At 43.3% G+C, this 248,049-nt stretch overlaps 3 protein-coding genes across 8 annotated transcripts; all 3 read left to right on the forward strand.

Moving 5' to 3' along the window:
• The first annotated feature begins 55,075 nt into the window (after positions 1-55,075).
• On the forward strand, positions 55,076-182,065 carry SH2B2 (SH2B adaptor protein 2). Of its 5 annotated transcripts, none has more exons than XM_056558506.1 (9): positions 55,076-55,668; positions 115,064-115,299; positions 131,983-132,084; positions 138,114-138,205; positions 140,200-140,294; positions 154,487-154,663; positions 163,410-163,603; positions 164,973-165,144; positions 175,428-182,065. In XM_056558506.1, the coding sequence occupies exons 2-9, from the start codon at positions 115,090-115,092 to the stop codon at positions 175,721-175,723; spliced, it is 1,338 nt and encodes a 445-aa protein (XP_056414481.1). In that variant the 5' UTR covers positions 55,076-55,668; positions 115,064-115,089; the 3' UTR covers positions 175,724-182,065. The 5 variants fall into 5 exon arrangements, with proteins under 5 accessions (XP_056414481.1, XP_056414477.1, XP_056414478.1 ...); XM_056558502.1 differs by having other exon boundaries at positions 115,064-115,944; positions 175,428-181,912; XM_056558503.1 differs by having other exon boundaries at positions 55,088-55,202; positions 115,064-115,944; positions 175,428-181,913.
• Positions 182,066-200,867: 18,802 nt separating this feature from the next.
• PRKRIP1 (PRKR interacting protein 1) lies at positions 200,868-212,202 on the forward strand. Its single transcript, XM_056560779.1, has 6 exons — positions 200,868-201,025; positions 203,316-203,394; positions 203,781-203,881; positions 209,080-209,165; positions 211,000-211,052; positions 211,703-212,202. The coding sequence occupies exons 1-6, from the start codon at positions 200,903-200,905 to the stop codon at positions 211,780-211,782; spliced, it is 522 nt and encodes a 173-aa protein (XP_056416754.1). The 5' UTR covers positions 200,868-200,902; the 3' UTR covers positions 211,783-212,202.
• A 10,118-nt stretch (positions 212,203-222,320) lies between these two features.
• Positions 222,321-247,436, forward strand: PDHA1 (pyruvate dehydrogenase E1 subunit alpha 1). 2 transcript variants are annotated; one of them, XM_056558509.1, is made up of 12 exons: positions 222,321-222,532; positions 226,379-226,393; positions 232,617-232,685; positions 234,886-235,059; positions 240,506-240,632; positions 243,130-243,221; positions 243,691-243,783; positions 244,092-244,247; positions 244,561-244,632; positions 244,713-244,780; positions 246,724-246,832; positions 246,921-247,436. In XM_056558509.1, exons 1-12 carry the CDS (start codon positions 222,470-222,472, stop codon positions 247,083-247,085), a joined length of 1,203 nt encoding a protein of 400 aa, XP_056414484.1. In that variant the 5' UTR covers positions 222,321-222,469; the 3' UTR covers positions 247,086-247,436. The 2 variants fall into 2 exon arrangements, with proteins under 2 accessions (XP_056414484.1, XP_056414485.1); XM_056558510.1 differs by lacking the exon at positions 226,379-226,393 and having other exon boundaries at positions 222,323-222,532.
• Positions 247,437-248,049: the final 613 nt, after the last annotated feature.

A 248,049-nucleotide genomic window follows, 5' to 3' on the forward strand; every position in this document is an offset into this window, starting at 1 on the left:
TAAGATGTCTAAGCTCCGGAGTACCCCTTTAAGGACCTTCCAGGTCAGGCGGTCATGTCACTTGATGTACCATAATGCTTTGTATTAGGACTGACAGGTCTGGGGGACCAATAAGCTTGAAGCCTGCCCCTTGCCATATAAGGACGCTGTTACCCAATAATCGCTCTCTTTCCCTTGGGATATGACAGCGAGCGGAGCTCTGTACAAAGCTACAAGACAAATCTAGGCCTGAAGCCTGCTAGCTTCAGCCGAATACAAAACCGTGAGTTCAATCTAACTCAATCCTAATTCTACGTGACTGCTGGACCTAAACAATTCCCCTAAATCCAGTGGAACAGCGTAAAGCAATTACTTCAAGCTTATTCCCTACAAGGTCCCAACAAACCTGTGAGAAACCTAAAGTCTGGTCCTCTATAAAGACTGTTACTACGTTTAACCTGCATAAAATCTGCAGTAAAGTTATCTTCAGTTTACAAAAATTCCGGTTGTGGACAATCCTTTGTTCCTCCCTATCGTTCCTGGGATGGGTGGCGGTGGGATATATATATGAGGAACCCGCACCCTGGCGTCAAGACAGTTAAGGGTTAATCCAACACCCTTTCATAACTGCACAGCTACACACTACCTACCCTACACCCCCAAGCTACCACATAGCCAATATATCTTGTTTGCATCATAAAGTTGACATGTTTTTTACTTTTGGAAGACATCAGAGGGCTTCAAAGTTCAGCAGCAATTTTCCACAAAATTTTCAAAATCGGCATACTACTCAAAACATATGCTCAGAAGAGAAGGAGTCACATTTGGCTTTTGGAAAGCAAATTTTGCTGAAATGGTTTTTGGGGGGCATGTCACATTTAGGAAGCCCCTATGGTGCCAGAACAGCAAGAAAAAAAAACCACATGGCATAGTATTTTGGAAACTACACCCTTCAGGAAACATAACAAGGGGTACAGTGAGCCTTAACACCCCACAGGTGTTTGACAACTTTGGATGTGAAAATTCATTTTTATTTCATTTTTTCTTTACTAAAATGCTGTTTTTTCCCCAAATTTTACATTTTGACAAGAGGTAATAGGAGGAAATGACCCCCAAAATGTGTAACCCCATCTCTTCTGAGTATGGAAATACCCCATGTGTGGACGACAAGTTCACTGCTGGCGAACTACAATGCTCAGAAGAGGAGTCACATTTGGCTTTTGGAAAGCAAATTTTGCTGATATGGTTTTTGGGTGGCGTGTCACATTTAGGAAGCCCCTATGGTGCCAGGATGGAAAAAAAAAACACATGGCATACTATTTTTGAAACTACACCCCTCAAGGAACATAACAAGGGGTACAGTGAGCCTTAACACCCCACAGGTGTTTGATGACTTTGGATGTGTAAATTAATTTTCATTTTTATTTTTTTACTAAAATGCAGTTTTTTCCCCAAATTTTACATTTTGACAAGAGGTAATAGGAGAAAATGCCCCCCAAAATGTGTAACACCATCTCTTCTGAGTATGAAAATACCCCATGTTTGGACGTCAAATGCACTGCCACTGAGCCTTAACACCCCACAGGTGTTTGATAAATGTTCATTAAAGTGGGATGTGAAAAGGAAAAATTTAATTTTTTACATTAAAATGCTGGGGTTACCCCAAATTTTTCATACAGTGGTAACAGGAAAAAATGTCATCGGAAATTTGTAAGTACATTTCTTTGGAGTTAGAACATACCTCATATCTGGGTGTAAACAGCTCTGCGGGTGCACACCGGTCTTGGAAGAGCAGGAGCTGCCTATGGAGCCAGAACAGCGGGACTCCCCCTCAAAGAGCGTTACATGGGGTAAATTACTAAAATGGGGTACAGTGGGACGTAAAATAATAAAACAGGATATGTTCCCAGAATGATGACCCAGAGCATAGCCAAAACTAAAAAATATGCCCACCTCAAACCCTATGCTCTGAATCATCATTCTGGGAATGTGATGTGTGTGGCCGTCCCTAACCTGTTGCCTCAAATGCGGCCCCGCTCAGGTGGAAAGAGAGCGCTGTGCATTTGAGGCAACAAAAAAAAGTCCCCGATGATAGTGACTCAGTGACCCATGACCCATTTTTGGAAAAAAAAAAAATACCCCCAGAGGTCTTATCAGGTTTTTTTTTATTTTATTTTTTTATGAAAGAATTTTAATTTGAAATGTTCTCTGGACTTGGTACATTGGGGTCATATTACCAAGTCATATTATGGAAAATTAAAATGAAAAGGAAAAATTTAGTACTGCATGAAAGTGTGATACTCCCTGAAGCAATCCTTAATGCAGAGGCACGGATGATAGGGGCAAGTGTCACATTGAGTGGTGGTATCCTTCCGTATCCCCCTCTTGTGACACACTCTGCATTTTTTCTGGGTTTGTCCCTTCTTTCCAGTGTGGGGGACTTCACCTGGAAAGTGTTGGCCTGGGACGATCCTGGCACCTATATTTCCAGTTTTTTGGGAAGTCCGGGCTGCTCTTTCCCGGTCGCCAAAGATAAGGGGCCTTAGGACTTCTTCTTGGAACTGGAGGATTGTCCCTATGTTGCCAGCGTGCTGGGACAGTACAAAAGAATTGTACATGGCAACCTGTTCGAAGTAGACCGCAACTTTTTTGTACCATACCCGCGTTTTCCACATGGCCATGTATGGCTTGAGGACTTGATCAGAGAGATCAACTCTCCCCATATACTGATTGTAGTCCAGAATACAATCAGGCTTGAGGACCGTTGTTGTGGTACCTCGCACAGGGACAGGTGAGCTGCCATTACCATGAATTGTAGTCAGCATAAGGACATCCCCCTTATCCTTATACCTGACCAGCAACAGGTTTTCATGGGTAAGGGCACAGGACTCACCCTTGGGCATAGGTGTCTGAACAAAATTTAGAGGGAGGCCTCTCTGGTTCTTTCGCACGGTCCCACAAGTGGACATGGATCTGGTGGCAAGGGATGTGAACAGAGGGATGCTGGTATAAAAGTTGTCCACGTACAAGTGGTAACCTTTATTAAGCAGTGGGTGCACAAGGTCCCAAACAAGTTTCCCGCTAACACCCAGAGTGGGGGGACATTCTGGGGGTTCAATACTGGAATCTTGTCCCTCATATACTCTAAACTTGCAAGTGTACCTGGAGGTACTCTCGCAAAGTTTGCAGAGTTTTATGCCATATCGCGCCCGCTTCGAGGGAATATACTGGCAGAAGATGAGTCTCCTCTTAAAATTGCAGTGGTGGGGGGAGGGGGTGATTTCAGTGGCAGAGGTAGGGGGTGTGTGTGGGGGGCGGGTAAGTATGTAGTGAGTGCTTGGTGTTAACTTTAAATACAACGATGTGTGATTATGAATCACACACCGTTATATGGGGGGGGGGGGAATGCTGCGGCCCCAAAAGAAGGGGGGGGGGGCAAATGCAGCGCCCTGAACCCCTTATAGGGCCCAGGTGCCTCCAGCTGTTGTAAAACTCCCAGCATGCCTAGACAGTCAACGGCTATCTGGCAATACTGGGAGTAGTTGTTTTGCAACAACTGGAGGCTCCGTTTTGGAAACAGTGGCGTACCAGACGTTTTTCATTTTTATTGGGGAGGGGAGGGGGGCTGTGTAGGGGTATGTGTATATGTAGTGTTTTTTACTTTTTATTTTATTTTGTGTTAGTGTAGTGTAGTGTTTTTAGGGTACAGTCGCACGGGCGGGGGGTTCACAGTAGATTCTCGCTGGCAGTTTGAGCTGCGGTAGAAATTTTGCCGCACCTCAAACTTGCAGCCCGATACTTACTGTAATCCTCCGCCCATGTGAGTGTACCCCCCACATTGGGGGGGGGTGGAACATCCAGCTGTTGCAAAACTACAACTCCCAGCATGTACGGTCTATCAGTGCATGCTGGGAGTTGTAGTTTTGCAACAGCTGGAGGCACACTGGTTGTGAAACACCGAGTTTGGTAACAAACTCAGTGTTTTGCAACCAGTGTGCCTTCAGCTGTTGCAAAAGCTACAACCCCCAGCATGCACGGACAGCGGAAGGGCATGCTGGGTCTTGTAGTTATGCAACAGCTGGAGGCATACTACTTTGGCTGGGGATGCTGGGGATTGTAGTTATGCAACAGCTGGAGACACACTGGTTTGCTACTTAACTCAGTGTGCCTTCAGCTGTTGCAAAACTACAACTCTCAGCAGTCACCGACAGCCAACGGGCATGCTGGGAGTTGTAGTTATGCAACCACCAGATGCACCACTACAACTCCCAGCATGCACTTTAGCTGATTGTGCAAGCTGGGAGTTGTAGTTACACAACAGCTGAAGGTACACTTTTCCATAGAAAGAATGTGCCTCCAGCTGTTGCAAAACTACAGCTCCCAGCTTGCCCTTTTTGCATGCTGGGAGCTGTTGCTAAGCAACAGCAGGAGGCTGTCACTCACCTCCAACGATCCTCGCCGCACAGGTCAGTCCCTCGACGTCTCCGCCGCCGCCGCTACTCCTGGGGCCCCGATCCCAACAGGGGCGCCGGGGATCGGGGTCCCCAGCACCCGGGGTGCACGTTCCGCACCCGCTCACGTCCTCCGGAAGAGGGGCGGAGCGGGTTGCGGGAGTGACACCCGCAGCAGGCGCCCTGATTGGTCGGCCGGTAATCCGGCCGACGAATCAGGGCGATCGTGAGGTGGCACCAGTGCCACCTCACTCCTGCTGGCTCTGGCTGTACGGGGCCGTCAGCCAATAATTCCGGGTCACTGGAGACCCGATTGACCCGGAATCCGCAGCAGATCGCTGGACTGAATTGTCCAGCGATCTGCGGCCATCGCCGACATGGGGGGTCATCATGACCCCACTGGGCGATATGCCCCGATGCCTGCTGAACAATTTCAGCAGGCATCGGGGACCGGCTCCGCTCCAGATGGTTGCGGGGGGCCGGTAAAACACATGACGTTCTCATACGTCATGTGTCCTTAAGGACTCGGAAATGGAGACGTATGAGAACGTCATGTGTCCTTAAGGGCTTAATAGTTGTCCTTACATTTTAGCTATATTGGTTTTTTGGGATTCTTAGTAAAAAATAGACTTGGGAACAGAATTGTTGCTTGAGTAGGGGCTTTTTGGAGACTACCTGTACGCCATTGTTTAACAGTACTGCTAATTTGGGATCTTGTTTAACCCCTTAAGGACGCAGGGTTTTTCCATTTTTGCATTTAAATTTTTTCCTCATCACCTTCTAAAAATCATAACGCTTTCAATTTTGCACCTAAAACTCCATATTATGGCTTATTTTTTGCACCACCAATTCTACTTTGCAGTGACATTAGTAATTTTACCAAAATTTCCACAGCAAAGCGGAAATAAAATTAATTGTGTGACAAAATTGATTTGTAACTTTGATTTGTAACTTTTGGGGGCTTCCGTTTCTACGCAGTGCATTTTTCGGTAAAAATCACATCTTATCTTTATTTTGTAGGTCCATATGATTAAAATGATACCCTACTTATATAGGTTTGATATTGTATTACTTCAAAAAAAAAAAAAAAAATACATGCAGGAAAATTTAAACGTTTAAAATTGTCAACTTCTGACCCCTATAACTTTTTATTTTTCCATGTAACGGCCAGTATGAGGGCTCATTTTTTGCGCCGTGATCTGAAGTTGTTATCGGTACCATGTTTATATTGATCGGACTTTTTAATCGTTTTTTCCCAATTTTTTCATGATATAAAAAGTGACCAAAAATATGCTATTTTGGACCTTGGAATTTTTTTTTGCGCACACTATTGACGTGCGGTTTAATTAACAGTATATTTTTTATAGTTTGGGCATTTCTGCATGCGGCGATACCACATATGTTTATTTATTTTAATTTACACAGTTTTTTTTTAACTTTTTTTTCACACTTTTTTTTTGCAGTGATATAGCCCCCCTAGTGGCTATTACACTGCACATTCCAATCTCATACACAGATCATTGCCGTGCATTGACAGGGCAAAGATCAGTGTTATTGGCTGTCGAATGCTCAAGCCTGCATTTCAGGCTTGGAGCAATCAATCGCCGATCAGGCGCGACGGAGGCAGCTAAGGGGACCTCCGCTCACGTTCTAGCTGATCGGGACATCGCGATTTCATGGCGTGACCCCGCGTTATATACCGGGACAGGGCGCAGGGCGTACAGGTACGCCCTGCGTCCTTAAGAGGTTAAGTATAGGTATTCAACAACAAAAACGTGGTCTCAAATGGCTGGAGGTGCTCAACCCCAAATGCAGTTGTACAATTGTGCATTTATACTGGGGGAACAGATCCTGCCCTTGTAGTCTGTTGCTAGGGGCGATCCCCAGCATAAAAATGCATAAAATGGGGGATGCCTGTAGCAGACTACTAGTGCCACAATAGAATCCTACACCAGACAGACGGTGTGGATTTGTAACAATTAGAATATTACAGGAATTTAGGTGCACTACTGTGGTAGATGTAGACAATGACATTGGCTAACTCCATATGTAATGTGCCTTGAACACTTTCTAGGCAGCATTAAGGTGCACATGTGAGGCCGGCAACTATATCAGCCAACTTAGGTGGGGCTTGTAGTCTGCCTCCCTCCTCCCATTGTATGTGTGCCTAGCCACACTGGAGGGTACCTGGGAGGGGGCTGTGAGTCGGCCTAATGCTGCCATAATTGCCCACTGGCCCCTGGTTTTGCTTATCACGCACAGATAGGTTAGTGTTATGTCCCGTGCCACTTGAGAAACCTTGGCGTTGGTATGTGGGCCCAGGTATATCCTTCATACAAGGATATACTGGCTAATGTCTCAATTTTAACATCAGTGTTGAGGGATAGCCAATGTCATTGTCTACATCTACCACAGTAGTGCTCCTAAATTCTTGTAATAAGTATAGGTATATTGAGGGAGATTTATCAAAACCGGTCCAGAGTAAAACTTGCTGAGTTGCCCATAGCAACCAATCAGATTGCTTCTTTCATTTTTGAAAAGGCCTCTGAAAAATGAAATATGCGATCTGTTGGTTGCTATGGGCAACTCAGCATCTTTTCCTCTGGACAGGTTTTGATAAATCTTCCCCATTACGTAAAACAGCATTACGAACTTCATTGAACTGCTGACTATAAGGAGTGATGAATCTTATTTTTGTGGATCAATTATCTGCCCTCCTAGGTTTATCAACCAACGCAGTCAATTACTCTAGTTCTCTTATAAGCAGACTCCAGTATGTAGGATATCATCTCTCCTGTACTTTTAGAAACAATTTTTTGGACTCCTGTGTGAATTTGTTGTTATCAGTACAGTTCCTCAGTACGTTCACCCGCACTATAACCTGAGACACTAGAACAGAAGACCGATGCAGGGTCTTTGACTGCTATACCTACCTGCAGTCAGGAGCCCCGATCCCCCGAAGGTCCCCCTCTTTCAGTGCTGACTTGTGCTCTGGAGGTGGGCCCGTTGGCTGGATTTAAATATTCATAAGCATTGGTCACGTGAGCGCTCAGTAGGCATGCTACAATAACATTTTTAGTTCATTACATGCATTTATTTTTATGTGCACATTCCATATGATATGATACCTTACATAGAAAGCTTGATCAGGGGCCAAATCATTCTGATTAACATCAGCAGTTCCCTATCGGGTCAGGTTGCAACAAAGATGGCTGCAGCATTTCAGTACCATGTGATCATATCTGCTTAGGGTTGTAGTACAACAACCCCTACTGACTGACACCTCTTTCTTCTGCAAGCCGGCATCTAGGAAACCTTATTCCTATTATCATTTATTCTGACAGGTTATGACAGCACCAATACCTACAACAGTCTGATAGCTCTTAACAAACATGGGCTAACAGGTGGACTGAGTTTGTGGGATGCATAGTCATAAAATATAAACATGGCCGAGCAACAGGAAAACGACAATAAACATTTCTAAAAATGCTGCACATACATTATTATGTAAGAGCAAAGTTGGGTTTCTAATAGCCACATTTTTACATTGTAATCTCAGGTAAGTCTATTCTCTGAAATACATATTTTAATTATTGAAGAATAAACACAGTTATTTTTGAATATGTTTAGTTATGCTTCACAAAGCAAAATTCTTTTTTTTAAACATTGGCATACTGCTTAATGTTACTTTTGGATACACTGGCACACTTACGTTTAGGGATTGACATGATGTAAAGAAGATTACACTGTCACTTTATAATGCAGAGTAAGGAGAAGTGAGTTTGTTGGCCTGCTAACAAATTCAGTGTGACAGGAGACTCTCAGGTCTATTTACTTCTTCTTTGATGGTCCCTTTGGGTCCTGACCTACAGAATTCTCACATCTAATTTAAATTCACAATTCAATAAAGCACTTACACACAGTAGCAGAGTGTCACTAGAACACAGTTTGTAACATATGTTGCTTAGTAGCAATCTCTTGGTATTGAAATTGTATGTGTTACAAGTATTAGGCATAAAAATAACACCGAAACCCCCACAGCAGGAAACGTAGAACTGAGAAACAGAACATAATTTGTAATCCATAGACTCTGTGTTCCATTATAGGTCATATAGAGGATTACATATGGTTAATTTTGGTTCTCAGACTTGTCCCACATCTGAATCTGCAAATACTAACTTGTAATAATCAATGAATATAAGGTAAGATCTGGATTGGTAATTTCCAGCAGTTAGTTGGTCTAAACATCCGGCTGGGGGGAGCGAAAACCAGGCGCTCCAGTATCCCAGCCAAACCCGGTCTGTATCTAATTTATTTCAATGAGTCGACCAGAGTCAAACGGTGATTCCATTCGGCTCATTTTTGCCCTGTATCCAGTTTTCTGACTGGACCTAAACCCTCAGCATACCACGGTTTTAGGTCTGGTCAGAAAACGGGATACGGAGAAAATATGAGCCGACCGGAGTCAACGTTTGACTCTGGTCGGCTCGTTGAAATGAATTAGATACGGGAGCGCCGGGTTTTCGCTCCCCCCAGCCAGATCTGGTTTCTGTACAGTAAAATCTTAGTGTGAATACCCCCTTACCTAAATCCTTGGCAACTAATGGTCCTCAATCCAGGTTGGACACTATCCGCTGCAGTGACTGCGTCATCTGTGTTCCTGCCGCTGGGACAAATTCAAGGAAGTGAGGGAGGGAAAAGAAGATGCCTGTTTGTCCTGCACTGAGGAGGAGGGCTGGAGCTCCCCTACAATGTGTGCTGGCAAACCTCATGCCTGCAGAAGCCAAAACCTGTTCCTAAATTCTGAAGGATCAAGCAGCATAATGGAAAAGATAACAGAGGAAATAATAAAGCCCATAGCAATAAATCAGATCGCTTCTTTAATTTTTGAAAAGGCCTCTGAAAAATGAATGAAGAGATCTGATTGATTGCTATGGGCAACTGGGCAACTTTTCCTCTCGACAGGTTTTGATAAATCTCCCCCAAAGGGATTATTTCTGACAGGCACACGAGTATACTGTAACTGTTTTACTAAAGCTATATGGTAAATCACAGCATGGTTGTAACAGATGTTTACACTTTTCGAGAATGACTTTACAAACGCGGGTTCCTCCAGTGAATCCTAAAGAAGACCTGTGATCAACTACAGAAAAATAAGATTGCACTAATATTAAATAGCTTAGGGCTCCTACGCCTGTTTACAGATTCTTGATACGCCCTTCCGTTCCTGAGATATGTGGTTTTATAATTTTTCTGACAATTCGGGGAATCAGTTAGATGGGGGTGAATTTAATTTTAAGAATTGAAAGGGAGGGTATGGGCAGGATTATACCTGATATTCACTCCCATTTTTAAAATTAAAGGGGTATTCCAGGCAAAAACTTTTATATATATATATATATATATATATATATATATATATATATATATCAACTGGCTCCGGAAAGTTAAACAGATTTGTAAATTACTTCTATTAAAAAATCTTAATCCTTTCAATAGTTATTAGCTTCTGAAGTTTTCTGTCTAACTGCTCAATGATGATGTCACGTCCCGGGAGCTGTGCATGATGGGAATTTATGGGACGTGAGTCATCAGAAAGCAGTTAGACAGAAAAAAAACAACTCAACTTCAGAAGCTAATAACTATTGCAAGGATTAAGATTTTTTAATCAAAGTAATTTACAAATCTGTTTAACTTTCCGGAGCCAGTTGATATATATATAAAAAAATCTGGCCTGGAATACCCCTTTAAGTTCACTCCCATCTGACTGATTTGCTGAATTTTCAGAAAAACTATAAACCTCCATATCTCAGGAAAAAAAGATAGTAGCAAGAAACTAGGAAAAGGAGTGTGAACAGGACACCCTACCTTATCTTAAAAATCTAATTTTGGGGGGTTGGCCACAGATCTTCTCTAAGAAGTGAAGATTATTAATTACCAGGACTCTTAATATCAGGTCAGAACTTTGTGTTTTGTTTTTTCGTTAAAGCTCAGCAAGAGCGAATCCCCCTGCACTTCTTACCTTCCTGTTTACATGTATACATGGGATTTACTTCCTATTCTTTTTATAGGGCTAACATGTTCTGCAGCGATGTACATAGACAGTTATCACTTACGTCAGCCCCTGTCCTTATTTGGGCAGCTTCATAGAACTCCAAGCAATCTACCAGTCGATGGGAAGGAGGAAAACATGCAAAAGGTAAAAAAAAAAAAAAAATCACAATTCCAGTGCTGAAAAAGCAACAATGTTATTCACTATAACGCATGTGGTATTGGTCTATATCAACAACACATGGGGTATCAATGTACCAATAAATAAACCAGTCATATAAGCAAACAGTATGTGGTCCATGAGATGAGCTTGTGAGGTATTTGTTGATGACAGCACTGGATGAGCTTCAACATTTAATAGGTTTTTATAAAGGATCTTAATGAAATATATTGACTAGACTAGTCATTGAATTATTATCAGTGGAAATCTAGGAACCCATAGATCTGTGGTCTCCAAACTGTGGACATCCAGATGTTACAAAAGTCCCATCATGCCCGAACAGTGTTATAGTTTTGGAACACAGTTTAGAGACCAGTGATATAAATATTGAGAACAAGCAGAAACATCATTGTCATTCAATGAGCTTGGTAACTTCCATTGATTTCAATGCAGAAGAGGCGATACATACTTTGTAACTACGGGGACTTTCAAACCTTTATGATACTGGAATAAGATAGATACCCTAAAATGTACAATCCCTTTACACTGTAGCACTTTGTACAAGATAATAGTGGAACTTCATCTATTTACCTGCATTAAACTCTATTCATTCTATGCAATATCATTAGAAAGTTATGTTTGTGCTGCTCGCTGCTTCAATTAGCTTTATTACGTTTATTTAGTTAGATTTGTCAAGATTTTCCAGATAACTTACCAGCAGCCGCAATAACTTTCTGAAGAATGGAGATTTTTTGTTATTCCTCCATTTGCTGGCTGTCGCTTTTAATCCTTATCTTTTCATATGTTTATATAATTGCGGCATTTGTAGTTTTCAGCCATGATGAGTGATTTCACAGTGTAATTCTATAAAAGAAAGCTGTGAAAGAAACAGCGGCCGAGTTATGGATTATATTTCATAATAAAGTACTCTGAAGGATATCCGCTCAAACATACATTTGGCTCCACCGTGCTGGTTTCAAGTGAACTAGAAAACCAGACTCAGCACACAGCAGTCTATTAATAGAGAACCATCAGTTCTGTGTCCTCCTTCATTGCAGGCTTCTTCAAGTTAATTATTCAAACTGCAAATTATTTATATGTAACTCTATTGCTACAATTGAGCTACTTAGTATTATTATTATTATCGTTTATCGCTCAAAATTTGTTCCTTTGGCTCCAGCAGAGCAAGTTTGGAAGATCAATGGCAGATTATACTAAAAGCATTTAGGATGATGCCTGTGGTTCAGATCCTTGCACAGAAAGATGGTGATAAGGGTAAAGCTAAATTATCTACTTTACCATATTACTTTTATATGTGTATTTCTTTCAATGCTAGCATACCACAAATGGGAACATTGAAACGTTTAAAAATGTTTCAAAATGTTTTTGCTTTTATATAGTAATATGCTATCTATGTATATATATATATATATATATATATATATATATATATATATATATACACACACACAAGAAATGTTCTAGGACCTTGCTAATAGCATTTTTTATTTCCGTTCTTTTCTTATTTCTAAGTCAAAGAAAGGTTTTATTGAGGAAAGAAAACATAACATAAATACAAGTGGGTGGACCCAAGGCAAGCAGAATACAAAGAAAATTGGCAATGTAAAACCATCAAAACAAAGATATAAGATGAAAACTCATGTTGGCTAATAAATGACAACCAGAAAGGATATATGGGATGATGTCCAGTGGAATGGATCAAGGGGATCTGAGGGGATAAACTTTTTAGACTGTATAGGCAGTAAGCATCTTGAGGGCAAGTAAAGACCCAGAAAAAAACAAAACTCACAATACACAACAAGGGCTAAAGACACACAGGGAGAAGAACAAAGATGGGAGACTGAGGAGGAAAAAAAGGAAAGGGCAAGAAAAAGGAGGAGCAGCAACCACATAAATTTAAGCAACAAATAACTAGGAGGAGAATGGGAGAGGCGAGTGTCTGATGGCCCAGGCTACACCTCTAAGGAAACAAGGAAAGCAAGGGGGTGCGATACAGAACAAAGCAGAGTGCAAGTCAGCACTCGCAACATCTGGCAGGTCAGAGAGGAACAGAATGCCATCCAAGGTAGCCAGGTGGCCTTGTAACGTGCCACATCACTGGGAGAATCTGCTAACAACTCTTTCATATGCTGAATGTGTGTAACCTTGGCAATCCATTCCCCCAAGATATGGGACTTCAGGGACTTCCACTTCAGTGGGATGACCGTTTTCTCTGCCTGAAGGAGATGTCCAGCTAAAGACTTCCTATATTTGGAGTGTGCAACAAGTAACGATAAAGAAGAGTTGCCTTGGGGTTGATAGGAATGGAGATACCCGCCACATCCAAAATCACCTTCAGAACGGTCTTCCAGAAGGTCGCCAGTTTGTTGCATTTGTTGCAATAATCGCCTGATGGGTCAGACTGAAGCATTTAGCCCAAAGTAAGATGAGGCCATGAATGAATTCCAGAACATTTAACATCCTCCTAGTCACATCAGCGTTCTCGTGGACGGAAAGCATTGTTTTTTCCACTGAAAAGGATTTTTACTGCAGCTGCAGGCATTAATCTCCCAGTCACTTTCTTTGGCATAGTATTACAGAGAGGGGCACATAGCTGTGTGTTGCCTTATACATTTCAACAAGCTGCGTCAACTCCATAAACCTTAGTAGAGTTGGCAGGAATAATTTTTCAGCACAATTCAGTGTCTTTGTTCCACAAAAAAATGTCTGTAGATGGTACAATAACAAGCAGTCTATTCCTAATAGTCTTTGACAGAGTGCAATTTTGTGTTTAGTACACAGCTTTTTTTTGGCTTCAGCACTGTTGTGTACTGCTGGTGTTTTGCAAAAATACTTTTTTTAAGGGTACTGTAGCGCATTTTTCTGCCCTTATCAGTGCATACCGCATACGTACATCTAAGTAGTGTACTATTTTGTACTTGTTAAGATGTCAAGGGCCCACATACTATGAAAGGACAGACAAAAGTAATCTCCTGCTGGTGTTTTACAAAAAGACATAGTTTTTAGGCATACTGTAGCACATTTTTCTGCCCTCATAAGTGCTGTTCATCTGTCAAGGGCCTACATACCTTGAAAGTCCAGGAACAGGAACAAGTACTCATCGGCTGGTGTTGTACTCAGATACTTTTTTAAGTGTACTGTTGAGCATTTTTCTGCCCTCATCAGTGCATACCACGTACATACATCTAAGTAGTGTACTATTTTGTTCCTGTTAATCTGTCAAGGGCCTAGATACTGTGAAAGGCCAGTCAAAAGTGCACACCTGCTGCTGTTCTAGACAAATATTGTTTTAAGCGTAGTGAAGCGTATTGTACTCCCCTCATATACGCATGAGTATGTCAGGCAGAGAAGAGCCAGGACATGCACAGAGGAGTGGCAGAGGCCTAAATCCTTCAGGCAGAGGTCGCAGAATACTAGGGGTGAGTGGCAGCAGGAGTCACAGCGAGAGGCCTGAGCTCCCGTTAACAGCTAGCAGTCGTGTCTCGACCAGTAACCCATCTGCCGTCGTCGATTGGTTAACACGGTCATCCACTTCATCACAAGTGACATCTGAGACCACCAGTCAACAGTCAGTGGGTTCCCCAGACACACCCCTCAGTTGGCATGGCACGGGAGCAGTCCCTGTCCTCCCATTTCCTCTGTCCTATGCTGTTCACTCTCCTACAGAAGTATCTTATGCTGTGGGTTCAGCTCCACTATTCGCTGAGGACGATCTAATAGAGGACAGTCAGCAGCTACTGCCCAGCCAAGAAGTGGAGGAGACATCCGCCGCTTCCTCCGCTAGGCGGGCAAGTAGTGATGAAGAGAGTGACATGGGAGGCGGTGTTGCCAGGATTCAGGGTTCTGTTGAGGAACCTGAGGAGGACATCAGTGACGTGCAGACACTTGTTGATGATGATGAAGCCAATCGCAATTGGGAGCTGGGTGCAGAAGGGCTTCATCATCATCAGGAGAAGAGAGTTGCAGGTTGCCCATGAGGCATCAGCTGAGCCAGCAAGGCAGTAGCCTAGTAGGCTGTCAGCGTGGTGGCAGAATTGGAAATTCCTGAGCCAAATGTGCCCGGGGGAGACAACCTGCTTCGCGGCAGCCTACCTTCCCGGGAAGTAGTGGAACAGGGGTTCCTTGAGACGGTGGCAGTAGCAGTCAATTAGTGCGGACTGTAGGTGGGAAAATCAGGTACTCGGCGGTGTGGCAGTTTTTCATCAAGCATCCGGAGGAGGTTCACATAGTCACATGCAAGATATGTCGGCAGAAGGTAAAGCGTGGCCAGGGTCCCAATGTTGGCACCACGGCCCTGCATCAACATATGCTTCGCCACCATAAAGTGGCCTTGGAGAACCGTGGCTCTGATGTAGTGGTCCAGCCTGCTGCATCACCCAGTGGTACGCCGCTCCCTCTTTCAGCCAGCCAAGGCTCCACCACCTCAGCCAAAGGGAGCTGTGTGTCATACCCGTCTTCTGTCGCTCCAGATGCTCTTGCTCCTCCCACTTTTAGTCAGCCATTCCGCCAACAATCCATCCGTAAAGCCATGTCCAAGAGACAACAGTATGCGCCCACTCATCCAACAGCGCAGAAGCTGAATGTGCTCCTGTCCAAGTTGCTGGTGCTGCAGTCCCTACCTTTTCAAGTGGTGGACTCTGCGCCTTTCAGAGAACTGATGGCTTGTGCCAAGCCGTCATTTCTTTTCGATGAAGGCAGAACCAGCCCTGCACAATTTTGTGGAAGAGAAGGTGGTCCAGGCCTTGAGCCTGTCGGTGTGTACCAAAGGGCATGGCAGCGCCGACGTCTGGAGCTGTAACTACGGTCAGGGACAATACATGTCCTTTATGGCTCACTGGGTGAATATCGGTCCTGCACAGCCACAACCCCAACTTGGGCGCTGCTTCCTCCTCCACGCTGTCAGCCCGTTGGTCCTCTGACAGTGTGCGACTCCGCCTCCTCATCCTCCACTATGTCCTCAGCCTCCACTACCCAGACAAGTATCAGTGGCCCTTCAGCATACCATGTGTGCAGGGCACAGCGATGTCTTCACATGGTTTGCTTTGGCGAAAAGAGTCACACAGGGGAGGAACTGCTACAAGTCATTCGTAAAGAAATCGGTGCATGGCTTACTCCACAAAAACTGGAAATGGGAACCATGGTGACTGACAACGGGAAGAAAATCTTGGCCGCGCTGCGACAAGGAAGGGTGAGCCATGCGCCCTGCATAGCACACGTGTTAAATCTGGTTGTCAAGCAGTTCCTGAAGTGTTCCCCCAATTTGCAAGACATACTAACAATGTAAAGGAAACTTTGCATGCACTTCAGCCACTCGTACACCGCAAAGCACACCCTCCTTGAGCTGCAACGTCAGAATGGTATCCCCCAACATAGTCTGATTTGAGACGTTGCCACACGTTGGAATTCCACCCTCCATATGTTGGACCGACTGTACGAATAGAAAAAAGCCATCACCGAGTACTCTCCTGTGTAACTTCAATGTCAACCAGTGGCAGCTCATACGTGACACCTGCCGTTTGCTCAGGCCCCCGCCAAGATTACGGGATGAACGACATCATACCACTGCTTCATTTCCTACAACAAGTGTTGGAAACGATGGTTGGTCAGGGCAATGGAGACGTTGCGCCTACATCTGAACTGGAGGAGGAGGAGGAGGGGCACAGTGGAGCACAGTTTAGGTTTCATGAGATGGGCGGTGCTTCTAGTCATCTGACAGGAGAGGAGGAGCATGATCAACTAGAGGAGCTCGAGAGTTATGAGGAAGGCAAGACAGAGGACACAGACACACCGTGGCAGTATGCATTAGAAATGGAGGCAGGGAGTCACTCCGAGTCACTTGCACAAATAGCACGATGCAAGCTCAGTTGCTTGCGTAGTGACTGCCAAATTGTCAACATTCGGCAGCAGGATGACTCCTGGCTCTCCTCCTTATTGGACCCTCGCTACTGGCACAAAATGGGGGCCTTTTTTACACCCACTGAGAGGGAGGACAAACTGACCTACTACAGAGAGATCCTACGTAGTCATTTGGCCGATGCCTATCAGCATAATTGTCCATCAACTCGCAGGTCTTACTCGGGGGGCCCTCTGCGCTCACCTTCCACTGCCATGGCTGCTGGGGAGGGGTGGGGTGGCAGGAGCAGTACCAGCTCCATCAGCAGCATCCTGAGTCTACAGTCACTGATGAGTACCTTTCTTCACCTGCATTGTGAAGCAACTCATCAGCAGCAGGTAGACATGGGGCAGGACCTGAACCAGCAGGTGTGGCATACCTTGACATGGCCATGCCAACACACCTTGAAGATCTGCTGGACTTCTGGGCAGCCAAACTTGATTTATGGCCGCAACTAGCAGAGTTTGCCCTGGAAAAGCTGTCCTGCTCAGCCAGTAGTGTTCCATCAGAGCAGGTATTTAGTGCGGCAAAGGTGGCCATAGTCACCCCAAGGAGAACTTTTCTGTCCACAAAAAATGTGGAGAGACTGACCTTTGTGAAGATGAAAGATGAATCAGGCATGGAACAGCCAGGATTTCCACCCACCAATGCTATATGCATCACAATAGATTGACCATGGTGCTACACCAACACTTCACAAATATGGATAGCGCCAAACAGATTTAAGGCACTGCTCCTAATTTACAAACATTCCAGCCACCTTCATCACTGGGTACTGGTATTGCCACCCACCGCACCATTCTGTCACCAGGTCACTTTCAGGACTCCAGATGCTGCTGCTGCCACCTCCAGGCTGTTTCATTCAGCCACTGTTTTGTCTCCTTATGCTTCTGACACCTCCAGGCTGTGACATTCAGCCACTATATGGTCTCTTCTCATGCTTCCGACAACTCCAGGCTGTGCCATTCAGCCACTATATAGTCTCCTCCTACTGATGCCACCTCCAGGCTCTGTCATTGTGCTGCCATGTGACATGTGACTCCTTGTTAGATTTAGTCCTTTGTGCCCACATGCCGGGGCCCGGAAAAGTAAAACTTGGGAGTTAAAAGTTCAATTTTAAAATCCTTAATTTAAATTTCAAAATCTTAAATTTAAATTTCAAAATCCTACATTTCAGTGGTCTCCTCATGCTTCTGCCAACTCCAGGCTGTGCCATTCAGCCAATATATGGTTTACTGATGCTGCTGGGCCTGGGTCTGGGCCTAAAAAATGTTATGGTAGCACTAGCTACCCTAAATCTTCCATTCAAATTTCAAACTTCATCTGTTTTTTCTTTGGGATTGTAAATCCCTGGTGTCTGCTCATGCTGCCATTCAGCCACTATATAGTCTCTTCTCATGCTTCAGCCAACTCTAGACTGTGCTGTTCAGCCACTGTATGGTCTCCTCCTACTGATGCCACCTCCAGGCTCTGTCATTGTGCTGCCATGTGACTCCTTGTTAGATTCTGTCCTTTGTACCCACACGCCAGGGCGCGGGACACTAAAACTTGGGAGTTAAAAGTTCAATTTCAAAATCTTACATTTAAATTTCAAAATCTTACATTTAAATTTCAAAATCATACATTTCAATGGTCTCCTCATGCTTCTGCCAATTCCAGGCTGTGTCATTCAGCCAATATATGGTTTACTGATGCTGCTGGCCCTGGGTCTGGGAATAAAAAACTCGTTATGGTAGCACTAGCTACCCAAAATCTTCAGTTTAAATTTCAAACTTCGTCTTTTTTTCTTTGGGATTGTGAATCCCTGGGGTCTCCTCATGCTTCAGCCAACTCCAAATTGTGTCATTCAGCCAATAAATGGTTTACTGATGCTGCTGGCCCTGGGTCTGGGAATTAAAACTTTTGTTATGGTAGCACTAGCTACCCAAAATCTTCATTTTAAATTTCAAACTTCGTCTTTTTTTCTTAGGGATTGTGAAGCCCTGGGGTCTCCTCATGCTTCAGCCAACTCCAGGCTGTGTCATTCAGGTAATATATGGTTTACAGATGCTGGGAGGCCTGGGTCTGGGAATAAAACTTCTGTTATGGTAGCACTAGCTACCCAAAATCTTTGGTTTAAATTTCAGAATTCATTTTGTAATCTTAGGGTTTGTGAAGGCCCAGTGTCTACTCCTGCTGCTGCCAACTCCTAGCTGTGTCATTCAGACACTATATGGTCTCCTCATGCTTCAGCCAACTCCAGGCTGTGTCATTCAGGCAATATATGGTTTACTGATGCTGCTGGGCCTGGGTCTGGGAATAAAATTCTTGTTATGGTAGCACTAGCTACCCAAAATCTTCGGTTTAAATTTCAGAATTCATTTTGTAATCTTAGGGATTGTGAAGGCCTAGTGTCTACTCATGCTGCTGCCAACTCCTGGCTGTGCCATTCAGCCACTATATGGTCTCCTCATGCTGCCAACACCTCCACACTGTGTCAGTCAGCCACTATATGGTCTCCTCATGCTGCCAACACCTCCATGCTGTGTCATTCAGCCACTATATGGTGTCCTCCTTCTGCCAACATCTCCACGCTGTGTCATTCATCCACTATATGGTCTCCTCATGCTGCCAACTCCTCCATGCTGTGTCATTCATCCACTATATGGTCTCCTCATGCTGCCAACACCTCCATGCTGTGTCATTCAGCCACTATATGGTCTCCTCATGCTTCAGCCTCATCCAAGCTGTGTCATTCAGTCACTATATGGTCTCCTCATGCTGCCAACACCTCCACGCTGTGTCATTCAGCCACTATATGGTCTCCTTATGCTTCAGCCTCATCCAAGCTGTGTCATTCAGCCACTATATGGTCTCCTCATACTGATGCCACCTCCAGGCTCTGTCATTTATGCCGCTCTGCACCAGTGATTCTAAAAGTGATCCTGGTAATCTGCATGTCATTCCTAATAACTGTATTATTTTACTACCCCAGCACACTCCATATGTGTGTTAAAACACAGCAAAGTGTTCTACCCCCCTATTGAGGCTCTCTGCAGGCCAGAAATAGACGTTTTTAATATAGATTCACCGCGAATAAATTTGCATCGAATCAAATTTTTTCGAAAAATGTGGCGAATCGGTCGAATCAAATTTTTTAAAAGTTCGATCATTTCTAATACTAATTCTACTAAACCAGGAAAATTCCCTACGGTCCCAGGAAACAAGATCTGAGTGAAAGCGGGCCAACAGGGATGCAAAGTTCAATGGAAACAACTCGGAGAGGTCAGTCGGAAGTTTAATCCCCACTTACATAATGCCTTGAGGGGGCCGAGAGAAGGGGATGAAAGAACAGAACAAGTCCGCTGTATGGCCTGGCAATGAAACATTCACGGCCTCAGACTTCGAATAACTGATTTTGAAATTAGACCACCTACCAAAATCAGACATGTGAGCAATTAGAGAGGGCAAGGAGATGGACGGGTTAGAGATATGTACCAGGAGGTCATCCACAAATGTGGAGCATTTGAACTCCCGGCCACCTATAGTGACACCATGGATGTCAGGATCGTCTTGAATCGCGGCTCCATGTTCTTTTTTTATTTCCATACAAATGTAAGTGATGGGATTGGACGACTATCTTACATATGTGTGAAAGTCCCAATTCTCCCCCGATGACAGATGTTGGGAAATAGAATTATGGGCATATTAAATTTCACCATATTTTATTCTTTGTTCCTATAAGAGAGAATCCATTACCAAAGAGTTGTCTAGCAGCAGATTTTCTGCCAAAAGCATTGATAAATTCCCCCCTATGACTTTCTGTATTTGTCTATATTGAGCTACAAAAAAGAATGCAAATAAATAAAGCAAAACAGGTCAGACCTGATACATAGAAACATACCAAAATAAAAAGAATACCTAGTCCAAATATTAATTCCTTTTTATTTTTATCTTAGGATGGAGTTATCTTAGGCATGCTTAACTCCTCAACAACATGCAAGGTACATGTATGTTGCGTGTCCGCTAAAGGACTTTGAAGCTAGCTCAGAAGCTGAGCTCACGTCTAAGGCTGGGTTCACATCAGCGTTTTTCATTTCCATTACTCAGTTCCATTACTGTTCGAAACTGAAATGAAACTGAATTCAACAAATCCCATTTCTTTCAAAGGGGAGATATTTCATCTCTGCCATCCTCAGTTATCATCTGTTCCACTTAATTACCATTATTTTAATGCACAAATGTTTTCTCCCATCTAAAAAAAACGACATTCTATCGTATGATATTAATTTAAGATTGAAGTTTGTGGTGACAGAAGTAACCTCCATAGGCCTCTGTTATTTTTATATCTGTTAATGCTACTGAACATGCTCATAAAAACAGAATGGAAATGGTTAAAAAAAACACATCAATGGTGATAAACGGATGTTTTAAAGAATAATAACAGATGTTAATGGTCCATTATTTTATATTTATTTTTAACAAACTTTTTTTAATATAACGGACCTTTAACTTCCGTTAACATCAGTTTCAGGGCCATTAAGAATGACCTCCTTTATGTGACAATAACATTTTATAATGGATTTGCTGATGTATACATGGCCTAAGCCATTGAGCATTGGCTGCTATTGGATGCACCATTAATGTTGGACATTAACCTTTCTATACAATGTGATCAATGTTGATACTTAGGGGAGCTGATCGGGTCCTGAAAGTGGCGACAGCCAGAGGGTCCCTACATGCCTCCATGCTCCATTGGCCCTTCAAGAATACAGGCTGTCTCAGCAGCTTGTGGAAGTGGAGCACAGATTAGGCTGCTTTCACACTATGAAAAGTACCCATTATATAATGCCCTTTATAAAATAGCGGGCGATCGCAGGGTTAAACCGCCATTAGAAAATCCCCAACATACGTTATTATAGATCTATGGGATTTTTGTAATAGCAGTTTTAACCCGTTATAGCCCATTATTCATAACGGACGTTATTTTGTCACGGGCAATTGAACGGAAGAAACAGTGCATGCACTATTTCTCCTGTTACTATCTCCCATCATAAAATAACGTCCGTTATGAATAACTGGCGATAACGGGTTAAAACGGCTATTAGAAAAATCTCATAGACTATATTGGGATTTTCTAACGTACTTTAGGGATTTTCTAATGGCGGTTTAACCCCGCGATCGCCCGCAATTTTACAATGGGCATTATATAATGGGTACTTTTCATAGTGGGAAAGCAGCCTAACACTGATCAATGCTGTATTAGGCTAAGTTTCCACTTGTTTTTTTCTCTGGCAGTTTTTGGAAAACTGCCACTGCAGTTTATGAGCCAAAGCCAGAAGTGGATCCATAAGTGGAAACTTAGCCTAATGGAACAGTATTGTTTAGTGTTTGCAATTGAAATATTGCATGTAACAGCCTCCTATGGGGACTACAAAATTGTGGAAAAGTTTTTTCTTTTTTTAAAGGGTTAATAAATAAGCCCTTTTCCTAATAAAAGTCCATGACCCCCCCCCCCCCCCCTTTTCCCATTTTTCAAATAAAATAATGTAGACAAAAATAAACATCGTCATGTGCGGAAATGTCCGAATTATTAACATATAAGGCTTCATTTACTAAGGCTTTTGCTTTTCCAAGTAAATTTTGCATATTTAACTTTTTAACCGACAAAAGGAAGTGCAGTGCTTAGAAAAAGTTGTGTAAAACTTTGAACTGAAAACACTAATGAAATTTCACGTTATGTATAAAAGACAATGTGGTGTCTGGGGTGTTGTGTCAGGATCCGGACTGGCAGGAGGTAGCAAGGGCCGGTGGTGGATCCGCTGTGCCAGAGAGGTGATGACGTGGCCGTACCAAGGGAATGCAATCTAAGGGGTTACTGGTTTTCACCAGAGCCTGCCGCAAAGCGGGATGGTCTTGCTGCGACAGGTAACCCTCAGGTCGTTCCGCACAGTAGCGACTCAACCTCTCTGGCTGCTGAGATAAGGCAAGGTACAAGAGGATCAGGCAAAGGCGTAGTCAGACGTAGCAATTGGTCACGGCAGGCAGCAACGGTTCACAGGCGGTAGTCAGTAGCAACGGGTTCAGCAACAGGCAGGGTAACACAGGAACAAGGAATGCTTTCACTCAGGCACAAGGCAAGAAATATCTGGCAGGAGGCTATGGGAGGAGATGGTACTTATAGGCAGTGCACAGGTGCAGGCCTAATTAAGTCAAAGCAGAAACCTTTAACACTAAATTAACCACTTTGGACCAGGCACCAATCACTGGTGCACTGGCCCTTTAAATTTAAAAGTCCCGGCACACGCACGCCCTATAGAGCGGGAACGCGCACGCCAAGACCGCGTGAGCGGAGCTCTGCCTGGGGACACATGCTTTGAGAGCACCGAGGCAAGCAGGGTGCCCGGAGCACTCAGCATAACAGTACCCCCCCTTTGGTCTCCCCCTCTTTTTGGTACCCAAGAACTTGAGGATGAGAATGCGGTCCAGGATGTTCTCCTCCGGCTCCCAAGATCTCTCTTCAGGACCGCAGCCCTCCCAGTCGACCAGAAATTTTTTTTTTCCCCTGACCGACCTAGAGGCCAGGATCTCCCGCACAGAAAAGATATCTGAAGTGCCAGACACAGGGGTAAGAGCGACATCTCTTTGGGAGAAGCGGTTGAAAGCCGCCGGCTTCAGGAGGGAGATGTGAAAGCAGTTGGGAATTCTTAGAGTGGAAGGGAGGTGGAGCTGATAGCAAACTGGATTGATCCTCTTTTTGACTCGGTAGGGTCCCAGATAGCGAGAACCCAGTTTATAACTTGGGACCCTGAAACGGATGTACCTCGAAGATAGCCAGACCTTGTCTCTGGGGGTAAAGACTGGAGGAGCCCAACGTTTTTTATCCACCTGGACCTTCATGCAGGATGAGGCCTGTTGGAGAGAGAGACGTGTCTTGCACCAGATGGAAGCAAAGTCCCGTACTAGGTCGTCTACTGCAGGTACATCAGAGGTGGAAGACAAGGGCAGAGGCGGCAGAGGATGACGGCCGTAAACCACAAAGAAGGGAGACTTGTTGGAAGCAGAAGAGTCCTTGTAGTTATAAGAGCACTCTGCCCACGGAAGAAGATCGACCCAGTCGTCATGGCGAGAGGAGAGGAGGCAAAGTCCAACTTGCTCTTTAACTCTCCACAGAGGGCTCTCCAGAATTTAGAAACAAATTGAACACCTCTGTCAGACACAATATGGGAAGGAAGACCATTTAAACGGAAAATGTGCTGTAAGAACTGTTTTGCCAACTGTGGCGCAGATGGTAAAGCTGGTAAAGGAATAAAGTGCGCCATCTTGGAGAAGCGGTCCATGACAACCCAGATTACCGTCTTGCCATGAGATGGTGGAAGATCAGTGACGAAGTCCATGGCGATGTGAGACCATGGAGATTCCGGAACTGGAAGAGGCTGGAGCAGACCAGCAGGTTTCTGGCGAGGGGTCTTGTCTCTGGCGCACACAGAACAGGCTTGCACAAATTCGGTGACGTCCCTCTCCAAGGATGGCCACCAGTATTTTCTGGAAATTAGCTGAAGGGTTTTCCAAACACCTGGATGGCCAGCCACTAACGAAGAGTGTCCCACCTTGAGAATCCTCAAACGTAGACGAGGTGGCACGAAAGTCTTGCCTGGAGGAAGAGGACGAAGATTCACAGGAGCAACGGAAATGAGGCACTCTGGTGGAATGATATGTTGAGGAGAAGTCTCCTCACCTACAACGTCAGAAGAGCGGGAGAGTGCATCTGATTCTCTTGCTTGCTGGACGAAAGTGAATCAAGAAATTAAAGCGTGCAAAGAAAAGAGACCAGCAGGCCTGGCGGGGATTAAATCTCTGTGCAGACTGGAGGTAAGATAGATTTTTGCAATCTGTGTAGAAGCTCACTGGATGGGTAGAGCCCTCGAGAAGATGCCTCCATTCCTCTAATGCCAATTTAATGGCCAACAGCTCACTGTCACCTATCGAGTAATTCCTCTCGGCAGGAGAAAATGTCTTGGAAAAGAAACCGCATGTTACAGTCTTTCCTTTTGGTGACTTCTGGGTGAGCACGGCTCCAGCTCCTATGGAGGAGGCATCCATTTCCAAGGAGAAATGCTTGGAGGGGTCTGGTGAGAACTGGTGCGGAGGCGAATGCGGCTTTCAAGGACTGGAAGGCCTCCTCGGCCTGGGAAGACCACAACTTGGGATTGGCTCCTTTTTTTGTCAAGGCCACGATGGGAGCCACATGGGTGGAGTGGTGTGGAATGAACCGCCTATAGTAGTTGGCAAAGCCCAGGAACCTTTGTATGGCACGTAGACCGGAGGGGCGTGGCCAGTCCAGTACTGCAGAGAGTTTAGCCGGGTCCATCTGTAGGTCTTGGGCAGAAATTATGTACCCAAGGAAAGGCAGACTGGTCTGCTCAAATAGGCACTTTTCAATCTTGGCATAGAGGCGGTTCCTCCTCAGGCGGGACAGGACTTGTTTCACATGTAACCGGTGTTGTTCCAGACTGGATGAGAAGATGAGGATGTCATCTAGGTAGACCACCACACAGGTGTAGAGCAGGTCCCTGAAGATGTCATTCACAAATTCCTGAAAGACAGCTGGTGCTTTACAGAGACCAAAGGGCATCACCAGGTACTCAAAATGGCCATCCCGTGTGTTGAAGGCGGTCTTCCACTCATCACCCTCTCTTATGCGGATCAGGTTGTAAGCCCCACGGAGATCCAACTTGGTAAAGATTCTGGCCCCACGCAGGCGATCAAAGAGCTCAGAGATCAAGGGGAGAGGGTAGCGATGGCTGTGATCTTATTAAGACCTCTGTAATCAATGCATGGACGAAGGGAGCCGTCCTTCTTGGTGACAAAGAACAACCCTGCTCCTGCTGGTGAGGAAGACTTCCTTATAAATCCCCTTTGCAAATTCTCATTGATGTATTCTGACATGGCAAGAGTCTCTGGTGGTGACAGGGGATAGATTCTACCCCATGGTGGAGTAGTCCCTGGCAACAAGTCAATGGGACAGTCATAAGGTCTGTGATGAGGAAGAACCTCGGCTTGCTTCTTACAGAAGACATCAGCAAAACTGTGATATGGCTCTGGCAAACCCAGTGGAGGAGAAGCAGCGGAGGTTTGCTTGACAGGAACAGGCTTGAGACAGCGGCTGAAGCAAGAGGGACCCCAATTTAGGATCTCTCCGGAGGTATAATCCAGGACAGGACAATGGCGTTGGAGCCAAGGCAGACCCAGGAGGAGTTCAGAGGAGCAAAAGGGGAGGACATAGAACTCTAGTTTCTCTGTATGAAGAATCCCAATGTCCATCTGGAGTGGCAGAGTACGGAACTGCACTGTAGCAGCGAGTCTCTCTCCATTGACTGTGGAGATACTGAAGGGCTTGAGAAGACAAACCACAGGAATATGATACATGTCAATCAAGGAAGCATGGATGAAGTTGCCGGCAGAACCGGAGTCCAGAAAAGTGACTGCAGTGAAGGGTGACTTGGTGGATACAGATAGCCGCACAGATACCGTAAGACGTGGAGAGGAAGAATCCACACCTAGTAACGCCTCTCCCACGTTTACTAGGTGCGTGCGTTTCCCGAAAGCGGTGGACGGAGAGGACAATCTTTCAGAAAGTGCTCTGAGCTGGCGCAGTATAGACACAAATTCGCGCTTCTACGGTGGCTCCGTTCTTGAGGGGTCAGGCGAGACCAGTCCACTTGCATGGCTTCCACGGCGGGAGGCCCAGAAGAGGGTTGCGGTGGATGCTGGAAAACCGGAGCCAGAGGAGGATAGCAACTAGGACGAACTCTCTCCCTTTCCTCATGAAGTTCCTCTTGTCTCTCGGAGAAACGCTTCTCAATCCTAGTGGCCAAATGTATGAGGTCACTAAGAGAAGATGGTATATCTCGTGCGGCTAAGACATCCTTTATCTCACTGCTTAGTCCCTTTTTGAAGGTGGCACAAAGTGCTTCATTATTCCAATTCAGCTCTGAGGCCAGGGTATGGAATTGGATGGCGTATTCAACCACTGTAGAGCTTCCTTGAGTCAAATTCAGAAGTGCTGTCTCGGCTGAGGAAGCCCGGGCAGGCTCCTCAAACACACTGGATCCATGCGGTCCAACAATGGTGTAGCCCAGGCCAGGGCCTTCCTGGTTAGCAAACTAACTATAAAGGCCACCTTGGCCTGTTCAGACGGGAACTGGTCAGTCATAAGATCCAGATGCAGGGAGCATTGAGACAGGAAGCCGCGACACTGCTTGGAGTCATCGTCATATTTTTCCGGCAAGGACAAACGGCCTCTGGAGCTGTAGGAAGCGGCAGCAGGCTGTGGAGGTGACACTGGAGCTGGCAGTGGCGACGGTTGCTGCTGGGCAGACAGGAGTTGCTGCAACAAGGAGGACAACTGATTCATTTGTTGTCCCTGCTGCGCAATTTGCTGCGACTGCTGGACCACCATAGCAGAGAGGTCAGTGACACTCGTCAGAGGTACCTCAGTGGGATCCATGGCCGGATATTACTGTCAGGATCCGGACTGGCAGGAGGTAGGAAGGGTCGGTGGTGGATCCGCTGTGCCAGAGAGGCGATGACGTGGGCCGTACCAAGGGAACGGAATCTAAGGGGCTACTGGTTTTCACCAGAGCCTGCCGCAAAGCGGGATGGTCTTGCTGTGGCAGGTAACCCCCAGGTCGCTCCACCAAGTAGCGACTCAACATCTTTGGCTGCTGAGATAAGGCAAGGTACAAGAGGATCAGGCAAAGGCGTAGTCAGACGTAGCAAATGGTCAGGGCAGGCAGCAATGGTTCACAGGCGGTAGTCAATAGCAACAGGTTTGGCAACAGGCAGGGTAACACAGGAACAAGGAACGCTTTCACTCAGGCACAAGGCAACAAAGATCTGGCAGGAGGCTGTGGGAGGAGATGGTACTTATAGGCAGTGCACAGGTGCAGGCCTAATTAAGTCAATGCAGAAACCTTTAACCCTAAATTAACCACTTTGGACCAGGTACCAATCAGTGGTGCATTGGCCCTTTAAATTTAAGAGTCTCGGCACACGCGCGCCCTATAGAGCGGGGACGCTCACGCCGAGACCGCGTGAGCGGAGCGCTGCCTGGGGACACACGCTGTGAGCGCACCGAGGCAAGCAGGGTGCCCGGAGCACTCAGCGTAACATGTTGCAATGGTGAATGAAGGGTCTGGTGGTATTAACCCTTGGTTCTCGTGACGCCAGGGTAAGGTTTGCTTAATAGTAATGTTACTGTCGCTAACCGACCCACAAACGGCAGGGATAATAAAGATTTTATGAAGTAACCGGAAAACTTTACTTTAACTGATATGCAACAGTCTTTACAGTTCTGCAGTCTTTCGGAGAGAAATGGGATGCAGGTTCCTCATAGGTTTTGCTGGGACTTGAAATAATGAGCTTTTTATGCAGGCGCACAGGGTTTGATAGGTTGAGCTTGATAACTCACAGTTTTAGTGGCTGCTGGTTCTTTCAGGCTTTGGCCTAGATGAATTGAATGAAGTTATGCTGATTTGCGGATTGTGCTTGCTTTGGATCCGGGAGATAAGAGAGTGCAGGAACTAAGAGCAGGAACCAAGAGAGCGAATTTCCAGACTACAGCCCTTTATGTAATAGGGGGCTGGACTAAGCTCATTGGTTAGAAAACCTGTAAGTCCTGAACCCAGTGATCTCTGGGTACATCACATGACCCGGTAAGGTCCTTAAACAATTATACATCACAACTGTACATCACATGACCCGGGAAAGGTCCTATACATTTATATTTCCTATACATTAAATAATACATCCACACAATTTACATGAGGCGACCAGGGGTAAGCCCTGCAGGAGAGCCCTATGGTAATGGAGGGACTCTGGCTGAGGGGACCTTAGACAGGGACAGGACCAGGTCCTATACCGGGACACCACAACAACTAAACAACAGCTCAGAAATTTAACATTATGTCCACAAAGCAAAATGAAAAAAACTGTCAGCAATTGTCAGTGTCAGCAAAGGTACGTTTGGAGAAAAAGGGGAAGAGAATTTAATGAAAAGAACCTCTGTCCAACTGTTAAGCATGGGGGTGGATCAATCATGCTTTGGGGTTATATTGCAGCCAGTGGCACAGGGAACATCTCATGAGTAGAAGGAAAGATGCTATCTGTGAAAAAGCTGAAATTAAAGAGAGGATGGCTTCTACAAATGGATAATGATCCTAAACACACCTCAAAATCCACGGGGGATTACATCAAGAGGCGTAAACTGAAGGTTTTGCCATGGCCTTCACAATCTCCTGACCTCAACATAATTAAAAATCTATGGATAGACCTTAAAAGAGCAGTGCGTGACAGACAGACCAGAAATCTCAAAGAACTGGAAGACTTTTGTAAGGAAGAATGGGCAAAGATACCTCAAACAAGAATTGAAAGACTCTTGGCTGGCTACAAAAAGCGTTTACAAGCTGTGATACTTGCCAAAGGGGGCAGTACAAGATATTAACTCTGCAGGGTGCCCAAACTTTTGCAGATGCCATTTTTTTGTTTTCTGTTATTTTGAAAGTGTAAATGATGGAAATAAAATCTAACTTTTTTGTTGACATATTATAAGAATGTCTAATCTGTAATTTGATGCCTTTTGGAGATTTTTCCATCTTTCCTTGGCTTTTTTTATGCACATTAATACAAATTTTTACCTGGGGTGCCCAAACTTTTGATCCCCACTGTAACTGTACCACTCTTCCTCTACACAGGTCTGATAAATCTCCTCCTCAGTGTGTCAGGGGGGGGGGGGGGGGTCATCAAAACCTGTGCGGAGTTGACCATTTGCCCATAGCAATCAATCAGATTGTTTCTTTTATTTTTAGATGCCTTTTAAAAAATAAAAGAAGCAATCTAATTGGTTGCTATAGGCAACTGGTCAACTTTTCCTCTACACAAGTTTTGATGAATCTCTCCTTAAATGTTTATATACCCAGGATTCCTAGTGCTGCATATAGGACTGGATTATCAATGGTGCTCTTGCAGATCCAGCTCCAAACCCCACGTTCAGAGGTTCTCCTGCTGCCCACACCCCCACTGCAGATTCAAACTGGATGAATAAAGGACCAGAGGATTCCATATGGTTCCCGACATCTGTAGCATGGCATCAGTGTGACACAGTCAGGGACCTCTGTTGAGCCACTGTCTGTTAAGTCTGACAGGCTCAGCTCGCACACAACTCATGATGACCTGTATATGAGCTAAGCTCGTACTTGGCCCAAGGGCATATTAGGCCTCACATACAGTATGACAACAAACTTTTATGGAAAAATCTAATGTAGAGTGTGATTGGTTGCAAGGGGAAACAAGGTCACTTTTATTACTGTGATTTTGTAAATAGACAATGGTAAATGTATGTAAAACAAGTAGAGCAGCACAAGTGTCTTGTGGTAGGAAGAAGTGTAATTTTCCCTATAGTTGCCTGTCACAGAGCTTTGTGCTGTCTGCCAGTGTGTTGGAGGCCTAGGGTTGAACATTAGATAGCTGGTATGTCCTTCTGCAGAAGTCTGTAAAGGTACTGGTGGGCTGGAGGACAGGAGACAGCAAGCAGACCTGTATGGAGCAGACCAGGAGGGTTGTATGTTTAGCAAGGTTGAGTCCTCATAAAAGGAACAGTAGCTTTTATAATCGTGGCTTGGACGTCACAGAGTAAATGTGAACTAAGCATGAGGATGAAGACCAAACCCCACTCAACACTTAGCATAGTTGGCAGGTTAGTAGACAAAGCATTAGACAATGATGCCCCAAAGCCAATGCCCGAAAACTTGATGCTGAAGGTAAGGGAACTATACCGCTTACCCCAGTTATTAAAGCAAGTGTCCCTAAATTTGAAGACGGAGTGTCCCATCACACTTTGATCTACCCAGGAACTAAATGTGTACAGATGTACTAAAATGTTCCAACAAGTAAGTACATTAAATTTTACTGACAAACACTTCAAGTGTGTTTTGTATAGGCCGTATTTACAGTCTGCGAGACTGATTTCAGAATTGAGAAGCTCTATCCTGTGGTCACATCTACTATCTTTACTGTGAAAGGCTCAGAAATGGTTAATGTTACAGCTTGGATTATATATCCTTGATCCATCTTTTTAACCATGTGAGAAAAAGAATATAAACATGAGTACAACCTTTCTGTGTTTATATTATGTATATTAATCTTCTTTTTTTTTTTTTTTTTTTTTTTAATACTTTCCTTTCAGATTCTGATGTGGGATATTTAACATTTTGCTCCCAAAATGTGTTTGTAGGAATCTACTAAAAAGCAAAAGGCATTGATCAGCTGTGTGGTTTTGTAATCAATCCCATGTGCAAGTTAGTGTTCACTGTATTGGATTACATAGTTCCTCCTTCCATTAGTAAACCTTTTAATTGGATAAGCATCAAGCATCACTGTTTAAGTAGATTTATTTTGGAACAATGTAAGGTCTGCACAGGGAAACAGAAGCGGCAGGATTGTAAGCCAGTCTTAAATAAATAAATCCTATGTTTAGCACAAATGATTGCTGGTAAGTATTATAGTCACTTCATCACTAGCTCACCCTTGAGAAACTTGGTGTGTCTCTTTGTCACAGTAATATTTCATATAGTAAAGTTATCTTTAATGTAATCCATTAACAGAATGGAAGTAATGACAAGACAAACGTGTTCCATTAATCATCGCGATGTGGCCTCTCAATGAGATTACCTCAAAATGTATCACAATGTCCCTTTCTATATAGGTTTTACGATTTAATCACATCATATATACCAGAAAGTGCATATGCATTTTTGTTTTTAAATCAAAGTCAGATATGGATAAAAAATTTATAAATACGGTAAATAAAAAGGGAAATAGAAAGAAGAAGCCCTATTATATGGGGCGATTATTGGCCGAATGTAAAAACACTTGTTTGTCGGCCAATCGGAGCATTTTCACAAGTTCAAAAATCCACGTTCCTTGGCCACACATCACCCTGTGTAATAGTAATGACAGACGTAAAGGGTCACACAAACAACCCAGTGATCATTCGCGTGGCCTTTAAATGCTATTTTGTCATGTAATTTCAGACTATAAATGTTGAGGTCCACTGGGGGACTATTTGGTTCCTTCCTTTATGTCAGATTATAGTAATGAATTGACATCAGAGTATAGAATGTTCAATATTAAGAAGTTTGCACATCTGCTGTTTTAGTTAATGAATGTATAACTCATGAAATAACAATGATTAAGAACCTTTCCTTCTTTTTGTTCTTCTAGGATGGGGCCACACATAGATATTTTCAGATGAAAGAATCCATCAGCTCCATGGAAGATACAGAACTAACAGAGCCCTACAATAGGGTATTGTTAGATGATAGTAACCATACCTTTATTTACACTGCTGGCCGTTCCTACCTAGACAGCCTGCCTACATGCTAAACAGTCGTAGAGGCGACTTTGGAAAAAGTTATTTGGGAGCTATTTCCAGTAAGTGAGGATGATTGGAATGATGGGAATGGGAAGTCAACAGTTCCTACAAATATAAGAAACTTTGTTATATAAAAAAAAAAAAATCTTCTTTCTCCACTTATCAGGCGCATTTTCTCCTCTTCCTCCATTCTAAACTCGAATTTGGATGCGGCAAAAAAAAAAAAAAAAAAAAACTACACTCGCCTGCTCCAATCCTCTATCGCTGCTGTTATAACATTTCCCATTCCCAGGTACTTTCCACTTCTCCCTATGATGTCCTGTTCCTGCAGGAACTGGTCGTTCAGCCGGTCACTTCCCAAGGTGGGTGATTGAGTGTGCAGTTCCTGCAGGAGTGAGATGTCAAAGGAAGCAGTAAGACCACCAGATAGTGGGTCAGACTAGCAGCGGCAGGGAATCAGGGCAGGTGAGTCTGATTTATTTTCTTCTTTTTGCAGCACTCAGGTTCATTTATAGAAAAAAACTAATCTGTCCCCTTTAATTACTGATAACTTCTGATGAATACATTGTCGCACAGGATATGATCTGCCATTGTGCCCACACATACATTTCCTAGCAAGGTTATAGCTTTCAGGAATGTACTGTAGCTTAGTGATTTGGCACTTTCATAACTATTGAAGGCCATTGCCATGGAGACAGTGTAAGTGATGCCCTACGTACCCTCACACTCCATTCACAAATTGCATTGGTATTGTTTCATGCTTCACTGCCATGCATAGTGGAAACGTATTAACAATTCAAACCTTTGTACCTTACTTCCTCTATTTTCAGATTTTCATGCTGTATTAGCGACACTTCTAAATCACGACTTGCATTTTCCATCTCTGTGTTTTTGAACATCTATTGGAATAACTCCTCCAAGTTTCATGGCCTGTAAGCTCGCTCAGAGGAAACACCTGTCACAGGAACTGTACGCACATTTAAGTATCAGGACCTGAAGCTAACACGAATGGCTGCTCTTCTACATGTAAGAAAAATAACATAACTGGACACATTTTCAAAGCTGTTTATGGCAGTTACGAATGTGTGACTTATCTTATTGCACACTATAGAAAGTGACAAGAACAGTGATCGTGGTCTCCAGTAGTAGTAGGCCTTGTTTAGGCCTTGTTTTATTATTTAGAATAAGCAGAAATGGTGTAAACTTTAGTGCCTATTAACTAGCAGATGTACATTGCATTTCCAGACTGACAGGTAAAGATGTGCCACATTTCAGAGGGAAACATCTTTTAAGGAATTTAACATAAAATTACTGCAAGTATCTCCTAAACTGGCATAGAATGTAGATCAATGATTCCATGATTAAAGGGATATTCAGGGGAACTGTAAAAAGAATGCTTTAAATGGAGGCTCAGGGAAGTAGTGAACACAAAAAAAAACATATACATACCTTCCACACTACCCAACCGCGCCCATTTGGACCTGTAAGGAGCCTATGTCGGACACTGATGAAGCACAGAGGCTCCTTACAGGTCCAAGATGGCCGCGGGACTGAAGCTGAGTCAAACTCCGCTTCTGGGTGTACCCAGCAAGTGGTGCATGAGCCATAGAGTAACAAGGGACGAACGAGTAGGGAGGTGGATTATCAATATAGATGAGCCGGGCAGAGCACCCACCCGGCGAAGATGATGTCACAGTGCCCAGAGCATGGTTTGTAGCTCCGCCCATGCCCAAGCAAGTAATTTGCATAAACAGAAAAACATGAATTACACCAGAATGCAACAACAGATCAGGAAACTGTAAGTATAATTTTGATCAGTATCATCCACACTACAAGGCTTTAAAAAAGGTTAGTGCGGGTGATACTGATGACAGATTTCCTTTAAAGCAGGCTTTGACTTGAACAGGGTAGACCTGAACTTATCTAAACCTAGGAGTAACACTAGACTAAGTGTATGTCTGCCTAGCAGGAGCAGAGCCAGGAGATGTTCCTCTGGCCTTAGCCAGACTCAGACTGGTTTGGGTCCACCCATCTAGAGAAAGGAGGTTGGACTAGGGGCTCTTCCCACAGCCTTATAGAAGTTTGGATGGATTATCATCAAGGCGATTGGGACTTTAGCTCCCGGCTTAGCACACCACTTCTTGAAATGTTTAAACCGGATGTAAATATTCAAAATTAGGCAAGTATTGTATGTGTAACTACTGTATATATTAATATACAATGTATGTGTTTGTCTTGTTGTGAGTATAAGGTTGCATTCACACCACGTTTTTACAATACAGTTCCCGTATCAGGTTTTTGATGAAAAAACAGATTCCTCAAAACCGGAGTAAACTGTATTAAAATGTGTGTACAAATTTTAACCCATATACGGTTAAAAACCATATATACGGTTTGAAAAATGATGTTCGGTTGCATCAGTTTTTTAAGAAAAAACTCATACGTTTTTTAACTTTTCACTCCATTATAAATAAAATTTCACTTGTTTGATTGAAATTCCAAGAAAAAAACTGTGCAAAGTCAAAAACCGTATAGTGCAAACCAGATGGAACAGTACGCACATACGGTTCTGTACGATTCCCATTGGCTCCCATGTTAAAACAAAAATGTATACGGTTTAATATGTGGTAGGTTACAGTTTTGGGTACGGGAAAATAATGGACAAAACCGTAAAATACGCAAAACTGATGCAACTGGATGCATCGTTTGGCATACCGTTTTCAATGGAGAGTCAATGCATGCAGTTTTCAATACGGTTCCGTACCGTTTTCACATTGAAAATGTATATGGGAACTGTATTGCAAAAACATGGTGTGAGTGCACCCTAAGCCTGTCTCTGACTGTACATATGTATAAGACTTGGTTCACATGTTTTTGCCATACATTTGCTGTAGCTCGTATGTCAGGAAAGCTCCAGATCTATGTGCAAAACATTTTTATAGACTTCCATTGCCAGATGGAAGGTCAAAAGAGTGCTCTTTTGTCCTCTGTCAGGTCTGTAACACGACAAAAAAATGTGAAAATTATTTGAAAAACATGAAAAAGTATTTTTTGACTTTTTTTTGTCATCATAAACATACATACAGTGTACTGTGACGCAGTGCAGACTTGTAAGCAGTACACAGTAAATTAATACCAGACACACAGTAGCTTGACAATACAACACAAAACTAATTTTCCTATGCTATACATCATACCACATGCTGCATCAACATCCCAGCACACAAGTCAAACAATAAAACGTTAAACAATAAAACATTGCAGACAGTGATAGGGAATGAAGGTTGCGGAAGAAGGGGTTAGGGAGGGGAGTTCACAGGCCTAAAGCTTTCATAGACAAAAAAAAAGACATGAGGGGAGAGGAGAAGGGTGTTATTCCTCTTGCTTCTTGATGTCTGGCCTGTCCATGATGGCAAAGTCTTTGAGCAGGTTACGGACCAGCCACTGGCAGTCTTGGACGGACATCCTCTCCTAATTTATAATTCGGCATTTCCTTACAAATTACTTCTAACAGTTCATAAGGCGCTATGCCTACTGGATAGCCCCAACCATGTGATCCCTTAGAAAATAGTCCATGAAGCACCAAGTAATGTGATAGGCTACTCATTGGAACAGAGTCCAGAGTCACTGAGTTTATATTATAGAACATCCAACAGGGCTTGGGCAAATGGGCACTGCCAAAAGAGGTGCAAAAAGCTGCAAAAACAAGCCTGATCCATAAAGACCCCACCTCACAGTTTAAGGACTTACAGGATTTCCTGCTAAAGGTTTGGTACTTGATACCACAGGAGTCTGTCAGCGTTGTTGTGGGGCCCATGCATCACCAGGTCAGAGCTGTTTAGGGGAGTTAAACAGTATTAGGCATGGGGCTTTATTATTAAAATATAGTAATTGATGTCATTAAAGGAGTAGTCCAGTGGTGACTCAGTGGTGAGCAACTTATCCCCTATCCTAAGGATAGGGGATAAGTTGCAGATCGCGGGGGGTCCGACTGCTGGGGCCCCCTGTGATCTCCTGTACGGAGCCCCGACAGCCCGCGGGAAGGGGGCGTGTCGACCTCCGCACGAGGCGGCGGCCGACACGCCCCCTCAATACAACTCTATGGCAGAGCCGAAGCGCTGCCTTCGGCAATCTCCGGCTCTGCCATAGAAATGTATTGAGGGGGCGTGTCGGCCGCCGCTTCGTGCGGGGGTCGACACCCGCTATCTGGGCCGAGAGCCGTAGCCCCGTACAGAGAGATCGCAGGGGGCCCCAGCGGTCGGACCCCCCGCAATCTCAAACTTATCCCCTATCCTTAGGATAGGGGATAAGTTTTTCACCACTGGACTACCCCTTTAATAGAGGTTGTTTTGTAGAGTACAATTGTACCCACTAGTTCATCATTATTACAGCCTCCACTGTTTTTAGTGGTCTACCCTAGCGACAAGTTCCCTTTAAGAACAAAATAACATACTGCATTTCTAACATAGCTACCACTATAAATGTTTTAGACACATTGTTGGCATGAAATTTGCACACTAAATAAAACCTTCCCATAGTTATTTTTGGTAAAACAATTATAGGAACAGAGACATATGAATGTTACTTCTTTAGGCTTGAAATGAAGATCATAAGTTAAGTTGGAAAACAGATACACACACACACACATATATATATATATATATATATATATATATAGATAGATAGATAGATAGATAGATAGATAGATAGGTGTGTGTGTGTGTGTGTGTGTAGTTTTCACATCAGGTTAAATGACTACAATTATAATGTAAATACACCCTTCCCTTATGCTAATATGTATAGAAGTTTGAATTTGTCCTTAAAATTCAGGATCAATTAATATCAGTAAAGAACTCCTTGTATCAATTCAATTTTTAATTGTACAATAATTATATAATCCATAACAAGATAAGTGAATGGATTAAAAAGTGTTGTCTAACAAACCACAAATTTACAATTTTATTTATGCAAGCTTGTGGTGTATAAACAGAGCAAACTTTGGTACAAGTAACACTGAGAAGAAAAGTAGCTGGTTTCAGCATAGAGATGATGGCCTCCCACGGACTGACAGATTGACTTTAATTTATGCTAAAAATTGGCAAAAATTATGGTGCAAATATATGCCTGTTAATAGCTTTGCTTTTTTGATGCACAACTAAAAGATGTGTAAAATGTCAAGCACCTCTTACATTCTTTTATTCCAATGTACATTGGGTGAAATCACAGTCTTAGTAAGTTCCCTCCAACATCTGCACTATCTTGTCATGGGTAGGTTGAAGCAATGTGTGAAATTCAGGGGCAGACTGACCGGCCGGTCCAATCAGACATCGTCCGAGGGCCCGGTCGGGTTAAGGGCCCGCCGCCACTACTGAGGATCTGGGACACTCTTCCTAGATCCCCAGCAGACAGCACTGCCTTCTCCTGTATGCGCGATACACACACATACAGGAAAAGGCGTCCCCTCTGTCTGAGCCGCCTCTGCAGCTTACACAGAGGAAACGTGACCTCCGCCCCCCACGCAGCACGCAGTACAGGCGCCAATGACGTCACTCATCAGCCCCTGTACTGTGGAGGGGAGAAGACGCGGGCCCCTGCTCCTGAGGAGGTCGCTGTGTGGGACATCAGGTGAGCATCATTTTTTTTTCAACTCTGCATATACCTATGGGATAGCGGGGAGGGGGGTATAACTTTGCATATACCTATGGGAAAGGAGGAGTGTAACTCTGCATATACCTATGGGAAAGAGGGGGGGTGTAACTCTGCATATACCTATGGGAAAGAGGGGGGGTGTAACTCTACATATACCTATGGGAAGGGGGAGGTGTGTGTAACTCTGCATATACATATGGGAAAGAGGGGGGGTGTAACTCTGCATATACCTATGGGAAAGAGGGGGGTGTAACTCTACATATACCTATGGAAAAGAGGGGGTGTGACTCTGCATATACCTATGGGAAAGAGGAGAGGGGTGTAACTCTGCATATACCTATGGGAAAGAAGGGGGGTGTCCCTGCTTATACCTATGAGAAAGAGGGGGGGTTACTCTGCCTATACCTATGGGGAAAGTGGAGGGGGGTAACTTTGCCTATACCAATGGGGAAGAGGGAGGGGGGTAACTCTGCCTATACCAATGGGGAAGAGGGGGGTAACTGCCTATACCAATAGGGAAGAGGGGGGTAACTCTGAACTCTGCCTATACCTATGGGGAAAAGGGGTTTTAACTCTGCCTATACCTATGGGGAATGGGGGGGGGGGGTTAACTCTGCCTATAACTTTGGGGAAAGGGGTGGGGGGTGGGACTCTGCTGCTTATACCTAAGGAGAAAGGGGGGTTAACTCTGTTCCTATACCTATTGGGAAGGGGGTTTAACTTTGCTGCCTATACCTATGGGAAGGGGGGTTAAGTCTGCTGCCTATACCTATGGGGAAGGATGGGGGGCTAACTCTGCTGTCTATACCTTTGGGAAAGGGGGGTTAACTCTGCTGCCTATACCTACAGGGAAGGGGAGGGGTTAACTCTGCTGCCTTTACCTACAGGTAAGCAGGGGGGTTAACTCTTCTGCCCATACCTACAGGGAAGGGGGGGCTACCTAACTTTATACCTGGATGCCTAACTACTTACCTACATACCAGGCTATCTAACTACCTACATACCCAGCTACCTATATACATACATGGCCTTCATATATGGCTGTCTAACTACCTAGCTAGCCCCCTACCTACCTGGCTTGTAACCTACCTACATATCTGGCTTCCTGATCTACCTACCTAGTTACCTATTTACCTGGCCACCTACCTACCCTTTTGCTGTACAGGACACCAAGGAGGGCATTATTACAGTTTGTGGGCCTATAGACGGAAAGATTGTGTAGAGGAGGAGAGGACACTAGAAAAATGCAGAGTCTGACATGTTTGTCCTGCAGATGTTAAGAGATCTACCAGGCGGTCTTATCCGGACGGAGAAGAAAATGAAAGAGGACGCCGCTGATCAGAAAATACATAATTGTGAGACCCAAAATGTAACTGTAATCGCTTATATGGTATACACATCCTGTGTACAGCTGATATCTACCGCCATATGGTCCTGTATATAATCACTTATATTGTATACAGATCCTGTATAGTACACTGGTCTGTGTATTATCCAGTTATTGTGTGGTGGTATATATTTACTCCTTGTATACCAGTATTATTGGTCATGAAAATTTACCTACGTTAAAGTGTTTCTTACATATACAAATTTTAGTTTATTGTGTGTGGGATTTGGGTGGAATAGGGTCGTTTCAGAAGACTGACAAGCTGCAGAGACTTGCTGGGGCCCTTGTCTTTTTTCGGTCCGGGGGCCCTGAATGTTGTCAGTCTGCCCCTGGTGAAATCTAAAGGGGTTGTCTAATGGAAAGGACTGAAACCAAACCAGTGATGAATAAAACACTGTTGGTCCAACTTCAGAACTTAAAGAAAGTAAAAAATGGTTATTGAGGTCTACTGAGGTCTCCACAGACTGATTTCATCCAACTTTATCTGAGTCTTTTTGACTTTGTCAAATTTTCTTGTACTTGGTATGGTGGCCTCAGGATTGGTGTATATTTCCCCCACCATTTTAAATCTACAGCCTTGTACTCCCTTTGTGTAAAGACCTCTTTTTTCTATAATATAGTTATCTCAATGCCCCTAAAGACCAGACCCTACGCTCTATGTTACAATAGGAGGAGGACTTCCAGCTCACTTTCACAACACATCATTGACAGACCTATTATGAGGCTCTTAGTAGAGGTAGTTGGCAGGTGTCCTTGATTGGGACCTCTCTGAAGGTTTTGCATAGGGCTTACTATGTGCCCTCTTGCCTTTTTTGCCATTTTTCCTAGTTCCTCACTTTTATGGTTCAGGGGTTGTGCCCACACTGGGCATATGCATCATGGTGGACATGCCCAGTAGTACATCGCTTTTGGGATTTCGTTGTTTCTCTCTGAAGTACAGTTACTGTTTTCTCATGCCTCCAATCCCCTTTCTTCGGTTTACTGGGTTATCAACCCTTCTGTATGACTAAAAAGCTGTTCCATCTGTCCAACTATAATCTATTGGGGCACACATACATATCACAACTCAGTGGAAACAGCCAGATTTGTCCGTTGATTGGGTTATTGCCCAGATTAATTCTATCATCATCTCAGAAAAATTTAATACGATGAGGGAGGATGTGGTGAATACATTAAAACCAGCATTGGTTTTGCTATGGTTTTTTGGTTGCGCAGTCTTTACCTGCTGTTTACGACTTGCCTTATCTGTATGCTCTATGGTCATTCTTGTCATCTTATTTTTGAAGGTTCTGTCTCTACACAGGGGCGTCTAGTCCCTGTCTGCTGTTTTGTAATTTTATGTTGGAAAATCTTTAATAAAAAGGATTTTTTTTAAAAAATGCGGTATGGGAGCTCTGGATGTCTTCCTCTCACTGCCCAGACCTACGTCATTATATTAGTATGTGGTGGCAGAGTACAGAAGTTGCACCCCTATTCCCTTGCTACCCTGTCAGGCAGCCTCCCTACAGTGTCCCCTGAGCCCCCCTGCATCTGTTCCCCTTGCATATTCATTTGTATGTGTGTTATCTCCTGCAATATACCTGTAATGTGTTATAGCTTTAAGAATAGTTGACATGTGATTAACCTGTTGTCATGTGATTGTAACCCAGTGAGGTGTCAGTGACCATGTGACCTAAGGGTGAGGTGACCTATGGGACCCCTCCTAGTCTCCCCTCATATAAACACTGGGTGGAGCTAGCTCTCTCTCTCTTACTCTCTTGAGTTCCAGTCTTAGTCTTTGCTGAGGAACAGTAAGGTCAAGTCCTAGGTGTGTGTCTGGAGTCCAGAGGAGGTCTAAAGTCAGTCAAGCAGCCACGGATTTTTAAGTCCATTGGGCCACAGGCCAAGTCATAGCCTTGTAAGCTACATAAGGGGTGAAGTCAGTCATATTCTGGCATAGTCAAGTCAGCCCAAGTCATCCTGTCTCAAGTCAGCATGGCCTGCATCCAAATTGTCCAAGTCCACTGTAAGTCCCAGCAACTCCTAAGGTCTCTGAAGTCACTGGTCACCTCCGTGGGCCTAGCCAAGCTGTATAGACTGTTACACCTGTCTGACTCAGTAAAGCTGCCGTTGTTCTGTAACTTGCCTCCGTGCCTAGCCCAGGATCCAGAGGTATTCCTTTGGGTGGTGTAGAGGATAAACCATGCCCTGACGTCATGAACACAAGGGGTTAATGCCATCTGCCCCTAGGGTAATTCCATCTGCCCTCATCACACCCTCACCACAAGTACAGGGTGGGCCATTTATATGGATACACCGTAATAAAATGGGAATGTTGGTGATATTAACTTCCTGTTTGTGGCACATTAGTAAATGTGAGGGGGGAAACTTTTCAAGATGGGTGGTGACCATGGCAGCCATTTTGAAGTCGGACATTTTGAATCCAACTTTTGTTTTTTCAATAGGAAGAGGGTCATGTGACACATCAAACTTATTGGGAATTTAACAAGAAAAACAATGATATGCTTGGTTTTAGCGTAACTTTATTCTTTCATGAGTTATTTACAAGTTTCTGACCACTTATAAAATGTGTTCAATGTGCTGCCCATTGTGTTGGATTGTGAATGCAACCCTCTTCTCCCACTCTTCACACACTGATAGCAACACCGCAGGAGAAATGCTAGCACAGGCTTCCAGTATCTGTAGTTTCAGGTGCTGCACATCTCGTATCTTCACAGCATAGACAATTGCCTTCAGATGACCCCAAAGATAAAAGTCTAAGGGGGTCAGATCGGGAGACCTTGGGAGCCATTCAACTGGCCCACGACAACCAACCTTCTTTCTAGGAAACTGTTCATCTAGGAATGCTCGGACCTGACACCCATAATGCGGTGGTGCATCTTTGGGGTCATCTGAAGGTAATTGTCTATGCTGCGAAGATACGAGATGTGCAGCACCTGAAACTACGGATACTTGAAACCTGTGCTAGCATTTCTCCTGCGTTGTTGCTATCAGTGTGTGAAGAGTGGGAGAAGAGGGTTGCATTGACAATCCAACACAATGGGCAGCACATTGAACACATTTTATAAGTGGTCAGAAACTTGTAAATAACTAATGAAAGAATAAAGTTACGTTAAAACCAAGCACATCATTATTTTTCTTGTGGAATTCCCAATAATTTTGATGTATCACATGACCCTCTTCCTATTGAAAAAACTAAAGTTGGATTCAAAATGGCCAACTTCAAAATGGCCGCCATGGTCACTACCTAGCTTGAAAAGTTTCCCCCCTCACATATACTAATGTGCCACAAACAGGAAGTTAATATCACCAACCATTCCCATTTTATTAAGGTTTATCCATATAAATGGCCCACCCTGTACATCTGACCTAGTACAATGGTCCCTCAAGTTACAATATTAATCGGTTCCAGGACGACCATTGTATGTTAAAACCATTGTATGCTGAGACCATAACTCTATGAAGACCTGGTAATTGGTTCTGAAGCCCCATAATGTCATCCAAAATAGGAAAAAGTGAGGATTAAGCAAAAATTAGTAGATAACTAATACAGATAAAGCAAATCCTTACATATAAAAGTAAGAAAGATCTGCTGGGAGCTGGAAATCACTGTCTATGTAGAGGACAGTAGCTTCTTCAGGGTCCTTTACAGTACACACAATGTCCTAAAAATGTAAAACGGACTGCCCCACCCCTGGAGCAGCTATCCCTGGCACAGAACATGTAGTACCTCCCTGTACTGCAGGGGGCGCTACCAGACAGCCAGTCAGTGTATACGGTTCAGTAATACAGGTGTTTTACCAGTGAAATATCCATTCTGATTGGTCGGTTCTTCCAGCCATTGACATTTTTCACACATATGAACTGTCTGTAGCATTGTATATTGAGTCTGGTTGAAGGTTACAATAGTCCAGAAAAGACCATCCTATGTTGAAACTATTATATGTTAAGTCCATTGTAAATTGAGGAATCACTGTATTTTGATCTGTCTACTTATTCACTGGACCTTATGATTATCTATGTTACTACATGTGCTCTGTGTTTTGTGGTTTTGGTTTCTTGTTATGTAAACCACTTTGCCATACTTTCTAGTGCTGGGTTGCATCCTGGCGAAGTGCACTGTTTTTCTACGCACAGTTACAACCTTGCTGGCATAAGAGCTGATATCTCCCCTAAATTGGGGAATATTTTCTAATACTGCCAAATTTTTACTCAGGGACTCCTTTATCAATCTATATGAGACAAAAATGTGTCCGCTTTGCAAATAGCAACCACTCACAGCTCAGGTTTTATTTCTCAAATTACTTTGTTAAAGAAAAGGTGAGCTGTGATTGGTTGCTATGGGCAAAGCGGACACATTTTTCTCTCAGACAGATTGAGTGTATCCTTAGACTGGACAGTCCACAAATGTCCCAGATTTATCACAGTGATTCCTGCTGTGTGATAAATCTTTACACTGTCTAGTCTGTGCACTTATTGTATACACGTAATAAATGTGATGCAATCATGAAAGTCAGGAAAAGGGGTTGTTTTGACACAAATTATGCCAAAATTCTGCTGAACTTGCAATAAAAAAAATAGGCCTATTATTTGCTGCCTCCATGTTTGCAAAAATCTTTTTTTTTGTTGCAGAGCGTTCTCAATCCATTACACCAAGTAATGTACAGTAAATGCAAAAGTCTCATCACCATCATTTAGTACATACCTATACCACTGTGTCTTCAAGGCCCTTTCTACCCAAAGGAGAACTCACCATATTGCCATCTATACAAGAGAAACACAGAGTTCAAAAAATACTTTTATCTAAATACATTTTTTGAACTCTTTTGTATAAAAACTATTGTACAGCAGCCTAATGTAAGAAAAACTACTGTCACATTGAATTATACAAGCTTATTAACTCCTTAAGGACAAAGGGCGTACCTGTAAACCCTCGTCCCGCTCCCCTTCTATGACGTGGGGTCAGGAGCTGACCCCGCATTATAGCGGGGTGTTCCCTATGGCTATCAGCCACCGGGACCTGTGGCTAATACCAGACATCACAGATCGATGCCACGCTGCGATCAAAGTTGATTGTGATGTTTAAAATTAAAAAAAAAAAACTGTCCCGGTATCTCAGCGGAGCAGATTGGGATCACCGTGGTAAAACCGCGGTGTCAAGATCAACTTAGAGGATGGCAGGAGGGCTCTTACCTGCCTCCTCACCATCCAATTGTTGCTAGGATGCCTCAGCAGCCTGGAGCAGTCGAACACCGACAACACTGATGAACAGTAAATGTAATCCAAGGATTGCATGTAATAGTCTCCTATGGGGACTATAAGATGGTGCAAAAAAAAAAAAAGTTAATAAATGTGAATTAACCCCTTCTCTAATAAAAGTTTGATTTACCCACATTTTCCCATAAAAAAAAAAATATGTATACAAAAATAAACATAAACATATGTGATATCGCCGCTTGCGTAAATGTCCGAACTATAAAAATATAATGTTTATTTTACCGCACGGTCAATGGTGTTTACGTAAAAAATACCAAACTCCAAAATTTAGTATTTTTGGTCACTTTGTATTCCAGTGTTTCCCAACATTTTCAGCTTGGGGAAGCCAGCGGAATTTTTTTTTTCAAGAAAAAAAAAACAGCCACAATGCGCAATATCTATTTATCTTTTGGCTACATAGATTACAGTGCTGCTTTATACAGCAACTCACAAATGACGTCTTCTCTAATCAGCGTCCCTTCTCTTCTCCATCTGGTCATTGCCATCACGACGATTTCTTCCAGCTACATTTCTTCACGGTTAAACCTGCAAAAAAGAGTGCACATGGGTAACAGAGTGGCGTAGAAAGGTATACATGGGTTACAGGTGTGTAGAGGAGTGTACATGGGTGACAGATGGGTGTAGAAAGGTGTACATAGGTAACAGGTGTGTAGAGGGGTGTACAGGGGTGACAGAGAGATGTACGGGGTGTAGAGGAGTGTTCATGGGTAACAGAGGGGTCTAGGGTGTGACAGAGGGGTGTGACAGAGAGATGTACGGGGTGTAGAGGAGTGTTCATGGGTAACAGAGGGGTCTAGGGTGTGACAGAGGGGTGTACATGGGTGACAGATGGTTGTAGAAGAGTGTACATGGGTGACAGAGGGGTGTACATGGGTAACAGAGGGGTGTTGGGGTGTAGAGGAGGGTACATGGGTGACAGATGGGTGCAGAGGGGTGTACATGCGTGACAGGGGGTGTAGTGGGTGACAGATGGGTGTAGAGGAATGTACATGGGTGACAGGGGGGTGTAGTGGGTGACAGAGGCGTGTATTTTAGAGGAGTGTACATGGGTGACAGGGGGGTGTAGGGGGCTGGTCCGTGGGGCTGGGAAGCTGATCCGGGGGGTGACTCACTCACAGCGCCGCAGGGGGTAGGGGGACGCAATGCGCACACAGGCTTCCCTATCCCCCTGTACTGCCGTGAGATCAAAGAAAGTGGGTAGCGGTTCTTGACAGTATTTTAATTCAAGATTTTTTCCACAAAGAAGAATCCGCTGCATTGCCATAGAATGAGATTTGCAATAAGTCGATAGGACAATCGTAAAGACTATGTGGTGGTAAACTTCAGCTTCTTTCTCACTGAAGATGTCAGCAAAGTCCTGAAGAAACTATGGCAGACCGGGCAGAGGAGTAGAAGGAGACACCAACTTGGATGGAAGGGTATGAAAACAGTTGTTATAGCAGTAGGTTCCCCCAACGAAGTACTTCTCCAGATTTCCAATCAAGATGCAAGGGCATGTAGGAAGGCCAAGTAGAAGAGTGGAGGTACAATGAGGAAGTACATAGAAGGACAATTTTTCCTTATGCAGAACTCCAACCTGCATAGATAAGGGTTCTATGCGGAATAAGACAGTACAGTCCAGATTTTCTCTGTTGACCGAAGGGATGTACAAAGGCTTCAGCAGGTGGAATACTGGCAGATGATACCTATGTACTAAGGAGGCATCGATAAAGTTTCCTGCGGAACCAGAGTCCAGGAAGGCATGAACGGAAATAGTCTCTTTGGAGGGTAGAGAAAGCTGGACCATCAAATTCAAGCGTGGATAGGAGGTATTCACACCTAGGGAGGCCTCTCCCTCATACCCTAGGTGCGAGCGTTTCCCTGTAACTGCGGACGCAGAGGACAATCTCTGAGGAAATTATCTGCACTGGCGCAGTAGAGGCATAGATTCTCAGCTCGTCGGCGAGTTCTTTCCTTCAGGGTCAGGTGAGACCGATCCACCAGCATAGCCTCCACTGCATTAGGCAAGTAAAAGGTTGCGGTGGTTGCTGGAAGACAGGTGCCAGGCGAGCAAAGCGCCGAGGTCATGCAGACTCCCTTTCTTGGTGACGTTCCTCACATCGCTCAGAGAAACGGATATCAATCCGAGATGCAAACTTTACTGGTTCATTCAGGGTAGAAGGCAATTCCCGGGCAGCAAGGACATCCTTGATATGGCTAGAAAGTCATCTCTTGAAAGAGGCACAAAGAGCTTCATTGTTCCAAGATAACTCCGATGCCAGGGTACGGAATCGGATGGAATACTCGCCCAAGGAGGAGTTGCCCTGAGAAAGACTCAGCTAAGCCGTTTCAGCGGAAGAAGCTCGTGCAGGTTCTTCAAAGACACTTCGGAATTCAGACAGAAAAGCCTGGAGGTTAGTTGTGAGTGAATCATTGCAATCCCATAGCAGGGCCCTTCCAGTTAAGAGACTGACGTCAAAGGCACCCTTTGCTCGTTCTGTAGGGAACTGTTCCACCATAAGTTTTATGTGCATGGAGCACTGTGTCACGAAACCACAGCTTCCCCTCATACTTCTCAGGAAGAGACAAACAGAGCTTAGATCCCAAGACGACTGCAGGAGCGACACTAGAGCAGGAGGAGGCTGTGGCTGCTGCGGTTGTTGTTGAGCAGAAAGCAACTGCTGCATCATGGCGGACAATTGGTTTAACTGTTGTGCCTGCTGGACCAACTGCTGCGACTGGAGAGCCACGATAGAGGCGAGGTCCGGATTATCGGGCAGAGGAACCCCAGTGGGATCCATGGCTGGATCTTGCTGTAACGCTGCTGGATGTGGATCCTCTAACCTCTTTGGCAGATGACACAGGCCGTATCGGGGCCTAAGGTGCCACTGGTCTTCACCAGAGCCCGCCGAAAGGCCCAGACCGTGATGCGAACCATGGCCTGGACTGGAGTGTGCGGAGGTGAGTGCTCACGGCTGGAGCACCGGAGCGCTCACCGTAAGGCTCCTTTTACACTATGAGCATTCATCTGTTATTAAACATCCGCTTTCTGTGTAAAAACGGCTGCATAATAACGGATGAAATAACGAATGCTAACGGCTGAATAAATATTCATCCGTTAAGACCCGTTATAACATCCCTCATGCATGGCCGTAACACCTCTGCCTACAGACTCCCACAGCCGGCACTACTACTACTCCCATCATGGAACAGACTTCTTTCCATGATGGGAGCAATAATTCCCTGGCTGTGGGAGACAGCTGGGGAGGATACATTAGTGTTTGTACTACTACCCCATCATGGAACAGCGTCTGTTCCATGATGGGGGTTGTAGTACAGGGGCTGAGGGATTGATTGCACCACGTCTCACTTCTGAGACCCAATGCGATCAGAAATTATTAAGCAGGGGAGCGGGCGGCATGGTCCACAACACAGCAATGTATCGTGTGTTTTAACTTTCATTTATAAATCCCCCGTGCCCTGAATGGCCGATACCGAGGAGCCATTCAGGGCTCCTGGCAGGGTTTTTAAAATGAACAGTTTGAGTGGCAGCGGGGGCCATATGTATATTAAAAGTGCTGTGGGGGGCAAGATATATAGTGCTGCAGGGGGGCAGACATATAGGCTATATATCTAGCCCCCCAGCACATTTATAATATGCCCCCCGCAGTGCATTAATAAAGAAATGAACCCCGTCGGCGCAGTTATGTATATACCCCGCGCCAGCTCATTTATATATACCCCCCACAGCGCATTAATAAACATATGACCCCGACCTGCACATTTATATACTGTATATATATATACCCCCGCCGGCGCATTTATATATACCCCCGCCGATGCATTTATATATATACCCCCCGCCAGCGCATTTATATATCCCCCGTAGTGCATTAATAAACATTTGACCCCCGCCAGCGCATTTATATATATATATATATATATATATATACCCCCCCCCCCGCAGCGCATTTGTCATAATATGCCACCGCAGCGCTATGAATGAAATGTAATTCTATCAGCAGTGCATAGTGCCAGCAGCCGGACGGCCGATGATGCTGATAGAAATACTTTTCATGCATAGCGCTGCGGCGGGATATGTATATAGAAGGGCTGTGGGGGGCAGATAACGCTATATGTCTGCCCCCCCCCAAGCACATCTATATGCATATGCGACCGCAGCGCTATGAATGAAAAGTATTTCTATCAGCAGTGCATAATGGCAGCAGCCGACTGGCCGATGATGCTGATAGAAATACTTTTCTTACACAGCGCTGTGGCGGCATATGTATACAGAAGCACTGTGGGCGGCAGATAACGCTATATGTCTGCCCCCCCCAAGCGCATCTATATACATATGCCACTGCAGCGCTATGAATGAAAAGTATATTTATTAGCAGCACATAGTGCCAGCAGACAGCTGCTGGCCCTATGCGCTGCTAATAGATATACTTTTCATTCATAGTGCTGCAGTGGCATATGTATATAGATGGGTTGGGGGGGCAGACATATAGCGTTATCTGCCGCCCACAAACTGTCCCAAACGCTGGAGCCGGTGCCGGGAGCTCGTGATGTCATAGCCCCGCCCCCTCAAGACATCACACCCTGCCCCATCAATGCAAGTCTATGGGAGGGGACTTGCATTGAGGGGGTGGGACATGACCTCATGAGGAGCAGGGCTATTACATCACAAGCTCCCAGCATCGGCTCCAGCGTTCGGACATATTAAGCTACTGACATGTACCTTATAATTTTTATGAATCATTATGTTTTGTTTTTTTTTGTTGTTTTTTAATTTGTCTGATTTTGTCCATGATTTTTAAATAAGTTGCCAAAAAAAGAAAACTTCAGGTTGGCAACCCTGCCGTGAGCTGTTTTGCAGTGGAAAACCAGTGAAGGCAATGCAGCATTGGCATAAGGAATCTTTTCATTAACCCCTTAAGGACCAGGCCAATTTTCACTGTAGGACCAGAGCATTTTTTGCACATCTGACCACTTTCACTTTAAGCATTAATAACTCTGGGATGCTTTTATCTATCATTCTGATTCCGAGATTGTTTTTTCGTGACATATTCTACTTTCTGTTATTGGTAAAATTTTGTCGATACTTGCACGATTTCTTAGTGAAAAATTCCAAAATTTTATGAAAAAATAGAAAATTTTGCATTTTTCTAACTTTGAAGCTCTCTGCTTAGAAGGAAAATTAATATTCTAAATAAATTATATTTTGATTCACAAATACAATATGTCTGCATCATAAAGTTGACATGTTTTTACTTTTGGAAGACACCAGAGGGCTTCAAAGTTCAGCAGCAATTTTCCAATTTTCCACCGAATTTTCAAAATCGGAATTTTTCATGGACCAGTTCAGGTTTGAAGTGGATTTGAAGGGCCTTCATATTAGAAATACCCCAAAAATGACCCCATTATAAAAACTGCACCCCTCAAAGTATTCCAAATGACATTCAGTAAGTGTGTTAACCCTTATCCTGCGTAAATTAGTTCAGCCTTCAGGTGCTCCGGTGGGCTGGAAAAGGTGGATACATTCTTAGGAAAGAGTCTCTTAGGACTGTATCCACCTTTTCCAGCCCACCGGAGCACCTGAAAGCTGAACTAATTTATGCAGGATAAGTCATCAACTGCCGAGCCGAGAAGTTTGTGACAAATCGAATTTACTGTAAGTTCGCTCATCTCTAGAAAATAAAAAGTAAAGGACAACACCAGCATGTTAGTCTTAACATTTTTTTTTATACACTAACAGGCTGGTGTAGACCCCAACTTTTCTTTTTCATAAGGAGTAAAAGGAAAAAAAGCCCCCCAAAATTTGTAGTGCAATTTCTCCCGAGTACGGAAATACCCCATATGTGGCCCTAAACTGTTTCCTTGAAATACGACAGGGCTCCGAAGTGAGAGAGCACCATGCGCATTTGAGGACTAAATTAGGGATTGCAGAGGGGTGGACATAGGGGTATTCTACGCCAGTGATTCCCAAAAAGGGTGCCTCCAGCTGTTGCTAAACTCCCAGCATGCTTGGACAGTCAGTGGCTGTCCAGAAATGCTGTGAGTTGTTGTTTTGCAACAGCTGGAGGCTCCGTTTTGGAAACACTGCCGTACAATATGTTTTTCATTTTTATTGGGGAGGACAGTGTAAGGGGGTGTATATGTTGTGTTTTACCCTTTATCATGTGTTAGTGTAGTGTATTGTAGTGTTTTTAGGGTACATTCGCACTGGCGGCGGTTTACAGTGAGCTTACCGCTAGGAGTATGCGCTGCGGCGAAAAATTTGCCGCAGCTCATACTTGACGCAGGAGACTTGCTGCAAGCCTGCCTGTGTGAATATACCCTGTACATTCACATGCGGGGTGGTAAACCTCCAGCTGTTTCGAAACTACAACTGACAGACAGTGCATGCTGGGAGTTGTACTTTTGCAACAGCTGGATGCACACTGGTTGGAAAACCTTCAGTTTGGTAAATATTGAGTCAGGTAACAAAACCTACCAGTGTGCCTCCAGCTGTTGCAAAACTACAACTCCCAGAATGTACTGATCGCCGAAGGGCATGCTGGGAGATGTAGTTATGCGACAGCTGGAGGTACACAACTACAACTCCCAGCATGCCGAGACAGTTGTTTGCTGTTTGGGCATGCTGGGATTTGCAGTTTTGCAACATCTGGAGAGGTACAATTTAGAGATCACTGCCAGTGATCTCCAAACTGTGGCCCTCCAGCTGTTGCAAAACTACAAAGCCCTGCATGCCCAAACAGCTGTCTGGGCATGCTGGGAGTTGTAGTTTTGCAACATCTGGAGGGTTACAGTTTAGAGACCACTGTATAGTGGTCTCAAACTGTACCCTCCAGATGTTGCTAGGCAACTTACCGGCTTTCGTCGGATCCAGGGAGCCAGCTGCACGACATCGCCAGACTCCGATCTCCTCCACCGATCGTCGCCCGCGGGGTAAGTGGACGTCGGCGCCGGTCCTCTGTCGTTTCCCCGTTCTGCCCTGCCTATTGTGGGTGGGCAGAACGGGGAAACCGAAAGTAAAGCCCCCCACCCCCGATCTGCTATTGGTTGTCGCGTCTAGACCACCAATAGCAGGGATAGGAGGGGTGGCACCCCTGCCACCTCACTCCTATCCCTTCAGGGGGATCGTGGGTGTCTTGGACAACCGCGATCCCCCTTATATTCCGGGTCACCAGGTCACCATAGACCCGTATGACCCGGAATAGTCGCAAATCGCAAGTCATGATCGCCGACATGGGGGGTCTGATGATCCCCCTGGGAATTTGCGCAGGGTGCCTGCTGATAGATATCAGCAGTCACCCCCGTCCGGTCCCCGCCCGGCGTGGCAGGGACCGAAATTCCCACGGGCGTACAGGTACGCCCTTGGTCCTTAAGTACCAGGGAGCAAAGGCGTACCTTGGTCCTTAAGGGGTTAATAGGTGTCCAAAAGATCAGACCCCTGGAGATGGGATTATCCCTCTAAGGCTGGGTTCACACTACGTTTTTCAACTACGGTTCCCGCATACGTTTTCTATCAAAAACCGTATGGGGAAAAAACGGATGGAACAGTATGGGAAAAAGTAAACCGTATGCGTTTTTAAACAGTATACTGTTTTTAAAAGTGCATACTGTTCCGTCCGTTTTTATTTTAAAAAACCTATACGTTTTTGAAAATTTTGTCCATTTTTAATGGGAGGGGTCTTGGGTGGGGACTTTAGGATGCAAATGCGCATGTGCAAAGAAAAAACGCATACGGTTTTGCTGTATGGAACCGTATACATGTGCGTTTCCCATTGACATCCATGTTAAAATAAAAAAAGGTATGCGTTTGCAATACGGTTTTAAAACTGGAGTCAAAACCGTGGTCAAACACGGTTTGGAGTACTGTTTAAAAACGTATTGCAAGCAAACCGTACGCAACTGTATGCATCAGGGTGCATACGGTTTGCAATGCTTTGCCTATGTATACGGTTTTCAATACCGTTCCATACGTTTTCACTAATGAAAACGTATGCGGGAACCGTAGTTGAAAACCGTAGTGTGAACCCAGCCTAACTTAACTTAATTACTACCTTTCATGAGGAATGTGTATGGCTACTTAAAGAGAATCTGGATATACAATACAGACCAAAAGTTTGGACACACTTTCTCTTTCAGAGTTTTCTTTATTTTCATGACTATGAAAATTGTAGATTCACACTGAAGGCATCAAAACTATTAATTAACACATGTGGAATTATATACATAACAAAAAAGTGTGAAAATATGTCATATTCTAGGTTCTAGCCACCTTTTGCTTTGATTACTGCTTTGCACACTCTTGACATTCTCTTGATGAGCTTCAAGAGGTAGTCACCTGAAATGGTCTTCCAACAGTCTTGAAGAGATGCTTATCACTTGTTGGCACTTTTTGCCTTCACTCTGCAGTCCAGCTCACCCCAAACCATCTCGATTGGGTTCAGGTCCGGTGACTGTGGAGGTCAGGTCATCTGGCGCAGCACCCCATTGTCTCTCCTTCTTGGTCAAATAGCCCTTACACAGCCTGGAGGTGTGTTTGGGGTCATTGTCCTGTTGAAAAATAAATGATGGTCCAACTAAACGCAAACCGGATGGAATAGCATGCCGCTGCAAGATGCTGTGGTAGCCATGCTGGTTCAGAATGCCTTCAATTTTGAATAAATCCCCAAGTGTCACCAGCAAAGCCCCACACCCCCACACCATCACACCTCCTCCTCCACACCAGCACACCTGTGAAGTGAAAACCATTTCAGGTGACTACCTCTTGAATCTCAACAAGAGAATGCCAAGAGTGTGCAAAGCAGTAATCAAAGAAAAAGGTGGCTACTTTGAAGAACCTAGAATACGACATATTTTCAGTTGTTTCACACTTTTTTGTTATGTATATAATTCCACGTGTTAATTCATAGTTTTGATGCCTTCAATGTGAATCTACAATTTTCATAGTCATGAAAATAAAGAAAACTGAATGAGAAGGTCTGTCCAAATTTTTGGTCTGTACTGTATACAATAACCCCAATGGGTAACTGATCCCATGCTAACTTAAGATTACATACAAGAAAGAACAAAATGCGTTTACAGATCAAAATGATACTTTATTGAATACAAAAAACACATTAATAAACCCACATAGGGGTGAAGGGAATACAAAATACAATAATAATAATAGTCACAATGGACCGGACTAAGAGCGGGGGCTACAAATAGACTAAATGAATTAATATAGTAAAGTGCAAGGGAAGGTATGTTATGAACAATCCCTAATAGCTGGGACTAAGCTCATACAGAGCAATATAAGACAACACATTAGTACACTCCATTACTATAAATAGAAATACATATACCAGACATATAACGGAGCCACAGTGGGACAGAGTATACCTGGGTAGCCACACACTGAACCCCAGTGTGTGGCTACCCAGGTACCGTATTTTTCGCCGTATAAGACTGGGCGGAAAAAGTCGGTGCGTCTTATACAGCGAATACACCCCCTATCGCGGCGGTCCGCGCGGCCATCAACGGCCGGTACCCACAGCTAATACAGGACATCACCGATCGCGGTGATGCCCTGTATTAACCCTTCAGACACGGCGATCAAAGCTGACCGCTGCGTCTGAAGGGAAAGTGACACTAACCCGGCTGTTCAGTCGGGCTGTTTGGGACTGCCGCGATTTCACCGGGCGGGAGCGACCTTACCTGCCTCCTCGGTGTCTTCTCCGTTCAGGGATCCCCTGTATGGCCGGCGCTCTCCTTCCTCGTCATCAAATCGTCGCGTACGTGCGTCGGCGTGCGCAACGACGTAATGGCGGCGACAGAGAGCGAGGATACCCGTCCGGCAGCAGAGACGTTCCGGAGCGACGGGGACACGGCGACAGCGATGAGTATTACCTCCTATGCAGTGGTCTTCAATCTGTGGACCTCCAGATGTTGCAAAACTACAACTCCCAGCATGCCCGGACAGCCGTAGGCTGTCCGGGCATGCTGGGAGTTGTAGTTTTGCAACATCTGGAGGTCCACAGGTTGAAGACCACTATTGGGTTCAAAATCTTTATTTTTTTTAGATTTTGCACCTATAAATTGTATTATACGCCGGTGCGTCCTATAGGGCGAAAAATACCCTCGTCATCAAATCATCGCGTACGTGCGTCGGCATGCGTAACGACGTAATGGCGGCGAGGATACCCGGCCGGCAGCAGAGACGTTCCGGAGCGACGGGGACACGGCGACAGCGATGAGTATTACCTCCTATGCAGTGGTCTTCAATCTGCGGACCTCCAGATGTTGCAAAACTACAACTCCCAGCATGCCTGGGCAGCCATAGGCTTGTAGTTTTGCAACATCTGGAGGTCCACAGGTTGAAGACCACTATTGGGTTCAAAATCTTTATTTTTTTAGATTTTGCACCTATAAATTGTATTATACGCCGGTGCGTCCTATAGGGCGAAAAATACGGTATACTCCGTCCCACTGTGGCCATTGTGACTATCCGGTCCATTGTGACTATTATTATTATTATTGTATTTTGTATTCCCTTCGCCCCTATGTGGGTTTTTTAATGTGTTTTTGTATTCAATAAAGTGTCATTTTGATCTGTAAACGCATTTTGTTCTTTCTTGTATGTGCTTTAAGAAAATCTGCTAATATAAACAATGGGGGAGATTTATAAAAAAAAACCTGTGTAGAGGAAGAGAGGTGCAGTTGCCCATGGCAACCAATCAGATTGCTTCTTTCATTTTTGAAGAGACCTGTGAAAAAGGAAAGAAGCGATCTGATTGGTTGCTATGGGCAACTCAGCAACTTTTCCTCTGCACAGGTTTTGATCAATCTCCTTCTAATAGCGCCTACCCTTAGCACCCCAGCTTTCCACCCAGCTTTCCTAAGGATGTCATGTTCCAAACTTCACTTCTGCTTTGCTGCATTACTAGGTAAACGTATCATTCAGGACTCTAGGAAAGTAGGGGTGGAACAAAAGTGGAAGCTGTAGCACTGGCCATACAAAGTGCCTGTAGCTGAAGCTAACCCCCTTCAATGTCCTATCTGTACTGGTGTCTTTCTTTGTTTGGAGAGAGTGGTATTATAGCGCTATGTACTTGAAGCAATATAGACATTCCCCCTGCCTCCTCCTACAAGAGCCATTGAGAAGAAAGGAAGATGCTGGTGTAATTCAAGCAGCAGCAGCAGCAGCAGCACAGACATGAGACTGGCCCTTTAAGAGCTGTGCAGGGAGCCGGGCACCGCCTCCAGCTCCGGGGGTGTGGAAAACAAGAAAGGGATTTGTGTGATCGTGTTATTTGTCGCCAGTGTGACAGCAATAGTGGAGCATGCCGACTACAAAGCCAGGGGTGTAAATCCCCCCGCGCATCGTGCACCAGCAATGATCCCCATCACAGGGTAAGTGAACCCTGCCAGCCCGGCCGTGCCCTCACTCAATGGGCACAGCTACAATGCATTGTTGGGGACAGATTTGGCTTACAGGGAGGGATCCTGGGACAAGTGCACATTGGTAGGGCTGCTGTTCTTTACTATGTTACGGGTGTCATTCATGGAGCCTGAGTGATCTGCATCTATCATGTCTAGCATGGCAGGCTGAGGTGCCCCCTGTGCCCTGGGGCTGCTAGCTGTCCTATATGAGCTGACCCCTCTGTGCCCCCCACCCCTGCATTATTGATGGAGGCTCCAGACCCAGGCAGATCTTGTGTGTGTGCCCTTCTTGTGGGGGGAGGACATGTATAGTATCATGGAGGCTGAGAGAGGTAAATGTTGTGTGACAGCCTCACATTCATGGAATAACACAGGGAGAAATATGTGTAAACAGCACTGGGGGCTTGTCTGCGTTGCCTTCTAGGACAGTGGTCTTCAACCTGCGGACCTCCAGATGTTGCAAAACTACAACTCCCAGCATGCCCGGACAGCCGTTGGCTGTCCGGGCATGCTGGGAGTTGTAGTTTTGCAACATCTGGAGGTCCGCAGGTTGAAGACCACTGTTCTAAGAGATGTGGGGGTGCACCCGCTGTCCTTTATATTACAGAATAGTTGTCGGCGACTATAATACAGCACTTGGTCTCCAAACTGTGGACCTCCAGCTGTTGCAAAACTACCACTCTCAGCATGCCCGGACAGTCGTTTGACCTCCAGCTGTTGCAAATCTACTACTCCCAGCAAGCTCAGACAGCCGTCCGACCTCCGTTGGCTGTCTGGTAATGCTGGGAGTTGTAGTTTTGCAGCAGCTGGAGCCCCACCATTTGGAGACCACACACAGAGCTGTATGGGGGCATTATCAACGTTAACGCTTACGTTGTCAGCCTATGTGTCGCCAATTCCTCGAAATGATTTGAGGAAGGAAGAACAGTTTCTTATACAGTGATCATCAGACCAGTCATCCTAAGTCATGACATTTCCTACATGGCTTGACAGGTCATGATCTAACCAGGTCCCATCTGTGGGACGAAAACAACTTATCCCCTATCCGCAGGACAGGGATAAGTGTTTGATCGCGGGGGTCCGACCGCTGGGACCCCCGCGATCTCCTGCACAGGGCCACGGCTCTGCCCCGGCTCTCCCGTGCAGGAGGCGTGCCGGCCGCAGCATGAGATGCTGCGGCCAACACACCTCCTCCTTGTAGTTCTATGGGAGAGGCGGGGAGGCAGCGTTCATGCCTCCCCGACTCTCCCATAGAACTATATGGGGAGGGGGCGTACCATCGACCTCTCTAGGTCAACGCTACGCGCATTAGCGCACTTACTGAGCGCTAATGCGGGGGCCCGGTTCAGGAGATTGCGGGAGGTCCCAGCGGTCGGACCCCCTGTGATCAAACACTTATCCCCTATTCTGTAAATAGGTGAGAAGTGTTATAACGCTGCAGATGTCCTTTAATAGTCAAAATTTAATTTGCCGACGCTGGGGTCGGTGCACCAGCTAATACCAAATGTGTGTGAATACAGATGTTCAGTAGCGTGTAACACGTTGATACGCCCATGGGATCACACGCCATCATTGGACCATGCTCTTGATAGTTCTTTATATTACTGTAGATCAGTGTTTTCCAAACTGTGTGCCTCCAGCTGTTGCAAAACTACAGCTCCCAGCATGCCTGGACAACATTTGACTGATACGGCCATCAGATCACACACCATCATAGGACCGCACACTTGATAGTTCTTTATATTACTGGAGACTAGTGTTTTTCAACCAGTCTGCCTCCAGCTGTTGCAAAACTGCAACTCCCAGCATGCCCAGACAGCCTTTGGCTGATATGCCCATGGGATGACACGCCATCATAGGACCGCACACTAGATAGTTCTTTATATTACTGTAGACTAGTGTTTTACAGTGTGCCTCCAGCTGTTGCAAAACTATAACAATTATAATCCTAAATACCAGCGTATTATGAAACACTTAGGTATCACAAATGTCCCGACGCGTTTCCCCCTTGTACTATATAAACAGTCAATATGAAGGGTTCCTCAGGAGACAACCAGCTAAGTAAAAAATAACAGGATAACCAAAAAGAGATATGATAACCCAGAAGGATAATTCTTCTTGCCGGAATAAAGATAAACTGGTCAGTTATGGACCACTCACTCAGATGCCATGATAGGTGGTATCAGTATTGTGGCGATCCCAGGTGCCAGACTTCCCTCCTCCCTGAGCGGCAGGATCACACGCCATCACAGGACCTCACACCTGATAGTTCTTTATATTACTGTAGACCAGTGTTTTTCAACCAGTGTGCCTCCAGCTGTTGCAAAACTACAACTCCTAGCATGCCCGGACAGCCGAGGGCTGTCCGGGCATGCTGGGAGTTGTAGTTTTGCAACAGCTGTAGGCTGTCCGGGCATGCTGGGAGAGCCGCAGCTGAAGGCTGTCCGGGCATGCTGGGAGTTGTAGTTTTGCAACAGCTGGAGGCTGTCCGGGCATGCTGGGAGAGCTGCAGCTGAAGGCTGTCCGGGCATGCTGGGAGTTGTAGTTTTGCAACAGCTGGAGGCTGTCCGGGCATGCTGGGAGAGCTGCAGCTGAAGGCTGTCCGGGCATGCTGGGAGTTGTAGTTTTGCAACAGCTGGAGGCTGTCTGGGCATGCTGGGAGTTGTAGGTTTGCAACAGCTGGAGGCTGTCCGGGCATGCTGGGAGAGCTGCAGCTGAAGGCTGTCCGGGCATGCTGGGAGTTGTAGTTTTGCAACAGCTGGAGGCTGTCCGGGCATGCTGGGAGAGCTGCAGCTGAAGGCTGTCCGGGCATGCTGGGAGTTGTAGTTTTGCAACAGCTGGAGGCTGTCTGGGCATGCTGGGAGTTGTAGTCTTGCAACAGCTGGAGGCTGTCTGGGCATGCTGGGAGTTGTAGTTTTGCAACAGCTGGAGGCTTTCCGGGCATGCTGGGAGTTGTAGTTTTGCAACAGCTGGAGGCACCTTGGAAAACACTGGTGTAGACATAGTGGCTGCATTATAAGCGGTGCATTAAATACTACATCAACACCTATGACAGGAGCCATTCACAAAGCTCTTACTGGAGTGCTGTGATTGCTTCTCTATAGCAGTGGTGGGGGCCATCTGGACATTTATTGCCCATTTACCTAAATAAACATGGCTATAGGCTATAATGGATAAGAGGCTGCTTTGTTATTTTGTCGTCGTAAAACGTAATCTTATTCTACCGCCCCTCACCCCTCGCACATGGATGGATTGGACATAGGAGAGCGGGGTGTATTGCAGATACAAGAGGTCCCTGGCAGCCGAGGCTTCATTCACATGGAGTTCAGTATGAAAACATCCCTGGCTCTATTGAATTAATGGCCTCAGTGTTTCCTTGGCCGAGCTGAGTGGCCATTTAAAGGTTTAATGTATTTATGATAATGACTGGTAGGAAAAGTCCAAGCAGACTCCTCCGCTCCCATCATTGTGCGGCAGATGGGTCTCATAGCTGGATGCGCTACACACACAGCTGCTCTACTCCACATCATAAAAAAGCTTATCACTCTTCCAGTATTGACTGCGGAAATGGAAAACTGCTCGGAGAACGTGGTACCAGCTCTGTGGTCTATGTGTGTTCCGTGAAGGATGCCGGGAACGCTCATTAGATTGCATGTCTGAGTTACTTCCCCACCGAAAAAAAAAAAAAACCTAGGTCATTTACAGGTAGCAATGGAAGCATTTAGACACCTTGAGGGATACACGTAGCATACATACAGTCATGGCCGTAAATGTTGGCATCGCTGAAATTTTTTTAGAAAATTAAGTATTTCTCTCAGAAAAGGATTGCAGTAACACATGTTTTGCTATACACATGTTTATTCCCTTTGTGTGAATTGGAGCTAAACCAAAAAAGGGAAGGAAAAAAGGTAAATTGGACATAATGTCACACCAAACTCCAAAAATGGTCTGGACAAAATTATTGGCACCCTTTAAAAATTGTGGAAAAATAAGATTGTTTCAAGCATGTGATGCTCCTTTAAACTCACCTGGGGGCAAGTAACAGGTGTGGGCAATATAAAAATCACATCTGAAAGCAGATAAAAAGGAGAGAAGTTCTCTTAGTCTTTGCATTGTGTGTCTGTGTGTGCCACATTAAGCATGGACAACAGAAAGAGGAGAAGAGAACTGTCTGAGGACTTGAGAACCAAAATTGTGGAAAAATATCAACAATCTAAAGGTTACAAGTCCATCTCCAGAGATCTAGATTTGCCACCCGTGGCACTGTAGCTAATCTCCCTGGGCATGGATGGAAGAGAAAAATTGATGAAAGGTGTCAACATAAGATAGTCCAGATGATGGATAAGCAGCCCCAAACAAGTTCCAAAGATATTCAAGCTGTCCTGCAGGCTCATGGAGCATCAGTGTCAGCGCGAACTATCCGTCGACATTTAAATGAAATGAAACGCTATGGCAGGAGACCCAGGAGGACCCCACTGCTGAAACAGAGACATAAAAAAGCAAGACTACATTTTGCCAAAATGAACTTGAGTAAGCCAAAATCCTTCTGGGAAAACGTCTTGTGGACAGATGAGACCAAGATAGAGCTTTTTGGTAAAGCACATCGTTCTGCTGTTTGCCAAAAATGGAATGAGGCCTACAAAGAAAAGAACACAGTACCTACAGTGAAATATGGTGGAGGGTCAATGATGTTGTTTTTTTTTTTTCCTTCTGCTGCCTCTGGCACTGGGTGCCTTGAATGTGTGCAAGGAATCAGGAAATCTGAGGATAACCAATGGATTTTGGGTCGCACTGTACAGCCCAGTGTCAGAAAGCTGGGTTTGCGTCCGAGACCTTGGGTCTTCCAGCAGGACAATGACCCCAAACATACATCAAAAAGCACCCAGAAATGGATGGCAATAAAGCGCTGGAGAGTTCTGAAGTGGCCCGCAATGAGTCCAGATCTAAATCCCATTGAACACCTGTGGAGAGATCTTAAAGTTGCTGTTGGGAAAAGGCGCCTTCCAATAAGAGAGACCTGGAGCAGTTTGCAGAGTGGTCCAACATTCCAGCTGAGAGGTGTAAGAAGCTTATTGATGGTTATAGGAAGCCACTGATTTCAGTTATTTTTTCCAAAGGGTGTGCAACCAAATATTAAATTAAAGGGGTACTCCCGTGGAAAACTATTTTTTTTTTTTTTAAATCAACTGGTGCCAGAAAGTTAAACAGATTTGTAAATCACTTCTATTATAAAATCTTAATCCTTCCAGTCCTTTTTAGGGGCTGTATACTAAAGAGAAATCCAAAAAACAAATGCATTTCCTCTGATGTCATGACCACAGTGCTCTCTGCTGACCTCTGTTGTCCATTTTAGGAACTGTCCAGAACAGGAGAAACACCATAGCAAACATATGCTGCTCTGGACAGTTCCTAAAATAGACAGCAGAGGTCAGCAGAGAACACTGTCGTCATGACATCAGAGGAAATGCATTTCTTTTTTGGATTTCCCTTTAGTATACAGCCCCTAAAAAGTACTGGAAGGATTAATATGTTTTAATGGAAGTGATTTACAAATCTGTTTAACTTTCTGGCACCAGTTGATTTAAAGAAAAAAGTTTTCCAGGGGAGTACCCCTTTAAGGGTGCCAGTAATTTTGTCCAGCCCATTTTTGGAGTTTGGTGTTACATTATGTCCAATTTTCTTTTTTTTTTCCTCCCTTTTTTGGTTCAGTTCCAATACACACAAAGGGGATAAACATGTGTATTGCAAAACATGTGTTACTGCAATCCTTTTTTGTGAGAAATACTTAATTTTCTGGAAAAATTTCAGGGGTGCCAGCATTTGCGGCCATGACTGTATGTTTATTTGATAGAGTGTCAAAAAGGTCCTGTCATGAAAGCTGTACAGTTTGGAGCAGTTTACATCTGTGGGATCTGCTCCCACCAAGCCTATGATGGTGTAACCTCTGTATTGGGCCTCATGTGCAGAGGTTATAAGGTGGCCATGGAATTCTATGAGCACATACTGTACAGATTTTTTTGCATTCTAAATCTTATGCTATGTAATATAGGTAATCCGTTGTCTTGCACATGTAGGGGCCATTGGTATGTTAAGGGTCCCATAGGGACTTAGTGTGCTGTAGAGCATGAGCTGTCAAAATGTCAAGAGGTCCCTCAACTTACAATGGCCTCAGTTTACAATATTTTTAACATACAATGGTGTTTTCTGGACCATTGTAACATGAATCCATACTCAACATGCAATGCTACTGACAGTCCAAATCTGTGAAACATGTCAATGGCTGGAAGAACTAACCAATTAGAATGGGCATTTCACTGGTAAAACCCCTGTATTACTGAAGTGCTTGCACTGACTGTCTGTCTGGTAGTGCCTCCCTACAGTACAGGATGGTACTACATGTTCTGTACTATTTACCTTTTCCAGGGACAGCTGTTCCTTTGGACACCAGGTGAGGGCGGCTCCATGTTACTTTTTCGGAACACTGTGTGTTCTGTACAGGACCCTGAAGAAGCTCCTGTCCTCTACATAGACAGTGATTTACAGCTTCCAGCAGCTCTTTCTATCTTTTATATGTAAGAACTTGCTTTATCTGTAATAGTTATCTACCTACAGGGATGTGGAAATCCTATCGCCCGAAGCCCAGGACATGCAGTTCTGGGCACAGAGCAGGTGAGTTTTTCATACATTTAACCGTGCTTCAGGCAAGCAGGGCTGGACCGACTTCCTCCTATAATTTTAAGACGCCGGTGCTCAAGGTGTATGAAGCAGGCTCCTGACTTAAAGGAGTACTCTGGTGCAGAGTACTCCTGCCCCGTCCTGCCCGAGCTGCAAAAAAAATGAAAATAAACCATCACTCACCTTCCTGGGTTCCCGCGGAGCGCCACTACAGCTGATCGGTCCTCCGGTCCATCTTCTTCATACTTCCGTGTGAACGAAGCGTCACATGACGCTCAGCCTATTATGGACCGAGGCAGAACATTGCGGCGGCTGGTGATAGGCTGAGCGCCATGTGACGCTTCGTTCACACGGAAGTATGAAGAAGATGGACCGGAGGACCGATCAGCTGTAGTGGCGCTCCGCGGGAACCCAGGAAGGTGAGTGATGGTTTATTTTCATTTTTTTTGCAGCCCAGGCAGGACGGAGCAGGAGTACTCTGCACAAGAGTACTCCTTTAAGCCCGCTCCATACCTGGTGGCCCCCAGTTGGAACGCTGCCCCCCCCCCAATCACGGGTGGGGGGGGGGTCATCCACTGTGGAGGTAGCCAGAGGGCTTACCTCTCATCCATGGCTGCCCCATGGATCTGCATTTGACTCAACCAAATAAGCACAGATCATACAGATCAATGGCATTCAATAGAACTGCATTGATCTGTATGCGAAATCTAGTGATTCCTCCTAAAAGTCCCCAAAGGGACTAATAAAGTGTATAACATGTAAGCTTGACCACAATGTGAATGAAAAAAAAAATTTCACCTCACAAATATATATATATTTTTTCTTTTTTTTTTTTCGAAGCATGTTATAGAAAAATGAGAGGTGTCATTACAAAGTACAATTGATTCCGCAAAAAACAAGATGCATATGGGTCTGTAGATTTATGGCTGTTATAAGGCAATTGTCATCCTGGAACCAATTCATATTGTAACTTGAGGGACTACTGTATTGTAAAGATTATTCTGCATTCTAAATCTTATGCCATGTAATATAGGTCATCAGTTGTCTTGCACATGGAGTGGCCATTGGTATGTTAAGGGGCCCATAGGGACTGCAGAGCATGAGCCTTTAGGAGCATGAGCTGTAGAAATGTCAAGAGGACTCATGTACCATATTTGGCTGTAAAGTTAAAGTAGTAAAAGTCCTTGAGTAACCCTCTTCCATTAATCTGATGAAAAATCCATTTGTTTCTTAGCCATGCATCCTTATAGGAACAGGTTTGACCCTATAGTTAAGGTTTCCACTTTTTTTTTTTTGTGGAAAAATGCAGTGGACAGATGTTAGCTAAAAGTTAATAGGAATTAATAAAACTCCAATTCCACTTGAATTTTTTGTCACTCATCTTTGGCGTTTTTCTGCAGTTTTGGGCTCAGTAACAGTTTTCCAAAATCTCAGTCTGTTGAGACAATGCTGTGTTTTTGAAGTCTATGGGAGCAAAAAATAAAATTAAAATAAAAGCCATAAATATGCCATGTGGATTTAGCATTGGCATTTCCTCTGGCATTTTCCCCCCATTTGTTCAATAGAAATCCTTGTCACATGTTGAAAGAATCACATGACTTGATATGATAAAATGAAAGAAAAAAAAAAAGAAACAAATGCCTATTTTTGAAAACGACACTACAGAAACTGCATCCTGGGAGTGCAAAATGACAGCAGTTTTTAGTGGCATTTTTTTTTCATATACAAAAAAAGCCAGAAAAAAACACGTGGAAACCTTCAACATCAAAAATTTAATCTGATGTGTCTAAAAACATGCTACCTGTCAGACGTGTGGTATATCAGCTTTTACGCATTTTAGTTTGTTTTGATCAAAATTGTATCCTTTTTGATGTTCCTCAGTCTATTTTATATTATTTTATTTGTAGTGTATAGATAAAACTTAGGGAGATAGTAGGGGAGATTTATCAAAACCTGTGCAGAGGCAATGTTGACCAGTTGCTCATAGCAGCCAATCAGCTTTTTCTTTTAATATTTTTAACTACATTACTTTCCTCTGCACAGGTTTTGGTAAATCCCCCACAAATGTGTCTTTTTATGTTAATAAATAATTGTTATATTCTCTCATGTATAAATATCGGGGCTATAATTTAGCGACATCCTTTATTACTCACCCTGTAGAATGTTACTTACCTGCTGTTTGATAATTTAGTGGATCCTTGGTGCCTCTCGGATCCCATAGTTACACTTCACTTTTGGAGAATTTTTGTACATTCTTTTCAATTACTGTCATACATTCCAGCTTAGAACACTGAGTTATTCCATGAACAGCTGGGTCAGTAAATGTAGGTCTCCCTTGTTTGGCCATTAAGGGTGGGAGGGAACCTCATACACTTATTGACTAAAAAAGAATGCAAGATTAATCAATCTGTTTTTATGGGCAAAACCAGATCATTTTAGTGTCAGGCGCATGTTCAAATCTGGGTCAGTATATGTAAGTTTATTGAGGCAGATTGTACAGCTGAAAAGAGGCCCTAGTACCCTGTTGGGCTGTCTGTATCCTGGATATATTTTCTTATAGTAAGTGCCCGGAAATGGTCCTGGCAGAGCCAGAAGTATGTAATGAAGGTGCCACCCATATCTTGATAGTGGACAAGGAAGCTGTGGGAGCTGCTAATGCCCTTTAGTGGATTAAACAATCTTCCCTACTGGTGGTCTGTCTGGGCTATCTAGAGCCTGTTTGCCATATGTGCATGCCCTCATATGTCCTCATAAGTCTGTCAACTGGGCAAAATGTCCTTGAGTGGGTTGCAGAGGCATGTTTGGTAGTCAATAATCTCTCACCTCACACTACCCGAAAGTAGCATCTGAGAGCCTTTTTAAGGGGCAGCACTTTTACACAGTGTGTAAACAGACCACAGTTGTAGTACTTTATGTATCTGCCTGAGACATCCAGCATTTCTATCTGGATGTATTATTTATTTGTCAACTAGCTGAGAACCCGGCGTTGCCCGGTTTTTCCTTCCTAATCCTTGTTGGGGAGGAAAATAAACAAAGGAGGAAACTTTTGACTTCATATCCCATCCTCATATATTGTTGTCCTATCCCAACCCCACATCTCGACCTCCTTTCCCGTCCTCCTATCTCAACCTCCTGTCCCGACCTCCTATCCCGTCCTCCTATCCCGTCCTCCAATCTCGAGCTTCTATCCCGACCTCCTATCCCGACCTCCTATCCCGTCCTCCTTTCTCGACCTCCTATCCCGTCCTCCTTTCTCGACCTCCTATCCCGTCCTCCTTTCTCGACCTCCTATCCCGTCCTCCTTTCTCGACCTCCTATCCCGACCTCCTATCCCGACCTCCTATCCCATCCTCATATCTCAACCTCCTATCCCGACCTCCTATCCAGACCTCCTATCCCGACCTCCTTTCCCGTCCTCATATCTCGACCTCCTATCTTGACCTCCTATCTGGTCCTCCTATCCTGACCTCCTATCCCGACCTCCCATCCCGTCCTCATATCCCGACCCGTAATATGTGTACCAGGTATTGAAATAGCTCCAGCCGTACGGAAATTATATGGGAACATACATTTCCCATTGGTTTGCATGGGACTTTAAACAAAAACCCCAACCCTCACAAATGGGGGTAGTTAAGGGTTAAATTAACTATCCTATATTTTAAGTGGACATATAAGTAACATGTGACCAAGTATTATCGAAATATCTCCAGCCGTTTGGAAGTTATGCAGGAACATATATTTCCCTTGGACTTGCATGGGACTTTAAACATAAGCCCCGCCCCTGGCAAATAGGGGTGAGTAAGGGTTAAATTACGTATTCTATGTTTGTTGTTGACATATAAGTAACATGTGTGCCAAGTTTCATTTTAATATCTTTAGCCGTTTGAAAGTTTTTGTGGAACATACATACATACATACACACACACAGACACGTTGAGTTTTATATATATATATATATATATATATATATATATATATAGATGAGTGTATTTAATTTTATGTTTCACCCCACTTTCTTACAGGAAAAGCAAACTATAGCAAATCTGTAGAGCTCCATTGGTTTGTATTGCCAGTAACATTGTAATACCATTCACAGGTGGCTTTATGTATTTATGGGTCATCTTGATTCTGCACCTTTTTGTTACCTATCCCAGATTGCATGTGATCCGGCATTACATTGGGGGCTCCTAGGTTCCAGGAACACCAATCACCATCCCATAGGTCGGTAGATCTAGTACATATTCACCTGCCCGGCGCCCAAAACTACTTGTCCCGGGCGTCGGGCGATAGGATTTCCACATCCCTGATACCTACAGTAGAGATGGACCAATCCTTGTGCACAACTCTAGGAGGTTAGTACACTCATAGCAACCAATCACATCACACCTTTTCACATTTTTTTTAAATCACCGTTAGAAAAGCTGCTATAGGCAACAAATACAATGTAGCTAAATAGCACAGCACAATGGCCGGCATTTATCATTGTAGGTGTAAGTGAAGCATTTTTCTACACCTTTTTTTGTGTGCTGGTAATGTGTAGGAGCACCACATTTATTATATGGTCACAGAGCATTTGATAAATTTTGTGCAGGTCAGGCTTTGCGCTTTTTTGCGCCTTTTCACAAAAAAGCGCAGTTCATAAAACCATTCCATATCATGTGTATTGCCAAAATCAGTGGATTGCTGAAATGTGTAAACCAAAAGGTGCAAAAAAGGCGCAAATAAACCCTGCTTGCGCCTTTTGCACCTTTTCTAGACACAAAAAACGATCTAAAGACAATGATAAATGTCGGCCATTGTGTTACATTGAATTTATTAATGTAACATATTGACAAAAACAGCTGGAGATGGCTTCTATTACACATCCCATATGGGTTGTCATTTAGCTTCCCTTTGGCCTTGATTATCAAATTTTAATAAAATGATACAGACTTTAGATTTAGGAAGGAAAGCTGGCAGGACCCCTGATGGAACTGTTATAGAAGCCATTTTGGTTGCAGGGATGTGGAATTCCTATCGCCCGACGCCTGGGACATGCAGTTCCGGGTGCCGGGCAGGTGAATTTTTCTGGCCCTTAGTCCTGCTTCGGGAAAACAGGGACGGACCTGACAAGCACTGTGGCGCTCAGCAGTCTGTATGGAGCGTAGTGCTTGGCGGTATACCGGTTCATATCGAATACCAAAATTTTTGTCCTGCACGATATTAATTTTTCCCATACCGCAACACCGGTTGGGCCCCTCCCCCTTGGGAATGACTAAATTATCAACCCAGAGCTGCGCTATCCCCACATCGGGTAACTGATCATATGTGACCCGTGAGCGGTGTTCTGTTTCCCCCCCCAATTAATTATCAGCCCAGCGCTGCGCTGTACCCTTCGGGGAACTAATCACATGTCACCCGCAAGCGCTGCCCTCATCGTCCTCCTGTTTGTTGCGGGCCGCCGGCGCTGGAACTCTATACTGTACGCTGTATTCTAAGCCACTGTAAGCCGGCTTCTCAACCTATCACCGGTTGAGGCAGAACATCGATGCGGCCGCTGATAGGCTGATGGCTCTCCGACGTTCCCGTCCCCAGGAAGCATAAGTTACAAAAATACTGTGATACACAGCTCTAATGGAGTGGGCTCCCGACTCCTGCACGCTCCGTACTCTGCAGCCCCCGGTTGTTCTCAGCGGGTGGCTATTAACCCTTTAGATCGCCACTGTCAAAGCTGTCGGCACCGTCTAAAGGGACATGTGAATGCTCCCTGGTGGGCTAGTGGGATGGATCATCTTCCCCCCCACCCCAGCGTGATCGCGGGAGGGGGGGGGGGGGGGGGGTTGGGTGCGAGATCCACTATAGAGGTAGCCAGAGGGCATACCTCTGCTGCTGTGTCTCTGATGTCTGTGTCATTGATAGAGCCTGGCTGAGCTAGGCTGTATCAATGGATCGCAGAGCACACAGATCAATGGAATTCAATAAAACTATTGATCTGTATGAGGAATCTAATAATTGCTCCTAAAAGTCTAATAAAGTATAAAACAAAAAAAATAACCAAAAAAAGTTGTAATAAAAGTTTAAAAGACACACATTAACCCCTTCCATGTTAAAAGTTCAAATCACCCCCTTTTCCTATATAAAAACATGTAAACATAATAAAAATAAACATATTTAGTATCGCTGCGTGCGTAATTGTACGAACTATTAAAATATAACATTATGTATCCCATATGGTAAATGACATAAATGTAAAAAAAAAAATTATAATACCAAACCACAGAATTACAATTTTTATAATATCCTGGAAAAAAAGTTAAAAAGCGATTCAAAAGTCAGATCAATACCAAAATGGTACCAATAAAAAAAAAACTGATTATGGTGCAAAAAAAATTGCCCTCATACAGCCTGGTATGCCCCCAAAAATTATTATTATTTTTTTTTTAAAGCTACAGGGGTAAAAAAAAAATGGTGTAGAAAGCAGGGCTGTGGAGTCGGTAGATAAATGTTCCGACTCCACAGTTTTTTGTTCTTCCGACTCCCCGACTCCGACTCCCCAATATTAATATGCAAATGTATTTATAAACACAGTTGAATCCAAGAAGCTGTTCCACCAAGTTCTTCTTAGCTCTTCTAGCAGAGAGAGGTAGTTGGGCAGAAGCTGCTGCATTCTCCTTTTTGTGTGCTGATCTTCTGCTGAAGATAGGGCAGTGGGAGGATCCAGGAAGGGGTATTTATTATAAAACATGATTTCCCTAGTAGAATCCCATAGTCATGTTTAAAGTTTAAGCTAACAATCGGAGTTTACAAGTTTTTATAGCCTTAGCTGAATGGCAGCAGTTTTTCCAATGGTTTACAGCTTCAGTTTTGAACTATTGACCCTCCATTCCCTTCACTTATACAAGTGTCTCTAGTCCTGCAAAAAACATATTTACTTAATCCCTTATCAGTGAGAGGCTAGGTTACCCATGGGTTCCCTGTAACAGCAGAACACAACACTATGGAAAGTATAAGTATTGCCACTCCTAATTGTGCGTTGTGTGCCATATAGTGAAGCACATGAAAAGCATGCTTCTTCACTGTCTATTAACGTGTTTGTTTTGCGGTTACGTGAAGCACTGCATGCATTGGTCTTTATTCTTACAGTAGAGAAGTCATTATTTATAACTATTTGTGAATTGGGACATTTAAACTTGCTTTTTTTTAAATTCCAATATAAATCTAGTAGGAGTCGGAGTCGGCGCATTGTTTGCAGATTCCGACTCCAGGTACCCAAAATTTTGTCCGACTCCTCAACTCCGAATCCGAATCCACAGCCCTGATAGAAAGCCACCAAATCTGCAATATTATCTTTTACTACTTTTACTATTTAAATTTCACTTCACTGATTTATATATATATATATATATATATATATATATATATATTTCTTTATTTTTTTATTTTTATTTTTTGGTTCAGAGAATATGTTATTGAAAAATTAAAAGGTATCATTATAGTAGGTAGTTATGGCTATTATAGGGCAAGGAGGAACAAATGAGAGCGTAAAAGCCAAAATTGGCCCAGACAAGTGGATCGTCATTAAGGGACAAGTAGATTTTGCTCCGTTTTAGTCCCATGAACAAGTAGTTTCTTATTAAATTTCTACACCCCTGAGTTGTCGTTCAATTTTTCTTTGACAATTATGGTTGAATACCACATGATGACACAAGGACTTATATTTACTAGTGAATTTATTTTGGAAACTTCTCCTGAAACATTTGTGGTTATTGCCATTGACATAAACCGATTTATGATATAGTAAAGCTGCAGCACCATCATGTTTCCTAGAGAATGTTGTAAAAGATCAAAACATTTGTGATGAAAATATTGTTGCTTTCCTTGCCTGGAATTGCATAGAATTTGCACAGATGGTGATTGGAATCAGGATAGAGACTTATTTTGACTTGTTCTTATCACATCGCTGTTGTTTATGTTGAGGTTTGTTATTACAGTGTGTACCAGAATTGTGAATTATTTTACATTACATAGGGGAATTGATATAATGGTTTAAGTAATTGAATGTATTGAGAAAATGGAGTTGTGTTCCAAACATCCGTCCTTTTGCCTGTCAGTACGACAGCCTGTTTTATCTAATGTCGTATAATTAGCGTTCAGCACATATGCTTGGTGAATTAGAATTTACAGTCTCTCGGGGTCAACAACAGACTGGAGATTAAAAACATGAACATAGTCTCTGGCTAGTCTATCCTACACAAGTGTTGTTAAACATATGTTGCATGAAGAATAAGGGAAATCACATGAAAACCAGGGGTCAGCCATAGATTGAAGGGCCTTTCCGGTTCCTAAAAAAATAAAAATAAAATAGTTGTAAGTAACAAAATAAACACTGCCCACTTCTTCAATCCTCCGCTGATCCAGCATTGATGCTAAGGCCAGTCTTTGGCTGCCTAGGTCACATGGCCACCATTGCAGGCAGATTGTATACAAAGAGTGGCGAAAGACCACTGGAGCATACTCACAAGATTGTTCACACGGTGGAAAATGAGTGGAATGTCCGCTTGGAAAACGTGTGAGCAAATTTCCGTGTCTTGCGTTAGGACCGCTTTGGAAGTGCGTTGTCTACATGGATGGCAATGGATTTTGCCAAAAGAATTGACATGTCAATTCTTTTAGCGGAGGCCGAAATGGAGATTTCTGTGGTAGATGTTTCCGCTGCGAAAATTCTACAGCATGCACGGTGCCACAATATCCCATGAAAAACAATGGGGCTCTACTGCAATGGAATTTACAAGCAGAATTTTTAAGCTGGATTCTGCCTAGAAATTCCGCTGTGTGAACATAGCCTAAGGCTACAGCCACAACAGAAATGTTAGAGGTTTCCCTATCCAGTTTTGTGAATTGTGTGGAATTTGGTGGAGATTCTTGCAGATTTGCCACTGCACATTATGGTATTGAGTTTGGGGAAAAAAATGTCAGGGTTAGGCTGCGTTTCCACTTGGCAGTTTTTTTTTGAGAAACAGTATGTGAAGAAAAAGAAGGACACGCACTCGCCATCCCAGGGGACATCAAACGGCAGCTTTATTCGGACACACTGAAAGCATCGGCATGAGATGTGTAGACAGCGTTCCTATGCAGCAGCAAGTCAGGTGTAAGGGCGAGTGGAGCACAGGTAAGGGGCATTGTGCTGGGGCGACAAACTCGTTTCACGTCATTGCTGACGCTTCATCCGGCCTGAGCCAGAACGGGATACTCTGAATTTATATACATGTGCACTAGTGCAGTAACCAATAGCAACAGACATAAATCAGCAAGTGTAAAATACAAAAACGAAGCACACGGCTTCATTGTGAGATGAAAAACAAATGCAAAAGCAGGGAAATGAAACCAAAAACAAGATATGCAACAAAAAAAAAAGATGATAAAAGAACAATATTGCCTTATAGAAATTGAGCAAAATCACTACGCTCATTTAAGCCCAGAGCTCCTGTGGCATCCAGCCGGATAATCCACTTGGCCTCTTGCTGTAATAAATAGGTATCGCGATCTATACCACTTTTAGGAAAAACCGTTCAAGTCCCATAAATTTCAGATTGGCAGGACTACTGCCATGATGTTCTTTCATATTTTAGGCAGTTTTAGGTACTATTTTAGGCAGTTTTTATAGCCAGAGTGGGGGGGGGGGGGGGGGAACAGCAGAAAAAACGCAAACACATGTCATTTTAGCCTGTAGATGTCTATACTCAAAAAAAAAACTGCCACTAAGCCTAAAAACACCACTAAAGGGTAAAAAACATAAAAAGCCATGTGGGTATATGGGTTTGACATTTCATATTTCCCTATTAACTCACAGCTAACATGCTGACATCTGGCTGCAAAGTTTTTTTTTCTTCTTTTTTTTGCAGTTTTCAGCAGCTTTTACCCTTTTCTGCTTTGAGCTGAACAGCTGAGACTGGTTGCTATGGATACACAGTAGTTACAGCCTGGTAAATAGGGCAGTGATTCCCTAGTAACCAGTCATTCCCAGGTTGCTTAGGTCTTCAGATAAAAGCCAAATTGACAGCAGGGCAGGGAGGCTTCATAGCGCTCTCTGCGACCCACAAGTTACCACAACACAAACAGAAATCCAGACCTGCTGGCTTTTGTAAGTGACATCATGCACCTTTAAAGGAGTTATTCAAAAACAACTCCCCGTCTGTTTCCAGGTTTGGTGTGGTTCTTCAGCTCAGTTTCATCGAAGTGAATGTTTCCAGGTTGTAAAACCACACCCAAAGTGGAGACAGACGTGGAGCTGTTTTTGTAAGAAATTAGCTGTGTTTTTCTATTCCTGGATAAACTCTTTAATCCAACTCAAAATTGGGATCATATGTCGTTCGGCTAGGTTTATAGTAAAATCAGGCACTAATAGTCTTTAGAGAGCGTGGTTGAATCGACAGTATAACACAAAATTTCCCAACCTGTGTGCCTCCACACTACAACTACCAGCATGCCCGGACAGCCGAAGGCTGTGGCTTGAAAACCTTACAGATTTGTAAATTACTTCTATTAAAAAATCTTAATCCTTCCAATAGTTATTAGCTTCTGAAGTTTTCTGTCTAACTGCTCAATGATGATGTCACGTCCCGGGAGCTGTGCATGATGGGAGAATATCCCCATAGGAACTGCACAGCTCCCGGGACGTGAGTCATCAGAGAGCAGTTAGACAGAAAACAACAACTCAACTTCAGAAGCTAATAACTATTTAAAGGATTAAGATTTTTTTAATAGAAGTAATTTACAAATCTGTTTAACTTTCCGGAGCCAGTTGATATATAAAAAAAAGTTTTGGCCTGGAATACCCCTTTAACTTTCACATATTTTCAAAGCAGCACAAGGGACCTTTTGAAAATGTGAGGAAATAAAATATCAATTGAACATTTAAAATCATAAACTTCAAGAAAACCCCTTTGAGTTCTCATTTTTCATCTGCACGGTACTATGCAAAAGTGTTTGCGTCCAGTTAAATGGAATTGTTGCCTGTTTTTCATTTTGAACAGTTTCTTATATTTAGTGAAATGTAATGTTAGACAAAGGGAACCGTAATAAACACATATTACATTTTACTTCATTTTTTTAGATGTCTCCCAGCTCTCCTATTAGTGAGGCTCATTTGGCTCAGTATATGTTAGACAATCTTATCTCTGTAAGGTTAAGACCATGGTGCTTTTCTGTGTATTATGTAGAGTTTTCATTGACATATTTCACTTCATATACTTGCATCGTATGGCACCACCTGGTGGTCAGAGCGTATAGTAATGTACATGTCCACTGAGTACTGAAGGACACACATCCCTAGTTACTGTTCCCATAGCTAGGTCTCTGCATACTGATCCACTGTTCACTGTAGATCAACCAAGAGAAATTACTTTGTGTCCTGCTTGTCAGGGAAGGAGCAGAGCCTCTGTAGTAGCTTAGCAGTATAGATGAAGGGGAAGTAAGAAAAATAATAATGTCAGCAGCCAGAGGGGGAAGGAGAGTGATTCCCATTCATATTCATTGTACATATTAGCAGCAGCACACAATGGGACAAAAGGAAGCAAAACATTTTAAGGGTATTTTGGTATACTGAAAACACTGTACATTATTTTAAAACAGCTAGTGGTATTAAAATGAATAATGGTTTAACCCTTTAAAGTCTATAGAGACATACTGAACAGTCTACATACAACACATTTTAGTGACATTTTGGTATGCTGGGTTTTAACAGCCAATATGAACAAGCAGATCTGCAGTGTAAGGTAAAGGGGTATGGCAGAGCAGCAGAGTCTCTTATGAGGAAAGATGTTGATTTCAATGTACCCCTGTCTCTATCAAACAATACAGCTTACTGACTAGTAGATATCTTTTGAGCGATCAGAAAATTACTTCGGGGGATAGAAGCATAGAAGATTGTTGACAGAAAAAGACCATCTAGTCTAACCCTCTCCCACCACATGACATCTATTTATGTCATGTGGCCAGTAACAGTGTATGGAGCAGGATCCGGATGCAATCCTGCTCTATATCCGGCAGCCCCGGCTGATTTCAGTAGCCGGGACCGCTGCTAATAGCTGGCATTTGTCCAGCCTTTAACCCTTTTGGATGATCACTAAAATGGTTGGTGGTGGTGCAGTGGTCTCGATCCTGGTGGTGGTGGGTGTGCTGATCCATTGCCATAGCAGCCCGAGGCCTTACCTAGTCTTCTGTGCCTGCCAGGGATCTTCTAGATGGCAGGCTCTACCAATAGAGCGCAGATGTAATGGATCAGTGTAGGAATTGTATTGATTTAAAGAATAAAGATAACATAATTTTACCATACAGCATATCCCTGTAGAAACATAAACCCACAAAAGTTGCGTTTTTTAAAATTTTACCCCAGATTTTGTGGTAAAATGAGTGATGTCTTTACCAAGTACAATTAGTCCTATATTAAAAGAAGACCTCATATCTTCTGTAGATGTAAAATTAGAAGTTTAAAGGAGTACTCTGGGATTCTTTCCGTTATAAAAAAAACAGGCAGTACATCGATGTGGCCAGTGATTTGCTTAGCCACCAGGGAGCAGCGGAAGATAAGTAGATGTTTATTTTTTAACATTGTAACCGGCAGAAAAGTAATATTACTGAAACACCCCCTGACACCCTATCCTGGAACACTCCTGTAAAAGATGGGGAGATAAAAAAAAAATGACAATGCAAAAATATAATTTGCTGTGTCATTTAGGGGTTAAAGGTTAACTCTTTTAGGCTGGCCATACACATAGGAAAGCTCTTACCTAAAGCTCTTTCCCTCTTGGGTGCAGACGTAAAATGTCACACTTACACTTTCGTGTTTTAGAGCGCTAAAATGCCCTTCTTCTTCATAAGATGCAAGTACTATTAATAGCAGTTGGGTGGCCCTCTTACAGATTTTTTGTTGGGGCTCAGAACCTTTATATTACACCTTTGCTCTTCCTCCAACCTCCCCGTACACATTCACACTTGGCCGAACATACATATCTATTTAAACGGGGAGAAAACACAGACCATTGTATGACCCTCTTGCCCCCAACATCAAGTTGATAATTATGCTTACAACTAGACATCTGCTTTAATCCCTTATGGACTCAGTCCATTTGGGCCTTAAGGACCTCTTAAAGACTATTTTTATCCACAGACGAGTATGAAGACTTGTTTTTTGCGCGACCAGTGTTCCTTTGTAATGAGATCCTCATTTTACCTTTAAAATGTATGGCGCAACCAAAAAAATACTATTTGTGTGGGGAAATTGAAAAGAAGGTTTTGTTTGCACGCTGTACAATTTGCGGTAAAATAGACATGTTTTCTTTATTCTGTGGGTCAATATGATTTAAAATGAAACCCATGATCACATACTTTTCTTTTATTGTACGGCTTTAAAAAAAAAACTCAAACATTTAAAATCCCTCTATTTTGACGACCTATAACTTTTTTTCATTTTTCCGTATAACCGGCAGTATGAGGGCTAACTTTTTGTGCTGAGATCTGTACTTTTTATTGATACCACATTTGCATATGTAAAACTTTTTTAATAACTTTTTTATAAAAAAAAATTGGAATATGATGTGACAAAAAAGCAGCAATTTTGGACTTTTTTTTTTTTACGTTTACGCTGTTCACCGTACGTAATCATTAACATTATATTTTGATAGTTTATAAATTTAGTTATTTATTTATTTATACACTTTTTGGAGGTAAAATGGGAAAAAGGGAGATTTTACATTTTTATTGGGGGAGGGGAGATTTCAAATTTTTTACTTTTTTTGTTTTGTTTTCTTTTAACACTTTTTATGTCCCCATGTCCCTATTTATAGCAATCACTTGATAGGACATAGGACATAGCACTGATCAGTATTATCGGCTATCTTCTGCTCTGGTCTGCTTAATCTCAGACCAGAGCAGAAGACCCCTGGAGATGGACGGAGGCAGGTGAGGGGACCTCGCACTTTGGGCGATCCGATCATCCATTTTTCTGACCGCACTGTCGCAGATGCCGTGATCTGTATTGATCACACATCTGAAGGGTTAATGGTGGACATCAGTGCGATCACTGATGTCCGCCATTACTGGCGGGTCCCTGGCTGGCGGCCTGTGCATGACGCGAGCACCACCCTGGTGCTCACGGTGATGTACAGGATATAAATGTACATCCTGGGGTGCTACGTACCACCGCACCAGGATGTACATTTACGTCCTGCGTCGTTAAGGGGTTAAAGAACAAAGTTTTCCAACACACACATCAGTCATTTGAAAAAAGTAACAGCCCCCTTTAAGTTAGCAGTTGCACTACTTTTAGCAACCAAACACTTCCTGTAATTTAATGCCGGTCTTTTACGGGATTTACGTCGTCATAATTGCATGCGTAACAAGTTTATAAGGGATATTAGATGTGTATTGCCTAAATACATACATAAATAAATATAGATGACCAACAGCCCTTTCTTCTCGTAGACATACACGCTATTCCAACTGGAAGAGCGTCCTTCAGCTGTCAGTCACTTTTGGTGTTGCTCAATAAAGGATAAGTCTGGTTAAAATCCGGTAAAGTGGCCTCATCATCATCATCATAATCATCGACATCATCCTTATTATGAAATGCTGGGCAAACAGCACATTGCAGCAGGGAAGATACATGTAATAGACAGTAAAAGCAAATTGATTTTTGGGACTTTGTAATGATCTCTATAAAGCTCCAGAAATATGTGCATTGTGCATTTAGGCCGCCCACTGTTTAGTTGTCAATAATTTGTAAACATTTTCAGTAAGTCTATGGAGAAGGTCTGGTGTAACCCATTTATGTAACCCATATCAGTAAATCACCTTAGATAATACCAGTTTTCAATGGGTCCAAATTGTTAAAACCATTGGCAAGCAAAGCTGGTCACTGACCATAGATGCCTCTTCGAAGCTATTAGATACGATTTCTATGGCTCTTCCTTTTTCATAGCCCAGTATATATTTAAAGTATTTGCCCCTTTCCTGTTTTGTTTAGTTTTTTTTGCACATTTGTCAAACCTAAATGTTTCAAATCTAAGCCACATTAAGGGGTTTTCAAGGTCATGCCATCTCAACCGGATTATAGTCCAGACTAGGCCACTGAAAACCTTAATTTTGTTTAGTTTTTTGTTTTTTAAGCCAATTAGAGATGGACTTACTGGTGTGTTTTGGATCATTGTTCTGCTGTAAAACCAGTGCACTTTAGCTTGAGATCACAAACTGATGGCCGGACATCATCTTTTAGGATTTTTTGGTAAGGAATAGAATTCATGGTTCCATCAATCGCAGCAAGTCGTCCAGGTCCTGAAGCATCAAAACAGCCCCAGACCATCACACTACCACCACCATGTATGACTGTTGGTGTGATGTTCTTTTTCTGCAATGGTGTGTTACATTTACGCCAGATGTAACGGGACGCACACCTTCCAAAAAGTTTGTGAGTCCACAGAATATTTTACTAAAGTTTTGGTGGATCATCAAGATGTTTTTTGCCAAAAGTGAGGCAATGTTTTTTTTTTTTGTTTGCAGTGATTTTCGCGTTGTTGTGAGTTCTTTTGTGACCTCTTGGATGAGTCTTCGCTGTGCTCTTGTGGTAATTTTATTTATAAGGCTGGGTTCACACTACGTTTTCTCCCATACGGGAGCGCATACGGCAGGGGGGAGCTAAAACCTCGTGCTCCCGTATGCCTTCGTATGCGCTCCCGTATGTCATTCATTTCAATGAGCCGGCCGGAGTGAAACGTTCGGTCCGGTCGGCTCATTTTTGCGCCGTATGCACTTTTACAACCGGACCTAAAACCGTGGTTGACCACAGTTTTAGGTCCGGTTGTAAAAGCGCATACGGCGCAAAAATGAGCCGACCGGACCGAACGTTTCACTCCGGCCGGCTCATTGAAATGAATGACATACGGGAGCACATACGAAGGCATACGGGAGCGCGAGGTTTTAGCTCCCCCCTGCCGTATGCGCTCCCGTATGGGAGAAAACGTAGTGTGAACCCAGCCTTATTTGGTTAATTGGTTATTATCCACATTAGTGGATAATAGTTCTCACCATGATCTGCTGGAGTCCCAAAGCTTTAGAAATGGCTATGTAACCATTTCTAGACTAATGTCTTTTCCTGAGTTTCTTTGGATCACGGCATGATGTCTTGCAGTTTTGAGATCTTTTGGTCTACTTCACTTTGTCAGACAGGCTCTTTTTAAGTGATGAGTAACGAGGCCTAGGTGTGGTTGGTGAAATTCAGCTCAGCTTTTTATTCAAAGTGATTAACCCTATAAGTTCATGATGTCATGATGTTACAAGGGGGGGGGGGGGGGGGGATACTTAGGGCCATGACGGTTCAGATAACTTTTTCCCTATAATTAATAAAATGATCACTTAAAAGCTGCATTTTGTGTTTACTTAGGTTATCTTTTGTGAAATATTAAAATGTGTGTGACAAATGTGCAATAAAGTCAGAAAAGGGGGAAAAAAAATTCACAGCACCATATATCTCAGCTAGGTGCACAGTTAGATATAAATGGGTTGGATCCACCAGGGGGTCCATATGTCCTAGCAGGAAATATGGAAAGGAATTTTTTTAGCAGCACAATCCCTTTAAAGAGGTACTCTGCTGCTCGGCGTTTGTTCCGAACTCTGGAGCTGGCGCTAGGAGCTCGTGACTTCATAGCCCCGCCCACTCATTACATCACGCCCCACCCACTCAGTGCAAGTCTATGTTCCAAACGTCGAGCAGTGGAGTACCCCTTTAAGCTTATACTCAAATACTACAGTTTGTTTTTGGTCATAATGCAAAGTTTGTTACTTAGCTAGAAATTAATTGTCGGGCACATCTCGCAGAGATGTTCTTCACAGCTAAAAAAGTATTATTAAAAATCTAATGAATCTTGAAGCTATGAGGCTAACAGTCCAGTCAGTCATACTGCTGTAATTTCACAGTTTGGAGCAATGTCTTGCAAGCCATCAACACGGATCATGTGCAGCTCACGAGTCACTGAACTCATTCAATTACTGACTAATACGCGCCTCTGAATTATCTCTGTAACTGCTAATTAACATCTTATAGTCTTATTAGACAAGGAACATGATGTATTTTCTATTCCTATTGGGGAAAAATTGTTCATATTTAAAGCAACCATATTTTTATTTTTTATGTTCAGGGCTGTCATCTCTTGTACTTCACATTCTTCCAGTTAGGAAAGTGGCAGCTATTATTTACTAGCACGCCAATTAGCCTAATATTTTGTGGGTCCCCCATGGGAATTTGGAGGCAACATCTAAAAATTCTTTGTCATGTTCCTCGCACCATTCCTAAACTAGTTTTACAGTGTGGCATGATGCATTGTCCTGCTGAAATAGACCACTGCCACGTTTCATCTGACCACGTTTCGTGCACCAGAATTTGCAACAGAATAAAAGAAAACTCCATTTTACAAGGAAAACCCAAAAAAGGGGTATGGCCATGGGTGAAATGAGGCGGGGCCCCGACAAAAGGAGCGTGTCCACGACAGTTTTGAAAAATCCTTACATATTGACTAACGTTTCCACATAAAATTTGGTGGATTTGGCTCTGAAAAACCCAACAGTCCAGGGCATGCGTAAAAAGAGCAAAACGTAAGGAAAAGTGCAAATATAGGGAAACATAAGTAAATCAAAACCCACAAAACCGACAAAGAAAACTCCTCTCCACTCCACTCTTAGTAAATCACCCCCATTATCGTCAGTGGAGATGTGTATTTATCTTTTATTGGACATTCAAAGTATTTAGCGTTTATCTTCTCGTCTAGAAGAGGAGCAAGTGACATTTATCTGGAGTGTAATCACTAGTGCCTGGCAAAACAGAAACATATTGGGTAAAAGGATGTCTCAGTGGTTAGCACTGTTGCCTAAGGTCCTGGGTTCCATCCTGATGATAGGCAACACCTGTATGTGTCTCGGGTTTCCTGCAGGTACCCGGGTTCCTTTTACCCTCCAAAAACATATTGATAATTGTATGTACAGGGTCCTACTCAGTGTGTAAATTAAGAAAATTAGATTGTGAATTGTGGAATATGTTGGTGATATATAGGCAACAGGAAATAATAAATGCTGGGTGGATTACTGTTAAACCATTAATTATATATATAGTTGATGGAATTATTGGTCTTCGAAAAATATAGTGGTGTGTGGCTACAAATCCTAGAATCGATAGGTGTGTCCTTTCTTTTCTCTGGAATTAATCTGGAGGTGACATCATATTAGTGAATTGTTGTGGATGTGTCCATAGGTGACGTTAAGTTGGGAAATTAATATGGACCTATCATTAGGTGACCTCATATGGAATCAATAGAAGCAACTCTGGAGATGATCTCATGTTTGGGAATTATATGTCCATTATTGGAATCATGTTGTAGTAGTAGTAGTAGTCTGCTCATGTCCGAGGCTGAATGGTAAGAATTATTCATCTAGTGTTATTATTTTGTGCCTCATATTCACATACAAATTCATTTCCATTCCTATTTTAATTCTATTGTCTTGTCAGATCAGTTTTGATGGTTATGCAAACTGTAGAAAGATGGAAACTGGTTATTTATAACAACTTCTCTTTTTTTTTTTTTATGGGAATCTGCATGTAAATGTATATGTCAGCTGGAAGAACTGTGGTTTTTCTTAGAATGTCTGGTGGCATTAAGCAATAAACATTTTCCGCTGTCAATAAAGTTAAATAACAATGGAAAAGTAAACATTTAATATAATTTTCATGTAAATTCCTCATCTGTATTTAAAAAGGATCTATTACCTCTCCTGACATGTCTATTTTAATCAATATTGCTTGTCTTGTAAAATTATATTTTTCTATATGTTTTCTTTAAACTTTGTTATGCCATTTCATTATAATTCCTCTTGGAAGTGTGAGAACAAGACCCTTACATAACCTGTAGGGCTCATTAACACTTGTGTATGAAAATAAAAATCAAATAGGGATACACAAGTTTTTTTTCTCATGTTTTATTTTTGTTTCCAGGTATGTATTGTGTTCTGAGTTGTGAATTTATCATCTGTATTTGTTCTTTTTATGTTAAAGGATTAACTTTTGTTTAAAAAATATGGAGGAGAAAAATGAACATATATGCACATCTGCAAGGCTGGCCCAAGACATTGTGCTGCCTGGGTCCAAAATGTGCTGCAAAATAAATGCTACATATAACTGATGTATGTATGATAGACATATGCATTATGTATGTAGGATAGATGTGTATATGACTAGTGTATGAATAATAGATCTGTGTATATATGATAGACGTTTGCATGATAGATGTATCTATGTAGGATAGATGTATGCATGATAGATGTATAGCAAATAACAAGAAAGAGAAAACGGAGTCACTTATAAAGCATACATCATTTTATTAATTCCGTAGAATGTAAATACATAAAAAACTAATAATTAAAAGTGCTATTTTTCAAAGAGGAATGAGGCTAAAAGGTGGTGTCACCGGCTCTGCAATAAAGGCTGGGGTATATATAGTGTATATATTACTGGATCCACCACAATGAAATAGAAATAATACAATAGTCTTGCACACAGAATTGCACAATCAAAGTGTTTAGCAGCATGTAAAAAATACAAATCTCACAGTGAGAACAGAAGTATTACATGCCAAATAAAGTGCAGTGTGCATGTAAACAAACATAACATTGCAGGGATACAGATCAATAAAAGAGTATACCAGAGTACAGCAGCAAAGGGCAGAGACCGGGACAGCACCACTCCAACATACGTTTCGGTACGCAACCTTCATGTCAATGATAGATGTATGTATGATAGATGTGAGTATGATAGACAGATGGGTGTATGAAAGGTGTGTGTGTGTGCTAGATAAGTGTGTAATAGATGTGTGTATGTATTTGACAGATGTTTAAATATATGATACATGCATGCATAACGTATGGCTGTATGATAGATGTATGTATAACAGATGTGTATATGTATAATGGATGTGTGTACATATGACCTGAGATCTGCATGATAGATGTATGTATGATAGATGTATTTATGACAAATGTGTGTATGCATGATAGATGTGTGATCTATTATACAAACACATCTATCATCTGTGATCTATTGATCACACTTGCATCTATCATACATATACACGTCTATCATAAATACACACATCAATCATACACATCTATCATGCACACATTATACTGTACATACTTATACACATAAACACCACATCCTTGGTACCCCCCTCTCATCCTCTGTGTTTCCCAACTACATCCTTGGTCTCCTCACCCCCCAGTCCCCCCCCCCCTCCACATCCTCAGTCTAAGCACCCTCCAACCCCCCCCCCCCCCCCAGCCAGAACCCATACTTGGTCTACTCACACAACATTTCCCCCCACACCCAATGCTCGGTCTCTTTATCACCCCCATCCCTTGTCTCCTAACCCCCTAGCTCACCCACCTAGAGATCAATTCTTCCATTTGAGGTTGTGAGGCCACTGCTGTGGCCACTGCTTTGGCACAGGGGGCCACTGCTGGGGATGTTGCTGGGTCACGTTGGGGGCTTGGAGCAGACGTGCGTGTCTGCTTTGGGTACTTCTACTCCCATGAGCCCCTGGCCTGTCAGACCCTGCACGCATTTTTAAAGAGCCCACGCCAGCCTAAAGGTACTTAAAAATATTTGCTGGCAACAACGGGGCCCCTGTGCAGCGCTCAAGTGCCCGACCTATAGTAAAGTAAGATGCTGCGTGGGTACAATAGATGAATAGGGAACCATTTTAGGGCCAGCCCTATACATCTGAACTTCAGTACTGTGCAGAAGTTTAAAGGGGTATTCCAGGATTTTTTTTATTTGACTGTGCTACAGGGGCTGTAAAGTTAGTGTAGTTCATAATATAGTGTATGTACCTGTGACGGTTTTCTCACAATTCTTCTGTAATTTTTACCCCAATATTTATTTTTAACAGCATACAAAATGACTGTTGTCTCAGATTTTTCCCAGCTTGCAATACGGCTGAGACCTGACCTCACTAGTCAGCTGATGACAGGGAGCCTGTCTGCTTCAATGGGTGGAGCGACCGCTTGGTGGGACAGAGATCAACTGCAACTAATGCAACAGCTGTAGGCACCCTGATTGAAAACCACAGGTCTTTTGAATGGATGCAGCTCATTTATGTTTCAATGGGCGGGGAGGCTGATATGTGGGAGGGAGGGAATTGTGGGATTTGTAGTCAAAAAAAGAAAAGTCAAACAGGAAATACCAGTTCACAAAAAGCTAGCCACAGTGTTATGGTAATCTCACGACATAGTCATTTAGCCCCAAGACAAGTGCAGATCCTTCCTAAGCATGTCCATTACTGTCTGCCAGGTACGTACTAAAATCACCTTATGGTGGATAATGAATCGAAGCAGGTGCTCTGGACTGATGAGTACAAAATTGAACTGACTTTCTGGAGAACAGTACCATAGTGAGTGTCTGCAGGCAATGAAACATGGTGGAGATTCCTGCATTATAGAAAATGGAGTTTGGCTTTTTATGAGGATTAATGGTGCCATCAATGCTAAGAAATACAGATATAGATCCTTATTAATCATACAGTACCATCAGGGAGGCATCTGTTTGGCTCCAAATTCATTCTTCAACAGGACAGTGATCCCAAACATTCAGCATCAGGAAGAACAAGCAATTCAGCTTTTGCTATAACAAAAAAAAAGTCTGTGGCTATTGCTTATAGACTGTGAAGCATTCAGAATAACCACAGCGGGTTATGTGAATCCTCCTTAAAGTCTAAGAATTAAAGAAAACATTGGCTACAGATTTCAGCTTCCAACCCACAAGTCTTCTTTATGTGGCAACCCCTGTTTCTGAGATGAGGGATGGGAGGGTGGATGCTGTCTATGTAAGCAAGCCAGCGGCTCCACTGCTTACATAACAGAATAAGACTCTTTTAACTGTACTTTTTGCATTGGACACGACACGTTACCTTTGGAATACTTATTTTTGTGTTGTGTTTTTGTTTAGCTTTTTTACTTGTCATTTTTTTTCTCTGAGGTATTCAGCTGCATCTTTTTAAATATACATCTTACAATAAATAATTATTTCACTGTATGGACTAATTATAGTGGGCCAAGCCTCATATCAGGGATAGACTTCAATTGGGTTACTAATTCTGTAGAGGTAGAAAGTTGCAGCCAGTCATGGAAAATAAAGCATGTCTGAATATTTGGCTACATCTATGTCACAGTTACATATGGTAGCAGTGACATGTGGTACATGTCTGGTACAAGGGGTATCGGAAGGATAGGGGATAAGATGTCTGATCGTGGGGGGGGTCACCGCTGGGACCCCCCCCCCCCCCCCCCCCGCGATCTCCCTGCAGCAGCCCGCATTCTATGTGCACCTGCGTCTGAAGTTTCAGAAACGCGTTTCCGAGACGGGGTCGTGACGTCACGCCACACCCCCTCCATTCATGTCTATGGGAGGGGGCTTTGCGGCTGTTACGCGCCCTCCCATAGAAATGAATGGAGTGGGCGTGACGTCACATCCCCGTCTCTGAAGCCCGGAGGTTTCCGAAACTTCAGCCAGCGAGCTGCTGCAGCGAGATCGTGGGGGGGGGGGGGGGTCCCAGAGGCGGGCCCCCCGCGATCAGACATCTCATCCCCAATAGGGGATAAGTTGTTTTTGCCCGGAATACCCCTTTAATTCTGTGAAAAGACCTGTCAAGCAGCAGTTTGTGTGGATCCCTAGTATTGTACTAGTGCTACTACCTCACACGTATGGACCAATATATATGTGTATGTGAGAAGTATACCATATGCCAGCATATCTATTTTTAGAAATTGCATAACTGCCTTTATTTTTGTTAAAGAAAACTTTCAGTTCTACTTTCTTTGCAGTTGCGTAACTGAAAAAAAAACCTCCTTATGAATGCATAAAAGTGTACAATGATAAAATGGTTATTGTATGTTATGTATGAAATAGTGTTATTTTATTTTTCCATTTGTGCCAAATGTACTGGAAGTATGTATGACATTTTAAAGTGTAACTGTTGTTAAAAACAACTATTGGCATATTGATCAGACATGTCAAAAGTTGTTGATCGCACTGGGTCTTACTGTTAAAACCCTCTGTGATCATGATAGATTAGCCTGGGAAGTGGGCGGCATTGTGCTCCACTCCCAGGCCGGCTGAGAGATAGACATCTATGCAGAGAAATGTACAGATCTTTCGTCCGCTGGGGAACAGAGAGCAATTTTGCATATTTCCCATTTGAGAGTGATCCACATGCCAAAAGTTGTTTTTAATGATCATTACACTTTAACCCTAACAAGTGTGGTGTTAAAGGTCATGACTATAGAAGTACATTGGGGGGGAACCATCATGGCCACTAAAAGTTAACACTGCCTGCAAATTGTTGGATGTAATCCAATGGAAAATGAAGTTATCTGAAATCACAAGTATATTGCATCTAATAAGGTTTTGCTTGTTTGTCATTGCCTGTGTTCTCAATGCTTTCTACTTACAATTATACTGGAATTGTACTTGAAGCAGTATAGAACTGGTGATAGAAAATATTCTTCATTGTTGAACTTGAGTTGTACAGTTTACGTATGATATAGTGGGAGATTTATCAAAACCTGTCCAGAGGAAAAGTTGCTGCTTCTTTCATTTTTGAAAAGGCCTCTGAAAAAAGAAAGAAGCGATCTGATTGGTTGCTATGGGCAACTCAGCAACTTTTCCTCTGGACAGGTTTGGATAACTCTTCCCCCATAGGGTTTGTATTAAAGTGTCCCTGTTCCGCTCATTCTGATTGGGATCGCAGCACTGAAACTCAGACCGAACCGTACAAAACAACATGTCAAAAGTTTTATGTTTATTTTAATGACAGGGCCACTTTAACCTTTACAACTGAATTTACATTTTTTATGCTTCAGAGTTTTAACTGCACAGCATTTCCTGTCAGCTTGTTTGCATTTGCATTCTAGGAAAAGTAAAAAAAAAAATTTAACCTGGAATTATACTCTGTTGACGGAAATGAGCTTTGTTTTTTTGGGGGGTGGCTCTGACAACTAGCATGTTGACTGTTGCCAAGGACAATTAACAAAACTCTTACTGCTGTAAATCAGGCTCAGTACAAGACAGATATTACAATTTAGTGACAGCACAAGTCAACTTCATATGTAGATTATATAGAAACATTGGGGGACATTTATACATTTTTTTGTAAGGTATGAAAGATTTTACCCCTGTTTACGTGGTGTATTATTTGCACAGTTGCTCAAAATTTACCAAAAGGGCGCACGGGACTTGATAAATTTTGCTCAATTATAGAAACCAGTTGGCTGCAGAGATTGTTTAATCTTTGTGCTCTGGCATGTGACACTTCTAAATTTAATTTGTGCAAATAATAAATACAGCTCCACTGCAAAAAGGGGTGTCCGGTGCACCAAACAGTAGACAACTTTGAAAGATTTTCTACCGGAAATTGGGCAAAATAATTGCGCCAAAAAATGCAATTGCGCAAAATTTTCAGGGACATTTAGAACATTGAAGTGGTATAAAGCTAATGATAAATGTCCCCCATAGAGAATATGTCGGCAGATAAGAACCATTTGTCCCATCTAGTCTGCCCAATATTCTGAATACTATGAATAGTCCCCGGCCATATCTTATAAGAATTACAGTCATGGCCGTAAATGTTGGCACCCCTGAAATTTTTCAAGAAAAAAAAGTATTTCTCACAGAAAAGGATTGCAGTAACACATGTTTTGCTATACACATGTTTATTCCCTTTGTGTGTATTGGAACTAAACCAAAAAAGTTAGGAAAAAAAGCTAATTGGACATAATGTCACTCCAAACTCCAAAAATGGGCTGGACAAAATTATTGGCACCCTTTCTCAAAATTGTGGAAAAATAAGATTGTTTCAAGCATGTGATGCTCCTTTAAACTCACCTGGGGCAAGTAACAGGTGTGGGCAATATAAAAATCACATCTGAAAGCAGATAAAAAGGAGAGAAGTTCACTTAGTCTTTGTATTGTGTGTCTGTTTGTGCCACACTAAGCATGGACAACAGAAAGAGGACTTAAGAACCAAAATTATTATTTTTTTTTACAGTGCCTGAGGGCCTTTCTAAAAATATGTTCACCCCCACACAATCTCTTTTATCTCATGTAAATTGTTACATGGCTTTAAAAGGTAAACATAATCTTTAACATTTTGAAGGAAGTGGCATTCTGCAAAGAGATTGAAACATCTGACTGCAGTTCTTACCACCTGTTCAACTTATTTCTATGTTCGCTGTTCGGTCAAGCAATGAATTCAACTGACAAGATTTATATAGCTGTCTGCAAGAAGAGACACATGTATAGTGGAGTGTACACGCTACCACTAAAACAGATGTTTTATGGTGCCAACAGATATGTGACATAGCTAAACTACCATTACACATACTGGGGAGTACAAAATGAGAAATCATTCTGTGATTCTGCAGCTCTGAACAACCAGTTGATATTACATATCACTGCCACTTGAATAGTGTACCAATAGTTAAAGGGGTTCTCCGCTGCCTTGCCTTCCAGAGCTCCGCTCACAGTGTCCGGAAGTTCATTACTCCGATCGCTGTGTGCGGGCTTCCGTGTTCGAGGCCGCCCCCTTGTGATGTCACGCCCGCCCCCTCAACAAAAGTTACTCCCCCTTCCCATAGACTTTCGTTGAGGGGGGCGGGCGTGACGTCACAAGGGGGCGGCCTCGAATACGGAAGCCCGCACACAGCGATCGGAGTAATGAACTTCCGGACGCTGCGAGTGGAGCTCTGGAAGGCAGCGGAGAACCCCTTTAAGACTGACTCCTACTGACACCTAGAAAGGTTCATAAAATCAGACAGTCTTTCTTCATCATCAGTCAAATGGCTATCCATTCCATTACTGAACCTTGTCTTCATTAGGCCCATTTAGTGGATGATAACATCAGTTCCAGTTGCATGGTACCTCAACAGTATGCAATAAGTTCCTTGGCTACCTAGTGAAAGCTGCTAGAGGTTTACTATTTAATTCTATGTCTGAACATGGGATTTGGTTGTTAGAAGAATGTAGCTCTGGCCATTGTACAGATACATTATAGAAGACCTATGGTTATTTTTTTTTTTAATTATAATATTACATCCTCAGGTGTCCTGGTTCCAAAAGTGTTTTACTTTCTTGCTGGTGTACCTTGCCTCAATTCTTAGAGACCCTGGGATTACACATTATTTTTGTTTATTGCTTAATAGGGTGTAAATACTAGGTTCAGAGGGTATGATTTTCATCATGCCCCCTAATCACACTCGCTGAGCCTAGCATTCACATCCCATTTCGCAAAAAACTTCCTGCCAAACTGACTATTCATTGAAAAGTGCAGATAGTTAAAGGGGTATTCTGTCCCTAGACATTTTATCCCCTATCCAAGGATAGGGAAGAAGATGTCTGATCGTGGAGGTCCCACTGCTGGTGACCCCTGCGATCTCCCTGCTGCACTCGGTGTTCGTTTAGAGCGTTGGGTGCAGCGCCAGAGGCTCGTGACATCACGGCCACGCCCCCTCAATGCAATTCTATGGGAGGGGGCGTGATGGCAATGCACAGATAGACTTGCATTCAGGGGGCGTGACCTTGACGTCACGAGCCTCTGCCCCGCATCGCAAGTTTTCTCCCTGCAGTGGATGTCTGGGGTGCCGCAGCCGAGATCAGACATCTTATCCCCTATCCTTTGGACATGGAACATGGAAACAGGGCACCTGAGACTACACAATGATATTAAAAACTAAATTTTAGTGGACTGGCCACAAGTCCTCTTTAAAGGGAACCTGCCAGAAGCTTCATGTTTCCTGGTTCTGACATGAATCAGTGCAAAGTTTAGGACTTATGTACAGTAAAAACAATGTACAGACATTTGGTTTCACATCACTACTAATGACTATTGTAGCAAGCTGTGCATTCACTCTACTTTTGGCTTTTGGCTGTCTGGGCATGATGGGCATTGTTGTTATGTAACAACTGGAGGCACACTGGTTGGAAAACACTGGTCTAATCCTAGGCTATGAAAACATTATCGAAGTCAAATTTTAGTGTAGTTTAATTTAGATGACGGGGATCATAATAGTTGGTTGATTTCCATGAATACTGCGTCTCTCTCATCCAGCATGGCGATCAGAATGCCTAATATTGGTAAACCAATTAACTTGGGCAATATCATCAATCTCTGTTATAATTGGCACTCCTGTGCTCTTCTTGGCAGATCTCTCTCTGTTCCAGGAATTACTGCCATAGATACAATTTATAGGGAACATTAGAAATAAAAGAGAGTGATGACATGAGGTTTCAGGTCCCATGTAATGGGTAGATGGTGCCTGTCTGTTGTTTGTTCTCTTATGAGTAGTATATATTTATATTGTGGTCAGGACAACTATCAGAACCGATGCCCCCCCGTACCTACCTAACTCCTAAACTAAGCAGTTTGAGTTGTGCCATAACTGCTGTGATAGATATACCTGAAATGAGGGCAAAAACAACATTAGGTTTGAACTATGAAAGTTTTATTATGCAGATGACAATTCTCATGAGCAGGGTTTTAAACGCTGACAACATCTCACAATGCGGGTCAGAAATATATCTAGAATAACATGCGGATTTCCATCAGCCCAGTCTCTTGATAATGTGGACCGGAATATTATTCTGTGAGGCTTCTCCTATCCTAAAGGAGTGGCCAGATAGACTGAGGATTGAGCCCCAAACTGACTAACCATGTGCGAACCAGTTAGATGAAGATAGAGCTAGTTAATGGAGCTCCTGAGATGACAAACAAGGGGGAGTCTGACGTCTCGTTGCTAATAACCTTTAACCATTCTCGAATAACTGTCACCGGACACCAAGCATTACCTGTAGGGAAATATTTAAGATCAACAGTTTGGCCAATAGCAAGTGTTTTAGACGAATACAGAGTAAGAATAAAATATGTGCCATGCCACGACACCTGATCCTTACGTAAGTAAGTAGATGTACAGCTAGCACATGGAAATTAGTAACATGACCAAATTGGACCAGTGCCGCCGCTGCTTTGGCTGAAAAAGATCTATGGTATTAAAAAAACGCTGAACCTCCATACTTGTAACCTAGATCCACCACTTTGTAGAGATACTAATCTAACTCCTCATGTCTGAGAGGGTTAATAGAACAAATAATGTCTCGGTAAAGGCTGAAGGCAAGGACGAACTCGGGGATTCATAACTTGCGATTCAATCTGACGTCTTTAGATTTTAGAATGATGGACACTTCGCCACAAGCTATAGTTTTATTGTCTGGTGCTTCATGAGACGACCCTAATAAAGACGCTAAGTTTACGTCCTTGCCTTCTATGATATCTTTTTTAACGTTGGGTGGCATGAAATGAGAAGGTGCCACATTTGGGAATGAAACTGACCCACCTGGTGAACTAGCCTGCAGAGTGGTCGGCGTAGCAGTGACCTGAGAGGCTGAAGTAGAAGGCCTGTCCCTACTCTCAAAAGACTCCATTCTAGCTTGTAAGCTAGTGAGAGATGAAGTCATGGTATTAAACATGGTATGCAATTGTGACAGCGAAGTCTGAATAGATTTCATGGAAGCGGACTCTTGACTGGGACCAGCCCCATCAGATGACAAGAGGCAGAATAATTCTGCCTTCCTGGCCCTAGCTGGAAATGGTATATGTCTCCTCAGTAGCTCAGCTGTCAGCTTTGGGATGGTCCAGGCTCTTATTGATGGGTTACTCTCATGGTTTGACTGCTGATCAAGGTTGTCCAGCAGAGAAGCTGTCTCTTCTATGTATCTAACCATGGTGTTCCAGGTAACTATCCCTCCTCCAACTGCTGATTAAAGACAACCACCACCAGATAGGAAACCCGAATCACTGCATCTAAACTACCTAGTCACATGAAGGAGCATGCTACGCGACACACCATGTGTAGACCAATGCAAAATAGAACCCACCCTCAGTAGTAAACAACAAGATTAGTAGCACAGGAACTGAAAAATTTACCCCAAAACAAGCGACCCGGACCTAGACAGATAAGAGACAATTTGTAGTGGCATACAGTGGAACATTACTACCAAATCATAACTAAGCTTCTACACACCCACAGATGCAAGGACCAATCCAAGACGGTATAGGCAACACCAAAAACTACTGGGCAGTAGAAAATATGGCACGGATTTCTGCAAATAAACATAATCGAAATGAGAACTAGAATGCTCGCAAGCTATGAACGGTTGCATGCGTAAGTAATGTGTTACATCTGACAGTAATGCTGTAAGTGCTGAAAGATAGCTGCTGAGAAACCTCACAGACCAATCCCGTAGGCCTAAACAGAAGAGCACCCTCCGAAAGGACACAAAGCAAGCTACTAAACTAACATGAAAAACATCCATTCTTACCAGCATGAGAGTACTGTTCATACACATATATACATATATCAATACACACGGTTACACCTCAGGAGATCTCAGGTAACACCCCCTTTTCCTTTTTTTTATTTTTATATGCTGTAGACTTTATGAACTGGAATATGAGAATAATTCTCAGTGCACCTGAAACAGATATTCTTGTTACAATAGCATTTAAAGGTATCATCGTGTTGTGTGGTTGAGATACATGCACGATCAGAATATACCCCCATAAACTTAGTTACTAACATGCCGTCTGAGCCGAAAGGGTGCCGGAGCTGCGTGCGCAGTGCGTGTAACTCATAACAGAGTAAACCCTGTAACCCATACACACTGTCCAAAACCTCCCATAGCCCCCACCTTACTTTTGTGGAGCAGCGGAGATGCAGTGCTGCCGGATCTTAGTGCAGTGTGGAGGAACCTGTTGCTTGGTAGTGCTGTGCGCAGCCGGGGGCACGCTCTGCACTGGTGAACGAGCGCGCTTCAGGTGTTGGAAAATGAGGGATCAGCTGTGCGCCGGTGCTGTAGGACCCAGAGACCATGCATATGGCTGTCTGAACAAGCGCCCGTTGCCGGCTCTGCAAAGCAGGAGGCCATGATGTGCCGCAGTAGAGTTCCATGCTGCCAGCAGAGTACTAACCAAACGTCCCAGCTCCAGAAATCACAAATTACATCTGTGGTAGTCGTGAGCCTGAGGTATTTATGGGGGAAGCTGTCCCTCCCATAAATACGGCTAATTAGCCTAACACTTGTTGTAATAAATCATTAGAAATGACAGTGTATTGAATGGAATAAAATCACCCACTAATGCAAGTTTAACCCCTTAAATGGGTACTCCTTAGACATCTTATCCCCTATCCCCTCGCGAACATGCTCCGGGGACTGATTTTAACTGGGGTGCTGCGTGCAAGATCACAGGGGTCCCCAGCGGCGGGACCCCCGTGATCAGGCATCTTATCACCTATCCTTTGGATAGGGGATAAGATGTCTAAGCGCTGGAGTACCCCTTTAAGGACGCAGCTCATTTTCACCTTAAGGACACAGCCCTTTTTCGCAATTCTGACCACTGTGACTTTATGCATTAATAACTCTGGAATGCTTTTACCAATTCTGATTCTGAGATTGTTTTTTCGTGACATATTCTTCTTTATGTTAGTGGTAAATTTTCGTTGTTACTTGCATCCTTTCTTGGTGAAAAATCCCCAAATTTCATTAAAATTTAGAAAATTTAGCTTTTTTCTAACTTTGAAGCTCTCTGCTTGTAAGGAAAATTGATATTCCAAATAAATGTTATATTGATTCACAAATACAATGGGGGACATTTACTAATCTAGTCTATTCTGGGTATGCTTATAGACCAGCGTATGTGGTAGTCTCCTGTCTATTGTGCTCCTAATTTATCAAAGGTCTCACAGCCCTTGATAAATTCTGTGCTCAGACTTCAGGGTCTACAGCTTAAACTGCATTTAGACCTGCTCCAACATGGTCTGACATTTCAGCGTATTTTGGGCAGATGCGACTTGTTGCACAAAAGTCGCACTTGATAAATTCAGCACCAATGCATTTTCCAATGCATTTCCGTCTAAAATAGACTAGCATGCATCATGTTCTAAAAATCCTCTACAGCAAAAGTTGCAGAAAAGTCGCACATATTTAGACTGCGACTTTCTGTGCGACAAATTTAGACAGGAAAAACCAGTCTAAATCGTTTGATAAATCTCCCCCAATATGTCTACTTTATGTTGGCATCATAAAATGGACATATTTCTACTTTTTGAAAAAACTTGAGGGCTTCAAAGTATAGCAGCAATTTTCTAAATTTTCATGAAAATTGTAAAATCGGAAGGGACGGATGTTACAGAACTACAACTCCCAGCATGACTGGGCAGTCTAGGCATGCCGAGAGTTGTAGTTTGGCAACATCTGGAGGGCTACCGTTTGGGCACCAGTGTAATAGTGGTCTCCAAACTATGACCCTCTAGATGTTGCAAAACTACAACTCCCAGCATGCCTTTACTTTACTGCCACTTTCCTTTCCCCCCCCACCGTCGCCACCCTACCTGTGCCGCTGATCTCCGCTGTCTCCACTGATGATCGGCAGTCCCCACGCCATCTTCTTTCCAGGTACCGGCCGCAATCTTCTCCTCCCGTTCTGCCCGACATCCAGGGGTGGACAGAGCGGGGTGTTTCCATGGCAAGCCCCTTTTGTGCACTGCCATTGGTCAGAACTCATTTCTGACTAATGGCAGGGGATAGGAAGAGATCGCAGGGCTGCAACCTCGCTCCTATCCCTCAGGATGATCGGGGCTGTCACTGACAGCTCCGATCATCCCTATTTTCCAGGTGACCGGGTCACTAGAGACCCGATCAGCCCAGAATAGGAGAAAATTGCATGTCTGAATTGAATTGAATTGAGTCTGAATTTTCTCCGATCGCCGACATGGGGGTTCTCAGGACCCCCCTCGGCGATGTGCCGGGATATCTGCTGAATGATTTCAGCAGGCATCCCGGTCCGGTCCCCAATCGGCTAGCGGCGGGGACCGGAATTCCCACGAACATATCCATACGCCCTACGTCCTTAAGGACTCGGGATGCAGGGCGTATGCATACGCCCTACGTCCTGAACAGGTTAATACCTTTGGCGCTATGAGTGTAAACCTGAAATATTGTTTCTTAATACCAAGTGTTATAGGTTGTTTTTTAAATGCTTTTGTGTATTTTTAGAAACAGGACGGGTTCACGTGGTACCTTTTTAGAAAAAAAAAGATACATTTTATGTGTTTTGATAAACATTGATGAAGCATTGCAGACTGTTTATATAAATTGTTGGGAGCTTATAATGCAGCTATTCCCAGTGTGTTTTTTTTATGAATTGAAACATGATTAAAAACTGTGTTTCATCTGTGAAATCTATGGTGGCAATAAACCATTCTAATTCATGGCAAAATGTGGTCTTCATGAACCATATTTTGCTGTTTTAAAATGCAAAAAAAAATTATTAATGTGAACCCAGCCTTACACTTTAATTCAATAAAACGAATTTAAAAAAAAGTTTCATAATGCTATATGTTTAAAGGGTTACTATCATTTCGACAAGTCTGGCCCTGATTTATTAAACTGTGTGAGAGAAAAACTAAAGATTTTGCCCATAACAACCAATCACAGCTCAGTTTTCACTTTACCAGAGATTGTTAAGATAGGAAAGCTGAGCTGTGATTGGTTGCCATTGGCCCTGATTTATCAAAATGTGCGAGAGAAAAACTGGAGGGATTTTGTTCACAGGAACCAATCACAGCTCAGCTTTACTATCTAATGATCTCTGTAAAGTGAAAGCTCAGCTGTGATTAGTTGTTATGGGCAAAATGACTTTTTTTTAAAAAGGTTTTGGTCGTTGGGGGTCCATGTGTTGAGAAGTCCTCCGCTGAGTGATGTGCCCATTCGATTCCACTTTGCTCCCCACAGAAGTATCTAATAGATATTGTATAAATCCATACACTCACTCCATCTGCCAAGGAGATTTGTATTACTCTCAGTCAGTCAGTACAGATTCCAGAGCCCCAAATCATTCAATGAATATATAAACTTTTTCGGGTTGTAGAAGTTAGGCACAATGCTAATGTATGTCAGACAGCAATAAGTAGCTGCCGCACCTTGTGCAACCACACTTCGTACTCAGGGTGTGGATAAGAATGCAGGACCAGGTTAATGGAATGAGCCACCCCTTTACTCTTGGGTGCATCGACCAACGTAGGCTATTTCCCCAATAAGGGAGTTTTCAAAGGGACTTGAAATATTATATTGCTTAATGGTAACGCATTTGCTGACATATTAGGGCTTAAGATATACCATAATTTCTATTGTTCATGTTTGGTAATCTTTTCATCTACATTCCCTACATTTACAAAGTAAGAGAAAATATTCCTGTTGTCCAAAATTGAACAAAGTAGCAAATATCATTTTGATCTCAAAATTAGTCCTAGTCTCTATAGGAAACTGCAGTATAACTTGGTCTGTATGTTGTTTAATCCTATTTATCACTTTACAGGAAGCCCCTCACTATACATGGAGGTTCACAAAGGCACATTCATTTGCATGGAGATGTGTTGCTGCTTTATGCATAGCAGGTACTTGGGTCCCTTTATTCTCATAGGTGGAAATCTCTTGGGATGGACCCTAAACAATATTAAAGGAGTTATACAGTATCAAAAAACATATATATATATATATATTTTTTTTTTAAGATCCGAGGAACCTGCTCTCGAAACACCCAAAAAAAAGTGCAAACGTGTTTGTCACGATCACACACTATCTGTCCAGCCAAGATATTAGAGAGAGTGGGATGGTGCAAGGGTTAAGGCCACCAGACCTCTGGGTATCCACTACTAGTCCCAGCAAGTCACCAAATTAACCCTTAGATAAACGTGTTTCACCAGAGCTTCCTTCAGAAAGGTGAGCTCCTATATTTAGAGATCAAAGACCAGAGCTGATTAATTAAACATTTAATCTGATAAAAGGTATCACAGTGCTATGTATATAAAAATACAGAAACAAATGACATACAGGTACAAAAACATATAAAAGAGTTTAGCAAGGCAAGTTCAGAAAACAAAAGATGAAGTTCTTACAGCATGATGGTATAGCCGTCCTTGTCAGTGAGAGTCCAGCTCTTGTCAGCTTTTGCCACAGCCTTGAACAACAGTTGAGTCCAGCATTTTAAATCTTATCTCTGCTTCTTTGGAGGGAAACTCCATTCCCCCCCCCTCCCCTCTGATCCCACCAGGTGGGGCATCTCTCTTCCTGACCCCTTATCTGTTTGATGATATGATGGGACCAGGGTGCACGACTTCAAAGGAGATACCAAACAGCCAGACCCCCAATAAAATGCAATACACAAAAACAAAGGATACACTGTTACGCCGAGCGCTCCGGGTCCCCGCTCCTCCCCGGAGCGCTCGCTTCTCTCTCGCTACCGCAGCGCTCCGGGCAGCTCCACTGACCCGGTGCGCTGCGATACCGTCTCCAGCCGGGATGCGATTCGCGATGCGGGTGGCGCCCGCTCGCGATGCGCATCCCGGCTCCCGTACCTGACTCGCTCTCCGTCTGTCCTGTCCCGGCGCGCGCGGCCCCGCTCCCTAGGGCGCGCGCGCGCCGGGTCTCTGCGATTTAAAGGGCCACTGCGCCGCTGATTGGCGCAGTGGTTCCAATTAGTGTGTTCACCTGTGCACTCCCTATTTATACCTCACTTCCCCTTCACTCCCTCGCCGGATCTTGTTGCCATTGTGCCAGTGAAAGCGTTTCCTTGTGTGTTCCTAGCCTGTGTTCCAGACCTCCTGCCGTTGCCCCTGACTACGATCCTTGCTGCCTGCCCCGACCTTCTGCTACGTCCGACCTTGCTTCTGTCTACTCCCTTGTACCGCGCCTATCTTCAGCAGTCAGAGAGGTTGAGCCGTTGCTAGTGGATACGACCTGGTCACTACCGCCGCAGCAAGACCATCCCGCTTTGCGGCGGGCTCTGGTGAAAACCAGTAGTGACTTAGAACCGATCCACTAGCACGGTCCACGCCAATCCCTCTCTGGCACAGAGGATCCACTACCTGCCAGCCGGCATCGTGACAGTAGATCCGGCCATGGATCCCGCTGAAGTTCCTCTGCCAGTTGTCGCCGACCTCACCACGGTGGTCGCCCAGCAGTCACAACAGATAGCGCAACAAGGCCAACAGCTGTCTCAACTGACCGTGATGCTACAGCAGCTACTACCACAGCTTCAACAATCATCTCCTCCGCCAGCTCCTGCACCTCCTCCGCAGCGAGTGGCCGCTTCTGGTCTACGACTATCCTTGCCGGATAAATTTGATGGGGACTCTAAATTCTGCCGTGGCTTTCTTTCCCAATGTTCCCTGCACTTGGAGATGATGTCGGACCAGTTTCCTACTGAAAGGTCTAAGGTGGCTTTCGTAGTCAGCCTTCTGTCTGGAAAAGCTCTGTCATGGGCCACACCGCTCTGGGACCGCAATGATCCCGTCACTGCCTCTATACACTCCTTCTTCTCGGAAATTCGAAGTGTCTTTGAGGAACCTGCCCGAGCCTCTTCTGCTGAGACTGCCCTGTTGAACCTGGTCCAGGGTAATTCTTCCGTTGGCGAGTACGCCGTACAATTCCGTACTCTTGCTTCAGAATTATCCTGGAATAATGAGGCCCTCTGCGCGACCTTTAAAAAAGGCCTATCCAGCAACATTAAAGATGTTCTGGCCGCACGAGAAATCCCTGCTAACCTACATGAACTCATTCATCTAGCCACTCGCATTGACATGCGTTTTTCCGAAAGGCGTCAGGAGCTCCGCCAGGATATGGACTTTGTTCGCACAAGGCGTTTTTTCTCCCCGGCTCCTCTCTCCTCTGGTCCTCTGCAATCCGTTCCTGTGCCTCCCGCCGTGGAGGCTATGCAGGTCGACCGGTCTCGCCTGACACCTCAAGAGAGGACACGACGCCGCATGGAGAATCTCTGCCTGTACTGTGCCAGTACCGAACACTTCCTGAAGGATTGTCCTATCCGTCCTCCCCGCCTGGAAAGACGTACGCTGACTCCGCACAAAGGTGAGACAGTCCTTGATGTCTACTCTGCTTCTCCACGTCTTACTGTGCCTGTGCGGATATCTGCCTCTGCCTTCTCCTTCTCTACTATGGCCTTCTTGGATTCCGGATCTGCAGGAAATTTTATTTTGGCCTCTCTCGTCAACAAGTTCAACATCCCGGTGACCAGTCTCGCCAGACCCCTCTACATCAATTGTGTAAACAATGAAAGATTGGACTGTACCATACGTTTCCGCACGGAGCCCCTTCTAATGTGCATCGGACCTCATCACGAGAAGATTGAATTTTTGGTCCTCCCCAATTGCACTTCCGAAATTCTCCTTGGACTACCCTGGCTTCAACTCCATTCCCCAACCCTGGATTGGTCCACTGGGGAGATCAAGAGTTGGGGGCCCTCTTGTTTCAAGGACTGCCTAAAACCGGTTCCCAGTACCCCTTGCCGTGACTCTGTGGTTCCCCCTGTAACCGGTCTTCCTAAGGCCTATATGGACTTTGCGGATGTTTTTTGCAAAAAACAAGCTGAGACTCTACCTCCTCACAGGCCTTATGATTGTCCTATTGACCTCCTCCCGGGCACTACTCCACCCCGGGGCAGAATTTATCCTCTGTCCGCCCCAGAGACTCTTGCTATGTCTGAGTACATCCAGGAAAATTTAAAAAAGGGCTTTATCCGTAAATCCTCCTCTCCTGCCGGAGCCGGATTTTTCTTTGTGTCCAAAAAAGATGGCTCTCTACGTCCTTGCATTGACTACCGCGGTCTTAGTAAAATCACGGTAAAGAACCGCTACCCCCTACCCCTCATCTCTGAACTCTTTGATCGCCTCCAAGGTGCCCACATCTTTACCAAACTGGACTTAAGAGGTGCTTATAATCTCATCCGCATCAGAGAGGGGGATGAATGGAAAACGGCATTTAACACTAGAGATGGACACTTTGAGTATCTGGTCATGCCCTTTGGCCTGTGCAACGCCCCTGCCGTCTTCCAAGACTTTGTTAATGAAATTTTTCGTGATCTCTTATACTCCTGTGTTGTTGTATATCTGGACGATATCCTGATTTTTTCTGCCAATCTAGAAGAACACCGCCAGCATGTCCGTATGGTTCTTCAGAGACTTCGTGACAATCAACTTTATGCCAAGATAGAGAAATGTCTGTTTGAATGCCAATCTCTTCCTTTCCTAGGATACTTGGTCTCTGGCCAGGGACTACAAATGGATCCAGACAAACTTTCTGCCGTCTTAGATTGGCCACGCCCCTCCGGACTCCGTGCTATCCAACGTTTTTTGGGGTTCGCCAATTATTACAGGCAATTTATTCCACATTTTTCTACCGTTGTGGCCCCTATCGTGGCTTTAACCCAAAAAAATGCCAATCCCAAGTCTTGGCCTCCTCAAGCGGAAGATGCCTTTAAACGGCTCAAGTCTGCCTTTTCTTCGGCTCCCGTGCTCTCCAGACCTGACCCATCTAAACCCTTCCTATTGGAGGTTGATGCCTCCTCTGTAGGAGCTGGAGCGGTCCTTCTCTCCGTATTCCTAATGCCTTTCATGTCTCTCTTCTTAAACCACTCATCATCAACCGTTTCTCTCCCAAGTTAGTTTCTCCCACTCCTGTCTCCGGTTCTTCTGACGTCTTCTCAGTGAAAGAGATACTGGCCTCCAAGACGGTCAGAGGAAAAAGGTTCTTTTTGGTGGATTGGGAGGGCTGTGGACCGGAAGAGAGATCCTGGGAACCTGAGGACAACATCCTAGACAAAAGTCTGCTCCTCAGGTTCTCAGGCTCTAAGAAGAGGGGGAGACCCAAGGGGGGGGGTACTGTTACGCCGAGCGCTCCGGGTCCCCGCTCCTCCCCGGAGCGCTCGCTTCTCTCTCGCTACCGCAGCGCTCCGGGCAGCTCCACTGACCCGGTGCGCTGCGATACCGTCTCCAGCCGGGATGCGATTCGCGATGCGGGTGGCGCCCGCTCGCGATGCGCATCCCGGCTCCCGTACCTGACTCGCTCTCCGTCTGTCCTGTCCCGGCGCGCGCGGCCCCGCTCCCTAGGGCGCGCGCGCGCCGGGTCTCTGCGATTTAAAGGGCCACTGCGCCGCTGATTGGCGCAGTGGTTCCAATTAGTGTGTTCACCTGTGCACTCCCTATTTATACCTCACTTCCCCTTCACTCCCTCGCCGGATCTTGTTGCCATTGTGCCAGTGAAAGCGTTTCCTTGTGTGTTCCTAGCCTGTGTTCCAGACCTCCTGCCGTTGCCCCTGACTACGATCCTTGCTGCCTGCCCCGACCTTCTGCTACGTCCGACCTTGCTTCTGTCTACTCCCTTGTACCGCGCCTATCTTCAGCAGTCAGAGAGGTTGAGCCGTTGCTAGTGGATACGACCTGGTCACTACCGCCGCAGCAAGACCATCCCGCTTTGCGGCGGGCTCTGGTGAAAACCAGTAGTGACTTAGAACCGATCCACTAGCACGGTCCACGCCAATCCCTCTCTGGCACAGAGGATCCACTACCTGCCAGCCGGCATCGTGACATACACTGTCTGAATGGCCCCTCACCCATGTCATGGATAATACATTACACACAGATACAATTATAATACACATGTAGGATTCAATAATCAGGCTTTGGGTCTGACAGTGTTACACTAAAAAAACATGCACAAAGGATGCGGTCTATCGCAAGCCCTTCTCCTACAGGAGAGAGACCCCCCAACCAACCTTACCCTTCGCCTCCAGACCAAAAGGTACCTGCGAGGTTCCAGGTGTGATGTCCCTTTTCGCTGAAGCTACTAAGGGACCACAAATGCTCCCAGCATCCCCCTTGGCATTAGCCAAGGTATCTACCCGCAGAGCCAATAATGGTCGGTACCCTGTCGATGCAGGAGTACCCGGGGTTTTTGCAGGGAGTTGCGGAACCTAATGGCCACACACGCCTCCCCTAGACCGCTAGGAGGGACACCCAGAAGGACTACCGCATCCTAACAATCCTGTGAACACACAAAACGTAAAAAGTGACACACAGTGACAAAGAGAAATAAATAAGTGAGTGAATGTGTGCAGGTATACTGCCCGGACATCCGGACGGATTTATAAAAAATTTCTCTGATCCTAGCCAGAAGGCCGGGAATCAAGAGGTGAGTGCCACAAGGTGAAGAGTGGCCGCATGGTGCCCGTGCTTCCACTCAGTGAGCCAATACTCCCAGTGAGTTTCGGCACCTAAGGGTCACCACTCCCCGAGGCACTGAAGTACCTCGGCTCTAGACCCTCTCAGCCTCATGGCGAGACCATCGAGCTGATTCCTCAGAACCAGCCCTCTACCATGCAGCACCCATCCCCACCAGCTCCAAATTGGCAAGAAGCTGATAAGAACATATACTACACTTGATCTTAGCCAAAAGTATCAAAAAACATATGCTCTATCTGCATGGCACCCTGGCTTTTCATGAATGCAGTGTGTTGACTACGGCACGAAGTTGGCACACCCCTCCATGCATCTCTATGGGAGAGCTGGAGCACTGTACTCAGATGTACCTGGCCCTCCCATAGAGATGCATGGAGAGGGTGTGTCGGCCACAGCTTCGTACCATGGTTGACACACTGCATTCATGCAAAGAGCGGGTGCGCTGTGCGGGAACAGGCCAATATTGCCCTGTGTAATAGGGCCAAGGATCAGACAATGAAAGGCTGATCGCATATTTAATGCGGGCCTGCAAATCATTGTTCATTGGCTGCACATCTCCCTGTGTAAACAGGATATGCTGCTGACAGTGATGAAAGTGCAGGTCTGCATGGATGATTTCATAATAACCTAGTAAAACTAGAGCGGCGCTCATATTAGGTATGTGTTTTTTTTTCCCATTTATTTCACTTATTTTACTAAGCAATGAATTTTTCAAATGAATGGGCAACTAGGTAATACATGGCAAAACTAAACCTTTTCTAGCAAATAGAGGGAAGCCTACCCTATTACATACTATATTATGCTGTACTATGACATAGAAAAGGGAGTGCTCTGGTAGGACACCCTACTAATATCCCATTTATGACTTTTTTCTCTATTATAGTCAAATTTTTTGTCGATTACTTGCTATTTCAACCTACAGTTTCCTATTTTTATATTCTTGCTCTATTCCAGCAATCACTTTCCATGTGACCAGTTAAGTCATTTTTGCCTTATGTGGTGAAAACATTATTTGGCCTATGGCAACCAACCACACACTTGCTCATTTTCTAACCTTAACTTGTGAAGAGACAGCTTAAGTCTGATAAATAGCCATAAGCAAAGCCGCCGTTCCTTGTGAATATGACCATTTCTGCCTCAGTAGTTCACTTGACTATTAAATATATGTTCACATTTTCTGCATATCTATAGAGTCTAGCAAATTTGAATAGTAAAAGACCTATTATATCGACCTAAAAGCAGTTTAATGAGGAAAATAGCATCATTTATTGGCTCAAGTTAACAATTCACATTGTGCAGTAGAGCTTGACAACGTCTTCCAAGAAAGATTCTAAAGAAAGTGCCCAATCTGTAGAAATATTGTCCTGTTATGTGATTATTGTTTTTATGCTCTTGATATTTTCCTCTAACAACATGGAATTTATGAGGCAGAAAAAATGTACAGTCTGTAAATATTTAATGCTGTTTTCGAAAGAAATCAATAAAAGATATTGATCTTTTTCCAGATCAGTCGGCAAAGGCAAAGGCATTAGAAATGTAAAGTAGCTGAATACATAGATGCAACACTGTAAAAAAAAAAAATAGCTTGAAAAAGATGCCTTGTGTAGAAGCCGAGGAATGTTCGAGCGTGAATCTCACCACTTGCTACATAAATTTCTAAACCAAAAGCTTACCATTAAACAGGAACATAGTGTTATATTTACATTCGAGGGTCTTTTAAGTGGCATTGCTAGGGGCCACTGATGAGACGTCGGCATGTGCAGAGCAGTAAACATTGAATAAAAGATGAGCACACAACCTTCATGCCAAACACAAATCTGGAGTGCAGACCACAGAAAGTTCTCCCCCAGAGGACAGCTTCACTGGCCGGAGTCATCTCAGGCTTTATTATGATGCATGTTGACGATAAAGGTTCTATGGCCCTAAAACAGGCAAGGCTAAAAGAGCCAGGTATCCATACACTCACACACTGTTTAATAAGTTTAGGAAACTGAATCCTTCTCTGACTTCAAAAATGTATGATATTTGTTCCTACATTTAAGACTAGATTAACATTATAATTGTGTTGTCTGTAGCAATATGGGATACTGACCTATACATGCACAGGCAGGTACAGGCCCAATTGACTTAACCCCTTAAGGACTCAGGGTTTTTCCGTTTTTGCACTTTAGTTTTTTCCTCCTTACCTTTTAAAAATCATAACCCTTTCAATTTTCCACCTAAAAATCCATATTATGGCTTATTTTTTGCGTCGCCAATTCTACTTTGCAGTGACATTAGTCATTTTACCCAAAAATGCACGGCGAAACGGAAAAAAAAATCATTGTGCGACAAAATCGAAGAAAAAACGCCATTTTGTAACTTTTGGGGGCTTCCGTTTCTACGCAGTGCATATTTTGGTAAAAATTACGCCTTATCATTATTCTGTAGGTCCATACGGTTAAAATGATACCCTACTTATATAGGTTTGATTTTGTCGCACTTCTGGAAAAAATCATAACTACATGCAGGAAAATTTATACGTTTAAAAATGTCATCTTCTGACCCCTATAACTTTTTTATTTTTCTATGTATAGGGGGCGGTATGAGTTTTTATCGGTATGACTTTTGTTTTGATCGGACTTTTTGATCACTTTTTATTCATTTTTTAATGATATAAAAAGTGACCAAAATACACTTTTTTGGACTTTGGAATTTTTTTACGCGTACGCCATTGACCGTGCGGTTTAATTAATGATATATTTTTATAGTTCGGACATTTACGCACGCGGCGATACCACATATGTTTATTTTTATTTTTTTTACACTGTTTTATTTTTTTTATGGGAAAAGAGGGGTGATTCAAACTTTTATTAGGGAAGGGGTTAAATGACCTTTATTAACACTTTTTTTTAACATTTTTTTTGCAGTGTTATAGCCCCCATAGGGACCTATAACCCTGCACACACTGATCTCTCATCCTGATCACAGGCGTGTATTAACACGCCTGTGATCAGTGTTATCGGCGCTTGACTGCTCCTGCCTGGATCTCAGGCACGGAGCAGTCATTCGCTGATCGGACACCGAGGAGGCAGGTAAGGGCCCTCCCGGTGTCCGGTCAGCTGTTCGGGACGCCGCGATTTCACCGCGGCGGTCCCGAACAGCCCGACTGAGCAGCCGGGTCACTTTCACTTTCGCTTTAGAAGCGGCGGTCAGCTTTGACCGCCGCTTCTAAAGGGTTAATACCGCACATCGCCGCGATCGGCGATGTGTGGTATTAGCCGCGGGTCCCGGCCGTTGATGAGCGCCGGGACCGATGCGATATAATGCGGGATCGCGGCACGCTTCATATCGCGGGAGCCGGCGCAGGACGTAAATATACGTCCTGCGTCGTTAAGGGGTTAAAGGGGTACTCCCGTGGAAAACTTTTTTATATTTTTATTTTAAATCAACTGGTGCCATAAAGTTAAACAGATTTGTAAATTACTTCTATTAAAAAATCTTAATCCTTCCAGTACTTTTTAGGGGCTATATACTAGGGATCGACCGATATCGGTTTTTTAGGGCCGATACCAATACCGATAATCGATGCAGGTTAGGGCCGATAGCCGATAACTTATACTGATATTCCGGTATAAGTTATCGGCTATTTAACCCCCTGCGACACCGCTGCAGATCATTGATTTAAAGCGGGCGCTTTAAATCAATGATCTGCAGTGGCTTTTGCGGGGCCATAGGCCGCCGCCGCCACCCGCTTCTCTCCCCTACCTGTCAGGGTGGTCCGGGCCATCCATCCTTCATTCCTGTAGTGTCTGGGGGCGTTCCGGGTGAAGAGTGAACCGGTCCGGGCTGTCCTTCTTCTCCGGCGGTCATCTTCTCCACTCCCGGCAGGCTCCGGCCTAGTACCGCAGCATAGACGCCGCTGCGCAGTGACGCCCGTGCGCAGCGACGCACCTGACGTCACGGTGTAGCGGCGTCTATGCAGCATACTAGGCCGGAGCCTGCCCGGAGTGGAGAAGATGACCGCCGGAGATGAAGTACAGCCCGGACCGGTTCACCCTCCACCCGGAATGCCCCCGGACACTACAGGAAGGATGGATGGCCCGGACCACCCCCATTACGGGTAAGTTTAATTTTTTTATTGACTCGGAGGGTGGGGGAGGGGCCCGACCGGTATAGTGGGCAAAAATCCATACCGGTACACCGCCCAGCATCACGGTGGGGGGTGCGACGCGGTGCGGTGGGTCGGGGGTGCGTTGCGGCGGTTCGGGGGGGTGGCGGTTCGGCCATACCGATAATCGGTCGATCCCTACTATATACTACAGAAGAAATGCTTTTCTTTTTGGATTTCTCTGATGTCATGACCACAGTGCTCTCTGCTAACCTCTGCTGTTCACTTTTGGAACTGTCCAGAGCAGGAGAAAATCCCCATAGTAAACATATGCTGCTCTGGACAGTTCCTAAAATGGACAGCAGAGGTCAGCAGAGAGCACTGTGGTCATGACATCAGACATGACACAGTCATGACACATTCCTCTGTAAATGCTTTTCCCCATAAAATGTATTGGAAGGATTAATATTTTTCAATAGAAGTAATTTACAAATCTGTTTAACTTTCTGGTACCAGTTGATTTAAAAAAAAAAAAAAAAAAGTTTTCCACGGGAGTACCCCTTTAAATAGCCTGGACTAGATCTGCCGACACATTTTATGTTGTTTTATGTTTGTTTCACATGATATTCACTCCCATTTTTTTTATGAAGTTCATGTCCATCTGACTGATTCCCTGAATTGTCAGACAAACTATGAACCTACATATCTCAGGAACGGAAGGGAATATCAAGAAACTGTAAAAAGGTGTGCCATCATGGCACTATAAGCTATTTATTACAGTACATGGCTACATGTGCTCTTTAAAGGGGTACTCCGGTGGAAAACAATTTTATTCAAATCAACTGGTGCCAGAATGTTAAACAGATTTATAAATTAAACCAACAAATGTAGTAGGAAAGGGGAGAGCACATAGGAAGCAACTTCACCTACCACGACCTGCAATTACGTCTTCGGTGACCTATATCAATGTCTCCTTCGGGATGCCGGGTCACGGCATAGGCGCAGGTGTATGGCGCTTGGAGGCTACGCCGGCAGTTTCGCACATGAGTGCGTGCTTCTTCCGGCCTCCAAAGCCCGGAAGAAGCACGCACTCACGTGTAAAACTGCCGGCGTAGCCTCCGAGCGCCATACACTTGCGCCTATGCCGTGACCCGGCATCCCGTTACCAGACTTCTAGACGCTACTATCTCCATTGAGCTGTGAGTGCACGTACGTGCCCCTTTGTATATCTTAGATTTATAAATGACTTCTATAAAAAAAATCTTAATCCTTCCATTATTTATCAGCTGCTGTATGCTCCAGAGGAAGTTGAGTAGTTATTTTCTTGACCACAGTGCTCTCTGCTGACACCTCTGTCCATGTCAGGAACTGTCCGGAGTAGGAGAGGTTTGCTATGGGGATTTGCTCTTACTCTGGACAGTTCTTAACACAGACAGAGGTGTCAGCAGAGAGCACTGTGGTCAGACAGAAAAGAACAACTCAACTTCCTCTGTAGCATACAGCAGCTGATAAGTACTGGAAGGATTAAGATTTTTAAATAGAAGTAATTTACAAATCTGTTTAACTTTCTGGAGCCAGTTGATATTAAAAAAAATGTTTTTCACTGGAGTACCCCTTTTATGTTCTTGGAAAGCTCTTAAGTTTTTTTTTTTATATTTTATTTTCCAATTTCAACATTTACAAACAAAACATACATATCCACAAAACATTACAAAACCCATCCCTCCCTTGCCTCCCTTAGCCTGGCATAACACCATCTTAACTCTTACTCATCCGCTCTTCCATTATGCTCAAAGTTTACCAATTTTTCCTCTTTTTTTCCCCGCTATAATATAATTCCTCAAATCTCTTAACCTTCCCCACCATCATAATCCATTCTCTACTTTCTGGTGCAACAGGTGTAATCCACTTTCTCAAAATATTAATCTTCGCTAATCATAATAACTTCAGGATTCATTCTTTGTAAACCCCATTACCTATAATTATTATTATACCCACTATCACTGTTTTAATTTAGTACGGAATCCAGTCCCTCTAGTCAAACTCTATTTTCTTATAGACCTCTCTCCAAAATGTTTGAATTTTTGAACAATTCCATAACGTGTGTCAGTCCTGCTTCTTCTTCATTACATTTAGGGCAATTTGGTGTGTATCCTAACCCCCATCCTTTTTAACCTAACCAGTGTATAATGCAGGTGGTGAATAATTTTAAATTGGGAAATTCTATAACAATTATTTATTGAAGATTTTTTTATGTTTTGACCATATTCCACTCCTCCTCTTCCAACTCTCCTATGTCCCTATTCCATCCTATCTTACTCTTAAATCCTAGAATTTCCTGTCTTTCTTTTACTTGATGCAAAAATGTCATACCACCTTTCTTTTCCCAATTAATATAAACTGATTTTTTTTAATTTCAGATAAAAAAGCATTATCCCATAATGGGGTGAAGTGAAAACTCCCTTTACAACCTATAGTCCTCCTTTGCTTATTCCAAATGTAATTTAAAGCTTGTAGTGTTAAATTTATCTTAAATTATTTTGTTTTATCTACCACTTTAAAAAATCTCAAAAATGTGCTCACCCCTTATCAATTTACCACTAATTAATTCTAACAACATCCCTTGCTCTTTTATAGTATATGTCAGTTGTGTTGCTATGTAATAATAATACAAGTTTGGTAACCCCAACCTGCCCCTTTCCATCAGTGGGTTCATATAACAACTCTTTATTCTAACCATAGGAGATCGTTTATTTTCTTCTCCAACCTCCAGGAAATTTTTTCTTTAATCAAAACTGGTGACACCCTTAAAAAATGTAGTGACATAGGCAAAATTACTGATTTGATGAGTACTAGCCTATCCGCCATATCTAACCCCATGCTCCCCCAAATTTTACATTTTTTCCCAATTTTTTTCCCCTACGGGTTAAGATTTAGATTCTCATATTCTTCCACTTTGCTGGAGACTACTACACCAAGATATTCAACATTCTCTGAGGTAACATTAACCCGAATTCCTCCACTTCTCACTTCTCTCCTCCTTCCTCGCTCCATCTCCCTCCATCCTTATACAACATCACAGCCCTTGATGCACCATCCATCTTGTTAATTCTTCAGTATAATCAAAAAGAAAGTTTTCTCTTTAAAAGCAATCCTCATCTTGGCTGGGAACAGCAGAGAATATTGAATGTCTCAATTACGCAGTTTCTTTCTTGCTTCTCTAAGAGACATCCTTTTCTTTTGGGTTTTTCTGGAGAAATGTGGATACAGAAAGACATTTGCTCCCTTATGTTCTATTTTCCCCTTCTCTCTAGATATTCTCAATAGTGTATCTCTATCACTGGACAACAATAACTTTATTACCATCATTCTAGGTGGAGCTCCTACGATCGGCTTCCCCTTAGGAACTCTGTGAGCTCTTTCAACTAGGAACCAGTCTGACAAATTTTCTGCCCGATCTTGTCTTTTAGCCATTTGCTACAAAAAGTCACTGGGTCATCCCCTTCCTCGCCTTCCATTAGGCCGATGATTCTTACATTAGATCTCCTTGATCTATCCTCCATGTCTTCTATACAATCTCTCAGATATTTATTCTCCTTAAAGGGGTACTCCGCCCCTAGACATCTTATCCCCTATCCAAAGGATAGGGGATAAGATGTCAGATCGCCGGGGTCCCGCTGCTGCAGCACCCCGCTATCATTACTGCGCAGAGCGAGATCGCTCTGCACATAATGACGGGCAATACAGGGGCCGGAGCATCGTTACGTCACGGCTCCGTCCCTCGTGACGTCACGGCCCGCCCCCGTCAATACAAGTCTATGGGAGGGGGATGGCGGTCGTCACGCCCCCTGCCATAGACATGCATTGAGGGGACGGGCCGTGATGTCATGAGGGGCAGAGCCATGACGTCACGCTGCTCCGGCCCCTGTATCGCCCGTCATTACGCACAGAGCGAACTCACTCTGTGCAGTAATGATGGTGGGGTGCCGCAGTGGCGATCCCCGGGGTCCCCAGCATCGGGACCGCGGCGATCTAACATCTTATCCCCTATCCTTTGGATAGGGGATAAGATGTCAGGGGCGGAATACCCCTTTAACAAATCCTTCTTGTGTCTTAAGTAGTTCTTTTATTTAATCCTTCATTTCAGAGATCCCTCTTTCCATCTGGTCTACTCTCTCTTTAACTTTCCTCATATCATCTCTGATGAACATTATATCAGTACTTAAAGGGGTACTCCTCTGCTCAGCGTTTGGAGCAAACTGTTCCGAACGCTGGAGCCGGCGCCGGGAGCTCTTGACATCATAACCCTCTCATGATGTCACGCCCCACCCCCTCAATGCAAGTCTATAGGAGGGGGCGTGACGGTTGTCATGCCCCCTCCCATAGACTTGCATTGAGGGGGTGGGATGTGATGACATGAGGGGGCGGGGCTAGGAAATCACAAGCTCCCGGTGCCAGCTTCAGAGTTCGGAACAGTTTGTTCCAAACGCTGAGCAGAGGAGTACCCCTTTAATGTGCCTACATTTATTGACAGAAAAGTAATAAATCACTGGAAGAACTGTCCTGCAGAAAAGATTAAGTTGTTTTTAAACTTTAACTAAGTGAAGTTTTCTCAAGTCCATGGAGACCATATCAGTATATACGAAGTTCATTGACCATACAGACCAAAGTTAAAAATGGGGGTAATGACTATTAGTGAGGACTCAAGGTTAAAGAGGTACTCCACTGGAAAACATTTTTTTATTTTTATTAACTGGTGCCAGAAAGTTAAACAGATTTGTAAATTACTTCTATTAAAAAATCGTAATTCTTACCAGTACTTATGATTCTTTTTGAATTTGCTTTCTGTCTGACCACAGTGCTCTCTGCTGACACCTCTGTCCATGTCAGGAACTGTCCAGAGCAGGAGAGGTTTGCTGTGGGAATTTGCTTGTACTCTGGACAGTTCCTAAAATCAACAGAGGTGTCAGCAGAGAGCACTGTGGTCAGACAGAAAGGAAGTAGTATACAGCAGTGGATAAGTACTGGAAGGATTAAGATTTTTTAATAGAAGTAATTTACAAATCTGTTAAACTTTCTGGCACCAGTTGATTTAAAAAAAAAAAAAATGTGTACCAGTGGAGTACCCCTTTAATGTTTGCTGGATTAAATCAGTATTTTATGGAGATTTGGTTTATTTTTTTTTACCAAACTGTTAGTTTCAACATGATTCAAAATGTTTTTTAGTTTTTTTAATTTTCGAGAACACTTCCTTATTCCTAGGGATCTTTATTTTATTGCCACAGAGTAGACAATCCTGTATTGCACTATGCTGATTGACATAACCGAGGAACAGATGATATGAGGAAAGTTAAATATCACTTTACACTGCCATTCACCATTACATATGGTTAGCATGGGGTTACGTGGTGCCATGCTCGGATGGGATGCGGCTTGGTATTATTGTCTGCAGGACTCCTGTTTACAGTGACTGTTTTGTATGCTTGCTGGGTTATTTCCAGTTTCAGGTTCCCTGGGTGTTCACAAGATTGAGGAAGTGGGGGAAGGAGGGATGCTGAATGAGCAAAAATAATTTGACAAAGAAGTACTTTCTTGAATTGCGTTATTTCTTGCCAAATATAAAATTTTAATGTCCATTGTTCAAAAAAGTGATGGTTTTGCAGTAATAATTTCATTCATCATCTTTATTCATCTATGCTGTGTTTTACAAAAATGTCTTGACCTTTGTAAACTATATAAATAATTTCTTTATTCAGAAGGCATTGTGTTTTGCTTAGTTGTTTCATGTTATTTTTGATGTTTTGAAGCAATAAAAAATAAAAATGTTTACCCAGCTTTTGGAGGGGTTCTCTGATTTGAAAAAATCCATACTTGTTAGAAGGGTCTCTTGTCAATGAGCAGATCACAAAGTGTGCCCCTACTGGACCCCCAGCAATTAGCTCTATTGTATGGGACAACCTAGAAGTAAGTTTTTACGCCACTACAGGAGAAATTAGCCATTAAACAGTGCCCCTTTAAATCAGTGGATTGTCTGTGTAATGCAGGGCAGGTCCTCCAGAGTAAGAGATTATCTTTATCAATGTTCTCCACTATTTCCAGGAAAGGAGGATGCAGATCTGGGGACCCCCTTGTATATTAACTCGTGTTAAAACGGATTTTGTAAACTGAACAGTCTCTTAAGTGAAAACTAATTTGTAGCAGTTATAGTGATTTACCGTATTTTTCGCCGTATAAGACGCACTTTTTCTTCCCCAAAACTGGGGGGATACAGGACATCACCGATCACGGTGATGCCCTGTATTAACCCTTCAGACGCGGCGATCAAAGCTGACTGCCACGTCTGAAGGGAAAGTGACACTAACCCGGCTGTTCGGGGCCGCCGCGATTTCACCGCGGTGGTCCCGAACAGCCCGACTGAATAGCCGGGTTAGTGCTTACAGGACACCGGGAGGGACCTTACCTGCCTCCTCGGTGTCTTCTCTGTTCAGGGATCCCCTGTATGGCCGGCGCTCTCCTTCCTCGTCATCACGTCATCGCGTACGTGCATCGGCGTGCGTAACAACGTAATGGCGGCGACGGAGAGCGAGGATACCCGGCCGGCAGCAGAGACGTTCCGGAGCGACGGGGACACGGCGACAGCGATGGAGCGACATCCAGGGCAGCTGTGACGGGTCCGGAGCGGCGGGGACACGTGAGTATTACTTCCTATGCAGTGGTCTTCAATCTGCGGACCTCCAGATGTTGCAAAACTACAACTCCCAGCATGCCCGGACAGCCAACGGCTGTCCGGGCATGCTGGGAGTTGTAGTTTTGCAACATCTGGAGGTCCGCAGGTTGAAGACCACTATTGGGTTCAAAATCTTTATTGGGTGCGTCTTATACGCCGGTGCGTCCTATAGGACGAAAAATACGGTACTTTCATTTAGGAATTGATGAAAGTTCCGCAATCCGTTCATTATTGCATTCTCTGTTTTGTGACCTTGGATATACTTCTTAAAGAATAAGAATGAATGATTAACGATATAAAGAAATTGCCAAGACAGTCCACATGTTAGGGCTTTATGTTGCCAACTTCTGTGCAATTTTTGAGACGCTGATGCCTCCTTTCATGAATGATTTAGTGGAGGTATTGATTTACCATTCTCATAACATATAGACATTGATCCCTTAGCTGCAACAATGCTCAGATACATTTGAAGACATTTTACAAATACATTTGAAATATATATATATATATATATATATATATATATATATATATATAAATTTTTTTTTTTTCTTTGCATGAAACCCAAAATAGCTTGTTTTAGCCAAGTAACCAAAATAGTTTGTTTCAGCCAAGTTTGGTTTAATGCACAAAAAGTTTGCTGATGCCAGGTACTATGGAAGGTGAATCTTGGATAAGCTAAATATTTTTAAAAATGCAGATTTTGTCTGCTACATCTTGAACCCACTGAATTACCTTCAAACCTGAGATGAACAGTTTTGACAGTGTTCTCTGTGCCATTGCTGCAGGTCATCCTGCTAATGTTTACAGCTATTAAAATGAATGCGATTCACATAGGTTGCTTAAATCTGCCAAGAAGTGTCTTTTTGTTTATTACTGCTTCAGTTCAGTTCACACCTTACCCATTGCTGTTGAGATATTTTTTATTGCCAATTCCTTGTTCATATTGAGAAAAAATATTAAACTCTTCCCAGTGTATTGTTAAGTGATTTAATATTATTCTTATACAAATGTGACTTTAATGTAATTAGCATTTTAGCATTATTAAAGGGGTTATCCTGTGATATTTATTTTTTATCTATGGTGCCCAGATTCATATTAAAACAACACTCCCTCATAGGCTCCGGTATCAGAACACCCTGTCTCCGGCCGTTGTCTGCTGACAGTCTGCTTCCCCAAGCCGGCCGAAGCTGCAGTCAGGATGTCACAGCTTCTCTTAGCCAATCACTGGCTGCAGCGGTGTCCCATCTCAGTCAGTGATTGCCCAGCGGTCCCGCCGGTTTCCCCGGCTGCAGGCTCTACAAAAGCAGAGTCATCCGCCACATTCAGGGTGCCCTGATACCGGAGGCTACAAGGAAGCGAGGAAGGCGAGTTAAAGGTTTTATTGTTTTAATAGGATGTCTGGGCACAACAGATAAAAAAAAAAAAAAAAAATCACAGACGACTAATTTGTGGCATGTAAAATAGAGCAGCCTCCACAAGGTGTCTACAGCAGTTTAATTAAGACATTGTTACTTTTAAGCTCAAAGACAGCTGTTTGCTCCCCCTAGTGGTGTGTACAGGCAGCTAGAAATTTATAATAGTTATACTTTATAGGGGTTGTACAGTGAGAAAATATGCTTTAGGGTTTGTTCACACGTATAGGATCCTGCGCAGATTTGATGCGCAGGATTTGTAACTGCAGATTAGAAGCTGTGCTCAGTCATTTAGTTTACATTGAAATCTGCAGCAGAAAATCCTGTGCATGAAAACTGCATACGTGTGAACGTACCCCTAAAAGGTTCTGACTGGTTTTAAAAAGAACTGATTCTCCATTGCTGACTCACTGGTCCCATGTTGACACACAGAGTATGCCCGCTCATGGCAAGATTAGCTATGCTCATATTATTTTTATTAAAGGGGTACTCCGGTGGAAAACTTTTTCTTTTTTTTTTTTATCATCTGGTGCCAGAAAGTTAAACAGATTTGTAAATTACTTCTATTAAAAAATCTTAATCCTTCCTGTATTTATTAGCTGCTGAATACTACAGAAGAAATTATTTTCTTTTTGTAACCCAGAGCTCTCTGCTGACATCACGAGCACAGTGCTCTCTGATGAAATTTCTGTCCATTTTAGGAACTGTCCAGAGCAGCATATGTTTTCTATGGGGATTTTCTCCTACTCTGGACAGTTCTTAAAATGGACAGAGGTGTCAGCAGAGAGCACTGTGGTCATGATGTCAGCAGAGAGGTCTGTATTCCAAAAAGAAAATAATTTCCTCTGTAGTATTCAGTAGCTAATAAGTACTGGAAGGATTAAGATTTTTTAATAGAAGGAATTTACAAATCTGTTTAACTTTCTGGCACCAGATGATTAAAAAAAAAAAAAAAAAAAAGGTTTCCACCGGAGTACCCCTTTAAGTCAGTCTGCCAGACAACCCTTTTATCTCTATAACTTTGTATAGGGAAGAAGAAAATCTAGCTTTCTAGAAGAAAAATGGAGCGCTGACTCCCTTATAAAAACATGTTGCAAAATTAGTGACCTCTACATAATATCATTGAAAGCCAACAATAATCTGATAGCTACACTTTAATTCTACCTCAGTTGTATCACGTAGCTATGCACTAGAAATCTAAAAACAAAATAATCACAAGATTTAGTCATTTCTCTTCATTTTGTCTTGCAGATTTCTAAGAGAGGAATGGAACAGCCATGAATGGTGATGCACTTAACCAAGACTCTTCCTCCCAGATTCCCGACTGGAAGGAGTTCTGTGAGCTTCATGCACAAGCCGCAGCAGTAGACTTTGCTCAGAAATTCTGCCAGTTTTTAAAGGAGAACCCTCACTATAATGCTCCAGGGGCAGAGACCTCATTCTCCCACCATTTTGCTGCCAATTTTTTAGATTTCTTCAGCTTTGAGGTTAGCAGGGTATATGTATCCGATTCTCCAACAAAGTATAACATTGTTCCCTTTGTAGGACTACAGAATTGCCAGGTGCCTTTAGCAAGGGATTTTGTTTCCAGGAAAGAGGAAACTTCCACAGAGTCATTAGACAGCATGGAGAATAATACAATGACAAATAAATATTTGAGTCGGACTCAAGCCAGGGCCCACAAGGTTTCATCCTATGGACACTCACGAAGCTCTGAGGATGTTTCAGTACATGGGAGCTCCAAGACAAAATTTAAAAAGGGTTTCTCATTGAGAAATATGAGTTTGTGTGTTGTGGATGGCATGAAGGAGATGTGGCATAGAAAGTCCTCACCGGAGCCTAGCATAGACAATGGAACAATAAAACGGTCAGAGCGTGAACATTGCACAGCAGGTAACAAGGAACAAGTGGAGCCACGGGAAAAATGGACTCACAAATTACGACTGTCAAAAATGCAGGCAGCTAAGATAGATATTGTTGATATTCAGAGAGAAGGAACTCTCAGGTTCATGGTTGCCGATGACACCAATTGCGTTGGTAGCTCTCAGTGGCAAAAATGTCGTTTGCTTTTGAGAAAAGCCGCAAAAATTGAGGGTGAAAGATTTCTCCTTGAATTCTATGTTCCCCCAAAGGTAAGAAATATGAAATAGGAGCAGTCTACTGTCTGAAATAGTTGCATGAGAATCTGTGTCTGATCATAAAATTGTTATAAACTGAATGTACTGAGGTCTAGTTTATTTTATTACATGCCGGTGCAGGGGTGTGGTGGAATCATAAAACCACCAAGTTGGGTGGAAGAAAAGGTGCAAATGGAGCTGGGCCCCATAGCCCATCCAACATGTCAATCTTTGTTTTCTCCAGCATCTGTTGTTGGAGGTCAGTCAAGAGGTATCGTACAGATTAGAGTAATCTGATATTTATGGGCAGCCTTAAGGGCCTTTTACGCAGTCTAATTATTGGTGGAATGAACAATCATTACTGATAATTGACTGGTGTACAAGGACCAGCAGTCAGCTGATGAACCAGAAAACGTTAGTTTGTCCTATGACCATATCATTTATGCGGGCCCAAAATCATCGATAGTTGACCGCACATTGCCCGGAGTAAACAGTGATGAAAGGGCCACACAAAGGATTAATTGATAATTAAGCTATGTAATGGCTCCTTCACCACCATTTACTACAGCGGCACTTGTATCAGGCACAGGTCTACCTGTCTAAAAGGACCTTTAATCTGTCTAGGGATGTTTAAAAGGAATGTACACAAATGTTAGACAATCTAACACTCTTTCAAAAGAGAGTACTTTACTTCTAAAGTGACCTAAAAGGGGCTCAAGGGGATATGTCATAAGTGTCCCATATAGGTGGTCCTGTGAAGGGTAGGGGCATCAGTAAGCTGTTACCTAAAGAAGTCATGAAAAGAGCAGAGCAAACCTTATACAGTGATCCCTCAACTTACAATGGCCTCAACATACAATAGTTTCAACATACAATGGTCTTTTCTGGACCATTGTAAGTTGAAACCAGACTCAACATACAATGTACAGATAGTCCATATCTGTGAAACGTGTCAATGGCCGGAAGAACTGACCAATCAGAATGGGCATTTTACTGGTAAAACCCCTGTATTACTGAAGCGTATGCACTGACTGATATCTGGTAGGGCCCCCTACAGTACAGGGAGGTATTACATGTTCTGTACTCTTTACCTGTGCCAGGGTTACCTGCTCCTTTGGACACTAGGTGAGGGCGGCTCCATGTTACTTTTTTAGGACATTGCATGTACTGTACAAGACCCCGAAGAAGATCCTGTCCTCTACATAGACCAGTGTTTCCCAAGCAGGGTGACCCCAGCTGTTGCAAACCTACAACTCCCATCATGCCCGGACAGCCTTTGGCTGTCCGGGCATGCTGGGAGTTGTAGTTTTGCAACAGCTGGAGGTTCCCTGCTTGGGAAACACTGACATAGACAGTGATTTACAGCTCCCAGCAGATCTTTCTTACTTTTATATGTAAGAAGTTGCTTTATCTGTATTAGTTATCTACTTATTTTTCTTTAATTTTAACTTTTTCCTATTTTTTGGATGACATTTTGGTGCCTTCAGAACCATTTACCAGGTTTCCATAGAGTTCTGGTCTCAACATACAATGGTCGTCCTGGAAACAATTAATATTGTAACTTGAGGGACCACTGTACTCAGTGAATATGAGGGGGGAAAACCCTTTTAACTTGTTAAATTTTTGGGGGGGATTTGGACCTCCTCAGTATAGAGATTGCTTCTGGTTAGCTGGGAGTATCTTCCTTCTTTTCATCTGGTTCTAACCAGACTAAAGCTTTGTTCTAAAATACTTTATTTGACCTATCCATAAATATAGGAATTGAGACATCAACTTACAGGACAACCTTACAGGACAATCATTCTGCCAGTGGTGCACTGAGCATTTGTCTGTGCTGGCACGAAATATGGAATATTGTAAAGCCAAGGGGGCTTTGTCCAGCTGCTGGATATCTGTGGCCCTCCTACACAAGCTTTAGTAGAACACAGAGATTAGTTTCATAATACGGTTCATAATTATCAAATTATTACAGCTCGGGTATGGGAATTGGCAAAAATGAGTTTTCACAGAAGAACATTATTATTAATTTGACCAGAAAGCAAAAAAAGCTAAATAAATTTCATTATTTTCCTCAAAAATAGTAACTTGCTCAACTTGTGGGGTGCTACATTAATAAGCTGTCATATTCAGATTATCCTAAACTCACAAAACATTTAGCTATTACCGTATATACTCAAGTATAAGCCGACCCGAATATAAGCCGAGGCCCCTAATTTCACCCCAAAAACCCAGGAAAAGTTATTGACTCGACTATAAGCCTATGGTGGGAAATACATCATCCCCCATGTCATCATCCAGACCACCGTCATCATCCCCCTCCTTCATCATCACCGCCTGTCAATCCCTTCATCAGTGGCCTTCAACCTGCAGACATCCAGATGTTGCAAAACTACAACTCCCAGCATGCCCGGACAGCCATCGGCTGTCCGGGCATGCTGGGGGTTGTAGTCTTTAAACCTCTGGAGCTCCACAGGTTGAAGACCACTGCGGCCTTCGTCATCATCCAGACACCCCCCCCCCCCTTTAGTTTTCTACTCCCCTCCCCTCGTTGGGAAGGAAGGGTGAGCTGGTCCGGGCCATCTATGCTGCAGGGACCGTCCGGTGGGGAGGGTTAGTCGTTCCGGGCTGTCCTTTTTCATCAGGGTGCCCCTCTTCTCCGCTACGGGCCCGGCCCCAGACTAGTGACATTGCCTTGACGATGACGCACAGGGACGTTCATGCGCAGCCTCCCTGCCGATGGCTGTCCGGGCATGCTGGGAGTTGTAATTTTACAACATCTGGAGGTCCGCAGGTTGAAGACCACTGATGAAGGGATTGACAGGCGGAGAGTTCCCTTGAGTACAAGCCCAGGGGGGCATTTTCAGCACGAAAAATCGTGCTGAAAAACTCGGCTTATACTTGAGTATATACGGTACGTTTAGCAGGAATAGGATGCAGAGCGAGGAGGCGTTCCAGGCCTCACCATTTCAGGGGCTTGGGAACGCCTCTTTGACACTTGTCACAAGAGAATTAAAGTGTTTTTCTATGTTATCGAGGCACAGACAGATATATGAATGGTACTATGTGTCTTCTTGTCCTAACAGCTATCTAAAAGTGTCAGCAGTTTGGAATGTGAATAGTAGCTGACAGATTCCCTTTAATTTGTAAAATCCCTGTGCCACCACTGTAGGCTGTCAGGGCATGACGGAAGTAGTAGGTAGAACCCACAGGTTAGGGTGGGAACATTGTATGTCAATTCCTCTGTCATCTCTTATTTTAAATTGGAGACTTGGAGAATTGAGGTTTAACATTGATAAATATAAGGTTATGTTCATGCCAAGACTACGTACTAAATGGGAAAACACCTGGTAAAACTGACATGGAAAAAGACTTAGCAAATTTTTTTAGCATTTTCGTTTTTTTCGTCCTCGCCTTCTAAAAATCATAACTTTTTTATATTTCCATCCACAGACCCATATTAGGGCTTGTTTTTTGCATCATCAATTTTACTTTGTAATTAGATCACTTATTTTACCATAAAATGTACGGCACAAAAAAACAATATTATTTATGAAGGAAAATTGAAAATTAAACCGCAATTTAGCAAATTTTGAAAATATTGTTTTCACGCTGCACAATTTACAGTAAAAATTGTTTTCTTTATTCTGTGGGTCAATACGATTAAAATGATACCCATGTTATATGCTTTTCTATAATTGTACCGCTTTAAAAAAATCTCAAACTATTTTAACAAAATTAGTATGTTTGAAATTGCCCTATTTTGACACCTATAACTTTCTCATTTTTCCGTATACGGGGCGGTATGAGGGCTCATTTTTTGCCCTGTGATCTGTAGTTTTTATCGGTACCACTTTTGCTTATATTTAACTTTTTATAAATATTTTCTTAATTTTTTTTATAAAATGTGACAAAAAAACTTTTTTGGGGGTAAAATAGGAAAAATGGATAATTGACATTTTTATTGGGGGAGGGGATTTTTTAAATTTTTTAAATTTTTATTTTTTTTAACCCCTTAAGGACTCAGCCCATTTGGACCTTAAGGACTAAGACAATTTTATTTTAACATTTTTGTTTTTTCCTCCTCGCCTTCAAAAAATCATATCTCTTTTATATTTTCATCCACAGACTAGTATGAGGGCTTGTTTTTTGCGCGACCAGTTGTCCGTTGTAATGTCATCACTCACTTAACCATAAAATGTATGGCGCAACCAAAAAAATACTATTTGTGTGGGGAAATTAAAAAGAAAACCGCAATTTTGCAAATTTTGGAAGGTTTTGTTTTCACGCCGTACAATTTATGGTAAAAATTACATGTGTTTTTATTCTCTGGGTCAATACGATTAAAATGATACCCATAATTGTACACTTTTCTATTACTGTTGCGCTTAAAAAAAAATCGCAAACTTTTTAACCAAATTAGTACGTTTAAAATCCTCCTATTTTGAAGACCTATAACTTTTTTATTTTTCCATATAAGCGGCGGTATGAGGGCTCATTTTTTGCGCCGTGATCTGTACTTTTTTTTAATACCATATTTGCTTATAGAAAACTTTTATTACATTTTTTATTAATTTTTTTTGGAATAAAATGTTATAAAAAAGCAGCTATTTTGGACTTTTTTTTTTTTTACGTTCACGCCGTTCAACGTACGGGATAATTTACATTTTATTTTAATAGTACGGATATTTACGCATGCGGCGATACCAAATATGTATATAAAATATTTTTTTTACACTTTTTGGGGGTAAAATAGGGAAAATGAGACAATTTACGTTTTTATTGGGGGTTTTTCAAATTTTTTTTACTTTTTTGTTTTACTTTTATTTTTACACTCTTATAGTCCCCATAGGGGACTATTTATAGCAATCACTCGATTGCTAATCCTGTTCAGTGCTATGTATAGGACATAGCACTGATCGGGGTTATCGGTCATCTTCTGCTCTGGTCTGCGGGAAGGCAGCGGAGCCAGGTGAGGGGACCTCCATCTGCCGTGCAGGATAATCGGATCGCCGCGGCAGCGCTGCGGCGATCCGATCATCCTGTTAAGTGACCGCGATGCTGCAGATGCCGTGATTTGTATTGATCACAGCATCGGAGAGGTTAATGGCGGGGATCGCAGGTGTCCGCCATTACCGGCGGGTCCCAGGCTGCGATCCACAGCGCGCATGATGCCGCCATCGCTCTGATGCCCGCGGTTATGCTCAGGACGTAAATGTACGTCCTGGTGCGTTAAGTACCACATCACCAGGACGTACATTTACGTCCTGCGTCGTTAAGGGGTTAATAGTCCCCATAGGGGACATAGGACATAGCACTGATCAGTGTTATCGGCTATTTTCTGCTCTGGTCTGCTCGATCTCAGACCAGAGCAGAAGACCCCAGGAGACGGCCGGAGACAGTTGAGGGGACCTCTGGCCGCCATGCTGGATGATTGGATCCCCACGGCAGCTATGCAGGCGATCCGATCATCCATTTAAAGTACTGCACTGCCGCAAATGCCGTGATCTGTATTGATCATGGCATCTGAGGGGTTAATGGCGGACATCTCTCCCATGACCTATTTATTCCCAGGACTGTATCTATAACAAGGGGGCATTCACTATGCCTAGAGGAAAGAAGGTTTCTACAACAGCACAGACAGGGGTTCTTTACTGTAAGAGCAGTGAGACTATGAAACTGTCTGTCAGGGGAACTCAATAAAATAGTTCAAAGGAGGCCTGAATGCATTTCTGAATTGTAAACGTATTACAGGTTACTAGATCCTAAAGACGGGTTTAGTGATCTTTGAATTTGATTCTACATCATAAGGTTTTTGTCTTCCTCTGCATTAGCACTACAGTAAACAGGCTAAACTGGATGGACAATCCTTACAAACTGCAATTCTAGGTTACTGTATTCTCCATGAAATTACAGTTCTGGAGCATCTTTTCTTAGAACGCTATTTTCCGTATTTAATAGAAACAGATATAGGCCGGCATTTATCATTATCTTTAGACTGTTTTTTGTGTCTAGAAAAGGTACAAAAAAAGGTGCAAGCAGGGTTTATTTGCACATTTTTTTGCGCCCTTTGGTTTACACATTTATGTTGATTTTGAGTTGCAATCCACTGATTTTAGCGATACACATGATATGGAAGGGTTTTATGAACTGCAATATATAAGAGAAAAAGACTCGGCAACTCACCAATACTGCAAAATAAGGCTTCTCTTTATTCCAAGGAATGCGAAGTACACATCAGGGCAAGGGAGGGCTGGACAAGAGGCAGGGGGTGCGGGTAGGACTGCACAGTTTCATGCCGATCTGGCACTTCTTCTGGCTACTTGCATGAAGTTTTATGAACTGCGCCATTTTTTGAAATGGTGCAAAAAAGGCGCAAAGCCACTGAAAAGTCTACACCAACTACAGACTTAGCTTAGCTTTTTGGTTTATGTGATGAGAGAAATTTCAGAAAATGTGACCTGCACAAAATGTATCAGATGCTCTGCGACCATGTAATAAATTTACCATTACACAAAAAAATTTTAGAAAAATGCTTCACTTACACCTACAGTGATAAATGTGGGCCATTAACTTTTTGTTTTGCTGAAGAGTATTCCCTTATGCCATGATGGAATAAATAGAGATAATGTATAGTGAGTTTAATTCTATCCCCTAAATAAAATGTGTTTTATTGTTGAGCCAGAGTATGAGCTAGAACAGGAATTATTTCCCTGGACAATAAACCTTGTGAATCTCTTAATGGTCTCGTACAAAAAAACTTAACCAGCTTTTTACTCCGTGTAGTAGGTTCTTTCACGGTGTCTGCTTTTGTTAAGGCTGCCATTGAATTCATGATACTCCCACCCAGATCAATTAGCACAACCACAAAACAAAGTGTATGGCTGTGAGAAGAACAGCTGATGCCAAGAGAAGCTAGTTGAATATTCTGTTTGTACATCTAGTGAAAATAGGGGATGAATACTTTTCATTAATTCACATGAAGCGTGAAGCATCAGTGTTGCGAACAGCCAGCGTGATACACTTCATCATCCCTATATGGGAGAAGTTAGTTTTTATATGTCATGTTGAAGGACAATGCAGTATTTTATATACTACTCGTCCTGTCTGTGAAGAGTTTTTTTTTCAAGTTGATGGATTTCTCTTTTGACTAGTAGTAAAGCTGCGGTTACCGAATGGTGGCCATGGTGGTGCATGGGCAAATCCTCTTCCTCTTCAGTTAACTTGAAGCTGTTTCATACCAAAGGCACTGAAATGTTAATAGGTGTTTTTCCTAGCTTCCATGTGTCCCCCTTGGTGCTTATGTTAATGCTCGTCTATGCTGCTGGCACTGAGCTCTGGTCAGAGTTAGTATTCTTCCCCCTCTGGCAGCTGACAGTATATTCCCTTCTTACTTCCCCTGCAGAATGAGTCCTCAGGATCGCTATGCAAATACCTGGCTGTGGGGAGAGTGACTGAGCACTCAGCATATTAGGCGGACGGGCACATTGCTATACACTTTGAGCACTATGTGACGACAAACTATGCAAGCAAACATGAAATCTCTCGGTGGCAAAATGTGGTAGCATTATGGATGCATGAAACCAACTAAAAGCAGCATAAAGCGTGGTACAGAGTGTAGCTAAAGTATAGATGTTGTCATGTTTTTTAAATGTTGGAAAATGCTATGCAAAGGTGAAATTCTATTTCTTGATGTCATTAGTAAAAGTACATGTGACATTTTGTACTATTAATGTCAAACCTGGTTTTGTCAGGCACATAATAAAGGGTGGGGTCACACATCTTCAGAAGCCCCGGAACTCACAGAGAAATGGGTTTATCTTTTAAAGACTGTATAGGAATGATGTAGTAATTTAAACAAACTTAAAGTCTCAAGGAAAATAAAAGGTATCCCCTAACTGCAGGGGTTAAGTTTTAGATCGCAGGGGGTCCAAGTGCTGGGGCCCCACAGCGATCTCCTTTACGAAGCCCCGAAGCTTCACAACCCCTGCCCGAATCAGGGGCCACCACACCTCCTCCATATATCTCTATGGGAGATCCGTTCGGCTATCTTTGGCTCTCCCATAGTGATATATGGATGGGGTCGTGACGCGCTACTCCTGGGACGAGCTGGGGCTCCCTACAGCACTCTGACCCCCCCACAATCTAAAACTTTTCCCCTGTCCTGCAGATAGGGGATATGTTTTTTGCATGGGACTACTCCTTTAATGCATGTCTATAAGGCTCCTGTTAGATGGGCCACATGAACTATCACTAGATCATTAGTACGGCCCTTTGCTGCCATAATTTTTTAGCTGCATGTCCCTATTACATGGGGAAGTGTATGACCAATGAACAGGAATTTTTAAACAGAGCTAAATGAAATGATCAGCTGACAAAAAAGAATTTGCTTGGGTTGCTTTGGGTTACACGTCAGCAGCCTATCTGATCACGGCTGACCCCCGCGATCTTCCTGCAGCACCCGCATTCTATGCGGGTGCTGAATCTCCAGTTTCAGAAGCCTCTGAGTTTCCGGGACTGGGGACGTCACCCCCCCTCCCATAGACATGAATGGAGGAGGTGTGGTGTAACGTCACGTCCCGGAAACCTGGAGGTGTCCGAAACTGGAGATTCAGCACCAGCATAGAATGCAGGTGCTGCAGGGAGATCGCGGGGGGCCTCAGCAGCGGGCCCCCTGCGATCAGACATCTTATCCACTATCTTTTTGATAGGGGATAAAAATGTTTTTGCCCGGAATACCCCTTTAAGGATGTCCCAGAAGCCATATTGTGTAATGTGCATTGAATGTATTATGCTGCACTCATATACAGTTGGTTACATTGTAATAATAGGCAGCTAATAATATTCATAAACATAACAATTAAATGGACTTTGTCATTCAAACTTTATTTAATGAAAATTGAAATCTAACTATACAATTTTTTACTACACATGTGAGTCTTTGAGGGTCCTCGAGTATGACAGAGTAATCTATTCCAGTGTAGGGGCAGGTGGTATTTTAGGGAAGGCAGATGGTAAATTAGTTAAATAAATGCAGAACAGAAATGAGGAATGACCCCAAATTCCCAAGAGTTTAAGGACACATTTCCTCAACACAACAAAGGATGGAGCATATTGCAAGTGAGAGGTCATTCACTCCTGAACCTTACATATACTCAGCCTAATGACAACAACAAAGACAAGACTATTAAAACGTATCCAGAGAAAGTCAGCTAGTTAGTGGGATAAACCACAATGAAGCCTGTTAGATCGATAAGCTCCACTAGGCTATTAAATCAATAGCCTCTAGGTCAGTACTTTTAATGTTTTATCAATGGCTTTTTTTGGCTGAAAACTGCACATTTATACAGATATATAAATTGAATTTTTAACATATCTACAATAAAAAATATACAGTCAGGTCAACTCCAAATTTATTCCCCTGTGGCTTTTGTTTCTGATTAGAAAAGTGTTGTAAAACAATAGCATGTCTCATGGTTCAGTTTACAAAAAACATTTTCATGTACCTTGGTAGGGAATTCTGAGACACAAGTAGGTTCAGGATTCTCATCTCTTGGTCAGAAAGGAAAAAGGTTTTATTGGACGCTATGGATTGATTTGGCACTCAATTCTCTAACGTGAATTTTATAAAATTGAAGTCATCCTCAGACTTAAACCATTCGTGTAATATCTATTATTTGAAAATTGGAATAAAGGCCCTATTACACAGAGCAGTTATGGGCGATCTACATATCGCCCTGTGTAATCGTACCAGCGATCAGCTGTTGAACTAGCAAATAATTGCTTCATTTTGACAGGTTAAGAAACCGTTGTTTGTAGGGGGTGTAAGAAAAAATTGATTCACTCGATTATCGTGATTTATCATTTGGCGATACTGTATCGATTCAAAATATTTTTGAATCGATCCTTTTAGGGATGTGGAATTCGTATCTCCTGACGCCCGGGACATACAGTTCCGGGCGTCGGGCAGGTGAATTTTTCCGGCTCGTGCAAGCAGGGCCGGACCTGTTAAGAGCAGCGGTGCTCTGGGTGTATGGAGCGGGCTCTGGACTCATGCCCGCTCCGTACTCTGTGGCCCCCGGCTGATTTCAGTAGCCGGGGGCCACCGCTAATAGTCAGCATTTAACACTCAGCAGTCTGTATGGAGCGGGCTCCGGACCCCTGCCCACTCCATACTCTGCAGCCCCCAGCTGTTTTCAGTAGCCGGGGGCCGCCGCTAATAGCCAAAATGCGGCGATCACCGCGGCTGGCTGTTAACCCTTTAGATCGCCGCTTTCAAAGCTGACAGCGGTATCCAAAGGAACCTGTCAATGCTCCCTGGTGGGCTAGTGGGGTGGATTGTCCCTCCGCGGGTGAGTGATCCACTGTGGAGGTAGCCGGAGGGCTAACCTCTGCTTCCTGCTGTCCCGTGGCTCTGTCATTGATAGAGCCTGGCTGGACTAGGCTCTATCAATGGATTACAGAGCAATGGAGTTCAATAGAATTCTATTCATCTGTCTGAGGAATCTAATGATTCCTCCTAAACGTCTAATAAAGTGTATAAAAAAAAAAAAAAAAAATGTTTTAATAAAAGTGTAAAAGACCCACATTGACAAACATATTAAAAGTTCAAATCACCCCTATTCCTATATAAAAAAAAAACATGTAAACATAATAAAAATAAACATTTGGTATCACTGCATGCATAAAAATCACAATATATAGTTTTTGAGACCGAATCGGGATATATTGCAATATATCGTCTCGTAAACAGAATCGGGATATATCGTATCGTCATGTGTATCGCCATACGTATCGTATCGCCAAATTCTTGCCGATTCACACCCCTAGTTGTTTGTAAGTCACATATCTCCCCATGTAATAGGGGATGTGCGGCTGAGGATTGATGAAAACAAAGGGTCCTATAGACGATCCAGCAATTGTCTGTGCGGCCCTGCCTGACCAATAGTCCGGCCCTGGCCGCCTTGTAATACCGTATATACTCGAGTATAAGCCGAGTTTTTCAGCACGATTTTTCGTGCTGAAAACACCCCCCTCGGCTTATACTCGAGTGAACTCTCGACCCGCAGTGGTCTTCAACCTGCGGACCTCCAGAGGTTTCAAAACTACAACTCCCAGCAAGCCCGGGCAGCCATCGGCTGTCCAGGCTTGCTGGGAGTTGTAGTTTTGAAACCTCCGGAGGTCCGCAGGTTGAAGACCACTGCGGCCTTCGACATCATCCATCCCCCTCTCACCCCCCTTTAGTTCTGTACAGTACTCACCTCCGCTCGGCGCTGGTCCGGTGCTGCAGGGCTGTCCGGAGAGGAGGTGGTCCGGTGGGATAGTGGTTCCGGGCTGCTATCTTCACCGGGGATGCCTCTTCTAAGCGCTTCGGGCCCGGCCCCAGAATAGTCACGTTGCCTTGACAACGACGCAGAGGTACGTTCATTGCCAACGTACTTCTGCGTCATTGTCAAGGCAACGCCTCTATTCCGGGCCGGAAGCGCGGAGAAGAGGCGCCCCCAGTGAAGATAGCAGCCCGGAACCACTATCCCACCGGACGACCTACTCACCGGACAGCCCTGCAGCACCGGACCAGCGCCGAGCGGAGGTGAGTACTGTACAGAACTAAAGGGGGTGAGAGGGGGCTGGAGGATGTCGAAGGCCCCAGTGGTCTTCAACCTGCGGACCTCCGGAGGTTTCAAAACTACAACTCCCACGATGATGACAGGGGGGGATGATGTATTTCCCACCCTAGGCTTATACTCGAGTCAATAACTTTTCCTGGGATTTTGGGTTGAAATTAGGGGTCTCGGCTTATACTCGGGTCGGCTTATACTCGAGTATATACGGTAGGTTCTTTAGCTGCATGGCTTTAGTCACGTCCTCAGAGATGGATCTGTTTTCCAACGTGTCCAAATAGATACTGACAGACCTCAATGACTTTAACAGGTCCTGTCGGGGGGAATAATGTTAAAAGCAGCATTATTCCTGATCTCAAGAATGCCAGAAAGCTGTAACACAAGTGTGAACTGAGGTAAAGACATGCGCATTGTGTTGCATGAACTATGAATTGTTCTGGTAGAGGAGAGGACAGGCTAGAAGACATTAGCTATACATTATTTAACGTTACACTTGCCCTTGCTCAATATCACATCATTAAAGTAGAATCTGATGGTCATCGGCCTTGATCATTATGTTATACAACATAGTCTGATATATTGTGATGTGATTTCCAGATCTCCTAATATAACTGATTATGTGTTAGAGAACAGATACATTATAATAATTCATCCAATGTGCCGTATTGAAGTATAAGACATTATAATTGTGCATAATTGGCCAGGAAAAACTGGATGCTGGGAGAGATGCCTAAGGCTGTAAGTATTACACAGACTCCAACATAACTTGTGTGAATTATGTATGAGCCCTTGTCATCAGCTATTAGTATAGTGCTGTGTCATGGGCGGCTCTGGACGTTCTCCTGCAGTAGGCATGCTATTTACATACCTAATTCATCGTGTTCTTACTTAGGAGACGGGTAGAATATTTTACATTGCAGATGCCACTCGCACCTTTTGCGAAAATGAATTGTTCTCTGGAGACTCATTTACCCTCGGATTACTGTGTTCTGTTTTCTACTTGGTTACAGAGATTCTACCTTGTGAAATCTTCATTTGGTGATTGCTTCTATCCTGTCTGAACAGGAGAATTGCTTTGACCCTTTTATGACTATTCGTTCCATTTGTGAAATATCAGTCACGTATATGATCGTCTAAATGACACATTCAGTGACATATGTGGAAACATAAATTGCGCAGATCCAGACATTTTATATTGTGCCGAGTGATTTGTTAGCAAATTCCAATTTTACTGCCTGATTCCCAGCTGTCTAATGGATGTAAGGATAACATGTGATGAACACATAACAGATCTGACAATTCTCCTATAATTTGGGGGGGCTCTTATAAGAGGTGTTATTAAAGGTATGTTCGCACATGCGTTTCTTGCTGCAGATTTTCTGCTGCTGATTTTACTACCCATTGACTTCAATGGGTAGGAAAATCAGCAGCAGAAAATTTGCAGCAAAATATTTACTCATAGAAATGACATTTAAGGGGATAATGGAACATGACTGTCAGCCAAGGGCTATTGAATGTGTGTGGGCAGCGAAATGTCTATATGGCCTTGCCTACAGGCTGTTTCTCCTTAAGAATAGGTGATGCCAGATTATTTATCAAAACCTGTGCAGAGATAATTTTAAACAGTTGCCCATAGCAACCAGTCAGATTGCTTTTATGTTTCAGAAGTGTTTTTAAAGAGTACCTCTCATCAAATATTTTTTTTTTATATATTTTATAGTTTATTATATATAAAACAATTTACTAATAGGGTTCTATTAAAAAAAAATTCATTCTTCTAGGTTTTTTTTTGTGTTTAAACTTTTGGTCACTAGGGGTCTCCCTAGGAGTCCCTTTTTTGGTGATTTCTGACTCACGCCGGCTTGGCGGCTGAGTCCAAAATCTGATGCACAGCGCCCGTCTGTCAAGCAGACAGGCGGGAGCGAGCGCTGTGCGCGCATCCCTGCCAGGCGCGCTCCTGACTCTGCTGGCCAGCGGCGTCTCAGGCTCCTCCCGCTGACAAGGAGAGCCGGTGTGAGGTGGATTTTTCAAACCCATGCAAAAGTCAGACCGCGGTCCGACTTTTGCATGGGTTTGAAAAATCCACCTCACACTGTCCCTGCACTCCGCCTGTATGCGCGCTCCCGAGAGCGAGCACAGCATACAGGAAGAAGGGCGGAAGCGGTCCGGCAAGGCTTCAGATGATGTCACGCTTGCCGGCCACACCCACTTCCTCCCTTCTCAGACGCTCCTCTCTGAGCTACTGAAGATGAACATAAAAAGGTATTTGTATGTGTTTTTTAAGTAAAATAAATGCTAGGGTAGATAGAGTTGATAGAGACAGGGACAGATGGGGAGGGGGATTAGGGAAGGTTTAGTTGATAATAGGTACTCTTTAAAAATAAAAGAAGCGATCTGATTGGTTGCTATGGACAACTGGTCAACTTTTCCTCTGCACAAGTTTTGGTAAATCTCCCCCATTGCTTTGGGAGATATGTGTGCTGGTTTTCTCCACTGATGTTGTTTGTTTAGGTTTTTCTCAAAGTATATGGGCCCAGGTTTATCGATCCGCCTGAAACCAAATCTGTCACAGCTCGGCTTTCACTTTACCAGAGCTTATTAAGATATGAAAGATGTGATTGGTTGTTATAGGCAACACCGGACAGATTATGTTTCAGGCAGATTGATAATATCTATGGCTACCTTTACAAAGTCCTATATAGTTAGGAGCTAGCTAGAAGTTAGTGAGTATTTACAATAAAATTCATATCATCTGGCAATCAATGTGCCCGATAATAAATACATTAGCAATTGGAATTTCCAGTATAAATTTACTATAAGTAATGAGCTGTAATCCTTAAGGTAGGGCCACACTTGCCGTATTTTGCTGCGTATTTGCTGCTGCATAGTTTCTTACCCATTGAAATCAATAGGTAGCAAAATCAGCTGCAGAAAATACGCATGCACAACCCCTTAGGGTAGGGTCACACATAGCGTTTTTCACACTGTGCTAAATCTGCTGGGCAGCGGGAAATACACTGCGTATTGTCCTATGAGCAGACACACAGGTCTACCCGCGAAAGCCCTGTGTGTGCAGTAAGGTTTGGAGACGGGCCCAGTGCGCTGATGTGATTGTGATGCGCGGGCCCACTTCCAAACCTCACTGTGCACATAGGCCTGCCGACAGTTAGCCCTGTGTGTCTGCTCATAGGAGAATACTCAGAGTATTTCCCGATGGGAAGTGAATTTCACACAGTATGAAATACGCTGCATATACGCTACCTGTGGCTAAACCCTTATGGTAAGGTCACACATGCTGTATTTTGCTGCTGCATATTTTTGTACCATTTGAAGTCAATGGGTAGCAAAATACACAGCAGCAAATGTGCAGCAAAATACACGCATTTAATTTTATTCAGAGAAGGGATTAATAATAAAATAATAGATTTATTATATCTTTAGAAAGATTTGACATGTGGTACATCTTGCACATGGTGGAAATGTGCTGTCTGTGGAAACTCCACATATTAAATTATTATTATTTTTTTTTTAGAAACTCCACATATTAAATAGCTCAAGTGCTTTTATTACTAACCCCATAAGCAGGCAGAGCAGCGTGCCACCTATATACAGTGTCAGCATAGTGTGCCCCCCCCCCATAAGCTAGGGCTACACTTGTGATGTGTTTCGTTCTGTTGTGCTGGATGCTTCGGGCAGCATTATAGCTAATAAAAGTGAATGTCACATTTCATGACTTTTTGGGATAGATTAATCATGGATAGATTTATTGGTGACAGTCTTAGCAACTCGTGGATCCCAATGCACCTATTAAAACTGAATGTGGTTGCATTGTGACCCACATATGATTGTGACCGAAAGCCACCCTGGATTTCTGTTGATTTTTGGATTGTGGTGACTTTCAGGTCATAATGTGACCACATTGATATGCATTAGATGGGATGCAGGCATTGTGACACAGCATTGTGCAGCCAAAATTGCTGTGTAGCCCCAGCCTTATAAACAATAATGCCAGTAGTGAAAACAATGGCAGAGAAGTGTGTTCGATAATCATTGCTACCAGCACAGTTCTTCCTTAATCACAGTGCCAGTAAAGAGCCTTCCTTTGTACAGCCCTATAGTTTTAGGAAATTCTGACTGCCCCCAACCAGTCATTGCTTCTGGCCAATATGCATTCCACCAGTAGACATTGATCACATTGGTTTATTAAAGAGAGTGGTATGTTACTAACTAGCTACCCAAACCAATTCACTTGCTGTAATGCAAGATTCACTTTTGCAAAAAATATTTATCAATGAGTCTGAGAAGTCCCTTATGGATTATAACAGGGAAAAAATATCTAATTTTCATTTTAATGCCAAGGATGCTGTTTATTGAATTACTGAGGCTGTATTTCTTTGTGCTTTCTGATAATAATGTCTTCATTTATTTCTTACAGTCATCAAAACCTAAAGTAAGCATTCCTCTGTCTGCAATCATCGAGGTCCGCACTACAATGCCATTGGAGATGCCTGACAAAGACAACACGTTTGTGCTAAAGGTACAAGTATATTTTGTAGATACATTGATAAATACTGTTTGCTTTATCTATCATGCCCGTCTCCAGCTACAATACTGTATAAAAGTGACAGGATTCTCCTGCTTAAAGGGTAACTCTCATTAAAACTAATTTTTGCTATTGCACTCCTTATGGTAAATAAAAAATATTTCTAATATACTTTGTTTAATATGACGTTTTCTATGTTTTATTTGTTCTTAAAAAAGCTCAAGAGAACATTTTCCCCCACCTCATACACAGACTTTGGACCGAAGCCCAAACACAGGAAGTGCAGCCTGGAGTGCTGAGGGGGTGTGTCATAGCTCCTCTCATACTTAACTGCCATGTGCTGTTGGTTGGACACACACCCCCCTCAGCACTCCAGGCTGCACTTCCTGTGTTTGGGCTTCGGTCCAAAGTCTGTGTATGAGGTGGGGGAAAATGTTCTCTTGAGCTTTTTTAAGAACAAATAAAACATAGAAAACTTCATATTAAACAAAGTATATTAGAAATATTTTTTATTTACCATAAGGAGTGCAATAGCAAAAATTCATTTTAATGAGAGTGACCATTTAAAAGACTATGAGATGCAAACCTAAGCAAATTAATCAAAGGTAAACACAATTTTTTCTCCCCTGGAGCCCAGGTTTTTAATACCCTTTTTTTTAGTATAGTCTACTTTTACTACACAATTGGACAGATTTACTAAAACTGGTGAATAGTTAAAAGGTGTAAGCTTAGACTAGACAGTCCAACTATGCACCAAATTTATTAAAGTGGACTGCACATATATCTAGGAGAATAGAAGTGATGACTGTTTTGAACATCTGTGGTTCCCATAAAGGAGGGTCACAGATCAAGCTTCTGCCACTTTCTAAAACACTTAGAACCAAGAATCAATACTGTGCTGTTTTTCCTCCTTTTGTTACAGTAAGTTTAATTTTGCTGTATGCAAAAAATATATATAGTCAACTTTGCTATTGTGTACGCCAAAAAGAACGTATATGCTTAAATGTTTTTTCTTACAATGTATGTCAATGGGAAATAAATGATGCCATATGGTATACAGCTGCATCCATTTTAACATTCATTAATGTAGATGTTTTTCTTTTAAAACTTATACGGACAGCCATAACAAGGTGTAAACGCACCCTTAGCCAGAATTGGTATAGTCAATATACAGGGACTGAGAATGTGTTGAGCTTGGTTATAATATTGGACCCTGCTCATTATGGAAAAAACAAAGCTAGTTGCTAAACCCCTGAAGGGACAGATACAACCATTCATAAAGTGTCACAGTTATTAGAAAACACAATCATAAGCTTTTTACTTAATCTGGCACAAACCCTTTAAAGGGGTAGTCCGGTGCTTAGACATCTTATCCCCTATCCAAAGGATAGGAGATAAGATGCCTGATCGCGGGAGTCCCGCCGCTGGGGACCCCCGTGATCTTGCACGTGGCACCCCGTTTATAATCAGTCCCCGGAGCGTGTTCGCTCCGGGTCTGAATACCGGCGACCACGGGGCAGGCAGTGTGTGACGTCACGCCTCCGCCCCCGTGTGACGTCATGCTCCGCCCCTCAATGCAAGCCTATGGGAGGGGGCATGATAGCGATCACGCCCCCTCCTATAGGCTTGCATTGAGGGGCGGAGCGTGACGTCACACGCCGCCTGCCCCGTGGTCACCGGTAATCAGACCCGGAGCGAACACGCTCCAGGGACTGATTATAAACGGGGTGCCGCATGCAAGATCACGGGGGTTCCCAGCGGCGGGACTCCCGCGATCAGGCATCTTATCCCCTATCCTTTGGATGTCTAAGCACCGGAGAACCCCTTTAAACCCCTTACTGAACACAGAGAATTAAAAAAAAGTATACCAACATTTTCTCCCATAACCTCTTTCCTATTTATCTTATATTACAATTAATCTAAAAAATAAATAAATAAATCTGCTCTTTGTCTTCAAGGAGATCAGTCATATTCCCCTCCTCAGTACTGTCCTGGGTGTTAGAGTCAGGGTGCATTCACATCCCATGTTGTGCCCTTTGTGGCACCTATGCATCAGCAGTGTGTCAAAATGAGTGCCAATGTAACATGCACGGAGAGGCACAGTTTCATTGATTTCAGTGGCCCAGACATAGTCAGCTAGTGACTATATTCAGGTAATTTTCTAAGTGTATATATGAGTTTTGCCTCTGACTTTAATGGGCACTCTCATTAAAACTAATTTTTGCTATTGCACTCCTTTATGGAAAATAAAAAATCTTTCTAATGTACTTTGTTTAAAAAAAATGAAGTTTACTATGTATGTGTGCAGCCTTATCCAATCAGAGCTCATCTCACACACTGAACTGCTCTGGGCTGTGTGTAGCAGAGTGAGGGAGGAAGTTCTCCCCTGTATGGCTTCAGATGATGTCACAGCCTACTGGGTAATGCCCCTTCCCAGTCTGTGAATCTGACTGAGCAGAAAATAAAGAGTAATATCAAGGTAGAAAACTAACAAATAATAAAAATAAAGGCAGGGGGTGGTTTATCATGATGGGGGCCGTGAACTGGGAGGATTATAAAATATAACAAGATCATGAGAGGTACTCTTTAAAAGTATGGATTGCAACTTTTTTGAGTTCAAGACAAAAGTTGTATAATTGGAAAATGACCTGAACATAGCCACTGACTGACTACGTTGGGGCCATTGAAATCAGTGATGCCTGTGGCACAGATATGTTGCCATCTTAGTATGACCTTTTTACCATGTATGCATGGAATTCAGGGTACAAACATGGTGTGACCCTAACCATGCCCCTAACAACTGCCCCAACCATGCCTACACATGCGGAATGGGAACGAATTCTTTAACAGCACCAATGTTATCAGTGTGTCACCTTAGTTTTATAGGATCTCCAGTGCAGTTACATCAGGTGAATCAACTAGCTCAGACTGTCATGATGATTACTTCCAGCTATAAATTGTCTTTGCAGAACCTGCTGTAAAAATGTTTTAGGTGTCACACTTTTCCAAGACATTTAGTGCCCTGAACAGTAATAATGCCCCCTTTGGTGTCCCACATAGTACAGTGGGTAAGAAGGGAAGCACAACAGCACTCTTTTAAAATATTAAGCAAAAGTAGGGTGTAGGCCACTGAAAAAGAAATCAGTCCATAGAATCCTCTGCATCTATAAAAATAGAAACCAGTGCAGCACTCCATAAAGTGTTGTAGATACAGTAAGTAATTACAGTGGGTAGATACAGTAAGTGGGTTGGGGAAGAGTAGGAAAGTCCCCCCATTAGATAATATTGGTTGTTCCAGTAGGTATACAGGTCCCTTCTTGTAGATTCCCCCATTATGTAGGTGTCCTGAGTAGGTAGACCGCTGTAGATAACTGCCTCCTGTAGGCAGACCCCTTGATAGTTGTCCCCTACAGGTAGCCGTCCCCCTGTAGATAGTTGCCCCCCCTGGAGTACCAGCAGCCATATACTCAATATATGCTCCACTGCTTGTCCAGGCCAATATAGGGCCACACTTACTCATCACAGTCACTCATGGACTGGTCCTCCAGACAGGCTGTCTCTCCACTGCCTCCTCTGTACTGATGTCTGGGTTTGATGATGTAGCATGAGATGCGCCTACACGTCCTGCTATACTACATCTACCTTTTTTTTTTTCCACAAAAAAGTGAGTTTTTTTTGCCTTTACTGTTTGCCTTAGACTTCAATGTTAAATTTCATATATCCGTTTCCAATCCGTTACAAATGAGTGCAAACAGGTGACAAAGGACTGTAAAAAAATCCCATTGACATCAATGGGATCTATTTACAGCTGTTTGCAAAAGGCTTAAACGGATTTGAGAACAGGCATAAATGTATGGGACTGACGTTAATGTGAACGAGCCCTTAGATTGTCCATTGCACAGAAACACAAAAGACTAAAAGACTTTGCCTTATGCTGCTGGAATAATAGTTTTAGCCAACAGACCCCATCTTCCCCTCTCCCCAGGACATCAGTCCAGCTGCAGGAGTCCCATGTAAGGAGATCCTGCTCTTCCATTACCTTGCTGGACTTCATGCAGGAGTTCCATGTAGAGGAAAGTTCAAGCATCTGCCTACCTGAACTGAAGATAACCGGTCAGGAGGCGGAGGCGGCAAGTCAGGGGGCAGGATCAGCACATCTCTCATAGACAGGACAGTGTTGCTAGTCAGTTATTAGGACACAACCACAGAAGCTTCCCACATTGTGGGAGGAATACAGAGTTGGTTTAATTCCCAGCTATAGTGTACATGAGGAACAGGATGTACACAAAAAAAAAAAAAGTTAGGCTAATAAAAGACACCAGAGCAGACAGTTTGTATCAAAAGCAGAAGAAAGGCATGAAAGACAGAGTAGTAAAAGTAATTTAAAAAAAACTGAGTTCACCTATATATGTCCATTTATTAGGCAGTGAAAAATATGTTTTGTCATAAAACCCTTAAAGCTACACCACAAGACTAAACCCTCAGTTATTCTTCAGCTGAATACTGAACAGACCATCAGGAAATTAACCCCCTATGTTCTCTGCAGGACTATTTGTTTCAGGAAAATACAGAAAACCCTGACACCACTGGAGCAAGATAGTCTCTCCTGTTTTCCTGGATGTTCCATTTTTTAGGTTTTGTGTTCCTTTCATGTACTAAACACAAATTATATAGAAAACTGATCATCACAAGTTATTAATCACTATAAAATGATTTTGTTAGGAAGCTTGGGGGCACCTAGGGGTTTAGAGACATTTCACCCATCATGTAGAGTGCTAGTAATTCCTTTTGGTGAGCATGTCTATGGTTATACTGGCATTTCCTGATGTATGAAAGGTACTAAACAGATCTTTTAAGGTGAACTAAGGATAAGTTAAACCACAGAAACCTTCATGAAGAGTAACATAAATAATGAATTCCCCTTGAGTAAGAAGACTAAAGTGAATCAGCTAAAGATACTGATTATGTAATAAATATCATTACTGTCATGGTATAAAAATTCTGTATTGTTTCTGTTATATGATAACATGGTTTAGATGAATATAATGGACAAAAGTATTTTATGTTTCAAGGTAAATTGATCTACACAAAGCAACACTCTCTTTTTGTAAGTCACTAGTTCTTGTGGATTGTAGTTCATGTTACCTCCCTATAAAAGTGCCTTTTTTGTATATATGTTATACCCCAAGAGAGTTAAATGGGAGCTCAAAAACAAGTGGAATTGTATGCATCCAGCTTACATCACTGCATTACATGGGTGTTAAAGGGGTACTCCGGTGAAAACCTTTTTTTTTTTAATCAACTGGTGCCAGAATGTTAAACAGATTTGTAAATTACTTCTATTAAAAAATCTTAATCCTTCCTGTACTTATTAGCTCCTGAATACTACAGTGGAAATTCTTTTCCGTTTGAAACACAGAGCTCTCTGCTGACATCATGAGCACAGTGCTCTCTGCTGACATCTCTGTCCATTTTAGGAACTGTCCAGAGTAAAAGGAAATCCCCATAGCAAACATATGCTGTTCTGGACAGTTCCTAAAATGGACAGAGATGTCAGCAGAGAGCACTTTAGATATGTCACTAATCAAGTTACAGTAAACAAGAATCAAGAACTCCTCTCATTATAGACACTGATTCACAACTCACAGCCTCATATTCATACCCTCCGAGCCTGATTTACACCCTTCTGCCTCATATTAATACCCACTGAGCCTGATTCACACCTCTCAGTCTCATATTTGTATCCCCTTAAACTTATAGTCATACCCCCTCAGCCTGATTCACCCCTTGTCTAGCATTCAAATAAAGTTTCCACCCACCTGACTATTAATGGAAAAGTAAAGATAGTAACCAAAATAAAAATCTCTGGGACGTAGCAACAAAATAAAAAAATCATTGGAATCAGAGGACCAGAGGATTACTTTATTATTGTGGATTAATGATGTCACTGAATGCAGTATGATATTATTTAATGACAAAGATGGAAATAAAAGGTAACATGTTGTACATATTTTGCTCCTCAGGTAGAAAACAGTGCAGAGTATATTTTAGAAACAATTGACTCTCTTCAGAAACATTCTTGGGTGGCTGATATACAAGACTGTATAGATCCTGGGTAAGTGAAATATATGTAAAATAAATTTACCTTCGATTTGACATAGACCAGGGCAAACTGTTTTTGCAGCAATTTTTTTCATCTTGGGTATTCCTGACATATTCACAAGATATGTCATATAGATGTAGGTTTAAGTGACTTGCCCCTCTCTAGTATCCTAATCCATGAATCCCACTGTTTAATAAACAGTAATGACTATGGACCTAACTGGTTTTCATAGTAATAAACATTGGTGTCTGTATTAAAGGGGTATTTTGGTTACAATAAAATATCTCTTATCCACTACCCCCAAACACATTTGATATGTGACAGCTGAACCTAGCAATTACATAGGGACCAGCGGACCATCTAATTTGTATTAGGGCCTTACAACTCTCCTTCAACAGATGGTGTTGGTACAAAGAAGGTTGGTGAAGGATGATGTATCTCAAGTGCCCAATCTCCCTCTCAGGGAGGTAAGCTACAGTCAGAGGAGTGTAGAGGCTTACCCCTTTTCTCTATATTCCAAACACATAGATGCTAAGCTAAGCATTCATGTGTATGTCTAAGCAGAAGATGTGTATGTCTAAGCAGAGCTGTTCCCAAACTTACCGTACATTCAGCCTCCAGCTCTCTTACATTGGCTATTTTTAGAAAATTGGCTATTTTTAGAAAATTTTTGCTATGCACCCTTAGCTAGTACCTTTAAAAAATTGTCCCTGTACTAGTAAATGAAAACTCAGTGCACCAGCAGCTACAGCTGGATAATTTATTTTATAAAGATATTTTTCCTGTAATAATGAATTTGCTTTTTTTTTTTTTTTTACAAAAACAGGAGATGGAGACATGTAGCCATATTGGTTGCCAATTGAGAATTGGTTTTAAATGGTGAAATGCTTACTCAGCATGGGTGTCATGATCTGGGAGGGGGGGCGGGGTCAGGGAGAAGTGAGCCCTAAAACTGTCCCTGTAAACCACTCTCCCTGCCTACCTTCCCATCCGCCCTAAATGATGGATCGACAACTTGGAGCCGGTCCCTTCTTTGTGCTAAAGTGCATTGGCGTCGAAGTCAACAAAACAAACAGAACTGTACAAAGTTGGGGAACAAGTCACGAACATAACAGAACCAACAAACAGATATATAAATACAAACAAGGCAGGATATAGCATACTAACATACAGTGCAGAAACTTGAATCAAAATTAACGGCAGATAGGATTATATGAACAAGACTAGATATGGGGATTAGTTCACAGCAGACAAAACCAGAAGAGGCAGGGGATGAACAGGTTAACTGAATTTCAGAACATTAAATGGGTCAGGAAATCAAGAGCACTGTTCACACTGGACACCCCACTCCAATCATGGAGGAACATTAATACCAAAGTTAAATAGGCTCCTAGCCAGCGGGCATTCTTCACTGAGTGATCAGGATACTGGCCTAGGAGGAAACAAAAATCCTAAATACAAGCAAACACGGGTACAGGCACAAGACTCACTCATTTCTAGATAGACAGAATAGCACAAGGCTCAGAACAGGATTCTATACTTGGAGTTGCAGGATCAAACAAGGTCAAAACAGGACTGACATAACGCACACTGTGAATACAAAGCAAATGCAGAACGAATACAAGAAAACTAAAACCTGACAAAGTACGCAAACAAAGCAGATTAAAATCTATACAGAGTATGTGCACAGACAGACATAGTGAACATCAAGCCAACATGGCCAGAGTACAGGTCTAATCACCAGCACAGAACAGCACCTTAAGAGGTTTCATATATCTTCCCAGTGCTGAAGTCAAGAATTTTAACTCTTCCCATCCTGGGGAGAATTAACACACAAACAATGTCTGCACAGGACCCAAAGCAGACAATACAAACTACAGATAAACAGACATTACAATGGGTATTTGTGAATGTGCCTGATTAAACTGAAAATACAATCTACCACTTGTTTCAAAATAATCATTTACATGAAGAACATAGGTGAATTATAAACTCTTTTCTTACAGAGACAGTGGAGATGACATAGAACTTTCGTCATGTGAGCAGGGCGCATGTCTGCCTAGTCGCATCTCATCATGTAGCTGTGAGTTTCTTGCTGAAGGTAAGGAGTATGCTGATTAAAGTGATACACACACACACACACACACACACAGGCATGTACACTGAACAACATATTAACTAGAAAAGAGGCAGATTCCATAGGGTGGCAAAAATTCTCCATACTTGACCCATGTCAGTTGCAGCAGTTGTGTCACTTGGTGCACATTTTTACAGCCAGTTCCAGCATAGCCCAAACATGTTCATTTGGGTTACTGTGTGGTTGTAACGGCAGTGGTGAAGTGGATCCGCTGAACCTGTGTGGATGATGGTGTGGGCCGTACCAGGGAGCGGAGTCTAAGGTGCCGCTGGTTTTCCCCAGAGCCCGCCGCAAAGCGGGATGAACTTGCAGCGGCAGGTAGCACCCAGGTTGCTACCCCTGATACGACTCATCCACACAGGCTGCCGAGGTGTAACATGGTACAGGAAGGATCAGGCAAATTTGTAGTCGGGGACAGGCTAGAAGGTCAGGACAGGCGGCACTGGGGCATGGTCAGGGAACGGAGCTGAAGGAACTGGTACACGGAATAGCAGAACACACAGGAGGTACGCTTTCTCTGAGGTAGCAAGGCACAAAGATCCAGGATGGGTTAAAGGAAGTGCAGACATATAAAGGGGCAGGAAACAACAAGGACCAATTAGTGGCGTACTGGCCCTTTAAATCTCAGAGAGCCGGCAGGAAGAACAGAGGAGACACGGGGACGACAGGAAAAGTAACGGGCAGTGGGCTGGGTGCGATCGCATCGGGGGATGCGAATCGCAGCACAGACCTCGCCGGGCAGCAAAGAAGGAGTGCGTCCGACCCAGCATGTCTGACTGCAGCGTGACTCCTAACAGTGGTGATAAGGGGGGGGGGGGGGGTCAAGGCATTATCTTGTTCCTCCAGCCACTCCCTAGTAATGAGAGCCTGATGACACAGAGCATTGACCTGTTGAAAGATGACACTGTCAGGGAAGAGATCCTGAGGATGTAAGTGTAGAAGTTTAGCTAACAGGTCCCTATAACGTTCATCAATCAAAGATTGTGGTACAATGACCATAGTCTAGGGGCATTCCAGGAAAATGCTCCCCTAAACCATGACCCCAGTAGTGCACCCAGTGCACCCACAGGATACCGCTTTATTCGGTTTAAGTCAGATGCGGACTCGCCCATCTATATGGTTCAGCAGGAAATTGGACTCGTCGCTCCATTCGACTTTCTGCCATGTGCGGAGGTCCTTTTTTTCGAGATGTTGTTTGCGATGATGCATTGACCAATTGTCCTTTTGAACCCCAGTTGACACACGGTGCGCCCATATTTATTGTGGAAATTTGTCTTACTTGCCCACTGTTGTAACTTCTGGGTCAGTAGATCCACTGGGGTATGTTACAGTTGAGATGGCAAATGTGCCCTCTGACACTATCCTTTTGGATAAACCACAATTGGCCTGGCAATGTGACCATGGTTCATTTAGTCTTGGTACATGCTTGATACCATGGTTAAGAACAGCCAACAAGAGCGGCTGTTTCAGAAATCCTGACATCACACCTCCAGGCCCCAACAATTTGCTCACAGTTAAAGACATTCAAGTCACATTTACCCAAGAATGGCAAATGTCACACATTATTCGAAAGGCCATCATGACATGGCCACCATGTGGTGTCGTGTTATTGTTCACAAGATGTCAGGTGTCAGTGAACATTTGTTCAGTGTATTTGGTATATCAGTGGCATACTATAGATGTAACCTGTGTTGCAGCACAAATCCTGCAAGAAAAGAAAGGGGAGTCAGGACCTATAAAAAAAATCTAATAGTGATCTGTCTATTAGAACTGAGAGCACTCCACTACCATCAAACTAATGATTAAAAAGCAAGGAGCCAGATGTCCTCTGCAGCGTGTTTCAGCACCTGTGTCACATAATTTACTTATTTCATGTTGTGCATATAGCCAGGGCTGCCAACCTGAATTTTCCTTGTCTAGACAACTTAAAAAAACTAAATCTGTTTTTATTATCTGATGATAATTACAATCACAATGACCTGCTAAAGTACCAACAGTCACATTGAAATTCTAAAGATTAGTTCCATTGAGTGACAATGGGGTTAAGGGCCTGCCTATTCCATGACCCAATGTATGCTGTAGATGAGCACCGATCTTGCAGATTAGTTCTTGTTTTAAGAGCCCACCACAAGACTCAACTATGTGCAGCCAACATACAATGATTTTTTGTCAAGTCAAAACAAAGCTTTCAGCCAACACAACAATCGTTTGCTCATTTATTGGCTGATCGCTGGCTTTACTACACGATATTGATCTGTTTCTCTGATGATTGCTTCTTGTAATAGGGCCCTTAGCCTTGGACTGTAAAATACATGTTGGATTTTACCCTTACTGCCCTGACCTATCCTATAACTAGAGCCTTACTTAACAGTATAAATCATGTGTTTTCTTAAAGGACATCTTCAGCCCTTTAACACTTATTCCCTATCCACAGGATAGAGAATAAGTGTTTGATCGCGGGGGGTCCGACCGCTGGGGCCCTCCGTGATCTGCACGGGGCCGCGGGTCTGCCATGGCTCTCCCGTGCAGGAGGGGTGCCACACGCAATATGACGTTGCAGTCGACACGCCTCCTCCATGTTACTCTATGGGAGAGGCGGGGAGGCAGCTATAGAACTGTATGGGGATGGGGCGGGAGGGGGGTGTAACCGTTGACCTCTCAGGTCGACGCTATACGCATTAGCGCTCACATTGAGCGCTAATGCCGGGGCCCCATGTAGGAAATCGCGCGCGGGGGGGGGGTCCCAGGGGTCGGACCCCCCACTATCAAACACTTATCCCCTATCCTGTGGATTAAGTGTTAAACGGCTGTAGATGTCCTTTATGTGATTTACTGTTTTTGTTGGATACTTTCATGGTCTATTCACACGTACAGTATTCTGCGCAGATTTGATACGCAGGATTTTCTGCTGCAGATTTCAATGTAAACTGAATGACTGAATACAGCTTTAAATACTGCGCAACAAATCTGCGCAGAATACTGTACGTCTGAATAGACCCTCAAAAGGTATTTTGTTGTGCATTCAATTTATGTGGTACAAAATTCAAATACAGTCATGGCCGTAAATTTTAGCACCCCTGAAATTTTTCTAGAAAATGAAGTATTTCTCACAGAAAAGGATTGCAGTAACACATGTTTTGCTATACACATGTTTATTCCCTTTGTGTGTCTTGGAACTAAAAAGTGAGGAAAAAAAGCAAATTGAACATAATGTCACACCAAACTCCAAAAATGGTCTGGACAAGATTATTGGCACCCTTTTAAAATTGTGGTCAAATAACATTGTTTCAAGCATGTGATGCTCCTTTAAACTCAACTGGGGCAAGTAACAGGTGTGGGCAATATAAAAATCACACCTGAAAGCAGATAAAAAAGGAGAGAAGTTCACTTAGTCTTTGCATTGTGTGTGCCACACTAAGCATGGACAACAGAAAGAGGAGAAGAGAACTGTCTGAGGACTTGAGAACCAAAATTGTGGAAAAATATCAACAATCTCAGGGTTACAAGTCCATGTCAAGAGAACTAGATTTGACTTTGTCCACAGTGCGCAACATTATCAAGAAGTTTGCAACCCATGGCACTGTAGCTAATCTCCGTAGGCGTGGAAGGAAGAGAAAAATTGATGAAAGGTGTCAACGCAAGTTAGTCCGGATGGTGGATAAGCAGCCTCAAACAAGTTCCAAAGATATTCAAGCTGTCCTGCAGGCTCAGGGAGCATCAGTGTCAGTGCGAACTATCCGTCGACATTTAAATGAAATGAAACGCTATGGCAGGAGACCTAGGAGGACCCCACTGCTGACACAGAGACATAAAAAAGCAAGACTACATTTTTCCAAAATGAACTTGAGTAAGCCAAAATCCTTCTGGGAAAACGCCTTGTGGACAGATGAGACCAAGATAGAGCTTTTTAGTAAAGCACATCATTCTACTATTTACCGAAAATGGAATGAGGCCTACAAAGAAAAGAACACAGTACCTACAGTGAAATATGGTGGAGGTTCAGTGAGGTTTTGGGGTTGTTTTGCTGCCTCTGGCACTGTCATGAAATCATTACCAACAAATTTTGGGTCGCACTGTACAGCCCAGTGTCAGAAAGCTGGGTTTGCGTCTGAGATCTTGGGTCTTCAAGCAGGACAATGACCCCAAACATACATCAAAAAGCACCCAGAAATGGATGGCAACAAAGGGCTGGAGAGTTCTGAAGTGGCCAGCAATGAGTCCAGATCTAAGTCCCATTGAACACCTGTGGAGAGATCTTAAAATTGCTGTTGGGAAAAGGCGCTCTTCCAATAAGAGAGACCTGGAGCAGTTTGCAAAGGAAGAGTGGTCCAACATTCCGACTGAGAGGTGTAAGAAGCTTATTGATGGTTATAGGAAGCGACTGATTTCAGTTATTTTTTTGCAACTAAATATTAAGTTAAGGGTGCCAATAATTTTGCCCAGACCATTTTTGGAGTTTGGTGTGACATTATGTCCAATTTGCTTTTTTTCCCTCCCTTTTTTGGTTTTGTTCCAATACACATAAAGGGAATAAACATGTATAGCAAAATATGTGTTACTGCAATCCTTTTCTGTGAGAAATACTTTATTTTCTTGAAAAATTTCAGGGGTGCCAACATTTACGGCCATGACTGTATAGAAAGAAAAAATACTGGAAAACAAGTAAACTGTCCTCCTTTTGTTCTTCTCCTGCTTTATTCGGTCTTGCTGGTGCCTTGTTCCTTTCAGCACTCTCAAATAGTTACAATATATACGCACTTCGTGTCTGCCCTGTAGTTCCAGAGCTAAGCAGAATCTATAATGAGTCTGTTATCTATGGCTCATTATTGTCCCAATTCCAAATGTACCCATGTGACCTATGACATTGTCTGGCTCCTGTCTTTTGTTGTCCTCATCCATCAGCCTGTGTCCTAACACTAGGTCACTCTGTGTGGTCTACTTATCAGCTATGTCCACAGTCCTGCCTTGCTGCCTGTCTGCACTACCTGCCCTCTGGAGAGACCCACAAAACTGCAACCTAAAACTCTTTTCCTGTCTAGTCAACACCTTCTAGTGACTCCTTAGACTACATGCTTCACTCCTGACCAGAACCAAAAATCTTTTTCTAAGAGTCGGAGTTCTCCTGCCATTTTGTTATTTTTTTCTTGATAAGTTGCAAGCTACTGTTTACATTTCCTCAGAATTAATGATAATACCACTACCCCTATGCTTACAAATATTTAGGCTTCGTGAATGTCTGTGGCTTTCTATAAGGCTGGGTTCACACCACGTTTTTAGCAATACGAGACCGTATACGGCTGGGGGAGCGAAAACCGGGCGCTAGCATATCTCAGCCGGATCCGGTCCGTATGTAATGCATTTCAATGAGCCGACCGGAGTCAAATGCTGACTATGGTCGACTAATTTTTGCCTCGTATACGGTTCTCTAACCGGACCTAAATCCGTGGTATAGCACAGTTTTAGGTCCAGCGTTTGACTCCAGTCGGCTCATTGAAATGCATTACATATGGGTCGGATACGGCTGGGATACGGGAGTGCCGGGTTTTCGCTCCCCCCAGCCGTATACGGTCTCGTATTGCTAAAAACAAAAAGTTTTTGTATCTGACAGTGCCCATTAAGGACCAGAGCATTTTTTGCACATCTGACCACTGTCACTTTAAGCATTAATAACTCTGGGATGCTTTTACTTATGAATTTGATTCCGAGATAGTTTTTCGTGACAAATTTTCGTTGATGCTTGCATCATTTCTTGGTCAAAAATTTAATGAAGCTTTGAAGCTCTCTGCTTGTAAGGAAAATGGACACACCAAATAAATGATATATTGATTTACATATACAATATGTCTATTTTATGTTTGCATCATAAAGTTAACATGTTTATACTGTTTGGAGACATCAGAGAATTTCAAAGTTTAGCAGCAATTTTCCAATTTTTCCCGAAAATTTCAAAATCAGAATTTTTTAGGGACCAGATCAGTTTTTAAGTGAATTTGAGGGTCTTTATGTTAGAAATCCCCCATAATGGACCCCATTATAAAAACTGCGCCCATCAAATAATTCAAAATGATATTCAGAAAGTTTGTTAACCCTTTAGGCGTTTCACAGAAATAGCAGCAACGTGAAGGAGAAAATTCAAAATCAAAATTTTTTACACTAACATGTTCTTGTAGACCCATTTTTTTTTCATTTTTACAAGGGTAAAAGGAGAAAAAGTTACCTAATTTCTCTCAAGTAAGGAAATACCTCATATGTGGATGTAAAGTGCTCTGTGGGTGCACTACAAGGCTCAGAAGGGATGGAGCGACAATGGGATTTTGGAAAGCAAATTCTGCTGAAATGGTTTTTGGGGGGCATGTCGCAAAATGTAACAAGAGGTAAGCCCCCATGGTGCCAGAACAGCAAAAAAAACAAAGCAAAAAAAAACATTTGGGAAACTTCACCCCTCAAGGAATGTAACAAGGGGTACAGTGAGCCTTAACACCCTACAGGTGATTGACAAACCTTTGTTAAAGTGGGACGTGAAAATGAAAAATAAATATAATTTATATAATGAATAAAATGTTTGTTAACCCAAATTTTTCATTTTCACAAGGGGTAATAGGAAAAAAAGCCCCCCAAAATTTGTAACCTAATTTCTCTTGAGTAAGGAAATGTCTATGTAAAGTGCTCTGTGGGTGCAGTAGAGGGCTCAGAAGGGAAGGAGTGACATTGGGCTTTTGGAGAGCAAATTTTGCTGAAATGGTATTTGGGGACATGTCGCATTTAGGAAGCCCCCATGGTGCCAGAACAGCAAAAAATAAAAACACATGGCATACTATATGGGAAACTACACTTCTCATCAGGCATGAGCTGAAAGGGTTTACTCCCAGAAATAATAATGACAATAATAAAGCATATCCAGCATATCCTATGGTTCCCGATCCTTGTTGATCCCGACCAAACCTGCCAGCAGTGCGGACACAGCTTCCCTTTTCACCTTCTCCTCCTACCTATGTTCTACGCTGATGCCCTCGGTGTGGGAAGCCGCAGCAGCTGATATCTCCTTGATACGCCCTTGTAAGTGTTGTGCCTGTAATCTGCACAACCTCTCCAGGTGAGCATGTTACCTTCATCTACTTATTTTGACTGTCTGGTGGTGATCCCGCACAAGGATGCGCTTTTTGTCTATTTTTTTACTTTTTTTTTTGACAAATTTATGCTACCAGAACAGTGGACCGCCCCCCACGTGACCCTATTTCGTAAACTACACCCCTCACAGAATGTAATAAGGGGTGCAGTTAGCATTTAAGGGGTGCAGGGTGCAGTTCACTGGCATTTGACAGATCTTTGGAACAGTGGACTGTACAAATGAAAAATTACATTTTTCATTATCATGGACCACTGTTCAAAAAATCTGTCAGAAACCAGTGGGGCGTAAATGCTCACTGCACCCCTTGTTACGTTCCTTGAGGGTGTAGTTTCCAAAATGGGGTCACATGTGGGGGGTCCACTGTTCTGGCACCATGGGGGCTTTGTAAATGCACATGGCCTTCAATTCCAGCCAAATTCTCTCTCCAAAAAAACAAATTTTGCTCCTTCCCTTCTGAGCCCTGTAATGCACCCGCAGAGTACTTAACATCCACATATATGGTATTTCCTTACTCAGAAGAAATAGTTTTACAAATTTTTAGGGGGCTTTTTTCCTATTACCCCTTGTGAAAAAGAAAAATTTGGGGTAACACCAGCATTTTAGTGAAAAAAATAAAAATTTTCATTTTCATGTCCAACTTTAACGAAAATTCGCCAAACACCTGTGGGGTGTAAAGGCTCACTATTCCCCTTGTTATATTCCATGAGGGGTGTATTTTCCAAAATGGGGTCAAATGTGGGTGGTTTTTTTTTGTGTGTTTATGTCAGAACCGCTGTAAATATTAGCCACCCCTGTGCAAATCACCAATTTAGGTGCGCTCTCACTCCTGAGCCCTGTTGTGCGCCCGCAGAGCACTTTACATCCACATGTGGGGTATATCCGTACTCAGAATACATTGCGTAGCAAATTTTGGGGGTCTTTTTTTTCCCTTTTACCTCATGTGAAAATATAAAGTATGGGGCAACACCAGCATGTTAGTGTAAAAAAAATAAAAATATTTACACTAACATGCTGGTGTAGATACCAACTTTACCTTTTCATAAGGGGCAAAAGGAGAAAAAGCCAACAAAAAATTGTAACACAATTTCTACCGAATAGGGAAATACCCCATATGAGGCCTAAATGAGTGACGGATCCAGATACAAGCATTACACTTGCCTCCGCTGCCAAAATATCCTATGGCAGTGTTTCTCAAACAAGGTGCCTCCAGCTGTTGGAAAACTCCCAGCATGCCTGGACAGTCAGTGGCTGTCTGGCAATACTGGAAGTTGTTGTTTTGAAATAGCTGGAGGCTCCGTTTTGGAAACACTGCCGTACGAGACTTTTTTTTTTTTTATTGGGGGGGGGGGGGGGGGGTAACTGTGTAAAGGTGTGTATATGTAGTGTTTTACTCTTTATTTTGTGTTGTGTAGTTACTCCTGCCGGGTAAGGGTGACTGGTGCTGTCTCAGACAGTACCAGTCACCTTTTTTTTCTGGGTCACCGGAGACCCGATTGACTTGGCATCGCCACAAATTGCCGGTCTCAGGACCCACCCAACGGTTCGCATGGGATGCCTGCTGAAAGATTTCAGCAGGCATCCCGTTCCATTAACCGCCCAAATGGAATGGAAACGCAAAGGGCATACAGGTACGCCCTTGGTTCTTATGTCCCAGGATGTGAGGGCGTACCTGCATGTCCTTATTCCTGGTGGGGTTAAAGACTTACTCTCCCCAAGTCTTTAAAGCCCAACAACAAGCTTTCTTCAGCACCTGTGCTTACCTGGACTAGCCTGAAATCCTGGAATTGCTCAATCCAGGCCCAGTAACAGGACTTATCAAAAGTCCCTAGCCAGCGAAGTCTCACTAGGGATGTAACTATTTCTGAATTTCCCATATCTTAAACAGCTTTCCCTGGATGAGATATGCACTTCCTGAAACCAGGTATCCACATACAACAGGTACTTTAGGGAAATATATATATATATAGGCAAACAAGCAGGATGTTGGTGCAAAAACAAAAAAAACTAAAGGGTTTATTAAAAACAAGCAGAACAGTTCAGCAGAAGGCTTAACATCAGCTGTTAAACTCAAAACAAACAAAAAGGGAACTCCAACTTAAAGTCCATACATGATCATGTAGTGGTGTTTTTTCCTGGTGCAGAGACGCCAGTCTATCTCTGTCCTGATTCCCAGGGCACCGTTGTGTGCTCCAGCCTGTAGCACACTGTGGAAGAAATGGCAAACAGCTCCTCAGGTTCACACTCTCCTCACCTGAGGTCTAAGAGCAGCAGGCTTTAAACGCCTCAAGAGGTCCAGTAAAGCCCGGAGGGGACTGTGGGAACAGCCTCCCTGACAACCCTGGAAGTTTACTAGTTGATACAGCAACCTATTTGGCACATATCTACCTTACACCACTTTGTTGGCACCCCTGAAATTTTTCAAGAAAATGAAGTACTTCTCACAGAAAAGGATTGCAGTAACACATGTTTTGCTATATACATGTTTATTCCCTTTGTGTGTATTGGAACTAAACCAAAAAAGGAAGGGAAAAAAGCAAATTGGACTTAGTCACACCAAACTCCAGAAATGGTCTGGACAAAATGGTTGCACACCCTTTGGAACAAATAACTGAAATAAGTTGCTTCCTATAACCATCAATAAGCTTCTTACACCTCTCAGCCGGAATGTTGGACCACTCTTCCTTTGCAAACTGCTCCAGGTCTTTCTTATTGGAAGGTGCCTTTTCCCAACAGCAATTTTAAGATCTCTCCACAGGTGTTCAATGGGATTTAGATCTGGACTCATTGTTGGCCACTTCAGAACTCTCCAGCGCTTTGTTGCCATCCATTTCTGGGTGCTTTTTGATGTATGTTTGGGGTCACTGTCCTGCTGGAAGACCAAAGATCTCAGACGCAAACCCAGCTTTCTGACACTGGGCTGCACAGTGCGACCCAAAATCCGTTGGTAATCCTCAGATTTCATGATGCTTTGCACACATTCAAGCCACCCAGTTCCAGAGGCAGCAAAACAACCCTAAAACATCATTGAACCTCCACCATATTTCACTGTAGGTTCTGTGTTCTTTTCTTTGTAGGCCTTATTCCATTTTCGGTGAACAGTAGAATTATGTGCTTTACTGAAAAGCTCTTTCTTGGTCTCATCTGTCCACAAGATGAGAATTTTGGTTCTCTAGTCCTCAGACAGTTCTCTTCTCCTCTTTCAGTTGTTCATGCTTAGTGTGGCACACACAGACACACAATGCAAAGACTAAGTGAACTTCTCTCCTTTTTATCTGCTTTTAGGTATGATTTTTTTTTTTTTTTATTACCCACACCTGTTACTTGCCCCAGGTGAGTTTACAGGAGCATCACATGCTTGAAACAATCTTATTTTTCCACAATTTTTAAAGGGTGCCAATAATTGTGTCCAGCCCATTTTTGGAGTTTGGTGTGACATTATGTCCAAGTGCTTTTTTCCTCCCTTTTTTGGTTTAGTTCCAATACCCACAAAAGGAATAAACATGTGTATAGCAAAACATGTGCTACTGCAATCCTTTTCTGTGAGAAATACTTATCAGGGGTGCCAACATTTACGGCCATGACTGTATATATATGATTTTGGTAGAATAACCTGCCCGTGGTAAGAAAATTATTTTAGTGCTGTTACTTTGCCCCTGAGAATCTCCTCCATAGTGCACAGCTATTTCTTATTTTCTTCATTCCAGAGGATGGGATTAGAGCTGGGCTGTTTACAAGCAGTACTTGCACAAGACTTTAATTCCCTTACTTCTATGGACAATCCCAGGACAGCACCTATTTCTCTCTGCTATGCCATGGAGAAAGTGTATTTCGCTGAACAGGCTTGCACTGTGCTGTGGGATATTTTACACAGTGCAGTACTATAGATGGCATGTGGTGGGTGGGAGCAGGGGTTTATTGATGCACTGGCTTTAAAGGGGTGCTATGTGAACAGAAGGAGTCACAGCAATAGCATCTGAGCAAGAAAGAGGTAGTATTAAAAAAAAAAGCAGCCCTGGTCTAAGCAGTAAACGGCAGCTGATGATGATAATGTCAAGCTACACAAGGTACAGCTTCCCTGAACTTTATGGGTGGCTAGAGATAGGGAGACAACCATGACGTTACTTTTCAGGGACAGCCAGGGCCGTTTGAAGGAACTTGGGGGCCCCAAGCAAAATGGACATGGAGCCCCCCCCCCCCCCTTGATGTTCACGCATGTCACTTTCTAGGGCCAGCGTCAGGACATAGTAACGCCGGCCCTTGAATACTGGGAGCGCGACGTGAGTCAACGTCAATACGAGGCCCCCACATTGGGTGCAGCAGAGTTCCCCCCACATTAGGTGCAACAGAGTTCCCCCCACTTTAGGTGCAGCAGAGTTCCCCCCACATTAGGTGCAGCAGAGTTCCCCCCACATTAGGTGCAGCATAGTTCCCCCCACATTAGGTGCAGCATAGTTCCCCCCACATTGGGTAGGCAGTGTTCCCCCCACATTAGGTAGGCAGTGTTCCCCCACATTAGGTTGGCAGTGTCCCCCCCCCCACATTAGGCTGGCAGTGTTCCCCCCACATAAGGCTGGCAGTGTTCCTCCCACATTAGGCTGGCAGTGTTCCCCCACCTTAGGCTGGCAGTGTTCCCCCACATTAGGTAGGCAGTGTTCCCCCTACATTAGGCTGGCAGTGTTCCCCCCACATTAGGCTGGCAGTGTTCCCCCAACATTAGGCTGGCAGTGTTCCCCCCACATTAGGCTGGCAGTGTTCCCCCCACATTAGGCTGGCAGTGTTCCCCCCACATTAGGCTGGCAGTGTTCCCCCCACATTAGGCTGGCAGTGTTCCCCCACATTAGGCTGGCAGTGTTCCCCCACATTAGGTAGGCAGTGTCCCCCCCCCACATTAGGCTGGCAGTGTTCCTCACAGACATACAGCCTCCAGTGTATGGCTGGAGGCTGTATGCCTGTTTACTGCCCCACTTCAGTGCTCCGACCAATGTTCCTCCAGGCCGGCCATAGCATTAGTTTCCGGGACCGGAGAAGCGGTTGTCGGAACACCGAAGATGACATTGCGCTGGTCACTTACCAAGCTGGCCAGCGCACGTCTTCCTCCTCTGTCAGTGACTTCCCGGTGTGCGCTATCTCCCGGTGGCCCCTGCGTTTTTAAACTAAACTGGGGGCCGCAGAGAGTTAACGGGGGCATCCCTGTGTCCCGAAAACATCTTTCGGGACACAGGGATGTCCTTAATAGTGATGGGGGGAATTGCTCCTTCGCTACAGGACGGGCAAGCACCGGCTCTGCTTGGGGCCCCGGGCCAGCTCAGGGCCCCAAACAATTGCTTGGTTTGCCTGTCCTGTAGCGACGGGCCTGGGGACAGCAAGGGCCATCTGGAGGAGGGAGACAGGCTTAGACTGTGTTAACACAGTCCAGACTCTTTCCTGCACATAGCACTAGCTAAGCCCCACCCCCATTTCTCCATCTTAATTTCTATGTTACTAGAGACAGAATTTCTATAACAGGTAGTAAACAGCAGTTTAAAAGGATGTGAGGCACCTAGTGGCCAAGATTTTAGAGCTTTTTTTTCTGGGGTAAGCCATCACTTTTGGTAAAAGAAAAACTGATTTACAAATATGTTACAGATCTCATGGGTAATTTAATGGAAGGTTGTTGTTTAAAATGACAGTCTGGTATGAGTGCAGTTTTAGTAATAATTTTTTATAGTCCTTGGATCATCCCATTTTATGTAATTACTAGTGCACAATAAAGCTAAAGTCTTTGCGGATGCCATTCAGAAATGTTCTTTTCTGTCTAGTACTTGTAGCACATTCCTTCCAGCAAAAAGCAATAAAGCTGCATAATATCTACTATTACACGGTAGTAAGAACACTGACAGCAGATGAGCAGAGGTCCTCTTATCTGCAGTGAGCTCGTCTGTTTGTAGCTATGATTAACCAGAGAGCTATGTTGACTGCCATATTTTTAATTAACCATGAATATTAATAAGTTCTGTCTGGTTATTGGCCTCTGTGACTGAACGCAATAATGTTTCTCATTTCTGGCCATCTTTTAGAATTATTAATGATATTGTAAACAGCTCTATGTGCAGGATCCATAAAATGAACATATGGAATACAGCGAGGGGCTCTGCTGTTACTGCATAATCTGTTATTCAGGGGGTGGAGGACAACCTGTTGTGCTAATATATATTTGGATTTATTGTGATTCACTTCTAAATATTTTATGACCTGCCTTATATTTGACTTTTGCCAATTTTATTTGCACTATGGTTAAAGGGTATTCCGGCTTTATACAGCTTGTCCCCTATCCAAAGGACCCCCGCGATCTCGGTGCAGCCCCCGGCATTCTGTGCCGGGCGCTGCCTCCGAGACGGGGACATATGACGTCATGCCCCCCCAGTGACATCACGCCATCCCCCTCCATTCATGTCTAAGATGTATAAAGCCAGAATACCCCTTTAAAGGAGTAGTCCAGTGGTGACTCAGTGGTGAACAACTTATCCCCTATCCTAAGGATAGGGGATAAGTTGCAGATCGCGGGGTCCAACCGCTGGGGCCCCCTGCGATCTCCTGTACCGAGCCCCGACAGCCCACGGGAAGGGGGCGTGTCGACCTCCGCACGAAGCGGCGGCCGACTCGCCCCCTCAATACAACTCTATGGCAGAGCTGAAGCGCTGCCTTCGGCAATCTCCAGCTCTGCCATAGAGATGTATTGAGGGGGCGTGTCGGCCGCCGCTTCGTGCGGGGGTCGACACCCGCTATCTGGCCGGAGAGCCTGGCCCCCGTACAGAGAGATCGCGGGGGGCCCCAGCGGTCGGACCCCCCGCGATCTCAAACTTATCCCCTATCCTTAAGTTTTTCACCACTGGACTACTCCTTTAAGTATTATTTTAGTTCCTTCTATAATAAAAAAAACTTCATGTGCTGCATCAATCCTATTAAATGTATGATGGTATATAAGGAAATATGTGCAGTGTGGTGTGTGCATTATATAGTGAGAAATATCTGCTTGTATTCACCTCAGGAGCTTACCGACCGCTTGAAATGTGTGGTCAGGATGTTTCTGCAATGTCTGCCGTTTCTCCACCTGCTGTAACTCCTCGGAGCCGGGAGCATGCTTCAGCAAACCACCTGGTACACGTCCCTCTAGAGAACTTCCTACAGACCTTGGAGACTCCTCCTGCAGCTAACCAAGGAGCAGGTACACTAAGCAGCCCATTAGAAGTCTATTGATCTCAGCAGCAGTCAGCTGGATTGCACTTTAATTAAAAAAGGGGAAAAAAAATAATTGGCTGAAGCACAACCTGAATTCTGCAGCTGGTAATACAGATAAGCTGGTCATGGAGGCAGCAATAAAAGAATGAACTGACAATAAAAGAAGAACACACCATTATCTTTTTGGAACTATAGAGATTGGTTTTGACTGATGATAATTTGACCCACCAGTTGTAACAAGTTTAGGTCTTCTCATGATTAATGTGGGATCTAATCAGTAAGGATACACGTGATACACATTTTCACATGGAAAATCATTCTGAGGGTGCTCTAAGGCACTTGAATCGTGTTTTTCGATGCATTTCTCAGCTGCATCAGGTTCTGCATACAGTTCTTAAAGCGCAACTGTCATGAGTTTTTAGCCCACCCAGACTACTACAATGTTGTTACAGATGTCCGTAACGTGAGTGTAACCATACCTTTTATGGGTTTTCCTCTTTCTTTTATAACTTATAAAATACATTTATCCAGCGGTCTGGCACAGTCGGATAGGCGTAGCTTGGGGTTCGCAAAGCCCCGCCGGCACGCCAATCCTCTCCTTTCAGCGCTGGGATCGCTGTGTAGTAAGACGCAGCGCATGCGCCCCTCCCTTCCTCTAGTACTGCACCTGCGCAGTGAGCGAGCGGGAGCGACTGCCAATGCAGGGTGGTGGCACGCGCACGTTAGAAGGGGTGCATGTACTGTGTCTTACTACACAGCGATCCCAGCACTGAAAGGAGAGGATAGGCGTTGTGGCTGAGGGGCTTTGCGAACCCCAAGCCACGCCTATCCGACTGTGCCTGACTGCTGGATAAATGTATTTTCTAAGTTATAAAAGAAGGGGGAAAACCCATAAAGGTATGGTTACACTCATGTTATGGACATCTGTAACAACATTGTAGTAGTCTGGGGGCTAAGAACTCATGACAGTTGCGCTTTAAATACCTAAAATATCTTATAACATTGTATCAATTATTAGAATAGACTGTGTATTTTCTAAAGCAATTATCCAAGAGGGCGCTATTTCACCTTGCGCTAGCAGCTGCAGATATTGCATGTGGTTATAAACTGCAGGTATGACCTGGACTTCTGGATTTAAACACTGACAAGTCCAGATGCAAAATACAATTGTTGGGTACTTACTTCAGAAAATACACAGAATTTCCAATAACTGATTCTATATTGCAAGACTGTTTTAGGCCATTAAAAAAAAATGCATGCAAAAGCTGAAACTGCAGAAATATGTGATTCAACTGCTACGTGAGAAGACAGCCTTACATGTTCAGGTATCAAATTTATTTTAGGTTAAAAACTCCATCAATAACCTGAACAAAATCAGAAAACCCTAAAGGTATTAGAGCACATGTTCTTACAAACTGTTTGTCCTTTTAGAGGTTTGTTTCCTGATAAATTATTTAAAAAAAGGTCTGATAAGGAAAAAAGGTATCTACAGTATATTTAGTGATTAGATATTCTGCATTGCTGAACAGATATCCTCCCTGGGGCTCACAAACCTATTATCCTTTATTTTACACAGACAGTACACAGTATTCGTTCACCCAATATTAAAGAAAAAACAATGTTTTCAAATTAACTGGTGCCACAAAAGTTATACAGATTTGTAAATTACTTCTATTTTAGAATCTTAATCCTTCCACTACTTATTAGCTGCTGTATACTTCAGAGAAAGTTGTGTAGTTCTTTCCAGTTTGACCTCAGTGCTCTCTGCTGCCACCTCTGTCCATGTCAGGAACTGTCCAGAGTAGGAGCAAATCCCCATAGCAAACCTCTCCTGCTCAGGACAGTTCCTGACATGGCCAGAGGTTGCAGCAGAGAGAATTGTGGTCAGACTGGAAAGAACTACACAATGTTTTCCAAAGTATACAGCAGATGATAAGTACTGGAAGGCTTTAGATTTTCAAATAAAGCAATTTACAAATTTGTATAACTTTCTGCCATCAGTTCATTTAATAAAATGTTTTTTCTTCTGGAGTACAAAGGGGTATGTAATCATTAAAGGGAATGGTAATCTATGCAAGTGAAATTAAAAAAACAATCTCAATTAACTCATGTCTGCAAAATGGTTCCCAGAATTTAAAGGGGTTATTTCCATCTCAGATATTTATGGAATATCTACAGGATCTCATTGTGGTGGCCCAGTACGGGAGGTGTTGCCCCGTACTATTGCTGCCCTGTCAGGCAGCCTCCCTTCAGTGTCCCCTATGTAAATATGTTTATTATGTATTATACTGAGTGTCAAGAAAGCATTGTCACTTTAAGACTGTTTACCACGTGAGTTGTCATGTGATTGTTATCCCGGAGGTATAATTGACCAGGTGACTTAAGGGTTCCCCCCAGAGCCTCCCCCATAAAAGCCCTGGGTGGAGCCTCTGCTCTCTCTCTTGCTTCCTGCTGAGGTCCAGTCAAGTCATACCTAAGTGTGTGTCCAGAGTCATAGGAGGCCACAGTCACAGTCTTGTCAGTCATCAGTCACAAGTCAAGTCAGTCACAGTCATCATTTGTCAAGTCATCATGGCCTGCATTAAATTGACCTCATCTACTACAAGTCCCAGCCTCGTAAAGCCTAGTAAAGCTACCGTTATCCGTAACTTGGCATCGGAGTCATTATTGCCCCCGAGCCTAGCCCAGGATCCAGCGGTATACCTTCAGTGGTATTGAGGATAAACTACGCCCTGGCATCATGAATACAAGGGGTTAATGCCATCTGCCCCTAGGGTAATTCCATCTGCCCTTTGCATCACACCCCATACCGCAACTTTTGGCGTCCTATGGACAGGATATGGGTGTGCGCCTAAAGCGACAAGTCCTCCCCCAGTCTGAACTGTGTCCAGTATTGTCAGTGAAAATCGCATGCTGATGCAAATAAAATTTGCACCAGAAAGTGTACAGGACTTTACCAGTGAAAAGTGTTATACCCGAGGTGCTTGTGAAATAGATGGGGGAGATGAAGAAAAGACTGTTATCTGCCACTGTGAATTGTATAGAGGTGCTACCTGAAAGGGTTCATTTGGTCCAGCGTTTTCCGCACTTGTGAGCGGTCGCAGCTTCGCCCCGTCAGTCCCGTCAGTCCTCAGCAGTGACGACTCTTCAGTGCTGCGAGGAGGAAACAAAGAGCCGCCCTGTTTAGCAAAGGGGTAGATTTTGCCGACCGGACCAAAACAGGAAGTTCCCTGGGCGCAGCCATATTGGAAGCTTCGGCTGATGCGCTCGTCTCTGTTGTTACCTGTCAAGCACCCGCTGCAGTGCAGACTCTGCAAACACCAATGATTGTCAGTATCAAGTCCCGGTGTCAGTAGCGATTAGTATTAAGCGTTAGTACCCGCAAGTCTGGTCTCAAGACGAATTACAATCGGGTGCCTGCAAAATAGAGGGGGAGCATCCATTACAGTACCCTCATCAGTCAAGTCAAAGCCGCTCCCAAGCTACAGTAATCATCTTAAAGGAGAATGCACCTTATTTCCCTTAAAGCCACAGCGCACTCAAAATTCAACAGGATGTCAGAACCCAGCTCTCCAGATCAACCAGGCGATAGCACCCCTTCATCTACAGCAGCGTGGTCATCACCTGCCCCAGCAGCCAGGATCTTGCCAGCCCTGCCTGCAATCAGCATCAAAAGTCCTGGTGTTCCATTGTCTGCACCAGTATTCATGGGGAACCCTGTCCTCCCTACCAATAATGGAGACCCCTTCACCTTGAGGGATTTCAGAAGAGAGGATCCATAGTTTGTTTGTCTTTTACTCTTTCCCTCCTAACCAACAGGTGCAATTGCTCACAGGACAACTTCAGGGACCAGCGTTAGAGGAAATCTGCACCTGGCCAGCCTATGAGAAGGCAACTGTAGAGCAGATCTTTGAAGGACTGTAGCAGGTATTTGAGTCACACTCTCTATCAGAGGTACGTCTACGTCTATATGAAAGGCGACAAATGCCAGGTGAAACCTTGAGAGGGTATGCTGTAGCCCGGCAGAATGCCCTAGAGACTGTCAAAAAATTAGATGGTATAACTTCCGAGCAGGGCAACAAGGTGTTAATGGACAAATTTATTGATGGGACCCTTAATAAGTGGGACAAAGCCCAGCTGAGAATGTTAGTGGTCCAAAACCCCAACATGTCATTCCCCGCTTTCAAGAGATTCAAGCAATTGAGTCTCAATTCAGGTAATTGAGTCTGGGACTGAGTTAGAGGAAGTTTGTGCACCCCTTACACCCGTTCAAGAGCCACTAGGGGCGGTGTCATCTACTTTTCCAGTCGCTGCAGCCTGAGACTTACAGACTGTTATGCAGGATACTGAACAACTGACCAAGGCTGTAAAGGAGCTGGACACCCGGCCTGCTCCCTCTGACCGTGAAGTCGTTGATTGATACAGGGTCACAAGTGTCTACAATACCTTTAAAGTGTTTTCTATCAGCATGGGATGCTAGTTTATTGTGTGTGAGCCTGATGATGTTAACTTCCAAGTAGTTGTGTGTAATGAGCAACCAGTCCCCAGACATGGATACTGGCAGCCAACTATTTAGTTGGGAAAGCATGTATTTACCAAGCAGGGAGTGATTGTAACTAATGTGACAGATAAGGGGTCTGCCAAGTTTATATTGGGGATGAACATTATGAAATTATTTTTGCTGAAATATTAGATGCCTTGCATGCCTCTCTTCCCCATCTCTCCCCTTCATGCCAGCGGGCTGCTCAGCACCACTTGAAAGTTCTACAGGTGGAGCAGAAGTTTTCAAACAAGCAAGGTGAAATCTGCAGAGTACGAGTTCAAGACATCAGGTTGGTGACCTTACAACCCAACACGGAGACCATCATCTGGTGTTGTGCATGTCCCGGAGTCAAGAATAGGGACTATCAAGCCCTGCGGGTACCTATGCAATTGGAAGATCATCCTCTTGTTCGAGCTGAGAGAAGCCTTGTCACTGTCACTAACTGGAGTGTCCTGATGCGGTTACTAAACCTATCTGATTCTGCTACTGTCTTGCCCAAACACACTCCTGTAGCCCAGCTGTACCTCCTAGAGTCGAAGGACATTGTGACAGAACATCTGGTAGCTCGACAGCGTGCAGCTCAAGTGGCGGAAGGATCCAGTGTGATCCCTCCAGAGCCCTGATTTGCGCAACTCCAGGTTGGAGACGACACTACCCCAAGGGACCAAGTCAATGGAATCATCAATGTCGCCAAGAGGTACCATGAGACTTTGAGCAAGCACCCCACAGACTTTGGGCATACTTCAATGATCCAGCACCGAATCCTCACAGGTGATAGCCCACCTATCAAGGAAAGACACCGTCCGGTCGTGCCAAGCATGTTCTGTCAACATGAAAGACATGAAAGAGGCAGACGTGATTCAAGAAAGTCAGAGCTCCTGGGCGGTGCCACTTGTCCTGGTCAAGAAGAAAGACGGAACCATCCGCTTCTGTGTTGATTACAGGAAACTGAACAATGTCACCCATAAAGACGCTTATCCTTTGCCAAGGATCAAGGGGTCACGCACAGCCCTCGGGTCAGCTGCTTACTTCTCCACCCTGGACTTAAAGGAGATGTCCAGTATGGACTATTCCTATTCCATCCTGCCCGGGCTGCATAAAAAGAGAAAACAAACTTTCACTTACCTTCCTACGTTTCCCTGGAGCTCCACAACATCTGATTGGTCGGCTGGGCTGTCTACTTCTGTCTTCCCTTATCCCGGGACGTCACACGGCGCTTCAGCCTATCACCGGCCGCAGCAATATCCCGCCTTGGCCGGTGATAGGCTGAAGCGCCGTGTGATGTCCCGGGCTAAGGGAAGTAAGAAGTAGACAGCCCGGCCGACCGATCGGCTGTTGCGGAGCTCCGGGGGAATGTAGGAAGGTAAGTGAAAGTTTGTTTTCTCTTTTTTTGCAGCTCGGGCAGGATGGAATAGGAATATGTGACTACAAGCTGAAACGTCTGTGGCGACAGAGGAAGCAACTGTTTGTGCACAAAGGACTGTTGTACCGAAATTCTTTGGATCTGGTCTCTGGTGATCGACTTCTTCAGATTCTGGTTCCCCGAAGAGACGCGGCGATGGTCCTCAATGCATACCATGATCAGTCGGGAGACTATGGAGTCCACAAGACGGTAGCTACTGTCAGGCGGAGGTTCTACTGGATCGAAATGCGGAGTTACGTTGAGAAATGGTGCAATGAATGTGCAGTCTGTAATGTCACCAAGAATGTGCGCAAGAGCATCCCTCCATTCCGTCCAGAGTGAAAGGCCTAACCAGTTGGTTGCGCTAGAGCAATGTCAAATTGTCTCCTACCTTGTCCGGGTACACTTATGCTCTCACCATGGTGGATCACTACTCCAATTGGGTGCAAACCCTTGGGTGTCCGGAGTCTGTCTTAACGGACTGTGGAACGGCCTTCGAGGCCCGACTCTTCCAAGAGCTATGTCAATTCCATGCCTCCAAGAAACTCTGGACTACTGCTTACCAACCCCAGGGGAACGGGCTCTGAATGCATCAATCAAGTCTTTATCCACATGTTGCGAGCAGCCTCTGGGTCAAGACAAGAAGAGTGACCCCAACTGTTGTCCGAACTATTGGAGATCTATAATAACACAGTCCATTGTTCTACGGGGTACACCCCTTTCTACTTGATGATGGGGCCATGGGCAGCTGCCTAAAGATCAGACATTTGGGCTCCAAGCTCCGTTCAACAACTCTTCGCAAGCCTCCCTGGAATGGGTCTCTGACCAACAGAGAAGAATCCAAGTAGCCAATAAAATTGTCAGCAAGAAGATAGGCGAGGCTCAACAGAGACAACAAGAGGACTAATACAGTCATGCCTCTGCCAAACCCCTTCAATTGGGCGATAAAGTCTGGCTGCGGAAGTTTCCAAGGACCCACAAGTTAGACTCTATCTGGGAGACAGAACCGTACACGGTGACGGCCATACTCTATCCGGACTCTGATGTATACGAAGTGCAAAAGTCTGGGTATGTTGTTCACTGAAATCGAATCAAGTTATGTTTGAGAGAAAATCTACCAGTGCTCCCAGCACCGCCTCCTCCAGCTGTCAGATCTGCGAGAGAGTACGTCCCAGGCAAAGGAATCCACCCATCTATAGATTTCCCCATGTTTTCTCCAAATCAGCCAGCGATCTTCTGTGGCTCACCAACCCCCAGGGCTGGTTCAACCCACATTAGTCTCCACACCAGCTCCTGTCTTGTCACCGTTGGTTTCTGCCTATACACCAGTCAGGGTGCCAACCCTGTCACCAGCCTCTCCAGCACAGCTGCCAGCGAGTCCAGCCAGTCCTGAACTAATACCAGCTCCTGAATTCGCTGAGGGAGAGCCAGCTGCAGCTTCAGAAGTCCCAAGAGCTCCAGAAATATCAAGGGTTCCAGATTCTCCAGAGGTGGTGTTGCGCAGATCCCAAAGGTTGACACAAGGATAACTACTAGCCAGATATAGGGAATAATAATAATACAGTCATGGCTGTAAATGTTGGCACCCCTGAAATTTTTCAAGAAAATTAAGTATTTCTCACAGAAAAGGATTGCCGTAAAACATTTTGCTAGACACATGTTCATTCCCTTTACGTGTATTGGAACAAAACCAAAAAGGGAGGGAAAAAAGCACATACGACATAATGTCACACCAAACTCCAAAAATGGGTTGGACAAAATTATTTGCACCCTTTCAAAATTGTTAGGGGATGGGGATAGGTAAAAGAAAGTAAGAAAAGAGGGTGGGGAATGAGATGGATAGAAAGGGAGTCTGGGAGGCAAGGAGAAAGAGAAGAAATAGACAGAGAAGAGGGGGGGGGGTACAGATAAAAGAGCACAGTAAACCAAAACTACGGACAGGTGCCCCACACATCAACCGCAAGGAAGAGAGGGACACAACAATATACAGACCGGGTAATATGAATAAGGGTGTTAATAAGCAATTCAAATGCAGAATCAAGACATGACAAATGAGATAGGTACAGTAAAAGCTTGTCATCTGTGGGCTAGAAATGTGAGTCAATAGAGAAAAGCAAGATGGTCAGAGGTAGGTCACAGCTAGTCCCCATAAGAAAAAAGCAGAGATATTTAAATAAACAAGAAGGTTCATGGGAAAAGATATAGGGAAATAGGGGATATACAGGTGTTCATCATTTGGAGAATTGTACTACTTTGTTGCTTTATGCTACTGGTGCTTTTGAATATTATGTTGCTATAAGGTTTTTAAGACTTTAATAAATTGTTAAAATTAGCTTCCTAAGTGTTGTTTATGGTTTGATGATTAGAAACTATCGATACGTTGTGTCGAGTCGTCAGTGATAGTGAAAAGATATAGGGACAACTTCACCAAAAGTGAGGGGGACAGCTAGCCCCACGTGTTCGGCCACCTGCTACGGCGGCTTCCTCAGGAGACATTGTTTACAAAAGCTCCTATTAACATCTATGGAAGGTATGCTACCTGCATAAAACAACCCACTAAGCTGTTATTGGAATTCTAGCCTCCTTTAGCCAGAGCAACCAGGTCAGATGGGCCCATATTCCAGTGGATATGTCATGAATGTTTGCTATGGAAATATCCCTTTATCTGTTGGGTATATCACACTGAAGAACACAAACTTGGCTTTATCTTTCTCACATATAGGAATATTTTACAATATACAGACATATAATTATGAACTAACATATTTTGAAACCTTGTTGCATTAGGTGAAGAAGGCGAGAAAGATGCTGAAATAAATCTGTTAGAGTATCCTTGGTTTCATGGGACACTGTCAAGAATAAAGGCAGCTCAGCTTGTGCTCTCTGGTGGAACTCGGAGTCATGGACTGTTTGTCATTAGGCAAAGTGAAACACGCCCAGGAGAGTATGTGCTCACCTTCAATTTTCAAGGCAAAGCAAAGGCAAGTGTGTGGTATTAAAAATGTTCCTGTTTATCCGTAGTGTAATAACATCTATGGACACTTTTGACAATATTTGTTTTAATGAATGGGTGTTTTTTGGAGTTTAAAAACGAACAACATTTTTTTTTTTTAAAGGTTTTATTTTATAATAATATATAGTACAACCTCTCCAAAGACCACCTGTTAGCGAAGACCACCCCCTTATTCAGACCAGATTTTGTGTGAAGGATTTTCAGGCCACCATACATTATTTTCAGGGGTACTCCGGTGGAAAACATTTTTTTTTTTTTTTCAATCAACTGGTGCCAGAAAGTTAAACAGATTTGTAAATTACTTCTATTGTTGTATAATACAGAGGAAGTTCTTTTGTTTTTAAATTTATTTTCTGTCTGATCACAGTGCTCTCTGCTGACTAGTGTTGAGCGGCATAGGCCATATTCGAATTCGCGAATATTCGCGAATATATGGACGAATATTCGTCATATATTCGCGAATATTCGCATATTCGTTATATTCCCGTTTTATTTTCGCATATGCAAAAATTCGCGTATGCGAAAACTATCATATGTGCATATTAGCATATACAAAATTAACATACGCGAAAATTTCGCTAAATTTCGCATATGCGAAAATTAGCATATGCGAATTTTCGCACGCCAGTCTCACACAGTAGTATTAGAGCCTTCTTTACACCACACAAGCTGGAAGCAGAGAGGGATGATCACTGTGATGTGTACTGTGAAAAAAAAACAAAAAAAAAACGAATATTCGTAATTACGAATATATAGCGCTATATTCGCGAAATTCGCGAATTCGCGAATATGCGATATTCGCGAATAATATTCGAATTGCGAATATTCGTGAGCAACACTACTGCTGACACCTCTGTCCATGTCAGGATCCAGAGCAAGATAGGTTTGCTGTGGGGAATTGTTCCTGCTCTGGACAGTTCCTGACATGGACAGAGGTGTCAGCAGAGAGCACTGTGGACAGACAGAAAAGAAATTCAAAAATAAAAAAACTTCCTCTGTATTATACAGCAGCTGATAAGTACTGGAAGGGTTAAAATTTTTTAATAGAAGTAATTTACAAATCTTTATGGCACCAGTTGATTTAAAAAAAAAATGTTTTCCGCTGGAGTACCCCTTTAAAAGGCTGGAGAACATTGAAATTGTGTGCGGTCAGGGACATCTAGAGTGCACTGTCTCTGTGCATTTCTGTGTTTAGTGTTAGTTTAAGGGGGTTATCCAGCCTTACAAAATTGATGGCTTATCCTCATGGTTAGATCATTTTCTTACCTTACTGAAAATCGCTATAGGATCTTTAATTATACAGGTTTTAATTGTTCTTGTTTTTTTTTTCTTCTCAGCACCTGAGATTGTCCCTGAATGAGAATGGTCAATGTCATGTACAGCATCTGTGGTTCCAGACCATATTTGATATGCTTAAACACTTTCACTCCCATCCAATACCTCTAGAATCTGGTGGCTCAGCTGACATTACTCTGCGCAGTTACGTTGTTGCACAGAACCCATCATCTGGTAAGATCCCCTTGTTTGCTTACAGTACCTGGCCTCTTCTATTCTAGACATTCATAGAGGTTTTATATTGGTGACTCCTAGACAACTGATATATGTGTAACATTTTATTTTTGCATTTTTGTTCAGCACTTGCCAGTTTATTTTATTTGTCATGGATTATATAGAATGACTAGCTGAGTACACGGCGTTGCCCGGTTTTTCCTTCCTAATCATTGTTGGGGAGAAAAATCAACAAAGGAGGAAGCTTTTGACTTCATATCCCGTCCTCATATAGTGTTTTCATATCCCAACCCCATATCCCATCCTCATATCTCAACCTCATATCCCAACCTCATATCCCGTCCTCATATCTCAACCTCATATCCCAACCTCATATCCTGTCCTCATATCTCAACCTCATATCCTAACCTCCTATCCCGTCCTCATATCTCTACCTCATGGGGGGCGGCGGTGGCAGTGATAGGACTCAGGACCCCAGGACATGCAGGGGGAGAGAAGCGGGTGGTGGCGGCGGTCTCTGGCACCGCAAAAGCTGCTGCATTTCATTGATTTAAAGCGCCTGCTTTAAATCAATGATCTGCAGCTGTGTCGCCGGGGGGGATAAGTGAGAAGGCTAACGAATGTTTGCCTGTATTTGTGAGAGGGGGCGGGGTTATCACTATAAGAACCCGCGGCGTCGCTCGCACGATACGCCGCGGGTTCTTCACGTGACAGGACATCAGCTGACACGCGAGTCAGCTGATGCACAGGAGTTCCGGTTTTCAGCGCAACGGTAAGCGGCCGGGGCCGGCCGGGGTGGCGGCGTCCGCCGCAGCCCTCTCTCCGGAGGTAAGCCGGAACACGGAAGGCACCCTCAGTCAGCCCCGGCCCCGGTTCTAGCACGGCCTCCCACGTGCTTCATTGGCCCGTACTTGCGCTCCCGTTGACAGCCTGGCGGGAGCTGTTATGGGCGCCCGCTCTTATGTAAGTTAGAGGGGGATATCTTATTGCAGGACCTCGCTCCCATATGAGCTCTAGATGTTTGGGTTAGACTAAGGGTTCCCTTAAGGGTGTCCTTGCCCTTGGGGTCCCAATTTTGCGTGAGCGGCATTGGGGGGGGGTCACGTCGGGGGTCATTTCATTTTCTGCCCCCCCTTCTTTCTTTCCTGACCCCAGGCTATATGATGTATAAACTGTGTATGGCATGTATAAAACTGTATTTAACTGTGTGTGGCCACCAGCATGGCACATCTTAGTATATGCAAAGCTGCAATTTTCTGTTCATACGCTGCTCCCTTCGGGCTTTCCGTGCTTCAGACTAGTAATATAAAAAAATATATATATAGAGGATGGCAGTTGTTGTCAGTATAGTCCAATTCAGATGATTTTGCATTGGAGATAGGTGCACGTTATTGTTTTCAGTAGTTTTATGCATATGGTCATGGTTGTTCTGGGCACACGCTCCTATAAGTCATTCTACGCTTATGGTCACATAGTTGTTTTGTGCACACATCCCTTTAAATAAAAAAAATAAAAAACAGCGTTTTTGGAATCCATCATGGCGCGTTCTTCACTTTTGTCGTTTGGTTGTGCAGATAGGTTAGGTTAATGTTTGGTCGCAGTGGGCGTTACTGCATTTATACGGTACACACGGTCGTAGCATTTGTACTGTACACACGGTCGTAGCATTTATACTATACACATGGTCGTAGAATTTACACTGTACATATGGTCGTAGCATTTATACTGTACATATGGTCGTAGCATTTATATTGTATACACGGTCGTAGCATCTATACTGTATACACGGTCGTATCATTCATACTGTACACACGGTCGTAGCATTTATTCTGTACACATGGTTGTAGCATTTATTCTGTACACACGGTTGTAGCATTTATACAGGATACATGTATATAAAAAAAGAGTTATATAGTTGTTCGGTGCACACGTTCCTATAATTAATTCTACGCATACAGTTACATGGTTGTTCTGTGCACACACCCCTAAAATCTATTCCATGCATATGGTTACATAGTTATTTTGTGCACACGTTCCCTTGAGTTATTCCTCGCATACCGTTATATAGTTGTTCTGTGCACATGCTCCTATGATTTATTCTAAGCTTACTGTCATATAGTTGTTCTGTGCACATGTTCCTATAAATAATTCTACGCATTCAATCATGTAGTTGTTTTATGCACACGGTCCTTTAATTTGTTCTATAATCATATAGTTGTTCTGTGCTCACGTTCCCTTAATTTATTCTATGCATACAGTCATATAGTTGTTCTGTGCACATGTTCCCATAATTTGCTATACGCATATAGTTGTTTGAGGCACATGCTATTATATTCATACTGCGCATACAATCATGTAGTTATTCGGTGCAACGCTCCTATAATTATTGCACATGTACGGTCATTCAGCTTTGTGTGCACACGTTCACATATATGTTCTAGGCATACGGTCACATTCTATGTGCATGTGTGTATATATATGGATATGTATTTATATATGTATGGTCTTGTTTATTGGGTTTAGACACAGCCCTCCTAGGAGGGGTATGTCATGTGTTATCATTGCACGTGCACTTATTGCCTTTGTGCAGTAGCAGTGTTGCTGCATGTCATGCTGGTCGTATTGCACGTGTAATCATAGTATTTATACTGTGCAGAAAATGAAAAAAGGTATACTATATGCATCCGGAAGTGGCATTTGTGCTGTGCAGTCGCTATACGGTACTTACGCTCGTAGTAATATACTGCACATGCGCTCGTAGCTTCATACTGTGTTCACACTCGTAGCTTTTATGCCGTACATCCACTGGTAGCATTTATGATGTACATGCACTAGTTGTTTTTATGCTGTACATACACTTGGCATCAGACTGTTCGAACGGCCGTAGCATTTATGCCGCACATGCCAGTACAGCGTGGAGAGTATTACGTGCTTGAGTACGTGGTCATATAATTTACTTCATGCATGCATATAGTGTGTTCTGGGCATACGGTTGTCTAGTTGGTCTTGTGCAGACACTCATATAGTTTGTTCTGGGCATACGGTTGTGTAGTTGGTCTTGTGCTGACACTCATATAGTTTGTTCTGGGCATACGCACTTACATTTTGTTCTGCGCGTGCAAGTTTGTTCCATGCAGACATTCTCATAGTTCGTTTGTGCATACTCACATATAGTTCACATGCTCATCCAGTTGGTTGGAGTAGACACGCCAGAGCTTAGCGCACACGATCATATAACTGTTGGACATTTACTCATATAGTTGGTGCTCTGCATATAGTTCGTTCATGCACGGGCATTTAGTTCATTCCGTGTTATGCTCACAATTGTTTTAGACACAGGCTCAGATAGTTCGTCCATTGCATACGGGTATGTATTTGTTCAGGGCATATGCCCTCATAGTTATTAGGTGCTCACGCTCATATAGTTTCTTTACACATACGAGCATAATTTGTTCTCTGCACGTCACACGGTTCGCATGTGCATAAGTGCTTACAGTTTATTTTGTGTAGACGGTCTTAAAGGTACTCATGTGCATACAGAGTTGGTTCACGGCATACGTACACTTAGTTAGGCCTAGGCATAGCTCTCATATTGGTCCTGGATTGTTGTCAGGTCTTCATGCTCATATAGTCCTGTGCTTACACTCACTTTGTCTTTCCCTGGATAAGCTTAGGCAATTGGTTCCATGCTCACAGTCATAAGTTGATCTGGTTATACGCTCACAATTTGTTCCATGCGTATGTTAGTCAGTCTGTCCTGGACATACGTGCGTGTAGTTTTTTTGTGCTTTTAATTGCTCGGGGCATATGCTCATCTAAGTTTTATGCTTACTCTCACGGAGTCTGTTGTGCAGTTACGCTTATATTTTGGTTCTATGCATACAGTGTTTTGTTTTGTTTTGGCCATACGCGCATAGTTTGTGCTGTGCGCTTGCTCATATAGTTTGTCCTGTTACATGCGCATATAAGTTGTTCAGGTCATACACTCATTTAGTTTATTCAGGCTACACTATCATATACTTATTCAGGCTGCTCTGTCATATAGTGTGTTCTGTGCATACGCCCATATAGTTTGTGCTGTACATAGTCATATAGTTTGTTCGGGGTGTACATTTATATAGTGTGTTTGGCAATTCGTTCAGATTGTGGGTCGATGCATTCAGTCTTAGTTTCTCTGGGGCATACGTGTTGATGATCTCCTCTGACCACACGTTCTGACAGCTTGGTTTGTAAAAAGTAGTGTTTCATAGATATGGTGCAGTGGGGTAGACAGCTGTGTAGGTATTCGTGTATAGTATTTTGCATCAGGGAGTCATGCAGTCATACAGTTTTACTGGGCATATGCGTGACACTGGGTAGGTGTTCATATAGTTTGTTCAGTGCATGCGCTCGCTCATGCAGTTCATTCTAGCCTCGCGTTCATATAGTTTGTGCGGTACAGGCGCTCATATAGTTTGGTCGGTGTTTATGGCATGGTGTCTGTTTTGGATATATGGTCTTAGTGTTCTTGATGTACACATGGTCTGGTTACTTATGCCAGGCTCACGTTCATATTGTCATGTTCAGCATATGTGTCATGGAGTTTTGCTAGGCATATGCTTATAGCGTTCATACTCTGTAATTGTTGATATGTTCGTTACTTTGGTTGAGGCTTTAAATTTCGGATTGACCAGTCACGTCTACAGGTCGGTCCGGATACAACCTCACATGGCCTCAGGTTGGCGACAATGGGATTACATACGTTGCGTTTATTTAGCAGTTGGGTTAGGCTACAGACATATAGTTTTTTTTCCCAAAATAGGTCACTTCGTGGTTACGAATGGTCTTGGCCTCAAGTTTGTAATTTTAGACATGTATTTAGAGGAGTTTTCAATTTTCGGCTAGACCTGTCACGTCCGCAGGTTGGTTTAGTCATTACCCGACACGACTTTGGGTTGACGACGATGTCGTTATATGTTTGTGCATGTTTATTTAGCATTTGGGACATGTATACAGGGAAATAGCTTGATTTTTCGGCTTCAGGTTGTCGATGATATTGTTTGAGTTTCACGATCTTGCCTTTTGCAAAAGTGGTTTCATTGCCTGTCACGTCCACAGGTCGGTTTAGTTACAACCTAACACGGCTTTAGGTTGACGACTAGGTAGTCATCTGGGTTTTCATGTTTAGCACTTGGGATTGTGCGTACGGGCTTGGTAGGTTCTGTTTAGACATCATTTTCATTCCTACTTGCATTGGTTGGGCTTTGGCCACTATTTGCTGCATTTAGCTCATACCATCAAGGTATATCTGTCAGGCCTCCAGTATCATGTCGCGTTATCTCGCCTGACAAGGCATCTTTGGATACGTCTCATGCCAGCGGCGCTGCTCTGTAAAGCATTGTAAAATGGAGGTTAGAGAACCTTCTGGCCATCAAGCCTTGACAGCTGGCCTGGTTAGACGGTTAGCCGACGCCTCATAATTCTCGTTGTGGATGTCAGGTCAGCTTAACTTTAAAGGCCGCTCTGTTCTCAGGTGTTCATGGCTTCCAGGGCCGGGGGAATTCATATACAGGTGCAAGGTCGAAATTACATCAGGTTGTGGGGATACAGATAATCACACTTCCAAATCGTATAGCTGCAAACCTCATTACCCGGTCAGGTTGTTTCGTATGATATTTTTCTACCCCCCCCCCCCCCACTAGTGGTGGCCAGTTCGAGTGTTGCAAGCTTTCCTTTCGCACGTCTAGGAACTAGTGGGGGTCAGCCACTGTTATTGCTAGTGGGGCAGCATTCACTTCCACGTCATTTGTCGATCATACATATTCGCATTAAATCCTTAGGTAGTGGATTTGATAATAAAGCGCTTTGTTTTAAATATTGGAGTTTTGCCCTCTATTTTATTCAGGTATACCTACACGCGACAGTACATGGCACAACTCAGACTGTCTGTTAGCTAGTTTATTATGTGGTTAGGTGTTAGGTAGGTACGCTAGACATTTGAGACCCCGAACACAAATAGCCGTTAACTTATACCGGAATATCTGTATAAGTTATTGGTTATCGGCCCTAACCTCCACAGAGTATCGGTATCGGCCCTAAAAAAAACGATATCTGTCAATACCTACCTTTAATTGTGTGTGTGTGTGTGTGTGTGTGTATATATATATATATAATATTTTTTTATTATTTTTTTTTTTGGGGGGGGGGTCTTTTTAAACTCCTATATTAGATGGTCTAAGTACATAAAAAAACTATTTGTTCTATTTTGTTGCTTAATTCCCGTTAAATCTTGTGTTTTGCGTGTTTGGTTTGGCACATGCTGTTGATCATTTGTATTCTTTACCCATGGTTTTTTTCTTTCAACTCGTGCGACACAAAAAAAAAACATGCAACAGATAATGAACCGACACGTGTGACACATTAGTAAATCAGCTCCCAGAAAGAACACTCGGAGTTTGATATATATAGATCATACCTATACACACAAGGATGTGGAAATCCTATCGCCCGACGTCCGGGGTATGCAATTCTGGGTGCCGGGCAGGTGAATTTTGCTGACATTTAGCCCTGCTTCGAGCTAGCAGAGCCGCTCCATACCCGGCGGCCCCCAGCTGATTGCTGTAGCTGGGGGCCGCCGCTAATGGCCTGTCATACGTGGCCGGCTGTTAACCATTTATATCACAACTAAAGTTGACAGCGGTGTCTAAAGGGACCTTTTAACCATCCCTGGTGGTCCAGTGGGGTGGATCGTCCACCCCCCTCACCCCCAGTGCAATCATGGGAGGGTGATATACTGCAGAGGTAGTCAGGACTTACCTCTCATCCTTTGGCTGCCTTGAATCTGTATTTGATTGAGCCTGCCTGGAGTAGAGCACAGAGCACACAGATCAATGGCGTTCAATAGAACTGCATTGATCTGTATGAGAAATCTAATGATTCCTTCTACCCTAAGGGACTAATAAAGTGTAAAAAAAAAAAAGTTTACTAAAAGTTTAAAAAACACACATAAATCCCTTCTATATTAAAAGTTCACATCCCCCCACTTTTTCCATTTTCCATACAAAAAACATGTAAAAATTATTAAAATAATCGTATTTGGTATTGGCGCGTGCTTAACTGTCCCAACTATTAAAATACAACATATTATAAATCCCATACGGTCAATGGCGTTAACATAAAAAAATCATCATATCCAGAAATAATAAAGTAAAAAGCGATCAAAAAGTCTGTTCAGTACCCAAACTGTATAGATAAAAACAGCAGATTACAGCACAAAAAATTAGCCCTCAGACAGCTCAGTACACAGAAAAATAAAAATGTTATAGGGGTCAGAAAATGGCAATTTTAGAACTTTAAATTAGTAAAACATGACGGAAACTAAACAAAAATACCATGCAAATCAGACCACAAGGTGAATGGCGTAGAAAATAAAAAACCCAAATTTGCCAAATTGCTTTTTTTTTTTTTTTTTTTTAATTTCACCTCACAAAAAATGTTTTTCTTTGTTTTGGAGCATATGTTATGGAAAAATGAAAGGTGTCATTATAAAGTACAATTGGTCCCACAAAAAACAAGCCCTCATATGGGTCTGTAGATGAAAAAATAGGAGTTTTGGCTATTATAGGGAGAGTAGGGAAAAACAAAAGTGCTAAAACTAAATAAATAAACTTATTTACAGACTATTTTGGTTAAAAAATATTTTTTGTACTAGGACAAGTGGATCGTCATGAGGGACAAATGGATTTTGCTCCGTTTTAGTCCCTTGGACAAGTATTTAATACATTTCCACACCCCTGTACACACATAAAATTACTAGAACATAAAATGTTTTTATGTGGTTGCAATGTATTTGTATGACTCCAGTGCTGCAAGGCATCAGTGTTAACCAATGTAGCACGCTAGATCTGAGTCACCATGAAGCATACTAGATCTCCTTTTTTATCATCTAAACCTTAGCAAAGGAAAAAAATGTGTGTGTCCACCACTTGGGATGTTACATGTGGTCATTTAAGGCCTCCACAATTTGTCTGGTTGACCATCAGTACCATAATGTTTTTTCAAGTAAGATGCCCAGAACATTTCTACACCTTAACCACATAACACTCCCATAACATTCATATGTATATCAGGGGGGTGTGAATGAAGTATTGGGGGTGTAAGAAGAAAAGAAAAATGACAGAACACTTCAGTACATTAAAGGAGAACTCCAGAATATAAAAATTGTCCCCCATACTGCCGGCAGTAAAAAAATAAAGATGTACATACCTTCCTTTGCTCCCCCAGGGCCTCCGGTAACCGGCTTCGGTCTCCGCCGTGATCCTCTTCCTGGTTGCCGGTGGTCGGCGAGTCATACTGCGCTCAGCCAATCACTGGTCGCAGTGAAGTCCCGACTCGGCCGGCGATAGGCTGAGTGGCAGTGTGACGTTTTCGGCCCCGGCAGCAGGTGCCGGTGTAGTGAACAATTTTGTGTCTTGAAGCGTTCTCACACTGCCACTCAGCCTATCACCGGCCGAGCTGGGACTTCGCTGCAGTCAGTGATTGGCTGAGCACTGTATGACTCGCCGACCACCGGCAACCAGGAAGAGGATCGTGGCAGAGACCGGAGCCGGTTACCGGAGGCCCCGGGGGAGCGAAGGAAGGTATGTACATCTTTATTTTTTTTCTGCTGGCAGTATGGGGGACAATTTTTATATTCTGGAGTTCTCCTTTAATACCTGAAACCAGAATTCCCATTTTTGGTCACCTTGCATTCCATCAAAAAGTGTTTAAAAAGTCCCATCTACCCCAAATGCTACAAAAAAGTACAGATAATCACACAAAAAATGAATCCTTAACCAGCTCTGTGAACTAAACAAATTGAAAATTATAGAGGTCGGAATACGGTGAGACAAAGCAATTAAAAAAATAAAGGTTTTTGTTTTTAAAGGTACTAAAACATAACAGTAACTACATAAATGGCACTGTAATGGCACTGAATCTTAATTCAATTTTTTTTAATTTAGCAATACATTATGTGGTAAAATTAAGGGTGCCATTCACAAGTACAACTGCAAAAAAAACATAATGACAGCAATGTTGACAGAAAAATAAAAAATGTTATGGCTCTCAGAAGGAAAAAAAAACTAGCCAGTCTTTTAATACAGGTGTAGTTATTTTCCCCAAAGTCCAGCAACTAGTTACATTTCATAGTAGACCCTTCTACCAAGGTAGCGTTCTGTAGTTTCTTGCAGTAGCTGGGGTTTGTTCATGAGCACGATAGTTAGATTTTTTCTAAAAGTATCAATATGATTTATTATAGAATCGTCCATCTTCTTCTTTTTATTTATATTGCTATGAATACAACAGGTCAATTACAATGACTAGAAGTAAAATATTACTGGTAAGGTATTGCTTGTGGATTTCACCACAGGCCCAATAATATTGTTTTGCAGTGTTTTGGTGATGGACAGAAATGAGACTTTGGTTTATACTGACTTGTGAGATATCAAAACACTTGTATTATTGGATTATTTAAAGGGGTACTCCGCACTGTTCCGAATGCTGGAGCTGGTGACGGGAGCTCGTGATGCCATAGCTCCGCCCCCCAATGACATCATGCCTCGCCCCCTCAATGCAAGTCTATGGGAGGGGACGTGACATCCGTCACACCCCCTCCCATAGACTTGCATTGAGGGGGTGGGGCGTGATGTCATGAGGGGGTGGGGCTATGATGTCACAAGCTCCCGGCGCCTGCTCCAGTGTTAACAACAGTTTGTTCCAAACGCTGAGCAGAGGAGTACCCCTTTAAAGCTGGCCAGATTATTGTCTTTAACCATGCAGTTACATGTTTGCAGATGATTTTGAGTTGTCATTTATATAAAGTCATTGGGGGGACATTTATCATTGTTTGCTTTTATGTGCTACATATTTATTATACTATCACAGGGGGTTGATAAATTTGGAGCACATAAGCAAAACAAAAAAGTCGCAGCTAAGACTTTTTACATATGCTCACGTATGGGAGTTTTGTACTAGACCTGGAGTAGACTTGCAACTTTTTGTAAGGGGTTTTTGACTTTTTTTTGCCTACGTGTGACTTTCGCACATCATAAGTTTGTGACCACTACAAAGTGAAAACTGAAATTTGCTTAGGTAAGGCTGTTTGTACCTTTTCTTACTCACAAACGTCGCACAAAAAGGTGCTTAGGCGCATTTGAGACTTTTTGTAAGCAAAAAAAAAAGGCTCTAAATACCTTGATATATGTCCCCCATTGTGCATAGATCAGTGTATAAGTATTTTAACCTTCACTTGTTTTCTTTTTAAGAACCTGGACCCTCTGTTGGTTTCCAGCAACAAAGCTGCAGGACTGAAACTCAATCCCAACACTACTTCTCTACTACTAGTGGAACGAACATCCAGCCTGTAACTCCTCCAGAAAACTCATCTTCCACTACACACCCAGCATATCACAGAGTGGAAGGGACTCTTGGTGCCAGGAGCCGAAGCAACAGTGCAGAGCTTTTACTGGAATCATCCAATGGGAGCACAGAAGACTACCATGAAAGTGATGGGTCTCGGAGTAGGACAAGGGCTGTCGAAAATCAATATTCTTTTTACTGACAAATACAATTTTCAATCACAGCACTAATGGTTTTCCACATTTCTAATTTATGTAATAATGCTGAGAATTATTAGTAAGCCATCTGATGTTATATAAAGCCAAACCAATAACAGAGCCCAAATTGTATGGAAAGAAACATGAGGACCTCATGTTATGAAATCCATTGGCACAGACTGGGACTGATCCCCATTTCAGCTGTCTGAAGTCCAGTTGTAATCAAAGATGGCTACATATTTTTGGATACATGTAATGTAAATGAAGTCTCCTAATGGAAAGTGGGCAGGCATTCCTGTACTCTATATCATGCTCAAAAATCAAGTGTCAACGGGGCGGTGTTAACCCTTAGCATGCATGCCTTCTCCCTCACTCCTACCTGCCTTGACTGATTGACATAGAGGGTACAGTCCTGAAAGCCGAGCCCTATACATCAGTCAGTCAAGGCAGGGAGAGAGGAGGCATGCATTTTGGGGCTTGGCACCACCACCTTGACACTTGAGCTCTGTTTAGGATATACAGCTGACAGATTCCTTTTAAAGCTCATAAGTAAGTAAAACATGCAACCATTACCTGTTCACAGTGCACTGGAAATGCAAATTTACATTAAATCAAAGGGACTGTATGAGATCAGAAATATAGGACTATTTTCTCTAAAAACTGCATCACTCCCATCTGAAGGCTGTACTGTAGTTTAACGCGAATGGGGTTAAACTGCAGTACTGCCCCTCAAAAGACGTGGTTCTGTGTGTGAGGGGGGGGGGGGGGGCAGATATCTCACTACAACAAATGCCCAATATTTAACCCGGCAAAATGCAATTTCATTTATTATTTGCATTTCTATTCAATTACCAATTTCCAAGTATTGAGTAGAATATTTTCCTGCACAGTTCTTATTTTACATGTCTACTGTTTAATATATAAAACAACTAATGCTCTATAAATGAAGCATTAAGGCATCTAGTAAATAAATATATGGCTTGCATCACACCAGCATTGCTTTTTTGTTGGTCTGTACCATCATTGGAGCAGAACAACAAAAGAAAAAACAGTGTCACAACAAAAGAAAAACATACGATACCTGATGGACCCCATTGACTTTAATTGTGTCTGTCGGTTTCCAGTCTGGTGTTCTGTTCTTCTAACCACAGCACCCTGTGTCATTTTGTCTGGTATTTTTGTGGCAGAGGAATCCAACATCACCTCCAGCCTTATATGTTATTATATTAGGGTCATGTTTAAAAATTCAGTCATTATCTAAAAGGCAGAAAATATGAAATGAACTTGCAAGTTTGGGAAAATAAGCATAGTGTCAGTTGCCACAATCCACACTTCTTTGGAATCCCTTTTCCAATCATGTTTTTGTCTCTTTGTTTTATATTGAATGACTCACAGCATCTAGATCTGTCTCGTATTCCTCTCTCCCTCTTGCATAAGCACATAGGTGACAAGTTCAGCACAATTCATTTCTGTACGGTTTACTTAAAAACACTTAATATAAGCACAGGCTAATGGTTACACTGGCAGCAGCATAGCTTACAATCACAATTTACATTCAATTCTACACAGATTTTTATTTTTTATTTTTTTGAAGAGCCATTACCCCGATGCATAAAAAAAGTGCAAATGTGTCACACAAAAAAGTGCACAAGGATGCGGTTTATCGCAAGCCCTTCTCCCAAAGGAGAGGGGCCCCGCAAACCTTCCCCTTCAGACCAAAAGGCACATGCAAGGGCCCAGGATCGATGTCTTCGCCAAAGCTCAGGGAGGACCAACATTGCTCCCGGCATCCACCTGAGCAGCAACCCAAGTATCAAGGAGCACAACACTGATTGGCATCTCTGTAAAAATGGGTCCATGCTTGCAGGGAGGTGAGGAACCCCATGGCCACACACAGCTCCCCTAGACCTTCAGGAGAGACATCTCAAAAGGGAACTGTACCCTGAAAGATCCCTGTGGACTAACACATATATAAAAGAGTGAACATGGTGACAAAAAGAATAAATACTCAAACGTGTGCTATGAAGTACTGCCTGGACATCTGGCTAGATCTATGAAAAAATTCTCATAGCAACCATGCAGCTAGAAGGCCCAGAGGCTGTAGGAATAAGGGTAAAAATGGAGTGCGTGACCCAGTAATGTGCAATCCTGTGTTGCCACCATAGTTTTTTTCTAGTTTTGAGATCCTTGGCTATTGCTAAATGTAGTTACACAGCACACAGAAGATGATTGTTGACTTGCACAGAAGAGACACACAATACTCTGTATTTCATCATGCAAATTTCATCATGTGTCTTAGCACAAGTTTCTTTTTATGTCCAACATTAGCAAAATTAGCATCAGCAGAGAAGATTACAATGCTACACCGGTTTAGAGGAATTCGGTAAATATACTTTCAGGTTTCTTTAGTCCTTGCTTTGTTGTAATCTAGCATGGTGGGAGAATTCTATAAATGTTAGTTATCAGATTAGAACATATAAAAACCACTTTTCCACGTTTCACTACACAAGAAAAACCCTTGCCCCTGTTTGGAAATCAAGAAAAGCCAATCATGTTTCCTATTTAATGGAGTCGAGTCAGATTTAAAGGTGTATTGGCAAAATCTGAGATGGATTTAATAGGCACTGCACTAAAATAAGTAGTTTTTTTAGTGATATGATCTGCATTAACAGACAATAAGAATGTTCTCAAATATTCTATAATTGTATCTTAACTTTGGCAGATAAATAAAAAAGGCATAGTCCCCTATCATGATCTTCCACAGCTCTCAGTATGATAGCGTCAAGTTTCCCCATCACCCTGCCTCCTTTCTCCAAAAATGGACTCCTCTCAGGAGTGATGGCCTGCTTAGCCAATTACTGACTGAGGCAGGAGACCACTGTGGCCAGTGATTGGCTGAGCAGGTAAGTCCATCTGAGATGAGTCAGTCTTGGAAGTAGAAGGCAGAATGATGAGCAGGGTACGGGATGACGTCACCAGGGGACTATGGGGGAGATCTATCAAAACCTGTGCAGAGGAAAAGTTGCCCATAGCAACCAATCAGATCGCTTCTTTCATTTTCCTTTGCACAGGTTTTGATAAATCTCCCCCTATGTCTTTTTGTTGTATTTTTAAAGCACCCCCAGCAAACTATAAAACATTTTATGTGCCCGTATAACCCCATTAATGCTCAATCTTGGCCACCTAAAAGTTAAATGCTCTAATGTTCCAAGTTAGGCTATAAATATTTAAAGAGGTTTTTCCGCAGGGGTCAGGGTGCCTTTAAAATAAAAAATAAGGGATATTCACCTCTCTGATCCCTGTCGGAGGACAATATTATTGTTTTCATATTTTGCAGACCTGAATATTAAGAGAAAATAGCAAACGTGTTATTTCATTTTTTCCTATAAATTAATAGTACAAGTGGTGACGAGAAACATATCATATATCTTATTACAGAAAAATGCCTCTTTCTCCACTTGTCAGACTCCTTCCCTTTCTCCCTTCACTGATCGCTCATTCTGAGTTCACTGGTAAAATCCTTTTTCTGAGAGGCAGATATAACAATGGATTATCAGCTCACTAAGGGATTTAAGTTACAATTGCTGCCACTAAAAACTATGGAGAAGGGAGGAGGAAGAGGAAGCAGGTGAAATGAGATTAACACACAGACGCTGGAAGACAGTGCTACTGCTTCTAATAAGTGTTCTATCCTACTCAGTACTGCTTTATAATGTCCTCAGTGCTGCTACTGCTTTTGTATGTGTGAAAAAAGTAGAAATAGTTGCCAAGATTAAATTCACAAAACCCATAATGTAAGAATCCTATAAAATCCTACTGCTTTTTAATTTAGAGAAATGTAAGTTACCACTTAGACTATCATCTTGTAGGAAGACAACAAAAAAAAAACTACAAACAGCCTGACTCAGAAGGACTTGGCATGTTTGTATATTTCACAAAAAAAACATACATTTTAATGGAAACCATGTCATTTTTCTAAATTGGTGCTGTATAGGGAATGAATTCAGCTTGCCAGGTACAGCTGAGTACTAAGATCCTCAGTAATGGGACACCCTGTAATCAGTTTTTATTTTAACATAAAGAGGGATTTATCAAGACCAGCATCCTACTCACTTGATGAATGCAGATACATGGAAGGAAATTACATAGATTCCCATTACAAATTTTGCCTGCTAGTAAATTAGGTCCCCTTCATGACAAACCACGCCTCCTCCATCACAAGCTCCACCCACTCAGTGCACATGTTGTAAACTTGCAAAAAGTCTCATATGTTTTGTGCTTAGCTGGAGCTTTCTCTGAAAATATGCATCTTTGTTGTTCTTCACTGTTTTTCCAATGATAAAGAGTTCTTCTAGCTTTCCATTTTGAACTGCATTGCTATTATTATAAAATATGCTATCAGAATCCGTATTACAATGATATAGACATCCATCCTAAGCTTCCAATTTTTATGGAACTTGAGGATTGTTAAAGAGATATTCCTATTTTAGCTCTATAGCATATCCACAGCCCATACATAGCAAATAGGTGCAAGTATCAACTCTGCTCGTACTGCTCTTTCTATAATCACCATAGACCGCCATTGAATCAAGTGGAGACTGTTCATATGATGGTGGTCCTAGAGGTGGGACCTGTGAATATGCCATAAATACTTAAGATCGGAATACCCCTTAAATCATTTAGAAGGATTGAAATGTGTTAATGAGACAATTTAAAGCAAGCTGTAATGATGTCTGGCCAACATATTGTAGCTGTTTGTGACATCTTTCAGTACCCAGAATTCTTATATAGGTATGGTCCTTTTTTTTGGGGGGGGGGGGGGGTTAAAAAATATAAAAATAAAAAATCTGTATACTCAATATTCCCTTAGACCAGTGTTTCCCAACCAGGTTAACTGAGCTTGCTGGGAGTTGTAGTTTTGCAACAGCTTGGTTGTAAAAGTGGTTAGGAAACACTGGCCCTGATTTACCATTATAAACCTGACCTGTTTTGTCGGGTCTTGCTCCAGAACTTGGCGCATTGCACCACAAATTGTGTCTGCGCCAGAATTTGCACCAGAATTTGCTCCAAAAAATGTAAAAACCTGACTAATTCTCCATTTTACTCAGAAAACCGTAAAAAAGGGGCATGGTTGCCCGAAAAAGGGGTCATGTCCCTGACATTTTCAAAGAATCCCAACATATTTACTAAGGATTTCACAGAGAATGTGGTGAATTTGAGCTCTGAAAAACCCCACGGCTCAGAGCAGTTGGAAGAAAAGAAAAAGCAAAATGTAGGGAAAAGTGCAAAACCTTAGTAAATACAGTGGAAAAAAAACTTGTAGGGAATTAAAACCCACAAAGAAAACTCCACTCCACTCTTAGTAAATCGGGGCCAATGTCTTGGTCTAATGTCGAGATCTTTATTTCTCACCATCTGTCATATGTTTTCTGCATTGCCCTAAGAAACATAACCACAAAAAGCCTGCAAAAAAGTCTTGCAAACAAAAAGCATAGCTGAATTGTGGTGTGCTGTAGTGCTGTGTAAGATGCCACTGGATTAGTATTTGAACTATATGCACAATATACATATATATATATATATATATATATATATATATATTCCATTAAAGTTCTTAGGAGGCAGCATGATGATATGATTGATAACATACTTGTTTACATGTAGAGTTTTCCTAAAGCAAATTTTCATATTTTGTGTTTTTCTTTCTATTTGCCCTGGTCCTTATAATGCTACAGTACAACTAGGGTTATTGTAAGGATTTGGCTGTGAATAGAGGTTGAAAAGATATTACATTTGTAAGATTGAACTAGTCAAATGGACTGGTTCATTTGGGGTTACCACAATGAAGACGGTCAATGATTACCATAAATGTTTTATTTTTAGAGAACCCTGTAAACATGTAGACGAAGTGTATACATTTGTGTTGTTGTATAATTGTTACATAATTTAAAAACTGCCAAAATACACACATGTAAGAAATAGAGGTTTTTGGTAATGTAATGACTATTTCTATGTTTCCTTTCCTTTAGAGTACGTTCCTTTTAAAGTCGGTAATAAAGATGCTTAAGTATGTCTTGTGGATTTATAGGATGGTGTAACATATGAGATTAGTTCATATGAACAGGTGGAATGCCTGAACTTCACCTCATATACTTAATACACAAATTTTTTTTTTAGTATTCAAGAAATAGTTTTATTATAAGAAAACACATAAAACATACAAACGTAGACCACAGTGTCTCCATAGCAATGGAACGGTAAGTGGCTAGAGATAACATTAAGGCCGTACAATATATTAAATGCACTACCAAACTGGGTGACATGACATAACATATCAGTGCTAATGGAGATCGAGTGATTCAGAAAAGGAAGAGAATAATAAAAAAAATTTTAAAAAAGGGGGTAAACAACGGAATAGCCAATACACAAATTTTAATAAGACTCTTGGTATCAAAGAAGTTGATGAAAATGTGTGCAATCTACCATCTTCTCAACAACCTTATTAAGGTCGTTGTGTTACAAAAGATTATGTTCTTTCAGGTCTTAGTTTTTTAAGCAATACCTTTTGTGACATCAAAATAACTGAATAAATCAAAGAGAGTAATAATAACTCAAGGGGTGTTTACACTTTAACCCCTTAAGGATCAGGCCATTTTACACCTTAGGACCAGAGCGTTTTTTGCACATCTGACCACTGTCGCTTTAAACATTAATAACTCTGGAATGCTTTTAGTTATCATTCTGATTCCGAGATTTTTTTTCGTGACATATTCTACTTTAACTTAGTGGTAAAATTTTATGGTAACTTCCATCCTTTCTTGGTGAAAAATCCCAAAATTTAATGAAAAATTAGAAAATTTTGCATTTTTCTAGCTTTGAAGCTTTCTGCTTGTAAGGAAAATGGATATTACGAATACATTTTTTTTTGGTTCACATATACAATATGTCTACTTTATGTTTGCATCATAAAATTGATGAGTTTTTACTTTTGTGAGACACCAGAGGGCTTCAAAGTTCTGCAGCAATTTTTTTATTCTTCACAAAATTTTCAAACTCGATATTTTTCAGGGACCAGTTCAGGTTTGAAGTGGATTTGAAGGGTCTTCATATTAGAAATACCCCATTATAAAAACTACACCCCCCAAAGTATTCAAAATGACATTCAGTCAGCGTTTTAACCCTTTAGGTGTTTCACAGGAATAGCAGCAAAGTGAAGGAGAAAATTTGCAATCTTCATTTTTTACACTCACATGTTCTTGTAGACCCAATTTTTGAATTTTTACAAGGGGTAAAAGGAGAAAATTTTTACTTGCATTTGTAGCCCAATTTCTCTCGAGTAAGCACATACCTCATATGTCTATGTAAAGTGTTCGGCGGGCGCAGTAGAGGGCTCAGAAGGGAAGGAGCGACAAGGGGATTTTGGAGAGTACGTTTTTCTGAAATGGTTTTTGGGGGGCATGTTGCATTTAGGAAGCCCTTATGGTGCCAGAACAGCAAAACCACATGGCATACCATTTTGGAAACTAGACCCCTCGGGGAATGTAACATGGGATAAAGTGAGCCTTTATACCCCACAGGTGTTTCACGACTTTTGCAAATATAAAAAAAATATAAATTTTTTTTACCTAAAATGCTTGTTTTCCCAAAAATTTTACATTTTTAAAAAGGGTAATAGCAGAAAATACCCCTAAAAATTTGAAGCCCAATTTCTCCCGATTCAGAAAACATGCCATATGGGGGTGAAAAGTGCTCTGCTGGCGCACTACAGGTCTCAGAAGAGAAGGAGTCACATTTGGCTTTTTGAAAGCAAATTTTCGCATTTAGGAAGCCCCTATGGTGGCAGAACAGCAAACCCCCCACATTGCATACCATTTTGGAAACTAGACCCCTTGAGGAACGTAACAAGGAATAAAGTGAGCCTTAATACCCCACAGGGGTTTCACGACTTTTGCATATGTAAAAAAAAAAATTTTTTTTACTAAAATGTGTGTTTCCCCCCAAATGTCACATTTTTGCAAGGGTTAATAGCAGAAAATACCCCCCAAAATTTGTAACCCCATCTCTTCTGAGTATGGAGGTACCCCATAAGTTGACCTGAATTGCACTACGGGCGAACTACAAGAATTAAGATTTTTTTCTAGAAGTAATTTACAAATCTGGTTAACTTTCTGGCACCAGTTGATTTAAAAGAAAATGTTTTCCAGTGGAGTACCCCTTTAACTTCCCAACCCGCAGCCCTGTCCAGCTTCACTTGATGATATAGACTTATAAGACCCAGATGGATCAAAGCTTTTGACATGTCTCTCTGACAGCTACAATTTAGTGCAAGTTTTGGTCATGTTGGGCATGGAGCTTAGCCCGAGCCTCTATCCCTGCTTAGTTTACAATTGCTCTAAGTGACATTCCCCTCAACTGGCTTATGGTCCCTGTACTGGATAAGTGACAAAACAGGCAATATGCAAACTGACAAACAAATAAAGAGTGGTCAAACAGGCCTGGTCAATACTGGTGAGAGCGTTGCAGTACAGATACACTAAGCAACGGGGTAGATAAAGAACAAGACAAAGGTCAGGAGAACAAGCGAACACAATAATAAATTCAGGTAAGGAGTTAGTGCTGGGAATTATATACTGTATCTCTGTCCCAGACAACATGGAGAGAACAACTGAGGTATTTATAAACCTCAGCAGGGTGTGGACACCAAGACAGTATTCCATTTGCTAGTAGTCTACAAAACCTGATTGGATTGGGCGTCATCACGGCAATGAGTGATACTGCAGCTGAAGAAAGGAGGGGCTGGAACTACAGAAAGGAATTATGTTAGTGATGTTTTTTTCTAAGTTTCCATTTTATTATCTATAATATAGATTATTCCTGAAATCTTGCCATTTTCAGGATAGTAGGCCTAAGGTAACACTTTGTTCTGGAAAGATCACTTCCCAGCAGTGTCCAACCAACAGCATATGGCAGTTAAGTGTGAGAGGAGCTATGATTGGATGAGGCTGGACAACTATTTTATATTTCCATCTACAGACCCATATAAGGGCTTGTTTTTTGCGTGACCAATTGTACTTTGTAATTAAACCTCTCATTTTACCATACAATGTACGGCGAACCCGCACTGTACAATTTATGGTAAAAATGACATGTGTTCTTTATTTTGTGGGTCAATACAATTAAAATGATTCCCATGGCTAGATACTTTTATATTTTTGTACCGCTTAAAAAAAATCTAAAACTTTTTGTACAAAATCAGTAATCTAAAATCGCCCTATTTTGACCACCTTTAACTTTTAAATTTTTCGGTATATAGGGCAGTATGAGGGTTAATTTTTTGTGCTGTCATCTGTACTTTTTAGCGATACAACATTTGCATATATATAACTTTTAGATAATTTTTTATAAATTTTTTGGGGAATAAAATGTGACAAAAAAGCAGCATTTTTTTAAAGTTTTTCTATCTTTTACGTTTACGTCGTTCACCGTACGGGATCTTTAACATTATATTTTGATAGTTCAGACATTTATGCATGCGGCGATACCAAATATGTTAATAGAAAAAAAATTACGCTTTTTGGGTGTAAAATGGGAAAAACTGACAATTTTCATTTTTATTGGGGGAGGAGATTTTTCACTTTTTTTTACTTTTTATCTTTAAATTTTTCAACTTTTTTTTTACACTTTTTATGTCCCCATAGTGGACTATTCATAGCAATCATTTGATTGCTAATACTGTTCAGTGCTATTCATAGGGCAAAGCACTGATCAGTGTTATCGGCGATCTTCTGCTCTGGTCTGCTTGATCTCAGACCAGAGCAGGAGATGCCGGGAGACGGACGGAGGCAGGTGAGGGGACCTCCGTCCGCCATTACAGATGACCGTGTGGTGCCTTGGGGGGGGTGTATGGCAGTTGGGGTGTGGCTATGTGGTATATCAAGGGTGTAATTAACTCTTGTCAGTCGTGACGCCAGGGTAATACTGTGATGCTTGGCCTATCGCCACCCTTCCCAAAAGCGATAGGGAGTTGAAGAATAAATGCAATGTCCACAACCAGAAGCTTTGCTGAAAACTGTCAGAAACTTTACTGAGTATTTTCTGCAACAGGGATAACAGGAACAGTCCATATAACAGAGTCTATGTACAGCTTAAGCAAGCGAAGATTGACATGTGGTTGGGACTTTGTAAGTTCTTTAGCTTAGGAAGATTGGTAAGCATAGATCCACTGGATTTAGGGGTTTGTTTAGGTCCAGTGATACTGCTAGCATTAGCGGGGAAGTTGTAAGAACTAACTGTTTAGTTTCAGGCAGAGGCCGGCAGGCTTTGGCTCAGTAGTTGTCATTGTAAGTTGCGCAGATCTTGACTCTTCAAAGATCCGGAACCCAAGAGAGAGACTATTGGCTGCAGCTCCCTTATATGGGCAGGGGCTGGCTGTTCTAGGATTGGTCCACACCATCTGTCAATCAGCTTTACAAAGTGTTATGGGTAATCACATGACCCATTAACCTCCAAAGGTCCTTTTACCTACCATAAAGTACTAACCCGAGTCACATGACCTAAGGCCCTGCGACGCTATGAAGGTGTGCATACATATTATGTACAGCATTTACATGAAATTTAACAGAATCTACATATATAAAACTCAACGTGTGTATGTATGTGTGTGTGTGTGTGTGTGTATGTTCCAGCATCACGTCCAAACGGCTAAAGATATTAATATGAAACTTGGCACACATGTTACTTATATGTCAAAAACAAACATAGGATAGGTGATTTAACCCTTACTTACCCCCATTTGCCAGGGGCGGGGTTTATGTTTAAAGTCCCATACGAGTCAATGGGAAATATATGTTAATGCATAACTTCCAAACGGCTGGAGATATTTTGATAATACTTGGTCACATGTTACTTATATGTCCACTTAAAATATAGGATAGTTAATTTAACCCTTTACTACCCCCATTTGTGAGTGTCAGGGTTTTTGTTTAAGTCCCATGCAAATCAATGGGAAATGTATGTTCCCACATAACTTCCGTACGGCTGGAGATATTTCAATACCTGATACACATATTACGGCTCGGGATAGGAGGACGGGATAGGAGGTTGAGATAGGAGGTTGGGATAGGAGGTTGGGATAGGAGGTCGAGATAGGAGGACGGGATAGAAGGACGGGATAGGAGGTCGGGATAGGAGGTCGGGATAGGATGTCAGGATAGGAGGACCGGGATAGGAAGACCGGGATAGGAGGACGGATCGGAGGACGCGATAGGAGGTTGGGATAGATGGACTGAATAGGAGGACGGGATAGGAGAATGGGATAGGAGGTTGGGATAGGAGGTCGAGATAGGTCGAGATAGGAGGACTGGATATGAGGTCGAGATATGATGACGGGATAGGCGGTCGGGATATGAGGACGGCATATGGGGTTGGGATATGACAGCAATATATGAGAACGGGATATGAAGTCAAAAGCTTCATCCTTTGTTTATTTTCCTCCCCAAAAAGGATTAGGAAGGAAAAACCGGGCAACGCCGGGTATTAAGCTAGTATTAAAGGAGTACTCTAACCTAAATCTTTTTTACACCATTAGCTAGGATTTACAAAGTTATATAAGACTCCCAATTACCTGCATTGCCTTCTGTGTAAGGATCCATGTGTTTCTGCGTATCCGGAAGTGCACCCTCCCTCACAGCATTATGACTTTCATTCCACAGTATGTGCATGTCAGCGGCCATTTCTGAAACGATACGTCATCGTTTCTCCTTTCCTCCCCTCAGTTAGCCCTCCCCATCCAGTGCGCCTATGTGACGCCCCAAATTGCATATTCATAATGCTGTACGTTTACTCAGCTGGCATTCACTGGGCTGAGTAAATGCCTATTTAACCTTCCTCCTATCATCTGGCGAGTAGCGCGCATGCGCACTCGCCAGCATAGAAGGACCGGACATGTGATTTTGTTCAACCAGTAATATAACAGATAGTTACGCCGCCGTAACTGTCTGTTATATTCACAAAGCATCCTACGCCAATACTGCAGCGGAGTATTGGCAGAGGCAGAGTGGGAGGAGATGGCGTAGTGGCAGGGGGTGGGGATCACAAGAAGGGGCGGCAGCTTGGGGCGTTGCATATTATAATTTGTGGGGTAGGGAACAGGAGTGAGGGAGGGGTGGGGAGCGGAAGAAGAGGAGTAAGCATGCTGGGAAAACGTCATTGCTGACGTCACGGCCATGCTTACAGTACCCGGAAGTGAGCAAAATTACCGGGAAGGATTGCAGAATAACGGCTGGACCGATTTTGCCGAGCAGGACCTCTAATGAAAGGTATTCAAGAGCACTTCGCTATTTTTATATCAGAGTAGTCCTTTAACTATATGAGGGGTGACTAGGGGATGGCTAGAGAAGCGGACCCCCACAGTTCCTAGGAACTCTGACTTTGGGGACCCCCAACCAAGGTGCAGTATGAAATACGGTACCGGGACACCACAACCGGATTGCTGCGGCAGCGCTGCGGGTGATCCGATCATCTATTTTACCATGCGCATTGCCGCAGATGCCGTGATCTGTACTGATCATGGCATCTGAGGGGTTAATGGCGGATAGCAGCCAGAACCTGCCATGTATGACACGAGCACCACTCCGATGCTCGTGGTCATACACAGGACGTTAATGTACGTCCTAGTGCACGAAGTACCGCCAAGCCAGGACGTACATTTATGTCCGTGGTCGTTAAGGGGTTAAATGACACTTTATGCTGAATGTGTTTCCTGGAATACAATTCTGCCTGACCTTGTCTGTACTATACTGATTCTCTTGTTGGTTACCTTGATTGAATCTGTGCCACCTGCCAGACCTGTCTGACCCTGTGGTGCCACGCACCAGTATAATCTGGCCCACTAAGCCAGCTGATACCCATATTGAGACCACACAAGCAGAAGTCCAACTTTCACATCCTAGAGTTGGATAAAGGGTTAAAACCTACAGGTAAAACCCCCAACTATTACTGAGAGATTATCACCTACCTGATCCTGTAGAAAAAAAACTAAAAATGCCACACACCAAAATCACACCCTAGAAAAAATTTAATGGAAAGAGACCACAAGGTAAAAATTAGGCCAAAGTTGTTCTGGTAAAAGATATGGCTCATGATGCAAAAAATGACCCTCACACAACTCCATAGTTAGAGAAAAAAAAGTCATAGTTGTAAGAACATGGCAATTTTTTTTTCTGATAAAATATGTAACATTATAGGTCTTTGAAGATGAGGAGAAAGAAAACGTTAGCCAAAAGTCAGGGCATAGAGAAGGGGTCAAATTTGCAACTAATAGGGCTTGTTCATGCGGACAAAGGGGGAGATGTATTAAAATCGGTGCAAAGGACAAGTTGCCCAGTTGCCCATAGCAACCAATCAAATCGCTTCTTTAATTTTTTAGAGGCCTTGTTAAAAATGAAAGAAACAATCTGATTGGTTGCTATGGGCTACTCGGCAACTTCTCCTCTGCACAGGTTGTGATAAATCTCCCCCCAAATCTCTGCTGATTTTTGCATCAAACACCACACTCCCTTTGAGATAGGAACCACATGTAGTTATGCTCTGAAGCTCCCACTGAAGTAAACGAAAGCTTCAGAGATGGTACCCCACACACTGTCTGCATGAAGTATATACCCACCCCTACACTAAAGATAATCTCTATTCGTAACATCAGACTGCAAGTGTGTCCCTGAGAAGACCCCTCCAAGGACAGACTCTAGAACAGTGGTCTTCAACCTGCGAACCTCCAGATGTTGCAAAACTACAACTCCCAGCATGCCCGGACAGCCAGCGGCTGTCCAAAAAAAAATAAAAAAAACATCTGCAAAAACGCCAAAGTTAAAACCCACATGGCGTTTTTCTTGGCGCTTTTTTTTACTGCCATAGAATTCTATGGGAGAAAAATGCCATAATTTCAGAGGAAAAAACACCATAGGCTCAACATGCTGCGATTTTGCTAAACCGCCGAGCTGAAAAAGAGTGAAAAACCGCCAAAAGGATTAACTCCTTAACCTGTTGGGGATGGAGGGCGGACCTGTTTTTAGAAAACTGCCAATGCAGTTTTTGAGCCAAAGTCAGAAGTGGATCCATATGGGAGGAGAAGTGTAAGTCCTTCCTTTATATGTTCTATTCCTTTTGAATACACTTCTGGCTTTGGCTCAAAAACTGCAGTGGCAGATATCCAAAAACTGCCAGAAAAAAAACAAGTAGAAACCTAGCCTGAGAGAGAAAGGAAAGTCAGAAAAGCGATCCCAGGGTTCCCAGACCAAAAGGAAGGAAGGGATAGAATTATTCAAGGAGGCCGTTAAAGATTCCAGAGAACGAATCTCACGTACGCGAGACAACAGATCAGACTCGGAGGGAGGGTCCTCTTCCAGCATTTAGCAACAAGAGTTTTAGCAGCCAAAGCTATATGCATAAAAAGCTTAAAGAGCTTTCTAGACAGAGCAGGGTGAGAAAGTTGAAGAAGGTAGATAAGAGGGTCGAGGGGGACCAACACACACCCAGAACCTCAGAGAGCAGACCCCTCACTTTATTTCACTAGTCCACTATAAGAGGAGAGGACCAGAATATATGAAACATCGTGCCTAAACCAACCCCACATCGCCAGCACTGAGGGGGGATTTCAGGGTTCAATCGATTTAACAGCTCCGGGGCATGATACCATCCCATAAGCAATTTGTATTGGGTTTCCTTATAGGCCATGCAGATGGATACCTTCGAGGCCCTTTCCCAAATGACTTTCCACTGATAGGGGTAATGACGGTATTGAGAGCGTCTTCTCAAAAGTCCATATAATGGTGTGTCACCAGGATAAGGTGTCATTTTTACCGAAAAATTTACTGCATAGAAACGAAAGCCCCCAAAATTACAAAATGGCATTTTTTCTTCAATTTTGTCACACAATGATTTTTTTTTCCGATTTGCCGTAGATTTTTGGGTAAATAGACTGATATCATTACAAAGTAGAATTGGTGGCGCAAAAAATAAAAAAATAAAAACAAGTGGAAAACTGCCACTACAGTTTTTGAGCCAAAGCCAGAAGTGTATTAAAAAGGTATAGGACATATAAAGGAAGGACTTACACTTCTCCTCCCTTATGGATCCACTTCTGACTTTGGCTCAAAAACTGCAGTGGCAGATATCCAAAAACTGTCAGAAAAAAATCAAGTGGCAACTTAGCCTTAGACTGGAATTCCACTTGATTTTTTTCGGGGAAAAAACGGCAAGAAAAACGCCAATTCTGCCGCATGGCATTTTTTTGGCCCAAAAAACGCTGCGGCCAGATGTTAGCTGTAAATCAATGAAAAAACGCAAAATTCTTTTTCTACTTTGCGTTTTTCAGTTTGCTGTTTTTTTTTATCCTTTTTGCATTTTTTCACTCTTTTTCAGCTTCTTGGCGGTTTTGCAAAATCGCAGCATGTTGAGCCTACAGCGTTTTTCCCTGAAATCGTGGCGTTTTTCTCCCATAGAAGTCTATAGGAGTAAAAAAACGCCAAGAAAAACACCATGTGGGTTTTAACTTTGGTGTTTTTGCAGGCGGTTTTTATTCTTTTTAGCAATCCAAAAAAGTGATGGAGATACCTTTTTTAATAAAATTTCGTAGTTACCATTAAAAAAAAATAATAAAAAAGATACAGTAGTGGTGGAAAAATTGTATTTAACGAAATGTATTTTTATAAATTTTTAAACAGGGGTTAATTTATGTGTGAGGGCAGGGCACTAAAATGTGGCCGACAATAATTAAAATGTAGTGTGTGTTTTTTTCACTTTTTATTCTTTATTTATTACGTAGTACTACTACTCCCAGCATGGAACACACTTCTAAGATGGGAATAGTAGTACCTGTACTAATTGACAAATCACCCAAGTCCGTTGCGATCCTTCTGTATAATGTATAGATGGTCCCCTGCACTGCCGTATATATAAACCTATTCATATTTCCCGCAGAGAGCTGTGATTGGCCAGATGGTTCCAGCCAATCACAATTCTCTGTGGGAAATATGAATATGTGTATATATATACGTCAGTGCAGGGGACTATAGAAGAGCGGCCGGCTGCATCTATACATTATACAGGAGGATCACAGTGGGTGTCAGGAGTGACATTCGCTGTGATCTTCCCTTAAGTGCAGGTACTACAGTTCCCAACATGGAGCAGAGTGTGCTCCATGTTGGGAGTAGTAGTACCTGCATTAATAGACAGATTGCAACAGGTGTCAGAAGTTACACTCGTTGCGATCTCTCTATTAATGCAGGAACTACAGCTCCCAGCATGGAGCAGTGTGCTCCATGTTGGGAGTAGTAGTACCTGCAGTTAAGGAAAGATCACAGCGGGTGTCACTCATGACACCCGATGTGATCGTCCTATCTACTGTACTGCAGAGATGCGGAGCGGCTTTCTCCTGCGCTCCGCATCTCTGCACTATACTCCGGCCGGCCAGTGATATGAATAGAACATCAATCATTCATGTTTCCCGCTGAGAGCTGTGATTGGCTGCTACTAGACATGTGCAATTCGTTTCGGACGTAATTCGTTTTTGTCCGAATTGTTCATATTTCGTACATTTGGATTGATCCGAATGTACGAAATATTTACTTCCGAATGAATCCGAAATCCGAACAAAACGAATTGTACATGCCTACGAAATTGTGAAAAACGAATTTTATTTTTGTTAAAACAAAATTCGTTTTCATCTAGAAGCAAGGAACCATTATCGGGAATGGGTGCATGGAAAAGAAGAGACCCGCGGAGATCAGAACATTAAGACAGGTAAGATAATGTATAATTCTATGTGATTCATTAATACATGATGTAATGTTGTATGAATGAATGAATGCTGTATGAATGATTGATGTGTTTGATCGATGTGTTTGATTGTCGGGTGATTTATGTATAACATGTCATGTCACTTGCGCTAACACTGTTTCTGTTACTGTTACCAGGGTGCCTCCAGCTGTTGCAGAACTACAACACCCACCCAGCATGCCCTGACAGCCAAAGGCAATTATCCAATTAACCCCTTAACGACGCAGGACGTATATTTACGTCCTGCGCCGGCTCCCGCGATATGAAGCGGGATCGTGCCACGATCCCGCATCATATCGCGTCAGTCCCGGCGCTCATCAACGGCCGGGACCCGCGGCTAATACCACACATCGCCGATCGCGGCGATGTGCGGTATTAACCCTTTAGAAGCTTTGACCGCCGCTTCTAAAGTGAAAGTGACCCAGCTGCTCAGTCGGGCTGTTCGGGACCGCCGCGGTGAAATCGCGGCGTCCCAAACAGATTACAGGACACCGGGAGGGCCCTTACCTGCCTCCTCGGTGTCCGATCGACGAATGACTGCTCTGTGCCTGAGATCCAGGCAGGAGCAGTCAAGCGCCGATAACACTGATCACAGGCGTGTTAATACACGCCAGTGATCTGTGCAAGAGATCAGTGTGAGCAGTGTTATAGGTCCCTATGGGACCTATAACACTGCAAAAAAAAGTAAAAAATAAGTGTTAATAAAGGTCATTTAATCCCTTCCCTAATAAAAGTATGAATCACCCCCCTTTTCCCATAAAAAAAATAAAACAGTGTAAAAAAAAATAATAAATGAACATATGTGGTATCACCGCGTGCGCAAATGTCCGAACTATAAAAATATATCATTAATTAAACCGCACGGTCAATGGAGTACGCACAAAACAATTCCAAAGTCAAAAAAAGCGTATTTTTGGTCACTTTTTAAAAAATGAATAAAAAGTGATCAAAAAGTCCGATAAAAACAAAAAGTGCAAAAAATGAGTCCTCATACCGCCCTGTACGTGGAAAAGTAAAAAAGTTATAGGGGTCAGAAGATGACATTTTTAAACGTATAAATTTTCCTGCATGTAGTTATGATTTTTTCCAGAAGTACGACAAAATCAAACCTATATAAGTAGGGTATCATTTTAACCGTATGGACCTACAGAATAATGATAAGGTGTCATTTTTACCGAAATATGCAGTGCGTAGAAACGGAAGCCCCCAAAAGTTACAAAATGGGCGTGAATTTTTGGGTAAAATGACTAATGTCACTGCAAAGTAGAATCGGTGACGCAAAAAATAAGCCATAATATGGATTTTTAGGTGGAAAATTGAAAGGGTTATGATTTTTAAAAGGTAAGGAGGAAAAAACGAAAGTGCAAAAACTGAAAAACCCTGAGTCCTTAAGGGGTTAAGTCTGCGGTTTTATGAATAAAAAATGTTCCCACGGCAATTACTATGAGACATATCGCCTTGGGTGTTAGTCGGTACACCCGATGCGATCGTCCATAATATAGTAGAGATGTGGAGCGGCTTTATACAGCGCACACATCTCTGCTCCTGCAAGTGAATAGAACATCAATCATTCATATCTCTCACCCAGAGCTGTGATTGGCCGGATGGTTGCAGCCAATCACAGCTCTGATGAAAATATGAATGAATGAGTGGCCTGAGTATAGAGCAGAGATGGGAGCGATGTATACAGCCGCTCCATCTCTGCAATACACAGGACAATCACATTGGGTGTCAGTAGTGATACCCGATGTTATCTGTTCTTACCTTCAAGTACTACTACTCCCAACATGGAGCACACTCTGCTCCATGCTGGGAGCTGTAGTACCTGCATTAATAGACAGATCGCAGCGAGTGTAACTTCTGACACCCGATGCGATCTGTCTATTAATGCAGGTACTACAGCTCCCAGCATGGAGCAGAGTGTGCAGAGTGTGCTCCATGTTGGGAGTTGTAGTACCTGCAGTTACAGAAAGATCACAGTGGATGTCACTCCTGACACCCCCTGTGATCCTCTTGTATAATGTATAGATGCGGCCGCTCTTCTATGGTCTCTGTACTGCCATATATATACACATATTCATATTTCCCGCAGAGAGCTGTGATTGGCCAGATGGTTCCAGCCATCACAGCTCTCTGTGGGAAATCGGAATGTGTATATATACGGCAGTGCAGGGGACCATAGGAGAGCGGCCGCTGCATCTATACATTATACAGGAGGATCACAGCGGGTGTCAGGAGTGACACCCGCTGTGATCTTTCTGTAACTGCAGGTACTACAACTCCCAACATGGAGCACACTCTGCTCCATGCTTGGAGCTGTAGTACCTGCATTAATAGACAGATCGCAACGGGTGTCAGAAGTTACACTCGCTGCGATCTGTCTAATGCAGATACTACAGCTCCCAGCATGGAGCAGAGTGTGATGTTCTCCTGTGGTTAAAGTGGAGGGTTGGAGGTGCTAGGGAGGACAAAAAAGAAATAATTCTAAAACGAATGCAGCGGTGTACCTATGTGGTCCAAATTACTGAATGAACGTGTTCTCATACCTAGCTGCAATGAATGTAACGGGGAAATGTTAACAAAGAAATCTCTTGAATGGAACAGCAATGGATATCACCTGTGTATAACAATAGTAAAAGTATCCCACTTGAATATCCACAGGTGATATCCATTGCTGTTCCATTCAAGAGATTTCTTTGTAAACATTTCCCCATTACATTCCTTGCAGCTAGGTATGAGAACACGTTCATTCAGTAATTTGGTCCACATAGGTACTACAACTCCCAACATGGAGCACACTCTGCACACTCTACTCCATTCTGGGAGCTGTAGTACCTGCATTAATAGACAGATCGCATCGGGTGTCAGAAGTTACACTCACTGCGATCTGTCTATTAATGCAGATACTACAGCTCCCAGCATGGAGCAGAGTGTGCTCCATGTTGGGAGTAGTAGTACTTGAAGGTAAGAACAGATAACAGCGGGTATCACTACTAACACCCAATGTGATCGTCCTGTGTATTGCAGAGATGGAGCGGCTGTATACATCGCTCCCATTTCTGCTCTATACTCCGGCCACTCATTCATTCATATTTTCCTCAGAGCTGTGATTGGCTCCAACCATCCGGCTAATCACAGCTCTGGGTGGGAAATATGAATGAGTGATGTTCTATTCACTGGCCGGAGCAGAGATGTGAGCACTGTATAAAGCCGCTCCACATCTCTACTATATTATGGACGATCTTATCGGGTGTACCGACTAACACCCGGGGCGATATGTCTTATAGTAATTGCCGTGGGAAAATTTTTTATTCATAAAACCGCAGACTTAATTGGATAATTGCTATTTAGAACGTTGGGACCCTAAACGTTCTAAACGGCAATTATCCAATTAAGTCTGCGGATTTATGAATAAAAAGTGTTCCCACGGCAATTACTATGCATCTCATTGACCTATACTAACCCAGTTCAGAAAAAAAGGAGGGGATTTAAAAAAATGAAAGAAATGAAATATAGGTTATGGCATGTTTGCCAATGAAGCAGGGGGCCTCCAGCTGCTGCAAAACTGCAACTCCCAGGGCATGCTGGGTGGGTGTTGTAGTTTTGCAACAGCTGGAGGCACCCTGGTAACAGTAACAGAAACACTTAGTGCAAGTGACATGACATGTTATACATAAATCCCCCGTCAATCAAACACATCGATCAAACACATCAATCATCCATACAGCATTCATTCATTCATTCATTCATACATAAATTTATTCATTCAACATCAAATCATGTATTAATGAATCACATAAAATTATATTATCTTACCTTTCTTCCAATGTTCCGATCTCCGCGGCTGCCCTCTTTTCCTGCACACGCTCCCGATAATAGTCCCCTGCTTAAAAAAGATTTACCCGAATGTACCCGAATACCGAATGTATCCGAAAACAATCAAACCCGACCCCCTGAATACCGAATGTATCCGAAAAATCAAGCCCGAAAAATTTACCGAACCGAAAATTTTACCGAAAATGAAAAAACGAAACTAAACGGAAATTTTTCTTGTGCACATGTCTAGCTGCCACCATGCGGCCAATCCTCACTCTGGGCGGAAAATATGAATGAGTGATGTTCTATTCATATCACGGGCCGGAGTACAGAGCAGAGATGTGAGTGCTGTATAGAGTCTCTCTGCATCTCTGCTATATTATGGACGATCGCATCGGGTGTCAGGAGTGACACCCGGGGCGATATGTCTTTTAGTACAGGTACTACTACTCCCATCATGGAACAGTCTGTTCCATGCTGGGAGTAGTAGTACTACCTAAAAAAAAAAATAGAGAAAAAAAAGTAAAACACACACACACACACACCTTATTAAAAATTAATGAAATTTTCATTATAAAAAATAAAAATTTTGTTAACATTTTTTCCTATCCCTACTGCATCCTTTTTGGTACCTAACAAATTTTTAAAAAAAAAATGCCAAAGGGGGAAAAATATTCAATTTCCACTCAAATGGAAAAACACCAGAAAATAAACGTCAGATGCAAAAAATTGCACAGACGTTTTTCTCTGTGGAAAAAAAAAAACAAGTGGAATCCAAACCTTAGGGGGGCTTTGTGATACTCATCTGACCACCAACAACACGATTGCAGGGGCTCTCCGTACCTGCTTAGTGCCGCTCTTCCAGGACAAATTTGTATGGTCTGCCTTCTTTTTGGTTGCACCGTACATTTTATGGTAAAATGAAAGTATAATCGTGCATGCAAAAACAAGCCTTCATATGGGTCTGTAGATGGAATATTAAAAGATATATACGGCTTTTGGGGAAAGCAAAAATGCACTACTTGTCCACACAGCCAAAATGGGCTTTGTCTTTAAAGGAAAACAATCATCCATAAAAACGTATCCCCTAGCCAAAGGATAGGTTATAAGTTTTTGATCGCGGGGGTCCAACCGCGCTCTAAAACTTTCCCCTATCCTTTGTATAGCGGACAAATTTTTCTCCATGATAGTTTTTCTTTAAGGGGTTGTTATCTCTGTATTACTTCTCCTCATAGTTGTCGATTGCCTGGTCACTAATAGCATAATCACGGTACATTACCGTATATTTATCAGTTTCTGTGTTTTATTTTTTTACTGAGGCAATACCTCAGGTACACCTTTTTAGGTACAAGTAAGGCTCGCCACCTGTTGGAAGATTTCGGCACCTGAGCAACCTGTCAGCAGTTCTCGGTACCTGTTGGCAGATTTGGATGCCTGGTGGCACCTGTCAGCAGTTCTTGGTTCCTGGCGGCACCTGGTGGCAGATCTCGGTACCTATTGGCTGCTTTTGGCATATTTAGCCACCTGTTGGAAGATTTCACCACCTGTTGTCAGACTTCGGCACCTGTCAGCATATCTTGGCACCTGTTGACAGATCTCGTTACCTGATGGCAGACTTTGGCACCTGTCTGCAAATCTTGGCACCTCTTACAAGATCTCGTCTGAAATCAGCACCTGTCAGCAAATTTCAGAACCTGACGGCAGATCTCGGCACATTGTGCCCACATACAATAATAATAATGCCCCTTTTTGTGCCCCACACAATAATAGTGCTTCTCAAATAGTATGCCCCCACACAGAAGTTACTCACCTAATAGTGCCCTGATACAGTAGACTGCCCGCAATAGTAACCACACACAATATTTACCCCCTAATAGTAATCCCACACAGGAGTGACCCTCTAATAGTTTCCCCACAGAATAAGTGTGAGGGAGGATGAGAGTTGAGGCAGAAAGACTGCATAGCTGCCATACTCATTGACAAGTAGAGGGAGAATAAACAGCCATCACTGCTTGGATTGGGACTTCATGAGACTTGGAAGAATGGGGGAATCTTCAGAACAGGGACCCAGCACTCAGAGAAAGTGTAAGAGATGGCACAAGCTCCATACACTTATATGAGAGCGCCAAAGATACCTGAGTACAGCACTCAGACATCGCCGGCATTCCCATAGAAATGAATGGAGCATGCGTCATCTGCAGCACACACTCTCTCTGAGAGACAGGGAATGAGTAAATTTTCACTGGACAGCCCCTTTAATTTTATTGGCTGAAAAAAGACAAAAAATGTTCTCATCCCTAAATATGACCCCGCTCAAGTGTCCCCTTTTGTAACGCTGCCGTTGATCATACGCCGCAGCGGACCAGAGATATGCAGCATTATGAGAACAATGTACATAGCATCAAATGGGGACAAAGGAAAGGTACAAGAGTGAAACATCAAAATACATAGAAACTCTTTCCCATCCCACAAGTAGTGATATGACTAAGTAGAGCCAGCAGAAAAGAAGGCATGCATAGGACCCCTGCACAATCGTAGAAGAATGGCTGCGGGTAAGCCCGGTGTATCAAGCCATTGCCCCCAGATCCGCTCAAATTTAGCCAGTGCATTACATTTCAAATACACCCCTCTCTCCAACCTGATAATGGCATTCATCCTAATTATAAATTCCTGTATCGTGGGTGAAGCCGCATTGGTCCAGTGCGAAGCAATGATCTTGCGCGCCTGGTATAGAATGCGTTGGATGCCAAGGAGAGCACCGCCATCCTCCTGATTTCCATCCAAATAACCCAGCACACACGATACAGGAGTCAGTGGGATATTAATGGAAAATACCCTTTGAATCAGGGCCACAATCTCACGCCAGAACTCCCCCAATTCCCTACAACCCCAAAACATGTGTAGTAAGTCAGCATCGTCCGTTGAACATCTGGGGCATGTAGAGTCAAAGCGCCATCCTATCTTATACAAAAATGCCGGTGTACGATACACCCTATGGATAAGATACAATTGAGATAAACGGTTAGGTTCACTAAGCGAAAACAGAGGCACAGTCTCCAGAATGTCCGTCCACTGATCATCAGTAAGGGGTCCCACCTCCATTACCCATTTGTCCCTTAATACGATGGGGAACGCTGCCAAGTGTTTATCTAACAAGGTACGATAAGACAACGAAATGGCCCCCCGCTGACTACCCACCCCGCCTATATCTTGAAGGAGACTACGGGTAGAGACAGTTAGAGGTGTCACTGCACGTTGTCTATCCAAGGCATGTCGTAGCTGAAGGTATTGATAAAAGGACCTATGAGGGAGGTCAAAATTTTGTCTGCAGGTCCAAAAAGGGAAGAACAACACCATCAACCACAACATCAGACAAGGTACGTATGCCGGCAGCCAACCACGGAGAGAACCCCTCAAGACGAAAGGTCTCTGGGAGCCGGGGATTGCGCCACAGGGGAGTAAAACCCGACACCTGGAGAAGGGACTTGACAATATCCCACACCCGTACCATCAGGGAGAGCGTGGGAAAGGAGTGAGTAGGACTGGCCTGAGGGCCTAACTCAAGAGCACTCAGCGGAGGGGATTGTCCAGAGATCCACTCCACCAGTCTTCCGGAAACCCCTCTCCCATCCACCGACCCCCAACCCTTAAAGTGTTACACCTGGGAAGCTAGAAAGTAAATATATGGATTCGGAACAGCCAGGCCACCATCCAGCTTACTGCGCTGGAGCGTGTCCAGACGGCTCCGTGCACATCCTCCCTTCCATATAAACGAGCGGAAAAGACTGTTGATCCGCTTGAAATACAGGACTGGTATCCAGAGAGAACAATGTACATGACCTCAACGCACCAGACCTGTGGTGGATTTTTTTTTCTTTTTAAGATGTAAAGCCTATCGTGAACAGGTCGCCCAAGACTAGCCATTCCTAGCCATTAACCAAGGTAGCATTTCCCAACCAGGGGTGCCTCCAGCTGTTGCAATACTACAACTCCCAGCATTCCCGGACAGCCTTTGGCTTTCCGGGCATGCTGGGAGTTGTAGTTTTGCAAAAGCTCAGGGCACTCTGGTTGGGAAACACTGGGCCAAGTAATAATAGGTATGGGGCAGCCTGATATCCCCCTACATCTCTGTGGTCTAGACTCTAGAGCAGGCATAAGCAACCTTCAGCACTGCAGATGTTTTGAACTACATCTCCCATGATGCTTTGTCAGCATTTTGGCTGTAAGAGCATCATGGGAGATGTAGTCCAAAACATCTGCAGTGCCGAATGTTGCCTATACCAGGTCTACAGAGCAGTCAACCAACATCTCTTGTGTAGTGCTATACACTACAAGGACTGACAAAAGTCCACACAAGAACAATACCAGGCTTTCTCGTTTATTTACTATACACTGAGCGACGATTCCAGCTTGTAAACACTTTATACTATACACAGGTAACAGCGCAGTGCTCCGCTACAAATAAAGTTAGGCGGAGCGGAGGCGCGGCGCTCATGACGTCACTAGTAAGCGTCGATGTAAACAAGAAAGTAAAGATGGCGGCGGATACCGGTGCCTCGAAACCTGCGCGACCGAAAAAAGAGCCACAACCGCTGATAATCCCGAAAAATGCCACCGACGAGCAGAGGCTGAAGCTGGAGCGACTGCTGAGGAACCCGGTGAGCCGCCAGGCCTTACCGCTTCATAGTAACAATCCGGGCCTCGGGTTGTGTCTGCCTTCCGCAGTCTTCAGGCTATATAGGAGTGTTTCCCAACCTGTGTGCCTCCAGCTTTCGCAAAACTGCAACTCTTAGCTGTCAGGGGATGCAAGGAGATGTAGTTTTGCAACAGCTGGAGACACTCCGGTTGGAAAACACTGATCTTAAGGGAGTAGTGTAAAATGTAGAGCAGGGTTCCCTAACTTGTAGCTGTTACATAGTTAGTATGGTTGAAAAAAGACACACGTCCAACCAGGGAATTGAAGGGAAGGGTGTAAGGGGATAAGGGGAAGGGATGGGATTTTATATTTCTTCATAAGCATTAACGTTATTTTGTTCCAGGAATGTATCTAATCCTGTTTTAAAGCTGTTAATTGTTCCAGCTGTGACCAGTTCCTGAGGTAGACAGTTCCATAAATTCACAGTCCTCACGATAAAGAAGGCGTGTCGCCCCTTTAGACTAAACCTTTTCTTCTCCAGACGGAGGGAGTGCCCCCTCGTCCTTTGGGGGGGGTTTAACCTGGAACAGTTTTTCTCCATATTTTTTGTATGGGCCATTTATATACTTATATACGTTTATCATATCCCCCCTTAAACGTCTCTTCTCAAGACTAAACAATTGTAACTCCTTTAATCGCTCCTCATAGCTAAGATGTTCCATGCCCCATATTAGTTTAGTCGCGCGTCTCTGCACCCTTTCCAACTCCGCAGTGTCCCTTTTATGGACAGGTGACCAAAACTGAACAGCATATTCCAGGTGAGGCCGTACCAATGCTTTATAAAGGGGGAGTATTATGTCCCTGTCCCTTGAGTCCATGCCTGTTGCAAGAATACAACTCCCACTGGGCTTAGACAGCGAATTGGAGTTTAGCAACAGCTGGAGAGCCATAGATTGGGGAGCACTGAACCAAAGATTACAGCTTACACCCCCACAGATAGCCCTGGTTTTTAATAGTGAACAGCATCTATATTCGGTTTACTAATGGCATTGTTTTCCAACCAGTGTGCCTCCAGGTGTTGCAAAACTACAACTCCCAGCATGGCCGGACAGCCTGGGAGTTGTAGTTTTGCAACACCTGGAGGCACACTGGTTGGAAAATGATGCCATGAGCTCTGTGGCTGGCCATATGTACACCACCCTGGTAATATTTGTGTATGGAGCAGGGGTCAATGTGACCTCTTGTGCCATAGACATGGCATTGATCAATGTTATCTATGCTCTCCTTCTCCAGCCTGCCAAAGTAGCATGGAGATAAAGAGAGAAGACAGACGAACAGAGGTAGGGACCCTCCGACTATCATGTCAGCTGATCAGGACCACAAGATCACCCTGCAGTGTTCCTGATCAGCCCCACCAGCACCAGTATTTTACTGGATTTAGGTCCCCCCAATTGACTTTAATGGCAGGATCTAAAAGGACAATAGCCTTGCTGTGGCAATCCTAGCCACTGCAGGCTAAAAGCTGTGGCTCCTGGCTATCGGTACCAGCCAAGGCCACCCTGTATGGGGTGGGATCACAGCAAAATCTTGTTCCAAAGCCACTGAAGTTGCCTGTGTATGGAAGTCACATGTACAGTGAATGGAGTGGTAGCTGAGCATTATGTAGCTCCATTTACTTAGAAATACGCTCTTGTAATCGCTGGGGTCCAGATGGTCAGGCCCCCACTGATAATATATTTATCTATCCTGTGAATAGTTGTTACGTTTACATTTTTGGTAAACGCCTTAAAGGAAAACTGTCAGCTTGCTCCCCCTGCTCTGCGGGTGACACTGATAAGTTTGATTCCTACTGTTCCTGGATCCGTCCCGCTGTTCGGCCGAAATCTTCTATTTTCTGTATATGCTAATTAGGTGCTAACTGGCACAGGAGGGGTTACTGGCACTCTGACGTCAGCGCCGCTCATCCGCAGCGCCACCCAGCTCATCAATATTCCTCCCTCCTCTCCTCTCCCTCTTCATTTACAGAGCAGGGAGAAGAGGGGAGGCGGAGGAATATTGATGAGCTGAGCAACACTGATGTCAGAGTGCCAGTAACCCCGTCTGTGCCAGTTAGCACCTAATTAGCATATACAGAAAATAGAAGATTTCGGCCGAACGGCGGAGCGGATCCGGGCACGGTAGGCATCAAAGTGATCAGCGTCCCCCGCACTACCAGCCAGTAGTGCTGGTTAGTGCGGGGGGAAAAGCTGACAGTTTTCCTTTTAAATGATCTTATGTCCTCAATAGATCATCACAAATCCTATTTATTACAGGATAAGCCTGCTCCAATACCTGAAAGACTAAAAGAATGGACACCAAGAAATGCCCCAGAATTTGTCAGAGATGTTATGGGTAAATATTGCTTTATTTATGTTCCCTTTGTAACACTGGCTACTACTACCTTGTGTGCACTGTGTGGGAGATTTAATAAAACTAGCTGCAATTTTATGCTGTTTTCTTAAAGCCAATAGTAAAATAAAAATGTCAGTGTCTAGATCTTACAATTACAGCATTTGTCACCAGGTAGTGACAGAGCACCACAATAAAATTGAAAACATTTTCTATATTCATTTCACTGAGTTCAATACAAAGATTTTTGATTCTACTACTTCCACCAAGTAACTTAATGTGCCAATGTGTCCATGAAGCATATAAAAGGCTTACACACCATTATGGAGGGTCATGCATAATCTTTTCACAATACCAAGCATCTTGCCTTGTCTTTCATTGTTTGTTAGGTTCCAGTGCTGGGGCTGGCAGTGGAGAGTTTCATGTTTATCGACACCTTCGTCGCAGAGAGTATCAAAGACAAGAACATATGGACACCATGTCTGAGAAGGTCAGTTGTAATTTTACTTGCCTCCATTATCATTGCTCCCAGTCTCTGCTGCGCTCCACTTCCTAGTGCTGTTGGTCAATACGTCACCTTGCGGTTCAGCCAATCACTGGCTGTAGTAGTGTCTTGCCTCAGCCAATGATTGGCCTATCAGCAATGTGACAGAGACAGGCGGAGTGATAACAAGCTGGGGTGGAGGCTGAGGGATGTAAGTACAGTATTTTTTTGTTTGTTTAAAGAGGCAGCTTGGGCATACCGTATTTATCGGCGTATAACACGCACCCCCATTTTAACAGGGAAATGTAAGTTAAAAAAATATAAAATGTAAAATAAATGACTTGGACTAAATGCCACATCATCCCCTCAACTTTGTTTTCTTCTGTACCTCAGTTTGGTCCTGTCCCCTCCAGTGCCACATCATTTCTTCCCTTTTATCAGTCCCTGTGCCACATTTACCCCTCTCATCGCCACCCCCCATGTCTCATCATCCCCCCATGTCTCATCATTTCCCCCTGTCATAGACCACCACTAGCCATACAGACATTAAGCATTTAGTGCCTCCCCAAACTATCATTTCCCCCCTGTCTCATCATGTCCCTCATCATTTCCATGTCTCATCATTCCCCCACCCTGTCTCATCATACCCCCCTCATCATTTCCCCCTGTCTCATCATCCCCCCCACCCTGTCTCATCATCCCCCCACCCTGTCTCATCATGTCCCCCATCATGTTCCTCCTATGCCATTGGTCTTCAACCTGCGGACCTCCAGATGTTGCAAAACTACAACTCCCAGAATGCCCGGACAGCCGTTGGCTGTCCGGGCATGCTGGGAGTTGTAGTTTTGCAACATCTGGAGGTCCGCAGGTTGAAGACCACTGTCCTATGCTATTCTTCCCCTCCCTCATCATTCCCCCTTTTCCCTGCTTTTCATAGTTTTCTTTTTATTTTCCTTACCTGGCTGCGCTTCGGCGGGCTGCGGTCAGTGAAGCAGATGAGTGACGTTCTCTGCGCGGCATCAGTGACGTCACTTTCCTGTAACCGCCGCTAGTCAGAGTTCGGAGTGCGGCGACTACAGGAAATGAAAAGTGATGTCACTGATGCCGCGCAGAGAAGCCGGGAGAGGACGTCACTCATCTGCTTCACTGACCACAGCCCGCAAGATCCCCCACCTGACCTGGCCTGCCGAAGCGCAGCCAGGTAAGGAAAATAAAAAAAAAACTATAAAAAGCAGGGAAAAGGGGGAATGATGAGGGAGGGGGGAGGTAAGAAAAATTTAAAGTAAAACTGTCACTTGTTTTCTCCCGCACTATCCCCAGGTACTGGTCGATAGTGCGGGAGACGCTGATTGAAATGAGCCCTACCTTGTCCGGATCTGTGCTGCCATTCTCCCGCAATTGTAGTTTTATTATGTGTTGAAATCTTCTTGTAACTGGCACGGGTGGGGCTTTGGCGCTTAACTGGCACTGACGTCAGCGCTGCTTATGAATATTCATCCCCCCTCCCTCCAGTTAGGAGCGGCAAAGAGATGGAGAACTGGAGGGAGGGGGGATGAATATTCATAAGCGGCGCTGACGTCAGTGCCAGTTAAGCGCCGAAGCCCCGCCCTTGCCAGTTACAGGAAGATTTCAACACATAATAAAACTACAATTGCAGGAGAACAGCAGCACAGATCCGGACAAGGTAGGGCTCATTTTAATCAGCATCTCCCGCACTATCGACTACACCATTACCTGTGGATAGTGCGGGAGAAAACAAGTGTCAGTTTTCCAGAGCGGGGAGGAGACGCAGCTGGTCACTGATTTAAAGTGGCTGCGGCCGTGCTGCTAATATTTAACAAGCAGCCGCTTTAAATCAGTGACCAGAAGATTTATCGGCGTATAACACGCAGGCAGGCTTTTTGCCTTAACCCCTTAAGGACCGAGGGTTTTCCCGTTTTTGCATTTTCATTTTTTGCTCCTTGCCTTTAAAAAATCATAACTCTTTCAATTTTGCACCTAAAAATCCATATGATTGCTTATTTTTTGCGCCACCAATTCTACTTTGTAGTGCCCAAAAATCTACAGCGAAACGGAAAAAGAAAATCATTGTGAGACAATTGAAATTGAAAAAAAACCCGCTGTTATGTAACTTTTGGGGGCTTCCGTTTCTACGTAGTAAATTTTTCAGTAAAAATGACACCTTATCATTATTCTGTAGGTCCATAGGATTAAAATGATGCCCTACTTATATAGGTTTGATTTTGTCGGACTTCTTGAAAAAATCATAACTACATGCAGGAAAATTAATACGTTTAAAATTGTCATCTTCTGACCCCTATAACTTTTTTACTTTTGCGCATATGGGGCGGTATGAGGACTCATTTTTTGCGCCGTGATCTGAAGTTTTTAGCGGTACCATTTTTGCACTGATAGGACTTATTGACTTATTAATTTTTTAATTAACGATATATTTTTAGAATTCGGACATTTCCGCACGCGGCGATACCATATATGTTTATTTTTATTTACACTGTTTGTTTTTTTTTGGGGGGGGGAATGGGGGGTTATTCAAACTTTTAATAGGGGAGGGGTTAAATGATCTTTATTTTTTTTTTTTGCAGTGTTATAGCTCCCATAGGGACCTATAACACTGCACACACTGATCTTTATCATTGATCACTGGTTTCTCATAGGAAACCAGTGATCGATGATTCTGCCGCTTGACTGCTCATGCCTGGATCTCAGGCACTGAGCAGTCATTCGGCGATCGGACAGCGAGGAGGCAGGTAGGGACCCTCCTGCTGTCCTGTAAGCTGTTCAGGATGCAGCGATTTCGCCGCGGCTATCCCGAACAGCTCACTGAGCTAACCGGCATACTTTCACTTTCACTTTAGACGCGGCGTTCAACTTTGAACGCCGCATCTAAAGGGTTAATAGCAGGCGGCACTGCGATCAATGCAGCGCGCTATTAGCCACGGGTCCCGGCCATTGTTAGAGGCTGGGCCCGACCCGCTATGACGTGGGGCCACGCCGTGGCCCCGCGTTATTGATCAGGAGCGGACACATGACGTTCCAGTACATCATGTGTCCTTAAGGGGTTAAATTTAAGTTTTGAAAGTGCGTGTTATACGCCGATAAATACGGGTATTTAAAAAAAATAAAAATAAAAAAAAAAACGTTCTGCCTAAGGACCCCTTTAAAGGGAATATGTCACCCAGATATCGAATGTGTTTTTTTTTTCTTCTAATATTTATTTATTTATTTAATTAATTTATTCTTCTTTTATTGGAGCAGCCATCTTGCCTGAGCTGTTTTTAACAGCATTTAGAGATATGCATTACAGTAGACCCCATTGACATAGACAACAATAAAATCTGCAGGTTCCAATATTTGATATGCGCAGCATACTGTACGTATGAATACACTCTAAGGGTGTATTCACACGTACAGTATCCTCTGCATACAGTCATGGCCGTAAATGTTTGCACCCCTTAAAGTATTTTAAAGAAAAGGATTGTAGGAACACATGTTTTGCAATACACATGTTTATTCCCTTTGTGTGTATTGGAACTAAACCAAAATAGGGAGGAAAAAAAGCAAATTGGACATAATGTCACACCAAACTCCAAAAATGGGCTGGACAAAATTATTGGCTCCTTTTCAAAATTGTGGAAAAATAAGATTGTTTCAAGCATGTGATGCTTCTTTAAACTCACCTGGGGCAAGGAACAGGTGTGGGCAATATAAAAATCACACCTGAAAGCAGATAAAAAGGAGAGAAGTTCACTTAGTCTTTGCATTGTGTGTCTGTGTGTGCCACACTAAGCATGGACAACAGAAAGAGGAGAAGAGAACTGTCTGAGGACGTGAGAAGCAAAATTGTGGAAAAATATCAACAATCTCAAGGTTACAAGTCCATCTCCAGAGATCTAGATTTGCCTTTGTCCACAGTGCGCAACATTATCAAGAATTTTGCAACCCATGGCACTGTAGCTAATCTCCCTGTGTGTGGACGGAAGAGAAAAATTTATGAAAGGTGTCAACGCAGGATAGTCTGGATGGTGGATAAGCAGCCCCAAACAAGTTCCAAAGATATTCAAGCTGTCCTGCAGGCTCAGGGAGCATCAGTGTCAGCGTGAACTATCCATTGACATTTAAATGAAGTGAAACGCTATGGCAGAGGTCTACAAAGAAAAGAACACGGTACCTATAGTGAAATATGGTGGAGGTTCAATGATGTTTTGGGGTTGTTTTGCTGCCTCTGGCACTGGGTGCCTTGAATGTGTGAAAGGCATCATGAAATCTGAGGATTACCAACGGATTTTGGGTTGCACTGTACAGCCCAGTGTCAGAAAGCTGGGTTTGCATCCGAAATCTTGGGTCTTCCAGCAGGACAATGACCCCAAACGTACATCAAAAAGCACCCAGAAATGGATGGCAACAAAGCGCTGGAGAGTTCTGAAGTGGCCGGCAATGAGTCCAGATCTAAATCCCATTGAACACCTGTGGAGAGATCTTAAAATTGCTGTTGGGAAAAGGCGCCTTCCAATAAGAGAGACCTGGAGCAGTTTGCAAAGGAAGAGTGGTCCAACATTCCGGCTGAGAGGTGTAAGAAGCTTATTGATGGTTATAGGAAGTGATTGATTTCAGTTATTTTTTCCAAAGGGTGTGCAACCAAATATTAAGTTATGGGTGCCAATAATTTTGTCCAGCCCATTTTTGGAGTTTGGTGTGACATTATGTCCAATTTGCTTTTTTTCCTCCCTTTTTCGGTTTAGTTCCAATAAACACACAGGGAATAAACATGTGTATATCAAAACATGTGTTACTGCAATCCTTTTCTGTGAGAAATACTTCCTTTTCTAGAAAAATTTCAGGGTGCCAACATTTACGGCCATGACTGTATTTGATGAACAGGATTAGAAGCTGCGAATTCTATCCTGCAGAGTTCAGTGTAAACGAAATGACTGAACGCAACTTCAAATCTGCAGCTCAAATATGCGCAAGATACTGTACATTTAAATACACCCTAAGGGTGTTGTCCCGGTATCATTTACAATTTCATTCATGTAATTACACAGGCTTGCTCAGCAAATCAGTAGGCTGCATCGGATCAGCAGGGTTGTGACATTATGTCCACCAACCTGAAGCACAAATGCGGGGTACTTATAGGAAATGATTACACTAAACATGGGATTCTCAGATATAATTTTTTTTCTTAGCAAAAATTAGATGAAGAATTCCAAAGGAAAATAAGGGAGAACCAAATCAAGGCTGAGGAAAGAACTGCAAAGCGAAGATTAAAACGGTAGGTCTTGGTAACACTTAGCAACAGTTTTCTGTGATTTTAAACTTTTAATAGGGAAGGGGTTAATTCGCTTAACTTTTATTCACCGTCCACTCAGCTGATCGGGACCCGCGATGTCGCCACGGATGACCCGATCAGGTCCACTGAGCTACCGGCACCGTTAATCCCACATTTTAGACCTCGCAATCCACTTTGATTGCGGCGTCTAAAGGGTTAATGCCGGGCATCAGCCTGTTCGGCGGTGCCCGGATTAGCCGTGGGTCCTGGCTGCCCGTAGCAACCGTGACCCACCTGGTTTAAACCCCGCTAACAGGACCAGGGCGTACAGGTACTCCCTCGGTCCTTAAGTGGGCACTGTCAGATACAAAAACTTTTGATATGTTGTAAATCATATAAAACCAATAGGTTTTACAATTGCTTTCATTAGAAAATTTTCAGTATTTCATATTAAAAAAGCCAGTCAAACAGCTGTGCCCCCTGCATGCTTGGACACATACTAGCCTCGCTGTGTCCATGCATCATCACCTATGTCATGGACACACTTCCTTGATTGACAGCTGTGAGTGCAGGACTCATAGCTGGAGGAAAAATCCTCCCACTGTCAGCTTGTGTCCCGCTACTGTCAGTGAGGAAAAGCTGGGAGTTGTAGTTTTGCTAATGCTAGGGGAGATGTGAGCAGACAGCATACTGAGGGAGGGGGCGGAGACCTGCACAGTGAAGCCACGCCCCCTCCCTTTGAGAGGAATTCAGACTAGTGAGCGAAATTAAAAGTGTAATAAAAAATAAATAAAGGTGCAAGACACATAAAAATTAGATGTACATGGTTAGGATTAGGTACGGAGTGATATATATTTAAAAAAATGTTTTTTTTTTTTTGTTGGATCTGATACCTGAAGGGTTAAAAATCTGTACAATAATAGAAAACCATGTTAATATGGGGATCATTTTAATCATATTGACCCACAGCATAGAGATAACGTGTCATAACATGCATTAAAATGAAACCCCTAAAAGTTTCAAAATTGTGTTTTTCTTTTAAAATTTCCCCACATATGAGGGCTTGTTTTTTGTGTAATCACTTGTACTTTGTCCCTTTTGATTTTACCAGAAAGTGTATGGAGCAACAAAAAATAAATTTTTGTAAAATGGCCCAGTGATCTTTCTTATTCTATAGATGGGGCTGTATGAGGTCTGATTTCTTTGTACCGTGATCTGTAGTTTATATACTTTTTGCATATGTGACTTTTTTTTAAATTACTTTTTATGCTCCTTTTTTTTTCTGGGATGTGATGTAACCAAAAATAAGCATTTTTTTTTCATGTTTATACAATTGACTACAGGTTTATTAACATTAATAGTTCACACTTCTGCGCTCTGCTAAACCATATATGTTATATTTTTTTTACATTGTTTTATATGTAAAATTGGAAAAAAGGGTGATTTTGTTTTTTCATTGGCAGATTATTTTTTATTTTTTTTTACGTTTCTGTTGGGGACTATTAATAGCAATCTATGATTGTTATTACTGTTCAGTGCTATGCATTGACATGCCTCTAATCAGTGATATCTTCCATCCACTTACATAGTCTGCCAGAAGGCAGACCTCCTGTGGATAAAGGCAGATAAGGTGTCAAATGCTGCAATACCCCTTTATCTCAAGGCTACTGGTTACTTGAAGGGGATGTTTAGCAGGGCTCAGTACATGACTTTCTATAACCTACTAGTGGGAAAACCTCTAAGTGTAGAAACATTATTCTAATTGTTAATCATATAACAGTTTTTCTTTAGATCTTATGTGACGTTTAATATTGTTGTGACTTCTTTTCCTCCATAGGCTGAAAAATAAAGAAAAGAAAAAGGCTAAAAAAACAAAAACAAAGGATGAAGGTGTGTAAATAGAAAAAAATTGGGTATTCAGAGTGAAGTATGGATGGATGAAATATAATGTTTACAAGTGAAATTCTTGGAAAATATAAAATATGCCGAGATAAGTTACTTATTTATTGTTGCGGAGATTCCCAGAACAAAATGTGAAAGGGTCTGAAAACTGTATGAATGCATTGTACACAAAGTGCCTGTGTTCTTGATTCGCTTAAAGGGGTTATCCAGGATAGGAAAACCAGAGCAAATTTCTTCCAAAACATCAACACACCTGTCCTCAGGTTAGGTGTGGTATTGCAATTCAGTTCTATTAAGTGAATGGAGCCAAGTTGTAATACAACACACAACCTGAGGACAGGGGAGGTGCTGTTTTTGGAATAAATTACCTCTGTGTTTCCATTCCTGGATAACTCCTTTAAAGTGGAGGTGATTATACATAATAAGGCTGTGTTCATACTGCGTTATCCTACTCATTCCGAGTATTCCCCAATGTATACCCTCCCTGACATAGCCACTGTATAGTCACATAGCAGCATACTTTAGCCATTGTCCATATACCTCACTGCATATCAGGAGCTTCAGAGCGACAGAATATAAAGTGTTGCGATGTTGGACTGCACTGATGTTTTTATTTCTAATCTATTTTTTCTTTTTAGCTGGGTCCACAAATGCAGAGAGTGGGCAGGAAGAAGAGAGTAGTGGCAAAGATTCAGAAGAGGAAGATACTGATAAATAGTTCAATTTCCACCAACAGATGATTATTTTTACATTTTCATTTTGAGTCATCCAGGTCTTACAGGTTGGCTGTGATAAGACTGTTCCTAAATTATCACAACTTCTATACTGAGGATTACAATTATTTGTAAGAGATCATACATCACATTTTACAGACTTTGAGGTATATTATGGGCAGTTTTTTTGTTCTGATATCGGATACTGGACTATGTATCAGAAGGCACAGCAGATAGTGTTCCATGGCATGCAGAAAATTCAGCAGGATGCAGCAGAAGGATTTCTAGCTCTCTAGCTGTATTTAATGTAAAAATAAATCTGTACATAGCAAGTCTTGAAATGGACAAAAGCATATATATGTATGTTTAGGCTTTTTTTTTTAAATAAAATGTTTCCATGAACAGTAATGAGACATGTCCTAAACTATTAAATATAGTAAGACTTTCTTCATGCAGCTGTATGTAAACTATTGGAATAAACTTTTCAAAGTCAAAGGAGTACTGCAGCCATAGACAACTTATCCCCTAATCGCCGCTGGGACCCCCCCCGCAATCTCCCATATGGAGCACCAGAAGTACCGCGGCTCTGTGAGGCTAATGTTTGTGTCGTCGACCTCATTAAGTTGTTGACAGACACAACCCCTCTATTCAGCTCTATGGGAGAGGCAGGGATGCCCGAACGCCGCATCTTCACCTCTCCCATAGAGTTACACCTCTTGCAACGGAGAGCCGTGCAAGAGCCAGGACCCCATACAGGACATCGCGGGGGGTCCCAGCGTTCGGACACCCCGCAATCAGACACTTATCCTCTATCCTGTGGATAGGGAATAAGTTATATAAGGCTGCAGTACTACTTTAAAGTTGTATATATATATATCATGCAATACATACATCTTCTGATCCCAGTTAGCTTCCAGCGTTCACACGTCCTGCTAATCTACGCTGGGTCTTTTTGTTCACATAGTAGTTTTGGCAATAGAATAGTTCATCTTACTTGTGAGTCAGCTTAGATAGGAACACTTGTGTTCAGATGAACTGGCAGCTGCAGTGTTTAAAAATCCCATTATCTAGATGTTTTCTGCATTCAGTATAGAAACATTTTTTTTTTTTAAACTAGATGAGTTTCAGAACAGTCTCCATTCCTCCTTCAGTAGCTTAGTGAAGGGTTTTGGGTGTGTATTAGTTGTCATTTAAATCAACTGATGCCAAATATGTAATACAGATTTCCCAATTATTTTAAAGCCTTCCATTACTTATTAACTGCTGTATTTCCTGGATGAAGGCATGTAGTCTATCCAGTCACACAGTGCTCTATTTTTTTGCCACCTCTGTCTGTGTCAAAAACTGTCCAGAGCAAGCAAATCCCCATAGCAATTCTCTCCTGCTCTGGACAGTTCCTGACTTGGCCAGAGGCCATGTGGCTCCGATTGGATAAAATAGACATTTTTCTGCTACATTTTTCTCATACTATACAATGGGGAGTCCATGCTACATCTTTTTAGTGAAGAGGGAGAAAAACCTTGGATATATTGATATAAATAGCATAATGGGTAAGTCATATGGAATGTTCTATATTAACCTGCCTTGTGGCTGTAATAAATAAACATTTACAGCATATGAAAGAAAAGAAGAAAAAACTACTGCACCAATTTCTACTGCATGAAATATAATATGGCCCTGCCCCTTATTGCTTTAATAATCTGGACCTGTACCTTTCCCATAAATGTAATCTACCTTAACAATTAAGTTTAACACACAGATGCAGGACTTAAAGAGTACCTGTCCTATGCCACAAAAATAAAATTAAAAAAATAGTTATGTTACTCATACCTAATCCTGATCATATACAGTGCATAGTGAAAGTATTCGGCCCCCTTGAACGTTTCGACCTTTTGCCACATTTCAGGCTTCAAACATAAAGATATAAAACTGTAATTTTTTGTGAAGAATCAACAACAAGTGGGACACAATCATGAAGTGGAACGAAATTTATTGGATATTTCAAACTTTTTTAACAAATAAAAAACTGAAAAATTGGGCGTGCAAAATTATTCAGCCCCCTTAAGTTAATACTTTGTAGCGCTACCTTTTGCTGCGATTACAGCTGTAAGTCGCTTGGGGTATGTCTCTATCAGTTTTGCACATCGAGACTGAAATTTATGCCCATTCCTCCTTGCTCCTCCAGCTGGAGCTCAGTGAGGTTGGATGGAGAGCATTTGTGAACAGCAGTTTTCAGTTCTTTCCACAGATTCTCGATTGGATTCAAGTCTGGACTTTGACTTGGCCATTCTAACACCTGGATATGTTTATTTGTGAACCATTCCATTGTAGATTTTGCTTTATGTTTTGGATCATTGTCTTGTTGGAAGACAAATCTCCGTCCCAGTCTCAGGTCTTTTGCAGACTTTATCAGGTTTTCTTCCAGAATGGTCCTGTATTTGGCTCCATCCATCTTCCCATCTTCCCTGTCCCTGCTGAAGAAAAGCAGGCCAGAACCATGATGCTGCCACCACCATGTTTGACAGTGGGAATGGTGTGTTCAGGTTGATAAGCTGTGTTGCTTTTATGCCAAACATAACGTTTTGCATTGTTGCCAAAAAGTTTGATTTTGGTTTCATCTGACCAGAGCACCTTCTTCCACATGTTTGGTGTGTCTCCCAGGTGGCTTGTGGCAAACTTTTAACAACACTTTTTATGGATATCTTTAAAGGAAAACTGTCACAGGTACCTGTGGATAGTGCGGGAGACGCTGAACAATTTGAGTCCTACCTTGCCCGGATCCGCTGTTCCGTTTGCCCGTTACAGGTCTTTTTCTGTGTATTAAAATTCGCACTTAACTGGCAAAGGCGGGGTTACTGCCTTCAACTGCCACTGTGTTGTAACCGCCGCCCTGCCCACAGCACCGCCCGGCTAATGAATATTCATATATTGCCTTACTATGTTGTCTCATATCGGCCGAGTCCCGGACGCTACTGCGCATGTGCGGGATTTCTCACTACACCCGGAAGCGGTCTTCAGCGCTGCTTCATTCGTCCGGAGCAGTGCTGAAGTAAGGGTGTAGGCAGTTTGAGACTCGGCCGATATGAGACAACATAGTAAGGCAATATATGAATATTCATTAGCCGGTCGGTGCTGCAGGCAGGGTGGCGGTTACAACACAGTGGCAGTTGAAGGCAGTAACCCCGCCTTTGCCAGTTAAGTGCTAATTTTAATACACAGAAAAAGACCAGTAACGGGCAAACGGCGCAGCGGATCCGGGCAAGGTAGGACTCAAATTGTTCAGCGTCTCCCGCACTATCCAAAGGTACCTGTGGATAGTGCGGGACAAAACATGTGACCGTTTTCCTTTTAAGAAATGGCTTTCTTCTTGCCACTCTTCCATAAAGGCCAGATTTGTGCAGTATACGACTGATTGTTGTCCTATGGACAGAGTCTCCCACCTCAGCTGTAGATCTCTGCAGTTCATCCAGAGTGATCATGGGCCTCTTGGCTGCATCTTTGATCAGTCTTCTCCTTTAATGAGCTGAAAGTTTAGAGGGACGGCCAGGTCTTCGTAGATTTGCAGTGGTCTGATACTCCATCCATTTCAATATTATCGCTTGCACAGTGCTCCTTGGGATGTTTAAAGCTTGGGAAATCTTTTTGTATCCAAATCCGGCTTTAAACTTCTCCACAACAATATCTCGGACCTGCCTGGTGTGTTCCTTGTTCTTCATGATGCTCTCTGCACTTTAAACGGACCTCTGAGACTATCACATTGCAGGTGCATTTATACGAAGACTTGATTACACACAGGTGGATTCTATTTATCATCATTAGTCATTTAGGTCAACATTGGATCATTCAGAGATCCTCACTGAACTTCTGGAGAGAGTTTGCTGCACTGAAAGTAAAGGGGCTGAATAATTTTGCACGCCCAATTTTTCAGTTTTTTATTTGTTAAAAAAGTTTGAAATATCCAATAAATTTTGTTCCACTTCATGATTGTGTCCCACTTGTTGATTCTTCCCAAAAAATTACAGTTTTATATCTTTGTTTGAAGCCTGAAATGTGGCAAAAGGTCAAAGTTCAAGGGGGCCAAATACTTTCACTATTCACTGTACATATGATTTATATGCCTCTAGCACCTATATTTAATACCTTTTTCCTTTTCCTCACTTGGTTTGTCATTCTGTGCTTTGAAGGGACATATCCTCACTCTGCATGACTCATCTTCCTGAGTCTGCTGTGCTGTTCTGTGTCTCTTTACCCAGTCACTGCAGGCAGCTCTGTAACGCCCTCCTCTCTGTGTTTAGATAGGAATCGGATAGGACAGGAGTGAGCACAGCAGAGTGCTAGTCCAACCCTAACTTACTGAACTTAGTCACTGCCTGTGCTTTAGCTGGGACAAAGAAAATGCTGCAGCCAGACAGAATTATATTTTGGATGGTATGGGGTGTTTTTAGTAAGCTATGATTTTCATAAAAAGGAAATAGAATTTTCTTATGGAGTATATTTAGAAAGGTAAATGTTTTGGCACGATGCACAATATATAGAAAGTTTTTGAAACTGACAATAGCCATTTGCATGTAAATAGTGCACAGATAGACCCCTCCCAACTCTGCATGATCCAGCAGGACAGTCAAATGCTTTCCTAGTAAATGCACATATGGATCTGTAGGGGCTGTGTGTCATGGCACTTGGTCTGGACTTTGTGGTGCCAAAATAAAGACAGCTCAGCAGGAAAACAATACACCAGTACTTACTCCTACAGCTTATCTGTTCATGCCCACCTAGTGGTGATTTATGTTTTCACTAGTGAATGCTTGATTCCAAGAGCTTTTCAAAGGTACAACATATAACACTATCCTACTGTTTAACCCCTTAACTGTTCAACTCACCGTTTTTCAGTTTTTGCATTTTCGTTTTTTCTTTCTCCCCTTTTAAAATCATAACCCTTTCAATTTTCCACCTAAAAAATCCATATTATGGCTTATTTTTTGCGCCACCAATTCTACTTTGCAGTGACATTAGTCATTTTACCCAAAAATCCACGGCGAAATGGAAAAAAAAATCAATGTGCGACAAAATTGAAGAAAAAACACCATTTTGTAACTTTTGGGGGCTTCCTTTTCTACGCAGTACATTTTTCGGTAAAAATGACACCTTTTCATTATTCTGTAGGTCCATACGATTAAAAGGATCCCCTACTTATATAGGTTTGATTTTGTCGTACTTCTGGAAAAAATCATAACTACATGCAGGGAAATGTATACGTTTAAAAATGTCCTCTTCTGACCCCTATAACCTTTTTATTTTTTTGCGTACGGTGTGGTATGAGGGCTCATTTTTTGCACCGTGATCAGAAGTTTTTATCGGTACCATTTTTGTTTTGATCTGACTTTTTGATCGCTTTTAATTTAATTTTTTAATGGTATAAAAAGTGAACAAAAATACGCTATTTTGGACTTTGGATTTTTTTTTACATGTGCGCCATTGTCTTTGCGGTTTAATTAACGATATATTTTTTATAGTTCGGACATTTACGCACGCGGGGATACCACATGTTTATTTTTATTTACACTGGTTTTTTTAATGGGAAAAGGGGGGTGATTCAAACTTTTATTAGGGAATGGGTTAAATCACATATATTAACACTTTTTCACTTTTTTTTTTTTTTTTTTGCAGTGTTATAGGTCCCATAGGGGGCTATAACACTGCACACACTGATCTTTTACACTGATCACTGGCATGTATTAATATGCCATTGATCAGTGTTATCGGCGCTTGACTGCTCCTGCCTGGATCTCAGGCACAGAGCAGTCATTCGCCGATCGGTCATTGAGGAGGCAGGTAAGGGCCCTCCTGGTGTCCTGTAAGCTGTTCGGGGCGGTCCCAAACAGTCCGACTGAGCAGCCGGGATACTTTGTTTCACTTCAGACGCGGCGGTCAAATTTGATCGCCGCGTCTGAAGGGTTAATACAGGGCATCACCGTGATCGGTGATGTTCTGTATTAGCCACGGGTCCCGGCCGTTGATGGCCGCCGGGACCGACCCGATATGACGGAAGCCGGCGCAGGATGTAAATATACGTTCTCCGTCGTTAGTGCAAACATCCGTCCCTGTTATTGGAGTTCCATCACACTCTTCACAGCGTAATTTGTAGTAAGCACATACGGGGAGGAATTAAATGGGCACTCTCGTTCATGGTCTATTCACACTTACGGTATGATGCGCAGGATTTTTTGCTGCAGAATACAATGTAAACTGATTGACTGAACACAGCTTCAAATCCTGCACATCAAATCTGTGCAGAATACTGTACGTGTGAATAGACCCTAAAACTAATTTTTACTATTGCACTCCTTATGGTAAATGTACTTTATAAAAAAATTAAAAAAATGAAGATTCCTATGTTTTATTTGTGTTTTAAAAAAGCTGCCACTAGGTGTCTCCCTACTTGTCCAGAGCACATTTCCCCCATCTTTTCAACAGACTTTGGACGCCTACTGACCTGGCAGAAGTCCAAACACAGGAAATGCAGCCTCGAGTGCTGAGAGGGGTGTGTCCAGCTTTGTCCAATCATAGCTCCTCTCACACTGAACTGCTCTAGGCTGTGTGTAGCAGAGTGAGGGAGGAAGTTCTCCCTTGTATGGCTTCAGATGATGTCACGCCTGCTGGGTAATGCCCCTTCCCAGTCTGTGAATCTGACTGGGACTGAGCAGAAAATACAGCGCAATATCAAGGTAGAAAACAAAAAAAATAATAAAAATAAAGGCAGGGGGTGGTTTATTATGATGAGGGCAATGAACTGGAAGGATTATAACATTTCTAAGTTAATGAGGTAGTCTTTAACTCTTTATCGGTTAGTTCAGAATTGTACCCAACAGGACAATCCCTCACGAGTAAAATGTTCTTTCATTTCAGCTTCTTTCTTTATTTTCTTATGGAAACCAGAAAAGCAGTCCAGTGCAGGTTAAGTGCAAAAACGGAAGTCTTTATTCTTTAATATCCAACATCAGAACATGGAACAAAGTGACGTGTTTCAGGTGCCTAAGACATGTGCACCCTTAGTCATACAAAATACACAGTGCATAAAAGGTTCCGTAAATAGGGGTGCACCTGGGGGTTATATAATTAGCCTGGATGTCTATAAAGCCTTTGACTCTGTGAATTGGTTATATTTGAGGGGTGTTTTGGGGGTCTTACGGTTTGGTCCTAGGTTCCGAGCGTGGGTAAGGTTGTCGTATGATAGCCCTAGGGCTAGAGTGTGTACCAATCTGGAGGTCTCTGACTCCTTTCAGCTGGGAAGGGGGATGAGGCAGGTGTGCCCCCTATCCCCTTTTTTGTTTGCTCTGGCAGTCGAGCCCCTGGCTGCGGCTATCCGAGCGTGTCCTTCTATAGGTGGGGTACGTAGGGGCTCCTTGGAGGAAAAGGTGTCCATGTATGCAGATGATACTTTTGTTTATCTAGCAGATGTCCAAGATTCCCTAGGAGCTCTGTGCGCTCTGCTCGAGGTTTTTGGTTCCTTGTCCGGTCTTAGGGTTAATTGGGCCAAGTCCTCCTTGATGCTGTTATCTGTGACGACCGCAACTGTATCCTCGCTTCCCCATGGGCTGCAGGTAGTCACTCATTTTAAATATTTGGGAATGGATGTTTCTGCATCTGTACAGAACTATGTAAAGTTGAACTTGGATCCTGTGTTGTCATCTGTGATAATTAAATTACAGGCCTGGTCCCCTCTACCCCTATCTTTGGCTGGCAGGATCAACATATTTAAAATGATTTTTCTGCCTAAGTTTTTATATTTGTTTAATCTTTCCCCGATGATCCCACCTAAGAAGAGATTTTTTACGAGGCTGAGTGGCGCTTTGAGATCCTTTTATTGGCAGTACAAACATCCGAGGCTGGGTCAGGCGCTGCTCCGGGTGCCCAAACTGAGGGGTGGCTTAGCTGCTCCTAATATGCACAATTATTTTCTAGCGTCTCAACTGGTGTATGCTGCCTGGTGGATCGACATGGATCTGGCGAATGCTTCCACTGCTATGGCGGGGGCTCTAATGGGTTCGTATGAAACGCTGACTAATACCCTATACAAGTATAACCCCTACTTCTAGGTTGTTGCCCCCTATTAGGACTGTGGCCGAGGTGTGGTCGGTGGTGTCTAGACGGTTTCCTTTACCGGTAGTGTCTCCCAGGGCACCCCTGGGGGGAAATCCTCATTTTCAGCACCTGCAGGAGTTGGAGGCGGCCGGATTCTGGAGCATTCTCAGAGTCAAGTTCGCCATGCACTTGTTTGGGGAGTTTCCTGCTTTCCCTTCTTTTCAAGAAATGTGTGAATGCTCCAATCTCCCTTGGAGTGCCCAGTTTAGGTACTTCCAGTTGAGACACGCGGTGGTGGCGCAATTTGGCTCTCTTGATGGGACTCTGGCCTTTTCAGCGGTGGAATTGCTTCTGGGTACCGCTGACCTCACTAAACCTTTGACTCAGGCTTATGCACTATTGTAGTCGAAGCCGAATCCGTTTGAGCTGGCTTTTGTTAAGTGGGTAACTGATATTCCTGATTTGATGATTGACCAATGGAAGGAAGTTGTTAAGCCCTACTACCCCACGGTGGTTAGTGCTAGAGATCTGCTTATTCAGGTTAGGCTTATCCTTAGATTATATTACACTCCGAGTAATATTTCGTATGGGTATCTCTTCATCTAATGTCTGTAGGTGCCAGGCGAACGTGGGCTCTCTTCTGCATACTATGTGGAGTTGTCCTTGTGTGGAACCCTTCTGGAGGGAGGTGCTGCAATTCTTGGCGGACCACTTAGAGTTTCCTTATGTGTTTTCCCCTGTTGTTTGTCTGTTGGGTGTTATTGATGACTTGGCCTCAGGCTCCCATAGGCGCCTAGTTATACGGTTCCTGCTGTTTTGTGCTAGGAAAGTTCTGATCATGGCTTGAAAGGATACTTCCCCTCCCCCGATTGCAAGATCGTTCAATTTAGTTAACAAATATGTTCCATTGTACAGGATGCTGTACGTTAGTCGCAAGTGTCCCAAGAAATTTATAATAAAATCTGGATGCCCTGGCTCCTTATAGGGGAGTCGATAGTCCCTCCGGAACGAGTTGTTTCTCCTGGATAGGTTGGTTGTCTCTATATCCGGCAAGGAAGGGGAGATACTCCGGGAACGTGTGGAATGAGTGCGAGTGTGCTGTTGTGTCTCTGTTTTGTGTTTCAAGGACAGCGGGGGGTAGTTATCCTTGTCTGCTTATGTTGAGGGTGGTGATATGCTGCTCAATTGCTCCTGTTTAGGGTGGTGGGTTGGGGCTATCTCCGGCTGTATGTTGTTCTCTTTTTCGTATTATTTTTTTGTATTGTATTGCTACTTTTATTAAAATGATAAATAAATACTTGGAAAAAAAATAAAATACGTCAATGCAATGTAAAACTTGGGCCGCTAAAAAAGAAGCCCTAAAACAACGCTGTCAGTGGGAAAAAAAAAATATGGGTCTTAAAAAGTGGGGAATAAAAAAATGTAAGCCTGAAATCAAAATTTGCCAGGTCATGAAGGGGTTAACTGGGTTGTTTCCTAAATTATTACAAGAAAGTAGGGGTTGGGGTAGAGAGGTTGCGGGCACCATGGGGGAGATTTAGCAAAACCTGTGTAAAGTTAGAGTGGTGCAGTTGCCCATAACAACCAATTAGATTACTTCTTTCATTTTTCAAGAAGCCTCTGAATAACGAAAGACAAAATCTGATAAGTTGCTATAGGCAACTGCACTACTCTAAGGCTGCATTCACACCACGTTTTTGCAATACAGTTCCCGTATACGTTTTCAATGTGAAAACCTTACGGAACCGTATTGAAAACCGTATGCATTCTCTCCATTGAAAACCGTGTGCCAAAAGATGCATCAGGTTGTGTCCGTTTTGCATCCTGTACGGTTTTGTCGTTTTCTTTCCCGTTCCCAAAACGGTCGTCTACCACGTTTTTTGCTCCGGGTGAAAAACTGTATTAAGCCGTATACGTTTTTTTTTTTTTTTTTTTACATGGGAGTCAATGGGAACAGTACCGAACTGTATGTGTGTACGGTTCCATCCGGTTTTCACTATCCGGTTTTTGATTTTGCACAGTTTTTTTTCTTGGAATTTCAATCAAACAAGTGAAACTTTATTCAAAATGGAGTGAAAAGTTAAAAACTTAAACGTTTTTTTCTTACAAAACAAATGCAACCGGACATCATTTTTCAAACCATATACGGTTTTTAAATGTATACGGGATGAAATTTGTACACAAGTTTTGATACAGTTTAGTCAGGTTTTGAGGAATCCGTTTTCCATCAAAAACCTGATACGGGAACTGTATTGCAAAAGACGTGGTGTGAATGCACCCTAACTTTACACAGTTTTTGAAAAATTTCCCCTCATGCCTTCCCCCTGTTACAGCATAGCTTACTGGTAGGAAATAGCAGAACAGCTCCGCCCCTGTCCTATGTTTTACCCATAGAAAAACAAGCGAATTCCTTCAGTGACCTCATTAAAAATGGCCGCCGCGGGCGTGCGTCATTGACGTGGGGAGGTGTGTTGATGACGTCAGGCCGCGCCGAGCAGTGCAGTGAAGGCTAGGCCGCGGGAAGGTTACAGGCGGCTGATCAGGATTGGAGGTCGTCGGCGACAGCAGGCTAATATATCGTGACCCGGATCTTTAAGTGATCGGCTGCCCATGCAAAAGATGCTGTCTCTGCTGTCCCGTGTGCTGCAGGGCCCGGCCCAGAAACCCGTCACTGTGAGTAATGTCATGAACAACCTGAAGGTGATCAGCTGTGTTCTCCATAGCAACCCTATAGAGATCGTGACCCTGTATCAATGACAGACATGGAACGTAGGTGTCCTATACCTGCAGCATATAACTATAATGGTGACCTCATATACCGCCTATTATATGAAGAAGTGCACCAGTGTGTCTAGATTAGGGGTTCCCAAGCATTGTGCCTCCAGCTGTTGCATAACTGCCACTCCCAGCATGCTGGGAGTTGTAGTTTGGCAACAGCTGGAGGCACGCTGGTTGGTAAACACTGCTAGATCTATGGAGGGTACAGCCAGTAATCACCAGTATTATTGCTATCATTATTATAATAATAATGTGTATATGTGTGTGAGTATATATATATATATATATATATATATATATATATATATATATATCTATATATATATCTCTATCTCATTTTATTCATATAATACCCTTTACATACAAGTGTAAAAATATGTTACACACAAAAGCAAGTACAGTATATGTGACACATAAAAAATGACAGATTGCTATAGAGGAAGCGAGGTCTGACAGTCTACGAGGGGAGGGTAAAAGTGGGTGACAGCTGGTCATCTGTGAGAAGTTAGGGAAGCAGCCAATCCCAGGGCAGTTTTAGGGGGGTTAGGGGTCTTAGGCTTTCTTTTAGAGATGGGTCTTCAGGTTACGTTTTGAAGGTCTAGACCAGTGGTCTCCGACCTGCGGACCTCCAGATGTTGCAAAACTACAACTCACAGCATGCCCGGACAGCCGTTGGCTGTCCGGGCATGCTGGGAATTGTAGTTTTGCAACATCTGGAGGTCCGCAGGTCGGAGACCACTGGTCTAGATGGTGAGTGAAGGCTGGATATATCGTGGTAGCGACTTCCAGTATATGGGGGAAGCACCGGAGAATTGTTGGAGATGGTCATGTGAGGTGCAGAGGTCTGAAGACTGTGAGGGGCGCTATTGGGAGATCAGTTTAGAGATGTATGGAGGGGACAGGTTGTGAGCGGCCTTGTATGTCATGGTGAACAGTTTAGACTAGGGTTACATGTAGCGCATGCGCAGAGGGTTTCCTGCAGCTGAAATTCCATTTGGGGATCTTTCATTATGGAATTTCCACAGCATAAAATCTTCATGCGGATTATGTTGCTACCCATCAACTTAGAGTAGCTCCCACCATCCTTTTTTTTTCTCCTCTCTGTCCCTGCCTATTTCCCATCTATCCCTAACCCCCTCCCGGCCTTAAATTAACTATATTAAAAATGCTTTTTTGTCTGCCTGGTAGTGTGCTCACTACCAGGCAGACTTCTCCAGCAGGCGCGATGTCACTGATGCCTGCTGGGGCCAACACTTCCGCCCTTAGTTCATCTACACAGGGTGCCTCCAGCTGTTTCACCACTACAACTCCCAGCTTGCCCAGACATCTATTGGCTGTCAGGGCATGCATGTAGTGGGGAAAAAACTGGAGGCACCCTGTGTTAAAAACGATTCCTTTCCATGGCCGTGGTGCAACCTGAACCTCGCCGCTGCGGCGCAACGCAAAACCCGGCCCGGCAGCCCCCCTCCCCTGAACCCCGCTACCCGAACCCCGCCGCGCAACCTGCTCCCCTTCCCCCCCCCTCCCCCAAAAGAAGACCTACCAGGACACTGCAGCGACAGTGCAAAAAAAAAAGTAAGTGCAGGACAGCAGTGACGGGAGGCGGGGTCAGCGTGCGAGGCCAGGGAGCTGGGGAGCCAATGCGCGCTTCTTCTGTTCTCAGCGCTCGCTCCCGCCTTTCTGATTGACAGGCAGGGAGCGAGTGCAGCCTAAATGAATTCGGACCGATTGCCCGGCCGGCATCAGTCCGAATTCAGGCGTGACGTTACGCCAGGCTGCAGCCGGCCTCCAGGAGGTAGACCCCCTAGTGACCGGTTTTCAAACGTAAATTTCACCTTTTATAATAAAAAATAAATAAATAATAATTTAATGAAAATATATTAGAGATATGTTGTAGTACATAAGTACTACAACATATCAAAAATAAAAGTTGGTGACAGTGCCCATTTAAATAGTTGGCAACATAATCTACTTGCGTATTTTCCGCCTCAGGAAAGTCGCTTTGGATGCCTTTTGTTTGACCCTAAACTGAATTAGTTGGGCGGTGGGTAGCCTGCAAAGGGATTGACAGAGAGGGGGGGGGGGGAGAGGAGAGGTGGATTTGTCGCACGGCAGAGTTGAGGATAGATTGGAGGAGAGCAGGAGTGTTTAATGGGAGGCCGCAGAGGAGGTTGTTGCAGTAGTCCAAGTGGGAGATGTGGAGGGCAGGTACTAGTAGTTTATTTGAGTCAAAGTTGAGGAATGAGCGGATTCGGCCAATGTTTTTTGGGGTGAAGGCGGCAAGAGGTGGTGCGGGTCTGGATGTGCAGTCTGAAAGCACAGTCAAAGGTGACCCCAAAGGCAGCGGACTCGTGGGGGTAGGGGGAGAGTGGAGCCATTGACTGCAATTGAAAGATCAGATGCGGGCAGGGACGTAGCTATAGGGGGTACAGAGCTAGCACTCGCACAGGGGCCAGTATTAGGATTGGCACATGGGGCCCTGTTGCAGATTTTGCATCAGGGCCCAGACGTTACAAGCAATTCCTCTGGGTGCAGGGTGGAGCAAGATGGGGGGAATGAATGAATTATCATCTCCATGTTGAGAAAGCGGGAGGAGACTAAGGAAGATATAGCTGACAGACACTATTTTGTATAGAGCGGAGAGGTAGAGTTCAGTTTCATCGGTGTAGAAGTGGTACATGAAGCCGTGGGATTCTATGATCTGTCCCAGGCCCAGAGTATATCCACCGTATTTGGCTCGAGTAGAGAGATCTGGGGACAAACAAGTGTCATATTGTCCACCACAGATTAGAACAGTGTCCGCCGACCTGTGCTATTCTCCAGCTGTTGCAAAACTACAACTCCCAGCATGCCTTGACATGCCAAAGGCTGTCAGGGGCAAGGCATGATGAAAATTGTAGTTTTGCAACAGCTGGAGAACAGCACAGGTTGGGGAGCAGTGTGTTAGGGTACGTTCACACGTGCGGGTTTTCCGCCGCGTATTTGAAAGTGGGCGGGCTCTTCTCGGCAGTCCGCAGCAGATTTTCTGTGGCGGAATTTACGCTGCGGAAAATCCGCCACAGTCCCTACTGACTTCAATGGGGCTTGCGGTGGATTTTGCGCAGTGTACATCCCGCCACTTTCAAATACGCAGCGGAAAACCCGCTAAAAAAATCTGCGCTTGTGAACGTACCCTTAGAGGAAATTTATCTAAACCCACCAATATTAGTAGGACTGGCTGACTGTCATGTGTATAAAGCAGTGTTTTCCAACCAGTATGCCTCCAGCTGTTGCAAAACTACAACACCCAGTATGCCCGGACAGCCGAAGGCTGTCCGTGCATGCTGGGAGTTGTAGTTTTGCAACAGCTAGAGGTGCCCTGGTTTAGGGGCCTCCTAACTCTCCCCCGAATGATGACGTGACGTGAGAAGGATTGGGCTCGTTGGGTTCTAGAACCTACCTTTTTTTATTGTTTTAGATGTAAAGTTTCCAGACCTGTCCTGTTTGGTGGGCGGTCGCTCACAGCAGAGCACACAAAGGACCCTTGGGGCCCCCACCCATGTACAGTACGGCTGCATTCTGTATATTATAATTTTTGTTGTTTTTAGATTGGACTTCCGGGACTGGTGTTTTCTATCAGTCGCCATTCAATATATGTAGTGTTGGAATGTGCCCAGGGCAGAACGCAACGTGTTGTAGTCATCCTCTTTAGTAAGACTGTATTTTTTCTTTTTTATGTCTTGGGCATGCGGCTGTGTAAAGGGGGCAGCTGGTGAGGTAAGGAGTTGTCTGTGCTGTCCTGTGTTCTTCATCGCACCAAGCTTATGTTTCATTGGCGATTCATGGAAACCCCTCCTAAAGACCACCTCTATAAGAAGAGTATCCAGACCAGATTTAGTTTTTCAGATTTCCCACCGTACTAAGTGGCCATTTTCTTTTAGAAGACCACCCCCATAGAAGACCACTTTACAGTGCAAGTGTGGGTGGTCTCCTCAATACAAACCTGTAGGTGACCTGCCATAGTCTTTATAGAACTGTTACTGGCTTGGTGAAATAAGGCGGGGTTCACACTGCATTTATACAGTACTTCACAGTTTTCTGTCAGCATCCCGCCAAGAAAAGGATTCTGACGTATACTGTGTAGCGCAGCGGGCCCTATTGATTTTATTGGCCTGGATGTAGTCGCACAATGTCTGCTGTCCCATTGTGTCTCGGTAAATTGGTTTGTACCAGTGGGAAGTGGCCTAAATGTAATCACTAAAGGGCAGATTTATCAGAACCTGTGTAGAGAGAGAGTGGTGCAGTTGCCCATAGCAACCAATCAGATAGCTTCTTTCATTTTTAGTAGGGATCAACCGATTATCGGTTTTAGCCGATAATCATGATTTTGGGCATTATCGATATCGGCAATTACCTTGCCGATAAGCCGATAATGCCCCCACCGCACCGCGATTGCCCCCCCCCTCCGACCGACAGGCAGGGGGAGAGAAGCGGGTGGCGGCGGTGGCCTATGGCACCGCAAAAGCCACTGCAGTGCATTGATTTTAAAGCACCCGCTTTAAATAAATGATCTGCAGCGGTGTCGCAGGGGGATAAATAGCCGATAACTTATACCGGAATATCGGTATAATTTATCGGATATCGGCCCTAACCTCCACAGATTATCGGTATCGGCCCTAAAAAAGCGATATCGGTTGATCCCTAATTTTTAGAGGCCTGTGAAAAATGAAAGAAATCTGGTTGCTAGGGGCAACTGCACCACTCTTCCCCCTACACAGGTTTTGATAAATCTCCCCCTTGGGTGACTGTTTGGGCCATAAAAATGATATAAAAATTATATTAAAAAAAATGGGTCCAGCAAGATGCTGTTGGATACCTGTGAAATCTGCAAATGTACAGTGTGCACTCGGCCTTGGGGTTGACTTTGGCTTGCTAAACAGCCCTTGTAGCACTGACTTGACAATAGGACTTCTGGCCACATTGCCAGAAAACCAGTCTTGGGGTGCGTTCACATGTGCGTGTTTTCTGCTGCAGATTCGAGTCAGCAGATTTTTCTGCCCATTGAAGTTAATGGGCAGCGACATCTGCACGTGTGAATGTACCCTTAAAACCACGGTAATTAAAAGTAAAACCACTATATATATATATATATATATATATATATATATATATATATATATATATATATAAACACTTAGCACCTTTTGTACATGGCCCACTACTGTATTATGTGGGATTAACCACACAACCTTATGCTGGGATTAAAGGCAGATTTGGTCAAGATTTTTAGACAAAAGCAGAAGCCCGGTCTAAAATGCAGAGAAAGACTTGTATTTATTTCTTGGACCCACTCTTGGTAGAAACACTGACCATAATACTATGTGTGAACCCAGCCTACGATGAAGGCCATGTTTACCAGCAGTTGTTGCTGATATAGATTTAATATTGCATGTGGTAATACGGTAAGTCTGATCAATCGTCTGACGCTGGAGTATATCACTAAACTGCAGTATAATGTGACATTTCAGGCAGAAGGGTAAGCAGAGATAGCCAAAGGTAGGTACAGAAACACTATAAGGAGGAAAGTATTGGGCCCCAACACTTTAAAGGAGAACTGCGGTGTATAACACTTATTCTGTAACCACAGGATAGAGGATAAGTGTCTGATAGCAGGGGGGTCTGAACGCCGGGACCCCAGCGTTCTCTTCTACGTGGCCCCGGCTCTGCCACGCAGGAGGCGTGTCGGGCACAGCATGACGCCGTGGCTGACATGCCTCCTCCATGTATCTCTATGGGAGAGGCGGAAATGCAGTGTTCGTATAGAGCTGTATTGGGGGGAGGGCATGTAGTGGACCTTAGTGAGATTGACGACACGTGCATTAGCCAGGCACAGCTGTGGCAATACCGGGGCCCCTTACAGGAGATTGCGGGGGGGGGGGGGGGGCCCAGGGTTTGGACCCCCTGCAATCAGACACTTATCCCCTATCCTGCGGGTAGGGGATAAGTGTTTTACACCGCAGATCTCCCTTAAAGGGACTTTTTCCATCTTCAACCCCCTCCTCCACCAAACTACAATATTATATAAATAGCTCAAAAGACACTGATGCCCAATCTGTAATTTTTACTATTTGCATCCCTCCCAAAACACAAGAGTCTTAGTAGTCCTTTCCATTATATCTAGTGATGCACAGATATCTGTATTGGTGCCAATACAGGACACAGGAGTGGGTGTTGTTAAACTGTGTCCTGACATCCTAGGACTGCCCCCTTATAGCTTGCATTATAGCTTCCAAACGATGGGGGATACGATGTCTGATCACGGCGGGCCCGCCGCTGGCACCCCCTGCAGCACCCGCATTCTATGCGGGGCTGCGTCTCCAGGCTTGAAAACCTCCGGGTTTTCTGGGACTGGAGATGTGATGTAATGCCACGCCCCCTTGTGACGCCACGCCCCCTCCATTCATGTCTATGGTCGTCCCAGTTGTGCCCCCTTGTTTTTCTGCTAAGGGACCAGGACGACTGATCAGTGTAAAGGAAAGAATGAATGGGGCCACGTATCGTGAGATTTTAAGTGAAAACCTCTTCCATCAGCATGGGCCTTGAAGATGAAACATGGCTGGGTCTTTCAGCATGACAATGATCCCAAATACACCGCCCAGGCAGCAAAGGAGTGGCTTCGTAAGAAGCATTTCAAGGTCCTGGAGTGGCCTACCCAGTCTCCAGATCTCAACCCCATAGAAAACCTTTGTAGGGAGTTGAAAGTCTGTGTTGCCCAGCAATAGCCCCAAAACATCACTGCTCTAGAGGAGATCTGCATGGAGGAATGGGCCAAAATACCAGCAACAGTGTGTGAAAACCTTGTGAAGACTTACAGAAAATGTTTGACCTCTGTCATTGACAACAAAGGGTATATAACAAAGTATTGAGATGAACTTTTGTTATTGACCAAATACTTATTTTCCACCATAATTTGCAAATAAATTCTTTAAAAATCAGACAATGTGATTTTATGGATTTTTTTTCTCATTCTGTCTCTCATAGTTGAGGTATACCTATGATGAAAATTACAGGCCTCTCATCTTTTTACGTGGGAGAACTGACTAAATACTTTTTTGCCCCACTGGTGCATCCCCGATAATATTGCTGAGATTAGTAGTCCTCACGGTGCATCCGTATACTCAGTTTGCAGACTTACATTGGTGGAATGCAGGAGAGGGATATCGGTATGTGCTGTTGAGTTTTTAATAATTTAATCTAGGTGTTTTATACATTTCCTTTTCCACGAGAATATAAAATCCAGCAGTTACTAATAGTCGTCTTTTCTGACATTTATGATAAAATTGTCATTCTAAAGAGCACCCTGATACCAATGAGGAACTGTATTAGGATGCCAATGGTGGGGGAGGGGTAACACTATGGTGGTAAGGCTTCAGCATATGAAGACCGTTTCGACAACTGTCGGCTTCCAACTTTGCGGGAACTGTTTACGTTTGTACCAAGAGAACTGTGCCCCAGTATGTATAGCAAGGTCTATAAAAGCATGGCTCAATTTGGTGTAAAAGTACTGGGCCCAGTATTAGGACCTCATCTCCATCTTTATGTGATTGCGAGCAGCACTCTCTGATCCACCATTACTCTCTGACCTCACAAATGCTGAATGAAGAGGCAAAAATTCCCACGGACAACTCTAAAATCTTCCAGAAAGTCATCCTAGAAGTCTTATACTTGTAGATTTAAATCTGGATGCCCTAAAATCTCCTGTAGGTGTAATGAGGAGGTGTCCCAATACTAAGTTCATATAGTGTAAATTATGTTAAGTTTTTAATTCTGAAGGCTTTCTATTATTAGAAGCAAGATTTATATACAGTCATCCCTCAACTTACAATGGCCTCAACATACAATAGTTTCAACATACAATGTTTTTTTTCTGGACCATCGTAACTTGAAACCGGACTCAACATACAATATACAGACAATCCAGATCTGTAAGACATTTCACTACTGGAGGAACTGACCAATCAGAATGGGCATTTTACTAGTAAAACCCCTGTATTACTGAAGTGCATGCACTGACTGGCTGTCTGGTAGCACCCCCTACAGTACAGGGAGGAACTACAAGTTCTGTACTACTCCTTACCTGTGCCAGGGTTAGCTGCTCCTTTGGACACCAAGTAAGGGCGGCTCCATTTGGGACACTGTGTGTGCTGTATAGGACCCTGAAGAAGCTCCTGTCCTCTACATAAACCATTGTTTCCCAACCAGGGTGCCTCCAGCTGTTGCAAAACTACAACTCCCAGCATGCCCGGATAGCCAACAGCTATCCGGGCATGCTGGGAGTTGTAGTTTTGCAACTGCTGGAGGCTCCCTGCTTGGGAAACACTGACATAGACAGTGATTAAAGCTCCCAGCAGATCTTTCTTACTTTTATATGTAAGGACTTGCTTTATCTGTATTAGTTATCTACTTATTTTTCTTTAATCCTCACATTTTCCTATTTTTGATGACATTTTGGTGGCTTCAGAACCAATTGCCAAGTTTCCGTAGAGTTCTGGTCTCAACATACAACGGTCGTCTTGGAACCAATTAATATTGTAACTTGAGGGACCACTGTAGATTGGTTGCTACCATGTTTCTCCGAAAATAAGACCGGGTCTTATATAAATTTTAGTCTCAAAAAACACACTAAGGCTTCTTTTCAGGGTAGGGCTTATTTATTTATGGGGGGGCTGTGGGAGGATGGGGGGCTGTAGCAGTGAAGAGGATGAGGGGCTGTAGCAGTGTGAAGGATGCCGCACCCCCCCCATCTTCCACACTGCCACGTCCCTCCATCCTCCCACAGCCCCCATCCTCCACACTCCTGCAGCCCCCATCCTCCACACTGCTATAGCCCCCTCTTCCCCCGTCGTCCTCCACACTCCTACAGTGCCTCCCACCCCTCTGCCATAATAAACCAGCACTTCCCCACCTTCATAGTGTCTGCAACTGAAGCTGCAGCTCTCGGCGGCGGTGGGATCTCCTTCTACTGCTTATCGGTAGCAGCCGGGGCAGGGACACGTCCGTGACGTCGAGCGTGCATACGCGCAGACATTTAAGGGTGCATTCACACGGAGTAATTAAAGAGGAATTTACTTGAGTAATTCCGCTTGAATTCTCCGCTCCAAATTAATGCACATCTCCTCTGCCCATTGACTTTAATGTTATTTCTGCTGTCCTGTTCACACTGCGGAAATTCTGCTAGCGGAATTCCAACGCTGAATTCCGTTCGGCTTGAAGAAAGAGCATGTTCGTTCTTCAAGCAGAATCCACTAGCAGGAATGGCTGAAAAACCATTCACGTCTTTCTCCACCATGTCCGCGGGCAAATTGCGCGCGAATTTCCTGCGAATTTTGCGCAAATTTTTTTTTCTTTTTTCCGCCCGTAAATTTTTCAGCGTGAATTACTTTTCATTTACTCCGTGTGAACGCACCCTAAAAGCGAAAGTGTCCCTGCCCCGGCTCATTTAACTTGCCAAGGGACCAGCCAAAGGGAGGGGCAGGGGGTCCGCGGTCCGTCAGTTGAGTACCCCTGGCCCTAGGTTTTATTTTCGGGGTAGGGCTTATATTGCAGCCCACCCCGATAATCCAGCTAGGGCTTATTTTCGGGGTAAGGTGTATTTTCGGGGAAACAGGGTATATGCAACAAGGCCCATTCTTCTAGTTACAGTTTTGGTAAATGAGGCCGCGTCCCAGTGCTGTAAAGGCTCGGTGCGTCATAGACATCACGCATAGGATTGGAGGCAGTGCTCATGGGTAATGAGACTGCTGAATGTTAGATGCATAAAATGATGGATAATGAGTTCCATGCATGCTGGCCGCTTCTTACATCACCACGTGCTCCAGAAGTCTTCAGTCATTCAGTCATTTGCACTCACTTTACAGATCTTGCATGAAGGACCATACTTCCTGGTAGCAATCATTAACAATATATTTAATGTTTTTTTTCTTTTTCTTCTGCATTTCAGGCTGCCCGTGTTATTGTGGCGTCACGTAGCTATGCAGACTTTGCAAGTGAAGCCACGTTTGACATCAAGGTGAGACTTTTATTTGAAGGAAATGTGGAGCTTATCTGAAGGACATTGAAAGCTTGGACTTTAGGTAGTGGGAAATCCGATGGCCCAAGGCCACTTTAGGCCGGATTGACACAGCAGATTTCCTGCGCTGAATTCTGCATGAATTTATAGCCCATTCACTTCAATGGCATTGCTGCAGTGGAAATTCTGTAGCAAAAATTCTGCTGTGTGACTGGTAGAGCGGAATCCCATTGAAGTGTATTTGCTATAAATTCATGCAGAAATTCAGCGCAGAAATTCTGCTGTGTGAACCTGGACTTAGACTGGCCACAAGTCTAAATGTAACAAATCTTGATCGCCATAGGATTGTCAGAGGCAAGCAGCCTAGATGTGTTTATTTTCATTGTTTAAAACAAGGCAACAATACAAAGACTGCTTACTATGCAAATCCAGTAACAGTTGGTTATAAATTAGGGAGTATGTGAAAAAAAGAGGGAACAGAGATGGCGCCCTGATTGTGCCGTTACCTTTTTACAATTGCATGTATGTCGCGAAAAATAAGAGAAAATGCTCACCTTTCAGAGTTGTGCGAATTTAGGCACAACTCTGAGATGAGCTTTGGGTGCCTTGGGGCGAGGTTCCGGGAGCCGCTGTCTATCGGTACTGCTGGCAGCTGTCAGATATGCAAGCGGGTGTCTCTGGCAAGGAATGAAACACCAAAATCCAACTTCTTCGTTAGCGCTTCACCGGGGAGACAAAGACAAGTTTCGCAGATGTGCTGTAATAACTTTATTTTTCAATGTACGAGGTATACATGGACAATATCAGTTATACAGTTTTTTTGGCGCACAAGACAACGCGTTTCCAGAGGGGATTCCTCTCCATCAGGTACCTCCTGAGGGAAACCTCTGGAAACGCGTTGTCTTATGTGCCAAAAAAACTGTATAACTGATATTGTCCATGTATACCTCGTACATTGAAAAATAAAGTTATTACAGCACATCTGCGAAACTTGTCTTTGTCTACCCGGTGAAGTGCTAACGAAGAAGTCGGTATTGGGGTTTCATCCCTTGCCAGGGACACCCACAACCTGCCTCCAGCTCGGTTATAAATCAAATATACATATCAATCAATCTGATACAAAAAAGAGTGGCCTAGATGTTTGACCATTTAGCATCCCTGGTGTGGGGTCTTTGTAAATTTAGCAGTTTTAGTAATAGGGTTTCACACATTGTATATGCAGCGTATTTCACACTGTGCAAAATCTGCTACACACCGGGAAATACGCTGCCTATTCTTCTGTTATCTGACACACAGGGCTACCCCACGGCAGCCCTGTGTGTTTAGTGAGGGTTTGGAGGCGGGGCTGCGGGTCACAGTTACGCCAGCACACGACCCCGCCATCAAACCTCAGTGATAGCCCCTCAATGCAAGCCTACGGGAGAGGGCGTGATAGCTGTCACGCCCCCTCCCATAGACTTGCATTGAGGGGCGGAGCGTGATGTCACACGGGGGCGCAGGCATGACGTCACACGCCGCCCGCCCTGTGGTTGCCCGTAATCAGACCCGGAGCGAACACGCTCCAGGGACTGATTACAAATGGGGTGCCGCGTGCAAGATCACGGGGGTCCCCAGCGGCGGGACTCCTACAATCAGGCATCTTATTCCCCTATCCTTTAAAGCACTCATCTTCCATCAGATGCCATATTACAATGCACTGCTTTTAGAGCAGAATATCCCTTACACATGGAGTCCCTGGAGCTCTGTAGCATTGATCCACAGGGGTCTCCTTGTAAGGAGGTACAACCCTGTGTGCATGAGGCCTTCGGCTTGGTTCACATCGGTGTCGGAACTCCATTACAGACTGTTTCTGACAGAAAAACTGAGCCGGACGGTCCATTGCACAATGGACATTACTGGATCCCTTTGCAACTCATTGGGGAAGATTTATCAAAACCTATGCAGAGGAAAAGTTGACTAGTTGCCCAAAGTAACCAATCAGATTACTTTTTATTTTCCTTATTTGAAAATGAAAGAAGCTGTTTGGTCGCTATGGGCACCTGCCAACTTTTCCTCTTTACAGATTTTGTTAAATCTCCTCCATTGACTTTAATAGGTTCCGTCTAAGCGGAGAAAAAAATGTTTACATTTTTTTAACAAGTGCACATTCAGTTATAATAACTTCTAATGCACTAATGCAAACCTATTCTTCTATTACTAGAAATGCGACGTTCACAAATTGGAGGAGGCCCCACCAATCACAGCTGTGCTGACTCGCGAGCAGGGGCTGCAGTACTACAGGACAATGCAGACCATCCGGCGCATGGAACTTAAGTCAGATCAGCTTTACAAGCAGAAGATTATTCGTGGGTTCTGTCATCTTTATGATGGACAGGTAACAGCCAGCACAGCGTGCACTTATACCTGACATTAGATGGAGATCTGTAACACATACTGCTTTAAAATATAAATATATAATATATACACACACAAATAAATAAATGTGTAATTTTTTTTATAAATATATAATATATATATTTTTTATAAATATATAAAATATATTTGTTTATAAATATTTAATTAAAAAAATAAAATATATATATTTAATTACTATAATAGTTATTAACCCCTTTCTGACCTATGACGTACATTAACCCCTTAAGGACCAAGCCCATTTTGGCCTTAAGGACCAGAGCGTTTTTTGCACATCTGACCACTGTCACTTTAAACATTAATAACTCTGGAATGCTTTTAGTTATCTTTCTGATTCCAAGATTGTTTTTTCGTGACATATTCTACTTTAACATGGTGGTAAATTTTTGTGGTAACTTGCATCCTTTCTTGGTGAAAAATCCCCAAATTTGATGAAAAATTTTAAAATTTTGCATTTTTCTAACTTTGAAGCTTTCTGCTTGTAAGGAAAATGTATATTACAAATAAAAAAAATTTTTATTCACATATACAATATGTCTACTTTATGTTTGCATCATATAATTGACGTGTTTTTACTTTTGGAAGACATCAGAGGGCTTCAAAGCTCAGCAGCAATTTTCCAATTTTTCACAAAATTTTAAAACTCACTATTTTTCAGGGACCAGTTCAGGTTTGAAGTGGATTTGAAGGGCCTTCGTATTAGAAATACCCCATAAATGACCCCATTATAAAAACTGCACCCCTCAAAGTATTCAAAATGACATTCAGTCAGCGTTTTAACCCTTTAGGTGTTTCACAGGAATAGCAGCAAAGTGAAGGAGAAAATTCACTATCTTCATTTTTTACACTCGCATGTTCTTGTAGACCCAATTTTTTTATTTTTACAAGGGGTAAAAGGAGAAAACGTATACTTATATTTGTAGCCCAATTTCTCTCGAGTAAGCACATACCTCATATGTCTATGTAAAAAGTTCGGCGGGCGCAGTAGAGGGCTCAGAAGCGAAGGAGCGACAAGGGGATTTTGGAGAGTACGTTTTTCTGAAATGGTTTTTGGGGGGCATGTTGCATTTAGGAAGCCCCTATGGTGCCAGAACAGCAAAAAAAAAACATATAGCATGCCATTTTGGAAACTAGACCCCTTGAGGAACGTAACAAGGAATTAAGTGAACCTTAATACCCCACGACTTTTGCATATGTAAAAAAAGAAAGACATTTTTTTTTTTCACTAAAATGTGTTTCCCCCCCAAATTTCACATTTTTGCAAGGGTTAATAGCAGAAAATACCCCCCAATATTTGTAACCCCATCTCTTCTGAGTATGGAGGTACCCCATAAGTTGACCTGAAGTGCACTGCGGGCGAACTACAATGCTCAGAAGAGAAGGAGTCATATTTGGCTTTTTGAGAGCAAATTTTGCTCGGGGGGCTTGTCACATTTAGGAAGCCCCTATGGTGCCAGGACAGCAAAATAAAACACATGGCATACTATTTTGGAAACTAGACCCCTTGAAGAACGTAACAAGGGGTACAGTGAGCATTTACCCCCCACTGGTGTCTGACAGATCTTTGGAACAGTGGGCTGTACAAAAGTTTTCATTTTCACGGACCACTGTTCCAAAGATCTGTCAGACACCTGTGGGGTGTAAATTCTCACTGCACCCCTCATTACATTCCGTGAGGGGTGTAGTTTCCGAAATGGGGTCACGTGTGGGGTTTTTGTTTTTTTTGCGTTTGTCAAAATCACTGTAATAATCATCCACCCCTGTGCAAATCACCTCAAATGTACATGGTGCACTCTCCCTTCTGGGCCTTGTTGAGCACCCCCAGAGCACTTTGTACCCACATATGGGGTATCTCCGTAGTCGGGAGAAATTGCATTACAAATTTTGGGGGGGCTTTTTTCCCTTTTACCTCTTGTGAAAATGTATGGGGCAACACCAGCATGTTAGTGTAAAAAAACTAAATTTTTTTACACTAACATTCTGGTGTAGATCCCAACATTTCCTTTTCATGAAGGGTTAAAGGAGAAATAGCCCCCCAAACCTTGTAACGCAATTTCTCCCGAGTACAGCGATACCCCATATGTGGCCCTAAACTGTTGACTTGAAATAAGACAGGGCTCCAAAGTGAGAGCGCCATGCGCATTTGAGGCCTAAATTAGGGACTTGCATAGGGGTATTCTACGCCAGTGATTCCCAAACAGGGTGCCTCCAGCTGTTGCAAAACTCCCAGCATGCTTGGACAGTCAATGGCTGTCCGGCAATACTGGGAGTTGCTGTTTTGCAACAGCTGGAGGCTCTGCTTTGGAAACCGTGGCGTACCGGACGTTCTTATGGGGGGGGGTACTGTGTAGGGGTATGTGTATATGTAGTGTTTTTATTTTATTTTGTGCTAGTGTAGTGTTTTTAGGGTACAGTCACACGGGCGGGGGATTACAGAGAGTTTCCCAGCGCAAATTTTGCTGCATCTCAAACTTGCAGCGAGAAACCCACTGTAAAACCCTCGCCCATGTGAATGTACCCTGGTGCACCACAGGTGCAGGTGGGGTGCACCAGCTGTTGCAAAACCACAACTCCCAGCATGCATGGTCTGTTAGTGCATGCTGGGAGTTATAGTTTTGCAACAGCTGGAGGCACACAGGTTAGGAAACACTGAGTTAAAAACAGACAATGTTTCCCAACCAGTGTGTCTCTAGTTGTTGCAAAACTACAACTCTCAACATGCACTGACTGTCCAGGCATGCTGGGAGTTGTAGTCCGGCAACATCTGAAGGTCCAGATGTTGCTGAACTAAAACTCCCACCATGCCTGGACAGTCAGTGCATGCTGGGAGTTGTAGTTTTGCAAAAGCTGGAAGAGCACAGATTGGAGACCATTATACAATGGTCTCCAAACTGGGGCCCTCCAGAAGTTGCAAAACTACAACTCCCAGCATGCCCAGACAGCCAATGGCTGTCTGGGCATGCTGGGAGTTGTAGTTTTCAGACTCCTAGAAGCAGCAGTGAAGATCTTCACTGCTGCCTCTGAGGACCATGTACTTACCTGCCGGTCCCGCCGCTGCTCCTCCACGTGGCTGGTCCCGCCACTGCACCTCGGTACCGCCGCTGCTCCAGGTAAGGCCGCGTGTCTCCCAACCCCCCCCTATGCCGCAGGTCCCTGCGAGCCCCGCAGCCGTCTTCCCCCGTTCTGCCCGACTTCCAGGGGCGGGCAGTGTGGGGGATCTGAACTTTCACCCCAGGTCACTGTGATTGGTCCACATGGACCAATCACAGTGATCGCTGACCAGGACATTCAATGGATGGTCCTGGGGCGTGAAGCAGAAGTTGTCTCCTGCTGGAAACAGCGGGACTTCTGCTGGTTAACCCGTGCGATGAGCGCATCGCCGGGTTAACTGAATGTCCTTTATAAACGTCGGGATGCGTGAACGCACTGCACAACCCGGCGTTTATATATGACATTCTGCGGGAAGGGGTTAATGTCATGGGTCAGGTGAGGGGAATTTGGTGCGGGTCCGCGTCATAACTGGCAGATGCTTTGCTGTTATCAGCAGCTGACATCTGCCGGAAATGATGGCTTCGGAGATGGCTCTGATGTCCTTTATTTAAATAATTAAATGCCATGATTAATAGCAATCACAGCATTTAAACATTACATTCCAGTAATTTCGGGTGTCTAAGGGTCCCGTTGGCACCTCCACGATCTAATCGCAGGGTGCCGATGGGTTGTTGTCGAAGCCTGGAGCCTAACCTGTGCTTCTTTGGCATACATAGCTTAAATATAAACCCCCATGAAAATTTAAATCATCCCCTGTTTCCCATTTTTCAAATAAAGCGCTGTAAAGAAGAAAAAACCCTATTTGGTATCACCGGGTGCGTAATTATCTGATCCGTTAAATCAGTGTTTTCCTACCGGGGTGCCTCCAGATGTTGCAAAACTACAACTCTTAGCATGCCTGGATAGTCTTTGGCAGTCCAGGCATTCTGGGAGTTGTAGTTTTACAACACCTGGAGGCACCCTGGTTGGGAAACGCTGCATAAAATTATTACTTTCCTAAACGTGCACAGTCAAAGGCGTAAACGCAAAGAAATTCCCCACTGATGATTTTTGGTCTCATCACATCAGGTGAAAAAGTGATCAAAAAGCCAGAAGTGCACAAAAGTGCTACCATTAATGACAACAGCTCATGGCGCAGAAAATAGCACAACCCAGTAGGTAGAAAAAGAATGTTATATGGTTCGGAACATGGCAATGAACAGTTTTTTTTTTTTTTTTTTCAAGTTTTTAATATTTTCTTAACCCTAAAATGGACAAAATAGCAAAAATAATTCACATTTTGGTATCATTGGAATCGTACTGACCCATAGAATAAAGTTTGCATGTCCGTTTTACTGTATTGTGAACGGAGAAAAAATTATTCCCACTCAAAATTGCGCAATCCCATTTTTTTTTTTTTTTTCAATTTTGCCCTGTATATAATGGTTTCTGACTTTCTAATGCATTATATGATAAAATGAGCCAATAAAAAATACAACTTCTCCCACAAAAAATAAGCCCTAATACAGCGTGTGTGTGTGTGTATACATAAAATATATGCGCTGTATTAGGGCTTATTTTTCATTAAAGGGGTTGTCCTGTCCTGAAGACTTTTCCCCTAATCTCAAGATTTGGAATCAATGTATGATTGGTGGTGGTCCAACTGCTGGGACCTCCTGTGGCCAGGATTCCGAGTGGCCATTCTACTGCACAGCCACTTCATTCATTGTCTATGGGAGCTGCTGGAGGCATTTGCAGGACTCTGCTGTCTGTCATCTTCCATAGACAGTGAATGGAGCAGCAATGAGCGCTCCTTACCACCGCTCCATTCCAATGGTAGAACCCCGTTCTTAAAATTGGCGGAGGTCCCAACAGTCAGACCCACCACGGTTGTACAGCTATCCATTGTCCTGTGCATAGGGGATAAGACTGTATGGTGGGATGACCTCTTTATATCCCATTTCCTCTGACTATTATGAAATGAATCTGCTTACCCCATTTAAACAGCAAAGGGATCAGTTGAAAACAGGGAGTTTAACCTTATTGTGTATGCTTTAACCTTATTGTGTATGCTGACTAAAGCTGGAATATCTTTGAATTTTCTAGTGTATTTACCAGTGTTTCCCAACCAGGGTGCCTCCAGCTGTTGCAAAACTACAACTCCCAGCATGCCCGGACAGCCTAAGGCTGTCCGGGCATGCTGGGAGTTGTAGTTTTGCAACAGCGTGAGGCACTCTGGTTGGGAAACACTGGTATATAGAGTCTAATTAAAAAATAAATAAATAAAAAAAATTATTAAAAATGTTTATGATAAACAATAATTGAAATAAAGGGCAACTGCTGATGGTACATTCCTTTTTTTGTTTTTCCTTCTACAGGAAGCCTGTTGTGTTGGTCTAGAGTCTGGTATAAACCCCACAGATCACCTTATTACAGCCTACAGGGCACATGGGTACACATATACCCGCGGAATATCTGTAAAGGAGATCCTCGCAGAGCTTACAGGTAAGTGTTATACAGCAAATAATTGTGTGAGGAGCGATGCATTCAGGGTATATTTTGTGTTTTGTAAGGCCTTTTAAGCTCTGCTCACTATTGGGTGTAAGGAATGATAAATAAGATTATTGGACAGACAACACTTTTAAAGGTTTTATATCTTACAGGTTTACAGATTTCGGTTTTTGGCCTGAGGTGGAACGACGTTGTTGGTTGTTACTAGATTTTGGTTGTTACTAGGCTTTAGCAACTCTACATTAAAAAGTACCTGTCACCAAATAAACTGTTCTAAGCTAACTCAGGTTAGGGTCCCTAGCTACTCCTAACACCCCTCCTGCCCTTAAAAAAAAAAAAAAATAATTTCAGAGCTTTAAAAGCTCTGTATCTTACCTTTGTTCTTGCTCACATAGTGCAATCTCCCAGCAGGGAAAAGTGGGCGTTTCCCAGCAGGCATCACATCACTGAAGCCTGCTGGGGGACCACTTCTGCCCTCACATGGTTGCAGTGCTATGATGATTAGAAGACCTCAGGCTCTGTGCATGTTTCAGTCTGTGTTGCTATCAGTGAGGCTCTCCTGCCGGTTTAAGTCTGTGAGAATCTGTGGAGCTTTCGCTTTCAGCGCAGTTGGCAATCAAGCTCAGTGCAGAGAAGCACTTCCTGAGTTTGGACTCCTGCCGGGCCAGGAGGAGACCAAACTCACTGTATTACTTATGGCAGGGAACAGAACAGAGTCACCGAATGGCTGTTTTTTCTATTATATTTTAAACATATTTATGTTGATAATTTTGAAAGCAAGAATAGAAGTGTCTGCTAATTACACTAGGAACACTATATTAAGTTTTATTTGGTGACAGGTACTCTTTAAGTTTCGCCAAACCTGAATCTAATAAATCTATCATTAATTAATTTAGTATTGTAAAGATTATATTGCTTTACCAGTGTTCCAGATTCCTGGAGTCTCGTTCCGCACTTCTCCAAATCAGAATTAAGATTTTTTTTAATAGAAGTAACTTACAAATCTGTTTTAACTTTGTCATCAGTGGATTAAAAAAAAAAATGTTTTCCAATGGAGTACCCTTTTAAAGAGGTTTGTATAACCAGTCAGTGGTCATATGAGTCAAGTTACATAGATGACTCTTTAACTGATCCAGTGTTTCCCAACCAGGGTGCCACCAGTTGTTGCAAAACTACAACTCCCAGCATGCCCGGACCGCCAAATGCTGTCCGGGCATGCTGGGAGTTTTAGTTTTGCAATAGCTGGAGGCACCCTGGTTGTGGAACACTGAATTGATCAATAGGCATGTTGATAGCATTACTTTTTTACCCTGGAGGTTAGTGCCTTATACCTCAAGAATCCAACCTTTACACTTAGACCATATTGACTCTGTATGTCACCAGAACATGACAATCAATAATATCCTAATTGTTTTCAGATGTGTGTGTGTATGTATATAAATATGTGTGCGTGCGTATACATATACATGTATGTATGTTCCAGGAGAGCAGCACAACCAAAACCAAAAAGTAGAGATGAGGTGCAAGCTGTGTGGGAGCCTGGGTCAGAGGATCCACTCAAATAAAAATCCAAGGAGCAGCAGCACAAAAGTATTCGTGTCAAAAAAAGTGGAAGTTTATTCCATATATCCAGTGAACAAAGTGAGAGCAATGTTTCTGTGACCTCCCGTCACCGTTGGCAAGCTCCATATCCATAATCTCCTAATTGTTTTCAGACGTGTGTGTGTGTGTATATAATATTATAAAAGCTCTAAAGCAAAGCCTCAAAGTGATGTTACCAGTACTGCCAGTGAACAGTGAGTGGCATTAGTGACAACGCCACCGTACTTTACAATGACCTGCCTATTCTGTATAAACACTTTATGTTGACATCACGGTTTTACTAACAAAAATGTTATGCACCCTGATCCCTAGAGGTGTGGATAGTGACAATATTACAAATTTTGATTAGGGATCGACCGATATGGTTTTTTAGGGCAGATACCGATACTTTGTGGAGGTTAGGGCCGATAACATATACCGATAATCCGGTATAAGTTAACGGCTATTTATATCACACCTGACACCCCCCCCCCCCCCTGGCGACACCGCTTCAGATCATTGATTTAAAGTGGGCGCTTTAAATTAATGAACTGCAGTGGCTTTTGCGGTGCCAGAGACCGCCGTCGCCACCCGCCTCTCTCCCCCTGCCTTTTCCTGGGGTCCGGAGCCACCCGCTTCTCTCCCCCCTGCCTGTCCTGGGGTCGCACCCCCCCCCCACTGCACCGCCCCGGCCAGACCGCCGCTACCCCATTGCCTCCCCCCATTCCGGTTTTATAATTACCTGTTCCCTGGGTCCGCGCTACATCTGGCTCCGGCGCCGTCCTCCTGAGCTGTCACTGTGCGCACTGACGGTGACATCTCGTTGAGGATGCCACTCGTCATTGCGCTGCGCAGGAAGGCTTTATTTCTTATGATATTATTTTTAATTGTTTTGTTCTTTTGAAAACAGGAAGGAAAGGTGGTTGCGCCAAAGGTAAAGGCGGCTCTATGCACATGTATGCCAAAAACTTCTATGGAGGAAATGGCATCGTGGGAGCTCAGGTATGTGATCATCAGTATTAAGATGAAAAATATACAGTCATCCCTCAATGTAATAGTATTATTTGTGTCCCGGACGACCATTGTATATTGAAACGATTGAATGTTGACTCTATAACTGTATAGAAAACAGATAATTGGTTCCGGAGCACCAGAATTGTGACCCCAAAGTAAGAAAACATAAAAAATAAGCACAAAAACAGTACAAATAAAACATGTCCAGGCCGTACACACACCCAACCTTGCACCATGGCCTTCCCGCTGCCCCCCCCCCCCCCCACCTCACTTTCATGCAGTGATTGGGACAGTCTCTGGCGGCTTCTCCTCCCCTTACCAAGCTTGACTACCCCAAAGACTTGTGGTTCAGACAGCATGAAAAAGAGATGGCAGGTTCCCTGCAAGCTTTGTGTTATATGCTGGTGTAAAGCAAAATGTGTTGTGGCTGTTAATGCAAATTACAAACTCTTTCCAGGTCCCTCTTGGAGCAGGCATTGCTTTGGCCTGTAAGTACTTTGGAAAGGATGAGATCTGCCTTGCCCTGTATGGTGATGGTGCTGCTAACCAGGTAAGATAACCTTTAAAGAGGTACTCCACTGGCCAGTGTGCGCACAGCGTTTGGAGCTAAATGTTCCGAACGTGGCCGGAACACTGCCCACTGGAGTACCCCTTTTTTTTTTTTTTTTTCTTAGCATTTTTGTTAACACATCTCAGTTTCTATAACAAAGAGAAACCTAGAGAACAATAATAATCTTACATCAATGACTTGGTAGAACGCCTTCTTTTCCTGTGTGCAAGAGTTTGTCTGTGTGATCCCATTTCATTTACATAAACTTGTGTTGTATTTCAGATGTTTTTCATTGTGTGTTTCCACAGGGTCAGATTTTTGAGACCTACAATATGGCTGCCTTATGGAAACTGCCCTGTATCTTCATTTGTGAGAACAACCGATATGGTATGGGCACGTCTGTGGAGAGAGCTGCAGCTAGTACCGACTACTTCAAACGTGGGGACTACATCCCGGGCCTCAGGGTACGTAATCTGATCTTGTTCCAGATCACACTGATGATGAAAAAACCTATTTGTGTTGAAGGTCATCTGTAGGACCCTCCCAGCAATAACCAGAGAGCAGCTGTAGTGACTGATAGAAAACCTAAGGTCATAGCTGTAGGGCAGTGGTCTCCAAACTGTGGCCCTCCAGCTGTTGCACAACTACAACTCCCAGCATGCTAAGAGTTGTAGTTTTGTAATCTAGAGATCCACTGTTTGGAGACCCTTGCTCTGTAGGGTTTAGGTTTTTATTTGTTTTTTAACATTCTATGTAATTTTTAAATGTTGTCTTTAGGTTGATGGGATGGATGTTCTTTGTGTCAGAGAAGCCACCAAGTTTGCTGCTGATCACTGCAGATCAGGGAAGGTATGAGGTCTCCTTTTGTATGTAGTTATACTGTATGTTAAGCATTGAGCTTTACATTGCCTTTGTAAACTTTTTTTCAGGGGCCTATTCTGATGGAGCTCCAGACATACCGTTACCATGGGCACAGTATGAGTGACCCTGGAGTTAGGTAAGTACCTTTTTAACTTTACACCAATGTATTCCATTCTCTTCTTTACTTGCATCTTTTGTACACAGATTTGCACACCATTTGATAGCATTTACTGTAAGTTACTGTTGGATATTCCCATTCAGTGTAGGGCTCCCAGCCTGTGTGGATCTGAAATTGGAAGTGTTCAGTAGACATACCAAATGTTGCATGTGGAAAGTTGATTACCTGCTCCAAACTGGGCTCATTACCTCTTTCTTGACTGGACAGTATGCTTTGTTTTCATATATGCACGCACACACACGCAGGGTTGCCATAAGGGTTGTGTGGTTAAATAGTTGTAAAATGAGGGGTTACTTACATATATAGGGGACATATTTCCTGACATGCACCCTTTTGTAAATCCGCTGGCATTGTGCAGCTCTGCGCAATGGAGGCAGGAGCCAACTCTCCCATCTCCCCTGCCTCATCGAGATTCACGCTCTGGCTCGCCCCCTTCCGTAATGTGAAAGCCTTGGCGGGGGGGGGGGTTGCGATGAGGGCTAATCAATTTTGACCTGTTGCCCAGCAAAATTTAGATTGTGCTGGTCCTCACTCCTGAAACCTGCTGCAATTGCAAATAAAAGCCAGTGAAGTGCTTTCTTCTGTCTGATAGGACAGGAGAGAGCACACGTTAGTCCTGTCAGACAGGAGAGAGCACAGGGGAGTCCTGTCAGACAGGAGAGGGCACAGAGGAGTCCTGTCAGACAGGAGAGGGCACAGAGGAGTCCTGTCAGACAGGAGAGGGCACAGAGGAGTCCTGTCAGACAGGAGAGGGCACAGAGGAGTCCTGTCAGACAGGAGAGGGCACAGAGGAGTGCTAGCCCACCCTCACTTACTGGACTTTGTCCATGCCTGTGCTTCAGCTTGGACAGAGCCACGATTTTATAAGCCAAGATTTCTATAAAAAGAACATTTTCTCATGAAGTATATTAAAAAGGTTAATGTTTTGCCAAGATGTACAACATGTAAAAAGCTTTTGAATCTGACAGCACCTATTTAAAAACCGTTTAGTAATATGGTTAAAATGTTTGAATATTTTATAAAGAAAATGGCTCCTGAAATTCCCACTACTAGGTGTCCCCATACCTACTAGGACACTAACCAGTCCTGCAGCAGCATCAGGCTTGTCCATGAGTCATAGACAAGAGATGACTTATGGACAAGGCTGCATACGCCCCCTTCCCCTGAGAGGATTTCTAACAATGTGAGCTAATGAAAATAGGTATTTTCATTATAAGTATAGTTGATAGAGGTGTAAAAATAGATGTGCATATTCAAGATTAGCTACTGAGTAACACAAATATATTTTTTTGTGTGTGATATGACAGGTATGCTTTAATGTTGCTAAACAGTACAGCTACCTGCCGGTTCAGTACATGCTACAAATATTGACAAAACAAAGAGGAACTTAAAATACACTACTTGTGTTAGCTGTGTGGGGGGGGGGGGGTAGCATCTGTTCTGTTGTCTGTAATTATGATCTGCATTTAGTTTTGGCCTCAGAACTGCACTGTGTAAGAGCATCCTAAAGTAGATGTCGGTGTAATATGATTGACAAGCTGCAGTGTATAGATGAGACAGAACAGCACTATCCTTGTAGAAGAATAGAATTGTCTGTGGTTGCCTACTTCCGCTCATCTTCATCCACCCATACCCCTTTCCTTCATCCATCATCTCCCCTCCGTGGTTAAGTTTGATCTGGTGCCCCTCCCCCCCCCCCTTCTTAACCATGGTATGAATACACTGGACCGTCAGCACTTGAAGCATGAGTAAACATGAGTACTGCCAGAACTTGTATAGTTTCCCTGTCATGGAGTTAAGGTTGAAAGCAGTCTCTTACAGATTTTTTGCTGTGTGAAACTGATTTAAAAAAAAAATACAAATAACCAACAATCAGTTTTATGCCTCCTGGTTATTTCCAGCTACCGAACAAGAGAAGAAATTCAGGAGGTGAGGAGTAAAAGTGACCCGATCACCCTGCTGAAGGACCGGATGCTTAACAACAATCTGTCCAGCGTGGATGAACTGAAGGTATATTACAGATCCATGGTTGGGTTCTGTGGATTATTTAGAATGCTGCTCACTCTCCCCGCTCTAACACAACTCTTTTCTATCATAGGAAATTGATGTTGAAGTGCGAAAGGAAATTGAGGAAGCTGCCCAGTTTGCCACCACTGACCCAGAACCCCCTCTGGAAGAACTAGGATATCACATTTATCACAATGAACCCACTTTTGAAGTACGAGGTGCAAACCCCTGGATCAAGTACAAGTCTGTCAGCTAAGCACTCCATTTAGTCATACAGGGAAGTCTGTTACTCCAAGGTCCCCAACATGGGAACTGTTCACTATTTCATTTAACCCTTCCAGCCTCAGATGTCTATTACAGACTATTTTAATTCATACAACAGGGATGCTATGTGAGTGTTTAAAACTGTTGCACCGTCTGTCAGTTGCCTTACTGTCTCCATATTGAAAGAAAACATATTGGTTAGAATGGCAATATGGTCGGTTCCCATTACAATGATTTGTTATTTATAGAAGGCTCCTATTTTAGGTATACCCAGAAGCAAATCATGTGTCTTACCATTTATGAAATTTATTTTTGCCGTTATTAAAATTGGCCTTGATGTAAATGTTGTTTTTCATATTTCAGTATTTTTTCCCTTTTCAATCATTAGACTTATATATTACATTTTATATTACATGTATAATTCAAATATCCTAACTGGATTAGCAGGAATGCATAACCCCATATGGCCAGGAGGAAGGTGTCATTGAATCCAGGTGGGCAACTTGTGCGTGTGTGAGTGTCACATTAAAGGGGTACTCCACTGCTCAGCATTTGGAACAAACTTTTTCCAAATACTGGAGCCAGCGCCGGGAGCTTGTGATGTCATAGCCCCGCCCCCTCAATGCAAGTCTATGGGAGGGGGCGTGACAGCTGTCACGCCCCCTCCTATAGACTTGCATTTAGGGGGCGGAGCGTGATGTAATGAGGGGGCGGGGTTATGACGTCATGAGCTCCAGCCTTCGGAACAGTTTGTTTCGGAACAGTTTCAGTATCTGTGTGGAGTAGAACTAGGGGTGTTTTCCTGTGGGTCTAGCCCAACGTATGACATTGAGTACTCTATAGGTGCCTATAGTACTCAATTGGCGCTAAAAAATCTCAGAAAATTTCTGGCATTGGAGTGTGAAGATCTGCTGGAAGCCATGATGATACTTTTGTTTCTTGAATGCCGATCCAGT

Source organism: Hyla sarda, chromosome 2 (genome assembly GCF_029499605.1).
Source record: "Hyla sarda isolate aHylSar1 chromosome 2, aHylSar1.hap1, whole genome shotgun sequence".
Lineage (NCBI taxonomy): Eukaryota > Metazoa > Chordata > Amphibia > Anura > Hylidae > Hyla > Hyla sarda.

What these genes read in the sequence shown, in the direction of transcription:
- SH2B2 (XM_056558502.1), top strand. Translation starts at nt 115,090, where the DNA reads ATGAATGGTGATGCACTTAACCAAGACTCTTCCTCCCAGATTCCCGAC. An exon ending in AATTCTATGTTCCCCCAAAG is followed by an intron (nt 115,945 to 131,982) that starts GTAAGAAATATG and finishes TATTTCTTACAG; the next exon opens with TCATCAAAACCTAAAGTAAG. An exon ending in ATTTTCAAGGCAAAGCAAAG is followed by an intron (nt 163,604 to 164,972) that starts GCAAGTGTGTGG and finishes TTTTCTTCTCAG; the next exon opens with CACCTGAGATTGTCCCTGAA.
- PRKRIP1 (XM_056560779.1), top strand. Translation starts at nt 200,903, where the DNA reads ATGGCGGCGGATACCGGTGCCTCGAAACCTGCGCGACCGAAAAAAGAG. An exon ending in AGCGACTGCTGAGGAACCCG is followed by an intron (nt 201,026 to 203,315) that starts GTGAGCCGCCAG and finishes TATTTATTACAG; the next exon opens with GATAAGCCTGCTCCAATACC. An exon ending in GCAAAGCGAAGATTAAAACG is followed by an intron (nt 209,166 to 210,999) that starts GTAGGTCTTGGT and finishes TTTCCTCCATAG; the next exon opens with GCTGAAAAATAAAGAAAAGA.
- PDHA1 (XM_056558509.1), top strand. Translation starts at nt 222,470, where the DNA reads ATGCAAAAGATGCTGTCTCTGCTGTCCCGTGTGCTGCAGGGCCCGGCC. An exon ending in ATGGCATCGTGGGAGCTCAG is followed by an intron (nt 243,222 to 243,690) that starts GTATGTGATCAT and finishes AACTCTTTCCAG; the next exon opens with GTCCCTCTTGGAGCAGGCAT. An exon ending in CCAGCGTGGATGAACTGAAG is followed by an intron (nt 246,833 to 246,920) that starts GTATATTACAGA and finishes TTTCTATCATAG; the next exon opens with GAAATTGATGTTGAAGTGCG.